This window comes from Ochotona curzoniae, unplaced genomic scaffold (assembly GCF_017591425.1).
Source record: "Ochotona curzoniae isolate NIBS_2020 unplaced genomic scaffold, NIBS_Ocur_1.0 contig_291, whole genome shotgun sequence".
Taxonomy (NCBI): domain Eukaryota; kingdom Metazoa; phylum Chordata; class Mammalia; order Lagomorpha; family Ochotonidae; genus Ochotona; species Ochotona curzoniae.
In genome coordinates this window covers 12,173,378-12,442,802 of record NW_024465649.1, presented here as the reverse complement: position 1 = coordinate 12,442,802, position 269,425 = coordinate 12,173,378, and the positions used below count along the sequence as shown (strand labels likewise).

At 53.0% G+C, this 269,425-nt stretch overlaps 4 protein-coding genes across 15 annotated transcripts; 1 reads left to right on the top strand and 3 right to left on the bottom strand.

The window, feature by feature from the left end:
• Positions 1-27,959: 27,959 nt before the first annotated feature.
• Positions 27,960-43,084, bottom strand: CDCP2 (CUB domain containing protein 2). The gene is made up of 6 exons (XM_040978658.1): positions 43,006-43,084; positions 37,654-38,001; positions 33,774-34,109; positions 32,915-33,268; positions 30,410-30,588; positions 27,960-28,286 (listed from the first exon to the last, which is right to left on the bottom strand). The coding sequence occupies exons 1-6, from the start codon at positions 43,082-43,084 to the stop codon at positions 27,960-27,962; spliced, it is 1,623 nt and encodes a 540-aa protein (XP_040834592.1).
• A 15,952-nt stretch (positions 43,085-59,036) lies between these two features.
• LOC121155259 (NADH-cytochrome b5 reductase-like) lies at positions 59,037-84,157 on the bottom strand. The gene is made up of 7 exons (XM_040978509.1): positions 84,123-84,157; positions 79,447-79,749; positions 77,799-77,947; positions 74,222-74,309; positions 69,771-69,875; positions 66,496-66,699; positions 59,037-61,491 (listed from the first exon to the last, which is right to left on the bottom strand). The coding sequence occupies exons 2-7, from the start codon at positions 79,645-79,647 to the stop codon at positions 61,288-61,290; spliced, it is 951 nt and encodes a 316-aa protein (XP_040834443.1). The 5' UTR covers positions 79,648-79,749; positions 84,123-84,157; the 3' UTR covers positions 59,037-61,287.
• Positions 84,158-84,348: 191 nt separating this feature from the next.
• Positions 84,349-96,494, top strand: MRPL37 (mitochondrial ribosomal protein L37). The gene is made up of 7 exons (XM_040978508.1): positions 84,349-84,733; positions 87,319-87,502; positions 87,596-87,711; positions 90,023-90,208; positions 91,736-91,893; positions 94,694-94,897; positions 96,266-96,494. Exons 1-7 carry the CDS (start codon positions 84,388-84,390, stop codon positions 96,341-96,343), a joined length of 1,272 nt encoding a protein of 423 aa, XP_040834442.1. The 5' UTR covers positions 84,349-84,387; the 3' UTR covers positions 96,344-96,494.
• A 7,074-nt stretch (positions 96,495-103,568) lies between these two features.
• On the bottom strand, positions 103,569-246,902 carry SSBP3 (single stranded DNA binding protein 3). 12 transcript variants are annotated; one of them, XM_040978496.1, is made up of 18 exons: positions 246,418-246,902; positions 245,284-245,356; positions 245,002-245,063; positions 242,620-242,704; positions 142,822-142,911; positions 124,752-124,832; positions 123,730-123,789; positions 119,773-119,839; positions 119,598-119,674; positions 113,852-113,916; positions 113,216-113,264; positions 112,735-112,770; positions 112,237-112,291; positions 110,986-111,056; positions 105,975-106,053; positions 105,841-105,869; positions 105,629-105,730; positions 103,569-105,239 (listed from the first exon to the last, which is right to left on the bottom strand). In XM_040978496.1, exons 1-18 carry the CDS (start codon positions 246,471-246,473, stop codon positions 105,210-105,212), a joined length of 1,167 nt encoding a protein of 388 aa, XP_040834430.1. In that variant the 5' UTR covers positions 246,474-246,902; the 3' UTR covers positions 103,569-105,209. The 12 variants fall into 12 exon arrangements, with proteins under 12 accessions (XP_040834430.1, XP_040834429.1, XP_040834433.1 ...); XM_040978495.1 differs by having other exon boundaries at positions 113,852-113,940; positions 246,418-246,564; XM_040978499.1 differs by lacking the exon at positions 124,752-124,832.
• Positions 246,903-269,425: the final 22,523 nt, after the last annotated feature.

Here is a 269,425-nt window from a genome sequence, read left to right as displayed (position 1 = left end):
ACAAGCAAATGGAAGATCTCTGTCTCTCTGTCTCTGCTTCTCTCTGTAACAGCCTTTCAAGTAAAAATAAATAAATATATCTTAAAATGGGAGATCCTGGGTCCTTTGAGAAGGGACTGAGTCTGTTCAGGCACTCAGCAAACAGATGGTACCTGTCTTGTGTGTGCTAAGAACTGGCAGTGGGAAACAGCAATAAATGAGGTTTAATTTCCACCCTCGAGGACCTGTTAGTCTGGTGGGGAGACACACGTACCGGTAAATAATTACAGCCAAGTGCATTAAGTGTTTAGTGTAGACATGTATTTAAAATATTGAGAAAACGGGGAAAGGAGTGATTAACTGTCTTGAGAGGAGTGTTCACACAGGAGTACATGTTCAAAACAAGGTGTGAGGCCAGTTTGCCGTCTTCCATATGCAAAGGCGGAGGGTGAAGTGCACAGGTGATTTTGATAAAGGTAAAGAAAATGAGACCGTTGAAGACTCGGCTCTTAGAAATGGAGCAGGGCCCGGCGCGGTGGTACAGTGGTTAAGGTCCTCGCCTTGCACGCCCGGGGTCCCATATGGACACCGATTCTAATCCCGGCAGCCCCACTTCCCTTCTAGCTCTCTGCTTGTGGCCCGGAAAGGCAGTCGAGGACGGCCCAAAGCTTTGGGAGCCTGCACCCGCGTGGGAGACCCGGAAGAGGCTCCTGGCTTCAGATTGGCATAGCATTGGCCATTGCGCTCACTTGGGGAGTGAATCATCAGACGGAAGATCTTCTTCTCTATCTTTCCTCTCTGTATATCTGCCTTTCCAATAAAAAAAAATAATAAAAATAAATCTTTAAAAAAAAAGAAATGGAGCAGAGCAGTGACCAGGGCCTGGAGGGCCTCAATAAGGAGGTTGGCCTTTGGCCACCAGTGAACAGCAGCTGGAGCAGCTGGAGCAGGTGTCTGAGGAGGTGAAGGGCCTCATACAGTGTGTGTGTGTGTTCAGGAAGATGAGAATTTCTTACATCGATACCTAAGACCATTTTAAACAAAAAAGGCAGAAAAGAAGAACAATTTAAAGAAGCACTTGAGATTCAGTAAATTAAAGTGTTTATCTTTTTGACAAATGAAGTTTAGAGTTGCCCAAACAGGTATCATTAAAGAGTTCCAGGTTTGAAAAATGGCAGGCGGCCCAGATAATGCATTTACTGTGTTTATTGGTGAAGGAACAGGCAGCTGGCCTTTTTTCATTTATAGAATATCAGGTTCTTAAACTTGTGCCTGTCAACCCTGGTTTTCTCTTGCTGCTGCCTCGGGCCCTGAGGCCTCACTGTGAGATCCGTAATGTGTTTTGGATGCATTTATCACAGCTCGATGGGGCGAGGGCCCAGTTTGTTACTGCCCAGTCTTGCCATCAGAGGGAATCTGACCAGACAACAAGGTTCTGGGAACCTCGATTGGATTAGGAACACTGCCATGATTGCAAAGGAGAGACTGTTTGATTGAATGACATGTTTTCTCTGAAGTCAACCAATGTGACATGATTGCTGTCAATGACAGACTTACCCATGAGCTGAGGGGCTGGTTTCAAGAATTCTGAAGGTTGTTATATTCAGTCAAGTGCAGTTTTTTCATTTTGTTCAAGTCACTCAGTGTGTATGTGCCAAGGGTCACAGGGATAAATGAGACAGTCTGTGACCACAGGAAGCTCCCAGTCTAGTGTAGAAACCAGACCAAGCACATGATGGTGAGTTACAGGAATTTAAAGAAAACAAAACCAGAAAGCTCAGCCTCACTGGGAATCAGGAAATGGCTGAGGATTCATGCCATCCTTCAAGACTTAAGGATGGTCCCAGTAAGTCTCCCTTTTGCTTTTGCATGCACTTTAGTGTCTGATCCCTACAGAAACCAGAAGGCTCTTGAAAGGTGATCACGCCAAAACCACCAAGTGGCGTTTCTATCTGCAGCTGCTCTGCCAGATGTAGTGTCTTTCCAGAGCACATCACCATGGTCCAGGTGCATGTGTGTGGCTGGGGCTGTGAATGTTCCTTTTGCTTCTCCATCAGAAAGGTCAGAAGGAGTTCACATTTGCTTGGAACAGGCCCTCGTGTGGGCTGACTCCCATGTCCTGTCGATATGGTGTGAGAAGACCTGTACTGCCAGACAACCTGCAGAGCATCTTGCTGCTGCATCATGGTGAAGAACTCGGCTCCTTGGGCCAAATGAGCAAGACATGTGCATTCCAGAAATCATGAGAAAACCTGTGAAGAATCAGGCACCTGGTAGACCAGCAAATTTTTGAGGAACCAAGTGGTCTCAGATGTGCCAAGGACATTCTTTTTTCTTTTTTTTAAAATTTCATTTTGAACTTTTGAATTTTTTGGTACAATTTTGTAGTCTGGGATTCCCCTCCCCTCCACAAATCCCACCCCCAACTAATTTTCCCCATGTTGTTACAATAGTGTAGTCCTTTATAAGGAGTCATGATTCCATCAGTCTGCTATTTAAGTGTGCCCTGACATTTCTGGTACAATGTCAGACATTCCAGCATCCCATTGTCTACTCATGTCCAACAGTTTCACTGGGTAGTCCATCTTTGATTTGGAAGCAGGGATGCATGTTGCATTGTATCCCCACATCTCTATTACTCCATCACTGTACATTCGCCAAGGACTTTGTTTCCAAGGAAAAGGACAAATGAGAACCAGTAGATAGATCTCTCTGTCAATGAGATAAATTTGGGGCCTGTGGTATGGTGCTATGGGTTACGCTGCTGCCTGTGCTGCCGACATCCTGTATGGGCCCTGCTTGCACTCTCCATTGCTCTGCTTCCTATACAGCTCCCTGCTAATGTGCCTGGAAAAGCAGCAGAAATGGTCTGTGTCTTGGGTCCCTGCCACAAACAAGGGAAGATCAGGATGAAATTTCGCATGTTTGACTTCAGCCTAGGAAGTGAAGCAGCAGATGGAGGATGCTTGTGTCCCTATCTAACCCTGCCTTCCAAATATTTATTTTAAAGGGGAGGTCTAGCGCAGTAGCATAGCAGCTAAAGTCCTTGCCTTGCAAGCACCAGGATCCCATATGAACACTGGTTCTATCCCGGCAGTCCCACTTTGCATCCAGCTCTCTGCTTGTGGCCTAGGAAAGCAATCAAGACAGCCCAAAGCCTTGGAACCCTGTACCCATGTGGGAGACCTGGAAGAAGCTCCTGGCTCCTGGCTGTGGATTGGCTCAGCTCCAACCATTGCAACTGGGAAGTGAACCAGTGGACAGAAGATCTTCCTCTGTCTCTCCTCCTCTCTGTATATCTGACTTTCCAATTTAAAAAAGGGAGGAAGAAAAAGGCAAATGCTTCCATCTGCCACTCCTGCTATTAAGGAGAAAGCACAGTGCCTGCTCTCTTATGTCCTGGAGGCAGCATATTTCAGCCCTGGGAACATTGTTCCTCCTCCATATTTGGGTTGACTCAGGAAGCTGCCAGGGGACCAAAACCCAGAGCAAACAAGTGCTCAGCAGTGAGTGCAGGCCACAGTAGCAGGGCCCCTGCTGCATTGGCCATAGCAGCTTGCAAAATCTGTGGTGTCTAAGGTATCAGTAGAGGTGAAAGGTGCTATGGAATGCAGGACAAAGCCCAATGGGAGAGTCTCCATGTAAACCCTTGAGTTCTGGAGCAGGGTCATGCCATCTGAGGCCAAGAATTGAACACTTCAGAAATGTGCTCCTGAATTGTTAACAGTGTCCTGATAGAGACAGTCCATCTAACTGTGGATCATCAAGTGGACCACAAGGCCAAAGCTGCTCACTGTGAGCTAGATCCTACCAGGTCTACCAAATCCTAAAGCCAGGCAAGGGCAGCAACAACTCATAAGTTGGAAGAGGTGTTCCTTGGATTTGGGCATCACAGACCCAGAGCACAGAAAACAACTGCAGTAAGGCAGTGACCTCGAGGTCCATGTCATCCACCACTTCGATACCAATACTGCTTTCTCAGCTCACAAGAATGGCTGCCTGGAAAGTTCCTTTCATTCAGATGATGGAAGGAAACAGAAACCATGCTTTGTTCATGGATAGCTTGGCTCAGTATATGCAAGCAAGATAAGCCAGACCATGTCTACTAGGCAAGAGCATGCTGATTTCCTTGAAAGACAACAGAGGACAAAATTAAAAATCCAATGGGCAGAACTCTGGGAGGATATCTGGAAAGAGAAGGACCAGCGGTTAGATCATGCATGGATCTCAAGGGCAGTGGGACATCCTAGAGCTGGACCACAGAATCAGAGTAACCATGATGACTCAGGGAGGGGGTATGCGCAGGCCCAGCATGGTTCCCACTTATGAAGCCAGTTTAGCTCTTGCTGCTGCTGAGTGTTCAACCTGCTCATAGCAGAGACCAATTCAGAGTCTCAGCTTTATCTTCTATGCTTGAGGAGAACCTCAAACCCCTTGGTAAGTGGATTGTGTTAAACCCCTTCCATCCTGAAAGAGCCACGATTCGTTCTTACTGAAAAGGACCTGCCTTCCAGACACATGCTTGCCTGAGCTGTTCACAGGGCTTCTTCATTCATCACAACACTCAAAGGATTTGACAGATGTCTGTTCTACTGGGGTAGCTTATGGAACTAGAGATGGTGGGATAGTCGTGGGCTCCCATGTGACGACAGCACAGGAAGTGCAACAGTGGACATGTGGCCATGGGCTCTACTTGTCCTTTCACATAGTACACTGTCCTGAAGCTGCTAGCTAGGGGCTCCATGGGACAGCTGTGACACTGGCTGAGCAGGTAGACAGAGCTGAGCGTTGTCCTGGGTAGCCCAGATCCCCTCCATCATGCCTGTTGGGCATCTGGTCCCAGTTACTAAGAGCAAACCACTGCCAGTTCTCCTGGGCATCCTCAGCCTGGGTAGTTAGCCCCTTGGTCTGCTCAGGGCGATAAAGGTCCAGCCACTTTACCCCACTCTAAGGGCCCTCGCACTCTCAGTGCTCCCCATATGGTTGGCGTTGCAACCCGATTTACTACTTGACCTTCCTACTTTCCACCACTAATCTCTAATAAACTTCCAGCCCTCTCATGCCTGTCTCAGTCTGCTTTTTAGGGAACTGGGTCTCCAACAGAGTTTCTCCAGTTGTTACCAACTCCGGATGAGGGATCAGCAAATTGTTTAGAAAGAGACATGGTATGTGGGCTTTGCGGGTCATATGGTCTCTGTCACAACTACTCAACTACTGTTGGAGTACAAAAGCTACTATGGATGACATTTAAAGGACTGACTGTGGTTGTGGCCCAGTGAACCTTATTCACAAAAAGGAACAGTGGTCTTCATGTACACAAAGGAGTTTAATTGCAATATGGTTTATACCAGCAAAATTTTAGAAATAATCTAAATGTACATCAGGAAAAAAGTATGACCAAATAAATTGTTTATCCAAATTTTGGAATACTGTGTAACAGACAAAAAGAATATTTTTAGGCTATATAATAGCACTGTCCATTAGAAATTAAACCTACATCATTCAATGTAGTTTTAAACTTAATAGTACCTTAAAAATAAAGAGAAATATAGTTACTGGGAATTTTTAAAATATATTTTATGGATTAAAAAATTCTTTTATTGAAAAACCAGATTTACAGAGAGAAGGAGAGATGGAGAAAAAGATATTCCATCTGCTGATTCACTCCCCATGGGCACAACACAACAAAGCTAAGATGATCAGAAGCCAGGAGCCAGGAACTTCTTCCAGGTCTCCCATGTGGGTGCTGGCTGCCAAGATCTTGGGTTGTCCTATGCTGCTTTCCCAGACCTCAAGCAGGGAGCTGGAAGGGAAGCAGAGCAGCTGGGATACGAAGTGGCACCCATATGGGATCCCAGCACATGCAAGGCAAGGACTTTAGCCACTGGGCGATTATGCCGGGCCTGGGATTTTATATTTTCAAAAGACTATTTTGTTTGACAGGCAGATTTTACAGAAAGAAAAGAGATGAGAACGGCATCTTCCATCCACTGGTTTACTGTCCAAGTGTCTGCAACCCCCAGAAGTAGGCCAGTCAGAGGTCAGGAGCCAGGTCTTCCATGTGAGGGCCCAGGAATTTGAACCATCTCCTACTGCATTCTAGGGCCATAAGCATGGAGCTGGATCAGAAGTGGAACATCCAGAACTGGAATTGGCACCCATACAGGATGTGAACACTACATAGGTGTAGTGTACTATACCACAACACCAGTCACAAGATCTTACATTGTCTAATGTTTATTTATTTAAAAATGTATTTGAAAAGTAGAGCAGCAGTGAGATGAACATCTTCCATCTGCTGGTTTAGTTGTTTTCTCAGCAGCCAGGCTGGATCAAACCAAAGCCAGGAGCCAAGATCTCCATCCACGTCTCCCATGTGGGTGGTCAGGATCAAAGTACTGGAGCCACCACCTGTCTACCAGGGGCATCAGATTGGAAGCAAAGGCACAACTTGATCACAGGCACTCTACTATGGAATACGTACATCTCAAGCAGTTTATGTAAGGAAAAATGCTATTTCTCTAGGGAGGGAAAGGAGGAAAGCTATGTACAGATATACACCCCAATTTAAAAGAAAGTTTTAGGAAAATGGCAAGGAAAACAGAGTTGCCATAGGTCTCACATCTGGTGTTCATTGACACTGACCTCAGACCTTTCTGTGGCCCTTGGTCCGAGCAAAAACCCCCTGTGAACCAGACATCACACTTGGCCCTGGTTTTAGCAGCAGCCTCTTCTGTTGCGGGATTCAGCTGTCCTTTGCCATTGGGGCTTTCCATGCCCTGCACTGTGACATCCTCCCTCTCTCCTGATTCCCCATGGCCAGAGGCACCTGGTAGACTGGCCCTGGGCTGGAGTTTGAGAATTTCCTAGTCACTAACTTGAGAATGGGTTTGGGGGAGGAAAATATTGAAGGGAAGGGACCCTTCTCATTCTCTACCAGGTATGTGGGCATATGGAGACCACTGGACCTCCTCACTGGCAATGCTAGCCTCTACTGTGTGGTTAGGGTGGTGCACCAGGCACTTTGCCATGGTGAAGTTGCTGCCTTTCCCTTTCCGCACTTGCGCTCAACCATAAGCCCAGGCTGCACGGGGACATGGCCAGGAGGGCTGGGCCTGGAGTGGAGTGAGTGCAGGGCCGAGTAAGTGCCCACTTCAGGGATTTGGAGCTCTTCTCTAAGCAGGATTTGCCCCATCTCCTGCCCTCATTTTGCTCATTTATTTATATCAATATGAACTCATTGCTATATTTGTACTTCAGGTTATAATGTGATCTCCCAGTGAAGATCATTTCATGTGCTGTGTACTTTTTGAGGGGGAAGGGAGATAGTGAATTTTTTGTATTTATTTTTAATTTTAATTTTTAATTAGTATGTAACAGATTCAACATGATTTATAGATACAGTTCTCACAACACAGTGATAGTCCCCCATCCCTCCCTTCCCCTCCCACGCAGCCTTCCTCTTTCATTTTTTTGTTTTTTGAAACTTTAAAATACAGATTGTAGACTTTCATTACAGTAAAAGGGTTAATACTCCACCAGTGTACTTTTTTTAAATGTGGAAAATATGCCAATAACCATAGTGGGTGAGAAGCAGGCCCTGTGCTTGCTCTTGGTGGCTGTCTTGAGTAGGCTCATGGTCAGCTTACTGCTCTGAGACCAGCAACCCTAGGGATGCTACTTCAGCTCTTTCCATCTGAGTGAGTTCCCTCTCTAAGTAGGGGAATGTTTCTGCAAATAGTCTGGGAAGTGAAAACGGGGCTGATGTGTGTATGTTGCTAAGTGTGCAGGTGTTTTGTTGCCTATTAATAGACCCTCAGTTCTTAATGGTGATCTTCTTTTATTTATGTTGGAAAATGAACTCAGAGCTAATAGCCCCTGAGAACATCTTATAAACATGATCAATATTTATATCTCCTATCACAACCTCAAAGAGTTCTCCTTTCCTACCCTCTCTCTCCTGAAGTGGGGTTTAGTTTTCCTCTTTCCTAGCTTGTTCTCCATAGCTAAAATCTAGCCCAAGGCCTGGCATTCCAGACCTGCCTTGCCAAGCTCCCGCTTTACTCATCTGGCTTCAGCCTGGCATCTCTCATCCCCAGATGCCACAGCCACACTACTGGCCCTCAGCCACCTGTTGTGAGCAGAACTGGGTCCTCCCCAAGGTCAGATGTGGAAGTCCTAACCCCCAGCACCTGCTGGTGTGACTGTGTGTACAGACAAAACTTCTGTGAAGGTAACTGGGGTAACTTGTGGTTGTATAGATGTACCCGAACCTTGTATGATTTGGCGTCTTGGTCAAAAAGAGATGAGGATAGAAATACAGCACAAACATACCCATCTGGGCCTGGCATGTTGGTTCGTAGCCAATCCTCTCCTTGCAAATGTCAGGATCCCATATGTGCGCTGGTTCCAATCCTGGCTGCTCCACTTCATCCAGCTCCCTGCTCGTGGTCTGGAGAAGCAGTAGAGGATGACCCAAAGTGTTGGGACCCTGCACCTGCATGGGAGGCTCAGTGAACTCTCCTGTTTCCCAGCTTCAGATCAGCTCAGCTCTGATCATTGTGGCCACTTGGGAAGTGAACCAGCAGACAGAAGATCTTTCTGTCTTTCCTTCTTTCTGTAAATCGGCCTTTCCAATAAATATAAATAAATGTAAAAGAAAAAATGCAATCTGGAGAGGGGTCTGGGAAGAAGCCAAACCTGCTGACATCTTGATTTCAGACTTCTGTCTCCAAAACTGTGCTACTTGTCCTGGCAGCATTCCTAGAAGCCAGTGTGCACTCCCAGAAATGGCTGTGCTCACAAACTCCTCTATACCAGCCCTGTGGTGGGTCCCTGCCATTGAGTTGAACCACAGAGGGCCGCAGAGTCCAGGATAGAAGGTAGCAGGAGCACCATGGAGGAGACTGGTCCAGAGGGAGTTGGGAAAACTTGGCAGAGATGCTGATATTTGAACTGAGCTTTGATGGATACCATGTAGCAGGTGGAATAGGTGGCATTCCAGGCACAAGGACAGCTATGTGCAAATGTGCAAACTAGAGAAATATCAAAGGGCTGGGAGCAATCAGCAGGATGATATGGCAGTTGTCAAACTGCAGGAAGAGAAGCGATAGTGGAAGACAGAGGAGAGCGAAGTAGGGGCCTGTCTGGGTGCTCTGAATGGTGGGCGAGTTTGAGAATTCTAGATAGTAAGAGATGAGGAAACTCCCAAGTGAAATCTTGACTCCACATGTCAGTGTCCCTTTGTGCTTATGAGCCAACAATCAGGAGCACATACGACACAGCAGGCACTTTTATCTGTTTTCCCTTCCATCTGAACAGCAACTCCAGGGCAGGGGATGGGTTGGAGGCACCAGCCACCGGTCAACAAGCAACCAGCACTAGGCAAGAAGGTTCTAGGGACTTGCACATACTTTATCTCAGTCTCACAGTCAAGTCCCAGTGTAACCCTACTCATTCATTTTCTCCTAGTCCCTGGGCCAGAGCCTCAGTCCTGGTCTCCTGGGGGAACTCTTCATGCAGCTGCCAGAGCCACTGAGGTTCCCTGCTGCCCTGCTCATAGCGCTCAGAGGCTCCTCCCCCTGCCACCACTTCTCCGTGCTTGGCCATACAACCCAAGTGCTTGCGTGCCCTTCTGACCACCTGTGTTCTGAGCTCTGGCACTGGGTCCACCTTGTCTCCAGCCATGTTGGCCTTTGTCCCTCCACTATGCTACCCATGCCCCCTCCTTGGAGTGTTCGCATCCACTCTTCCCTTTGCCACACAGACTCCGATGGTCTCATGGTATTGCCTTGTCCTCTGGTAGCTACTCTCTCGAATGAGAGTCCAGTGGCTCTCTCACACATCAGTACTTTTTCCTTCCTAGGATTTCATGCTGTGGGAACTCACCATAGTCACTCATCTGTTCCAACACACACAGACCGTGACTGCGGAAGCAGGGAGTTGGTGGGTGTCTCTCCTTCCTGGAGCTCCAGTACCTAGCACTAGGCATTGCTTTGAGCAGGATTCCACGCGAGTACACGGATGTTAAGGGCAGGTGGCTCCTACACAGGCTGGTCCCTGGAAAGCCATGCAGCCATGCAGCCAGGCAGCCCAGTCTGTACTGTGCAGGCAAAGCTAATGCCAGGTGTGCGTGCCAACAGATGGTGTGCCCACAAGGAGGTAGAGCTTTTAGCAGAGTTGCTTTGGCTTGAAGCAGGATCAGCAGAAGAGACTAGCTCTGGTGCGTGAATACGGTAGTGCTCTGGTAATTCCCTTCAGATTTTGTTTCTCTGTCCCAATCCAGAGCCATTCTTTTGTCAGATTTTCCTAGCTGATGTTTAGGGGTGCAGCTGGGAGAAGGCCCTGGGTGGGAGTAGAGAACCATGTGAAGAAACCTGCCCAGGCCCTGCTCACTAATCCCCCTGGACCTCCAGGATGGCCTCGGACCACTGTGCCCAATCTTACCCTCCCCTTCCCCAGGCTGAGAGTTCATTTTCCTGGGCCACCAGCCACTGGGGCTTCGACGGGTTCCGAGACTTGGTCCCCAGGCCACAGAAACAGGCACTAGCCCCTGGGCTGTGGGATTGAGGGACAATCCGTGCTACCCACCGGCGCAGGCTGCCTCCCTCAGCAGGGAAGCTGCCCTGCTCCTCTCCCAGCCTTCCACCTGGGACTGCACAGCAGGAAGGAACCCAGGACCCAGTGGGATGGCCCAGCAGCTAAGTCCTCATCTTGTATGTGCTGGGATCCCATATGGGTGCCAGTTCATATCCCAGCTGTTCCACATCCTAACCAGCTCTCCGCTTGTGGCCTGGGAAAGCAATGGAGGATGGCCCAAAGCCTTGGGACCCTGCGCCTGTGTGGGAGACCTGGAAGAAACTTCTGCCTCCTGGCTTAAAATGGGCTTCTTTATGGCCACTTGGGGAATGAACCAGTGGATGGAAGCTCTTTCTCCCTGTATCTACTTCTCTCTGCAAATCTGCCATTCCAAGAAAAAATTTTTAAAAAGAAGAGAAAAACATTAAAAAGAAAAAAGTCCAGTGGCTGGAGGTGTGCACTCGGCAATCCTCTTTGTGGCTGAAAAGGACCCATTGTCCTCAGCTCCTTACTCTCCTCAGCTCTATCCAGGAGCATTTAGCTTTGGGAAGGAGTCCTTTTCTGTAGAGTTTTTTTCCGTCTTTCTTTTCTTTTTTTCTTTTTTTTTTCTTAGGATTTATTTTTATTGCAAAGCCAGATATACAGAGAGGAGGAGGAGAGAGAGGAAGATCTTCCATCTGTTGATTAACTCTCCAAGTGGCTGCAATAGTTGAAACTGAACCGATCCAAAGCCAGGAGACTGCTTGGGGTCTCGCACGTGGGTGCAGGGTCCCAAGGCTTTGGGCCGTCTTCAGCTGCCTTCCCAGGCCACAAGTAGGGAGCTTGATGGGAAGTGGAGTGGCCAGGACACAAACCAGCGCCAATATGGGATCCCAGTGCATGCAAAGTGAGATTCTAGCCACTGAGCCATCACACCAGGCCCTCCCATAGGGTTCTTAAAATATTACTCTATATTCATGTGAATAACAATACCTCCTCATTTTTATGGAGTATTAACTGAGTGCCAAGACTGTCCTACATGATTTGTGTGCAATGTTTAATTTTTTTGAAATGCTGTAATTTGAACAATGAAGAAACAAGTACACATTGCTTTGAAAACCACAGATAGGGCCCGGCGCAATGGCGCAGTGGTTAAGGTCCTCACATTGCACGCCCGGGATCCCATATGGACACCGGTTCTAATCCGGGCAGCCCCGCTTCCCATCCAGCTCCCTGCCTGTGGCCTGGGAAAGCAGTCAAGGACGGCCCAAAGCTTTGGGACCCTGCACCCGCGTGGGAGACCCAAAAGAGGCTCCTGGCTTCGGACCGGCATAGCATCGGCCCGTTGCACTCACTTGGGGAGTGAATCAACAGACGGAAGCTCTTCCTCTCTGTCTCTCCTCTCTGTATATCTGCCTTTCCAATAAAAAAAATAAAGTAAATCTTTAATAATAATAAGAAGAAGAAAACCACAGATAACCAAAAGCAATCGGTCATCCTCCCTCTGCACACCTGGGCCTTTCCTCCTTCCCAGAGACCTCAGAGAGAGACGAGGTCCTTGACTATTGTTGTGAGAGGGCACGAGTGAGCTCAGCTGACAGCCCTTCATGTAGGGTAACAACTACAATGCATTCTGATTTGGTTTTTTTTTTTTTTTTGCACCAAAATAAACAACTCATTTCTCATGACTTCTTGGATTTGCCCTTTGTGACCCCAGCGCTGTCTGTCAGCACACAGAAGTTCAGAGCCAGGAAGCCACTTACCCACCATTGCGCAGCTGCAAGTAGTGGAGTTGGGATTTGGTCCCAGTAGGGGTAGCGCTAAGGCCCATGCTGGGGCCCACACTGTCCCTACAGAGAGAACAGGAAGCTTGCATTGAAATATGTATGCTGGGCAGTTGGCTGGACACCTACCTTGGAGTTGGAGAATTCAAACTTGGGCTCTGTATTGTGACAGATTACCACCTGCTACAGATCTTTGAGGTCACTGGCGCCTATAGATATTACTCTCCCACTGGCTCTTAGTGGGCAGCCTGCTCTTCCTGCCCCTTTGCCCCTGTATATACCTCCATGGTTTGCCATTTGGAGGTCTTGGTTCAGCGTGGCTGCTCCATCTCAACAGGGTTCTGGAAGCCCACAAGGCAAGGCACAGCTCTACTCCAGTGCCAGGTCTGGGGGCCCTGTCTGGGCCTCAGGGTGTTCAATCGTGGAATGGGAAGAATTTCTTCTAATTTTAAAGGCTTAGGGAGTCAGGGTTGGCGGGGAGTCCTTAGTTAAGGTAGTGGAGACCCAAAAGGCAAGTAGCAAAGGTCATTAATTTTTAATAACAGTAAAGTTGGGGTAGAATCAGCTTTATGTAGAATCAGCTACTTCATCTGTCCAATCCATTCTCTTCTTCCACCCCTCATGCCAAGTTTCACCTGTAAAATCTGTGGTCCACCAAGCCCTTCTTGTCCATTGTCTCATTAGTCCTTTCCCAACCCTGCAACAATGAAGCAAAGATCATTGTGTTGGCCAATACATCTGAAACTGAGGTGCCTAGAGGTGAGGGGAGGTGGCTTGCCCAAGGCCACAGTGCCACTGGAAGGTGGTGAAGGTCGGTGCCTAGCCAAGTTGCTGCCCTAATGGAAACCTCTAGTGGCTGCTCTCGCCCACTAGCTACAGCCCACATCTCTTCCTTTGGCACCTTAACTGGCAGCTCTTGAGGTTCAGGACCAAGATTCATCTCCCAGCACAGCCCTTGCTTTACATTTGCATCTTTCTAAGCATGCCTTGGCAATGACTTTCTTGCCCTGGTCCCCCAGCATCCTCCTGCCATGCTTTATGAATTCCTCCATGGTCCCCGTGACAAGTGGTCTGGCATAGTAGGCTTTCCTGGTTGTCATCCTCACTCCCAATCATTTCCCAGCAGGCTCTGGATTAGAACTCCAGGCCTTGGATTTGAAGCCTGCCTCAACTGCTCACTAGTTGAGGGAGCCTGGCCAAGTTCCTGGCCACGCCGGGCCATGGAGGTGTTTTCCCAGCTGTGTCAGGTACCTCCTGGGACTTTGTCTGAGTAAATCATACAGGTATAATAATAAGCACAGGCCTGGCCTGGAGAAGCACTTGCCGTACACTAGCTGTCGCTCCCAGCATCTGTCCATTGTCTTCAGGGATGCTCACTCTCCATGGGCACCTGTGCTGCTGCACCATGCTCTGGCCTCAGAACCAGAGGAGGGGAGAGGACCATGGGTCTCTTCCATTGACAATGCATCCCTTCTGCCCAAGCACCCATGTTGTGTGAGCCACCCATGTCCATGTTGGCGGGCTCCAAGGAGCAAACGCTACCTCGTGACAACGGCGGGTCCTCCAGGCCCTAAGTGCCCCCTCCCAACCTCCATGGAAAATAACCTTGCTGTCAGTCCTGCATCCTCTCCATGTCACCTCCAGGGACAGGCTGTTCCTGGAGTGCGTGGAAGAGCAGCTGCACACACTCTGTCTCCCTGGGCTACTGCCCAGTCACCTTTCATGGGCTCTGCCTGTCACAGTGAGCCAGCAGCTTCATTCAGGGCCTTACTTCCAGCCTGGGCACGGGGCATGAACCTTTGGGCAAATGTGGTGCTCAGGGAGAACCATGGGCCCTGCCCAACATGGGACCTCAGTCTGGAGCTCAGGCAGCTGCCTGGCTTGTCACACATGAGGGATACTGAGAGCAAAATCAGGGAGACACCCTCAAAGCTCCCCGCAGTGTGAAGTCTGATGGATTGGGGGTGGGGTGCTGAGCAGCGTCAGGATGCCGCTTTGCCACATGACCCAAAGAACTTTGTTCTGTAACAAAGATGTTCACAGTGGAGACATGCTTTCAAACTTAAACCCAAAGCAAAATATTGCATTTCCATACACAGAGACCATCTTCTGTCCCCACAAACACAGTGGAGATGTATCAGCTACATCCTCCCATTTGCTGGATTCAGCAGCTTGGGATACAGAATTTGGGTCCAAAAGACAGGGACCCTGGGACCATTGCTATGATACAGTGGTCAAGGTCATCACTGACAGCTTCAGCATCCCAAATAGTCGCTGATTCAACTCCTGACTGTTCCATTTCTGATCCAGCTCCTGCTAATGACCCAGGAAAACAGAATGATCCAAGTGCTTGAGCCGCTGCTACCCACATGGGAGACCCCAAAGAAGCTCATGGCTCTAGCTTCAGACTGGCCCATCTCTGCCTGTTATGACTATTTGGGAAAGGCATCAGCAGGTGAAGTCTCTCTCTCACTCCCCCTTCCTCCATCCCTCCCTCTCTCTCTCCCTTGTTCTGCTTTTCAATTAAACAAAATTTTAAAACCACATGCAGAGAGTGGAGTCTGGCCTCCCTGTTCACCTCATCATCCTCTCCCTTTGGGTTGCCGATCCCTGCTCTCACTGCCTCAGCTCTCTGACCCTGAGCAGCCTCAACAGGCCACAGAGGTGATAACACCCAGGGCAAGGGTTGTCATGGAGGTCATGCGAGGTCATATGTGTACAGTGCCCAGCACATGGTAGGTGTTCAACGAATGGTAGGTGCTGTTACTATTAATGAATGGCAAATACCATTATAATTATTATTATAATGAGGCCGGGTTTCCCCTAGGAATAGAAATAAGATTTCAGAAAAGAGATTTTAGGAGAAGCACCTGTACAGGTATTTGAAGGTGATTCATGGAGGCAAAGAGTTGATACCAAGCAGGCTACAGTCATCATGACCCAGGGTTTGCTAAAGGACTTCTGGATAGAGTGTAGAAATGAGGGCACTGGGGTGTGTATCCCCCACCTGCAGGCCAGGGTCAATTGCAGGGCAATGGCCAGCAGCTCGTTGGCACTTTCCCTGTACACAGGTCAACCAGGCCCATGGGGCACAGCCAGAATCACAAGGGCTAGCCAGCCGGAGCTGTCATCTCGGCATGCACAGAAATGGGGAACTGACAGGGAACTCAGTAGTGCTGCTTCTTCCCCTAGATGAGACACTGAGAACACAGCCTGCAGCCTGGGTTGTCTCTGGTCCCCAGTTTCTCTTCCTTTCCCATGTGTTTTTATGTGTGTGTGTGTGTGAGAGAGAGAGAGAGAGAGAAATCAGTCCTCAGGAATTCAATAACTTACCTAGTCTTCTAATCGAAGCCTGCCAGCAACCCTTAGAGGGAGGCAGGCAGGACAGAGCCCGGGGTGATTGCACCAGCCCAAAGGCTCCTGCCATTGCCACCTGGGAGCCAAGTAGGTCTGTGAGTTTTACCCTGGGTCCACCAGATCAGCTGCTGGGCTGGGAAGGAACCACCTTGCCTACCCACACCCTACAGGGGCGTCTGAGGGTGCACAGGCCTGTGCTTGAGGCCAAGGTCAGACCATGACAGGCAAAGATGGAGAATCTGTGTGCCTTTTCACAGGCTGTCTTAGGCCATGCGTGCAGGGTCATCCTGCGTTTCCAGTGTTCCTAGAGCCTCACAATTGTCTTCCCCAGCCCAGCAGCTCGTGTACACAGGGCTTACTATAAATCTTAGCTGCAAGGTGGGGAAGAAAAGAACTCTACCTCAGAGTCCTGGAAACTGTGAGAGCAGCTGGAAATCTGACCCTCTCCATCATCCACTTCCCTCTGCAGAGCCAAGGGCTGGGGCCACAGCACCAAGGCCAGCCAGGGCTCAGGGAGGGAGAGCTAGTCACTGCTCACTCATTCTCCACAAGCAGCCACCGGTCACCTTCGGGAAACGGAAGGGATTAGCCAGGAGCTCTCGGCCAGATGGGGCCTCCGGACTGGGGCCACGCTGCACGGAGGAGGCATCCCAGCTCACTGTCTCCAAGCCCCATGCCTCCTCTGAGGGTCTTAGGCTGCCCTGACTTCACCTCAGACTGCCGAGCTGATGCTCACTGGCTTCTTGGTACATGCTGGACACTGGGGTGCAGAAATGGGAACTGGCCTCAGCTGCCCTGACAGCACTCACTGAAATCTGCCTGGGAAGCAGGCTGATTCCAGCCAGCAGCCATTCCTAGCATCCAGCCCTCCCCAGAGCCCACCTGCACTCAGCACCGCCATTCCCGGCTTCCCCTTCATGACAGCTGCAGGTCTCTCCCTGGTCTCAGCCCTGCAACTCACCATCCCCTCCCCTCCAAATGCCAAAATAATGGCCTTACCCTCCCCCTCCACCCCTCCCCAGGCTGAGAAAGAATAGCGCCATATCATCTGGCAGGTGCTTCTCAACCCGCTCCCCTGGGGAAGGTGCATCCTCTACAGGGCTCCCCAAACAGAGGCCTGGTCAGGGCAGCACCCCCCAGGGCCCTGGGATGGGCTCATTGTATCTTTGCCTTTCCTGGCAATATGGAAATGCGCGCAAACCCTCATAGTCTAAACAACAAAACTCAAACCCAATTAATGGAAACCCTACCTGCCTGCCAGCAACAAACCAAACCAAATTCCCTCCCTCCCCTGGCAGCCCAGCTACCCCCTCCCTGCCTCACCCTTGCTCCTCCCAGCCTCTTTTCTGCTTGTCAAGCTTCTGTAGGGACCTGTGTCTCCAGCTCCTCACCTCCACACTCGTCTTGGCCCACACTTCACCTGCCTGGGAAATCAAGGCTGCTGTCCTGCCCAGACTGATGGCGGCAGCCTCGCCACCGTCAACCACTTCATCTTTAAAATCCACTCCTTCTAACATCACACCCTGCTAGTCTCTGGCTTTCATGGCTCCTTTTCCTCCATTCAGTCGGAATAGGGAAGGGGTGGTTACTATGTGTTAGCTGTTGGGCTTGGGTCTGACAACTAGGGGATGAGCAAGCAGGAGGCAGAGGATCTGCCTTCCAAAGCTCAGAGTAGGGTGGGATCCTGAGGGTCCTGCCCCATGCCCCTCCTGATCTCCCAAGTATACACTTCCCTGATGATCTCCACTATGTAATAATGATTGATCACCAAGCCCCTAGCTTCTTCCTGCACCTTCATCCCCGGCTCCACGCCCACCTCTCTAACTGTCTAAGGTCAATTCCAGCTGGAAGCTATACAGGCAACTCAGATGCATGAGGCCCCTTTGTAAACCTGCCAGCCAGGAAGCTGGGAGGCATTATTCACTCCTCCCTCTTTCCACCTTCCCCTCCAACCGTATGCCTTCTTAACAGATGCACCAGCTGTGTCCTTCTCTTGTCCCATGCCCTGTGTCCACATCACAGCCCCATCCCAAGCCCATCCTCTTGGTCCAGGCCTTCCTCCTCTAAATCGTTGCATGGAAACAATTACAAGGAACAGGTGAACCTGAGCAGCCATCATCCACCAGGGCATGAATGGAGGAACAACTGGGGACAATTCCAAACAACGGAGTGTCATTTATTCACAAAAAGAAATGACATGCATATGGCATTGCCATCACGCTGCTGAACCTCAGACATATTGCACTGATGTAGCCACACATGAAGGGGACACGTGACTGTATGGATGTGAAATGTCCAGTGCAGACAGAGTGCAGGTGGGTGGTTGTAGGGGGAGGTGGGGAAGGCAAAGAAAGCAACTACTGAATGAATGAAGGGGCTTCATTGTAGGCAGATGAAAATATTGTGGATCCAGATAGAAATACTGATTGACCAACATGGATGCAGTGAATGCCACCAAATTGTTCACTTTGTAAATATTTACATATATATTTATTTTTATTTGAAAAGCAGAGTTACAGAGAAGGAAGGGAAGACCAAGACAGAAATGCTTTAACCTACTGGTTCACTGTCCAAATGGCCACAACAGCCAAAGTTGGGCCAGTCTGAAGCCAGAAGCCAGAAGCTTCCTCTGGGTCTCCTGTATGCATTCAGGAGTCCAAGCACTTCAATCATCCTCTGCTGATTTCCCAGGTGCATTAGCAGGGAGCTGGGTCAGAGGTGGAGTAGCCAGTGCCCAATGGGATGCTGGTGCCACAGGGAGAGGCTTAGCCTTCTATATCACCACAGGCCCCAATGGGTCATTGTAAAGTGTTCAAAGTTACATGAATTTCAATTCCAGATGCTAATTAATATTTTTAGGTCAGTCTGACCTTGTCAGCACCTACAACTCAGGATGAAGCTGCAGCTCTGGTGTGTCATCCTGAGCAGGCCCCTGGGGTGTGGCCCCGCCTCACTGGGACACCAGCTGCCTGGCACAGGCTCAGCTGTTTACAATTCACCATGCCAGCCAGCTGTCTCTCCCATGCCTCCAGGCCTGTGCTGATTTCACTACCTAGGCCTTTCCTACCTCCCCGCCAGCCCCATGCTTTAAAACCACAGTGCAGGATTCATCTGTGTGTGTGCCACCCCAGGGCCCAGTGGGAGGTTAGCAGAAGTTCCCATGGGTGATACATGAACACGAAGGAGGTGGAACCAGGCAGCGGGGTGCTGGTGAGTGCCACCCCTTCCCAGGGAATAAGGAGGTTCTTGGGGGGCAGGGACAGAAGAAAATCCCCTGGCACCCAGGAGGGGCCGAGAGCAGCTGTGTCTGCCCATAGCTCTCACCCCTAAACTTTCCAAAGTCTCAGAAACCTCTGGACAGAGGAAACTGTATGTGGAGTCCTGCTCTCCAGAGTGAGTGAGTCAAGTGAAGGCCTGGGGCCTGGGGCCCTAGCAGGCCATACCAGGCCACTGCAACCACACATTCACACTTACACACTGCTGCAAACACACTGATACACCTCTGGAACCACACACACACATACAAACTACTGCAACCACATACCTCACACACCAATGTAACCACATACACTCATACTCCACTGCAATTACACACACACACACATACACCACTGCAAACACACATACACATACATCATGCAAACACAGACATATCACTGCAACCACACAGACACACACCACTGAAACCACACATACACACCACTGCAAAGACACACACACACACCACTGGAATCACAAATACACCACTTCAACCACACACACTAGAACCACACAGAAACATGTACTCCACTGCAAAACTCCACACACCTTTGCAACCACACACACACACACACACACACCAACAGAACCACTGAAACCATATACACAACTATCCCACACATCATTACCACCACTATAAACAGACTACATCTCCAATCACACACAGCAGCCATCTAACCACATATATACACACCATCACAACCACCACCCCCACACAACCCTCATATCATCACAGCCACCACAAACACCATTCCAACCATGCACACACCACCAAGCCACCAAGCACTGTCACGAATGCAACCAGACACACCATTCACTTGCCCATACAATCACAACACACACAGAGAACTCCAAACACACACCATGCACACATGTACATATGTTACACACACGTTATCATCATTCTCCGTGGAGTACAAAGGAACTTCAGCACAGCAGAGATGAACAAAGTGACAGCCGAAGTGGTCACAGCAAGGGCTGAGAGACCAGCCATGCAGGGGTGGTGGGCATGCCTATAAGCTCTGACTTCAGACTGGAAGTCAGGGGCAGGGACACCATGGTTCTGTGATAGGAAGCCCCTCTATGAAGATGGAATAGAGTGACCTGTGCCTGCTTGGCCAGACAGAACCAGTTGAGGAGGTAGTGGGAGCCCAGTCCCAGCCATGTAGGGTGGGGAGACATTGTGTCTTCAGGTAGCTGGAACAAGGATTCCCGGGACTTGGGACCTGGCTGAAGGTCCCTGCCAACGTTCTCCTCCATCCTGCAGCCCAGACTTGACTCTGCCATCAGATCCCAGGGCAACAGCTAATGGCAGTGAGGCTGGGAATGGGCAGGAAGGCAGTGGGCGGTGGCAGCAACTCGAGAGTGGGGGGTGGGCGTGGACTGACAGCACTGGGCTTCCAGGTCCCGTCCCCCAGCCCACGCTCCTCCTGGCTCTTTCTGCTGCAGGTTGCCATCCGCTTCACGGGGAGGCCACAAAGAGCTCCTCACAGTCCCACAAGGTGGCACTGTCTCCAATGCCAGCTCATATCCCTGCCAGGAGGGCCCAGAAGACCTCTGAGCAGCTCTGGGATCTTGGCTTTCCCTAGCTGTCAGGGAGGGCTGGGGTGCTCACCGCACACACAAGCACCATCCCTGTCCCCAGAAGCACTCTCCTGCCCTCCAGACAGCAAATGCGCTGTAGGAGGAGGTGGGCACAGATGGAGGGACCTAGGGGAGCATCAACTCCACGGGCATATGCACACACAGGCACATGCCTCCTCCTGCAGGCAGGCACCCAGGGCTGTGTCTGGCCTATCCTTGAGACCTACTGGGCTTCTACCTTCCCCTTGCAGCCTTCCTTTCCAGGACCTCACCATGCCCCCTGCCAGCCCCCCCATGATCTGTGACCCTGGAGAAGACAGGGCTTCTTAGCCTGAAGTAAGGTGGGCCCTGTGAGGGTGCAGCAAGGATAGTGCCACCTCACATACATCAGCAAACACTGCCCCCATGCACCTGAACATGCATAGACCCATGCACCTGCACCCTGGCACCACGCAAACAACAGGTACTACCACACATGTGACCAGCACAGGGCACACAGCATACTGGCTCATCCAGCTGCTCAGCTGTGGAGTGGACGCCTGACACCCAGCGGGTCTTCTAGTGTCCCTCCCTGCTGTACAACTGAGCTGGGAAAGAGCCCTAGGTTCAGGGAGGCTTGCCCTAAACCTCCAGACTTGGCATAGTGAATTAAGTGCCATCTGCAGCACCGGCATCCCATATGGGGACCAATTTGAGACCCAGCTGCTCCACTTCTGTTCTAGCTCCCTGTTGATAAGCCTGGGAAGGCAGCAGAGGGCCTATGCACCCATGTGGAAGACCCATATGAACCCTATCACCCTCACCCTGGATCCTGGTTTTGACCTGGCCCAGCTCCAGCCATTATGACCATTTGAGGGAGTGAATATGTGGCTAGATCTCTCTCTCTCTCTCTCTCTCTCTCTCTTTCTCCCCTTGCCCCCATCTTCCCTATAACTGCCTTTCATCTTAAATGAAATAAAATAAGCCTTAGACTGGCTCTGGCCAGTGTCAAGTTCAGCCCTGGTTTCAGCTCTAGGAACATGATCTTGCACCCCACCAGCACCCCAGCACTGCGGTAAGGCCTGCCCTTGCTTCTTTCCCACTTCCGGAGGCTGGGTGCCTCTGCCAGACCTGCAAGGGGGCTGGGTGGATCTTGGTGAGACTCTTGAGGGCCATGCTGAACTAGGGGGTCCAGCACACCTGTATCTCAACTCCCCTCCCCAGTGCGACTGTGGGGCAACCCAGGGCACCCGATGAGGCACCCAATGAAGCCCTCCTGGCCTTCACTCCGACACAGGCCATTATGTTTTCATGGCAGGGATTGTAGGAATGGGGAGCCTTATCAAAGAGGGGGTCTCACCAACCTGACACATCTGGCAGTGAGTGCCAATTGCCGAGGAGCTACAGGGCCAGGAAAGAAAGGGCAGGGCTGATCTCAGAAGCTCCCTGGCTGCCTCCCACCCCAGCCTCCGTCCACCTCCCCGCCGGGCCTGGCACCTGTAGGCTCCCTCACTTTGCCAGGGCAGGGACAAGGTCAGAGAGGAGCGTGGCCTGGCAGTGTGTGCTCTGTATGACTCCCACAGGTGCTGGGGCACAGGCCTCAGAGGGAAAAAATGTGCACAAAACCTCTCCAGTGAGCTGGGGAAGATGCTGGTGGATTCGCAACATGGGAGGCCGCTGTCACTTGGCCAACATGTCACTTGGCCACTCGGTGCCCCCATTGCAAAATGCAGAGGAAGAAGAGAATAGCCTAGTAGCCAAAGTCTCACAGCTGGGACGTTGGCCAAGATAGCCAGCTGGCACATGGCTGGGCTCCAAAACACTGCCAGGAGTGGGCGTTGTGGGAATGCCCACAGCTTGCACTGGACTGTCTCGGAGTCCCCAGAGGGTTTCCTGCTCACACACGTCCTGGGAGGCAGCAAGTCATCACCCAAGGGCTTGGCTCTCTGCTCTCCATGCAGGAGCCCTGGGTGGAGTTTTGGGCCCCTGGCATTGTGGCCTAGCCCCAACTACTGAAAAATATTTGAGGAAGTGAACCAGCAGATGGAAGAGATCTCTCCCTCTCTAGCTTGCTCTATCTTTCAAATAAATAAAATAGCAACAAACAAAACCTTGCCAGATCCTATTTTATGTATACAGCTGGCACTACACACTTACGCCAAGCACAGGCTTTCTGGAGAAAAGCACCTTGCAAACCTTAGGTAGGTGTTTGGGCCCCAGTTCAGCTTCCCTCCCTCTCCTGGATGGGAGCCAAAAGGTGTGTCTGCCCCAGGAGTTCAGGTTTACCTGGAGCTCTGGTGCAGAGGTGGGGGGTGAGGGGAGCAGTTGCTCTCTGTGGGGGTTGTTTGTGTTTAATTTCAAAGACAAGAGTTGCCAGGGGAGTTCCAAGAGCTGGGAGGTCCTAATCACCCCTTCCTGTGAACAGGCAGAAACTCAGCCCTCTTCGCTTCTCCAGGAGGGAGTCAGGTGCCCTGGGCATGACTCTGGCTGCTAGGGGCCACCTCAGAGCAGATCTGTCTCCCTGGGCTCCAGCCAACGAGGCGGTGCAGAGGGCTCATGTTCCAGAGAACCCCTTCTCTCAGGAGTGGAGCGGACATCAAGTGGGGACCAGATACTGGACTGGTCGCTATGCACGCTCTCCCAGTCCTTGGCTCTGTCCTGTGGGGAATCTCTCCCCAGTGTGGCCTGGCCCAGAGTTATCTTCCTTTCTGGCCTCCCCACTCTGCACTGAGGCTGCCTTGTCAACTTGGTTCTGCTTTGAACTGCCCTCTGCAGCCACCCAGCCTCCCCCACCCCACTTTGAAATGTCCTTCCTCTGCTTTCCTCCCCTGCCCTGCCGTGACATGTTCTCTTGCAGGGAGGCACCCCGGGGCCCCAGGCAGCATTCTGGCTCCCTCACTTGCTTTGTGTCACTGTTGAATTTTGGAAAGGTCTCCCCCAGCTCCTCTGTGTGCCGCTGTCTAATCGACTGCCACCCATTTCAGGGCCTGGCATGAACAACTACCCCTGAAGTACCTTCCAGTTGGTGGTGGGCCCTGGGACTGGCCCGTGCAATTGCATGGAAAGAGGCTCCAGAAAGAAGTTCCAGGACCCAAGTTCTCATCCGTCACCTGCTCCTTCTCCAGACCAGTTGGGTGGTCTTCAGTGAGTCCCTGAGCCTCAACCTTCCCACTTGCTAAGTGGGTAGAGTGGGTTTGAGGATTACAGCAGGTGCATTGTCGCTGTAGTGCCATCTCTGCCAATTGTGGAAAGGGACGGGATATCCAGAGAGCCACCAGACAATGCATTATCGAGCTGTGGCTAGGGTGGCTGTGGGTGATGAGAAGTGGGGTTAGGGTGCTGAGAGAGCTGGGGTGGTCTTTCCAAAGGGGCCCTCCTCTCCCTGAGCCAGCAGAGCACTGTGAGCCCTGATGGTTTTTCATCAGGGCCTCAGTGATGGGTGGGGAAGTTTGGGTGCTACGCTGTGCGTGCTCGGCTCAATTGGGCTTGACATTGTGTGTGCCTGTCCTTGCATGAGCACCTCAGGCAGACAAGAGGAGCCACAGATTCCCAGAAGCCATGACTGGAAGCAGCTCTGAGCTCTAACAAGACACCTGCAGTGGGCAGCAGCAGCTTGGAGCTCCTCTGAGCCCAAATGGGAGCCACAATGGCTTTACAGCCTCCACGTGGGTGTGGGTGTCACAGGTCAGCCATTGGGAAATGCACACTGTACTGGACCCTGGGCCGAGGACAAGCAGTGGAGCTGGGGGTTGGGAAACAGGCCAGTAGCGTGGCTGTGGATAATTCACAGGTACCTCTGTGCCTCAGTTTCCCGATTGTGAGATTTTCACAATGTGGGTGCCTCTATGGATGCCTGGTTTCCCAGGATCAGCTTTCACTCCATGGATGCTATTAGCTGTGACTCCCAGTTAGTTTCTTTTCAGCCCAAGGCCTCAGTTTCTTCACCCATGAAATGGGACTCCTAACAGTAACCTCCTCGCATTATCATAGAGATTAGATGAACTAATTACTGCAAAGTGCTTAGATCCTCAGAATAGCAGCAGGCTCCTAGGTGTGTGTCATGGCTGTAAATGCAAATGAGGGTGACTGGCTGTTTTCTTGGTGACCCCTTGGATGTGCTCAGTTGAAGTCTGGGGTCTGTTCACCTACCTGTTGCCAGGGTTGGACTTCCTCTCCACCTCTCTTAGAAGGAAAAACAGCATCCTTCTGTCCATTCACACAACTGTCCACCCACTCATGCACGCATCCATCCATCCACACACACACAACTACCACTCATCCCCCCACACACATATCCATCCATCCATCCATCCATCCATCCATCCATCCACCCACCCACTCATCTATCCACACACACACCTATCCATTCGCCCACCCATCCATCTATCCTTCCACATCCATTAATCCCATCCATTCATCCATCCACCTGTCCATCCATCTTTTAACCCACTCAGATTCATCCATACCTCCATCCATCCACTGACTCACCCATCTACTCACTCACATATCCTTCCATACTTCCATCCGCTCACTCAGTCATCCATCTACTCACCCAGCCTTCTATACCACCACCCATACATGCATCTATCCACTCGTCCCCCCACCCACCCACCCATCCATTCATGCATCCACCTACCCACCCATCCATTCATCTTCCACCCATCCATCCATACCTCCATCCACACACTCGTCCATCCCCCTACTCACCCACCCACCCATCTGTCAAGCTAGCCAGGCTCCCACCCAACCACAGTCTTGTGCGTGCTAGCTGTGGCAGGCATGGACAAGATGAAGAATGACTTCTTGGAGCTGGCCTTGCAGAGCAGAGACTCACACATCAATAAGCACAGCAGCAAACACTCACCTGAGTCATCTCAGATGTGATACCTGCTGGGAAGGAAATCAAGCCAGGCCCAGGGGCTATGGGGCAGGCAGGGCTGGGGGCAGGGGTGGCTAATATAAGTGATGTGATGGGGGCCTCCTGCACAGAGAAGCATGTGAAGGGACCAGGCCTAGGTCACAGAGGACTGGGTGAGTCATCCTTGGTCCAGGGAAGCTGGAGGCTGGGGCCCGTAGAATGAAGGACTACCCTGTCAGGGATGGGTGGGGACTTGCTTTCTGTGCCCAGGCCAGGATGCTCTGCCAAGAGCCTCCTGAATCCTTCCGGCATATGCTCCTGTGGGCAATCTGCCCTAATCCTTGTTAATAATCTGAGGGGAGAGTGTTTCTAGCCAGTATGTAGAAACTGAGGCTCAGAGAGGTAAAGCCACTTCTCGGGGTCACATAAAGTTAAAGAAAGGGGCAGCAGTGATGCTGGCTCTGCCTGACCTGCAGCCTCAGGGGGGCTTCTTGAGCTCAGTGCTGGCCACCTGGGCCTCTCTTAGGGACCTCAGCACCATAACAGGTGACATGACAATGACAGTGACAGGCTGATTTCAAAGCTGCACCTCTTTCCCCATCCCTCCATCAGAGTGCAAGCACATCCCATGGCACACGGCCTTCCCGTGGTCCCCAGGCTCTGGGAAGGGAAGCCAGCAGGTGAGCAGGTAAGCGGGCGGCTACCCCAGCTGCCAGGCCTCCCCCTCAGGTGCAGGGGCCAAGAGCTATCATTTCAGCTCTCTCATTGCTAACAGACACTGTGGTGTCTTAAAGACTGTCATTTCTCACTGCTCACCAGCCAGCCAACAATGTGCTGGCGGCCTGGAGGGCTGGCACCAGCAGCTGGGTGTTCTGCGAAGAAAATGCCGCCCCCTTCCCCATCCTCTGCCTACCCCAGCCTCACATGTGAGGGCACTGGCCTAGGATCCCAAATGGCCCTGGCATGCTGCACAGAGGCTTGTGGCCTCTGCTCAGGCAAAAATGGTCTCCTTGGAGCCTTGCTGTGTGACCTCAGTCGCAGCACTTGCCATCCCAGAAACCTCCGTTGGTTTGTCTGTAAATTGGGGGCATTGATGCCCATCTCGAAAGGTGACATTAGAAGTGAGCTGACTCACCACATGGTCAGAGTGGAGGAAGGAGCTCGAACAGGGGGTGGTGGTGCTGCAGGTGACCATGACATTGGTCACATTTTACAGATCAGGAAACTGCAACTGCACAAAGGAATGTGTTTCCTGAAGGTTGTGCAGCCAATCAGTGGTAAAGCTGACCTTGGAGATTGTGTTCCAAGGTCAGCATGTTTACATGAACTCAGGCCTGTGGAATTTTCTGGAATCCTTTTGTGTTCTGGCTGTAGTCATACACATCAGCTCATTTTTTTTTTTTAAGGTTTATTTTTCTGGGGCCCAGCATGATAGACTAGTGGCTAAATTCATGGCCTTGCATGTGACAGGATCTCACACGGGCACTGGTTCATGTCCCAGTTGCTCTGCTTTCCATCCAGCTCCCTGCTTGTGGCCTGTGAAAGCAATCGAGAATGGCCCAAAGCCTTGAAACCCTGCACCCATGTGGGAGACCAAGAAGAAGCTCCTGGCTTCTTGTTGTAGGTGAGAAGACGGAGCCTAGGGAGATGAGGTGACCTTCACCAAATGTCTGGTCTGAGCTCGCTGCTGCTGAGAGCCGAGGCTGGCTGGTTACAGAGCCAGAGCTCAGGGATCTCAGGAAGCGGCCCTCACAGGGGAGCTTAGGGAGCAGAAATTGAGGCCCAGCTTTTCCACATGTGTCCATATGCATGTGTACTGACTCTCATACAGCCACCCTTGTCAGGGAAGGAGCACAGGACATTTAACATGAAGAGAGACTGGCCCTCAGTCTCCAGCCTCTCTCCGAGCACTGGGTCGGGCTGCCCTCTGTGATAGCATAGAGATCTGATCCACAGGGTATTGCCACCTAGGTGGGCAGGTAGCCACCAGGATGCACAGGACTAGTCTTCAACAGCGCCATCGTGTGTCAGGAGCTGAAACAACAGCACTGGAGGAGTTTCCTCTCCTCACCCCACCCCTGTTTCTCTTCCTGAACTGCTTTAGACAAAATCCTCAGGGTTCTTGGGTCAGTTCAAAAGTATGAGGTCCCCCTGGAGGGATACTATTGACCTTGCTAATGAAGGCTGGGGGAGGGTGGGCAGTTACCTGGGAAAAGAAGTGGGGTGCCCTGAGTTGGTGGCGCACTGCAAGGAGTCCTGGAACAGGAAAGCAAATGGGGATCCTATGCAGGAGAGTTTTTTGCACAGCAGAACAACTCTGAGGTTAACAGTAATCACATCACCAATACTGCATGCACATGAACGGCACACCGTGGTACACAAAGCTTTTACTCATTCCCACTCCCGCTGGACTTCCTGCCACCCCTGTGGACACAACAGAGCTGGGTGGGGGGTGGGAGGAGTCGACAATTCTGCGAGGGACAGACCCCACCAATGGTCCCTACAAGTCAGCAAGACCCCATCTCACCCTTATGGGGGAGTACCCAGCCTGCCTCCACCCACCCACGCACAGATGCCAGATACCTGGACTCTAGCCTGCCTGCTCACAACAGCATCAGGACCACGATGGCAATGACCATGAGGACTCCGGCCAGGATGCAAAGGCCCAGAAAGACGATGTCACTGGTATCCTGGGTCACCACGGTCCCTGAGCCCTCGGGCACTTCCACTTCATCCCCAGGTAGCGCCTCCTGCAGGTGCTCTGCTGTGGCGGCATAGGGGCCGAGCCAGTGGGAGCCGGACAGCAGGTGGACGGCTGCCTCCTTGCGCCGCGGCTCACAGAGGACCTCGTACTCATGCACATCCTCATGCCCGGCGGCCGAGAAGTCGATGTAGAGCACGCTCACGATGACAGCCGTGTTGTTCCTCCGCTGCGGGGCCACAGGGCACTGGCTGGCACCAGAAGGGTCCGGGGCTGACCCCATGACCCTGGACACACCGCGGGACCCGGAGCCAATGGGACAAGGCCCCAAGGAGGAGTCTGGGTTCCCCTCCTCGCTCTGCCTCTGACTCCATTTCCCAATGTGGAGGCCCGCTGTCCCCATCTACGTAAGGGGCCTTCTTCTGCAAGTCAAAGGCAGACCTGGTGGACCAGCGTCTGTTCGGGTTTCAAGGAACCAGGGTCAGTGCAGTGGCACTGATGACAGCTCACAGGTAGCTGGTCTCAGCTCTCTGTGTTAAGTGCATCCCTATTTCTCACAACAGCTCGCTCTAATTAACACTCCCATTTTACAGATGAGGACACTGAGGCATAGAGGTTGACATAGCACACAGATCTGCCTACCTCTTTCTGAGCTGGTGGTTCTCATGCCTCACTCAAACCTAGCAACAAAGACCCCAAGGGGACTGTCTGGGGCCTACTGAGGTCCAGAAGGGCAGGACGTTGTCCTGAGCCAGGTCGAGAAGGCCAATCTCTTGCCCCTCAGTTAGCAGCTTGTCCCTGACATTGTGTGCTACTGCCTTCTGCAGTCTTCTCGCCCACTGAGGTGCCCTGCTGCTGAGTCCAGCCAGGACTACCCAGGGCTGTATCAGCGAAGAGCCGCTGAGGAGGGAGACATGGAGGGCCTGGTGCAGGGCTGGCTGCGCTCCCTACCGTGTGGGCATGAGAGACTGGGGTCTGGCCACACACCCTCTCCAGCACACCCACCTTGTGCTTGTCCTGTGGGAGGGTCCTACTTGGGGGTGGCACTATTTGGGGGCGGGGGTTCCTAAAGCAGTGGGCATCTGGGAGCCTGGGAGCCTGGTGGGGGAGGGGGTCCCCAGTTAGGAGGCTTATGGAATCTTCCTGCTCTAGGCTTCCTCTGCCTCCCTGAGCCTCCCAGGCCTGTCTGCCTCCGTCTGTGGCCTCTGCGGATTTGAGGGGAGCGGTATGGGGTGAGGCAAAGCAAGGCAGCCCCAGGGACAGACCTAAAGTTAATGTGCACTACAATGAAGAGAAGGGAGGAGGGGGAAGGTACTGGAGGTTTTGATGAGAGAGGGACTGAAGGCCACCCAAATGTGGTGCTGCTGGTCAGAAAGTCACATTCCCAAGGGGTTAGAGTTGGGCTCAGGGGCTGGCACGCCTCTCCTACTGCCTTGTGCCCAAGGGCGTGGAACTTCAATCAGCTTGTCAGGGAAGGAGCACAGGACATTTAACATGAAGAGAGACTGGCCCTCAGTCTCCAGCCTCTCTCCGAGCACTGGGTCGAGCTGCCCTCTGATAGCATAGAGATCTGATCCACAGGGTATTGCCACCTAGGTGGGCAAGTAGCCACCAGGATGCACAGGACTAGTCTTCAACAGCGCCATCGTGTGTCAGGAGCTGAAACAACAGCACTGGAGGAGTTTCCTCCCCCTTTCTCTGTTCCTGGAGTTAAGAGGTGGTGCTGGGGTAGGCCGTGGGCAGTTTGCCAGAAAGCACAGGTTTTCTGCCAAGCTGGGTTGCACCCCATAATCCAAGAAAGGGGTGTCACTCAAAACAGACATGGCTGTTCTCTCTCCCATCCTCTACTAGACCTGTCCCTGTGAGTTTGCTCAGAGGGCCTGGGCCCCACACTTGGCTCACCATATCTACACAAGGCAGGTAGAAAACATTAGTTTGGAGGTGTCTTGCGTTGCCTCAGACTCCTGAAAAGCTCTTTTGTTTGTAGAGTCCCAGTGGATTTGGAGAGAGTCACAGCAGAGCTTAGGGCTCCCCCGTTCTGTATGGGAAGGGGTGAGGCTCTCCCAGAAAGGAGGGTGATGGTAAAGAACCTGGCAGGGGCTTGGCTCATGTGGCTGGCGCAGCCTCCAGGGGTGGGGAGGGCTGAGCCGATGGGCAGGACCCGTCTTGTCTATGCACCTTGGTTCTGTAGGGACCCTGAGCAAGTGTGTGATGGCAAAGCCAGGAGGGACTGAGTGCTACAGCCGGGCCAGTTGCATCATCTGAGCCAGGAGAAGCAGAATTCTCTGCCATGGCACTGCCCCTGGTCAGTGGGGGTCAGATCTGCCCCTCCCTCATGCCCTGGCCACCTACCTGGGACTCAGTACCGCAGGTGTCAAAGCGGGCCTGGATCCTGAAGCTGTTGCCTACCTCCTGGGCAGCACAGTTGCGGCTGCCCAGATAGACCTTGGTGCGTTCCAGTGGGGCCAGTGCCTGTGCTGAGATGAGGATCTGGAAGTCCGTGCGGGAGCAGCTCACATTCATGGGCACCACTGGAACAGAGGGAGAGCGGGAGGCCTTGCAGCAGGTGCTTCATTCCATCACGTAGCAGACATCCAGGGCTGGCCTACTAGGTGCAGGCTCTATTTATTCATTTTTTTAATTATTTATTTTTATTGCAAAGTCAGATATATAGAGAGGAGAAGAGACAGAGGAAGATCTTTTGTCCCCCAAGCAGCTGCAGTGGACAGAGCTGTGCCAATCCAAAGCCAGAAGCCACACTTCCAGGTTTCCCACATGGGTGCAGGGTCCCAAGGCTCTGGGCCATCCTTGACTGTTTCTCAGGCCACAGGCAGGGAGCTGTACAGGAAGCAGGGCTGCCAGGATTATAACTGGCGCCCATATGGGATTCTGGTACATGGAAGGCGAGGACTTCAGCTGCCAGGCTGCCGTGTTGGGTTTGCAGGATCTATTTAAAGGGCTACAGATACAGAAAGGGGTTGGGGGGAATACCCATACAACTGCCTTGGTGGAGGAGCTGCTCTGGCCTAGGTGGGAGACAGGACCCCAGTGAGTGTGGAAGGAATGAAGGCCAGCTGCAGTGCTCAGAAAGGTGATTAGGCTGGGGGTTTGGGACCTTAAGGATCTGAAGTGTGGTGTTTCCTTCCCCAACATCTGGCAGCCCCCTGTCCTCTCCCCTTCCCTCCCTCCATGTCCCTGGGCACCCTCCCAACCAGGTCAGTGTGCAGGACTCCAAGCGCCTGGAGCTGTATGTGTGTGTACATGTATGATGTATGTGGTGCATGGGGGCTCCAGGCGTGGAGGAAGGCAGTGGCTGGCAGAGGAAAGAGGAAGAGGGCTGGCAGGCAGGGGCCTGGAACTCCCTTCCCCTCTCCAGGAAATGGTCCAGACATATATTTCAGCCCCTGGTGTCTGGGCAGCTGGGGATTTATGGGCCCGCCGTCTCCTGCGATGATCTCGGTGGCGCTGAACTGTGTGTCACCCCTGATGGATGCTGCAGCTGCCCTCCCGCGGGCAGGGAGGAGACTGCCTACCACTTGGGCTGCAGCCAGCCTCCACGCCAAATCTGACCCAGGCTCCCACAGCACTGTGCAGAGGGTGGAGAGGTGGCAGCTCAGATCCTGCTCTGTGGCCCTGTCTCCTCCCGTTCCCGCCCCACCTCAAATATGCATTGGCAACCTCATTCACACATGGGAAGACAAGAGGAAACGGGGTAGACCAGTGAGTCAGGGAAGAGTCCAAGAGCAGCTTGTGCCAGCCAGGCCCCAACTCCCCTGCCCATGGCCCATCATTCAGAGGCCCGGGACTACTCAAGGTCAGGGGCACCCCAGCCAGTAGCTTGCTGCCTGGCAGACTGCCACCGAGTTCTTGCCTCTCTCTCATCTTCCCTCTTCTTTGCATGCTGAGGAACTGTGCCTGGCTGGGCAGAAGGCATTGAGGACCTCTGGCCCAGGGGAGGGCACAGGGAAGACAGGAGAGACGGTGCACACACCTGGCTGCCACATCAAATCAGAGTGCTCAGAGCTGGGAAAACAGCCATCCACCCACTGTACTAGCCTCTTATGACTCAAGGCCTTGGGGCCCCTGAGCCCACATGGGACACCCGGAAGAAGCTTCTGGCTCCCAGCTTTTAGATCAGCTCTGCTGTGAGTATTGTGGCCATTTGGGGAGTGAACCATGGATGGAAGATCTTTCTATCTCTCCTGCTCTCTCTGTAAAAATCTGCCATCTTTTTTTTTTTTTTTTTTAAAGAAAGCATCTCATGAAGGCTTCTAAGCATGCTTCTGTGGCTGGCACCTCTTCTGCCCCACTTCTTGCATTGAACACAGACACCAGGCAGCTATGGCAGCCATGTTGCAACCGTGAGGCTAAGAGAATCCATGAGATACCAACTGGGGAGCGCGTGTAGAGCCCCAGGCTGATACAGCACCTTCCAGCTCCAGACTTCCTGCTGTGTAAAGAAAGACCCAGCACCACTTGTTGAGCCAGTGTTTCCAAATGATACAAACAGGACTGGTAGCTATCGCGCCGGTGAGACCAACTGTTGGCTATGAACTGTATTAGCCCTGGGTATCAGAGATCAGTTGTGGGGCAAGAGAGGCCAGAGGCCCATAACACAAAGAGCAGTTGAGGAAGATGTGGAGTCCCAGGCTTGAGAACTGGAAGAGGAGGGAGCTGTGACAGTGGAAATCTGGTTGTGGCCTCCAAGGTCCCAGGCACTTGCATTGGCATGACCAACTGGAGAAGGGACCGGAAAAGGGACCGTGTGTAGATCACAACAGGCTGATGGGATGGAGGGAGCTCAGATTGGCTCCTTCTTTCCCCCACCCCCATCCTCCCTCCCAGGCCCCCGCTGACCTCCAATGTAGGCCACAGCAAAACCCCTGCGGGCGGTGCTTCGGTCCGTGTGCAGCAGGAGCAGGAGCTGGTTGTAGCTGGAGGTGACGGGCGGCGGCAGATGGTGGCCACACCAACTCCCCATCAGGGGAGCCTCCTCACTGGCCCCATCGAAGGCTGCCAGATGGTCAAAGTCACAGGTTCGGGTCAGACTGTTGGGTTCTTCCAAATCCAGGTCCAGGAAAAACACCTTGACTCGGTAGCCAGGAGGCAGGCGGATAGTCCAGTGGCACCGGATGTTGTTGGGGTAGGAGCTAGGGTACTGAGGGCTGGAGAAGTTGCCCCGCACAGCCACGAACACCTCCTGGCACTCTCCTGATGTTGGGGGGATGCAGGGATAGGAGAAGGCAGTGAGGATAAGGAGGATGCACTGGCCAACCAACTGCCACACTCTCTATCCTCCATATATGCACACGCAGTTCCTTCTGCTGGAACACCCTTCCTTTCTTCCCCCTCCGGCCCACTCCCTCGAAGCACCCCTCAATTCCCTACTCCTCCAGGAAATCACCCATGATTCTTCCTGTTAGCACAGATTACAACAGTCTGCCTCCTTACATACCTGCCCCACTAGCCCATACATCCCCCATGGGTTTGTTCATTTATTCCTTTACACCTGCATTAATTCAGAGGAGATGGCATCACCTGCCTCTGCTCTTGGCATTGGCTAGACAGGGGAGGCTGGGCTAGTGCATCACAGGCAGGCAGAGAGATGCAGAAAGCCCAAGGTCCTGGGGGTACAGGAAACTGTACCAGGCAGATGGGAGCTGATGTGCACACAGGCAGGGCCAGGCACCGAGCCCCACAGCCCCATCCCACCTACCTGAGAAGTAGTAAGCTTTGAAACCGCGGCCTCCAATGTTGAAGTCAGACTTGAAGACCACCTGTAGCTCATGGCCCAGCGACACCAGCGTGGGGGGCCTGGTGCTGCCACAGTAGTGGTGCCCATGGACAGGCCCAGGCCCCCCTAGGACAGCCACATAGTCATAGGTGCAGTCCTCACTACCCTCCACCTGGAAGTCCTCAAAGGCTAGCTTGACGGTGGCAGGACCGGCAGCCCTGATCACCCAGTGGCACTCCACGCTGTTGGGGTAGTTGTTGGGGTACTCAGGGCTGGTAAGGACCCCTGACAGGCCTGTCAGGACACCACCACACACATCTGTAAAGAGAGCCATGGGAGCTGACCTTGGTGTCCCAATCAATCTCTTCCCCTAGGAACCAAACTCTTTCCCCTTGGCCAGGAACAGCATGCATCTAGCCCACTCCTAGCACCTGGGCCACCCAGAGGGCCCTTGTGCTGTATTCTTCCCACCCCCTGCACCCCATTGCACAGCTTAATGATTAGCGGCACAGGGAAGGAACTCAGGGATTTGAGTGGGAGAATGGGGTCCCTGGCTGGGGAGCAAAGATGGCACATAGGCACAGAGAGGCGTGGTCAAGGCAGCCGCTGAACCCTTCGCAGGGACCCTGTGCTTGGCAGGAAACACCCCAGTGACAACCCCAGGTGTAGGGAAGTGGGGTGTTCACTCACCAACATCAAGAGTCCCAGGCAAGAGTGAGATGGGAGTGGGAGGGTGACCTGCTGGGATGTCAGGAAATGTCGTCAGAGACTGGTGGCCACAGGAGCATGGAGTAGCAAGGCCCAAGGGATAGGGCAGGGCCTGGAGTGTGGCTGCCTGACTGGAGACTGGGCAAGTGGACTTGAACCCAGACAGACTCCCCTGTGCACTTGGCCTTGAGATGCTTACCATACCCTGGCACCTAGCCAGTGGGGCATGGAATCAGAAGAGTGTGAGCAAACGGCCCCGGCAGACGAGGAAACCGCGTCTCTGAGAAAAGATTAGATGAAGTAGAGAGAGGCCTGAGGTCCAAGCATTAGCAGCCCCTCGGTTCTGCCTTTCAAAGCTGTGTGATCCTGGAACAGCAGCCCAGCCTCTCTGAGCCTCATTGGGGTATTAGAACCATAAGGAGACAGTATTGTGGAATAGTGTGTAAAGCTAATGCCTGAGATGCCAGCATTCTATATGGGAGCCAGTTTGAGTCCTGGCTGCTCCACTTCTGATCTAGTTCCTTGCTAATGTGCCTGGAAAAGGGGTATATGATGGGCCCAAATTCTTGAGGCCCTACACCCACATGCAAGACTGGGAAAGGCTCTGTGTTTCCTCCTGCTTCTCTCTGCTTAGTGTTGATCATGTAGTCATTTGGGGAGTGAGCCAGCAAATGAAGAATCTCCCTCTCTGTAATTCTGCCTTTCAACAGAAGAAAGAAGCCTGTCCATAGCCTGGCTCTCTGGTCCAAGACGCATGTGCTCTACCATGCTGGCTTGGGAACTGAGTGATGCACCACGTGGTGGGCACTGACAAGCACCAGCACTCGCTGGCGTTTCTGGAAACCCAACACCTTGCCCTGGAGCTACTGTCACCACCATGCCACAGGTGACCAGGGCACTGCCCTCAAGGTCTAAGGGCTCAGTTTCCTGGAGCTGTGCTCCCAGCTGTGTGACCTTGGGAAGGCACATACCTTCTCTGATCTTAGCTTGTTTTTGTTTTTTGTTTCTTTGTTGTTACAGATTTATCTATTTTTATTGCAAAGTCAGATATACAGAGAGGAAGATCTTCCGTGCACTGATTTGCTCTCCTAGGGGCCGCAACAGCTGAAGCTAGGCTGATCTGAAGCCAGGAGCCTGGAGTTTCTCCCGGGTCTCCTACTGGAGTGCAGGGTCCCAAGGCTTTGGGCTGTTCTCAACTGCTTTCACAAGCCACAAACAGGGAGCTGGATGGGAAGTGGGGCTACCAGGATTAGAACTGGTGCCCATATATGGGATCCTGGTGCGTGCAAGCGAGGACTTTAGCTGCTAGGCTACCGTGCCGGGCCCTGATCCCAGCTTTGTAGTCAGTGATATGAAAGGGTGCATCTAGACAGTGAGGCCCTTCCCGGGTTCCTGGGCCAGCTGTAGACACCAGGTGCACACTGAGGTTGGATTCATGTTGCGTTTAATGCAACTCAAAGACGGCTCCCACAGGAGAGGGCACTGTGGCTCACCAAGCTAAGACGCTATGTGGGATGTCCCATATCAGAGTGCCCATCTAAGTCCTGGCTCCTCCACTTCTAATCCAGGCCCTGTAATAAGTGCCTAGGAAGGCAGCGAATGATGGCCCAAGGACACGGGGCCCTGCCACTCACGTGGGAGATTCAGATGGATTTTTGGCTTTCTGGCTGCTTCCTGACCCAGCCCTAGCTATTTGAGGACTGAACCAGTAGGTGAAAAACCTGTCTTCTCTCTCTGTCACTGCATTTCAAATAAAAGATTATTCTTAAAAAAAAAAGGGGGGGGGAGAAACACCCACAGTTTAAACATCATAACATGTAAAAAGTCAACATTGACCTGTGTTTTCCATGACTGATGTATTATAAGTAAATGTTAAAAATATGAACTTACTAAATAAACCCTGTGCCACTGAAGGAGCCCCTTTACTTCTTTGTAGAAGAGGGATTAACATGCAGTTCCAACTGATGAGAGGCTGTTCTGATTTATGAAGATGTTGGAAAACACACAGCTAGTAGCCTGATGCCTAACCTGCAAATGGAAGGATCTGGAATTGCAAAGCACTGAGCAGACCAGCCTGTGAGCCTGAACACTGCAGGGGATGGGTGTCCCCCATTCTCCCCGAGGACTCTGCAGCAGCTGCCTGTGCAATAGACGGACCTGAAGAAGGCCATGACTTTGACCTTGGAAGGAGGAAGGAAGACAGGGTGGGAGCACAGAAGCCTGTAGACTAGGAGGCTGAGTTAGGGAGAGAGGTGGGCAGGGCCAGGCTGAGGGACAAGGGTCCAGCCTGGTGGAAGCAGACCCACCCTCCACGAGGGGTCTTCAGAGAGTTCACAGAAAATACATACTAAGAGAAAACTATGTCTTTGCCTTGCATGTGCCAGGATCCCATATGGACGCCAGTTCTAATCCCAGCTGCCACGCTTACCATCCAGCTTCCTGCTTGTGGCCTGGGAAAGCAGTTGAGGACAGCCCAAGACCTTGGGACCCTGCACCCGCACGGGAGATCCGGAAGAAGTTCCTGGTTCCTGGCTTCAAATTGGTGCAGCACTGGCCATTGCGGCCATTTGGAGAGCAAATCAGTGCATGGAAGATCTTCCTCTCTGTCTCTCCTCCTTTCTGTATATCTGACTTTGCAATAAAAATAGATAAATCTTAAAAAAAAATAAATGGATCGCTTACTTGCATCTTTCCATAACCTGAGGAAAGGGCTTTTAGTGGGGACAGAGTTGCCAGCTTCATGCACAGACACCCTCAGGCACCTGCTGCTCCCATGCCCTTGGAAGAGGGAGGCTGCAGGTGGCAGCAACATAACGGCCGTGGAGTCATGTGCTATCGCCTGATGCCTTGAGAAGGTGAGAAGGACAGGGATGAACAGCCTGATTAGTCCCATTCTGAGCACAGGGGGACACTCAGCAGCTGCAGGAGGGAGGGAGGTATGGGGCATCCCATGAAGGTGGAATCCAAGGTTACAAATGTGGCCACTTGTGACGAAGCAGTGGCTGTAAACCCACAAACAGTGCCCGCGAGCAGGGACACCTGGGCTCAGAGCAACCTACCTGCCCCTGCAGAACTCCTTTCTCCAGGTCTCACCTGAACCCCTACCCCCGCCTGCACCCAGAGGCGGCCTCTCCACCGCCAAGTCCTTTCTGACCTTTCTGGTAGTGTGCGGAGAACCCGCGACTGGCCACGTGCTTGTCCGAGTGGAAGACGATATACATGACGTGCCAGGAGGAGGTGAAGGGTGGCGGGGGCACCTGGCCGCAGAACCTCCCCAGAAGGTTGCCCTGGTCTCCCGAGGCCCCGTTGTAGATCTCCAGGAAGTCAAAGCCGCAGGTGTCGTGGTACTCCAGGTCAAAGGCGTGGAAAGTGAGCAGCACAGATGAGCCCTCGGCCACCACGATCAGCCAGCTGCACTCCGTGTTGTAGGGGTACAGCCTGGGGAAGTTGGGGCTGGTGAAGTTTCCAGAAGGTGCTGAGAGCACACCTCCACACTTGACACCTGCCATCAGAGAGAAAGCAGCTGTGGTCTCTAATTGTATGGCCTGGATGTGAGCTCGGTTGCAAGTCTGGGTATCCAGGGTTCGATGAGGGGGGTCCAGGCTAGGGCCCTAACGGCATTTACCTGTTCTCCAAATGTTCCTCAAGCATTTTTGCATTCATTCAATGAACACTGAGCACCATCACTATGCAAAAGAGGCAGAAACACCTGTGCTTGTATAGTAGACACTCTGCATGGACAAGACCGGGTAAGTGACTAAGATGTAGAGTACGTGACATAGAGGTGAGGGAAAAACAAGCAAGAAAGGAGGTGCTGGGGACAGGCTCCCAATGTACATAAATGCCAGTGTTCCAGCTCAGCATCTGCACGGGGGATGCAAAAGGAATCATAATAAACGCCACTCCCCACAAGTGCAGTCGATATGCCATATTAAAAGTACATTCTTAGAAGCTCATATTCACTTATATTTTTAAAAGGAAACAATGGGAGGAAACTTACAACAGTAATTTTCTGTCAAGAGAAGCAGTGCCAAAAAGGGAGGAGACAGCCCAAGTACTTAGCTCCATCCCTTCAAATGACATTTGTTTCCGGGCTGTGGCTCAGCATACTGGGCCTCTACCTGCAGTGCCAATATTCCAGACGGGCATCAGTTCTAGTCCCAGCGACTCCAGTTCTGATTCAGCTCCCTATGAATGTGCTGAAAAAACAGCAAGTCCTTGGGTCTCTGCTATCCATATGGAAGACCTGGAAGAAGCTTCTGGCTTCTGGCCTCAACCTTGCCCAGTTCTGGACGTTGCAGCCATCTGGGAGGTAAACCAGCAGATGGAAGACCTCTCTCATGCTCCCTTTCTCTCTTTCTTTCTGGTCTCTCCCTTCCTCTTTCTCTCTGTAACCTTGCTTTTCAGATAAATAAACTTTTGGGGGCTAGCACCGTGACTCAACAGACTAATCTTCCACCTATGCAGGAACTAAGCAGAGTCTATCTGAACATCTATCTGGTCAAGCTACCCAGCAAAGATGCTGTCATGGTCTGCCAGGAATGTGTCAGAAAGCATAGGCACTTGCTGCCTCAAGCTCCCACGGGTGAGCATTGAAAGAAGAGTGCCTAGGGCCCGGCGCAGTGGCCTAGCGGCTAAAGTCCTTGCTTTGAATGCACCGGGATCACATATAGGTGCCGGTTCTAATCCCGGCAGCTCCGCTTCCCATCCAGCTCCCTGCTTGTGCTTGGGGTAGCCCAAAGCTTTGGGACCCTGCACCCATGTGGGAGACCCGGAAGAGGCTCTTGGCTCCTAGCTTTAGATTGGCTCAGCTCCAGTCATTGTGGTCACTTGGGGAGTGAATCATCAGACAAAAGATCTATCTATCTCTTCTCCTCTCTATATATTTGACTTTCCAATAAAAAAATAATCTTTTATTATTATTATTATTTATTAGAAAGGCAGATATACAGAGAGGAGAGACAGAGAGGAATATCTTCTGTCCGATGATTCATTCCCCAAGTGAGCACAATGGCCGATGCTATGCCGATCCGAAGCCAGGAGCCTCTTCCGGGTCTCCCACGCGGGTGCAGGGTCCCAAAGCTTTGGGCTGTCCTCGACTGCTTTCCCAGGCCACAGGCAGGGAGCTGGAAGGGAAGCGGGGCTGCCAGGATTAGAACCGGCACCCATATGGGATCCTGGGCGTGCAAGGCGAGGACCTTAACCACTGCGCCACTGCGCCGGGCCCAAAATAATTTTTTTTAAAAAGATTTATTAAGTCAGATATATACAGAGAGGAGGAGAAACAGAGAGGAAGATCTTCCGTCCGATGATTCACTCCCCAAGTGAGCGCATCGGCCAGTGCTGTGCCAATCTGAAGTCAGGATCCAGGGACCTCTTCCAGGTCTCCCATGCAGGTGCAGGGTCCCAAAGCTTTGGGCCTTCCTGGACTGCTTTCCCAGGCCACAAGAAGGGAGCTGGATGGGAAGTGAGGCTGCTGGGATAGAACCAGTGTTCATATGGGATCCCGGAGCGTTCAAAGCAAGGACTTTAGCCGCTAGGCCACTGCGCCAGGCCCTAGGCACTCTTCTTTCAATGCTCACCCGTGGGAGCTTGAGGCAGCAAGTGCCTATGCTTTCTGACACAACGTAAGCTTGTTCAGTCTGTCCCACATCCCATTTAACTTTCGTGCATGTCAATGGGCATTGAAGTAGGCTTCAACCCAACTAGACCGACTCTCCAGCCCATGCACATACTGGCAGGTGCCTTTCTGTCTAGCCACCCCTGTCCTGGTTTTCATGCCCTCCAGTGGGAGTGGTAACCCAAGAGGGAGGAGCCCACTATCTCCCTTCTAGGCCACTCCCACTCCTGGATTATGCACTCTCCAGGTGGTTCTGCAGTGTAACTTGACATAGTTAGCCCCCAGTGCCAGCCTCTGCCAGCTGATGCTGCAGCTAAGCCCAACCAACCCTCATCTACTCTAATTTTTGCTTGCACCAGTAGGAACAGTCAGCCCAGCCTGTCTTTTCCCTGATCTAGCTCACATGAGGCCCACAGGTGTTGTAGCCCTGCCTGGTCCAGTCTGCCCCCATCCCAGCTCATGCTCTCCAGTGGGAGTGGTTGTCCAGCAGAGGAGCCCACATTCTCCTTGCCAGCTTTTCCTCTTTTTCCTTGGTTCTCACGTGTGCTGGTTGGGCGCTGCAGTCACATCTGGTACAGGCAACCTCACCTTGGCATTCTGTAATGTGCACTGGTTTGTGTCACAACTGAACCTGGCCCGACCCACACTCTGTTCTGGTGCTCGGATTCGCCAGTGGGTGATGTGAACTGGTTCAGCCTGATCTACTCCTGACCCATTCCAAATGTATGTCAGTAGGAAACTTCCCATGACCAGTTCTGGGCTGTTTCCTATCATGCTTCTTGTGCTTACCTGCAAGGACTGTGTCCTGCCAGAGAAGTGGTCCAGGCTCCTCCATCAGAACCTCTCCTAACACCAGATTTCACTCATACCAGTGGGTCCATGGGCCCACCCTATTTAGACACCCTCCTGTCCTGGTAGGAACAGTGGCCTTTCCTTGCTGGCCTTCAATCATCCAGTCATCTGTAGTCCTACCAAGGCTCATCCATACCCAGACATGACTCACACATGGCTCAGTAGGTGCAGTAGCCCAGCCTAGTCCGTCCTACATCTATCTAGGTTCTCCAGAGCACCAGATGGTGCTGGCCTGGTTAGGTGTGCCCAGCCCCAGTTTACACTTGTGCCAAGAGAGATTGCAGCCATATCCAGATCAGAATGCAGCCCCCACTCTGGGCCCCGCACTCTCCCGTGGGAACCTCAACCCAGCAAGGGTGTACTCTCACAGCTCCCCAACCGGGCCTATTCCCAGCCCTAGATTATGCATGTGCCAGTGTTTGCTCTGACCCAGTTGGCTTAGCCCCTCACCAGTCTCAGCCTTTGCCTTTGATGCTGTGGCCTAGTATCCCTGGCTTATGCAGACCAGTCAGTGTAAGAGCCTAGTTCGACATGACCTGTGCTTCATCTTGATTTCTGCTCTGTGCTGCCACTTGCAGTACCTCATCCCATATGGGCACCAGTTTGAGTCCTGGTTGCTCCACTTCCAATGCAGTTCCCTGCTAATGGCCTGGGAAAGCAGCAGATGGTGGCCTGAGTCCTTGGGTCCCTGCACCTATATGGGAGACCCAGAAGAAGCTCCTGTCTCCTGACTTTGGCCTGGCCCAGCTGCCTCTGTTGTGGCCACTCGGGGGTGAAAGTAGCTGGTGGAAGATATCTCTGTCTCTCTCGCCCTCCCTTTCTGACACTGCCTTCCAAATAAACTAAACAAACAAACACAAATTCATGGAGGCAGTCTTATTTAAGTGGAGAATGAGGAGGGTTAGGCAGTTAGAGATGATCAGGGGAAGAAACAGCAGATGAAGGCCCGGAGGTGCCATCATTGTCCGAACCCCACCCCCAGCCTCAGTCATACACCTGTGAAATGGGTTGGTGAGCCATCCTCACTGGATGACTGTGAGCCCTGATGTGGTAAAGGCTGGGCAAGGTGGTCTTAGCAGCTCCCTGCCTGGCCCCGGGGGCAGCCCAGGGAAGGAACAATGTCCGACCTTGGTGGCAAGAGGGTACAGGGACAGTGTCTAATGCCTGTCCCTGTATTGCCATCAGGCATGCCCACAGGCAGGGAAAGGTACAACTGCTGTAGACCAGGCACTGGCACATGTACCTGGAGGCCTTGTCTACCAGGGCCCATTCAGGACTTCTGTCCCTAGTCCCTGGTATCACCCACGGCCTGCAAAATAAGAACAGCCAGACAGCTCCTCCTACTACCCAGGAATGGGCTGCATGCTGGCATGCCCAACAGTGGCCAAGCAATGACCAGGCACATTGCCTGCCATGTCCCTGCTGCAGGCTGAGCGGAATGAGACACTCAGGACTATTGGCGGAGCACCCCCAGGCACGCACACCCCTTGCAAGGAAGATCAGACCAGCCAAAAGCCCCCCAAGGCACATGTGGGGCAGGCCAAGGGTCCAGAGAGCCCCTGGAGGGGCTCCTGGAGGGAGCATCAGATGCTGATGGAAGGATGTGGAAGGATGCATGGAGAAAGTGGCGTTTGCTCTGAGCTCGAAGGATGAGCCTGATGTGCTCTGTGGAAAGGGGAGGAGACTTCCCAGGTGGGATGGGGGTAGGCAGAGAGGCCTTCCCTTCATCCTTGGTAAGCCCCCAACTTTGGTCACAGGTTGTCTCACATCAGGAGTCCTCAGCTTTCTCATCTGTAAAATGGAAGTCTAATAGCTATTTGATGGCTGGTTGTAAAGATGAAATGCAATCATGCAGATAAAGCATCCTGCACATAGCAGGTGCTCCACCGTTTTCTGCCATCCCAGATGCAAACACATCCTCTACTCAGGGGATTGCCCCTCTAAGAGCCTCCTGAAACCTCCTGAGACCCAGCTGCCACCTGCTCATGTTTCACCCCCACACCCCTGATCCCTAGCCATGCCTGGGGTGCCTACCTTTCATGCCATGGACCCTGGGGCCTGGACTCATCAGGGTGACTGCCAACAGCAGGCAAAATTCCAGTCCTGCCAGCATCTCTTTGCCAAGGAGCTCCCCACACAATGGGGACCACAGAGCTTGGGTGGGCTGAGATCCGAGGGTCCGGAGCAAGGGAAAGAGAGGTGAGGCTGAGAGGGCCCCAGAGTTAATGGCACAGTGAATAATTCATCGGTCCCTCGAATTAGTAAGCCGATGCCCAGGTGCTTCCTCCGCTGCACACTAAGGTGACGGATCTAATGTCAGCAGGTTGACACGTTCTGAGATCTGTACTGGCCATCCTGCCTGCAGAAGGGGACAAGCAAGGCCATGGAAAGGCATCAGGTGGTGGAGAAAAGGCACATGTTTTGGAGTCAGGCAAATGTCTGGGGTCAGTCCCAGGCCAGGCTGTGCCTTGCCAGAGGACCTTGCACATGTCATTCCCCTGGGCTCAGTCTTCTTATCTGTTCAATGGAGCCATTCAATCCTGCCAGCAGGGCTGAGCCATGCTGGAGCACCCAGGAGGAGCTTACCACTGGTCCCTCCATCTCCCAGTCCTGAGCAGTGCGAGAACAGCCTGAAATGAGTGGGACCCAAAAGGTATAGAGGGTTTAGACCAAAAGGAGCGAGAAGGAGACTGCTGCCGACAGCTGATGAGGGCCAAGTCTATGAACAAGCAGAATTGCAGTGTGCAGTTCTGAGGTGGAGATGGCCCTGGGCCACAGTGAAGGTCTGTACTGAGATCTGTCCTGGCCATTGTGAGACCTTAAGCATTCACAATTTAATGGATGGTTGAGGCTTGTGTGCTGGGGCTCTCAGCCAGGAGCTGGGGGCCGCTAAAAAACCCTTGGAGGCTCCATTTCTTGCAGAAAGTTGCATCTTTCTTTACCTTTGGGTGTCTTCCAGTTTGACTCAATTCCACTCAGAGAATTGCACAGAGCTCCTGCTCTGCGCTGAGACTGTGCCAGGCATCCGGGCATCGAGAGGAAGTGTGACCTGGTGCTGCCCTCCCAGCAAGGAGCTGAACTATGGGCTCTGATGGACGAATGGCTGAATCCTGGCTAGACGAATACTTTGACTGGAGGAGCTTTGGAAAGGGACCTACTCTCTGATGCTCCCTGGGTTGTGAGAGAGGGCTAGTGGCTGGAACCCTAGTATGCAGGGAGGTTAGCCAAGATATTGGCGTGGGAAGTCTCAGCAGGCATCTATGGGAACCTGGGCAGTTTACGTTTACCCTGAAGGAGACCCACTTCCACCTGCCAGGCTGCACCTGTTGCCTATGGGAGGGGAGTCTCAGGGAACCCCTCAGCTGCCTTCAGGGGGAAGGCCATCTGATTGGCTGGCCTGTGGGCTTGATTGACAGGAAAGAAAGGTTGGGGTGTTCCCAGGGGTTGGAAGCATTTAGTAAACACCTACTGTGTGCACAAGAAGGGGTAGGGAGAAGCAGCCAAGCCCTGGGTGCTTGGCAGATGATGCAGATAAAGAGGGTGGAGCCTCACTGTGTTCAGCCCGCTGCGAGGGGCTTTGCCACTGCCCTGGGCTGATTTTTGTGCAGGAACTCCCAACCATGATGAGTTTATCCCAGAGTGGGCTCCCAAGTAGCCCAGGGGGGTAAGATAGGACAGGATGGGAAGAAAGACAGGTCAGGCTGTCTGGGGCACAGGTCACATGTGGGCCATGGAACTCAACCCCATGGGTCACTTCTGGGAGTCAGCATAGACTAGGCTCTCAAGTTGCCCACCTGTGGAGGGCTCCTCTAGCAGCTCTTGCTGCCACTGCTGAGGGCTGCTCTCAGGGCATGGTCCAGAACCAAGGCTGCAGACAGGAGCCCTGTGCACAACTGGGAAGGTGTGTGTGGCCTGGGCCCTCCCTGAGCAAGGGCAATCACAGCTGCTGTGGCTGCCCATGGGCTAGGCGGTACCGTGTGTGTTAGTTGTCCTATTCCTGGAAAAACTGCCTCTCTTCTCACTCAGCTTTTTCCAACACATCCATCCCTTCTAATCACCATAGCAACCCATGGGGCCCTTGCAACCAACAGCGCCCAAGCAAGACCCCCTCACGGCCGCTAGTGCAGCCTCAGGCTGGCTCCTCCTGTGGTGGTCGCACAGGCGCTCTGCTTGGCCAGGAATGTAGGAGCCTGGCTCTGCTTTTGTCATCCCAGCCTGCCCCCATCTTCACTCCTGAGCTCAGCGCCCAGGTTTGCCTCTGAAATGCCTCTGGCTAATGCCAAACTTCTTTTTTTCATTGTCTTTGAAAGACACACACACACACAGACAGATCTATTCACAGGTTCACCCTGCAAATGTCTTCAACAGCTGGGGTTGTGCCAGGTCCGCACTGGGAGCCAGAAACTCCATCCGGGTTTCCCATTGGGGGCGGGGGCAGGCACTCAGCCTCACCTGCTGCCTCCCAGCATGTCCGCCAGCTGGAAGCTGAAGTCCAGCCCAGGCATTCAGGGATTGCGGCCTTCCAAGCGGCATCTTAACCTCTGACCACCCGCCTGCCTCTGAAGTGAGCTCCAGAGCTGCCCCACCCACGCTGCCCCTCTTCTGCATTGTGTGCTGCAGCCTCCCCTGTGGGCCTGCTGCTCAAGTGCTCAAGAACACACAGAGACGCTGTGCTCCCGTCAGCTTGAACCTGTGTCCATCCACATTGTGTTTACCTGGCTACCTGGGTCTATTCAAGCTGTTTGAACAAAAATGACAGGGAGGGATCAGCACTGTGGCATAGTAGGCTAAGCTTCTGCCTGTGGTGCTAGAATCCCATATAGGCACAGTTCAAGTCTTGACTGTCCCATTTCTTTTTTAATTGGAAAGACAGATTTACAGAGAAGGAAAGACAGAAAGATCTTCCATTCATTGACTCATTCCCCAAATGGCCTCAATGGCCGGAGCTGAGGAGCCAATCCAAAGCCAGGAATCTCTTTAGGTCTCCCATGTGGGTGCAGGATCCCAAGGCTTTGGGCCATCCCAACTGCTTCCTTAGGCCACAAGTAGGGAGCTGGATGGGAAGCGGAGTCATTGGGACACGAACCGGTGCCCATATTGGATCCTGGCACATTCAAGGTGAGGACTTTAGCCACTAGGCTATCGCACTGGGCTTGAAAATAAATAAATATTAAAAAAAGAAAAGAAACTCCAACTGGGTCTCACACATAGGTGGCAAAGGCCCAAGTACATCAGTCTCTTCTGCCCTCCTCTCAGACACATTAGCAAGGAGCTAGATCCGAAGTAGAGCAACTGGGACCGAAACCACTGCTCTGATAGGGGATGCTGGCATCGCAGGTAATTGTGCCACAGGCCCAGTCCACACCCCTGTGATCTATCACCTCCTGAGTCCTCACCTGCTAATACTAGTGTTGGGGGGTTAGGGATTCAGCATAAACTGAATGGAGTTAGGGGGATGTAAACAGCCCATGGCCTGCCTCTCTTTCTCATTCAGCTTTTCCCAACACATCCATCCCTGCTAATCACCATGGCAACCCATGGGGCCCTTGCAACCAACAGCGCCCAAGCGAGACCCCCTCACGGCCGCTAGTGCAGTATCAGCATGCTCTGACATGTGGCTATGCACAGAGTTTCCAAAACCGCAACAACGGGAGCCCCGGTCACAGCTCAGAGCCGAGCAGCCCCCCGCTGGGTGTCGTGAGAACAGAGTGGGCAGTGGCACAGGTGGTGCACGTAGCAGGGGGAGGGAGAGTGTGACATTTTCTGATTGTGTGTTCTCCCAGGCTATGCAGCCTTAGGGATCTCCTTACTGTTCTCTTCGGTATTTTTTTCCTTTATTTTTGGAATTCTTTACATAGTTAATTAGGGCAAAAAGGTTCAAGGGCTACAGGAAAGTGGGTAAGACTATTATTTCCACATTGCTTCCTTCATGTATTTGGGGTAAAAGGGGAGATAAAGAGAGAAGCCCCACCCAGTCTCCCACCCATCCCAGGACCCCTGATGTGGGGCATGCTTGGAGGGTCTTGCTCAAGTGATTTCGATAGTTCAACAGTTATGAATTACTGCCAACCTCGCCATTCCAAGCATGATGAGGTCGCTGAAGAATCCACTGATTGACATAGTCAATCTTAGAGTCTCCATTTGCCCAGTTTTTCACTGCCAGCATATGGCTGAGGTAGTTGACTGATTTGTTCTGTCCTCTGTGTTTTCATGGTTAGGGTTCTGTGTCTGGCAGTTCGATTGGGGAGATACCAAAGAAACTTTGTCTGAGGTGTTCCCAGACCAGATTCTTGTGTGTACTTGCCAGTACAGGGCCTGGTACAGTCCATCACCCCAATCAGCTGGTGGATGCAATTGCTGGGTCGGTTCTGTTTCCAGCCCTGTCTTCCTCTGGAATCAATGGGTGCCGCAGTCCAGCATGGTTCTGCCCACTTCATACTCAGACCTCATGCAAACCAGTGGGAGCTGCAGCCTAGTCAGAGCAATGCACAATAGCCCCCACAGGCCCGCCCCCTACCCTGGTTTGTCAATATGTGCAACAGACTAGTACAGTCTGTCCCACATCCCATTTAACTTTCGTACATGTCAATGGGCATTGAAGTAGGCTTCAACCCAACTAGACTGACTCTCCAGCCCATGCACATACTGGCAGGTGCCTTTCTGTCTAGCCACCCCTGTCCCTGTCCTGGTTTTCATGCCCTCCAGTGGGAGTGGTAACTCAAGAGGGAGGAGCCCACTATCTCCCTTCTAGGCCACTCCCACTCCCGGATCATGCACTCTCCAGGTGGTTCTGCAGTGTAACTTGACACATTTAGCTCCCAGTGCCAGCCTCTGCCAGCTGATGCTGCAGCTAAGCCCAACCAACCCTCATCTACTCTAATTTTTGCTTGCACCAGTAGGAACAGTCAGCCCAGCCTGTCTTTTCCCTGATCTAGCTCACATGTTGTTGTAGCCCTGCCTGGTCCAGTCTGCCCCCATCCCAGCTCATGCTCTCCAGTGGGAGTGGTTGTCCAGCAGGGGAGCCCACATTCTCCTTGCTGGCTTTTCCTCTTTTTCCTTGGTTCTCACGTGTGCTGGTACAGGCAACCTCACCTTGGCATTCTGTAATGTGCACTGGTTTGTGTCACAACTGAACCTGGCCCAACCCACACTCTGTTCTGGTGCTCGGATTCGCCAGTGGGTGATGTGAACTGGTTCAGCCTGATCTACTCCCGACCCATTCCAAATGTATGCCAGTAGGAAACTTCCCATGGCCAGTTCTGGGCTTTTTTCTATCATGCTTCTTGTGCTTACCTGCAGGTTGTGTCCTGCCAGAGAAGTGGTCCAGGCTCCTCCATCAGAACCTCTCCTAACACCAGATTTCACTCATACCAGTGGGTCCATGGGCCCACCCTACTCAGTTCACCTCCTGTCCTAGCAGGAACAGTGGCTTTTCCTGACTGTCCTTCAACCCAATCTGGTTCTTACTGTTGGATGTTTCAGCCCAGCCATGACTTGTCCATACCCAAATACACTTCACACATGGCTCAGTAGGGGCTGAGACCTAGCCTATTCTGTCCCACATCTACTCTGGTCCTCCAGAGCACCAGATGGTGTTGGAGTCTAGCCCAGCTCGCTGCGTCCAGTCCCATCCCACACTTGTGCCAAGGGAGACTACAGCCAAATCCAGATCAGAACACAGCCCCTTTTCCAGCCCCTGAGCTCCTCAGTGGGAATCTCAACCCAGTTAGGGTGTCCTCTTAGCTCCCCAACTGGGACTGTCCCAGCCATAGATCGCACGCATGCCAGTGTTTGCTCTGACCCAGTTGGCTTAGCCTCTCACCTGTCTCAGCCCCTGCCCTAGATGCTGTGACTTAGCATCCCTGGGTCACGCAGACCAGTAGGTGCAAGAGGCTAGCCTGGCATAACCTGTGCTCCATCCTGATTTCTAATTTTGCTTGTGAGCTAAGGTTTGCTCAGTCCTGCCCAGTTTACCCCGTTCTATTACCAACCCACACATTAGCCAAGCATTAGAGCTACTTTGCCCAGCTTGTCTGACCCCTAAGTCTGGACCACATGTTCACCAGTGGGAGCTATGACCTGCCAAGGGAGTTTCCCAAGTTCCTCCACTTGACCCACTCCCTGACCTAGTTCTCATACATGCCAGTGGATTTTAGGCCAATGTCAGGCGTAGTCTGGCCTTCCATTTGGCCTTGTATGAGCTTGTAAACGCTGCAGCCCGGCCCACCCCACACCCTATTCAGGATACACATTCGGGTGCTGCTGCCTTGACCAGTCCAAACTGTTATTGGTTCCTTTACTCATGAGTGATGGCAGGCTCCATGGTCACACCTAGCTTAGTCCATCACCACCCCAACTTTTGAGCTAACCACTGGGGTTTGACCCACACATACTGCACAGAATCTACTCCCCGGATATGGTTCTTTCATGTGCTAGTTAATGTCATGGCCCTGCCTAATGTGACCTGTCTCCTGATCCATCATCATGTCAGGTAATAGGATATTTTCCTGCTAGACAAGCCCTGAGCCTTAGTTTTTTCATGGATTGGTGTTTGGTGTTCAGGTTTGTTCAGTGATTAGAAGTTCTACACAGGATTCATAGGAGGTTGGTATATCAGACTTTTCCAGAAAGATCATGTGGTGCATTCTCCTCCGACCTACCAGGTCTCATTACCCTCGCTTACCTTCAAAGGAAAAGTTACTCTGTCGTTGGGAGTCTTTCGGATTGATTGACATCCCAGAATTACCATGGGCTTAACATGGAGCTACCTAAGCAGCAATTCAAAGCCCCCAAATCCCAGAGCTGGCAGCTGGGCGGCCAGCAGGCGGAGCCTGGTGCTGACTGGCGCACTGGCTGCCCAGGGACAGGTCACCACGTGTACACGGTAGCGGGAATCTGGACTCTGAGCATGGAGACGATCCCGGCCTGGCACCCAGGCAGTCAACAGGCTGCTGGAAGTTTTAATCCCCAGGTCTCAAGTTCGCCCCATCCCCGATCCCATCTACCACGCAATGATCTACTTTTGTCTTCTTAGCCCACCTTTCCATGAAGTCACCTCTGTGTGGGGCCTTCTGCTGTCCAGCTGCCCCTCCAGCTGCCCCAGTGGGTGGTAGGGCAGGAATAGAGGCTGCCATCTGCCGTGTCAGGAGGGAGTGCCCTGTTGCCCTCAGGACCACTGCCCACAGCCGACTGCCCCAGCTGAGCCAAAGGACCTATTCCAGACACTTGGTGTAAGAGGATGCTTCTCCTTGCACTGGCTCTACTGCACCCTGAAGTTGGTGGGCACAACACAGGGCTGCTGCTGAAGGGATGCAGTCCCCATGAAGTTGCGAGCAGGCACTCAGGATGAAGGGAGGAAGTAGTGTGCCTGCTGTCACTGGTGTATGTGCGCACCTGTCTGAGTGTTTGCGTGTTATCATCTGGCCATGCATCAGAACCCCTGTTAGCACCCAGGCATCCAGCATGGAGGGGACACATCTGTGTGTGTGCCTGTCCTGTGCCCTCCAGCAACTATGCTCATCACAATGCATTCATGTGATTCTTTGCACACCCACTGTCCACCCTGTGCACACATACGGGTCACACATTATTGTATGTGTAAATGTGTTTTCCTATATGCCCATGGACTAGATGCCAATGTACACATTCATTCTATAGGCTGCAATCAATGCTCTCTGCGCATACATGCATGTTCAAGTGCAAGGTCACAGCTGGATGTGAGCATGGTTATCTTGGAGACCAGGTACCCTCCCTCTGCCTTCGTCCATATAACAGGGGGTGGGGAACATCCAGGCCATGGGCTGTATCAGCCCATGGCATTATGAAACTGTTCCATTTGGCCCTGCCATTGCAACTGCAGGTGGGACTTGATATTCAATAAATCATTAGCAGACTAATTTTTAAGTGGATGGTTTTTATGACCCATGAATGATGTTATCAATATCCAAATAGCCTTGGCAGACAAAAGGCTCCCCACCCCTGCCCTATGGGGAGCAGGATGGAGAATCCAGGTAGGGATGCAGAAAGAGGGCCATGGAAGGAGTTGAAGAGGGAGGCTGCAAGCCCAGAGAAAGGAAGGAGAGAGGCGTGGGGATGGCAGCTGGAAAAGTGGAAGGAGGCAGTGGGGAACCCCAGTTCTTCACACCCCAGTTCCTTCTTCTCCCTGCCCTCTCTGATTGTCTGCTTCCCTCTCATAGTCTCTCTGTCCTGGGCTTGCTCCCAAGGGCAGGGGTGTGAAGGGCACATGCCAGGAATGACACCCCAGGAGTCCAAATCGGCCAAGGACAAGGTGTCCTGAGGGACCCTGGGCAGGGTCGTGAAATACACAGCATCTCACAAGAGAGGAGGGGACCAAATCACTGCCATTCAGTGCTGTCCACTGTCCAGCTCTGGGCTTTCCCATATCACTGGGTGTCCCCCTTCCTGCCACTCCCCCAGGGAAGAGATATTACCCCCCATCTCACAGAAATAGAAACCCAGCGTCACAAAGGATCAGCCCCAAGCTGGGCAGGAAATGGGTACCCACAATTCCTAGAGATGGGAGAAAGCTGGGAGTAAGGCAAACGAGGGGGTTCCCTTGTCCCTACCCGACTCCAGCAGTGGGGTAGGCCCAGCAGCAAGAGCTATGGTTTGAGTGCACTGCAAGCAAGCATGCAACACAACCTTGGCCCCCAATCTCCTCTGGGCCTCAGGGCCTCAAGTGTCAGGCCAGGCTGCTACTGGCCATGAGACCAGAGGAGGTCAGCTCTTAAAAGCTTTTTTTTTTTTTTTAAAGATTCATTTTATTTTTTATTGGAAAGGCAGATATACAGAGAGGAGAGACAGAGAGGAAGATCTTCCGTCCCATTATTCACTCCCCAAGCGAGCGCAACGGCTGGAGCTGAGCCAATCTGAAGCTAAGAGCCTTTTCTGGGTCTCCCATGCGGGTGCAGGGTCCCAAAGTTTTGGGCCGTCCTCGACTGCCTTCCTGGGCCACAGGCAAGGAGTTGGATGGGAAGCGGGGCCGCCGGGATTAGAACCGGTGCCCATATGGGATCCTGGGCGTGCAAGGCGAGGACCTTAACCACTGCGCCATCACGCCAGGCCCCAGCTCTTACAAGCTTTAAACTATGATTCACCTGCAGGCAGCCTCTCTCATTCTCTCTCTCTCTCTTTCTCTGCAGGTGACTGTGAGTGCAAACAACTGCAGAGCCAGAGGACTGACTCAGCACTTCACACAGGCTGCTTCATTTCTCCCTCATCTCCACCCTCCCAAAGACACTGAGGGCAGAGGACCCCATGTCCTCTAAGTCACAGAAGCTGGACTCAAACCCAGGACTGCCCAGGGCAAATGCTGATGCTCTAAACCAGCAGGAGGGGTAGCTGGGGTGGTCTGACATGAGGAGGTCCTGAAACAAGATGTGCAGAACTGGGGGCAGGGGCTGGGAGCTGAAGGTTGAGGGCTGGAGGTTGGAGGGTGGAGGCTGGGCTTGGGGGCTTGGGCCTGGGAGCTGAAGGATGGGGTGCTGGGAAGCTGGAGGCTAGGGGGCTTGGAGCTGGAGGCTGGATGCCACAAAGGAAGCCTCACATTAGTCCAGTAGCTCTCCTTCTCCTCCTGTGGCCAAGCCAAGAGTCTTTAACAAGCCCAGGAAGTTCATGGTCACATAAAGGGAATGGCCGCCAGAGAACCTGCCACAATGGCTGTTCCAGCACTGTTACCTCCAGGGAGTTGCTGGGCATGTTCTCTGTCTCCTTGGACCCCTCTGAACCCTCCTGTCTTCCCCTCTCCTCGTACTTTCCACTACCTTGAACTCCTCACAAACTCCCCTGGGCCCCTCACAACCACACCCCAGAAGCTGGGGGTCATCTCAGCCAGGAGCTGTCCTGCAACTGACACCAAGTCCCAAAGGCCCCTGCACACTTGGAAAGCGACCACTGAACTGTCACTGTTTGTTTGGCACATTTATATCAGCCATAAACAAACTTAGGAACTTGAACAGGTGTTCAACCTCAATTGAGTGCCTCGGTTTCTTTGCCTGTCAAATGGGAACAGTGAGTTAATATTTGCAAAGCGTTTGGAGGGAGTCATACAGTAGGCTCTACTGAGACACAGATGAATTTACATTCAATGTAACATCCTCAGAACATTTTCGGAAGGTGCAATGGCCAGCTTTCACTGGTAGAATTTCACTGCTTGGTGATGGGAATTCAGAGTGAATTTCTCTGTCTCTTTTTCCCAAAGACGGATTTATTCATTTGAAAGGCAGTGACTGATGAGGTCGCGGTGGGGAGACGGAGATCTTCATCTGCTGAGTCACTGCTTAAATGGCCTCAACAGTCAGGGAAGGGCCAGGGCAAAGTCAGGAGCCTGGAGCCCTGTCCAGGTTTCCCACGTAGGTGGCAGTAGCCCAAGCCCTTGAGCCATTTTGTGTTGCCTTTGCAGGCACAATAGCAGGAAGCTGATTGGAACAGAGCAGCCATACTCCAATCTGTGCTCCATGTGGGATGCCCTGGTCCCCAGGCCTGGCTGGTGCCCCCACCAGCAGGCGAGCACCAGATCAGCAGGAATCTCGTGGCACTCACCACTGCAGCTGAGCACTTAGTGCAGCTCAAGTTCTCAAAGAAACGAGCAGGAAGGAAAATACATCCAGTTTACAGCAGGGAAACTGACATTCAGAGAGTCAGAGATTCCACAGGCCCACACAGTTGCCTGGTGGTGGAACTGGGATTTGAACCAACTTCTGACGAGTCTTAAAGCCTACTTTTTGCCTCAGTATAAATTCTACCCCATAGAGCCCGCATTTTGTAGGCTCAGGCTCAGGGGCTGGGGCTACTGGGGTGACAGCTAGCTGGGGGCCAGGACTGGAGACTCAATCATGAGAGGCCTGGGTTCCTCCTGTCTGCTGCTGGCCACCTCCATCTCCCTTCAGGTCACCGGCCACTAGGGGCAGAGCAGGAGCACTCTGCTACCAGGTCCTCCATCAAGAAGGGAGTCCACAGTGCTGTAGCCTAACAGGCTGTCTCAACCTGCAGTGCCAGCATCTCATTAGGGGTGCTGGTTCAACTCCTGTCTGCTCCACTTCCCACCCAGCTCCCAGCTGATGTCTAGGGAAGGTAGCTGAGGACAGACCAAGTGCTTGGGCCCCTGTACCCACATGGGAGACCAGGAGGAGGCTCCTGATTTCCTCCTGGCCCATCCACAACCATTGCAGCCTTTGGGAATGAGTGGAAGATATCTCTGAAAACCCGGATGTGGAAGCTACCATGCTGAGCCTCTGAGGGCTTCCAAGTGTGCAGGAATTCCAGGGGAATGGGGTAGATGCTGAGTGGAGGGGGTAGCACAGCCTGAGAAGGATCAGCCAGGGCCCTTGGAGTATCAGAGCTGAAGGGGCAGTCTGAATCCATTTTCAGGTTGCAAAGACTGAGGTACATGAGGTGCCAGGAAAATACAGCCACACCCAGAGAGTGGCCCCTGTGAACCACGCCAAGTGGCAGGCATTTGTGTAGACTCCAGCATGCACCTGTACCCCAGAAGAAGAGGGACAACAGCCCACAGGGAAGCTGCACCCAGCAGCTCTGCTACCTCTTTCCCCAACAGCCAAGCAGCTGTGACCACTGTGCCGCCTCTACCACCTCCTCACCCCCAGGGTCTGTAGCATGTTCTCATGCATGGGGCCTTCCTATCTGTCCACTGAGGCCATCCAGGCTGCCAGGCCTGAGCCAGCAGTGCCAGAAGGGACACCTTCAGCTGGCCAGGGCTGGGATGCCTGGGGACAAACAACATTGCAGGAGAACTCTGTAGCACAAGCTATGCCAACTCCTGGGTGGGCCCGGACAGGACAAGCTGCAGAGCCCACCCCAAATCACTCACTCACTTCCTTGATTTGCCACCCCCATCCCACCCAACGCACCCCGAGATCCTTGCTTAGAGTCAGAGTGTGGGCAAACTCACCTGGCACGTTCAAGTCCGGCACCTGTTCCCCTGGTGCTTATTTGCATTTGCACACAGACATCTTTGAGAACACAGCCACAGTCTCCTTCAGTCCACCAGGGCTGGCCAGTCAACCTCATCCAGGAGTAGGCAAGGGGCCAGTGGCCTGCAGACACAACAAGCAGGAAGGAGCCAAGACTACGACTAGGGCAGTGCTGTCTGCTGTGCAGCCTCCAGTGGCTGCATATACATCTCTAGTGGTATGCAAAACTTTTGCCTGTGTTGCAGGCGACACACCGTCTTCTACTGCTCTATACCTGGTGCTCTCACGCAGGGCTCTGTACTCAACGTGCTAAGGATTTTTACGCACAAAAATCCCTCCCCTTATCTTTTCTGTCATGGTCAGCTGGGCTGGGGTGAAGGCTCTGCTCCCAGTGTGGCCACCTGGCCATAGCTCTGAGAACAGACAAAGGCTGTCCCTCTCCTCAGCTGCAAGCTGGGGTAATCCATCAGCCTTGGAGCAAGGCACAGGACGATGGGTATTCTCCAGCAAGAGCCTGTGGAGGACAGCTCCTTCCCTCCCACTACGTGAACCCCATGCTCTCCCACATGGCACTAGTGTGTGCCATTTGCAGTGACTCCCTTGGGATGAGAGTTCTGGGATCCTCGTGGGGCTCCCACTAAGAGCCTGGCACCAAACACTCATGTCCAGCCCACCATCGGTTAATAATCAATTGTGACAGCTCTGCCCACCTGGGCAAGGGTGGCAAATTCCATGACTCAGGTTCAATGAAAAGGGTGTACAAGATGCATCTCCCTTCCCCCTTCCCAGGTTGACGGGACCACACACAGGGCCGCATTCCTCTGCCTCTGGCTGGAATTATGTCAGCCACGTGCAGCTCCCTGCTGGGCTTACAGATCAGAAGCTCCGAGGGGCAGTGATCTAGGTCTTTGATTAATAAAAAATAGGAGATAAATTAATAATGACTTAATACATGCAATTTGGGATCAAAATCTTCCAAAGCATGGGAAAAAATTATAAAAAGGAGGACCCTTGAGAGTGAAAAGTTTGGGTACAAATGCTGTCCTCAGAGGTCAACCACCAGCATAGCTGGGAAGAGCCACCAGTCATGGGGGAGACAGAGGAGGGGACAGGATCTTATAGCCACTCTGTGCCAAGGTGCTGTGCTTAAGGGATGCCCCTTACTCCCATTCAGCCCTACAAGACAGTGCTAGCATGCTCTTTTTTATAGATGAGCAAAATGAGGACAGCTTACTTGCTGAATCAACAAGAGACCTGATCCGGGCCCAGCGTGAGAAGATCTTCCTTTCTGTCTCTCCTCCTCTCCGTATATCTGCCTTTCCAATAAAAATAAAATAAATCTTTAAAAAAAAGAGAGAGACTTGAACCAAGGTCAGATTTATTTAAAAAGAAAACATTGGGTGGGTGCCTGCAATGCCAGCATCACATCTGGGCCCTTGTTCAGGTCCTGGCTGATCCACTTTCAATTGAGCTGCCTACCAATGCACCTGAGAAAGCAGTGTAAGATGGTCCAAGTATTTGGGCCTCTGCACCCATGTGGGAGGCCTGGATGGAGCTCCTGGCTTTGGGCTGACTCAGCCCTGGCTGTTTGCTACCATGTGAGGACTGAACCAGTAGATGGAAGATTCTTTTTTTCTTCCTCCCTCTCTCTCTGTAACTTGAGCGACACATACAAGCAATGGTATATCAACCATGAGCTGGCAGTGAGCTGCGTTATTCACTGCTGCATCTTCTACACCTGGTACAGAACCTGCACCCGGCAGGTGCTCACACACTCTTCATTGAATAACCGAAGAGCCCACAGGCCGAAGGGGGCCCTGCTCTCTGTGGGACACAGGGAGTAAATGCCTTCAAGTTCTCAGTTTCTAACAGCATGGACCAGTCACATCGGATCTTTTTTTAAAAACCCTTCTGATGGTAGGAGTTTGGTGAAGCCTGGGACGCTGGCATTCTGTATCAGAGGGCCTGGGTTAAGTCCTGCTTCACTTCCTGATTCTATCCTTCTGCTAAGGGCATCCTGGGAGGTAGCATGTGATGGCTCAGAGGTCCGGGCCATCCACGGGGAGACTTGGAGTTCTGGGTTTCTGACTTCAGCCTGGCCCTGCCCCAGCTGTTACAAGAGTCTGAGGAACGAACCAGAGGTTGGAGGATTTCCATCTGTCTTTGTTTCTCTAAATAAATAAAAATATATAAACAAAGGTTTAAAAACTTTTTCAGTAGCACAATGATTTCAAACATTAAAAAACAAAACAAAACAAAAAACCACGTAGAAGACACATTAGGGAACCCATCACCCAGATTTTCCAGATGTTCAAATTGCTGCCATGTTCATTTCAGATATATATATATATATATATATATTTTGTTAAAGATTTACTTATTTCTATTGGAAAGGCGGATATACAGAGAGGAGGAGAGACAAAGAGGAAGATCTTCCGTCTGATGGTTCACTCCCCAAGCGGCCGCAATGGCTGGAGCTGAGCCAATCCAAAGCTAGGAGCCAGGAGCTCTTCCAGGTTTCCCACGCGGGTGCAGGGTCCCAAGGATTTGGGCCATCCTCAACTGCTTTCCCAGGTCACAAGCAGGGAGCTGGACAAGAAGCAGGGCCACTGGGACTAGAACCAGCGACCACATGGGATCCCGGTACATTCAAGGCGAGGACTTGAACCACAACGCTATTGTGCTGGGCCCATCATTTTAGATATATTTTTAATAATAGCTTTTCTTCTTATTTTTATTTGCAAGGCAGAGTCACAAAGGGAGACAGAAAGATCTCCCATCAGCTGCTTCACTCCCCAAATGGCTGTAATAGCAAGAACTGAGGCAATCCAAAGCCAGGAGCCAGGTTCCCCTTTGTGAGTGCAGAGTACCAAGGACTTGAGTCATCTGCTGCTTTCCCAAGCTATAAGCAGGGAGCTGGGTCAGAAGTAGCAGCTGGGACTGGAACTGGTGCCCTTATGGGATACTGACACCACAGGTGGAAGTTTAACATACTATGCCATGGCAATGGTCCCCATTCCAAATATTTTTATAATAAAATATAGATATATCCCCAAACCTTCTCTAATAACCCCATTTCTTCCCCTCTATTACCAGTGGTAACCCTTCTCCTTTTTTTTTTTTTTCTTTTTGGATGTACTTAAAATACAAGAATGAGGTTTGGGGTGGGGAGGGGTGCAGATAGGTGAGGCAGAGACAAATCTTCCCTCTACTCGTCCATTCTCCAGATGACTGCAAAAACCAGGGATGGGCCAGGCTAAAGCCAGGAACTAGGAACTCCATCTGGGTCACCCAAATGAGTGACAGGGACCTAAACATTCAGGCTGTCACCGGGTGCCTTCCCTGGTGCATCAGCAGGAAGTTAGATCAAAAGCGCAGGATCCAGGACTCACACCTGCACCCTGGTATGGGCTGCAGGGGTCACAAGCAGTGGCTTATTTTGTACCCGTGACACCTGCCCCAAGCCTGCATTGTTACAGTTGGTGTCTCCTGCTGAGCACCCAGCGTCATGTTTGGCTTCTGAGTTTTCTAAGTAGAGGGAGCTCCCTGCATCTGTCCTTTGATGACGCACTTTTCCCTGGATGACAGTGCTTTTCGCATCAGGACACTCAGTCTGCGTGGTGTGGAGGAGGGAATTGCGAAACCAGCATGTGGGTGAAATGCAGTGAGGAATGTAGCCATCACTTCTGCACAGGCACCGGCCCCCTCAGTCCCTTCAGCAGCTGCCATGCTTGGGACTCATATATACAGAGCACATGGGCTTGATCTGCGCATGGAACTGAGCACACTCGGATGACTTCCTGATGTCTGCATCAAGAGCCTCCCTTTCCCCACTGCAGCATCATACAGTGGTCATGACATGCAGCAGGGACTACTGTCAGGAGAGAAGGGGGAGGAGAACTTCACCCTCAATTTCAAGAGGCCCCCCCTTCCCATACCTCAGCCACTGCTCTTAGCAGCATGCAAGGCCCAGCCTTGTGTCCAGCCTTTTGGCACCATAATATCAAGAGCACGGATAAGCCCTCACCCGTGTCCCATGACAAAAGATCCACCAGCAGCCAGTGTGTGCAGACCCAACATGAAGCAAATGAAGGGGCTATTGAGACCACTGGGTGCCTCGTCTGATATTGAAAGGTCAAACATCTGTATTGGGATAGAGGGAGACACAAAAGAACCAGCCCAGACCCTCCAGCCTCTGGCCCAGAGGCATAGATGTGACCCCGGCTCTGTGATAGGCCAGGCCATAGCCCACGCCTTTCAGTCTCAGCACCCCAACCCTCCTTTCGGTAGCCTTTTAGAATTACAGTCACACATCACTTGATGGCAGGAATATTCCAGGAATGGCATGATCAGCAGTGTCGACACTGTACAAACAACACCGAGGTCACCTGGTGATGTGAACATATGGGACTATTGTCATGTGTGGTTCATGGCTGACAAAGATGCTGTCATGTGGCAAATGAGACTGTTCATGTTTAGTTCCTGCCTTACTTTGCTGGGCTAGGAGTTTCTGAAAGGGAAGCCCTGCGCCTGCTTTGTTTGCTATTGTTTTCTGGGGTCTGGGAAGGAGTCAGGTTGATCACGAGCTCTCCTTGGAGGATTTCTGAGAACAGAGGAGAGGGAGAAGTAGACCTGCAGACTGCAGGACTCTGAGAGGGGCAGAGGCTCACAGGCCAGGCAGGCTGGTCACAGTGACCACTATAGACTTCTGGCTCTGTGGGAGGGGCCTTCGTGCTCTCAACACTGTGCTAGCCTGGGCTACTGCAGCATCCTGGAGCACAGGTTGCAGAATTTATCAACTGCACTTGGCACTGCTGGAGAAAGGGTGGGTTTCCCGGGGTGGGTGTGGCCCGGGCAGGCCCTGAAAGCCTGAAGAAAGTATTCGATAGTTAGCAGTGAGCTTGGGATACTCTGGGTTGGACAGCAAAGTGTCTTCAGTGTTGATCTTTGTGGAACCTTCAGGGGCTCATAGGCACAAGATTTCCACAGGAGTTTCAAATGGTAGCCGAGTGTTTGCTTGCATCCATGTGTACAAGCATGGAATCCTGCCTAGGAAACACAGTCTGAAGCCCCTGGCATGTCCTCTGTTTGCGAATCATGATTGCTTATCCAAGATGGCACAGCAGAGAGATCTGTTGCAACTTTTTAGGTGGACTGGAAAAACCCTTTTACACAAATGAAATCACTCCAAAGTCCCAAGATACCAAGAGAGTAAAAATAGAACTGCTCAGGTAGAAATGGGAGCGGCACAGCCCCAGCCCTGTGCCTCCACTGCAGACTAGGCAAGGAACCCCAGGGCTCCGTGGAGCCCAGTATGAAAAACACTGCCACAGAACCACAAGTCTGGGGTGGAAAATTGGGAGACACCTAGCACCTGCTGTTCATCGTTTGCCTGCAGGGTAGTCATTTAGCCACACCCATGCTTGTTTGCCTGGCTGCTCTGTGGAGTCTGGAACTTTCAGCTTTGATATGATGACTGTGATGTTATGACTGTAAAACTGCAACTCTAAGCTGGCATGAGCTGCCCCTGCATGCTGTGACCTAGACTACAAAAAGCAGCATCCAGGCACTGCAGTGTGCCACCCAGGGGTGCTAGGTTCTTGGGGCAGCCATGCTCTGAGCAGGCTGGAGGGGGCAGAGTGGGTGGCCTGGAATCTGCAGGCAACCATGGTGGGCAGAGCCAGGAGAGGGACCCAGGGCTCCTGACTCCTGCTCTATCTTTAGATCTCCATAGCAACTGTCGCCAGGGTACCGTGTGCGCAGAAGGCCCAGGCAGAACCAGCTGCCTCTGGAGGAAGGAGGGGTTCTGCCTTGCATGCCTCTTCTTCAGCTGGGGAATGGGCACAGTGCTGGGCTCCTGAGCCAGGGAAGGGAAACAGAGTGCTTGGGGCAACAATGCCAGGGTCATCTGGGGCCCCACCATGCCCTGTGACCACAGCCCTCTCACAGCTCCAGAACCTTCTGCATGTCTGGGCTCATGGCACTGGAGGTGTACAAGGCAGGGTCCTCCTCCCAGGGCTCGCAGCACCCCAAACACACAAGGGGCACCTCATGAGCAAGGGCTGAGGCCAGTAGCAATCTGGTAGGTTGGGCCCAGAGAAGCTCCTCCCACTTTCCCTCTCCAATCTCAAGCTAGGCCTGACACCTAGGTGGGCTGCAGGCCTCTTCTGGCTCCTACTGCCTCCTGTAGGCATCTATATAAGGCATCTCTAAACAACCTCAGGGGCTGATCAAAGTGCAGGTTCCCAGAGGTAAGGGCACCTGCTGAAGGCCACCTGGCCTGGACTCTATGTCTTCTGACTCTGGCCTATGACCCACCCAGTATGTGCATAGCCTGGGTTATGCAAGTGGCAGGGCACCAGGGTTAGAAGAGGAAGTAAGAGTCCTCGGCCAGGCCCACGTCCTGCAGACATTTGGCCATGTCAGTGGTGAAGTCAGCCGAGCCACAGACCAGCGCAAAGGGCTTTTTCCGGCAGCTGCGGAACAGCTCCTCAATCAGCTCCCGGCCTAGGCGGCCCAAGCGGGTCTTGTCCCGGTAGCTCCAAGGCAATCGCTCCATGGAGTTCTCCTAGGAAGATAAGAAAGGGAGGACATGGAACCTGACACCATGGCTCAGTTGGCTAATTTCCCTTTGTAAGAATTAGGATTTGATCAGGATAATACTCTGCTGGCTCTACCTTCAGACCAGAGAAGGTCTCCCCAACAAGCCATTAAACTTATCTGGACAATAAGATGCTGGACTCTATGCTTGGTATATGCTTGCAATGAAGGAATCTCAACTGAACTTGAACTGTGGTTATGCAACAAGGTGGAGGAATCCACCATGGGGGGAAGGGTTTGGGGAAGGGTGGGGGGAATCCCAGTACTTATAAAACTGTGTCACATAATGCAATGTAATTAATAAAAAAAAAATCAGGATTCTATACAAGTGCCGGTTTGTGTCCTGGCTGTTCCACTTTCCATGCAGCTCCCTGCTTGTGGACTGGAAATCAGCAGAGGATGGCTCAAGCTTTGGGACCCTGTACTCAAGTGGGAGATCCAGAGGAAGCTCCAGGCCCCTGACTTCAGATCAGCTTATCTCTAGTGGTTGTGGCCATTTGGGGAGTGAACCAGGGGATGGAAGATCTCTCGGTTTCTCCCCTCAGTAGATCCGCCTTTCCAATAAAACTAAATAAACATTTAAAGAGAGAGAGAGACAAAGGACATGATCATTAGGGGCCCTCAGGGGTCATATTGTTGGTTTTTCTCAGCCAAAGAGGAAACCTGAGGCAGAGGGGGCAGGAAGGCAACCTGGACCAAGCCCTACCAGGTACTTCTCAGTGCCCTGTCTGTTGGCACAGGGCAGGACCGGGTGAAGCCCCCTCCTCTAAGCACACAACAAAGTCAGGGATAGCACCAGGATCAGAACCAGGGGCCCCCCACTTCCTGTTCCTCCCCAGTAGCCACTGTAACCTGCTGCCATGTGAGCCATGTTTTCTTCCCATGACTGGGTGTCTCAGCACCTTCCCGAGGTGCCTTCAGATATTGGGGCACTCACTCGTTCATTAGCAGACATTTCCTGGGCTCTGTGCCAGGTGTAGTACAGGGCCCTGGGGACCTAGTGGCCACACAACAGACAAGGTTCTGGGCATTGTTCCCCCTGTGTACCTGTGGCTCCAGGCAGCAACGCCTTCACCGAGATAGGGGTTCCTTCCTCCTACAGACTGAGGCCGAGCTGGTCCTGCAAGGGGACATGGTGCTCCAAGGGACCCAGCTCCTCCTTCTGCCATATTAGCCCCTGGTTTGTGGTCCTCTTCCTCAGGTCAGAGAGGAAAAGCTCCACTTCCAGCAGGCTTGGAGGAATTTTGTCTGTCCTTTAAACACTTCGACCTGTCTATTCACCCACTTGATTTATCTGAAAGGCAAAGTGATGGAGAGCCAGAAAGAGGGGGTCTTCCATCCTCTGGTTCACTCCCCAAATGTCTGCAACAGCTGTGGCTGAGCCAAGCCGAAGCCAGCAGTCAGGCACTTCCCCTAGGGTCTCCCACCTGAGTGTCAGGGTAACTGAGTAAACACTTGGTGCCTCCCTGGGTACACATCAGCAGGAGGCTGGGTTGGAAACTGAGGCAGGGGCAGCACTTGGCCCTAGGCACTCTGATACAGCATGTGGCTGTTCAGAATGGCAGTTTAATCTGATGTACAACAATGTCCACCCCTTGGGGAAACAATATAGCATATGCATAGGGGTGTGCTTAAGGCACAGGGGTTGAGTTACCAACTGTGACAATTGTATCCTATATTAGAGTCCCTGGGTTTCAATGCCAGCTCTGCTTTCTATTCATGAGCACCCTGGAAGACAATGAGCAGCAATATTTGGCTCAAGTCCTTGGGTCCCTACCACTCACACAGGAGGCCCAGGATGAGTTCCTGGTTCCCAGCTTCAGTTAAGCCCAGTCCGGTTCTTAGAGGAATCTGAAGGTGAACAGTAACTGGAAGATCTCTCTCTGCCTTTCAAATGAATTAATTTTAAAATGAACATATGCGTAGCAAAGTGAGCAAATTATTAAGTATTTATAGAGAATTTAAATGAAAAGAAGGACTCACATAAACAGCACACAAACAAAGATGCACAAAACACCTGAGCAGGGCACTGCCCTTGCAGATCCTGGGGGTGTGCTGCTGGTTCCTGGGGTGGGGGGCTAGGATGCAGTGGGCTGCAGCTGGACTCCTCACCACTCCCCCTTCCTGCTTGGACCCACCCTGTGCTTTCCACCAAGTGACAGCCACAGCTCTGAGCCACAGGAATAGGGGCACCAGCTACGAAGGTCCATGTCTGGGGAACAACCACAGCGTAACTGGTTAAAGGCTCTGCAAGGAGATACCTCCGTTCCCCGAGCCTGTGCTCACACAGCCTTGGACCTGCATGTTCCACACTTGGTCCCAGCCACAGGCCTCTGGTACCAGACTGGCAATGGGTGGGGAGAGGGAATAATCCTCTCCCCTCCCGCCAAGGAACTAGATCTGTTTATTTCTATTTATTTATTTTAGTTGAAAGGCAGAGTAAGAAAGAGAGGGAGGGAGCAAGAGACAAAAAGAGAAACAGACCTTCCATTTGCTGCTTTACTCTCTAAATGATCACAATAGCTGGGGCTGGGCTAGGCTGAAGCCAGGAGCCTGGAGCTGCACCCAGGTCTCCTGTGTGGGTGGCAGGGACTCAAGCACTCGGACCATCACCCCCCTGCCTTCCCAGATGCATGAGCAGGGAGTGAAGCAGCAACAGAGCAGCTGGGGCATGAATCTCAGGCAGTGCTCCTAGCCGTGCCTCCCCCTCCTCCTGCCCATTTCCCCCAGGCTTCCCTGGGTTCAGCTGAGCACCCCCTGTCCTGAGACATGCTAGATGGGCTGCCTAGGTGGGGACCCTGTCCACAACGGTGATGCAGCAGGTGGGGGGGGGGGGCAGACTGGGGCTCCCAGCCAGCTTATGTAATGGATCTGCACCTCAGCAGAGATTTCAGAGATAAGGTAATACTGGGCAAGGAAAATGGGATGAATAGCACGAGCAAGGGTCTAGCAGCCAGAAGCACAGCATGCCAGTACCAACAGTCCATCAGTGACATCAGACACAGCACGCAGGAGGGTAGGCCAGGAGAGGAGGCTGCAGAGGGTGGCAGGGCCACTGGGCTTGGGTTCCCAGTGAGCAGAAGCAGGAGTCTGGGGAAGGCTGGGCACATGGTAGCAATGTGGGCAGACCTACCAGCAGGAGCTACCACAGCCTCCCTGCTGTCAGGGTCCTAACTCCAGCACTATCAGGGTCCCAGCTCCACGCTGAAGAGCTGCTGCTGCTGGTGAACTGAACTCAGCTTTGAGCCCAGGTGCCAATGCCACTGCCACGAAGCCCTCCTGGCTGTGTTCCTGTTGGCGGGCAGCCAGGGCTTAACCTCTGAGCAGGCCAGAGAGGTTCACCACCCAGCTTTCCATGCCTGTTTCCACACTGGTAAAGGGTGTGTGTGTGTGTGTGTGTGTGTGTGTGTGTGTGTGTGTGTGTGTGTTTGGGCCTCCTGGGCCTATGGTGGAGCTTCAATGTTAGGTGCAAATAGCAGAGCTGGCCCAGAACATGGGATGGGTAAAGGGGAACTGTGATCAGTACCCCTTATACAGGCAAGCATCCTGTGAGAAAGGAGTGGGGAGGGCGGTCGTTCTTGGTGAGGTCTTTCTGGAATTCTGTGGGTGGTTTGGGAACAGAAGTGAAGGAAGGCTGGCCCATAGCAGGCTGCCTCTGTCCCCTGCCAATCAGACAGGGCTGACCACTGCTGGCAACAGTGGCTTTTCCTGGCCCTCTCCAAGGCTGTGTGCTAGCCACTGGCCTGGTTGCCTTGCCTTGGACACTTCATATGCACGCACATTCACCTGCAATGGCCCCCATGTTATCTCTCCACAGACCCTGCCTCTGGGGTGCCCAGGTACTTGGACACTGGGGGAGACACCTGCCCCGCCCACAAAGCACTAATACCCACCACAGGCTGCCTCTGAGAGTATATAGTATATGTTATATATATGGAAAATAATATAATATGTAATATATATTCCACATATATGTGGAATAAGTAGTCTATGGTTCACCCCCAGGTAGATGACATGGAGTGCAGGGGAGGCCCTGCCAGACACCCTGACCAGCATCCAGAGACTACAGACCAGAGCAGGCAGGAGAATTACAGCAGCTGAGGACAGGGCATGAAATAAGGAGTTGACTGGGTCCCAGAAAGGGTCCCTCTGAAGGCAGAGAGAAGAGGTCAGGAGGCCATTCTGCTTCCAGATACCACATCTGCAGCAGCTGTCCCCAAGGAGGGACAACGTGAGGTGGTGGCCGGTTTGGGCGTGGTGTGTTTCCCAGAGGTTCATGCAGGAGGTTTATTCTCCAGGGTGGAGGTGCCATGCTGGTGCCATGGGAGCTTTAAGAGGCGGGCCACCTGAAGACGACTGGGTTGTTGGGGGGCACTGCTCTTAGTAGGGACTAATGCAGCTCTCCCCAGACCCTTGAGTTAGTTCCTACAATACACACACACACTGGGCTCCAGCCTTTGGGGTGCTAGGCAGTCCTTGCTGTAGCATAGTAAATGCTGGTGCCATACCTCGGAGCCTTCAGAATCGTGAGCCAGCAATAGGATGTCACTGCTGCAATGGGAAAGTGACAAAAGCAGGAGGCCAGACACAATGGATGCCAGCCGCGGCCAAGGCAGCTCCTACTCTGCACCTGGCAGTGTGCTAAATGCAGAGCATGAACACTGTATGTGTCTGGCCTTGGGGCCCTGCCCTCCTCTACCTGCCTGTCCTCCTTGCCCATGGCCTTGTGTGACTGATCTGATGACACCAGGGGAAAACAGGAGGCAGCTAAGCACAATGGGTCTGAGCTGGGGCTCCAGACTTGGTCAAACCCCAGGTGAGATCAAACCTTGGCCACACCAGGCTGGCACCTGTAACCTCACTGAACCACTGTGTCCTCATCTGCAACATGCACTGGGGTTACCTGCCTCAGGGGACCAGGACAGGTGTCAGCTGACTGCATGGTCTCAGTCAGGGAAGAAAGTGACCTCACCTGGCTGAGCACGAAGAAGGTGCGCACGTTCCAGAAGCGGGCCTGTTCCTGGAGGAAGGTTTTCAGGTAGATGCCCTCGAAGGTCTGGAAGCAGCAGACCAGAGTGACAAAGGTCTCGTCCTCCGCATTGTCTGTGATGCTCTGCAGGATGGGCACCATGGGGGCCAGGCCCGTGCCCGCAGCCAGCATGAGGAGCTCACCATGCTGGGGGCAAGAAGTGGGCATGGGACAGGTGTATGTGTGCACAGGGGGTCTCATGTCGCCACCCACCACACGGTCTTCTCCTAGGCTTGCTGAAATCGGATAGCATTGTCCTTCTTGGACACTCCCCCAACTCATGTCCCCTTCTCGACTCCTGCCTGTGACAGGCACATGAGTGCTGAGAAGCACGGGCTGTGGGATCTTGAGGCTGGAAGGAACCTAACAGGGGAGGCTGCCCTAGAGTGGGCTTGGTGCTTCACAAAGCACCTGTATTAGGACTCTCCACTTCAACACTTTCACAACAGGGAGCTTACCATTTCCCACGGTGGGGCAACTTCCCTAGCCAGGGAGCCTTCCTACCGCATCTGAGTTGACACTTGCTCCCACCAAAACTGTGCCCCCCAGGTCCTGGTCTCTAAGCTGCTTTCTTTGCCCCAGGACAGCCTGGCAGAGATCTCAGAACCCAAGCATGGACCCAAGCCTGCTCTTCTCTACATTATATGGCCTCACACTTGGCAGTACCCAGCACCTTAATGGCACCCAAGAGCTGTGCGTTGGGCCTCAGGTCCTGGGACTGGTACTGTGGCCTAATGAGCTGCCACCTGCAATGCCAGCATCCCACATAGGCACTGGCTTAAGTCGTGGTTGCTCCACTTTCAATCCAGCTCCCTGCACATGTGTCTGGAAAGGCAATAGAAGGTAAGCTAGGTGCTTGTAGGCTCCTGCGCCCATGTGGGAGATGTGCAAGAAGCTCCTGGCTTTTGCCTGGCTCAGCCCAGGGATGTTGTGGTCATCCGCGGAGTGAACCAATAGATGGGAACATTTCTCTCTCCCCCTTTCTAGTTTTCAAAAAAAGAAAACAAAAACAAATAAACAAAAATACCCTTAGGTCCTACCTAAGAGGCTCTTGGCCTCTGCAAAGGGACAATCCTCTTCAAGGTCAGGGCCTTACAGATGAGCATGTGACTCCTGCCCAGATACTCATCCCCATGTACACAGGCCTCTGTGTACCCATCTCCAGCAGGGTGGTCTAGGCAAGGTCCCCAACACACCTGTGTCTCGGCTTCTCCAGCAGTGAAAAGCAACAGCCATTCCTCACAGTACCAGCTATCCCAGCACTATTGTGGGGCATCAGTGAGCCAGCACAGTTGTGCCTGGTACCCAGCCTGGGCTGCCTACAGTCAGGTTCCTTCTGCTCCTTGGCCCCTCAGACACCCTTCTGTGGGCCATGGCTGGTGTCCAGTGTCCCAACCTGCATTCATAATCTTTCTCTGCCTCCTCCTCTCCCTTGCCTCAGCTTGGCTGTCCTCTAAGAAGCCTTCCCCCGGGCTGGGGAACAGGAGGAAGGTGCTTCCTTTGTGTCCCCACTGCTCCCCATGTATCCTGTGGCGTCACACTGGTCACATGGTGCCACTGTCACCTTGAGGATGATGGGGACAGTACTTGTCTGGCTCAATCTGGGTCCCTAGAGTCAGGCATGGGCACAGCAAGATGATGTGAGATCCACCCACAGTGACGCCGACCACAGAGCAGCAGCAACACAGGGCTGGGCAGAGGGCAGCAGTGCCCAGCAGCCTCATGGAGCAAGCCCAAACTTGCTGCTGTTCTAGTGGCCAGGTGTTAGCACATGAGACACCCTCTCCCCGATCCTGTCCCCTGGCCTTCCCCAAAAAGCACGTGGATTTCCTAGCCACCTGCACATGCCAGTGAGCAGCCATGAGGCATTAGGGCTCCTGCTGAGAATCAACACCTACCTGGTATCTGTGTGCCAGGCCAGGGGCAAGCAGGGCCAGGTCCCGTGCCCTGCTCACACAGAGGCTCTCTTGGCTAAAACGCCAGGCTGGGCTCGGTCAAGGTGAGGAGATCACCATGGGAGGAGATTAGCACGTGCACATCACATGCTCCCACATGCACACGGAGGTAGCAGAGCAAGTGAGGGTGAAACTGAGGGACCTACATAGTGCATGCCAAAGGCAGAGCCTGACACGCAGAGGGTGCCACGTATGGACTCCATATCACTACAGCCACACCCAAACACATGCGTGTACACACATGCACAGAAGAGGGCAGACACCAAGGTCTCAGGCTGGTGTCTCTAACACAGGCATGACTGTCAGTGTTTTTGATTTTCTTCTTCATGTTTCTATCTACTGATTTTTGGGGGAGTGATGAACATGCACTGCATTTGTAATAAGAAAAAAATAATACATGCTATTTTTAAATGAAACGGAAAGCACAGTGAGGTGAGCAGGATTCACCTGCTCTCATGTCTTCATGTGGCTTTGCTTTCCTCATTATTCAGGTGATAGGTATGCTGTGTACATCATTTGGAAAGTATGATGAAGAAAATAAAATCACCTGTAACTCCAGAGCAGCCAGAGCTGCGCATGTGTCACGGCACTGTCCTTTCCTAATTCTTCCATGCTTATTGAGTTTTCCAACCTGCTGCGTATTCCCCTGGGCTTAGTGTGTGTCCCTGGTTCTCACAGTATTTTAAGTTGCAGCATCATGTATAAATGTCCCTTAAAGACCCAGGACCATATTGCACCCAGCACCTGTAGCCCTGTGTTCTTCACTTTTACTCCACTGCTGGAAATACAGCTGCTTCCAGACTTTGGTTGTCATAAAGATACCACGAAAGTGTACAACAAAGAGACGGCATTCTCGGTTCTTCCCCACAGGCCGGACTCACAGAAGGGGCAGCCCTGAGCTGGAGAATGCAGGATCCAGAGCCCCCTGACATTCAGTGCTAACCCGCTTGCCAGACAGGCATCGGTCTCTGAGAGGCAGGGGAGGGCATGGGTAGGCCATGGAGATGGATGCTGCCTTCAAGCTGGGGAACAGTGGGTTCCCAGTGACCAGGTGACTGAAACATTAGGGACATGAGTCTGATTTCCTAAACCAAGGGCACATATGTGTAGCCCAGGCATCTGGGCAGGCAGTTTGCCCACCAGCGCTTACTCCTCCTCCTCTGTCTGTCCATAAGGATGTGCTCAGGAGAATGGCATAGTGACATTCCACAGCCTGAAGTCTAACCTGCATGGGCCAAGCTCCACGAGAGAGAAGGCACTGACCTGGTTTGGTTTATAGCAGAAGGCTCCAAAGGGTCCTCGCCAGAAAGCCATGTCTCCGGGTCTCCAGGACTCCACATGCTGGGACATAAGCCCGGTCTGATAGCACTAGAAACAAACACAAGAAGTCCTCAGTGGGACAGCACACTGCCCACTTGCTGTCCTTGTAGATCACACTGCTCACATGCTCCCCTTCTGGATGACACTGCCCACACACTGCCCCCATGGACCAAACTGCCCACACGCTGCCTCCATGGACCACACTGCCCACACGCTCCCCTCATGGACCACACTGCTCACAATGCTGCCCACAGCTGCCCCATGGACCACACTGCTCACTGCTTGCTCATGGCTCTATCTGGGTTATCACATTCCTCTGTTTACTTTTAATATTCATTTATTTAGAAGTCAGAGCTACAGAGACTAACAGAGAAATCTTCCACTTACTGGTTAATTCTCCCAAATGTCAAATTTCCAGGGCTGGGCTAAGTCAAAGTTGGGAGTTTTGAACTCAGTCTGAGTCTCCCACATGGGTGGCAGGCGTCCAAACACACAATCCATCATTTGCTGCTTCCCAGAAAGCTGGCCTGGGAGCCCAGTAGCTTGGATTGAACCAGGCACTGGAATACAGGAGGCAAGCATCCCCATCAGTGGCTTCACCTGTTGCAGCGCAGTCCCCACCCTGCCCTGCCTCCCACACACCATTATCTCATTTCAGTGAGCTGGGACCACCACTTTTTGTAGATACAGCCTGGACACCTGCACACATAGAGACGCTTCTGCACACACTGAGGCTGGGAGGAGCACCCACAGGGTCTGAGCATTCATAAGTGTGCTCACCCCAACCACCTGCAGGAACCACATACCTAACAACAGGGAGGGGCGAGCCAGGTGACAAGTCACAATAATCAAGGCTCCACCTCAGTGTCTGCGAGACAACAGGGAGTGGTGGGGACATTACAGAGCTAGTGAGTGGAGGCTCCTTCTGAGGGCCAAGACATTTTACAGGTGCCAGTCTAGTCTGAGGGGCTACTCACACCCCATCTCTTACCTTCCGAAAACGGACAAGAAATCTCTAATTTATTTAAAATCTTGCAAAAGTCACCAATTCATTTAACATTTTGAAACATGTTAGAAGGTGAGTGGTGAGGCACAGAGGATTAAGCTGCCATTCAAAATGCCTACAGCCCATGTCAGAGTGCTTGGTTCAAGCCCTGGCTGCTATGCTTCTGCCTCAGTGCCCTAGGAAGCAGTGGAGAAAAATGGGCTCAAGTTACCTGGGCTCCTGGTCGCTCGTGGGAGACCAGGTAGGAGTTCCTGGTTTCTGACTTTGACCTTGCCCAGCCCTGGCTATTGTAGCCATTTGGGAAGTGAACCAGTCGATGGAAGATCCATTTCCCTCTCTGCCACTTTGCCTTTAAAACAAATAAATCCTTAAAAAAAATGTGTGAGAAAAAATGTGTGGGCTGGGTTTGCACGCCACCCATTTTTAATCTCTGGATCACCCTGCACCCTCTCCTGGCAGAATGAGAATTGGAGGTTTTAGGAGGGGTTCCGGGGCTCCTCTACGTGGTGGGGCATGCCTGCTCAGTGTTGGGTGCAAAGCTGGTGTTGTGGGACAGAAAATTACCTTGAAGCTCCATGAAGACAGCTAGTGTCTGAACCACAGATAGACTTTGTGTTTGAAGGAATCAACCAAGCAATCTCGATTGAGCCTGTCCCTAGAGGAGCTCATAATCTTGGAAGGCAAAGACCATCTACCACACCCATGAGAGAGAAAGTTCTAGCAAGAATCCTGAGGCAAATATTGGCACTTTCACAGAGTGACATCAAGGGTGACTTCCTGGAGGCAGAGGAAGCATTTGGGCTAGACCTTGAAGGACCAGGCAGGAAAGAATTCCCTGGGATGGGAGCAGCATGGTAGGGAGGACATTAATTAGGAGTGGGGCAGGTCGGTTCATGTTTTGGGAATAGCCAAGTGGATGTGGTAGGAGAGGTGAGGAGATGCCCAGGGGGCAGGACACCATGTGCAAAGAGAACATAGCCAGGCTTGAGGGAGACACTGGGTGCTGCCCCCTCACAGCTGATTTCCAGCACCACAGCCCCTTCCACGACCATCCTGACCTCCTTGGACAGCACCTGCAGGAGGAAGGTAGTCCTGGCCTAACCTAGAAGGTCTGGTGCGAGGCCGCGCTTGTGTGTCTTGGGACATGTGTGTTTTCTGGCTGTAGTCCTGGTGGGAGGTGAGGTGGATGGAGGGGAGTGCCACAGCCACAGCTGTGGCCTCCAAGGCCTGCAGCACAAGGAGCCTCCCAAAGACCAAGAGAGGGTTTCCCCAGCAGCGCAGGAATGTCCAATGCACACTGGTCCAGCAGAACTGAGGCTGAATTTGCATCCTTCTGCTCAAGATCGTACGACCTTGGGACATGGGCATCCTATGGATTCCAAATTCCTCATCTGGAAAATGGTGTTAGTGGCATCTGCTCTGCAGGGTGGTAATGAGGTGAAGACACTGAGAATAAGGGCTGGAAGCGGGCGTTCAGTGCTTGTAGATGAGGACAACCTGCAAAACCCCGGCCACTTCCTGAGTGAGTGTCTGGCTTCCACTAGCCAGCAGCTTAGGGGTAATTAGGCATCTCTCTAAGTGAGGCTTTCTGGTAAACGAAGGAGAAAATCAGCCGTGCAGCTGGGAGCCATCCAGCCGCCCTGCAGCCCTGCACAGCAGAGGCGCCCAGGCAGCAGCCGGGGGCGGCAGGCCATTTGGAGAGGATTTGTGGGATCTCCCAGGCAAACAGCTGCGTGGAGAAAGGAAAACATCCAAACTGACAGACAAGGGGAGAAGCACGCAGCCTCCGAAGGCAGCCAGGGAAGACAGGAGCCGGAGCCAGAGCATAGCCAGGGGCTCACAGCCAGGGCCAGGAGCCTGGAGGTGGGGGTGGTGGGGTGGGGTGGGGCGCTCACAGCCAGGGGCAGGGGCCAGAGCTGGGGGCTCATAGCCAGGGGCAGGGGCCAGGGCTGAGGGCTCACAGCCAGGGGCAGGGGCCAGGGCTGGGGCTTTCAGCTGGGGCAGGGGCCAGGGGCCAGGGCTGGGGGCTCTCAGCCAGGGGTAGGGACAGGGTCCAGGGCTGGGGGCTCACAGCCAGGGGTAGGGACAGGGTCCAGGGCTGGGGGCTCTCAGCCAGAGGCAGGGTCGCGGCAAGGGCTGGGGGCTCACAGCCAGGGGCAGGAGCCAGGGTGGGGAGGGGCTCTCAGCCAGGGTCAGCGGCCAGGGCTGGGGGCTCACAGCCAGGGGCAGGGGCAGGAGCCAGGGCTGGGGGCTCACAGCCAGGGGCAGGGGCAGGGGCCAGGGCTGGGGGCTCACAGCCAGGGGCAGGGGCAGGAGCCAGGGCTGGCCTCAACCACCTTGTCACTGCTTACTAGCCCTGCAGCCTCGGTCCTCCTGGGGACTTGGGGTGAAAGATGACCCGGATGTGAACACTGCTCCTCAACATGAGCATGCCCATTAAGGAAAACATGGTCCAGGTTTATCCAGTAGGCTGACCAACTGCCATGTCTGTTAAGTTAGCAATTTTATTAATTCAACCTAATGATTCTTTCCATATCATTGAGCAGAAGCCTCACATACAGTTGTTGCCTATTCCTGGGAATTCTAGAACATTCTGTATCCAACCCACTTAGTCAACCTTACTTCTGCCAACTCCTCCACTTGCTGCTCCTAAGCACCTTCTCCTTCTGTTCCCAGGTGATCCATGCCCCTTCTCCCTGCCACTGCCCATTTTTGGTCCTCTTTGCAGACTCCAGGCAGGCATCCCTCCCCGACCCAACTCCCCAAGGGGTGATGTCAGCTTTGTTCCGCTCATGGGGCCCTCGGCAACCCACTGAGGCTGGACAATCTCAATATAAACCCCTTCTGTTCCAAGTGAAAGCACTGACTTCCCCAGCTCAGACCTCCCCTGTGGCTGTGCCCCGCCCTCAGGTTTCCCCCACACTCCCCTTGCTTCCTGTCCTTGCATACAGCCTGGATGCCCACCTGCCTTCCCTGCACCCCGGCTGCCCTGAGTTGCACTGGGCTTTGTCGGTCACCACTTTGTTCAGGTCTGCTTCCTGGTCCTGGGGAAGGTGCTGGGCCCAACTCACCTGCAGATCTCAGTGCCCACACAGGGCAGAGATGGGGGCCTTGGTCACTGTGGCCCTGTTGGTGTGGGTACAACACTGACAGAGTTCCTTTTCGTTTCTCCAAAAATCTTCCAGTGCCCTCAGTGGGTGGTCTGGTAGCCCTCCCCGCCCCCTCCATCTGAAAGGAGAAAGCAGAAGGCTTCCTTCATTCAAACCTGCTCTTCCCCCTGCTTGAGCGCTGCCTTCTCTTCCACCATGGAAGTGGCCTCATCCCAACCGAGCTGACTCAGGGGGTCCTGGGCCGTGGCACCTTCAGGCACCCTCAGGAGTCAACTCACCTTAATCAAAACATCAAAGTACCCTTCGGCATGGGCGGGGCTGATGGGTGTGTAGGCTCTTTGGACTTCCAAGCCATTTACTCTTCCTCTGGGAAAAGACAAGCACCCAGTTAGGCAGTCACTCAGCAAATAGAAGGGAAGAGGGGTTCACTTATACTCAGAAGTCTTTACTGAGTGGCAGGCAAAGTACAGAGAAAGAAGGGCATTGGCCTGTGTGGGGACAATGCTATGTGCTACTTGCTCTGTGCTATCCCACATGGGCACTGGTTCCAGTCCTGGCTGCTCCACTTTCAATTCAGCTCCCTGCTACTGCACCTAGGAAGGCAACGGAAGATAGCCCAAGTTGTTGGGGCCCTGTACTCATCTAGGTGACCTAGATGAAACTCTTGGGCTTCAGCCTGGTCTAGCTCTGGCTATTGTGGCCATCTGGGGAGAGAACCAGTAGATAAAGATCTTTGTCTCTTTCTAACTCTTTAAAAGAAACAAACAAATTAATAAATAGCTCATGCTATGACATATCAGGGCAAGCCTCTACTTGCAGCACCAAATAAATAAGAAAATAAGTAAGTAAATAAGTAAGTAAGTAAGTAAGTAAATAGGGCCTGGCATGGTAGCCTAATGGCTAAAATCCTTGTCTTGCATGTGCTGGGATCTCATATGAGTGCTGGTTCATATCCTGGCTGCTCCATTTTCCTTCCAACTCCCTGCTTGTGGCATAGGAAAGCAGTAGAAGGCAGCCCAAAGCCTTGGGACCCTGTACCCGTGTGGGAGACCTGGAGGAGGTTCCTGGCTCCTGGCTTCAGATGGGCTTAGCTCTGGTTGTTGCAGCCACTTGGAGAGTGAACCAGTGGATGGAAGATCTTTCTCTCTGTAAATCTGACTTTTCAGTAAAAATAAATAAACAAATACAATAAAGGGCCTGTGCTGTGGCATAACAAAGTAACCCTCTGCTTGCAGTACCAGCATCCCATGTGGGTGCCAGTTCAAGTCCCAACTGCTATACTTGAAATACACCCCCCTGCTAATACACCTGAGAAAGTATTGGAAAATAGTCCAGGAGCTTGGTGTCTGCCACCCATGTAGGAGACCCAGAAGAAGCTCCTGGCTTCTGGCTTCAACTGTCCAGCTCCAGCCATTGTGGCCATTAGTGGAGTGAACCACCAGATGGAAGATCTCTCTCTGCATGTGCATATGTGTTTGTGTCCTTCTCTCTATATAACTCTGTCTTTCAAATAATATAAATAAATAAAATCTTTAAAACACCTTTTAATAAAAGAGTGCTGGTCTTAGCCATGGCTGCGCGTGAGATTCTAGCTCATCTATCCCTCCTGGCCCTTCTCTTTTCAAAACAAACCAAAAAAGTATTTATATATATTTATTTATTTGAAAGAGAGAGAGAGCGAGCTATCTCTTTCATCCATTGGTTCACCACCCAAATGCCCATACAGCCAGGGTTGGGCCAGGATGAAAAGAGTAGCTTGGAACTTCATGCTGGTCTCCTGTGTGGGTGGCAGTGGCCCAAACACTTGGCCCATTATCTGCTGCTTTCTCGGTGTCAGCAGGGAGCTGCACTGGAAGCAAAATAGATGGAACTCAAACCAACATTACGATGTGGGATGCCTGCATTGCAAGCAGTAGCTTAATCTGCAACACCATGCCAGTCCCTTCTCCCCGCCCCTTCTGCACAAAGGGGATGACTACCTGTGTCCTAGACACACGGCCGCTCTGGGATGACAGGTGGTGAGAGTTTCACAGGTGTACTGAGGATGGGGGCCCTCTGAGGGACATTACTGTGGCCTCTCCTGACCTCCTGCTGGTCATACAACTAGGAAAAGAAATCCTGATGACAAGTATTGAACAGGCAGAGCCACATGCCGTGAGCCCAGGAACTGGAAGAGGCTTCAAAGGGCCCCTGGGCCAGAGTCCTGTCACCTGCAGGAATCTTCTCTATAATGTCATTAGCCATCAGGGTAAGGCAACATGAGTGACAGTGATTGCCATGTTGCAGTAAAGACCCATGGGGCAACCAAACTCATGAGACAGATGCTCTCATTGCCTTAACATTAAGCCAAAGATGAATCTAGTGCTTGGAGAAGGGCAGTCACTGACCCTGCTGGAAAGCATCCATGGTTCTGACCTACAGCTGAGGTCCCTCTTCCTCCTCCTCCAGGATTTCCGGAAACACCAAACACTCCTCTCCCAGGGCTGCAGTCTGCACAACTCCTGTAGCATGCAAAGACTGAAAGGGTCCTGTCCCAATGCATCAAAAGCAGGAGGATGAGACAGAAATGTTGAATCAAGTCTAGGACACAGGCAAGGGAGTAAGGAATGGAAAATATGCCACAAATGCAAAGCTCTCGGACATCTGCTCATCATGCAAAGGTTTCAGAGTACCCACTCTCATCCAAGGAACCTGGGATGTTTCCTGGAATCAGGTACTGAGAAAAGACAGGGCACAGCAGGGACAGGAAGGGGAGTAACGGCAGGCAGAGGGAAGGGCCAGGCAACTGCTCAGGACAGGACATGGTGAGCAAGTCAGGAAATGGTGGGCAGCTGAGGAGGCTGAGCCCAGGGGCAAGGCAGAAAGAGGAGAATTAGGCAAGAAAGAGCCTTGGATCAGGAGGAGACTGCAAGGTGTCTGGATATGGGCAAGGGTTACATGGTCAGGTACCACTATAGTGGCAGACAGGATGGAAGAGGTTCCATCTGGAGATGGGAGTTCTGGACACCATTGAGGGCTGAGTGGGATTGTGCCCTACCCTGAGATCCCTCCTGCCCACTGACCAGTGTACTTCAGGCCACAGGCTGAACTGTGCTGAACCCCTATGCCAGTGCACTCAGACCACCAAAAGCACTCTCTCGGTTCTTTCCTTGTCCTCTGGCTGTGCCCCTGCCTCTTCTACTCGCCCACACCGAAAGTGCCAGTGCTCCTGGGCTTGTCCTGTGCCCTCTCCTCTTCCCCTGCCTACACAGTCTCTGGTGGCAGCTGAGCCGGTGCCAGTGACACCCATGTCTGGCGCTCGCATCTCTCCGCTGAGCCCCAGAGCTAGAGGCTCAGTGTTCCAGGAGAGATGTCACAAGGCAGGTAGGGGTGGGAGAAGAGCCAGAGTAGGCTGAGGGGAGGGGTTAGACATCTGCCCAGAGGAGGGTGGGGCTGGGGTGAGTTGGAAGACTAGGGCAGTGATGAAGAGTAACTTGGGAGCCAGGCCATCTGGGCTTGAACCTGGCTCACTGAATAGCAGCAATGGGACACTGGGCAAGCTCCTTCTTCCCGGTGATGCTACCCTTTCCACCACGTGGTGCTAATCTAATTACATCCATACTGCAGACTGCCCGCCCTCACAGCTTGGCATCAATGTTTTCCAACCATGCGATCATGGGCAAACTCCTGCACCTCCCTGACTTCTCTCTGGGGACATGACAAGGACTTGGTGAGGGTGATGCCAAGTCACACCTCGCATTAAACTCTTCCCTCCTGGGATCCTCTGCGTCTACAACGGGCTACGGGGTCTATGGTGAGGCTGAGAAGTGGAGGTCCCCTGGGTCCCAGCTTAGCAAGCCGGGAGCCTGCACCTACCTCAGGATGAGGTGCTGCCCAGGCCGCAGGCCCAGCTGGCTGCTTGCTGGGAGTGCAAACCGCACGTGGTAGGTGTCCTTGGTGACTTTCTCTGTGGCACTGATGCGGAAGCCCACGAAGGTCTCCGGGTTCAGCTGGGAAGGGCAACTCTGCAATTGGAAAAAATCCAACAGCCTGCGCCAGGGCTCGAGCCTGCCCAGGATCCCTTTTGGGCAGTGTCACCCGGCCCTGCCCCATCTACTGCCCTCTCATGCTCTGATCCCATGACTCCTTGAGCCCCAGGATAAAGAACACACGCCACAGGTAACTGTTAAGGTGCCCCAAGGGCACCATGGGTAACCCTGATGCCCTGTATGACTTCCCAAGCTTTATCTTGTCAAGCACAGGCCACCACCTCGTCCTCTGTGTCCTGCCTACCTGAGCTATGTGCACCCCCCAGAACACTCATCTGCGAGGTATGGCTGACCCACTCATCCCGCAAACCTGCCATGCTGAGAATTACTCAATTGAGACATGAATCAAATTTCAACAATGACCTAATCCAACCTCCTTTTACCATAAACAGGAGACTGGCCTACATGTCCAAGGTCACACTGTGAGCAGATATACAAAATTCATGTCTTCAAAGTCTCAGCCCACTGCCTTCAATATTCCTTCCCCTCCTAATACTTCCACCTCCAGGAAGCCGTCTTCGAATACCCTGACTCACAAACCTCTCTCTTAGAAAATACCCACAGCCAACTCATTCCTGGGATACTGCTTACTGCCCCCTGCCTGGCTCTGGAACCCTGTTACCCTGTGGCAGTGCTGACTGTGTCACCATGCTAATGGTAAGCTTCAAGTGTGGTGTCCAAGGCGCCACCTCTAACCTCACAGCATATCCCCATCCAGGCGAGCATGACCTTGCCACCAGCGCTCCGGGGGACCTGGGCACCCTTATAGAGCTGCCTTGTCTTCGGAGAAGAACACTGGGCTTGGTGGCAGGAGAACCAGGACTAGTCCCAGCTCAGTTGCTGGCCCACCTGTAGGGCCCAAGGCAAATCACTGGGTCTCAGTCTCCTCATCTGTAAGAATGAGCTGCTTGGGACTGGCACTGTGGTACAGCATGCTAAGCCTCCACCTGTGATGGTGGCATCCCAGCTGGGCACTGATTCAAAGGCTGGCCATTCCATTTATAATCCAGCTCTGTATTCACATGACCCAGAAAGCAGCAAGAAACGGGCTAGATCATTGAGCCTCTGGCTTTGACCTGGCCCAGCCTTGGCTACTGCAGCCTTTTGGGGGCAATGAACCAGTAGATCAAAGATCTTTCTTTCCCTTAACTCTGCTTTTCAAATTAATCCATTAATCAATTAAAAAAAAAAACCATCCCAAATGTTTCACTTCATTCTACAGAGAGGGAAACAAGGCCTGAGGAGATGCAGGGACTTTGCCTAAAGCCACATGACTGGCAATCAGCTCATGCCCAGGCTGGCTTTGACCCTGACACTCTGCTTCCAGGATGTATACAGGATTCTCTGAGCTCCAGAGTTGGGGAAGGCTTCCCAGTGCAGATGTGCAGGGCCAGGAAAGCAGCCAGGAAGTCCCTGCTCCCTGCCCCCCCATCCTGAACTTACCCCAGCCCTCTGGTCCCAGCAGCTTCTCTCACCTGCGACTTCTGGCCACTCAGCAGGCTCCTGTCCTTGTTGGCTCGAGCTGCCTCCCACCTAGCCAGGTCTCGGTGGTAGAGGTCAAACACGCAGGGGGAGCAGCCGCTGCCACAGCACTGGGAAATCAAGGGTTCCACGGGCCGTAGCTGCAGCCAGGCTTCCTCGCTGTTGTCCTCCTCCTGCTCCTCCTGCTCGTCCATCACCAGCAGGACTGCAGCAGGCTGGGAGAGGAAATCTGGACACGGCCCAGTGAAGGCCAGGCTCTGGGAGACCCCAGCCCCAGGGCCTCTTCCCTTGCTGGCCTAGGAGAGAGAGAACATGAAAGTCCCACGCTAGTTTCCCTTATTCCTTATCCTTTCCCCAAGGCTTGCAGGTGCCAGGTTCCCTGCCACGACTGGGGGTACAGATGGCTCAAGGATGCAGTTGGCTGTTAGAGGGGAGCACTTGTGCTGTGAATGTCAGAAGTGAAGCCCCGGCATGTGGTATACATCTTTAAGGGACTTCATTTCTAGCAAACTGGTTCCACTGCTCCCAAACTGCTTTGGTGTCAGGAGCTAGGAGTCCCTGGGAGACAAGGCTGAGGTCTTAGCCTTTCTCTGACCTATTACAAAGCACAGCCTCGTGTACAGAACATTCCCAGGGCACGGTGAGTGCTTACTTGGTCTGGGAACCAGGCACTTGTGAGGTGTGAGATGCTCCACGGTCCCTACTCTGAAGGTGTCTAGCAAGGTGGTTCATCAGCTTGTGTACTGTGTGCAGATGGGTGTGCAGCCTGAGTGAAGGAGGGAAGTCAGTTCTGGCTCCCTTTTTAGTTTATTTTTTCAAGATGTATTTATTTTACTAGAGAGAGAGACAGAAACAGAGAGAGAAAGAGAGAGAGAAAGAGAGAGAGACACACAGAGAGAATTATCTTCCATTCACTTGTTCACTCCCTAAATAGCTACAATGGCCAGAATTGGGCTGGGTAGAAGCTTCTTCTGGATCTTCCACATGGGTGCAGTGTCCCAAGGATTTGGGCCAGCCTCTGCTGTTTTCCTAAGCACATTAGCAGGGAGCTGGGTGAGAAGTAGAGTAGCTGAGACTAGAACCAGAGTCTATATGGTATACCAGCACCACAGGTGGAAGGTTAGCTACCACACTGGCCCCGGTCTCCTCTTTACATCAATTTCTTACTCCTTAGACAGACTGTTAATGCCAAACAGCTACATGGTGAGAACTGGCTTCATCTTTTCTGCCTCACAACAATAGACCCACCTTCTTTGGTATCTTTGAATTGGTAGAGAAGTTGCCACATTCGTTATGAGTTTTAAGATTTATGGATTTTGGGCCTGGCACGGTGGTGCAGTGGTTAAGGTCCTCGCCTTGCATGCCCGGGATCCCATATGGGCGCCGGTTCTATCCTGGCAGCCCCGATTCCCTTCCAGCTCCCTGCCTGTGGCCTGGGAAAGCAGTTGAGGACGGCCCAAAGCTTTGGGACCCTGCACCCGCGTGGGAGACCCGGAAGAGGCTCCTGGCTTCGGGTCGGCATAGCATCAGCCGTTGCGCTCACTTGGGGAGTGAATCATCGGATGGAAGATCTTCCTCTCTGTCTCTCCTCTCTGTATATCTGCCTTTCCAATAAAAAAATAATAATAATTAGAATAAATAAATCTTTAAAAAAAGATTTATGGATTTTTATTGGACAGTCAGATATACAGAGAGAAGAACAGACAGAGCAGAGGATATTCTGTCTGTTGATTCACTCCCCAAGCGGCTGTAACAGCTAGAACTGAGCCAATACGAAGCGACGAGCCCGGAGAATCTTCCAGGTCTCCCACATGGGTGCAGGGTCCTAAGGCTTTGGGCTGTCCTCAACTGCTTTCCCAGGCCACAAGCAGAGAGCTGAATGGGAAGAGGGGCCACTGGGATTAGAACCATATGGGATCCCGGGAGTTCAAGGCAAGGACTTTAGCCAATAGGCTACCACGCCAGGCCCATCTGTTATGAGTTTAACGAATCCATTGGTTTAAGCTTTATTCAGGCTTTTTTTTCTTTTTCAGCTTTATTTATGATGTAAGTGGCATAGTGAAATACATTGGCACCTGCAATGCCACATCCTATGTGGATACCAGTTCAAGTCCCAGTTGCTCTACTTCCAATCCAACTCCCTGCTAATATGCCTGGAAAAGAAGTGGAAGATGACCCAAGTGCTTGGATCCCTGCCATCCATGTGGGAGATCCAGGCAAAGCTCTTGGCTTCTAGCTTTGGTTCTGGCCATTGCACCCACTGGGAGAGTGAACTAGTGGATAGAGGATCTCTTTTTCTCGCCTCCTCTGTTGTCATTCTGCCTTTCAAATACATTATTTGGTTTACTCCTCCAATAGCTGAAATGGCCAGGGCTGGGTCATGGCTGGGCCAGGCATGAGCTAGGAACTCCTTCTGGGTCTCCTATTGTGACAGCCTGAAAATTCAAAATGGCATCAGTTTTATCAGGCCCTCTAAGTCTACATGAGTCTCAGAGTAAGTAGAAAAACAACTGTTCAGTTGGGGATCCATATGCAGAACCAGAATATTAGAAAGACATCTACTGTCTACCTAAAAACCTGCCTAACTGCAAAACTTACTTCCTTGCTATCAAGCAGGATGTAGCTCTTAGTCCCTATAAATACTTGCCCATTGAGTAGCTTAAAGTACACAACTAATTGGCCTCCAAGAAACGTTAGGAGATCCATCAGAGACAACACCAGACACGGAGATGTTAAAGCCTGACCTTTGTTTGCTGGTTAGGATGGCTGGGACAGCAGTGTCCGGAAAAACTTGGAGTATCTGCTGCGTTGATCCATAGCATCCACTTTTTTTTCCCTTTTTTTAAATCTCAAACTCACAGGCCTCCCAGATAATGAGAGAGATTACAGAGACACAGTACCATAATTAACAATCGTAACTGTTTCAATTGGGTTGCAGGTAGTCAACCTTTCCCTTAACCTCACATTAGTACTCAGCTACAAAGTTTCCCTTAGCCCAGGCTGAAATACAGAAACACAGGACTCAAGTTCCCCCTCCTTAACTTTGCCCAAAGTTAGCCTAGTTGATTGGATAATCTTTGGTCTCACACCAGGGCTAACTTCTTAGTTAATACATAGTTTTTCATGCCAGTGTTGAGTTTAAAAATCCCTGACAATGGCCACTTGGGGCTACTCCTCTCTTCTTTATTGTTAGGAATAAAGATTCCTAAGCTTCTAAGAGCCTGCCTGCCCCTGATTTATTTTTGGGATAGAATTTGTCAACTTACAACATCATGTGGGTGGCAGGGGCACAGATATTTGGGCCAACATCTGCTGTCTTCCCAAGCACATTAACAGGGAGCTGAACTGGAAGCAAAACTGCTGGAACTTGTATTGTCACTCTGACACAGGATGCCCCAGCACTGCACGTGGGGACTTAACCTGACATGCCACAATGCTAGTCCCTACGCCTCTATCTTCTCTAAGGGGCACTATCTTTTTTTTTTTTTTTGTAAGATTTATTTCTATTTATTTGAAAGGCACGATTACAGAGAGGTGGAGCCTAAAAGAGCTTTTCCATGTTGTGGTTCACTCTCCAAATGGCCACAATGGCCAGGGTTGGGCCAGGCCAAGCTGGGAGCCCAGAATCCTATTTCATTCTCCCAGGTGGGTACAGGGGCCCAAACATTTAGGTTGCTCTCTGCTGCCCTCCTAGGCACATCAGCAGAGAGCAGCAGGGAGAACCGGTGCTGTGGGATGCTGGCATCACAGATGGCAGCTGTACTAGCTGTGTGGGAGGCACCATCTTCAAGCCAGGCATGCACACATGCTGAATCTGTGATATGTCTCTAACCACCCATTAAGTTTAAAGGTCAGAGGATCAAGGTAGTCCCTGCCCCTACTCACCTTACACTTCTCATTCCTCTTAAAGAGAAACATGCTCCCCTCTATTTGCTCACTTCTATGGCAAGTGGGGAGCCCGACCCTGAGCACGGCAGGAGCCCAAGGTCTGGGGCCATCACTGTGCCCCTAGCAGGAGACATTAGCAGGAGCCTGGCATCAGGAGTGCGGGCGGGCACTGGGATATGCAGGAAGCTAACACCAGGTCAGCCACCTACCCTGACCTGCACCTTGGTTTCTACGAAGCACTCTATTTGCATCCAGTTTGCATTTATCCATTAAACAGTGACAGTTCTGCAGGTCGTGCTTTAGGTGTAGGGTATACAGCAGGGCAGAAACAAACGCTGCGTTCATGGAACTTACATCCTTGTGGGAGGTACGGTCCTCAAACAGAATCAACACGGAAAACATGCTGGACCGCGGTGTGAGACGTGTTAGAGAAAAATAACTCGGGGAAAGGGACAAGAAGTGTACAGCAGGTGATATGAATCGCTTTGTGCGCTCAACTGTCAGCTCTCAAGTTTCGCGTTCGGCACAGCGCCCAATACACAGCGGGCATGGCCACGGCCTGGATTTCACAAGGTCAAAGAGAAATCCCAAGGAAAAAGCAGGAAAGCAACTCATTCGGCATTTCCGCCCTCCCTTCTGCAGCGAGGGAGACTGAGCAGACAGGAAAGCGCCTCGCGCAAATTCCACCTGCTCACAGGCAGCAGGGATGTTTCCAGCTTCAGCATTCAAGTCCTGGCGCTCTCCTTCACGAACCACCCCAGTCCCTCCAGCGACCACTCACCCACTCTCCTGTGCTGTCCCTCACGTGAGGATCCTCTAGGTCCCGCCCACCGGGAGGCGGGGAGTGCTTGCCGATACGCGCCAATAGGAAAAGTATCACGGCCTGCGAGGCGGCAACAGGAAGGGGAAATCCTGACTGTGATTCGCTGAAGTGTCCGCCGTTCATAAAATTATCCCTGTCGCGCCCAGCCCCTTTTGTTCCCATCAGCCCCTGCGTGGGGAAGATGGCGGCGTCCAGGTGACGGGCTTGAGGAGACCGTACCGGTATGGCGTTGACGTCGTGGCCCGCCTGGCGGGCTCTGGCCAGCTCCAGCCAGCTTGGCCTCGGAGGATGCGGAGCCCCGAGACGCCAGGCTTACGAGTGGGGCGTGCGCTCCACGCGGAAGCCCGAGCCCCGTCCCCTCGATAGGGTGTACGAGATCCCCGGACTGGAGCCCATTACTTTCGCGGGGAAGATGCACTTCGTGCCGGATCTGGCGCAGCCGGTCTTCCCGCCCTGGGACCCCGGCTGGAGAAATCCCAAGTTCTACCGCTCGCCCCCCATTCACGAGCAGCCGCTGTACAAGGACCAGGCCTGCTACATCTTCCACCAGCGTTGCCGGCTCCTTGAGGGTGAGGCTCTTAGGGACTGACCAGAGTGGAACTTACGGCTTGGTCCAGCCCTGATCCCCGCCCCTCGGGCTTCGGAAACTCCTCGCCTGTTGGATTCTTTCTCTCCACTGTGGAACCCTTGCCACCTCCAGGGAGTTGTCAGGATTACAAGGGGTGGAAATTGCTGTGCTGGTGTGAGAGAGTAACAGAGATGAAGGTCAGAGTAGATCGGGTTTCCAGGCCGAGGACCCCTACCCAGGTTCTGTTGATTTGGGGTCAGTGGGCACTGACTATTTCTTGTGAAGTTGGTACTTCCGATTAGATAGCCCATAGTGATCCTTAGGTTCTGATATCCTAGAGATTACCTGTACTTTCAGAAATTGATGGAAGGTGGTTACAGCAAGACTGAGATAGCCGAAATAGTTTAATCTCCAGGCCTGATCATTCGTTGCAGCAGAGGAGGAAGTGATTTGCCCACAGATGCACTGCGGGTTAATAGTGACTCTGGTGTTGTGGATCAGGGCCTTTGTCAGAAGTCAGAGTGGAGTCTCAAGGCAAAGCCCCAGGTCTGCGAGTGTTCTGGCCTGTTTCCATTCTTGAGAACAGACCACCAACTCTGGTTACAGCAATATCACAAGTTATTTTCCTGGGTCCCCAGGGGTGGGGGACTTGGTCCTTCTCTCCATTCTTCTAGTTTCTGTCTCCACCAAAATCAGGATACAGATACGGAGATCCTGACCACAAGATGGCCAAATGCGTGGTAGCAATATTTTTCAAAAGGCTAGTTAGGAAAGAGCAGAGACGCGGCAGGATTTGGGAACCAAGCTCGAGAACCAATTGTAGGTTTGAAACACTTAAGTCAGTTGGCCAACCTCTTAAGCATTCTGGTCTTGTTCTTGAAATCTGACTTTCTAGCCTTTTAAACATGTCCTGTGTTCTTCTAGGGCACAGCACCCTGTGTGACCTGGTAATGGAACATCAAGTGACTAAAGGCATTATTTTAGAAGTTAAGATGACATTCATTTGATGAGGCCTTTGACCACTCACAGACAAGTTTTGTAAAATCTGTAATAAACTAGAGGATACGGGTCTGGCACAATGGCCCAGTGGCTAAATCCTTGCCTTGCATGTGCCGGGATTCAGTGTGGGTACAGGTTTGTATCCCAGCTGCTCCACTTCCCATCCAACTCCCTGCTTGTGGCCTGGAAGAGCAGTGGAGGATGACCCAAAGCCTCGAGAACCTGTATCCATGTGGGAGAGCTGGAAGAAGTTCCTGGCTCCTGGCTTTGCATCGGCTCAGCTCCAGCCATTGTGGCCAATTGTTGAGTGAACTGGTGAATGGAATATCTTTCTCTATGCTTCTCTCTTTCAATCTGCCTTTCCAAGGAAGATGGATAAATCCTTAAACAAACACATAAGCAAACAAAAGCTAGAAGATATTGGGCTAGGGAAGATGAAGATTCTCCTGGGGGACTTGTGGATTTGAGGGTATACAGACTTGGGATTCTTCCCAGCCCCTGTGTTTACAAAGAATGTGCTTTTTTTTAGCAAATTTCCTTCCATTCCATAGCACACTATCTAGCTTGTAAGTAAAGCTGTTGGCACAGGATCGATGGTGACATTGATCAGAATCTCTGATTAGTGTTTATCTTCTATATGCAAGTTAGTGAGCCATAAAAATGTTATATTTTTAAAGATTTTTTTTTTGTTTTGTTTATTACTGGAAAGGCAGATATACAGAGAGAAGGAAATACAAAGAGAAAGAAGAACCATCTGCTGGTTCACTCTCCAAATGGCTGTAGCTGCTGGAAACCAAGCCAATTTGAAGCCAGGAGCCAGAAGCTTCTTCTGGGTCTCCCACCTGAGTGCAGGGTTTCAGGACTTTGGGCCATCTTCTATTGCTTTCCCAAATCACAAGCAGGACACGGGAAAAGAAGTAGAGCAGATGGGATTAGAACTGGGAATCCCAGCGGATACAAGGTGAGGATTTAGCCACTAAGCTGTTGCCCCAAGCCTCATAAAATCATAATGTTTCGTTCATGTTCAAGCTTAAGGGTCACGGGCAGTGAAGACTGAAACTCAGTTTATCTGACTCCCAGGTTGTTTATCTCCTGGCCCATGTAACCTGTAAGTGACATTTGTGAACATTGGTTCCCATTGTGGTGTGTTAAAGTGAGGTGTCTTTTCCTTCATTGCTGTTCATTATTATAAGAGATTGCATCCCGGACAGAGCTTTTCAAGTGAAGATTACGCCCCTTAGTTGGCATAGTCATCTTCCAGAGGGGGTAGGTAGGCTTCCCAGCCAAGCAGTCACCAGCCTGCCTTGTGTCAACTGTGGGCCTGGACATTGAAGAAAAAAAAATCTATTAACCTTCAGCAGAGGGGCGGGGACTGCTGTGTCAACTTGATCCACAGCTTGGGTATCAAGGTTTGTCCCTCTTCCTCTATGGGATGTTGGTGTTGCAAATGGTTGTTTTAACCACTGGTCCACGGTGCTGGCCCTTCTGGGGTCTCTGTTGAGGCAGCCTTTTCCCTAACACGTTTCTAGCAGACCTAAGCATTGCTTCCTGAATTGCTTTTGGTTTTTGTGGCTGATCACCCTCAAGGTGTAAAGCAGGCACTCTGGCTTACCAAGAGCAAGCTCATAGAAGGCCTCCCCGAGAGAGTGATGAGCCTTGTGAGTGACCCGGCGAACCACATCGAGAACCAAGATGAGCGTGTGCTGAATGTAATCTCTCACGCCCGCCTTTGGCACTCCACCGAGGACATCCCCAAGAGAGAGACCTACTGGTGAGTTTCCCCTAGTCCTTCAGATGTCCAGCTGAGGGGCCCTGGAGTCAGCCTGTTGCTTTAAGTCCTCCAGTGTCTCTCCTTTTCTCTCAGTCCCGTTATTGTGGACAGCTTGCTGCAGCTGTGTAAATCCCAGATTGTCAAGCATCCTTCTCTGGCCACCCGGATGTGTTCCGAGAGCTACAGGTTGTCTGCTACCTGGAATCGAGGTTGGTCATCTTCCAAACCGCATCCCAAACCCCACCCACCAGCTAGCATCTTCTCTGTTTTTCTCTCCTGCTTCCCAATCCTTCGCTTTCCATATACCTGTTCTTCGGGTTCTGGTTTTGTAGGCTCAGTCATATCCCCAGCTCACTCTTTTTGTTCTGCATTGTTTCTTTCTAAGACCATTAATCCAAAATTAACAGCCAGCCTTATCTTTTTTAAAAAAGGTTTATTTGTTCTTATTGGAAAGGTAGATTTACAGAGAGGAGGAGAGACGGAAAATTCTTCCATTTGCTTATATTTCCAGATAGCCTCAACAGCCGGAGCTGAGCCGATCAGAATCCAGGAGCCAGAAGCTTCTTCTGGGTCTCTCACACAGGTGCATGATGCCAAGGCTTTGAGCCATCCTGTACTGCTTTTCTAAGCCACCAGCAGGGAGCTGAATGGGAAGTGGAGTAGCTGGGATCTGAACCAGTGGCCATATGGGATGCAGAGGCTTACAGTATAACCACTGCACCTGCCCCAGCCCCATCTTTTTTTTTTTTAATTAATTGTTTATTCATTTATTTTTTATTGGAAAGGCAGATATACAGAGAGAAGCTCATACCTTCTGCTCTGCAGGGCTCAGCTCTAGCCTCCTTCCATTGTGAGTCCAGGCTGGGTCACTGTGGGTCCTCTGCCTGTTGTGCCCTTCATACCATCGTAGCACATGCCACACTGTAATGCAGTATCTTTTCTGTCTGCCCCTGAACTGCCTGTTCCATTCATTTTGTCCACAGTAACCAACAGTGCATGGTTTGTAACAGGGGCTGACTATAGGGACAGGTGGATGAATGTCACCTGTTGGGTGTTTCAGATGGAGATGGTCTCAGGAGACAGGGGGTTCTGTTTGGTGGCATCCTGCAGCAGGGAGGCTAGCCATGAGTGATTGGGATGTCGGGACATCTGCTTGGTTTCCCCTGCTTGTCCCTTTGGCCTGTGGATCTCCTGGCAGGGCACTGGCCTTGCAGAGGTCACGGTCTCACTGAGGAAATGGGTGAGCCTGGTTCGTGGAGAGGGGGACTTGCTGGCATGTGATCGAATGCTACCTGTCATTAAACTACCTTATTTGGAGCTGTTGCTGGAGGAGTAAAGTGGAGGGAAGAGGGGCCTGTTGGGGTGAGAGCCCCCAGGGTTCAGGGTTTGCCACAGTATGTGAAGAAGCAAGAAGGAAACACTTGATAACCATTGCAGTGCACCTGGGATGTATTTTAACAAACAGATCAGAGTTTATCCATCCTCGGATGTCATATCCGTTTTTTAATGTGCAGTGAGGGAGACCCCATGCTAGTTAAATGGCAGTGTGTTGGCTAACCCACTTTTTGTGTGTAGGAGAAAACCACCTTCATCCATCACCATCACACCATGCTCTGACTGTTTGTACAAGGCCACGGCCTCACAGGGGAATGGGGGCAGGACCAGAGGGCTTGCTACTGGACTCCACTGGGGGCAGGGCAGCTGACAAACCCCCTGCCTGCACAGGACAGGCCTCTCCTGTTCCCACACAAAGAATTGCTTGCTTCAGGACATGTCTAGTGCCACAGTTGAAAACACTGCTCTTGTCAATCCTTTAGGGTGTAGTTTTAAGGCAGTGTTCTTTGGGGTTAGTTTTCCTATACCTGTACTGTTTCTGAATGCAGGCATACCACCTGGTAAGCAGAATTATTCTTGTTTCACTCTCGGTCCTCAGCTTGGGGCAGGTGCCCATCTGAACCCTAGAGGCCACTATTGTTGGGACTGACACTAGCAAGAAGACTACATGGGTTCTTCCAGTCTTAATCCAAGTTTATTGCACTTAAGCAAAGCATTGGGTTCTGTGGTTAGGGTAGTCGTGTAGAAGAGCTCTAGAATGGGCCTGGTACAATAGCCTAGTGGCTGGGGTCATTGCCTTGCATGCACCAGGATTCCATACAGGCACTGGTTTGTATCCCGGCTGCTCCACTTCCCTTCCAGCTTCCTGCTTGTGGTCTGGGAAAGCAGTTGAGGACGGCCCAAAGCCTTAGGATCCTGCACCCACGTGGGAGACCTGGAAGAAGCTCTTGGTTCCTGGCTTCAGATTGGCTCAGCTCCGGCTGTTGTAGCCAGTTGGGGAGTGAATCAACAGACGGATCTTTCTCTTTCTCTGTAAATCTGACTTTCCAAGAAAAATAAATAAATAAATCCTTAAAAAAATAAAAAGAAAGAAAAGCTGTAGAATGCTTGAGGAGTGTGTGGCTTGCCAGCTTTGAAAGGCTTTAGACCCAGGAGGACTAATGTCTCTGCTTCTCCCCCTTTTAGAGTCTATTCTCCTGCAGGTGCGTGGTTCCGAGTGGGCCCGACTGAGTGCCAAGGATCCTCTGCCCGCCGTCGCCTCCAGAGAGGAGGTGGAAGCGACCAAGGATCACACTCTAGAGACCTTCTATCCCATATCTCCCACCATTGACCTGCAAGAGTGTCATGTTTATGACATGAGAAACAACACAGGTGAGGGGCGCCTGGCCTTCAGGCTTCAGTGGCATGGAAATGGAGGCCAGGAGCTGCTGAGGACTCCTGGGCACTGGGCACCCCTGGGATCCAGGTGCTTTGTCCTACTGCCCAGGCAAGGAAGCCGCCGCTCCAGGGCTCCCTTTGCTTTTTTTCCCTCTGAGCAGGAACTGGCACTTCACAGTGGTCAGGGGTGGCCTGAGGAGCTTAGGACCAAGATTTTTTCCTTTTGTTCATTGGTCCCTTGAAAGATAATCCTCTTTCTCCTTGCCCTGCAATCTCTGGGCAGTCTCCTTTGAGGATTGAGGAAGCCCCTGGATATTGAGGAGACTGTTAATCAGACGGCAGCATCCAGTCCACCAGCTGGACTGAAGCCAGGCAAGGTGGGCCCATTCTCATCAATGCTCCAGACCACTCCATCTTTACAACTTCAGCCTACCTTACTCTTCACTGCTCTCCTGCAGTGCCCCGACACATCTGTATCTTCTCTTATTTGAGAGGCACACAGAGAGATTCCATCTGCTCTTTCACTCCCTAAATGCCAGCAAAAGCCAGGGCAAGGCAGAGCTGGAGCCAGGAGTTGGAAACTCAGTTCTGGTCTCCCTTGTGGCTGGTGGGAATCCGTTTAGCTTAAACCATCAGCCTTGCCTCCTAGTGTCTGTGAGTGCCTCAAAGACATAGGCAAGCTGTATTTGACCTGTGTTCCTGGACCTGTCTTAGAGTTTGGCCTGCAGTGAGCATGGAGTGTTTACAGATACAGACTGGCCGAGCACGCAGCGTGGCTAGGGTTCATGGGAGAGTGTGTGCTGTCTTCTGGAATGATCACGGCCAACATTTTCCCTGCCTCTTTCTTCCTCCTTTTGAACCACATTCTCTTATCCAGGAGATTCATTCTAGAAGTCCCATGCTGACCTTGGGCTCACTGTTAGTCCTGCAGCTGTGAAGAGTGTCACGGTGACAGGGTCCTGGCTGGGACTGAGCAGTGCTGAACGTGGGTGCGCAGCACTGATATTGGGTCCCCACCCTTGCTAGAAATGAGGCAGATTGTTACTAATATGTAGGAACTGAATTTTGCAAATGATTTTTATTTCCTTTTAATAATGACCACAACTCCTAACTTTCCCCTCTCCTGATCCCTCTGTCACCTGTGTCTCTGCTTGGGACAAAGGGATGGGGTTTGAGCTGACCTGGAAGAAGCACCTGTCACGGGTTGGCACACATTCTCTGAGAAGATGCCAGCAGTAGATGTTTTTGGGTTTGTAGGCACGTGTAGACTCTGCTGCAGCTACCCACAGCTATCTGTGTGTGAGTGAGAGTGGCTGTACTCCAGCCAAAATACTACTTAGAATCCCAGGCAGAGGCTGAGGCGGCTGGCAGGCTGGAGTGCACCAGCTATGAATTGTAGTGATACCGTGTACTTCACTAGGTCTCCGTGTACTTTGCCCCTCGGCTCAGGTGAGGCGGCTGTGCTGCGACTAGGTATCACTGCTCTGTCTTCACTCTTCCACACTGTCACATATCTTGCAGGGTTCCAACAGGGTTGTCCTTATCCCCATCCCCACACCCTGTATTTCCTGGAGAAGGCCAATTTACGACCCCACCGCTTTCGGCCAGAGCAGCTGAGGGCCAAGATGATCCTGTTTGCTTTTGGCAACGCCCTGGCTCAGGCCCGGCTCCTCTACGGGGTAAGTCTGCAGAAGTCCATTGAGTTGCCCTCCCTGGTACTGGTCTCCTACCTTAAGGTCACTGTTCAGAAAAAGTCAATGGGCATGCCTGGCTGTGTTGGCTGGGAGATGTGGTGTCCATTCACCTTGCAGGTGTCCCCTGCACAGGGATGCTGGTGTCTTCCAGGGCCAGCTATATGTCTGAATTACTTCCACCCAGTAGTTCACAGGTCCTGGGTTCTGCCACAGCCTCATGGCGAAGCTACACAGCATGCCCAGTGCTATCTAGCAGGAAGTGATGGAGAAAGGCCTGGGGCAAGATGTGGCCAGAATTAAATCTCTAGCTATGTCCCCTGTAGCACCCTGCCCTGCACTACAGTGACTGCACTGCAGACAAGCAAAAGATGGGAAGCAGTGGAAGGGCCCAGACCTTGGGTGCTAGCCTGCCACAATGGGCCCTGAGGTCCTAAGGGGCCACCTGGTGGTCTCACCTTGGTCCTGAAAGGAGGGCCCCGGGATACCGTTGGGGAGGCTGGAGGCTGAGCAATTATCACAGAAAACTGTTCTGTGATTGGAGGAGCAACTGGCTTGGGAACCAATGGATGTTGAACTTGGGTTCTTCCTATCAGTGGGTTCTCAGAATGCATTCCTGGGTTAGTAATGAAGCCTCACCTAGGACTAAGAAACAGAACCTACCAGCCCCAGGGTGGAGGGCCAGATGTCTGTTTGCACCAGTTCCCTGGATGATGCTGTTACAAGCTCAAGTCTGAAAACCACTATGCTCAAATTTGAGAACCGCTGCCATGGTTAATACTTAGAGCAACCCTGGCTGGCTGAGCATGTTCGCATCCTTGTACCAATGAGAGACAGAGACTTGGGAGGCTGTCATTGCCCATGGTCATGTGGTTGGGAAGCTGTGACCTACACGTGTCCGTCCAGGCCTGGGAACATTCATGTCAGCTCCCTGATTATTGCTGGAAGACTGAAAGGTTGGGTATCCTGCCCACAGGAACAAGGATGGGCCTGAATTCCTGGAGCTTGGAAAGGTGCACCCCTGCCCAACTTCCTGGGGAAGGAGCAGGGTCGATAACACTGTGTCCCAGGCCCAGGGTGCATCATGGCTCTGTGCCATGCCAGTTTTTGCCAACAGAACCTGTGTAGTTACACTGCCACTAATTGCCACCCAGTTGGGTAGGAGAGGAGGCCTCTGCAGTCCCCTCCAGGTACAAATTATTCCTGAGGATGTGAAGTTGAGCAATTATGGGAAGAGCCTGTGTGTAAAAGGTAAAATTGCTGAGAAATTTATGTACTACCTGCAGTTTTATTGATCTGTAGAGGGAGATAAGAGTCAATACAAAATTCTCGGCTAACACTTAGAGGCACTTGCCCTTGTATTTATTTCTCACACAGTTAAGAACAGGTATTTCTAAGGCCAACAGTTCCCAGTGTGGCCCCCACTGAGGTCTGACTTAGCTGTTCCTAGGGTCAGGTCAGCCCTGCGGGGGTAAGAAACTGGTTTGGCGTGGGGGCTTCCCTGCCTCCTGAGGGACCTGCGTGCTGGGTTTTTGTCCAGTGAGCAGCAGAATCCAGATGGGACTATTGCACAAACTCTTGGTGGTCTAGCTGAGGCTGTGTCATCCACACAAGGTCATGGGGGGGAATGAGGGGACGTGCCACTTAGATGTTTGGGGACACCAAGTGTCAGCCCACATGATTGAGTTTTAAGTGGCTTAGTACTTGGGGTCTGATCTTGTCTCCCACGTCATGGGTGACTTTGAGCAAGTGATACCATCCTGTGGACTCAATTTGCCTACCTGCTAAGTGGGAGAATGCTTCTGGGTCGCTGACAGCAGAGATGACTCTGAGGTGGGCAGGATGCCCAGCCCTAGAGGTGCTCCAGCAGAGGTGCTCTGGCAGTGGTTCTAACGTTCTTACTGTCACCAAGGGGCGCCAGCTCCACTTATCTAGATGCATCTGGTGAACTGGTGCTGATGTGGCCGCTGGCAGCCACTACGAATGCTGAGCTGCAGTGAGTGTGGGAGGCTTGGGCCCCAAGGCAGAGCGAAGCGAGAGTGGGAAATGCACAGGCAGCTTCGTGACTTCAGACAAGTCCCTGCGCCTCTCTGGACTCCATCCCCTCACCCATCAGATGGCAGGAGAACTGGGTGAGATTGTGTCTGCTCATCGACCCTCTAGTGTGACATTTGATGGTCTGCGCCACTTGTCCCCATCAGCTAAGTGCTAGGCGTGTGAGGCGTTTCCGGCACCAGCTCCCAGCTTACTGACCTGAGCTTTGCATCTTTCCCAGTACTCAGGTCTCATTGGTGGGTGTTGTTACTTTGATGTGGAGAGCAGCCAACAGGCCAGGCCCAAGGCCCTGAACTGACTGTTCTGTGTTTGGTTGTCCCAAGGTGAAGTCATTATATGGGAGCGGATGTTTTAGTCTTTATTAAAACCTTTACTTATTTGAGTGAAAGAGTGCATTCCCAGCACGGGTTTACTCCCTAGTTGCTCACAAGACCTGGAACCACTCCTGGCTGATGCTGGAGAGTCTAGAGTCCTGATCTGTCACCTGCAATAGGAACCCAGTTGCTCGGGTTCCATTGCCACTGCCCTCTGGGTCTGCAGGAAGCTGGTGCTAGGGTTGGAACTGGGTTTGGAACCCATGCACTGCAGTGTGAAATGCAGGTCCTTTCAGCACCAGGCTAAACACCTGCCTCCGGGGAAGTGTTTTAAAGGGTGGAGCTCGAAGCTGCCTGTCTGCTGTGCCTTGTGGTGCCCACTTTCTGATAGATTGCTGCTTGTCCCCTTTTCCCGTCAGGATGACAGCAAGGTGCTGGAGCAGCCCATAGTGGTGCAGAGTGTGGGCACAGATGGACGGGTCTTCCAGTTCCTCGTGCTGCAACTCAACACAACGGATCTGGCCTCGAACGAGGGTGTCAAGAATCTGGTGTGGATGGACTCAGACCAGCTTCTCTATCAGCACTTTTGGTGTCTGCCGGTGATCAAAAAGAAGGTGGTTGTGGTAAGTCCAGCAGTGGCTGTCTGCTGCTGGCACAGGGCGTAGCCCATCCTGCCTGGCACCTGTGGCCTTCTTCCAGCAGGTGGTCCTGCCCTGCTTTCAGCCCCTGCTTCCCTCTGCGCCCCACCCTGCAGCCATGCCTCCATGACTGCTTCCTGAGTTGGCAACACAATGGTGGTGGGGAGGCTTTTTCCCCTCCCCCGTTTCTCTTTGACAGTCTTATATCTGACTTTCCCTGGTGGCACCGAGCCAGTTGTGTCTGCCACGGGGCCTGAATGCCCATTGGTTTTGCGCATGACCAGTGCCCAGCATCTGTCAGTGTCGTTTCCACACTGACATGGCTGCCAGACACAGGCCCCCTGTATGGGCCCAGTCATCTGCAGTCACCCCTGCCACTGCAGGCCTCTCTGTTCTTTATTCCTATTACCACTTCAGATTTCTGCTCATTTCTAAGAGAGCAGGCCACATGTGCTGGTTCACTCCCCTACACCCACAGCCCTTCCCCGCCACACTCCCTGTCTCGAACCCAGGAGCCCAATCTAGGCCCCCATGTGGGAAGTCATCATCATTGTCCTTCAAGGCTGCCCCAGCAGGATGCCAAAGCAGGCACTGAAAGCCGGCACTCCAGTGGAAGCCACGGCAGCCCTGTCACTGGCTCAGCTGCTAGGCCCAACTCCTGCCCGCAGCTTCTCAGCCCTCAGCCATGCAGGCCCTCTTTCCTCCAGCATACTACCAGGTGCCAGGCCCATTTCAGTGCTGTCAAGTTGTTCCTGCTTGACTCCCCAGCTTCACCTCCTGCTGCTCCACCCCAACAACATGCACCCCTGCCCTGCCCCTGCCCCTCCACTTATATCTGCACAGGACTGTTGCCTCCCAACTTCACTATGTTTGTTCCTTCCTGGTCCATTCTCCTAGTCTCTCTGTGGGGCTCTCTGTTAGTGAGCTCTCACTCTTGAGGCATCTCCTGAGGCATTCTCCTTCTACAGGCAGTCTGTCACCCTTTGTTCTCACTGTTGAGCATCTCATTGTCTACCCGAGCTCTGCTCGGTCTTGGGCACTGGGCACAGGCTGGGCCTGAGAATGGCTGCTTCATCAGTGGGTGTGAGATGAGGGAGAAATGGGAGCATTGTCTCCTCACCTCTGAGGGCACAGGGCCCTTTGTCCTGGCAGTTGAAGCAGGAGGGTTGGGGAGCAGTAGGGCCTGGGTGATGGGTGCTGGCACCCCTACCCCCTTTCCCCACTGTGGCTACTGCTGGCAACCTGCCCCATGTGGGGCTTGGAGAAAGGTATCTGAGAAGCCTACCTACAGCTAGCCTCTGCTTTATTTGCTTTGTATCAGTGATAGGATCCTAATGGCTCTGTTCTTTCCAGGAACCTGTTGGGCCAGTGGCTTTCCAGCCAGAGACGTTCCAGAAGTTTTTAGCTCTATATTTGCATGGTGCTGTGTGAATGAGGACTGCTGTGGGGCCTGAATGGTCTCTTCTCTACTCCACCTGAAGAATTGAACCCCGGGAAGCTGGAGGCCTGGCTTGGCACCTGGGGCTCTTGCAGCCTGGAGGGGTCTCGCTAGCAATAAAGAGAGAGCTTGCATTGCTGTGGAGCCTGTGTCTGGGTGAGTGTGCCGTGGAATGGGCATCTGTGGCACATGCCCGTGGGTCCCTGTCCTGGTTCCCTGGGTGACTTCAGATGAACATCTTCATCTCGGAGGTTTGTTTCTTTATCTGGAACTTAGGGCAATATGACTGGCCTTGTCCTGGAGGATGCTAATGGAGCAGGTGTGCTCTCTGCTTTGGCAAAGCTTTACTTGGCGCTTGGTCCTCCCGGGGTTAAACTGGGCATAAACCACGCAGGTGCTACAGAAAGTCAGAGGGGACTCCGCCCTATAGGTCTCTCCCAAGTGCTCTGGGCCCATCCCCACTGAGCTGCCACTTCTGGCGCTGATGACACAGAGTCCTTCTTTGCCAGCACCTCATGCCCAGTGTATTGACTCCCCACACATGCCTTAGCAGGTAAACGTCACTTCTATATTGAAGCCTCATGTGGAGTGCCTACGATGTGCTAGGCTCTGCTGTGGGCTCCAGAGATGATTTAAAGGATTTGCCCAAGATTGCACAGCTTTTCCAGAGACACCTGCGACCCATGGGAGGAAAGATGGAGCCTGGAGGTCATGCCTTTTCCCAGGTGCCATTGGCCTGTCACAGATTCTGCGATGTGCTGCTCCTGCCTGTGGGGAGGCCTGGACTGAGTTGGCGCTGTTGGGCAGGGACTGCTGAGAGCAGGTAGAGCAGAAGCTTCCCGCGGTGGCTCGCGAGCCCTTGAGAGCGCTGAGAGTTCATGCAGGTCCGCAGTTGGAAAATGGCCATGCTATTTGTGGCCTGTGTCTGCTGCCCAGGCTGGCTCTGTCCCCACTGCTTCAACACTGTCAGTGTCTTGGCAAGGCTAGGGTAGGATGGCAGTGAGAGACGGCAAGGAGGGGTGACCATGTGGAAGAGCAGAGCTGTGAGGGATCCATGCAAGGCATAGAGTGACTGGAACCTGGGGCAGGAAGAGGGGGTGTTGCACTGAAGTGGCCTGTCCCCAAGGGGCCTGGAGCCCCAACACCCCAGGCTGTCCTCTGCCTGGTGGGCACGGGGGTCCACCCATGGGTGAGCACTGGGGCAGCCCAAACAGGTTGTTTCTTACAGATGCTACTGCAGCTAGCATCCTCCTTCCTGTGTCTTGGCTCTTGGCAAAATTCTCAGCAAAAGTTGCTGAGTCAAAGAAATTTGACCTGCTGGTGGGAGCAGAGGACAAGCTGGTGGGTTGACGGGATGCTGCTGCACTTGTCCTCAGCAGTGATGTGATGATGTGGCCGCCCCAAGGAGTCCAGATCCCTTGGGAAGTGTGAAGGGTGAAATTAACTGCAGCCCTGAAGGAGAGGCATGGAGGCTCCAAGTGAGGGCAACGTGTGGATGACCCTACCCTGGGACAGGCCCGTCTCAGAGCATGCTTGCCCCGATGGGACACACCCAGCTGCAATGTGCAGCCAGTGCTGCACCATGCAGCAACCAGGGCTGGCAGTTTAACCTTTCCATAGAGGGAAGGAGTTGGAGTCCAAGACAGCATGGTGTGGTGACAATTGTTCCCTCACCTGGATGCTCACTTCCCCATAGCCTGTGGTCTGCTCTCTCGCTCCTTTCCTGCTCACATACAGAAAGGAAGCAGCACAGGTTGGCATGAAGGCCCCAGGTAGCGTGGAGGAGCCTGGACCAGGGAGCAGGTGTAGCAGGGGCGTGGATGTGGGAAGGCTGGCTGTGGTCTCCTGGGAGTGTCTGGGAGCATCCTGTGTTAGAGCTAAGTGTCTGTTTCATTTGCAGCAGACTCCAGTGGGGAATTACAGTTATGGTCTCAGGAAAGCTGTTACCCAGAGCCTCCTAAACTCCTGCTGCCTGATTACAGCCTCAGCTTCCCCATCTGCCAAATGGACATGCAGTCCCTTCTTTTCCAGTTTCACCACCTTTCAAAAGATTTATTTACTTTTGTTGGAAAGGAAGATCAGATTTACAGAAAGAAGGAGAGGCAGAGAGAAAGACCTTCCATCTGCCAGTTCACCCCTGCCAAGAGGCAGCAACTGCTAGAGCTGAGCAATCTGAAGCCAGGACCTTCCAGGTCTCCTAGGCAAGCACAGGGTCCCAAAGCTTTGGGCTATCCTCTGCTGCTTTCCTAGGCTAGAAGCAGAGAGCTGGATGGGAAGTGGAGTAGCTGGGACACAAACTGGTGCCCATGTGGGATGCTGGCATTTGCAAGCTGAGGATTTAGTCATTAGTACATCGCACTGGGCCCTGTTTCAACACCTTCAGGCTAAAGGTTGTGTTTGACCAAGAGGTGTCAATAGGTGGTTTGGAGTTTCCAGAAACTGTGGGACAGTGGCTCTCCACAGCCTCATTCAGGCTGCCCTCAGTTTACCACCAAGGTTGGTTCAGGCTGGGCCCTAGACAGGTGCTTGTCCTGGGACTTGACTGGCAGGGCTCTATCCCTCCTGGCTACTGGCACAAGGCTAAGGCTGAACGGCACAGGGTCATCTCAGGACTTTTTTTTTAAATAAAGATTTATTTATTGAAAAGGCAGAATGACAGAGAATGCTTCGTATGTTGGTTCATCCTACAAATACCCTACAGTAGCCAGGGCAGGGCAAGGCCAGGAACCAGAAGTTCCATCCTGCTCTCACGTGGGTGGCAAGGACCCAAGTCCTTGGAGACATCATGCAGACGCCTCCCAGGTGCATCAGTAGGAAATTGGGTGGAAAGCAGAGTAGCCTGGAGTTGGGGGATGGCCTGGTGGCTCAGTAGGCTAATCTTCTACCTTCAAGTGCCAGGATTGCATATGGCACTGGTTCATGTCTAGGCTGCTCCACTTCGCATCCAGCTCCCTGCTAGTAGCCTGGGAAAGCAGTGGAGGATGGCCCAAAGCCATGGGACCCTGTGCCCATATGGGAGACCCGGGAGAAGCTCCTGGCTTCTGGTTTTGGATCGGCTCCGGCTCTGGTAATTGTGGCCATGTGGGGAGGGAACCAGCGTTAGATCTTTCTGTCTTTCCTTTCTGTAAATCTACTCTTGCAAAAAAAAAATTTCTAAATAAATAAATAAAAATAGCATGGATTTGAACTGGCACTCTGATATGGGGACGCTGGTGTTGCAGGCAGCAGTTTAACCTGTAGAGTGTCTGACATGTAACAAGGGAGGACAGTACAGACTGGTGTGTACATCAGCGGCAGGTGTTTGGCACAGTGTTTAAGTGCTTGGGTTCAAGTCCTCGGTCCTCTGCATCTGATTCTAATTTTCTGCTATGGTATACCCTGAGAGGCAGTAGGTAAGGCTCAAATGCTTGGGCCCTTTATCTAATTGAAACGCAGAGTTGGTGAATCTTCATTTGCCAGTTCATTTCCCAAATGGCCTCAACAGTTGGCGCTGGGCCAGGCTGAAGCCCAGAGCCTGGAGCTACTTTGAGACTTGGGGCTTTAAAAGAAAGCTGCTGGGCCCAGCGTGGTAGCCTAGTGGCTAAAGTCCTCACCTTGTATGTACCGGGATCCCATATGGGTGCCAGTTCGTGTCCTAGCAGCCCCACTTCCCACCCAGCTCCCTCCTTGTGGCCTGGGAAAGCAGTGGCAGATGGCCCAAAGCCTTAGGACCCTGTACCCATGTGGGAGACCCAGAAGAATCTCCTGGTTCCTGGCTTCAGATCGGCTCAGCTTTGGCCATTGCAGTCATTTGGGGAGTGTACCATTGGATAGATCATCTTCCTCTGTCTCCTTCTCTCTGTATGTCTGACTTTGCAATAAAAATAAATAAATGTAAAAAAAAAAAAAAGAAAGAACTGCTGTTGGAGCGACAGGAGGGCAAGTGAGGCTGGGTATGTTCCAGGTGGGACCAGGAGCACTCCCCAGGAACATCTGTAAGGAAGCGAGGAGGGTGCTGTGGGGATGGAGGGCAACTGCAGCCTGGCAGACCCTTCAGAGAAAGTGTACAACTGAGCGCTGTTCCGAATGCAGCCCCTGCCTGGGAGGGGGCAGGGCAGCTCCCTGGGGTCCCAGGGAAGGTGCCAGGAAGGACTGCAGCTGTGAGCAATCAGCAGCTGGGTGGGGGTGCTGCTGGAGGTCACTCAGGTGGGTAGGTAGCCTTTGAATAAGAACCTGACTGTGGGGGTGGAGCAAGGGAAGATCCTGGGGGACAGTGGATAGCACAGTCCCTACCCAACCCTGGTCTCTGGGGACCTCTCATGGCTGCCGTGGAGTGGGCTGACTGCCCTAGGTTCCAGCCTGGCAAAAGCAATGTGACCCCTTTCTGTCACTTGGCTGTGCCCTCAAGCCTAACACATCCAAGCCCACATACAACATACAGTGGGTCTCCTTGTTGCCAACTGGACCAATTAGGGAACCCCCAAAGAGGTCAGGATTGGGGAGGAGACCTCCATAAAGAACAGCCCCAACAGTTCACTGTTAGCTTCCCAAATGCTTAACTCTGCCTTGGTCTGCTTGGAGCTGTTGATCCAGCAGGAAGTCATGGTCCCTGCTCCCTAGGAGTCCCCTGTCTGCAGGCCACACCTGACTGCAAGGCCAGTCTCCTTTGGACCTATGGCAGCAGGACCCTAGGAGGTCCCCTGTCCCCACCCTCAAGCACCCACTTGGGTGACAGTAACAGGTGTGAGCACCTGTGCTTACAGTGTCAGTCACTCCACGACCATTTCCCACAGCACCAACTTGGGTACAGTCCATGGCAGATGAGCACCCAGCCTGTCAGGGAAGGCAGGTCTCCCAGCAACAGCAGCAGGGCCCCTCCCTCACCACCCCCTGGATGACTTCCACCAACCTGTCCCTTCCCCCCAGAGCTGTACAAGCATCCAAATGCCAAGGGCTCTCCCTCCACCCGAGACTGCTCCACGACCTTGGTACCAGCGCTCACAGCAGCTTGCCACACTGAGCTTGGGTTTGTAGCCTTGAATGCTTGGGTCCCTGTACCCACATCAGAGCCCAAGATGAAGCTTCTGCTCCTGGTTTCAGTCTGGTCCACCCTGGCTGTTGTGGCCACCTGGGGAATGAAGCAGCAGGTAGATCTGTGTCTGTCTCTTCCTCTCCCTCCCTAACTCTGCTTTTCCAATCTATCAATCCAGGAAAGGGTGGGCTTCTGGAGGCCTGGGAGTGAGATCTCCATAGCCTTGTTAGGTCTGAGATGGAGGCAGGAAACTAAGGAGTGGCTCAGTGTCTGCCCAACTGCCAAGACCAGGACACCACAGCTGCCTGTGGCAGAAGCCCCAGCTGTCCGGGGACAGAGGGGACCTCTCCCAGCATCAGGCCTTCTGGCTCGTCCCCACTGTTTGCACCCATGGAGCCTGGGACTGGACAGAGCCCCCCTGCCTCCAGCTTGCCCCTACTCTCTGCCTGGCAGCTGCAGCTGAGCCCAGAATGTCCAGTAGCCATGCAGGTCTCTGGGGTCAGCGCCTGCCTGGAGTCCCAGGATGCACTCTGGGCTGGGTCTGGATTCTTGAAGCCAATCCCCACCTATCATGGAAAAGCAGAGGCTGGGGGTGAGGCAGCTTTCCTGGGGCCACCTAGGGGTCCATGCTGGAGTCTTGCTCTGGCTCTGTTCCTTGGCAGCTGCAGACTCCCTTGGGGCCCCTGCTGGGGTCTGCAGATTTGTTCCACTGGGTCTTGGGGATAGCGCTCATGGACTGGGCCAGGCCGGTTGGCCCCAAGCACCTATGGACAGTGTTGTCCCCTACAGGAAAGCAGCGACTGCGGCCTTAGGCCTGCTCCTTCTGCTCCTGGGTTCCAGCCACGGCCTCCAACTTCAGCTCTGTGTTGACAGGCAGGCTACTCCTCCCTGCTCCTGCCCTTACTGCCAACTGGCTCCCTTATGCTCACGGGTCCACTGCAGGGAGGCCAGGCCTGGCAGGGTGGTGAGAGAACAGCAACAGCTCTTTCCTCTCAGTCTGTCCCCCTGGGCAAGGCCAAGGCTGAACCAACAACCCTCACCAAGGCCAGGGTGGGGTGCAGACAACCCAAGGGCCCCGGGAAGAGTGCTCAGTATGGCACAGGCAGGTGTTGGGGTGCATGGCAGGGCTCGTAAGGCCAGACCAGTTTCTGTCTTTCATCAGGGCACCCCCTTCCCAGGTTGGTGGGAGCAGGGGTCAGTCCTGGTTACAGTCTCCGCACCTGTGCAGTAAGGACACAGTCCCCTCAAAGGTATCAGCTGGGGCGGCCTTGTCCAAGGCGATGAGGCAGACAGAATATTTTAGGTCCCTCCAGCTCCTCCCCATCACACCAATTTGGACGTGTCACCAAATCTTTGTCACCACAGTAGCCTTGATGGCTCACACACATACAAGGCAGTGCAGTGTACCAAGCTTCTGTCCCCACCCCGTCCATTGGAGACAAACCATCAGGTGAATGACAAGGATATAGGCAGTGCCAACTTGCCCATGGCCATACAGTGAGTCATGGCAAAGGACACAGGAGCCAAGGAGTCTTGCTTGCCATGTGGCCAGAGACCCTTGCACAAGGTCACCCTCTGCTGAGGGGGTGGGGTACACTCCCCATTCCTCTCCTCTTGAGAACTGAGAATGAGGGCTTGGGACTAGAGGTTAAGTCGAGAAGTTCCCACTCTGCGTTGTGCAGTACAGCTCGCCCTATCCCGCCTGGTATTTCCTGCCTTGTGCCTGCCAGAAATGGCCAACTCTACATCTAGCCTGGCCCCACTGGTCCACCTGCCATAGCCTGGAGAAGAAGCCTTCTAGAGTTCCAGCCAGGCTGTGCTATGCACCAAGCATCCCCAGCCTGGGACACTACCTCAGGATTCAAGCTCCAGCCCTGCCCAGCCTGCAAACGAGCCCGAGATGTGTCCTGCCATCAGTGCTTCAGGGCTGGGGGCCAGGCTGCGGCCTCTCAAGCGGCCCGAGTTCCCATGGGAAGCTAAGTGCTCTGGGGTGCTGGCCCTTATTGTAAGGAATACAAAACATCCCAGCAAGCTCACACATGGATGCAGACATGTGTGGCCGCAGGCTCTCCCACACAGTCTACTTTCTTCCCACCCAGTGACAGCAGCAGGTGTCCTGAAGCATCCTGATCAGGAAGTCACCTTGCCTTTCCTGATCTGCGTGTTCAATTCACAACCCCAGGGCCCCCAAACATGTCAGGAAGGGCTTGCGGAAAAAGATGTCCCTTTAATAAAACGTTTTTGACATATATCGTACACAAACTACAATGTATCATAATTACTTTTTTTTTCCTCTCTTAATTCAGAACCAGACTACAAGGTAAGAAAAAACACAGAAACAGCTACAATGTTCCCAATAATCCGCACAAGGTCTTTTTTCAGGCAGATGAGATCGCACAGAATATGATATACATGGATCAGAAAGGGGGTGGGGACAAAACAAAGACCAGCTACAGGGTGGGCGGGAGGAGCAAGGAGTGTAAATGTACAAAGAATCAGGGTGTCTCCAGGGCAAGACCCAAGGGTCTTGGCGAGAGGGCCGGAGCAGGTGAGGCGAGGCAGGCCCTGCGACGCCCCTGCTGGGAGGACCCAGGCCCCCCACCCCAAAGTGGGCCTGTCAGCGCTGGAGAATAAAAACCAGACTGGAAACAGCATGGCCATGTGGCTGTCACTGTTCCTCCCGCCCCCCACAGCTATGCCAAGTATTCCCCTCCAGTTCCAAGCATATACACAGCAATTCTGGTCAACAGCCCATTTTTCGAAAGAAGGAGAAAGAGGAGAGACCCCCCCAAAAATTCAGGATGCAGCCCACCCTGCCCAGTGCATGGGATGATGTCAAGCGAAGCTCCTGGGACCAGAAGGCGGAGGCCACAGTTTTCCACGTCCCGGGTCATAGCCATCCCAACGGTGGTGGCCTCTCCTGTGCTGACCACCACCCAGCTGGCAGGATTCTCGCTGGGAAGACAGGCCGAGTGAGGGGCGGCCGGAGGGGCAGGAGACTGGAGCAGGAGAGCAGGGGTACGGCAGCAGTCCCAGGGCCCAGGGGGCAGCTGTGGAGGTCTTGGCCATGGCATGGTCCTCTGCAGGTTCCCGCCCCTTGGTGAGCGTCGCAAACACCAAAATCCCCAAGTGGGCAAAGGTGACTTCCTTTTTTTTTTTTCCTGTTCCTAAAAAGGTTGTTTGAAAGAAACCACCAAGTGTAAACTGTCCAGTTTATTATTCTTAGTATTCTTGGATGGCTACAAACCCAGTGTGAAAGTTCATAACTAGACTAGCGTTCCTGCTGGGAGGGCGGGCTTCGGGACAGAGGCAGGGCTGCTGGGCTTGGTTTGGATTTTTTTTTTTCATTTTTAACTTTTTTTTAAAAAGAAAGCAAAAAGGTTGATTGGGGTGGGATGGGGTGGGATGGGGGGCTTGCTAGAAGCTTCCATTTAAAACATCACCCCCCAAAAAAAACCCAGAAAAAACAAAAACAAAACAAAAAACAAACAAAAAAGAAAAACAGTAACGGTAAAACCCCAAATAAACCAACAAAAAAAAAGTGTCATGTACAGAAAAGGGTCCGTCCGGAAAAGGTGAGGGGTGGGGTTTTTCTGGTCATTGACTTGAAGTATCTTCTTATTTTGAGTTCTGTCCTTCACGTTTTATGAAATAAAAAGTTCGGCCTTTTTATTGCATGAAACTAAGCTGGGGACAGGTGGACAGGTGGGGGCGTGGGGAGGGGGTTGAGGGGGATGGGGAGAGGTCTCCCCCAGCTCCTGGTCACCAACACCTCACTTCTTCTTGCATAATTTCCTGGCGTCTTCCCGCTGCCCGCAAGGCCGGCTCGGCGTCTCGGAGAGGGGCGGTCACACGCTCATCGTCATGCTTGGAGAATACTGCAAGGGGGAGGGGCAGAAAAGAGGAGCAGCTGTGAACACCCTGGGGTACAGTGGCCCCATGCAGGTCAGAGCGCACCACTCCTCTGGCTGGCGGCCTTGCCGGGGGTCCCGTGGGAATCAGCCCTCCTGGGAGAGCCAAACTGTAGGGAATGGAGGGCCTAGGGGCGGGAACATCCCTGGGGAACACGGGGCACCATGGATATAGACCCCTGAGCTATGTTCCATGACTATCCCAGCTGTCTGTGTGTGGGACAGACACGGATCAGATGGCTGGCAGGTCAGAAGCAACCCAAGTCAGGATGGGGCTGGGCGGGGGTGGGGGGGGTGGGGGGGTGGGGGGTGGTGTGTTCCTGCCAGCAGCAGGTGGGGGCGAGGGCAGGGCTTACATTGTCGTTCTGGAAGGAGTGGAGGAAGTTTCCGCCCAGCTCGCCATCGTCCCGAGGGGTGCCTGGAGGATTGCTAATGCCACTTATGTTGTTAGGAGAATTCTGCAGAAAGAGAGGACGCAGTGAGCCCACGGGTCCTGCTCTTGCCCCTGCAGCTGGGTGCTGGTGGGGCTGAGGAGGGTAAGGTGTGTGGGGGCATGCGGGGCACTCACTTTTGGAAGTCCATCTATGTCCCCTGACCCTGGAAGGAAAAGACAAACTCTTTCAGGCTTCTGCTCATGCCTGGAGGGCCTCCATCACGCCCCCTACCCCGCTCCCTGCCTCCCGCGCCCAGCAAACTCCTCACCTAACGATCCATTCATGTGGTGGGGCTCCATGCCACCCATGCCGCCCATCGGACCGTCAGAGCCGGGACCCATTGGGAACTGAAGGAGAAGCAGAGGGCGCGGTTCAGCGAGCTCAGACACCAGCAAGGCAGTTGGCCAAGCCAAGCAAGGCACCTGCTAGGGGTTGGGCAACGGCCAGTTGCTGCATCAGGATCTGCCCTTAAGAGACGGGATGGGAGGGCACGCCTCAAAGCCACAGGCATAGGTGTCAGGAAACTGGACCACTTAGCTCTGCTTAGACAGCCTGGCAAGGACCCTGGCCAGACTGTCCCTTCCTGGGGCACAGTGCACCTCACCAGCCAGTGCCTTGGGGAGTGGGGAGGAGCTGGGACGCACCAGGATACCAGTCCTGCCCCCATCTCACCAGTCTCCTTCCTGCTCTTCTCGGACACTAGGCGTTCTATGAAGGTGGATGGTGAGCAGGGGGAGAGCCTAGGGCATGGGCCAGAAGCATCACACCTTGGGCCATGGGGCTGGCAGGTCAAGGGCTCAAAAGTGGTGTCTGTTCTACCACCACTCTCAAATGAAGGTCAGAGAGCCCTCCCACAGCCATTGCCATGACTATGGCCACAGCCAGTCTGGACAGCTATGACCCAGGAAGGTATATGCTGCAAGGCGATGGAAGGGACAGTACTGGGACTGGCAGGCTCCGGGGCGGGATGCTGAGGACACACAGCTGAGTCCCATTTGGGCCTCAGCCTGGAGCTCACTGATACTGAACAACCCCACCCAAGGGCCGCAGGCAGCACAGGCTGGTATGGTGGCATAGTGTGGTAAGCTACCACTTGCAAGGCTGCCATCCTCACAGTGGAGTGCTTGCTCAAAGTCCTGTCTCCTCTGTTTCTAATCCAGCTTCCTCACGGATGTGCACAGGCAGGCAGTGGCCCGGCCCTAGCTGCTGTAGGCATTTGTGGGGAGGACCCAGCAGATGGAAGACTTTGCACTCTGCCTTTCACAAAAACCAATGCATTTCTTCAAGAAATGTGGCTGTGGCTTCATAGGGAGGCAGAAAAGTTGGAACAGGCTCCATGGAGGAGGAGGTATAGCACCAAGAACATGGAACAGAAATGTGGGCAAGCAGAGTCAGACCCAGTGAACCTGCAGCGTGAGGCTGGGACTGCAGGGGCCTCCCACTCCTGGACCACCTACTGCATGGGGTGGGTAGAACCCTGTGTTCCCCAGTCCCTAAAGGCAACTCGGGCCACCTGGTAACAAACTGCACATTGATGCCCCCAAGTGACGTGAGGATAGTACCTGCGCAGGACGCTGCTACCTACACCAGACTTGAACTGCCCCAGACCTCACAGTATGAAAACACTAATGCCAACGTCAGCACTTCAACTCTGCTGCCAGCATCCCACATGGGCACCAGTTAAAAATCCAGCAGCTCCACTTCTGATTGAACTCCTTGCTAATGTGCCTGGGAAAACCGTGGAGGAAGCCTCAAGTGGTTGGGGCCCTTGTACGATGTGCTAGTCCCAGAAGTTCCTGGCTTCCTATGGGCCCAGTACACAGAAGACCTCTCTCTTCTATCAAATCTGTCTTTCAGGGGACCAGCACAATGGCTCTGTAGGCTAATCCTTCACCTGCAAGCACTGGCATCCCATATGGGCACACCCATTTGTGTTCCAACTGCTCTACTTCAGATACAGGTCCCTGCTAATGGCCTGGTCAATCACTGGAGAATGGCATACAGGTTCTTGGACCCCTGCACCTGTGCAGGAGACCCTGAAGAAGCTCCCAGCTCCTGGCTTTGGATTCGCTCAGCTCTGACCGATGCAGTCATTGGGGAGTGAACCAGCAGATAGAAGATCTTTCTATCTCTTCTTCTCTTTATAAATATGCCTTTCCAACAAAAGTAAGTCTGTATGATTTAGCAGGAACAAGGTCGTGGCCATCACTACCAGCAGCTTGGTGACCTTTCCAGTCAGCAGCCCACCCCCTCCCAGAGACCTGTTCACCTACTTGCTGTTTCCAGATACTCCATACACATGGAATCCCAGAACCTTCCATGGCCTACTATTTTCTTAGCATATTTGCAAGGTTCCCGAGGCTGCCTGTACAGTACCTTCCTCATCCTGAGAAAAAGCCCAGCTGTATGGACAGCACACACATGACTGCGCCATGCACTGGCTGATGGGACATCACGCTGTTTCTGCACTTTGGCTGCTGTGACCAATGCCACTTGGGACATTCGTGAACCCATCGCTGTGCTGGGCATTAGGTCACGTCTCTTTGGCAGACACCTGGCAGTGTACTGGCTGGCCAGGGTGTCATTCTACATTTACTTTCTCAGGAAACTCTGTTCTTGTCTGAAGTGGCTGCACCATTTCACGTTCCCATGGGCAGAGCACCAGAGCTGGACTGGAGGTGGAACAGCCAGGACTTGAACTAGTGCTCCTGTGGGATGCCAGCAGCATCACGTGCAGCATGACCCGTTTGCATCATGAGGCTGATCCAGTGCTTTCTGTGCTAACATTACATCTCTGACTACTGACTTTCCTCTCAGTGCCACACTCAGGGTCTGACATAAACTCCATCCCATGCACGCTATGCTCTTATTCAGTATGCATAGTACTGCTTCCTGGTATTCCCCCAACATGTGAGCACCCCACTAAGTGCGCCCTTGGCCCGAGAACACCCACACGTGGAGGACTGTAGATCCTTCTCCTTAGCACGAGCTTTTAGGTTTCTGGGGGTTACTCCAGCTGCTAAGATGCCCACCCCTCTCCATATCTAGAGCTGAGCCCTGGCTGATGTGTGGCCTCTCAGCCAAGGCCTGCATGGCTGTTCACCTCTCAGAAAAGCCAGCCAGCCCTAACTGTCACGTCCATTGTTTGCAAACGCCCCTGGGCATCCTGGAGGCCCCTGTAAGCTCCTCTTCCAAGACAGTGCTAGAGCACAGGGCTAATGCGCATGCGTAAGGTCCATGCTGGATGCCAGGTGAAAACAGACGAACAAGGTCTTTGCACTTGGGTCCCTCCTGGCAACCTCTTCGGAGACCTCTTGTGATGGGTTTCATTGTCAATCCCTGAGCTGTCATTTTTGCTGCGCATGAGGCAACTTCTCCATTCCCATGAAGTCACAAATCTCACCCTCCCTCTTCTTCTGCACAATTTGGGGGAAATTACAAAATGACCCAAAACGTTCATTCAGAAAAAAAAAAAAAACCCTGAAAACAATGGCAGGATCAGCCAACCCTCTGTGGTTGGGTACAAGGTGCGCAGGGCAATTCACGGGTGAGCTGTTTCCGTTCACAGAGATAAGACACTTCTGGACTGAATGAAATCTGCCGTGCACTATCTGCCAGGCACGCTGATGGACAAGGGAGGTCACAGTGTGCTTGAACAAAACAAGCTTCCAACTTTTCTGCAGTTTCTTTACAAGCTGCCCTCCAGTGTTTCAGCCACTGTCTCCTCAAGCTGCTGGGACTCTTGTCACCATCTGAGCATGACCTGTTGCTCTGAGAACGTGTGGCTGCCGGAAACTCAGGCAGAGACAGTTCCCCAGAAGGGGCCCCCGTGGGTCACTGCCACACCCCATTCTTCTGTGGCTTTCACGTGTGGCCTCTGATGGCATGGAACCTCCCTCTTTTATGATACAGTCCAGGGAAGGAGGGGCTGACAGTGCTGGTGCCAGGGGCGCCCAAGGTCATTTGGTAAGGGCCAGTTTTGAGCAAGCCTGGGGGTCTCCTAGGAGCATGAGGAGGTGACTCTGCCTCCTATCCTGACTCAGGAGCCTTCATCTCCAGCACACATGCCCAGCCACTCTCTGCATTGGGCATTGTGGCACAGCCCATTGTTCTGGCTCTCCACCTGCCTGATCTGGCTGGCTGCACCCTTCCACCATCCCTGTAATGACATGGCTGCACGGTCCTCTCTCACAGTAATGTGTGCGTCACACTGGTGCCAGCTGTTCCCACTATAATCCCAAAGAACATGGCTACAACACCCACCATGTGCCACCACAAAGCCCACTGGCAGGCCAGTTGCAGAGGTGGGTCTGACCGCCATCTGAGACCAGGTGATATGGGCAAGCCTCCATGGAAGACGCTGAGTCACTGCTGCCAGCAAGGGAGGCAGGTTGGCAGTGCCACTTCCCGCTGATGCAAGCATAGCTCTTGCGTCCAAGCCCGGGGATCAGGATGAGTGTTCTGTTTTCCCACCCAACCATCTGCAGCCATGGCCAAAGACCAGGCATGTGCCTTGAGATCTCTCAGGATCCAGGGATGCTGAGAGGGGTGGCAGTGAGGCTGGGGCTGGGATAGGCATGGTGTATACTTTGCACACTATCCAATTACATGACCCAGCTACAGCTACAGCGGCAAAGGCAGGTGCAGGCCCTGGCATGAGACAGCCCACAGGCAGTGGCTCAGATGCTACCCCAGGGACAAAACCAGAGTGCCTCCAAAGGCCGCCTGCCCACTCCCTGGCTCTGCACACCCTGGGTTCCCCAAGAGCTCAGCTGTATGTGGCGGAGACTCCAACCAGTCTCTCCCTGGGGAACTTTGTGGTTAGGGGAGAGATGCAGGCTGCCATTGCAGCAGTGGGTCCTGCCCACTGGGCCAAGGCAGCACAGGAGGAAGAGTGGGAGCAGATGGATGGGAGCCGGTGCAGGTGCAGTGGGAGCTGGCAGAGAGGGAAGGACCAGCGGATGCACAGCCATCAACAGGTCCTGGAGTCACACAGCTCACAGGCCTGAGAGGGCGAGGGACTGCCCAGGGTGGCACTATGGTCAGGGAAGTATCCAGGCTCTCTTGCCGACCACAGGGGCGGTGTTTACCCCGCCTCCCCCAGCAGCAACCCAAGCGCCCAGCCACCCCCTCTGTTAGTCATTCTCCTGCCAGTTTGTTTTTATTCATCTCTGGTAACAAATGGCTGAAATCAATTAAACTGGCTTTCCCCTCAGCTGATGAAGTTAATTATGATTTGTTATGGTATCTGATATGCAAATGACGAGAAGCGCACTTACGTTGGCGCGGCTGCCTCCGGGCGGCACGGGATTAATCATTGTATAGATGTTGTCACTGGAATTCGTGGAGTCTGTAGGACAGCAGAAAGCCCCCCGCCCGTGGAGGTGATTAATTTCTTTCTTAATTAAAACAAACTCGTAGCACTTGAACCCATTCTTTTGTATTTTATCACCTAAAATTTTCACTAAGTACCACCATTTTCTGCCTAATTTGTATTTAATGAAGATTCACCAAGTTTTTAATCAAAGCAAATTCAACTGTGAAAATCACCCAACCCCGAAAACCAAGGCGCTTGGGAGGTCTCGAGTGGGGCATCATCCTACCTCAAGCCAAGCTGGTCCCTGGAGGCCACCTGACACAGTGCAAGGGGACGGTGGGACCCCTGCTCATGGCCTGCCTGTGTTACCCTCTGTGGCTCAGCCAGGGTCAGTGACCCGATCAGGCATTAGGGTTCCTGTGCCAGCCGGCCGGGCAGGAAGAGAGGCCGCAGACACATTCCCATGCGCAGCGGCTTAATGTGACCCAGTCTGAATGTAGGTCACGCAGCTTATCAAAATGCAGCAGCAACAAGAGGAGCCGGCGCGGGAGCCGAGGACCATGCAGCCACTGGCTCCACCCCTCGGCTTTGCAAGCTGGCCCGATACGTGGGGCTGAAGCGGGGGCTGTGGGAGCGTATCTCTGGCTCCCCAGTTAACCAGTCAAGTCTCCTTCGGACACTGCTAGTGGGTTTGTGTCAGGAGCAAGCCCCACATTTTTAAGACCGAAGTCTGACTACCTCTTGTTTTTTGCTCTATGGGGTGGGCAGGGACTGCATGCTAAATTTCTTCTAGCTGGCTGCTCTGCTATTCTTAGCTGGGGAAAAAAAATAGCTGATACTGTGTGTGTGCACACATGTACGTGTGTGCATGCATGCAAACCTACATGGGAATACCTGTGGCCTCTTCTGACTACAGAAAAAGACCAACTCAGGATGTCCGACACAGAAGTCCCAGGAAGCCTGAGCGCCCTGGGAGCCTCCCTCGTTCTACATCCAAATGTCAGGAATCCTGGAGCTCCAGTTGGTCCTAAGCCCATTCCCGGACCTGCCCGGCCCTGTCCCACACAAAGCGCACCCGAGAACCAGGCACAGGGGGACCTGGCTAGGGCCACCCAGCGGGCGGCAAGGCCTGTCTTGGTGCCAGCCCCCAGAGTACCTGGCAATCACTATTACACCCCAACCCCTCACTTCCAGGGCCTTCAAACCCTCTTACCTGCAGGACTAGGCATGATGGGCGTTCCTGGGGGGCCGCCACCACCGGGGGGTCCCTGTAGATGAGACAGACATGGGAGTCAGATCCCCTGATGATAAAATGTGGGAAAAGCCTATCACACTACTCAATCAGCATTGAGTGCTCTGGGGGGGTCACCCACCTAATCCCCTCCAGTGCTCACTCAACCACAAAGTTCAGGCTTAGGGAGTGGAGGGGAACTGCCCTGGGCTGCCCTTTCTTTCTTCAGACTGAGAGGCAGCTGTGGTGTGCACGTGCGCGTGTGGTGTGTATACATGCTCCTGTGTGCGCATGTGTAGGGCCAGCTGGGAAACCCCAGAAGAGGGCAGCCCGCTAGGTTGGCCTTGGAGGTTCCCAGGCCACCTAGATCTTTTGGGTCAGAATGTATTTCACAAAGAACTAAGCAGGGTCTCATTGGTTCTCCTGCACCTTTGGGTCACACCAAGCCAGATGCACAACATTCTCAACCTCCACACTTACCACATAGGTACCGGGCGATGAGGAGGAGTACGGAATCTGGAAATAAGGAAGGAGTAGGGTCAGTGCTGCTGCCTCTGACAGGTAGCACCTCCAGTCTTCTCAAGAGAGGCTCAGGCACCTGGCGGGTCAGCTACTGGCTTCGCCCACAGGGCTAGGGACCCTAGTCCAGCCTAGTCCTCTCTGCTATGCACCCCACCCCCATGCCAGAAAGCCCTTCTCCTTTCCTTGAACATTGGATGCCAGCCCTGCTGGTGGGGAGGATAGCACTGGTGCTCCCCGTGAACATTGCTCCCTGAGCCTAGACTGCCAGCTGGGAGCTGAGGGTTTCTGCATGGTGCCAGGGTGCTCAGGGACCAGGCCCCAGTGCTCCAGCATGTCCCTCTGGGGTGGGTGCCCACACACAGCCCCTCCCTGTAGACCTCCTCTTTCTCCCAGGACAACTACCCTGGCAGCCACCACCCTGCCAGGGCTGGGTACTCACTGAGTTAGCACTGTTGGGATTGGGCCAGGGTCTGCCGGCTCCGGGGCCCCTGGGAAGACAGAGAGAGAGAGAGAGAGAGAGTGAAGATGCAGCTCTGGCCCCATAGGTGCAGGCAGAATGGGGGCTGGTGCCACTACCAGGAACCTAGAGGGCAGTGGCTTGTGGTTGCAAACCTGCGGACTCCTTTAAACCCCAGGTAGGGTTTGCACAATTCAAAGCCCCTGTAAGTCTCAGCGCATCAGAAACAATGTGTCTAAAATGATGTCCCACATTCCCGGAGGAGTCCACAAGCTCCCACAAAAAGACCAAAAAAGGGCCCAAGCACCAAGGGCTAGAGGTGGATGACACCAAGCTTCAAACTTTAGCCTGCCACTCAAAGCTGTGTGAGTGTGGGCAAGGGCCTGCACCTCTCTGTGCTCCGAGGCCTTGACACGTGTGGAGCAGAATGGCTGAGCGCCTCACAGGGTCATCATGAGGATGACACAGGCTGAGCCCACACAGCAGGCTCAGGGTGGCCAGGCCAGGACACACAGCACCTCTTGTCACCGGGACCAGAACATCCCCATTCCTGGAGGAGGCAGCTGAGCCCAGCTGGGCATCGGCAATGACACCCGCAGAGGGCGGGGTTGGCCTTACATGTTAATCCCGGGCATGGCGGGGCCGAGGGAGTTGGGTGGTGGTCTCATGCCGCTGCCATAATTCTGCAACGATAACCAAGGGTCAGTCTGTGAGAAGGAGGAGGGAGCCGGATGGGGGAGGGGGGAGACAGAACAGAACAGAAGTGACACGGTTAGTCTGTGAAGAGGATCCAGGGGGAACACAGCACACGGGCCAAAGTGGGGGAGGAGCATGAGGACAAGCCAGCACAGAGGGACAGGCGCCACGTGCAATGTATGCTCAGGAACTCCAAGATCCTGTCCTCAAGACCTGTGGCCTACTAGCCGGCTGCTGCCATCCTGGGCACTTCCACACTCTGTGGCACCGTCCCCACACGGTAGCAGGCCAAGGAGTGGGTAGGCCTGTGCCACAGGTATGTGCCATGGCAGCAGCAGGTTCATATAAGGCCTGATCCAGCAGGTGCAGATGGCACTCTCCCCCTCCCTCCAGGGCCCAGGCTGGAATGTCCTGGCCTCTGGCTTCTGATTTGAGCCATGATAGGCTCCCCTCATTTCTTCCACTGGACTCTGGATACCCCCCTTGAAAGTTGGGCATTGTGGATTTTTTTAAGATTTATTCAGTTTTTTGGAAAGATATATAAGATTTACAGAGGGAAGGAAAGACAGAGAAAAAGATCTTCCACCTGCTGGTTCACTCCCCAAATGACTGCAATGGCCAAAGCTGAGCTGACCCAAAGCCAGGAGCTAGGAGCTTCTTCTGGGTCTTCTACATGGGTGCAGGGTCCCAGGGCTTTGGGCTATCATCTACTGCTTTCTCAGGCCACAAGTAGAGAGCTGGATGGGAAGTTGAGCAGCTGGGACATGAACGGCGCCCACACAGGATTCTGGCACGTGCAAGGTGAGGATTTAGCCACTGAGCCATCATGCCAGGTCCAGCGACTGTGTCTTAAGGACCACACCCCCTTGGTGCAACACCAGCACAGCCTGGTCCGCAGTACAGTGTCATGGTAGCAGGGGAGAAGAGGCCATAGAGGAAGGCACGTGAGCCTGGTTGTGCTTCTGCTCAGACCTGGTGGGATTCTGTGGCCAGGGCATGGTCAAGCATCTGCTGCTTACGCTGAGCAGGCAGCATGTGTCACCCACCCATGGTCTGCTTCCATCCTTGGCATGATGCTTCTCATTTCACAGAGACTAAGAGGGGAAAGGTTTGCCTCAGGTCACAGTGAATGGTGCAGCTGAGTTCACACGGGACCTGCCAGTCCCCGGTCTGCTTCCAGAGGGGCTGACACAGTTGCTGACACAGACACAGACGACGACAAGAGCAATGCCAGGCTGTATAAGAGCAGAGTCAGAGTGGGGCAGATGGTAGTGGAATCCTCTGGAAGCCAGCACGCAGCACACACAAAAGTGGAAATCACTGAGGCATGGGCAGTGGTCAGACAGAGGTCCGGGTGGCAATCAAAGCCTGGAATTGGCAGGCAGTATGCATGCATGAGTGTGTGCGTGTGTGGGGAGGGACCCTCAGCATGGTCACACTTCCTAATGACAATGCTCACCGTGTGTGCTGGGAGGGACCCTCAGCTTGGCCACACTTCCTAACGACAATGCTCACCGTGTGTGCTGGGAGGGACCCTCAGCTTGGCCACACTTCCTAAATGATGACAATGCTCACCCAGTGCCAGGCAGTGCCGCATGCTAGGCTATGTGCCACTTCCTTGTGGTTGTCATGGCAACCCTTTACCGTCCTCACTTTAGAGATTAAAAACCTGAAGTTCAGAAGTGGAGTGACAGCTCCGATGCACAGGGATGATGGTTCTACCTTTATAGCCACAGCACATGCCCACCACCCCAAAATTGTACTGTCTAGAAAATGGGGCCAGAGCCCTGTGTGCCCAGCTGTGGCTGCCAGTCACACACAAGGAGTGGCAAGGTCCCTGCACTGCTGGACGCAGCCTGTAGACCCTCAGTGTTTCTAACGCCCTTGCTGAGGCCCACATGTAGGCCACTATACCCCTCCTCTATAAATCTCAGCCTACTCTCCTCCATACCTGCAGTGCACAATGCCAGCCCCTCTGCAGGAGCCTCATCTCCACTGTATACCTGGCTGGGTAGAAAGGTCTTCCAGATAGAGTGGGGTCTCCAACAGGACTGCAGCTACAGCCTCCCCACCCTCACACACCAACCCCCTGCCCAGAGACCCCAGTTCACTGAGTGGCACTCAGACTTATAGTTGATCGTTGCTAGCTGGAAGGCTTATGGTGGCCTACTCTGTGTCCCTAAATGACACCCAGCTTTCAGGAGCCTCTCTTTCCTCCCTTCCGACTTCACAAGGGACACTTCAATGGCCCAGAGATGTCAGAGATGGGACTCAAGCTGCCACAGAGTGAGTCAGCAGTGCAAAGTAGGCTGACATCAGGCTTAGGGGAAAGTTTCTGAACCAACCTTTCACCTGCAGCCCGGCAGAGGCAGCCTCTCTCCTCCCAGTCCCTGCCTGCCTGCAGCCCTGGGCTTCAGAAAGCAACATCAGTGATGCTGTGCAAGAGGTGGTCACAATGATTGGGGCCCAGATGGTCCCCCATCATCTGCCACCTGCACTGCTAGCTGAGCAGCATGGTGCTGGGGTGGTGATGGCCACAGTTGATGACTCCTCCATTCTTGGTTCTCAACCTTACTGATCCAGTCAGGAACAACATGGGACTCTCACACCTCGTGGTCTTAGCTCTGCGCTTTGCCAGGCCCATAGTGACACAGGAAGGACCTAAGCAATGGGTAGTGGCTGGGGCCCTGAGGTTAGGGCTGTTGTTACCTCCTGCAGCTTCCTCCTAGGACCCCTCCCCAGCCTCCTCATCTGTCTTCTTCTGCGGCTGGGGCTCTGAGGCACTGAGCTCCAACAGGCCCTGCACTGCCTTGGGAGTCACAGGCTCCTCTGCAACTGCAGGCAAGTCAAGACGGTGATCTGACTTCTCCAACCAAGACACCAGGGACAGGAGGGGGTGGCGCTGGTGGCACCATGGCTGCCATGAGCCATAGCAGCGCTGTGTTCTCACTACTGGCATCTAGCCAGGAGCCCCTGCAGGGCCAGCGTCATCCTAGCAGAACTCAACCTATATAGGATAGCCTCTATCACAACCGCAAGAGTCTTCCCTGCCCTCTCTCTCCTGAAGTGGGCTTTAGTTTTCTTCTTTCCTAGCTCACTCTCCATAACTAAAATCTAGTCCAAGGCCATGTTCCAGACCTGCCCTGGAAGTGCCTGCTTGCTTGTCTGGCTTCAGCCTGGCACCTCTCATCCCCAGATGCCACAGCCACACTGCTGGCTCTCAGCCACCTGTTGTGAGCTGAACTGGGTCCTCCCCTAGTTCAGATGTGGAAGTCCTAACCCCCAGCACCTGCAGGTGTGAGAGTGTGCACAGACAGGACTTCTACAAAGGTAACTGGGGTAACTTGTGGTTGTGTGGATGGACCCGAATCCTATATTAACTTGTTGTCCTGGTCAAAAAGAGATGAGGATACAAATACAGCACGAACATGGCCATCTGGGCCTGCACAATGGGTCATTGGCTAATTCTCTCCTTGCAAATGTCAGGATACGTGTGCTGGTTCTAATTCTGGCTGCTCCACTTCCCATCCAGCTCCTGTTTGTGGCCTGGGAAAGCAGCAGAGGATGGTCCAAAGCCTTGGGACCATGTACCCAATGTGTAAGATCTGGAAAAAGCTCTTGGCTTCAGCTCAGCTCAGCTCTGGCCACTGCAGTTATTTGGGGAGTGAACCAGTGGATGGAAACTTCCTCTCTCTTCTCTCTGTAAATATGCCTTTCCAACGAAAATGAATAAAGCATCTTAAAAAACAAAACAACCCTCAGTACAGGGTGGTCTCTGGACTACTGCACAGACCTCAGAGAAAAGCGGTGTGATATAAAGTGAAACAAAGACCAGAAGAGAAACATGTGGGGAGGGGTGAACTGCCTTACTCCAGGTAGCATCTCTCTGCCTTCTGGGATTCCAGAAGAGCCTTTCTGGGTTCAGGTGGCCCTGCAAGGCAAGATCTCACCACCAGGGCTCTCATCTCTTTAGAGTGTGCCAAGCGGGCATGCTGGACTGGCAGCCAGGAGCACAGACATGCTGAGACAGTCGCTGAGCCAGGAGGAAGGCCCTAACTTCCAGAACACTCGGCTCTCAACACAAGCTCTGCTAACAGCCACTTCCAGTTTCTGAAGTATGAGCTTACCAAACTGCTATGGACTTATCCAGAAGAAATAAACAATAACAAAGAAATCTTAAAAGCCACCACCTAGCCCAAGGAGCTGGTGTTATATCCTTAGCACGGGGAATGGTGTGCCCTGTGCTAGGTGCCACGCCAAGAACCTGATCCTCTTCCCCATTCTGTTCTCACTTCCATTTTACAGGCATGGCTGCTGAGGTGCATGTTCCTTGCTTTAGACTCTTCGCTCCCTGAATGACCTGATGCTCCAGGACCTGAACCCCTAAGGTCACGGCTGGCCCCTACACCAAAGTACATGATTATCATTTGGGGGCCCTCTGCTCTCAGCCCCCAGCCTGGCCCACTTGAGAGCAGGAGGGTGAATCCTCCACTGTGGAGCTCTGGGGAAGAAAGAACCAAGAGCCTGGCGTCTTCTAGAATTCCTTCTACGATTATGAGGCCAGCAGAAGCCAAGGCCTTCCAACACCCCAGTGCCGGACCCATGGAACAAGAATGCAGGGATGTGAGGGTGGCAGGGGGCAGACAGGTCAGAGTAGACCTCAAGCTCCTCCCGACTGCCCCCAGGGGAATCACAAGCATGGGGTGGGGCCCAAAGAATCCCCAGAGGAACGCCCAGCCAGGGCAGTGTGCAGACAGGGAAGAGCCGCCAATGGCCTTTTGCTCCGCATTCTGGTCCAGGGTCCCAGGTCCCTGGCCTTCTTTAAGGTGGACAAGTCCTGCAGACCTCCCATGGAGGGTGAGACTCGGCAAATCCCTGCCAATTTCAGGAGGGCGGGAGCAGCTGTGAGAAGGTTCTAGGGCAGGCCCAGCCTCTGTGCCCTGTAGGTCTTTCCCGCTCAGGGGTTAGGAGCTGGCAACGCAGGGAGGCTAAAGTTACAAAGAAGTATCCGGGACACTGGGAATGGTTTCTTTCAGAGGTTTCTGTAATTTCCTTTCTGGCCATGGAGTCCTGTGGCCATAAGCAGTCACAGACATGAGTTGGGGACACGGACCTAGCTCATATGTATCTCCTCCGCCCGGGGAACCGCACACACAGGCAGACTTACTCCAAGTCTGAGGCCTGCTGGAACCCACAGGGATTCAAGAGATCCATCCAAGTTTAGACAGTGAGCAGCAAGACAGGGCTAGGATCTATGTGTCTGCTCATCGCACCAATGGGTCACAACAAGTTGGCTTATGAGTCACTTCAATGTACCCCAGCCAAGGTGGAAGGTGGCTCTGGGGGCCTATATCTCATGGCTCAGGACCCTCTGCCCTTCAATGACCTGAGACCACATGCTAGGACAGCCCTTCCGTAACCTAAGAGTCTGCCCACAGGAAGCTTCTCCAGGTACCTCACGGGTCCTCTACTGGATCTGTAGCCTATAGCAGGCTGCCCTTGGTTATGTGTGGCAGCAGGTGGAAAGGGAGCCAGCCCTGCCCATGAGAGCTAACAGGTGAAAGACACTGACAGAGCAGAGGCAAGGCAGGGGAGGATAGAAGGCAGGTGCACAGGTGGCTGGGGACACGGGGGGGGGGGGGGGGGTAAGGGGCACAGGGCTGCTTACCTGTGGGCCAGGCCCCATGGGCCCCATGCCTCGGGGAGGGTTCATTCTCTGCATCGATCCTCCCATGTTGGGGTGGCCTGAGAGAGGGAGAGGGAGAGGGAGAGAGATGAGTCATGGGTTACCAAGGAGGAGGGGAGGAGCCCTCTGGATGATCAGTGTACCCCCTCCTCTCTACCTTGTTGCCGCGTGGGATCCATGGAATTGGGCAGCAATGGCTGTGTCCCAGGAACTCCTCCTGGAGGCTGAAAGAGACAAAGACCCAGGATGCTCTGTCAGCATCATACCCTGGCTTCCCCAAATGCCCCTTGGGCCCCTGCAGGGATTTCCCCAGGTCGTTCCTGCTGCTTGTCCCAGGGATAAAAGCCAACCCAAGCTGGCATCCTCAAACTGCAGTGTAGGTGGGGTCAGAGCTCTGGCTATGGGAGAGGAGCCCTGTTCTGCTGTCTGCGCACCCTGAAATGAGGCAAGCTCAAGCAACTCATCCAAGCTGTCTGGAACACCTCAATGCCCATCTGTACTTTCGCTTCAAGCAGCTGTTAATTTGGTTTATTTCCCTTGGGGAATCACTGGGACTGCGAGGGCCAGAACCTTAGCCTAGGAGCCTCTTCTAAAGTGAATGGGACAGGATGTTGGGATGGTTGTGGGTTGAGCCATTGTCTGTGAGCCCATATGGGCACTGGGTTCATGTCCTGGCTGTTCTATTTCCAATCCAGCTCTCTGCTAATGCAACTGGGAAAAGCAGCAAAGACAGCCCAAATGTATGAGCCCCTGCTCTCCATATGGAAGACACAGATGAGGCTCCTGTTTCCTGCCTGCTCCAGCACTGGCTGGATGTTGTAGATGTCAGGGAAGTGAATCAGTGGATAGATCTCTCTTTGTAACTGCTTCCAAGAAAAACAAAACAAAAAAAAAAATTACCAAGGAAACAGGTCTATCCTAAGAGCACAAGCAGGGATGAACACCCAGGTGCCTGACTTCCTGTTCATTTCTACCCATGTAATATCACCTTCTGGCCTCTGTGGGAAATAGGGACCAAAAAGGGAGATGAGAGGCAAGAGGTGCAAGAAATAGCATGGGTCAATAGGTGCTGACGCAACTACTGTTGTGTTTTTGTTTTTTAAATTTATTTTTATTGGAAAGGCAGATTTACAGAGAGAGGGAAAGAGATCTGGCTCAACGGCTGAAGCTGAACTGATCCAAAACCAGGAGCCAGGAACATCTGAGTCTCCCATGCGGGTGCAGGGTCTCAACGCTTTTGGGTCATCCTCTACTGTCCTTCCAGGCCACAAGCAGGGAGCTGGATGGAAAGTAGAGCAGCTAGGACATGAAGTGCATACATATGGGATTCCGGCATTTGCAAGGGGAGGACTTAGCCATAGTGCTGGGCCCTGCTGCAACTACTGTTAAGCAGGTGGGGGCTGGTGCCACAGTGGGCGAGGCCATGAAAACCCATCACAAATACCTTACTGAGACTGCCGCTACTGTGCTTCTGAAGAAGCTGGGAGCAGCCTCCTGCCAGGACCTTCTCCCCTCCCCTAGGGCTGGAAGGGATCTCTTACTCCAAGATCAGAGGCCTCTGTGGGCAGTGCATTTGAGAGGTCTCCATCTCTGACTGGGCACTCCCTGACTCAGGCGCCATGGGTTTTGGAAGGAGGTGGTAGAAGCAAAAGCACCATCCCTGGGCTTCAGCACAGGGTGAGCATGGGTGGCTGAGCAGTCAAGAGTTGCCCAAGTGTTGCCCTGCCTGACAGTGATGGAGCAGTGTTTGTAGTGCTCACAGCTGACCACCAAGCCCATGCAGGAAACACCTCCTCCTTGGTTTCCCCTACACCTGCTGCACATCAGGATCCTAGCAGCAAAGCTGGCGACTCGCTCCCCTCCCTGGGGAGGCCTTGAGCTGGGACAGTGCAGTGTGCCACCGAGGTGTGTGACAAACAAGGAGAGGTTCAAATACAAGGAAGCAGAGAAACCGTGGCTTGGTCTGTGGGTGTAAGAACAGGTGCAGTGTTCATTCCAGGGTGACAGTCGCTCTAGGGCTGACAGGGCCCCTGAAAGTGAGTCAGCTCTTCCCCCATTGCACCACGGGACAAGGCAGAAGAAACATCTGTCTGGGAATGGACCAATGTCAGCTGCTTCTACAGGCTCATTTTAACCTGCCTGGCCAGTCCAGCTGGCAGGCTGCAGCTCTGCTGGAGTGTGCAGTGCCATGGGAGGCCATCTGACTGCATAGCCAGGCTCGCCTGCAACCACTGCATGCAGCCCCCAACTCTATGTCAGGGTGACTGGCCTGGCACGGCCTGGAAGCAGAGCCATCAGCTTCCAGCTTCAACTCTGTCTTCAATCACGGGGTCCATTTACAAGGGGCATAGCCTCCTGCTCGACTTCCTCTGGGTTAACTCAGGGAATCCAAAGAAAGCCCAGGGCTACCACCTGCAGGAGGGGGCATGTCCCTCTCTGCTGACCCTAACAAGCTGGGAAATCAGAGCCAATTTCTAATAGTAGAGGTGGGAGATCGGAAGGGAACTAGTCTGTGGTGCATGGAAGAGATGACAGTCTTGATCCTCCATTCACCACCTGGTCTCTGCTCATGCTGAAGGCCTGAATAGAAACACATACGCTCATACAAGGCCTTCTCTACATCCCTTTGTAGCTGGCAGGAGGGCCATGGAGAGGGTCTGCTCTTTCCAGCTGCAATGTTGCACCTCTGAGAGCTAAGGGTGTGGGTGTTGGAGACCACACTGGGCCTGGATCCCCGTAGGAAGTCATCTCCCAGGACTGGCACGTTGGCTCAACTGGCTAATCCTTCACCCCCCCATCCAGCTCCCTGCTTATGGCCTAAGAAAACAACAGAGGATGGCCCAAAGCCTCGGGACCCTGCACCTGTGTGGGAGACGTGAAGTAGTTCCTGGCTCCTGTCTTTGGATCAATTTAGCTCTGGCCATTGTGGCCATTTTTGGAGTGAACCAGCAGATGGAAGAACCTCTCTCTCTGTCTGTCCTCTGTAAACTTGCCTTCCCAATGAATAAATCTTAAAAAAAAAAAGTCAAGTCCCACTCTGGTCTCTGCTTCCTCATTTGGATTGTGTCCAGGGGCTCATTCCTATTCCAACAGCTGGGTTTCTAATACTTCTTGTCCCAAACTGTCTTCCTCATGTGACATGGCAGCAAAGGAGATGGACACTTGACCCTGAAACTGGAGGCCCCGAGTACCAGCGTCTGTCTGCAGGCCTGCCACGTCCCACTCAAGCTGAGAATGGAAAGACTCCCACCAGGTAATGTGGGTCTGGCTGGTGCTAAGCTCCAGGTTCAAAGGCAGCAAGGGCTGCATGCCTGGAGGGTCATGTCATCATTTGGAAGACTAAGAAAAAAGAATTCTTCAGTATGGGAAGTTTTTCCTGATGTTGTTTTAAAGTCACCTTTAAGTCTGTCAAATTTCCAAACAGGTGTCTTGCCTCTTCATTGCTGCCCACACTGCCCTGGCTTGGGGGCATCTCCATGTCACCTCCAACTGCCAACCACGAATTTAGCAGAAGGCATGGGGTCCCAGGCCACATAGCCCTCATGGTCTACACCAATGACAGCAACAAATCCTGCCTTGTTTCGAGTGGGGCCCTGGAAATCCAGGCAGACATCATGCATACCCTCCTGCCCCTCACTGCTGCCCAGCCATAGCATCCCGGCTCCTGATCAAGACATTCCTGAGGAGCCACTTCTCTTCCCAAGAGCAGGACTGTATTTATCTACTGCATGAGCAATTTCCAAAAGCTTCCGGGGACTGGGGAAGAGGTAAGGCATGTTTTCATGAACTTCATTAAAGAAAAGGACCCTCCTTCAGCCCTGTAGGCGAGCCAAGCCCTACTGTCCCATCCTGGCTGCTTTTGCTGCTGCCTCCTGTACCCCAGAATGGACTACCCCAAGCCTGTAAGGAGAGGCAGATGAACAGCTGCATGGTAGGCACAGAGTCCTTTCTGGGGACCTGCTAGGAAGTGACCCTGCACCTGTCCCTCCAGCCCTTGACCCCCTTCCATCCTCCCAGCCCTACACATACACCTCCCGGATTCTGCTGAGTCCATGCCCACCTGGGATAAGGAATGGCTGAGCAAGGGGAGAGAGAACATGAAAAGGTACAGTACCTGGTTTCCCATTCTGATCGGGGGCCTGGGGCCGCCTGCATATCGCGGTGACATAAAAGGCTGCAATTACAGGGAATTAGTTCAATGACAGCCTGCGTCAGTGCACAGCGACCAACACAAACGCTCTCCACTCTACAATGTCCAGTCTTGTGACAACTATTGAGCTTTTAAGCTCTCTTTCTCCTAGTGGCCTTGTCCTTTCAGGTAAAACTTGCTTTGGGGCAGAGGGAAAGACAGATTCACACCGCACACGTGGTCCCCCGACTCCATGTGTGTTCACGGAGAGCTACTTGGAGGGTGAGGATGTGTGTGTGGGGGCAGCGGCTGAGACTTTTGCACAGGACATGGAAGGAAAGTGAACCCCGCACAGGCCCAGGAGGCAAGTCTGCTCTAGGTAAGGGCGGTGAGAGGACAGGAGAAGGGCTGCAGGCCTCTCCTTCTCAGGGGGCTACAAGACAGAACTGGGCGAACACACACATACACACACACACACAAACACACACATACACACGGGTCAACCCCCACCCCCAACCAGGACAGGGCGGCAAGTGGGGAGGGACACATGATGGAAGACAGGCAAGGGACAGCAGGTGCCCTGACCTAAAGCAGAACAGGCAATAAAGCTTTCTCAGCAGCAAGGGTGCACAAAGAAAAGGCTCGGGCTGCAGCTTTGGTTACAAACGAATGGTGAACCAAACTCAAAACCAAACCAAAACATGAGCGAGGAAAAAACAAACACGCAAAGGCCGCTGACAAGGTCACAGAAATGGGCTTGTTTGTTTCTTTTGGTCTGAATATTCCAGTTGGGTGTGACATCCAAGAATGAAGACCAGCTTTGGGGGGGGGGATTTTTTTTTTTTCCTTTTTAAAATTGTATTTATCGTTTAAATTGAACTTGTCCATAAAGACTCCAAAGCCATGGCTAGAGCACGTGTTTGGGTTTTGTTTTTCCTCTGCCGGCTCTCTCGGTCCTCCGCGCCCGCGCCCCCCGGCCGGCGGCGGGCGAGCCACAGTGCGTTTACCTGACTGTGGGCTCCCATCATGCTGCTAGCATTGTGAGGTGGAGGCTGTGCGTGCGGCGAGGGCTGTGACCCCGGAGGACCCTGTGAGGCCAGACAGTAGAGGCAGGTTACAGATCACAGCACATGGAGAAGCGCAGAAGCAGCTTAAAAGAACAAAAATTCAACCAAAACAAAGGGTGGCGGGCGGGCGGTGGGCGGGCGTGCAGGGAGGGGGCTCTGGCTGGCAGGGAGGTGGTGGAGCTGCTGCTGGGGCTGAGGAGAAGCTGGTCAGGATGCTCACATGGGATTTGGGAGGACAAGATACAAGGAAGCATCTTGGCGGAAGCATACGGGTCACAGGCCCATCCCCAGACACAATCCAACTGCAGGAACCCAGTGAGCCACAGCAAGTGCCCTGGTGGCGGACAGGTTTGGAGAGGACATGTCAACACAAGCCATGGGGCCCTTGATGCTGCCTGGACACAAACACCAAACATCCTGAGTGGTGCTTGCAGGGGGTTGGGGCATAGAACCAGGTGAGGAGGCTGCATGGGCCCCAGACAAGGTCATAGGTCACTAGGGAGAGGCCTGGGTGGTCCGGGAGCTGGAGAGAGGCAGACAGTGAGGCATGTATGGGAATCCAGGGGGCAGGAGCAGGTACAGTCCCAGATGGAATGAACGGGGCAAAGAGAGGAACCATCGGTCAACAGGTGCCACCTGGAGCAGGTGGTATTGCAGGGACTCTAGGCGAGGTGGGAGTTCTCCTTCCTGCCCGTCCAGGGAGGCAGGTGTTTGCTCAAGGACTTGGCTAGTTGAGGGCAAAACCGGAGAACCTGGGCAGGCCTGGGGGCCCACCTTGGCCCCCTCCCCGAACTTCCCAGCCCTGCAGGCCAGGGCCCAGCAGAGGCTTGGCAGATGGGCCTAAGGAGCTCTGACTGCTGAGTGGGTGGGTGGGGTGAGCCTGTGGAGACTGGGCTCACTGTCGGCAATGAGCCACCTGTAGTTCCAAGCCCCAGCCCAGGTTGACTTGGGAAGGTGTGGACAGATGAAGTTTCTTAAACCAAGGATCAGGCCAAGTTGTGGGTTGAAACCCATTGTAGGGTACTGAAATTAATTCTGTGGGCTGCAACCATGACTTAAAAAAACAAAACAAAACAAAACAAAACAAAAAAATCAGACTTCTTAAAAAGAGAATAATCAGTGGTTTGTGTATCTAAAGCACATTAGTATCCATGTCTAAATAATGCACACACACAGGTCTGCAAAAAGCTTGTGCAAAATACCCATTTGGGGGACATGATGTTTGGGTGTTTTTTTCCCTCCAAACCAAAATAAGCTTATCTTTTAATTCCATTTTCCCACAAATTGTCTGAAATGCCTGCATCTGTGTGAGTATAGACTGGATCCCAGTGCCAGAGGTATTTCCTAAGGGCTGGAGCTAGAAAGCATGAAAATCTTCTGGGCTGGTGGGGCAGGACACTGACCCTGGGGATGGGAGACGGGACAGAACCACCCCGCCCCACCCTTTCCCACCTATGGCTGCATTGTTATCCTTGGAAGCTTTTTTTAAAAAATTCAAAATACACATGGGGGAAAAGCATGGTTACAGTCAAAAGATAACAGAGTGGGCCAGGCATTCAGATACCCGTTTGTGCACCTGCAGCCTGCACGGCAGGACCTGGCTCTGGCCCCAGACTCCAGCTTCCTGCCAAGGAAGACCTGGGAGGTAATAGCAATGGTTCCAAGAACAGGGGTCTTGTCACCCACGTGGGGGATCTGGACTGAATCCCTGGTTCCCAGGTTCAGTCCTGAGACCAGGACCATTGAGGGCAACCTTGATGGGGAGTAAACCTCAGCACCCCTCAAAAGAAAAAGGGAGGAAGACAACAAAAGGAGTTGATTTTCCTGCTCCATCTCCCTTTCAAAGCCAGGCCACCAGCCTCCTGCTCACTGAGGCGACACAGCCCAGAGCTGGGGAGGGGGGTGAAGAGTGGGCACGAGCCAGCACACGTGGAGACAGAGAAGAGGGGTGCAGGACAGGACACTGAGGGTAGGGAGTGGAAGGCAGCTGCACAGGCACCAGAGGGTGCTACTGGGGACAGGCCGGGGCGTTTCTTGGCTAAGCAAGGGACTGCTCACTTCCGGAAAGCTCTGAGGAGCAGATGTTCCCCTACCTGCCACGCTACTCATTTCAACAAGTGTGTGTCTTCCTAGCGGCTGCCAGCAACGGCATGGTTTGTTACCATGAGCAATTTTCTTAATTAACAGACATTAATTAGCCATTTAGCAATTTTGCAAGCATTTGTTTAGCGGCTTTCCTAAACATGAATACCACTGTGATAATGGCACTGATTAGAGGGTCCCCTAATTAACAGCACAGGGAAGGGAAACTGAAATCACATAAATTAAAAAGGGAGGGGAAGTTAATGAAGGCGGGACATATTTGCACCTGCAAGGCTTTTGTACCATGAAACTTGGGTGCAATGTAAACAAAACAAGATAATTCAAAGCCAACCCCCAAAAAGAGAAAACAGAAAAGAGGAGGAAAAAGAGGGTTCATGGGTGAGGTCCACTTGCCAAGAGGGGGCAAAAGGCCCTCTGTGAGCTCCTGAGCTGCTGGCATGAAGACAGCAGCCCCTCCTATGTAATCCTCGCTCAACCCTCCTCCCCAGACACATAGGTCTGCCTCCCTGGGGCAGGCAGACCCTTGGCATCTGTGTGCCCTACTGGTCAGGGAAGGGTCATGGTGGCTGGCTGGCTCATTTTTACTGTAAACACAGAGACAGTGTCCTGAAGTGACTGGTGAAAGCCATCTTTATGCAACCACAAACTGGGGGACCCAGTGTCAGGATCCTGAAGGAAGGGCTGGCATGTGTGCCAACTTGTGGGCCTCCCAAAGAAGTTCCCCATCTGATGGCATCAACCAGACCCACAATGGGTGGAGAGACACATACTGGCTCTCGATGAAGCTGCTTCAGGGCCAAGGTAGAGGAGCAGAGCAGCCAAAGCCCAGCTCAGTCCTGGCAACTGCTGCAACTGCTCAGCCGGTCCCGCAGTGCAGGGAGCAGCAGGGAGTGGCTGTGCAGCCAAGGGGAGGGAGAGGGCAGCAGTGGCCAGCAGCCTACTTTCTGAGTAGATGCTGTGTTTTAAAACATGCAGAAGAGACGAAGCCCTCTCACCGCCCCGCAACACAAGGCACCTCAGCTCCCAGGGGTGTGAAGCTCACCCCTTGCCCAATAGGAAATCCCACCCAGGTTCTGGCACTGCCTCTCCCCTAGGGATTCAACCCTACCGCCACCAATGAGTTACCCCCATCCACACAGGGCTCCATCTTGATATCCCCACTACTGTGCAATGCGTGGGCAATCACTATACTCCGGGTCAAGTTTGTGTCTCTGACACTGAACCCTGGGTAGCCTGGCCCAGCTGAGGGGCAGAGAATGGAGGCTATGGTTGCCCACAGGGAATATGACAGGTGTGCTGCATCATTGCCTGCAGCTATGGCTCCTCTTGCCTGTCCTGGGTTTTCCCGGGCCACAAAAAAAGTAGCCATCTTTCTACCCTGCTTGCATCTTCTATAAGAGACCTATGCATGGGTTTAGAGCAAACAGATGACATGCATTCAATTTGTTATGCACTTGGGCCAAAGGAGGTAGACCAGAAAGGAATCTGACCTTGTGGGGAACAAGGAGTCTGGCAGACAGGTGGAAGCCAATAATATTGATCAGGCCTCTCACATAGGACAACTGGCCTGAGGGGCCTTTCTGGCTCCTGCATATGCAAGGTGGGAGCAGCTACAAGTCGCCTTGACCAGGGCAAGTCCCCAAGCCCAGCTCCACTCAGAGTCTCCCACGTACCCTCTGGCTCTACCCTATCCCAACACTGGCTTTGGAAGCTTTCTGTGGCAGCTGCTGCGCATGAACCCTCTGGGCCAGCATGGATTTAGGCCATCAGCACACAGGAGGTCACAGGGAAGCAGGTGAGGCAGGGACATTGGGCATCCTCAACTAGAAGCTCAAGGAGAGCCACACCTCTGCCCAGCAGGTTTGCGGAGTGGCCAGACCTCTCTTCATGACCCCATGTGCCTACCCATGGCTGAGATGCAGAAATGGGGTTTGGAAAGCTGGCTCAGCACCCAGCTTCACTCTGTTCTCTTGTTGGTGACATGAGGGTGGGGCGTGGTTAGGGCAACAATGATAACTGTGGCCTTCACCTGTGACGGTGCACGGAATTCCAGACTGTTCCAAGCAAGGCCCATGGAGAGCCAGCTCCTTGAAGACACCCTCCTACGCCAAAACTATATAAGCACTAGGAGGTAGGTAAACTGAGGCCTGGAGTAGCCATAAAGCACAGGCCCATCCCTCCAGAAGCCAGGAAGATGTTAAAGTAAGAAAGATGAGTCCTAGGGTCCCCCAATCCATCCCTTGCTGGGTCTCAACCTGTCCACAGCACCGCACTGTCTCTGCAGGCCAACCACAGGGGATCTGATCTCTGGGGAAGCCTCTGAGCCCCTTTTTCCAGACCCTGGGAAAGTGAGGCAGGAAAACCAGCCATTTCCTGTTCAGCTCACACTGCCTGGTCTGTTAAGGGCTTTGCCATTCTGTCTCAGCAGGTCCTGGGTTTGCTGACCAGAGACCCCTAACTCCTGTACTTCCTTCTGATTTTCTCCCCCTCTGAGTTCAGCACTGGGTGGTATCCCATTCAGCAGCTTCTCAGAGCCATTCTGGCAGGGCCTGGGACTCTGTTGCGGCTACAAATGAGGCAAAGGGTAGGCCATGTCACAACCTGGACACCGAGAGCTGAGTGGGAAAGCCTTCCTGACATCATGGCCTGACGACTCAGGGCTTGGTGGAGACATCTCAGAGCATGAGCTGTGCCTTCTTTCCTTCCTTCTGTCACATTTCCCTCCAGTTTCTATGCCCAGTTCATCTGAAGCCACCCTGAACTCAAGAGCTGGGCTGAGGAATGAAGGGAAGACTCCTTTGCTACAACAGCTCCGAGTCCAATCCCAGCTCCTCTAGGCCTTGCCTCCCCCGGAGGGCTGTGGCTTTAGTGTCCTTCTACAAACATACCAGGCTGTGGTCCCCATCCCATGCTCCCTCCTATGAAAGGGCAAATGCAAGCTTCACTTGCAGACTTGTGGCTCAAGCACCAGCTCCTGGGCACAGCGCTCCTGCTATCCTGCCCCATCTGTGGATGCTCTCTGTATCTGAGGGGAATAACCCAGGGCAGGGACTGAACACAACAACAGAGAGGTTGGCCCAGCAGACCACACGGCCACAGTCAAGGGGTACATCCCACATCTGTGGGCTCGAGGACCCAGGAAGAAAAGCCAGTATCACCAGGCTAGGCGGCTACATGGAAGACTTAGGTGTTTGCTCCTGAAATCAAAAATTACCTTTAAAAATCATCATAAACTGAACACTGATCTTAAAGGCAGAAGTAATCCCAACCAGTGCCATGTTAATCATATCCCAAATCACGTTACTGGCCCCAAACGCTGGCCCACAATTCCTCAAAGCTGCCACCTCCCACCTCCAGATTAGAGAACCACAGAGAAGCAGAGCTGGGCTACCCCAGCCTTGTGGGTTCCCAGAGGAGCTGGGGAGGGAGCATGACAGGAACCCAGGTCCCCCAGGCCCAAGACACCGGAGAACAGCATGACCTTGTGGGGGCCAGCAGATCCTGGCTGTGCTGTTCTCACAGGGGTACCAGGCAACTGGCCTGAACAGAAGGCAGCATCTGAAGGACAAAACTGCTTTCTGTCTTCGCAGAACGGCACAGAGAAAGGGGGCCTGAGGTTTCAGGTCACTGAGACAGAAAATCTGCAAATGGGTGTCAATTCCCAGGGACACTGCCACTGGCGTGGCGAGGTCGTTACTGGTGGAATGTGAGACACAGAGGAGCTGTGGTGCCATCAGAACCCACCTAGTGGGCGTGTGACTTTAACCACATCAATGTGAAATTACAACCATCCCACACAGGGCAAGAGGTACCTGAAGGACAACTCAAATCACTCCCAGGGTACTGTGGGTCACTGACACCAGAATCCATCAACAAGGCCAGGGTTACCCATGGCATCCCTGGAGGAGGTGGCTCACCCCTGGGTGGGGAGCACAGAGGGAGAGTCAGGGAATCCACAGAGGCAGACCTGGAGCACGGTTTGCAGAGCTGTCTTACTACTCCGTCACAGTCTGTCCCGGGCTGAAGGAGAGGTGCGAGCTGGAGCTGGGTCTGTTTGTGCAGCAGGTGGGCCTGGCCCATGTGCAGAGGAGGAAGGGCACTGAGCCAGGTGCCATCCAATGGGAAGTGTGGGGAGGGGGCCAACACCCAGGTTTAGGCATGGTCCCTGGAGAGCTTGCAGCAGGGAGCCTCAGTCAATGAGCCCCTGGCAATCATAATCCTTCCCATGGGCTCAGGATGTGGCATGGGGGGGTTAAGAGGACTGGTAGATAGCACAGACCTTCTTTCTGGGAGAATGGGAAAGCCACTACCTGGAAGGACAGGAAAGGGTCCATACCTTCCTTCAGGGTCACCTCCACATAAGTATCAGAGAAGCCCAGGCTATGCAAAGATCGACCAGAGGCTCATTGCTTTCTGTCCAAGACAGGACCCCAGTTGGCCTCCCTGCCTGTGTCTCTGAGGACCCAGGACATGCTGTGCAGAAGTGAGGGCACAAGGTCTATGCCACTGTGAAAGCTGGTGTCTTCAGATGAATCCTGCTTAATTGCAAAGTCCGGGCTCTCAGCAAACGATCTGTGTTTGCATGCTTGCACCATGGGGATGCCAAAGCGGCAGGTGTTTTCAAAACAAAGGTGTATGGAGTGGGGGCAGAAGGGACTCATCCAACAAATCAAAGCACAGTAGCCCCTGGGACCTGAGGCCATGCCCTCCCTGGTCTAGGTCCAGCCTGCATCCAAGGACCAGGCTCAGGCCCCTGCATCCCACCAGGTGTCAAATCCTACTGGGAATGCATTTTAAGGCAACACAAGGAACCCTAAATACAGCTACCATGCTGAGCTGGACCAAACCCAGCCTGTTTAAGTCAGGTTTCACTGGGATATGATACAGATAAGGTTTTACTGGAACACCACCACTTACTCTCATTGGTGTCCTCCAACATCGGAGGCCAGCAGCTACCACACAGTGCAGATGGCCCCACCAAGCCAAGTCCCTCCTCGGCAGACTGTCTCAGAGAAAGCATGTGTACTCCTAGCGTGCAGAATGATGGTTCTCAGGAGACAGGGCGGGAGATAGGGGGACTGGGGTCCTCCGGAATTGTCAAAACCCCAACATGGTATATTAACAGGCTGAGCTTCCCCAATCTGAACTGCTTCAGGTTCCTGAATTTTGGGGCAATTGCAGAGACTGCACTAACCCAAGAATCCAAAATGCTCCCCAACCCACTGAAACACTGACATGACCTCCCAGAGTTATATATTCTGGCCTGGGGCTGCTGCACTCATGTCTTGCTTTCTGACTTTCATCTTGCATTTTCTTATAGGACAAATGAAGTGACAGCAAAGCTGACTTTACAAAGGAGAACATGCATGCTTGGTCCCACTGAGACACACAGTAAATACTGCTCCCGGGCTGGAAACCTGAAGGCAACTTCTCCCAGTAACACGAACCCTGGCTTTGGTGCACAGTGGCCCAGGCTGGGTGGACCAAGATGCTGCTCCACTGTAACAGAGGCAGCTACTCGGTGCCTGATGGTAAAGGCTGTGGCCCCTGAAACTTCTGTAGGCAGTGGCAACTAGATCTGTACCTTGGGAATCACCAGTCCATTCTCTTCCATAGATGTTTCAACATCTGTAAGTCAGAAACGAAGACATGCGCCCACCAGCACCCAGGGCTGTCACCACTCTCTAGGGTGCTAATTCTCATTTCCTTCTGACCACACATTGAAGGAGGAAACCCTTCCCAGCCTGTTCACAAGCAGCTCTTCCATCCTACCTGTTGCGTTGCTAAGCCACACACCCCAATGTTAGCCCTTTCTCAGGCTGATGAGGGAGCTAGGAATCCACTGAGCTGCAAGGGCCACCTGTTCATGAGGTTGCTGGCAGGATTTAGGTAGGACACTTCTCCTGTACCTCTACTCCCAGCAGAAGAGACAGGCTTTGGGGGGTAGGTGGGAGACAGACGGGGAGTCTGGAACACTAAGGCCCCCAGGCCTGCCTTGGAAGGGAGGCAGACCCTCCACTTCTGCCTGCCAGGCTGCACAATGCTGCTGCTTGGAGGTGAGGTGCCTGCCTCTCCTACCCAGACAATTGCTGCTCTACTTAGCTGCGCTCCACACACAAATGCACATGCGGCCTTCGTGCCGGGCCCTCACACACCCTGACAGACTTCTCTGGGCAGCAATATTGATTATGACCTCCAACGAGAAAGGGGCTGCCTGCCAGGCTTTGGGGGTCACTTGCCCACAATGGCTGGAATCCAACCCCACTATCCACTGAGTAGAAAGAGCGAGGAATGAGAGGGCAGGATGGCTGGATGTTTTCTCATGCTTCCTTTTTCCTTCCTGGGTCTTGGGTGGTGGCTGGCAAAGCCTGAGGACCCATGGAAGCCGATCCCATAGTCACATGGGAAACACGTGAGCCACCAAGACAGCCCCAACACAAACCTGAGGACTGTTTCTGCAACAGTTGGAAAGGTTATTGATTCGTGGGGCCAGGAGCCCCAGGTTCCCATGGAAACTCACCTTATCAACTTACTGTCCCTGGAAAATGGGGATGCTCCTACCAGCCTCATGAGAGGGACACAGACTGGTAAACTCAGAGAGTCCAGTACTTTGCTCAGTGCCAGGAGCTGGCCCTTGCCAAAGGCAGCTGTTCCTAAAGCAAACTCTGGCTCAAGGCTCTTCCCTCCAACTCCCCTGATGGAACCCAGCAAGAATACTCTTTTTCTCTCTGGCCCAGAAAGCACAATCAGGACAACAGGAACTGTGGGAGAAGAGTGTGTGCTTCTATGAACGTCTCTGGGAATGCACCTGCTGCCACAGAGGCAGATGGCCTGGGAAGTGGTCTCTGCTGCTTTGGCCTTTGCTGCCCGCCTCCCCGACAGTGCTGGGCTTCAGCATCCCACACACTCCCCATGTCTCTGCTGAGTCTAATCACCCAACCCTCTACATCTGCAGGTGAACTTTCCTGGAAGTGGCTATGGGAATGAACCTTTATTGCATCCATGTGGAGAGGCACTGCTTAGGAATAGGGGGCAAGCTTGACTAGAGTCTTCTTGGGAGGCAAAAAAACAAAAACAAGCAGGGAAGGACCTTGCCACTTGTAGGGGACTCCCATCGATGAAAGACAGAAAGGTAGCGTGTGAGAATGCCAGCCCTGGTCCCCCACCTCCAGGGGATCAGTGGGTGCCATGACAACAGGGAGAGAGGCTGAGACCAGCCCGGGAAGAGCTCCAAGTTCCTTCCCAGATCCTGGACCTGACTCTCCATCCATGAAGAGATGCCATGTATAGGCAGAGAGAGTGCTGGGTAGAGAACAAGCCATGCATGAATCTGTCATCAGCTCAGCGTCAGGGACCACCCAAGGGATGTGGCAGAGGGCCCCTGTCATGTACGGGAATGCAGGGCTGAGCATCGGCTCCTGGGAAGGAGACAGGGGTGGGGTGATGGCCAATCTGCCTTCTATGCTGACCACACACTCCAACACAGGACAGGTGAAGCTGACAGAGGGGCAGAACTCACATTGGAACACTGTTGGGGTCAAATTCAGTGACAGAACTTGGCCACATGGTGAGGCGCCAGTACCCTGGGTCTCTACCAGCTTCACACTAGTGAGAACCACAGACAACCTGGCAGAACAGGCAACCGGCTCCCCTGCCCCCCACCGGCCACTGCTGGGACACCAGGGACAAGGGTCAAGGTGGGGAGGCGCAAGGAGATGAGCAGGATCCAGGGAGGTGCCCTGTGAAGGGCCAAGGGGGGCTAGGAAGGTCAAACCAGGAAATACCCAGAATGTGCCTCACACATCAAGGCCAGTGAGGCTGTCAGATCTTGGGGAAAGAGGAAAACTTCTAGCAGCACTTGTTCTTGGGTATGCTGAAAGACCCAGCCTGGGGTGAGCAGAAAAATGCAGCCCAGGACATGCAGCAGTGACCCTGCTGGCCAACAGGTAGTGGGTGGGTGCTCAACTGGCAGCGTCACGGCTGCCCTGGGTGGCCTCAGTGAACACTACCCCCAGTTCTCAAAAGGAGTGAGGCAGGGCCAGGGAGCTGAGCTGAGCTTCTCAGGGTCACACGCATGCTTGCCACAGCTGAAGAACCTGAGAGCCAACAGGCAGGGTGGACCATTGCCTCCATGGAGTGTGGGGAGAGAGAGAGGACCCAGTGCTTCACCGCTCATGACAGAAGTGGCAGTAGGTGGGCTGGGGTGGGCAGCTGGCTGACAAGGAACCTGCGGCGGTCACCCTGCAAGAGCAATAATCAAAGCAAGATTGGACATGACTACATTTTTGTAGGCAGGGACAGTCCTCCTATAGGGCCACAAGGAAGACACGTGATGGCACTGCCCAGTAGACGGTGTCCCTGAGAGGTGGTGCCTGGGTCGGGACACTCAGCCCCCAGCACGTGGGCACTTGGTGAAGGCTTTGTCTACCACCTACCTCCAGTCTCCTTCCTCACTGTTCTGTTCTCAGTCACACACGAGTGGGAGCAGGTGGGCAGTGTTGGTAGTGATATGGTGGTATGATGGTGCAGTTTCTCTAGGAAAACAGCTCACAGACTACCGTGGGTGGGCCTGGTCTGAGGGCTTCATTGATTTACTCCCACAAGGGGGTGGGGCGAGCTCAGGGTGGGGGTGCAGGGTCTCCCCAAGTAGGGAGATGATCCACACAGAGACAGGACAGGAACCCGGAACCCACACTGTGGGTGGCTGTCAGTCCCCAGCACACAGGACAGTCTCTCCCATGGAGTTGTACGCATGCATAGTCGCTAACCCAGCCCAGGTGCTCCCTTGGTGCAATGGAGTGATGCTGCTGTTTGGGGGGGTGGGTGGTCTATCCTGCTGCATGCGACACAGAGGCGTGCTATTACAGGATTCTTCTGGAACTCTCCTCTGCTGCAAGGGCTGAGAAACGTGACTTTTTTTTTTCTTTAAAGAAGAAAAACCTCAGCAAAATTTTCAGGGATGGAAGGGGAGCAGGGTGGGAGCCCCTACATGTGTTGGGGAGGGGGATCCGTCTAGGGGAGTGGAGCCACCTCACCCCAGAGAGCAGCATCCAGATATATGAGGAATCTCAGTCTTCTAAGAAACCCCAAGGGAACAGGCAGGTCCAAAGGGGAGGGGACTGGCTCAGCTCTTCATGAACATCGAGAGGTGAGGGCAGCTGTGAACACCAGCATATGCAGGGAACTCAGAGGAAGGGCCCAGAGAGGGGCAAGCTCAGCCTAGGGCTCCGCTCTCTCCCCAGCCTCTCCCCGCTGGGCAGGCACGGAGGACCTGGCGTGCTGTCTGTGGTGTGGGGCCTGCTTCACGTTAGGGGGCGGTCGAGGCCTGTGGAGCTGCTGGGTGCTTTGTTACCGAGCCAATCTCCTAGGCACTGCCTGCTGATGCATAGCTAACCAGGCGGCAGACATTGATTTATGTTCAACTTTCCATTTCATCAGTGAGAGTTACGACGCTCGGAGTTCACGTTTCTCAGAGGGGGAGGGCAAGGCGGCTGGAGTGCACAGACCCAAAGGTGTCCACATGCATGTACACAGGCACACACCCCCTTCCCCCACTCTGCTGCAAGGGGCTGAGCTAGCAGCCAGGCAGCCTGGCACGTCAGGAGTAACCTTTTGTCCACTGTTGCTAGGAGCCCCAGTGGTGGTCATCTGCCACTGGGCAGACGCTAGGCACCAGGCTGGCTGCCGGGTGCAGAGCAGAGCCTGACCTTTGTGGAGGTGGCAAGAAAAAAACAGGCTTGCTTCCTCTCTCCCACCCCAGGCCCCTTCACACAGGCTGGGCCACTGGATGACAGCAACTTGGAAACCCAGCACCCACTGCCGGCCAGAGCCGCAGGCAGACTCCCAAGGGCCCACGCTGGTGCTGGCTAGCAGGGCACAGAGCTGCAGGCCCAGCTTGCAGCTGGCTTCCATACAGGACACAGTACACAGGAGGGGCTGCGCTCCAGCAGGCAGGCTCGTAACAGGTGGGGGCAGGGGGCAGGGAACTGTAGTGGTTACCCCACCTCCAACACAGGCCCTGAGCCCAGCAGTTGGGGTGCCCCGCCTCCTCTCTAATCCTTCCCAGCAGGGGTGACCCTGCCTTCTGTCAGGCTGCAGGCTGACAGCAGGGTGAGGGGCGGGGGCCTGTCTCTGGGAGGAGTGGGCACAAATACCCCTTCTCTCTGCTACAGGCGGCTCCCTTCCCCACACACAGGGAGGCCCAAGGGGTGGTGATGCAGACCCATCCCACCAGAATGCACCTTCCCTGATCTGGACAATGCGCTCAGCAGCAGCTGCTGCTACAGGGGACACTTCAGAAGTGGGGAGCTGTGGTCAGGGAGGTAGCCCCAGAACCTTTCCACCTACCCCAACCCACTGGGTCTTTGTTCCTCTCCCCATGGTGGGAGGCACCTTAGACTGGCTTCTCACCATGACATCTGTCTCCTCCCCAGTATGGCTTCCTGTAGGCCTGTGGTGTGGGCTTCCTGCCCAGTACTGACAGAGTGAGGAGAGGCAGAGAGGCCCTGGCCTCACCCAGTCCCCACTGGGGTGTGGGCCAATAGCCACTTCCAGAGGGGACCACAGCTTTGAGGCAATGGAATGCCACTATGGCCAGCCTTTCAAGACCCTGCATCATCTATCAACTCTTGGCTCACCTGCTGAATCTGTCCCTACACCCCAGCTTAGCCAGCAGCCAGGCCTTTTGCCATCCCAAACCTGCCCTTTCACATGCAGTCCTGACACTCCCCCACCCTCCAGCCTTCCCCATTCTCTCAGCTCAAATGTCAGCCCCTTGGGGAAGCTTGCCCAGACTAAGCTGGCTCCTCCCTTTGCCTGCTCGACCCTGACACTGCTTGTGTGTGTGTGTGTGTGTGTGTGTGTGTGTGTGTGTGTGTGTGTGTAATTTACACAGCATCTCCAAGCCTCACATGGTCTCATCATCTGTCTGTCAGGGTCCCTGGTCCCCCACATCCCAAGCCCTCACCACCTCCAGAGTTGAGGCCATAGCAGCCAGGTGGCCCCCAGTGGCTGCTCCTGGCATCTGGGATGATCCCTCTGCTGCTGCCTGCTTCCGCAGTAGGAGGTAGGAGGAGTAGAGTGGTGGTGAGCCCAGCCCAAAGGAGGTGCCCAAGAGGCTGCCACAGCAAGGCATCACTTCCTGAGCTCCGGTGCTCTCTGGACACACGTGGCTTCAGCAAAGGCTGGCAGTCCCAGAGCTCTTTTCTAGGCTGCTAATCACTGTGTATGTATTGCAGCTGTCAGGAGCTCACAACATCTCTGTTCAACTGCTGGGGCTGCCAGAAACATCTTCCCCACAAACTCCAGGGCGCCCAGCCTCCTTCTCCCTGCAGGGGCAGGTGTGAGAGCCTTGGCCTGGAACAGCCTCAGAGACTCTCACACTAGGCTGCTTTCCACCCCCTCACCCTCCTCTCACCCCCTCAGAGAAACCCCCGTGGCTGCTGTAATCTCCACCAGACAGGCTGCTGGCACTGTAAGGCCCTCAACCCTGACTTTCTGGGTCATCTGTCTGTTCCTGGACTATATGCGCCAATGAGTCCTTCACCTTCTCTCTACACAATGAATGCAGAGGCTTCTCAGGCTCTGTCTGAAGCCAAGCGGACCTGGCTGGCAGAATGAGGACCCTCTGGGACTGGGGTCGGTGGAGGGGAGGGGAGGGGAACGTCATTCACTCCTTCCCAACACTGCAGGATGGAAAGTGCCAAGGGGATGTCCAGAGCAGTGCCGAGGGCTCTGGAGGTGGCTGTGGCACAGGGAGTCAAGTCCTGGAGCACCAGCAGCAGCTCCCAGTAACAGATCCAGCTCTGGCTCTGGCCTTACCCAGCCCAAGCCCAGTGCCCTCCTGGATGAAGCCCACATGCTCCAACAAGGCGCATCAACAAGGGCCTGTGACACTTCAGCTTCCTACCCATCACCTGTCACCCACTCCAGCCAACACTTCATCTTAGCTGGAAGCCGTTCTTAGCAGGCAGGTCTCTCCTCTGCCCACCCTAAAGCGTGGACAATTTGTTGATCCCCATGACAGACTGGCTGCTGCCATGGGCTGACCATGGCTGAGTCACTTTTATCCCAGAGCCAAACCCATCGCTGTGTTCTTTCTCCCTCTGGAACTCTTATTTCTACAACTTAAAGCAAGAAGTCTGAGTGAGGCTGGGAATGGGCAAGTGAGCCAGGCGGGCACCACCACTCACATGCCCAGGTTTATGGCTGACACCAGCCATTGGTTTCTGTGGGGCACTGGCAGAGCTCCAGAATCATTCTCAACATGATGCCTGGAGCAGTCGCCACCACGGCTGGCATTTGAATGGAAGTTCATTTGCTTCTGTTCAGATGAGATGGCTCTGTGTTCCCTGCACCCTCTCCTTCCCTGGTCCCTTTCTCTTGACAAATGGGCGTGTGTCTGCCTGTGTGACCTCTGCTTTGACAGAGCTCTTGATGAGGCAGCAGAAGCCTGGGCCCAAACGCTCACTGGAGCTCTTGGATGACCACCGTGGGCACATCATTTTACCTTTCCAAGTCCCACTTGCCCCATCTGCCATACCTCCTCTTGCAGAAATGCTGATCAAAATCAAAATCGGTTGCATGTTTAAAAATGCTGCAGCAGTGAAAACAATGATTGGAATTTAAAAACAAAACAAGAATGGAAACAGTGTGTACCCAGTGTGCTATTCCTGGTGACCTCTGCTGGCCGGTTATTCCCCAGGTTGTAGAGCTTGCAGGGTGCCCCTTTAGCACACACTGCAGGGCTAAGGAACCAGATTGGGGGGGTGGTGCCCACCCAGAGCAGCGAGCCTGGCCAAGGCCAAGCTGGGTTTGCCAGATGCGCAGCATAACTGAGTTAAGCTTCATGAAAAGCAGTGGCCATTGCTTGATTATGTAAAATCCATCTGGATCCAAAGCAGAAAATCAATGCTGGAAGGGCCCTTGAGACCATCTGGTCCAGCCTGCTGTGTCTACTGGACAGAAAAGTGAAGTTGGGTGCTGGGGAGAAACCTGCCCAAGGTCACCCAGCAGCCAGGTCCTCTGTGTCCTCCTCCCGCCACAGCACCAGAATGGTCCTCCTGCTCCCCACAAGACCCTTCCTGGGTGAGAGCACTGGGACCAGCATTGTGGGGGCTGGCTGGGCTCCTCGCCTGTAATCTGACAACACAAAGTAACTTCAGATGCTGATCATGCCCAGTGCCAGGGTTGGGGTGGCAAGATGCCAAGATGCAGGTGTTTTTTTTTTTTTGAAGAGCATAAAGAATTAGAATGCCCCCTGAAAAATTCTAGCAAGACTTCAAACATATGAGTTCCAAACCACCAGGTACGGTCAAGGTTGATTTCCAAACTGCCTCCATTAGCCCTCAACTTTTTGTATCATGCCCACCCATAGGCACTGGTCATTGGAGCCTGGGCACCAAAGAAGAAAATGCAAGTGACAGAGCCCAGGAGCACAGCTCAGGTCTGGCCATTGGACCCCCAAGGTAGGAAGGCCTCCAAGCTGCTTTCTGAGGGACTAGGACAGGAGGTATACATCTAGCTGGCTCTCTCCCAACCATCCTGGAGGTGCTCTTCGAGATGTGGACTAACCGGGGTGCAACCTGACCTGAAAATTGCCAGCCACTGTCAGACAGGGTCTGGGCAGAGCTGGGGTGGCCACCCAAGGCTGGCTTGTAGCATCATGCCCTCCTATCCAGGAGCTGCCTGCACGGGCCAGGGCCAAGCAGGGGAAGAAACACAATTGTTGGCAGCAGATAAAACCCTCAATACCATCTTGATTTCCCTTCTCTCAGAGTGGTCGCTTGCAGGACAAACCCAGCGACCAACAGCTAATAATTCCACAGTGAACCAGCCACCATTGCCTCTTCCAGAGAGGTCTCTTTTCTCCTGGGAGGTGACCTCAGCCCCCTTCATCTGAGTAATGGGGAAACGGCACTCGGGAACAGGAGACAAAAGCTACCCAGAGTTACCCAGGAAACAGACCAAGGCATGCAGTTTTTACTGCCAGCTCCTGCTTGGTCAGCCTGAGTGGGGCACAGAGCAGACCTCTAGTTACAAGGGTCCCAAAGTTACCCCTGCTTGATGGTGGCTGGTAGTGGCTAAATAAAGCCAGGAAAGAGCCTGTCCTTTCTGACCACACACCCCGAAACGTGACAGGGGAGGGCCCCTGAAGAATGTCTGGAATTAGGCCTTAACCGTGGGCGATCAGACCAAAGTAGGAAGGGGCAGGAAGGGGGAAGTGGAGGGGGAGGAGGACAACTGCCTGGACCTGTGCCTTGTCCTATACTCAGGCCAAATCAGCAGCTAATGGACAGTTTAAAAAGATCCAACTGGCTACTGTCTGCCTTCTTCCACCTGGCCTGCAGTGGATAGCCATAGGCGATAGGCTGCACCTGGGCAGGCTTCGCCCACCACATAAGGAGGACACACCTGCATGTTATAGTGTCCCGGATTAGGATTCATAAGCTTGGCAAAGAATCCGCAACTGGACAGAACCAAATGGGAAGGCAAGATCTTTGGAGGGAATAAGAAAGGGGACCACATTGTAGGTCAGCAGTCCTGGGGATGCATCTCTGGGAAAAGAGCAGTAGCAACCGGCTCCTGTCTCTCTTGAGTCCCTGCATCTCCCAGGCCTGCACAGTCTCCTCCCTAAGCCCCTTGCTCTACATCAACAGAGCCTCACCCATTGCATCTGCATCTGAGGCTGGATGTGGCCCTGCTCTTCGGGCAGGTGTGATTGGGGACATACAATGCAGGCTCACTTGTGATCCTCTGTTGCCCCAGGCAACTTCCACCACCTTGGAGGATAACCTGCTGCCTCTGCTTTAGGACAACAACCAACCTTTGAGAACCCCTGAACATTTCTCAGAGCTGTTTGACCTACCCTGCCATTGCTGGGATGTCCCCACTCCCCCAGAGCGCCTATCTTGGTGCCAGATGTCCATGACTGCTAAATTCCAATTCAGACCAAGCACAAGTCTCATAGGACTTGGCCTCACGGGGTCAAGTTCTCAGTTCTTGGGCTTGGGAGACAGAGAAGTCTCTGCTTTCTCACCTACACAGCATCAGTTCTCCCCACAGACTCAGCAGGTGCCAACTTCTAAAGGATGTAGGTTGTCAGGTGCCTTCCGTCCCAAGTCCCATGCAGGCCTGCCCTGCACGCTGATGCCTAAGAGCACATCTCCCAGCCAATAGCAGGTGGAGATGAAGGAATAGGAGGTAGCAGACCATGGTGACAGGCAGGCACATCCAATCCTGACAAAATGGAAAGGTGGATCTCACGCATACCCCAGAAAATGCCCAACACATGGTGCCCTCTGGAGGAGGCCTGGCTTTTGCCCCACACAGGATTTGCTCCTGCCTTTGGCAGGCCAAGCAGAGGCACAGAGGATTGTGTCAAATGTCACCTGGGAGCACCTTCAGGGGAAACTGAGTGGTTAGTAGTGGAGGGGAGTAGTGAGGAGTGGACACTGATGCCCACCAGAAAGGTGGGGTTTTGCATTTGCAGATAATGTGGTAAAGTTTGCAGTGTGGACAACGCGAAATAAACAATGACAGGGACAGCAGCAACGAAACAGAAACGAGGAACACGCGACTGATTCAACTCCCCAGAACATGCCTTGGGTGTAAAGGAGCGCTCCATACCGGTCCGGCAGCAGCCCCACCACCTCATGGAGCACAGCACACCCCCGCAAAGCTGCAAGGCAGCCACAGGACCCGCTGGAGAGCAGAGCCGCCGAAGAGGCGGTGGGGTTCCCAGCCCTGTCCTCTTGCCGAGGGAAGCAGGGGAAAGGGGTGGGAAGGATGGGGTTGGAGCCAGCACACAGCAGCGATGGAACCAGGGCAGACTGAGCTCCTGTGCTCCTCCTCCTCCCTCCCACCTGGCCCACAAGGAAAGGCACTAAACCCAGAGCCCAGCACATACCTGGAAAAAACCCGGCGGGATGGGGCCTCCTGGCATCCCGTCGTTGGGGGGAATGTTGCCAAGCACGGGGCTCGGGGCAGCCGCTGCACTCTGCAGGGAGAGGAGGCAGAAGGTTAGTGGCTGACCCCACGACCAGACTCAGACCCAGAATCTGCCTGCACTCCTCCTAACCTCCCACCCACCCCAGGTTGCTGGGAAAAGCCCTCTCACTTGGCAGCTAGGACAGCTTAGGGCCAACACAGCACAAGTGCAAGTCTGACAATTGCACCTATATCAATTACTGGGGGAATGGAGAGGGTGGTGTGTCACTCTCCAGACAGGCAAGCAACAAACTTTCTGGCCTCTGAAGTGGGGACACATGTTCACCACTTGGAAAGTTGTGGGAATGGTGTGAGCCTGGTACCAGTGGCACCTGTCACAGTGTTAACAGCAGGATGCTCACACCTGACCCTCCAGGCTACATCAAGCCCTTTTAGATTTCTATTCAGTAAATTTGAGAGGGAGACACACACACACACACACACACACACACATATCCCGTCCATCCACTGGTGTGCTCCTCAAATGCCCACAACAACCCAGGATGGACAGGCTGAAGCTCAGAGCTCAATTCAATCTCAGAGCTCAGTCTCCCTACGTCAGTGGCAGGAACACTTAGCCATCACCTGCTACATCCCAGGTGCCCACTGGCAGGAAGAAGGCAATGGGGAACACAGCAGGGAGTTGGACCTGGGCATTAAGGGAGAGAATACAAGTTTCCCAGGCAGGGTCTGAACTGCTGAGCCAAATGACAACTATTTCTAAAAGCTCCCTGAGGCCAGGTGACGGGGTACTCAACGCTGATGTTCTCTCCAAGGGGCTGGCATGTTGTATAGAACAGATCAATCACTGCCCAGGACTCAACAACTAAAGGGACCAAATCACTGAGAATGTCCTTGGAGTTGGGTGCCAAGAGGGTTGGGTACATTCTTGTCGCCCATTCCCAGGTGACACATAAGAAGAGGGCACAGAATGTGAGGATGGTCACTCCTTTTCTCTTAACTCTGTTGCTGTGGCATTTACCTGGTGCACATGCCACACCATATGCCTACTGTGTGTTGGAGGTGAAGAGGAGGGCAAATGTTGCTCTCTGCAGCCTGGCCCCCTTCCAAAGGGTCTGTGCCCCACCTTCTCATGGGTTAGTGTGTCAGTGCCTGTTCTGTGGGAGGCCATGAGGAAGACTCCGGCCTGAGAGTACACTTGCCAGGTCTGCTTCCTGCCTCCCAGCAGGACAGAAATTGTGGCAGGGAACTAACTACCGGTCACTTTTCAGGGCTCTGAGGGGCTTCTGGGACAGACACATGAGTACCCGATGGTCTTAGAATCATGGTTTCCTGTTACCACCTTCAAAATGCCACATCTTCCCTTTCCTTGGCCATTAACACAGAAGTCAGCATCTCCAACTTAAAATTTGGACGGGAGGAAATGAGAACAAATGTGACTCCTGTGAAACAATGACCCAACATACTGGCTTCATGCACTGTCACCCATACCAGCAAGTGCACCGACCTTTTCATTGCGGTTATGGGGGACTCAGTGATGGGATGGCTGGGAGCTCTGTCACTCTGGGCATATGTGGGAGATCCCTGGTACAGAAACTGGGCTACCCACAGACTGCTTTCCAAATGATTCAACGTATGGAAAAACCAACTTCTCTGTAAGTTCAAAGCTGCCAACAACTGCAAGGGCTGTTAGAAGTTTATAAATTATCTCCTCACATCAGTTTCCCCACACCCAGATCAGACACCACAGGCCCTCTTAGAAGACATTGCCTCACCCTGTCCCTGCCCTAGTGTTATCATGGGTGGGGTCACCTGGGGAAACCTGCCAGGTAATCCATTAGCTGCATCCCCGCTGGCTGCATTGCACTGCGTATCCCCAGCGGACAGTGGTTCTGTGAAAATGCAGCTTCAGTGATGAACAGCCAAGGCCTGCTCCTCAGCAGCAGGTGCAGAAGTTTCCAACAACAGAGCACAGCCAACAGTCACCCCTACTTTCTCCAAATTCTTTAACTCCTCACTCCCCTTATAGATACTTTCGTGAACCACTGAAGAATGTGGTTTGGGGTAGTTAGCATTCCTTTGGTAGCCTGCCTTAGCCTTTGAATTATGACTTTTTTAAAAAAAGATTTATTTTTATTGGAAAGGCAGATTAGATGTACGGAGAGGAGAGAAAAAGACCTTCCATCTGATGGTTCACTCCCTAACTTGTTGCAATGGCCAGGAGCCAGGAGCTTCATTCAGGTCTCTTATGTGGGTCCAGGGTCCCAAGCTTTGCGTCATCCTTGACCACTTTCCCAGGCCACAAGCAGGGAGCTGGATGGGAAGTGGGGCCGCCGGGATTAGAATTGGTGTCCATATGGGATCCTGGCACATGCAGGGTAAGGACTTTAGCTACTAGGTTACCATGCCAGGTCCGGATAGATCTACTTCTATGATACAATGTTTGCATGCTCTGCTGTTTGGGTATTGAGCTTTTATAGATCAAGGACACGAGCAGCCTCCTGCCTGAGCTCCTGGGCTTGTCTTCCTCAGGGGAGGAGGTCAGGTAAGTCAATGGCTGTGAGCTGCAGGAAGGAGGGCGCTCACTGCTCTGCGCTGTCTGAACAGAACAGGCAGGGCAATGGTAGTCCCAGTGAGCAGATGGCATAATTCCCTGAACTCTAGGTGGAGCATGGGGTTCTGCTATTCTCCAATTTAGCACTATGATGGTGGTCCATTATTACTGCTCCCATTTGATGACAAAGTAGATGCAGGCTCATGGCAGAAAACTCTTATAAGGGGGAAATGAAGCAACTGGTGTTTCCTGGTGGCCAATGGGCTAAGAACCTGGCTGGGGGCTGGCATGATGGCATAGAAAATGAAGCCTCAACTTGAGGCACCATGGCACTGGTTCAAGTCCCAGCTATTCCACTTCCAATTCAGCTCTCTGCCAATGTGCATGGGGAAGCAGCAGAGTTTGACTCAAGGCCTTGGGCATGTGTTCTGATGTGGGAAAGCAGAAGAAACTCTTGGCTCCCAGCTTCAGAGAGGCCTAGCTCCAGCCACTGCGGACATTTGGGGAGTGAATAAGCAGACAGAAGACCTCTCTCTCCTTTCTGTAATTCAGCTTTTCAAATAAAAACAAAAATTAAAACACATTTCTACATATATATGTATATATACATATAAGACTATCTTTGGGAAAAAAAAGAGAGAGAATACAATCTGAATGTCACACACACACACACACACACACACATCATGGCAATACCGGATCCTGGCCCTCACCCTCCCACACCTGCACAGCACTGACTGATCTACCCAACCCCAGGACCTGGCACAAGGTGAGGCATACCACAGGCTGTGTCTACCATCCCAAGAACTGCCCAAAGCTGGGCAGGCAGAGCCAGCCATGCCTTTCTGCACTGCCAGGACTCTGCCTCACCCTGAGGTCTCCAGAGTAGAGTCCCAGGACACTTCTCAGCAAGTATCTTGTGGGTCTTCTTTGAGAACACAAGATCCAAAAGGAATCTCCTCACATTGATGAAGGCCTAACGCATGTCAGGCCCACAGCAGGTGCCTGGGGGATGGAACTCCATCCCAGCCTCCAGCGGAAACGAAGAAAGAGCCCAGGATTCAGACACCAGAGGCCTCATGCAAGGACTTGGGGACAGGACCCCCCTCCTCTCACGGGGATTCACTTTTCTGGGTCCAATGAAGGTACTCAAGGAGATGATCACCTTGGCCCTTCTTCCAAGCTGGCTATCCCAGTCCCTACACTCAAAAGGCCTGAAGGCAGGAAGCAGGAGCCACTCCTCATCCCAGAGGACCTGGAATCTAACTCTTCTTTCTATTAAAGGACATTTCGAGATTCAAGATTACAAGGCACCCCGAGACCTGTGTGATAGCTGAGTTGGCAGACAGCAGCCGCTGACACTTGCAGGCTCCAGCCACCCAGGCCTCCCTGCCCTGTTTATTTACACCCATATCCATGCATGGGCTGAAAAAGGCAGAACCCAACTGGGGCCAGTAGTTGGGTAACTTGAACTTAAAAAATAAAAGCCACGAATTAATTTTCTAAACAGAAGCAACCCTCACCAATGGTGCTGTAACGCACTCTAGCCAGCTATCTTCTGTGAGCTCTGGAGCTGCAGGCAACTCACGCCCTGGCTGAGAGTGCAGCCACCAGTCTCAGGGGGCCCTCCTATTGCCTCCACCCTACTGGTGGACCACAAGGAGATCGCATGTGCCACAGCAGTCACAAGCATTATGGGCAAAGCCAATCAAGGAAATTTCTGACAACGCGGCCAGCAACTCTGCACCAGCAAGAGAAGACCATCCCTTCATCCTCCCTGGGGAGGAAGCGGGATTTGAACTTGCAGCCTCACAGTCTGAGCAACTGGAAAGAACTTTGGAAGCAGGTGAGGGAGCTCAACCTCCTGCCCTGGACAAGGGGAAGGACTGCTAGGAAAAATGACACACTAACCCCATCTCATCCCAAACACATGAATGCAGTGCTAATGGCACCTAGAGGGCCAGGCTCCACCAGCAAATGCCCAGGACAATAATCACCTACCCATAGGCCCCTGCTTGGTCTGGGAAACAAGGGTCCAGGAACAGTCCCCACAAGATACTATCTTCTGGCCTTACCCCAAGAGCCCCAGTTATCCTCACTTGCAAGGTAGCATGGGTTTCCCCATTCATTTAGACTCTATTTTTGTGACAGTTTATGTGGGGCTGGTGCTGACTGCGGCATAGCAGTTGAGCTATTGCCCGCAATGCCAGCATCACAATGGTTGGTGAAAACCCTGGCCACTCAACCTCCTGTCCAGCTCCCTCCTAATGCACCTGGGAAGGCTGGCTTTGGCCTGAACCAGCATTGGCCATTGCAGCCATTTGGGGAACGAACCGGCAGATAAAGGATTTGCCCAGTCTCTGTAATTCCACCTTGCAAATCAATAATGAGATCTTTTGGGGGAAAAAAAGACAAGGAAGTAAGTTTGTGTACATGAACCTTCTGGAAAACTGAGGATATAAAGAATGCTGAGTGAATGCTCAGAGTGGGGCTCGGGCATGGCAAGCCCCTCCCTATGCATTTACAAGGATGTAGAAAGTTAGTTTGTTCTGCCAATCCCCTCCTCATCCCATTTCTAAGGTCTCAGCATGCAGCAGCACTGGCCAAGGCCAGTCTTTTTAGACAAATCCAACAGAGGCCATGGGGCCAAAAGCCTTGTGCATGTGGCTGGGAGATGGAGGTCACCAAGATGGAAGGGCACTAAGGGGCTCCTGTGGTGACCCCATGAAGAAGGCAAGAGAGGAATGGAAGGTGTGAACCTGACAGCAGTGCACTCCCAGGTCCCTGGGGCAGAGTAACACTTGCCTTGCTGCGGGTGAGCCAGGGGCATCTGTGCAGATTACTACAACGACCTGGGCTCCCGTGAGGACCACAGCTTTCAGAGGGAACTTCAGCAGCGCCAGTCACCTGAGGGTGTGAATGCCCAGGGAGAGGGAAGGTCCACAGAAGGGCCAGGATGGAATGGTCTGACGCACAGACTATGGAATGGTGCTGGCTCTGGAAAGCAAGGGCCTCTGACTGCAGCTCCAGGAAAGCACAGAGCTCTGGTCGCGTGGAGAGACAGAGCCAGCTGGTGTTAAAAATAGGTTCCAATGACACACAGGCATGACACAGGATCCCTGCCTTCAAATAGCTGGGGGTGGGGGGAAGGACACCACAGGGGAGCAGGTGTGGACGTGCCTTCCCGGGCCCCAGGCCTGGCTCTGGGCCTGTCCCTGGGTTCAACAGCAGAGCCCTGGGTACCACAAACTCCTCTGAAGTTGGGGGAGGGGTGAACATCTGGGTCCCTTGGTGTCGTGACTCATCAGTTACCACGTTAAGAAGGGAGACATCTCCTGAAGATTGGTAGGGGGCATGGGGTAAAGGACCCCAGGCTGCAGGGCCCAAGCTCAAATCTACCTCTGGTTGTAAATCACCTGCTGTGGCAATCTGGGTCATTTTCAGCCCCAGATGAGGCAGTTCAGGTACTACTTTTCCTACCACACACAAGGAACTGCCAAGAGCTCTCCAAGGGTGTTGTACACAGACACAAGAAGCTGTGTGTGGCCACAACCAGGCCCTTGGCCCAGGGCAGCAGGGCTTGACAGCCTAAGTGCACTCCTAATCCGTGCCTTGGGTGACACAAAGTCCCAGGAAGGCAGAGAAGGCTGGGGAAGCAGCCTCCTGCTCTGATGCCAGTGTGTCACCCCTGGGAAACCATCATTTCTATTTCACCAGGAAGGAGACCGGGGGCGGATGGGTATATGACCTAAAGTCACCCAGCTTATCTGTGGCTTTAACTTTAGCCCCTGAGTCTCTCTGTCTCTGATCTTGGGCTCATGAAACCTAACCAGGGACTGGCATTGTGGTATGGCAAGCGAAGCTGCTACTAGCAGTGTCAGCATCCCATATGAGATGAGTCTTGGCTGCTATGCTTCTGCGCCAGCTTTCTGCTAACACATCTGGGAAAGCAGGTGAAGATGGTCCAAGTATTTGGAGTCCCTGCCACTTATGTGGATGACTGGAATTCCTGGCTGCAGTCTTGGCCATTGTGGGCATCTAGGGAGTAACCAGTATATGGAAGATCTGTCTCTCTTCCTATTAGTGTAACTTAAATCAATCCTGAAAAAGAAAATAAAAAAGGAAGGAAGCAACGAAGGAAAGAAAAAAGGGAGAAAGAGAAGGAGAGAGATTTGAGTGACAGTCCCTTCCTACCAATGCCTGCAGTTCCCAAGCAAAGTTGTATGTTTTACTTGGAACTAACAGGGGGGAAAAAAGGAACTGCAGGTAGGGCTTTCCAATCTATTGCCTGAGATCATCTGTATGCCATGCTCATCCCTGTGCAGACTGACCTTCTAACTCCACTCCTAACAAACGTCTCTGATAGCCTGCCTGTGTGTGCGTGCACACAGATATATGTGCCCAGGATTCTGAGATGCCACGGCACAGAGCGGTACCACCATTGATATAGCACCCCGGGAAAAGGAGACAGCAGGTAGGGTGGGGAGATGGAGGCAGATCCCAAGTGCTCGGGGCACACTGGACACCTTTAGCCAGCACTTGCTCCTGGCCCTGCTGTGGGGCCACACTGTGCCCACTGGGTGGGTGGGCGGGGAGAGAGAGAGCCACAGTGGTGTGAAGGCTGAAATGAGCAGTGGTGACAGGAAAGTGCAAGACGGGTGAAGGTGCTGGGGCGGGTGTTGCGAGACAGGGATTAGAAGGATCAGGAGGGCTTTGTGGGAGAGGTGGCACTCCAGCCAAGGCCTTAAAGGATGGCAGGACTTGAAGATGCGGGCAGTGATAACGGGGGTGGGGGGAGCGGCAGAGATTACGGCTGTCGTCTTAACCCTCCCCAGCACAAGGCCTCCAACTGGCAGGCACTGTGAATCCCCGCAGGATTCCGCCTCCACCCTGGGCATAGGACTCTGCTGTCCCTCCAGCACGGCTGGCCCAGCTGCTGCAGTCTCTCACTGGGAGTTGGGGCCCTGGGACAAATGTGTCACTTTCCCATTCTCAGCTTTCTGTAGGAAGGGTGAGGAATTCAAACTTGACCCTCAGCTAAGACACCAGAGGCAGCCTGGGGTGGTCAAGGCAGGCTCTCAGCACCATGGCTGAGCACAACAGACACCGTCCACTCTATGATGCCACAAACACAGCAGGCTGGGGTTGGCAATGCGTCTACACTCTGGTCTCTCTCCCCAGTGCCACCTGGGAGCTTTTTCTTTTTTTCAAGAAAATGCACCTCCATCAGAACATTTTCAAAGCAGAGAGGATCTGACTCCCCTGGACTAAGGAGGTTGAGGCCACCATGCCATGGTAGCCCTGCTCACCCACCCTGGGAACACCAGCTTCTTCTGGGAACCAGATCAGAGGGCATAGTTTGGTAAGAGGTGGAGTCCCAGGTAGCTGAGACCTGGTTATACTGAGGCTCACAGCCACGATACCCTCCTTCATGTGCAAACACCTCCCTGGCCCAGGACATGCAAGGTAAACAGTCAGGGTAAGGATAAAAGGTCCCCCTCGCCTCCACACTGAAAGCACGGGGCAGCACGCCATTCAGATGGCACTGGTGTTCTTAAAGTGAGACGAGCTTTTGGGCCAGGTTTATACTCTTAGCAACACACACACACACCCCACATACCCCTGTCTTAAAGCAGTCTCCTTCAGACCACAACCATGTCAGAGGACACACACACACACACACACACACACACACACACACACACACACACGAGTATGTCTCCCTGCTGTCTTAAAGGAGGTTCCTTCAGACCACAACCATGTCAGAGGAGGCCAGTGACAGCTCCTTAGCAAGATTACAGGCAGTTGCTTCTGCAAAGTGGAAAATTCCCTGGCGTGGACCTGCACACACACTCAGTTCCAATGACAACTTAATCCTGCCAGGATCGAGGTGTGCAGAGAACAGAAAATCACCCACTGCTAAAGACTTTGTGGTACTTCTAAGTTTAAATGAGATCACGGGAGGCAGAACTCTGGGAACATCTCTGAAGGTCCTCAGCCGCCATCCAGTCTCCTGGATGTGGAGTCATGCTTCCCCCACCTGTCCCTGTGCCTGGGCGAGTGAGAGGAGCTCACCGGTATCTCCCTCCCCAGGCTCCACCCCAAGATGTCAAAGCTGCACAGCTTCCGCTTGGTGGAGCAGGGGACGTCTCTGGGCCCTGGCACTGCCTGTTCAGCCTTGCTGGCCGGGTGGGAACCTGCGGAGGGGAGCGGGTGCACAGCTGTCCCCAGTGCACAGGCGACACACGGGCCCAGAGCTGAGCAGATGCCACTAAGCCTTTAAAGCACGCGCTAATTGCGCTAATTTAGCTAACAGTCTCTGTTCCGTCCCCCCACTCTGAGTCAACCAGCGTCCTTTGGTACTGCTGGAGAGAGGCAAGCTGTTGGCTTTAGTGTTATTTTGTCAGCCATTAAACGATTCATCGGAGTCATTAATTGATTTATTACTGCTGCCTGCTCGGAGGGTTTAGCAAATAAAGAATGATGTAGGTCACAACGCAAAGGAAATTGGACCAAACGACGCCACAAGAAGCTGGGCACTCGCAGCATCCACTGCCATCCACTTGGGCAATCCAGCAAGCCCCGCTGTCAGGTAGGGGATGGTGTGGCTGGTTCCCCGTCCCCACCACCCGCCGCCTGAAATCCCGGTGCTAGCCTGCCTCCTGCATAGGCACTGGTTCAGCCTAAGATACAGAAGAAAAGAGCCTCGTCTGGGGGCTCAGGAAACTGCTTCCTGGCACCTGCCAGAATCAGCTACCAATGAATGAGTGTGAGCAGAAATGTTCCCACACTGGCTCCCACCCCAGGAGGACAATGAATAGCAATGGTTGGCCAGGTTAGGGCTCTGCTCCCTCTTTGTGTCCTATGTATGTGAGTGCTTGCCAGCAGCTTCCTGATACCAGGCCCCATGTGTACTTCTCTTCCTCAGGAACATTAAACTTAAGAGAGTTTGGTTAGCAAAGGACAGTCCTGGGGGTCACACCTGGTCCTGCCTGGTGTCATGTCTACACATCCTTCACCCTCTGCCAAATTATTCAGGCAGCCACAAAAAGGGTCTTACGCCTACAGCTTGATCCCAACAACAACAAAAAGCAGAGAGTAGCTAGCCTGGAGTCAGAGAGCTGGGCCAACCCTTTCCTTCTGGGATCCCTAGGGGCTTGGTTCAAAAAAGACAGAGGTAAGCTGCAGAGGCGTGAGGCTCCAAGGCCTAGGCCCTTCCCCCTCACCAGCTGTTGTCCCTCCCATGCTGCCACCCACACTGCCAGTGACTAAGTGAATCCACCCCCGACCCCTCCCAACCCTCCATCAGCTTTCCACAGGGTCCCCTATATGGTCCTATGTGCCCTTCCAGGGTAGTCAGGCAGCAGGGCCAGCCAACCTGACCTGCCCCTCTCACCACCCTGCAAGGGCGATGTTCACACCTCCAGAGAGGGGTCTCAGGTTGTGGACTCCACATGCTGTGTCCACCGAGTATGTCTTATTTTTCTCTCTTCAAGGCAGGGAAGGTAAGGGCTCTGACACCTGGTCTCCCCAGGAATCCCACATTCCGCCATGCCTGCCATCAGCCCCTATCTGTCCCTCCCAGAAGCATCTACAATACAACCCACCCTGAGAAGCTGTTGGAGGTTCACAGAGGCTAGTGCAAATAATGAAGAGCAGGTGGGCAGGGCTGAGATCTGGTCTGTTTTTGTCCTTGGTAGGGCCCTGGCCAGAGCCCAGAGTTAGAGGCAGGGCAGCACTACTGCTTCAAGCTCCCCACACCAGAGTCCACAAGTATATGGGGCAAATGCCAGGTGCGCAAGGCAGAGAGCTTTCTTGTGGTATTCCTCAAGCAGTGTCAAGGGCACCCAAGAACACCTTTCCTTGAGGATCCATGGGAGAATCCTGGGATGCTCTGAGCCCAGCTCATTCACCAAGCAGGGGGACCCAAACTTGGCTTCTAAAACACATACAGGGTTCCTCCCCTCTTGAGAAAGGGTACCTTCATGCCCTCCATGAGTGAGGTCAGTAGTGATGTGCCAGGGAGGGTTTGCTGGAGACTTCTGCCAGCATTCCATGAGCTTCACTCCAGAAAGCATGGGTTGCTAGTACTTACATGTACTTGGCGCTCATGCCTCACTCTCATACACAGTCCCTTGATGGGTGCACCACCCACCCTTTACACAAAACAGACCATCACTCTGCAACACCTATTGCCATTCCTGTTGGTCACTGCATGAGCCATGCCTGGTGTTTACCTCTTTATTACATCAGCAGTCAGCTCCCCAGGGTTGGGGGCAAGATAGTGAGTTATCTATCTTTTGGGGGTGCCCATTTCTTGTAGAAACTCTGTTCTTGGAGAGCAGTCACCTGGTTGGCAAGGCTGACTTCAAAGACCAGCTAACCCAGTTGCCTTCTAGCTCACCAACCTGGCTACATCGAAATAATTTGTGCCTCCAAACACAACACTTACACAGATACACACACACATGCCTAGGGACATGCTGTTTGTTCCCTTTGCCTATAAAATCCCAGCTTTAACTACCAGATCACTGGAAACTGACACTAAGCCACATTGCTAGCAGATGACCTGGACAGGTTACTTCTCCTGAAGCCACTAGATGAGTTAATGGGATGGGATTATTTTCATTGTAGGACCCTCCTGGGATGTCAGAGAAAACAACTTCAGCAGCTATCTGGAAAAAGCATCTGAGGCTCTGGGGAGAGACAGGCAACAAGTGAGAGCAGGGTGGCCATAAGAACTGACCTCTTGGTGCCATTCCCACTTGCAAAGACGTCAAAACTGAGAAGCAGGGTCTCTGCAGCCTGCTGAGATCTAGCCACTTCTAACCCTCTCCATCCGGCTTCCTTCCCACCTCCAGAACAAATGAAGGTTCGATGCCCTGGCTCTTGGTCTCTAAAGGCAGTAATCTGTACCTTTGGCCCTAGGAACCAGTTATTGCATTCACGGGCCTCTGAAAGGGTCCACGAGAAGCTGCCTAGGGTGGCCAGGCAGGAGTCCCACACTGAGACACCTGCCTTTCTCAGCATCCCCCAAAAGGGCACCCCACAGGCAGAGGGGACTGCCGCTCATGGTCGGACCCTCCAAGACACCAGATTTAAAGCAGATGTGGTTTTTGGAATACGAGCCAATGTGCACAGCAAGCCCTAGGCTCACAGGGGAGGAATGCACTGTCTGTGACTGGTTCTCCTCCCCTCCATCATCACTAAGCATGAGCTGAACCTTGAGGGGGTGTGCAGCTGGGAGAAGCCAGGCTTTGTGCAGCCCACAGGGGCCTCTTGCTGCTCTGTCACCCTCTTCTCAAGTCCCAAGAACAGCTCCAGGACCTCACCATCAGGCCTGGGGCTCCGGCTCAGCAAGCTTCCCTCAGCACCCTTTATGTGAGGTACCGCTAGAACTCCAGTCAACAGTCAATGTCCAGCTCAAACACCCCTGCTTCCAGGCTACATCAGGCCCTAAGGTCCCTGGGAGGCTCATGAGCGGGTTTGCACCTGTGTCCTTTCACAAGGCTTCCAAGCATATACTCAAGGCATCAATGGGCTCCCGAACAGAAGGAGCACACTGGGGAGGCACACAGAACCCTGGACTTCAGCCAGGAGCCTCAGGGAGGTAGACAATTCTATACCACAGGTCACCCCCCTGAGGCTTCCAGAACACAAGGAGGTAACAGAGGCCTGTGATATTTCCCCCTCTTCCCTGCCCTCCTCCCACCCTACCCTCCAGCCTTCTTTGTGACTTGTGCTTTACCTGAGGAACACCTGCTGGTCTTCCACACCTGAATGTTCCCTCTCTGCAGGTCTCTGCCACTCTGATACATTCCTCAGGTCACCCTGGGCAGCAAGGCGGGGTGGTTCATCCATTCTCTGATGCATAAAGCAACTCTTCTAGCATTTTCCAGCTGGTCTCATCACCTGGACCAAGGTTATGTCCCAAATAGTTCATCCCAAAAAGGTGCTCTCTAATGTACACTCATTTCACAATCGATAATACACAGCAAACAACTGGGGACTCAAAGAGCTTTCTGGATATGGCTTCGCCTGGCTCTTCTGGGAAATACCTCCCTCCCTCCCTTCCCTGTGGTCTTCCTTTATAGAAAGACAGAACTTTAAAGAACAAGACAGCCTTTCAGGAACCCAATGTCAAAAGGGGCAACATGCAACCTTAACTCCCAAAGGTTCCATGTTCCCTCCTGGCACAGAAAGTGGGAAGACACAGACCCAGAGGCCCCAGGAGTAGTGTGCAGATGATGACCTGAGTTTGAATAATCCTGGTTCTGTTCCCCACTTGGAGCCCAGGAATCATAGGAAGACAGCGCTTTCAACAGACACCAAGCCAGCCCAGTCTGCTGCCAATCTGCCCAAATTTTCATTCCATTCAGTGAAAAGTAAGATTAGGGTCTTCCCCACCCAAGAAAGATTATTTTGATGGAAGCTGGACAACACATAGGCCTTCAAAACCTCTTGATGCAGAACCTTAGAACTGGAAGAAGGTCAACAGCCTTTCTGTACAGGCCTGGCCTGCAGCCAACATTCCAGCTTGTCGCACAGACACCTGTGCCTCAATGATTTCATCCGGAAATCAGGTTCAAAAACCCTGTTTGCCTCAAGGAATTTGCACAGCCAAAATCCCCTTCTCCTGATACTGGCTCTCTGAAGATACCAGGGGAAGTTGATCTTTCTAAGGCAGAGTTACAGAAAAAACAAAGGGAAAGACAGAGAGAGAGAGAAAGAGAGAGATCTTAAATCTGCTGCTTCACTCCTCAAATGAGTGCAACTGCCAGGGTTGGACCAAGCCGAATCCAGGAGCTCCTTCCTAGGGATGTGGGCTATGCACTATTGCTTTCCCAGGCACATCAATCAGCAAGGAGCTGGACTGGAAGCAGAGCATCCAGAATGTAAACTGGTGCCCATTAAGCGATGCTGGAGTTTCAGTTGGTTTTTACCCACTATGCCACAGCATTGACCCTGAGGCTGATCTTACTTGGTTTGGTCCTCCCAAGAACTGGACCAGGTGGGCAATCTAAATCTTTATTTTACGCTGACCTCTCCCACTGGTGACCAACCAAATGGCCAAGTGTCTTGTCTTTTTTTCCTGGCTGGCGCCAAACACTCATACTCTGCCCACCCCACCTTTGCTGGGAATCAGAAGGAGACTCCACCCCAAGAAAGGAAATAGCTCACCCCAACAGTCAGTATCTGGGGTACTGCCACCAACCTGGCAGGTGTCTTCCTCTGCACCTTCCCATCTTGAAAAAAGGGCGTCACTACTCTCCTACCCCATCAAACTCAAGCAGCAGCATGAAACACCAATAAGAAACAAACAAGAACACTGTAAACAGAAACCATCACCCCAGTAGTCAGCAGAGCTGGGACTGCTGTGGAGACCAGGCCTGGCTAAGAACCCCTATCAAGCTCTGCCCCTGGCCTTGGAAGCAACAGGCACAGACCATTCCCAGTGTCTGTGCTGGGCTGCACGTGGAAGCCACTGAGGGAGCTCCTGCATGCACCATTGGATTCCTCCTGGGCTCCACTGTGGGAGACGCACCAGTGCCCGGCATAGTTGGGCCAGAAGGGCAGTCCTTATCTGTTCCCTTACCCATCCTGGCCAGGCCCCCCGGATGCCTCTGGGTACAGGTCAGGGCTTAGACAGCTGCCCAAACAGGTATGGGCCCAGATTTAATTGGCCTCTCTGTTAAGCTTTCTAATCTTGTTAAAGCTGCCTCCATCATGTAGACGGAGGCTCTGAATTTAATAAAAGCAGAGCGCTGCCCTGCCCCATTGTAAGCTGATTAGGTCTGGGGAGGCCTGAAGTGGGCCCCTCTCTGTCCTAGCACACCATACAGCTGCCCAGATGGTAAAAACCTTGTGTCAGTGAGCGGGAGGTACGCTGAGGAGGGGGCACGTAGGACAGTAGCATTTCCAGGAAAGCTGTGTAATCAATCCCCAAGACTTTCCCCAAACCCGGCTCACTCACTGCATATTGTCTCTGGGACAATACCAGAGGATGCCCAACCCAGCCACCAGCTGCCCTGCCAGGTGGGACTACTGGCTGCCCACTATCAGAGCAGCTTGAGACCCTGTCTTCACTCAATAGGGGGGACAGCACAGGGAAACAACCGCAGCCTCTTCTCCAGCCAGTTATATCAACAGGGCCGAAGAAGGATCCAGATCCCGGATGCCATCTCTGACAACACCACGGTCAACGTGTGCAAACATCCCTGTGCAAACACATGTCGCCCACTTCTCGATCATCTCGCTTTATCTAAATATATCCCAAGGAAATAACTTGGCAGCCGTGAGAAATTTGCAGCAGCTCCAAAGTAACAGAAACAAAATACACACACACACACACACACCATGCCACGCCAAGCCAAGGATGGCCATGGAGTCACAAATACCCACAGGAGAAAGCCATCTGACAAGGTGTATGCCCACTTCTTACTACTGAACAGGGAGAAGTGGGGGTATTTCAGAAGAGACTCGGTGCAGGGTTAGCACACACGCCCCATCCAAGTACTAAGTTATGGGGCACACCCAGCCTAGTACACACACCACACCACACCACACACACACACACTCTCTCTCTCTCTCTCTCTCTCTCTCTACGACTCGCTCGCTGCTGCAATACACTGGCATTTTCCACTCCGCTTGCCAAGAATGGAGCCACCCTGCCCTGTGTGCTCAATCCTCAACCCTTGGAAACAAAGGCAGCAGTCACGGGGGCCTGTGGCACTCCTGGGCACATGTATGCCATCTCTCTGTCCCCAGTTGTTTGCACCAAAGGGAACCCAAGCCCCATAGCAGCAGGCAGATATGCTAAGACCTCAGCCAGGATGCCATGCTGTTTCCTCCTTTCTACCTCCTCCCAACCCCCACACCCCAACTCTCAGAGGATAACGTGGAAAGAAGGGCTTTGTGGTTCTGACTGTGCTCTGGCAAATGCAGGCTGTTACAACCACTCAGACCACTGTGTCAGGCATAAGGATCTCACGCTTCCATTGGGTTGATCCAGCTTCTGCCCAGGTCTCCTACAACCCGCCCAGGGGTCTGTCCTTTTGGTCTGTCACTCAGCCCTGCAGCTCAAGCCTGAGCAACTACATTGGCCTCCTCCTTTGGTTCACCTGCCTCGGCCTTGCCCTTGGCCCTATCCTTTTCTCCACATAGACATATCCCACTCAGGTCACACAGGCCAAGCTCACGGCCTTGCAGGACTCTCCACTGCCCGCTACACCAGGGTTTGGCTGGGCCCTTCCCGACCTGGCGTGAGCCAGGCTCTCAGCTGCCCCGCGCCCAGCCTCCCTCCCTGAACACAGCATGTCTTTTCATGCTTCCCGGCCGGAATACAGACTTGTTCCTCACCCTGGGCCATCTCACCTTTCTGTCCCCTCAATCACTGTTTCTGTTTTCTGCCCTCCGTGAGGAGCCCATCAAGGCCTTCCTACAGCGTCCCACTATGGGACCAGACCCCTGGTCTACCTTGAGCATGTGCTCATGGTGTGTCTCCCAGAAGGAGGCCCCAGCAGGCAGCCAGCCGCACCCTATCAAAGGGCATGGGGCTTGGCACACCTAAGGCAGTGCCAGGTCCAAGATAATCCAAAATGTATGTCAAGTCTCAGGACCCATACCAAGGACAACCTTTAAGCTAATCCCAGAATTCTAAGGTCAAGAAAATACGGACAGTCCAGAGAGGATAAGGGGGTCTTGACCAACATGCTAGTGGGCAGCACTGGCCAGGCAGCTGATCAACTCATCTTACTAGGCCTATAGAAAGACCAAACCAAGAAGGGGACCACTGAGGATCATCAGTCAAGAGGCGCAACACAGGAAGGGCTGGCTACAGGCTCACTAGCCTGGAATCCCTCAGGAAGAGACGCCCATCAGTTGCGCTAAGGCCTAGGGCATGCATGCAAGGAGGAACAAAAAGAGAGCCAAGGGTAGTACCCAGTATTCAGGGAACTCCAATTAACATCTGATGTTTCACAAATGAATGACGCCAATGACAGATTACAGACCAGTACACAGCTGAGTGCTATAAGGCCTGGACTCAGCTCCAGGATACACATATACAGAAACACACACACACACACACACACACACACACACACGAGGAGTCACAAGTCCAGGGCGCATGCGCGCACACACACACACACACACACACACACACACACACACACACACGAGGGGTCACTGCTGCCAGAGGGCGGGGTGTTGGAGTGGTGACATCTGATCAGACACCATCTGCTCCTTCTCTCTAACTGTCCCACTTGTGTGAAATCTTGATTCTCAAGCTGGAATGTAGACTCAGAGCTAGCTGGCTCTGTTGGCCTTCCATAGGCAACTTCTCCAAAATGCCCCTTCCATGGCTAGGCTCCTGGAGATGCTGAGGGTGCCCCCCAAAAGGGTGACAGACAGCTTGTAGTAAAGGTGCTGTCCCACCAGCCTGTCTGACCCCCTAGAGGCTCTCAGAACTCTATCGGGACACTCACCAGGCATCGTGAAGAGTTAAGAGATGGGCATGCTTGGAACCCACAGAATGCCTCCAGTGTCTCCCCCTTGATGTCCTTACATGACATACTGAGGCTCTGAGGGCTTTCTTGATTCACACTCCAGTACCAAGCCCTCCAGCCAGCAGGTTTTCCCTGCAGCTGCAGCCTCACCAGGACACCGTTTGCCAAGAAGGTTTCAGCACCCACTTAGAAGTCCTACCTGCAACACAGCATTCAGAGCGCTCCTCCTACACTAGCACAGCAACCAGTTAGGGGCACACTGTTCCAGGCAGAACCCACACTATTCCTGCAACCCATCTCCCCACCCTTGTGAAGCCGCAGCAATACCCAGGAGCCACATGCTGGCTTACAGAGGCCCAGAAGAACCCAGATGATAATAGCCACTGAACAATGCTCCTTCGTATGCTGGGTCCCACCCCTGCACTGGGACCCTCACTGATGTCCAGGCCCATGACCCTGAGCAGGTATCTGGCCCAGGAGAGAGCCCCACCCCCACCCCACGGCTCCAGCCCAGGCAGGGCCGATCCACTCAGAGCCAGCCAGGCAGGGCTCAACAGATGGGAAGCCAGGCACCCTGGGGCTGTCACCACAGGGGAATAATTATAAGGGGTGCCCCAGCCACAGGCTCCCAGGCACTGCCTTCATCTGGTTAGTGTTAAGAATCCTCCTCAGGCTTCCCCAAAATTACAAGTGCAAAGCCAGCAGCACAACTCCTGTTCCCCACACTCCTAAGCCTCCTAGCCATGCTACTGTTGGGGAGGGGGAGGAAGAGAAGGCCAACTCTGGACCTGTCTACTGGCAGATGGGCCCTGCTCCCTTGCCTCAGAGCACCTCGCACATTTCCATCCATCAGTCAATCTTCCCCTTGAACCTGGCCACATGGGTCTGCACTCTATTAAGCTCAGCATGGGCAAGGCAGTGCAACCACACTCCAACTCCTGCTGCTTGGCGGCATGCATGGCTCTTAGGCCCACACCAACATGGATGTGTCATTTTTCACTTCCTTCCCCAACCCTGCAGTGCCCAACGGGCACAAGCCGTTGGCATCTCGTTCTTCATCATCACAAGGCATGCACTTGGCTCCTTGGAGATCACCTGCCAGGGATGTCCAATGACACGAGAGTGTATTGGAGCCCACTGGGGGTTCACAAGGAGCGAGACTTGTCTGCAGTCACAAGGCCAAGTCCACAGAGCCTAAGTGAAACTCGAACCTGTACCCCGATGCTGGGTTTCTGATGCTAGGCCATGCACTCAAGGGGGCTGGATCCCCGGGGGAGACAGAAAAGGCCCAGGAGACAGTGCCTGCTGCTCAGAAGGAGCCAGCGATCTGGAGGGGCAGCCGAGACAGACACATGAAACAATTAGTGAGCAAGATAACCGCCAAGCTAACGGTATTATGCCCTGATACAATAAAGTACATGCTGTAGGACACAATGAGAGACAAGAGTGAGGCGCACCACACTAATTATGTGGGACAAAGAAAGAGCCCACGGAGCCACGGGCACTGGGAATGGCACAGAAGGTTCAGCAGGCCGAGAGACTCGGAGTGAACCTGGGGTAGGGGTCAGGGCTCGCCTCCACCTTAAAGCCTTTCCTAACTACCACCCCCTCCTTGGTACTACTGTCACTTCCTGCCTCGGATGACTCCTCTGACACTCAGTTGCCCTCATTCCACTGGTCAGCTCCAGGGCAGGGCTTGGGGAAGAGGGGCGGAGGACAGCAGAGGGCAAGGGTGACAGGCTCTGGTTCAGTACTACTCAGGGCTGTTCCCCTCCATCCCCCCGCCCCCCCGCAACCGATGCTCACTCATCCAACCCAACAAACTCCAGGTGAGGGACACCAAAGCTCACAGAAGGCAGGCCACTTGCCCCAGGGCCAACAGACAGGGTAAGCAGGTCTGTCACTCCATGAATTTCGTGCTCTCAAGTTTTTGCCCACAAGGTGCTTCCAAGAGGCCTTAGCCACAAGTGGCTCCCAATAACTTGAAACGTGGGCAATTCAAAGAGAGATGCTCTCTATGTGTAAGAAACACACCAGACTATGAAGATCTGGTATAAAACATACAAATGACATATTTATGATCTATTTATTAATTTTTTTTAAAAAAAAGTTTTATTTGGGAGGTGCGGGTGGGAGGAGACCTCACCAACAGTCCCTGGCTAGTGCCAAAGCCAGGAGCTGTGAATTCAGTTCACATTCAGGGGTTCAACCACTACTTCCAGCACCTGCCGCCTCCCGGGGCTGCTAAATGAGAAGCAGGACCAGGACTTCAACTCGGGTGCTTGGAGACAGGGTGAGGGGTCCCAGCTGACGGCCTGACCACTAGGCCCAGCAGCCACCTTCACTTGTCTTTCTCTACTTTGGCATGTGGCTGCTAGATGATTGGACACAGCCCAGACGCTCATGCCACAGGGCAGTGTCCCTGTGCGGTTGCCAGAGGAGCAGGACATAGGCACAAAGACAGAGCAGATGGCTGGTGCTGAGGCCAGGGCAGCTCTGAACCTGAGCAGGACAGAAAGGTGTGGCAAGGACTGTATCTGGGGAGCACCAGGTCAAGTGCCACAGACACAAGTAACAGACGCTGAGGAAAGAAGGGCAGAGTGCCCCAGGCTGGGGTGTGGGGTAAAGAAAACAGACAGCTGGGCTGCTCACGAAGTGGTGAAGGGTGACACAAAGAGCCTAGGACCTGTTGATTCCCAAATTCAAGAAGAACTCGGGGGGTGGGGGGGCCGAGTAGGGATGGGGGGATGTTCCTCGCAGGGCTAGCAGACACCACCACTCTACAGGGTCAGGCCCAAGAGGTGAGGGAACAGGGACGGATGCTGGAAACAAATATAACACTCCAGAACCAGTGGCTGCTCCAGGCAGAAGGGCCATTGTGTGCCAAGGGTGCAGGCACGGAGAAAGCAGGAAAGCCAGACCTCAGGCAAATGTGATGCTTTTGGAGCAAGGCTAGGCATTGAGTTTGGACACAGGGAAGGGGCAGGTTCCCTCACCCATGGCACAGCCCCCAGGTTTGGTACAAAAACCCTCAGCTGGCCTCTGCTGGAACAATCCCAGATAGATTTATCAGCAACAACCATAAAAAACGTCATTGCCACTGCTGCCACCACTGTGAAGGGGTGAGGAACCAGTGTACTCTACCCACACGGTTCAGGCCATTCACCACTGACCAGAGGCATTATGCGCCAGGGCTGACAAAGCCCAGCTCCGACATGGTTAGCAGAGCAGCTCCAGGCTCCTTCTTCAGTGTACAAGGGGAACACCTGCCCCCTGCCCTAACTTCAGAGCCTACATGAGGACTAAGGAGACTCAACAATCCCGAGTTCCCCAGCACATTCCCAGCCCCTTCCCTGCCCAAGGTCACTGGTCGTCTGAAAGGGGGACACAGCACATGGAAAGAGCTCAAGATCTGGCACATTTCCTATTATCAGATGTCACAGCTGGGGAAACGGCAGCTTAGAACCGTCTCTAGCTGCAGGCGCAATGGAGGAGGGCAGCAAAGTGACTTTACTGACCAGTCTCGGAGCCAAGCAGCATTCTTCGGACGGAGGCAGGTGTTTGGGTGACTGGGTCACATCTGTGATCCATGGCCAGCTCTGCTCCTGACTGCAGCTCCCTGCTAATGCAGACCACTGGGAGGCAGCAGCAATGGCTCCGCAACTGGGGTCCTGCCACCCACCCACATAGGAGACATGGATGGGGTTCTTAGCTCTTAACTTCAGTCCCCCAGGCATTGTAAGCACTAGAGAAGGACACCAGCAGATAGGTCTTTGGTCTTTCTCCCTCTGCCATTCAGAAATATTAAATTGCCTTTTAAAAAGAAGAAAGCCTAAAGTAGGAAGCAAATGGCTTTCTTGGCCATGTTGAGTACCCAGAATCATGGAGAAGTAGCACAAGACTTTCGGAAGGATGCTATAACTAAAAATGCATGAGGTGCAAAGGAACCAGAGCTGGGTTTGAGGCCCTCAGGCTGGCCTCTGCCACCTGGATCCCTCTCCCTTACTTCTGTCTCCCCTCAGGCCCAACCACCACTCCTTCCTGCGACAGTTTCCCACGACACTGTCTTCTCTGAGACTCATCCACTATGCTCACCAGTGCCAGAACTCCTAGCCTTCGGGATCCCTAAAAATGCTGCATTCCTCCAAAGCTCTCCCCACACTACCCCAAGCTGAAGGTGGCTGTCTACTCCTGGCCAGAACGGCAGCCCATAGACTCAGCTAGGATTCCTCCTCCCACACCATCAGCCCCTCCAGGGGGCACCCTCGTTTGCAGGGCACCAGCGGGCTCCCTCCCAAGCCGTGGGAAGAATGAGAAGAATACGGTAACACACACCTGGGAGCGATAAGCCCCAGGCTGGTGTCAGCCGTGTGTCAGGGAGCCCAGCCACTGGAAGACAGGGAAGCGACAAGTCCAAACAGGCATAGAGTTTCAGGCTGGGACACCAGGCTCATTACTGGCAAACGCCAGGTTATTTGAAACCAAAGGGTGGAAGAGAAGTAAAAGAGCCACTGCCACTGTTCAGCCTCACCTGAAAGCAACTTCACCTCTCACCTGCGTTACCGCAGTGGTGTTGGATAAAGCGTTTGGCTGCATAGGGCAAGGCGATTTATACTAAACGGTTCCTTGGTGTTTTCATGTGTATGCCTCCCCTAGTCACACCTCCTGGCCAACCTCCACAGTGACCCCAGTCACTTTCTAAGCACCACTGCACAGAGGCTTTGACTGCTAGAGGCTGTAGAGGTGGCAGCATCTGCCACAGGGTTCTTCGAATTCCGGTTTCTCTACTGGGACCCCCAACCTTGACACTTAACCTGGTCACACTGAAGGTAGCCCCTTCTCCAAGCTTGACACTCAGCTCTAGGGAAGTGCTGGCCCAGGGCCTGCAAAGGCAACCTCAGCATGGGGTATTTTGTGCTTTGTCTGGTTCTGTGTCCCCCAAAGTTCAATGGATACATCAACTCAGGCTACCGAGCACATCTTCTGACCTTAAACTGGCTCTGACTGCTCAGCAGGATGTTTAAGAATCAAAACACGGGCTGGTGTCGTGCTGTAGCACGGTAAGCCTCCATCTGTGATGCTGGCGTCCCATATGGGTGTCGGTTTGAATCCCAGCTGCTGTGTTTCAATCCAGCTCCCTGCTACTACACCTGGGTAAACAACAGAGGATGGCCTGAGTGCTTTGGTTCCTGCACCCACATGGGAAACCTGGAAGAAATTCCTGGCTTTTGGCTGGCCTAGCTTTGGCTATTGTAGCCAATGGCGGCGGGCAGGGAGGCAGTGAATTAGTCTGTAACTTTGCCTTTTCAATAAAAATGCATTTTTCTCTCCCCCCCCCAAAAAAAAATTAAAACAACACAGAAACAGGACAGGTTACCCATCATCAAGAAAGTAGAGGTTTGCACCAGGGATCAACTGTGAAAACTTGAAACTCATTAGGCAGTTTCTGCCAATGTCTCACACTGGCATGGAATAAACAGGGAGCCGGTCGAACTCACCTGTGCAGCAAAATTAAAATGCTCTTGTGCTGCCCTGTGCAGGGCCCATTGAGAACACAGTGTTGCTAACTACAGGGCCCGCAGCCACTGGTGGAGGTGGGCAGGCAGGCAAAACAAAGGTTTTAAGAACATCTAGCAGGCTATGTAACCATCTCCACCATTCATGTGCCTGGCAGACACCTGTTTTGTGGTCTTGGCCCAGAGGAGTGAGGTAGGAGGCTTGGCTGGAGGCAGGTATTCCAGTTTTCTCAGACCCCAGGCCAGGGAGCTTTCCCAGTTGTCATATGAAAGAGCTGGTGATGCTGAGATCAGCCAGTTTGCACCAACCCCAGCCAGTGCAGGCACTGCAGCCCAGACACAGTTGTGGAAAACCCAAGGCAACATCAGCCCGACACCAACACTCCTGTGGTGTGGTGTAAAGGGCCAGGACCCACATATGGGTCCCTCAGCAGCCAGTCTTGCCCTCTGCTGATCTGTGGGGCGGTGGCCGGACAGCTGGAGCTATCTGTCCTTCACACACACAGGATATGGCAAACTGAGCTTCTCTACCACTCCTCCTGACCCTGCCTAGAAATTTAAAGACTGCGGAGTGTCTTGAAAATCCTTAATTCCCTGATAGCTCCAGACTCAGAAATAACTGATGGCAGGGCTCACCACTGCTCCCCCATCCAACCAAAAAAAAAAAAAAAAGGCGGGGGCCGGGGGAGAGGAGGAAACCCTAGGAACACACCAAATCCATGTCCGACGCTTTTGCCCCGTGGAACAAAACCCATTGCAGGCACACACAAAGGGGGTAGACAAGACAAAGGAGAGGCCAGGTCACACAGGACGAATGCTTTCTTGTCACTTCCAAAACAGAACTGTCCTGATGAAAGCACTCTTGTGGCTCGGGTGTTGGTGCGGGTGAGAGGGAGGCACACATCCCCAAACAAAAGGCACCCCCCCAGCACCTCCTCCCTTTGCACACTCGCAAGCCTTTGAATGCCCGCTGCTCTTGGTCTGGGGCTGGCAGCTGTCTGTTATTATCCCAACAGCTCCAGGGAGCATGTCCTGAGCAGGTGAACGCCATCTGCCTGGCTCTGACAAGATGCCCGATTCCGAGCCTGCAGCCGCCAGTAAACCATACAAACCATGGGGGCTTCAGGATGACACTGCCAGCCTTCTCTCCCTCTCTGGGATGGCTCTGCAGCAGCCCTCAGTGGCCAGGTGTTCTGCTGTCTGACCACGGGTTCAGTCACTACCTGGCACTTATCAGGGAGGGCTCTTATACAGAAGTCCTGGGTCATCTTGCACAGCAATTTCTAAACGCACAGGGAGTGCGGGTGTTGAACTGTGGGGTTGGGGGAGACTTGTGGAGTCTCCCACGAGGGAACACACTGAAGTCCACGCACACACCTGCTGAGGGGCTTAATTTAAAAAAGGGATTTTGATTGATCTATAAAGAAAAAAGCAAAGTTTTCGACCTGCCTTTTAAAAAGCACCTCTTTGCATTAGCTGCAACATTCCCAATACACCCAAGCACATTTCCTCCTTCCCCTTTCCTCCTGGTTTTAATTGGGGTAAGTGGCTCCCTGATACAATCTGCAAAGTACTTGGTCCAGACCTCAGGGAGAACAAGCGCTAGGCGGAAAGGCGGGGTCAGGTGGGTAGAGCCACAGGATGAGACTTGGGAGACCAGGATCTCCGGCTCTGCCCTTTTCTCTCATACTTCTCAGCACACGAAAGCATTTTTACTTGTGTAGCGGTGAGGGGAACCGCCCCTGCTTGATGAGGCAAAGCCACCAGTCCTGACTCCCTGGTGCAGGAGTCTGCTTGTTGCTGTGGGGGTCCCAGGTGAGGAAGCTTCTAAGCCGTGTTTCACTGCCACCACCCACATAGGACAACTGCCCCTGTAAGACAATGCATGCGAAGAGAAGCGGGCACCCCAAAAGGGGGCAGCAGAGCTCTGGTGCAGCCACGGGCAGCTTCTCCAGGGTCCTCCTTAATGTGGGGAGGACCTGTAAAGTCAAAGGCTGGTCCAGCCCTCAAGCACTCCCAGCAAGGGAGCCCTCAAGGACTTCTGGGCAAGATGACTACCTGACTTGTGGGACTGGTTGTATGGGGCTCACCAGGACAGTGAGAAAGGACAAGGGCTTGGAAAACTATTAAAGGATTAACCAGTCCCACCCACCTCAGCAGGAACTAAGTGAATAGGCCTTGCAGCCTGGCTGCTGTGTCGCCTCTACTAGTGACCAAGCAGCCTCTCCTGTCCCACCTCCTGACCGTGTGCAGAACTGAGCATCCAAACTGCCAGGCCTTTGGCTGGCCCATGAGCAGAACAAAGGCAACAGAAGCAGCCATCTTATCACTCCACCCCAAGTAAGTACAGTATAGAGTGCTGCAAGGAGTGAACCTCTCAGAACTCCTGGATAGGGAGAAATCATAGCTCTAGGGACTTACTGACACCCACTGCAGTCAGGCCCCTACTTGGTGTACCACAAAACTGCTGGCTGCCCATCCTTTCCCCAGATCCCAGAGGTCAGGCAGTCTGGGTACCTGCTGGCTGGCAGGCCATGAAGCAAGGGCTCTAGCACAGAGCACTAGCTCCGGGTCTTAAGAGACTGCAGGATGACGGGGCGGGGTGGGGGGGGGTAGCATATCGGCCTGTCTATGCCATCACAGCCCCTAGCCTGGGGCCAAGGGGCAGACAGGTCCTGAACTCAGATCAGACCCCCTGAGGCAAGTCCCCAACAAGACCTCTCTACCTTCTGCTGAAGTCCTCAGGAGGTAGGTGGCTCCCCTGCCTTGGGCTCCCCATCTCAACCCTGTTCTCTGGCAGAGGGAGGCAATAGATCCAGTTTCCTGGAAGCATCTCCTCCACTCTGCATCCACTTCAGCCAAGGAGGCCAAGAGGGGTTGGGACAGGAGGGAACATCCTGTCTGCATCAGAGCAGGGGAGGTGGCTCACGGCTGCCCACGTGGACATCATGCCTTTCTTTTCTTTTTTCATTGAGCAGGAAATGTTCACTGGACTGACAAACAAGCATCTTGGGGTCACAGTAGGGTTAGGGCAGTGGAGCCAACCTCTGATTTGTGGAAGTGAATGGTCCAAGACAATGGGTGCACAAGGGCAGAGAAATCTGCTCCAGATACAGGCCAGAGCCAGCTGTCCAGGGACCAGTCTGGAGTAATCAATCCCCAATCCTGCTGATAGGTTTAGCCTCAAAAGGAGGGCGGGGGGAGGGGCAGCAGCCCTGCCTCACCAGACAATGGGAGGCAGCTGGGAGCAAGGTCTGGGATCCTTTGGGAATTGGCCAGGACCTGGGGATCCTGCTTGCTTGCTCTTCTAGCCTCAGGGATTCCTTGCTCACAGCCAGGAAGGAAGGCACATGGAAGCCAGCTGTGCGCTGGTGCCTTGTGACACTGATGGTCAAGTACCCTGGATCGATGCCCAAGAACTTGCACAAGAGTGTGGGGCTCCTGGAGTGGCTCTCCCCACCCCCCAGCACTGCAGGCAACCCACCCAGTTGTGTGCCATTCCTCAGGGTCAGGGCGGCCACAGCATGAGCACTGGACTTGGAGGGCATTCTTGTTGATCTGCTCAACCCTCTTTGAAGAACAGAAGGTGGGGGGCGGCGGGGAGCTGAAAATCTTACGAACAAAAGAGCGGCAGAGCTCGCCACTCTGGCCCTGATCATCCACAGCACCCCATCCAGCCATCTGTCATATCACATAGAAATTCCCTGTGTGTGACTCTGTCTGCCTGGAGAGACTGCTGGCTCGTCGCCAGCTCCGCATCTCCGTGGAACCTGGTGCCCAGGGAGCCTCCACGAACACTGCCCAACAAAATGATGCATGTAGGAGTAACCGCCAAAGCCCTGGGGTATGCAGCAAGTACTGGCTGGACCCATTCCTTGGGGCCAAGGCTGCATGGGCCACACAGCTTCCCAAGCTCCTACAGCACCCCGTGCATGAACCGCACCTGTCCACTTTACCTTTCCCTCAGTCCACCTGGGAACAGAAGGAACTGGCCACAGAACCACCTGACCACACGAGGGACACACAGGCCTTGAACTTGGTGGTTGGGACAAAATGCAGAAAAGTCAGAGCTGTAATTTTTTTCATCTCAGGCAAAGGGAGGGGGCTCAAATTCATGTTGAAGGACCCTCCAAGTGAGCCAATACATATATTCCAAGGGTCAGTACATACTAAGTGAACTCCTTTGAAAATAACTCGGTGAAATGGTTCAGGGGTCTCGAGAGGAGGCACTTGTCCTTTCTGACCTAGTAATTTCATTTCTGGCAATGTATTCCAGGGAAGCCGTCCAAAAACAAAATGCAAAGATGCTGACTGTAATGGTGTGTACGATGGTGGGGGGAGGCAGAGGGACAGGGAGGGTCTGCCAGTACCACAGAAAGGCTACATAGACCTATGCCACCAGGAGAGCTGAGTTAGGAATGATCAGAACCTTGCTCACTGGCAAGGCAGCAGTCCCCAGACACCTGCATGGCGGGGTTCTGTCCTGGACCAGAGACACGGTAAGCATGTTCCTCTGACTTCCCCAACTTCCGCTCAAGCTGTTTATGAAGAAACAAGGAAGCCAAATGACATAGAAACTGGGAAGGGGAGACAATCATGCCTGCGCCTCCTCTGGCTTCCAGACCAGGAGGGGTGGAGCAGGACTCTGAACCAAGACTAATGAGTGTGGTTGTGAGCGGTGTTAACGTGACACCTCCCAGGATGACATTTCACCAACAGGCACCTTCTGGGACTACTTAAATACCCTCCAACAATCGCAGGCAGCCAGGCAGGCTCATGCATGGAACGTGCACGGGTGTGCCGAGAGCCACACTTCCCAACGCCGAGAGACGGATCTGTCGCGAACAGCAGCAACACTGGCCAACTTTCTACCCCAACCAGCCATCTGGGGCTCAAAGGGAAGGTGTCAGATTGATCACCAGGGTAGGATTAAAAAATTTTTTTTTTCCTTCTTAAATCCCCTTAACTGAGAAATCAGCCTGAGCCAATTCTGCTTTTTTCGCAGACACCAAACACCAAGCTATAGTTACTCCAGTTCATCTTCACACCCTCCAGGGCTGGGGGCTGGGTGGGGGGGATGGCATGCTGCTTTCCAAGCAGCCCTCGGCAGAATCCCACCTCCCAGCGCAGGAGCTGGGGGCTCAGGCTTAGAGTAACAGGACCACCAGCAGGAACATGCCCCTCTGTCCAGTAGCCTAGGACACATGTCCCATACCGGAAAGCTCCTCACCCTTACCTCCTCCCCTCTCCACAAATACTTCCATGCTTTTTTTTTTTTTTTAGGATGAGCTGAGCAGGCATCAGTCTCACCCATGCCAGTTAAAGAACAGCATCCTTAAAACTTACTGAGAGTGGTGGGAGAGAAACTGGCCTGCCCTGGGATGGAGTTGGCTCCTTCCTGCCATCAGGATTTCGTCCTCTGTAGCCAAGTGTGTGGGAACGCCTGTTCCACTGAAGGGCAAACTGGCTGGCAACACTGTAGTTCCATGACTGAATCCTTGACACTGACCACTGCACATGACTCCCAACAGAGGACAGCCAGTACCCAACCAATCACTACTGAGCCATGAGTAGGTGGCCAGGTGTTTCTACACTTTCCTAGTCCACACAACCACCTAGAAGAGGGGCTGCTTTCTCAAGCTCAAACAACAGAGGAGAGGACTGAGGTTCCAAGATGAGCTGATTTCCTTCTCACAGAACTGCCAAGGGATGCACCCAGCTTGTGTCCAGCTCCTGTTCTCCCCTGAACCCCAGAACAGCATTCTAAGCCTCCTCTGCAGCTCCCAGCCAGCTTACACCTGGCACTGTGGGTACTCAGGATGTTTGCTTTGGTTGAAAGGAAGGTAGCCCACACCAGGGTCAGGGCAATCCCATGAAAATGTCTTTCCAGAGCATGGGTGGTGGTTGTATTGGACCACTTGCAAACACACAGGAAGCAGAAAGGTGCTGCCTGGAGGTTCAGCTCCTGGCTTTGCAGCCTGTTCAGCCTTTCCCTCCCCTTCCATGCCAGCTCCCCCCTTTTCAGGAGTCTGACTAGGGATGGTCCCTGAATTTGTTAATGATTAACTCTCCAGGGCAGGTGCCAGCCTTCCAAGGTAACAATGACCACTTCCAGGGAAAAAAAATGGCCAGAAGCAGGCTGGGCATCAAAGGACTGGGTTATAAAAAGGAGGGTCCTGAAGAAACAAAGGAAAGACAGCAGCTGAGACTGGGGTGTTTTATTGTTTCTTTGTTGGCCTATTCTCTCTGAAGGGGGCAGGTGGCCTGGGAGGACTTGAAGCAGCAACAGCAATCAGTGACCGTCATCTAGAACACTGCTCAGGCTCCACCTTCTTTAGGGTTCCCCTCATACCCACTCACTAACTTGCACCCTCAGTCACAGGTGGCTGGAGGCAGGATTTCAGAGGTGAGCAAGAGGTATCCCTGCTCTCCAGGGGTGTCCGATCTAGTGGGAGACATTCAACACCAATGTCTGTGACCTTCAGGGATGACAAAGCACCCAATTAAAGTTACATGCAAGAAACCCCCCTCCCCTGACTGCTGATGCCCAGAACCAAGGGCAAGAAGGGGAGTGGCCTGGCTTCAAGGGGAGGCTGTGGCACATAGGTCAAGGTGAGAGCCAGGTAGCTGGTCAGGATCCTGTAGCACAGACAGGGAAAGGCTCCAGCATCCAGCAAACTAGACTAGGGGCAGGAGAACCAAAAGTGAACTACTATCTGCAGAGGCAAGCCCCAGAGCTGGCCCCAGTCACTCCTGCAAAGCCGACCAATGGAGTGGGTGGACAAGAATGCAAAAAAGTGAGCAGTTCATTCCACCTGGGGAGGCAGAAAAGGTTCACCCAGCAGCCCACAAGCATATGACATCGTTAGGGAACTCCAAAGGACCCCTCTGTTCATGCCAGAGAGACAGAGGACACTGTGGCCAAAGGCGCTGACCCCCACAGGGTCTTGGGTGGTCCACCGTAGGAGTGTGGGTTTCATCCCTCACCTCTAGCTCAGGAATGCAGCAGGTCAGATTTGCGCTGCAGAGATCTCTAATGGCATGCTCACCTCGGTGTCCCCAGTTTCCAGATAATGAAACTGAGGGCTTGCATGAGGGCCAACTACTTGGCAGAGGTCTAAGGGCTGTGAAGTATCCATCCCTGGTTTCCTGAGCCCAGGGCTATTTACTTAGGCACATACACTATTACTGTCCTGAAACGCTCCTGGTGTTCCTGAACACTCCACAAATGCTTTCATACTTCTCCTGGGTGTACACACACTGGCAAACAGCACAACCTTCATGCCAGAGACTCCTTAGAGCAGTAGCTGCCTTGGGTGGAAAGGGAGAATGGATGGTAACCAAGGGGAGCATGCTGTGTAAATCCTATGAAAGAACCTCTGAACTGCAAGCAGCAAACTTTCTGGGGATGCCAGGCCAGTGTCACCCACTCACTCATTCACTCACATGGGCTTCTACTAGATAATTGTTCTGGTTAATACAGGCAGCAAGGGGGGCTGAAGTTAGGCCAGGCCAAGGTAGACAGAATCTCCACCATTCATCCTCCGTGTTAGCGGTAGGTAGGTGTCTGAGCCACAGGTCCATCAGGCTGTGCATTGCTGAGCCAAGGAAGGTAAAGCCTTCCCCAGTAAGGGGAGCCAAAGCAAGAACAAAAAGGAACCGTGACGTTCTTCAGGAATTCACCTGCCTCTCCTTCCAGCCCCCAGCCCACTAAGCCAGGTTCAGGCAAAATCGTAACCAACTTACGCCTCAGTGGGCATTATCAGGAGACTTTCGGAAATCTCAATACCACACCCGACACAGAGCAGGCACCCCATGCAATTGCTGGTTCCCAGACTAGTAGGGGACTGGTGCATTGTGGGTACCACTGATAAGCAATGACGAACACTGTACAAGTCTGGCCATAGGATCCCTCATTGTGACTTAAAGCAACTCAGGAGGGTTCCAAGCTTCCAGGAGGGAAGAAAGAGGCATTTTGAATTATTTAGCTTTTCTTGGGGTGGGCAATTATTTATAGAAGTATGGACTCAAACAGTGGGTTAAGCCACTGCTTGGTATGCCATCATCCCATTTGGGAGTGCTGGCTCAGTTTCTGGCAGCTCTACTTCCCATTCAGTTGCCTGCCTGTGAACCTAGAAAAGCAGAAGATAGCCCCCAAAATGTTTGGGGTCCCTGCCACCCATGTGGGAAGGCTCCTAACTCTAGCCTGGCTCAGTCCTGTAGATTGCAGCCACTTGGGGAGTAAACCAGGGAATGGTAGACTGATCTCTCTCTCTCTCTCTACCTGTTAAACAAAATCAGCTTTCAAATAAATAAAAAATAACCAACAATTGGCCTTGAGCAAGTCAAAATCCCAGCGCGCCTACAAGTATTCTCAGTTGGAAAAGAAAAAAAAGCCGTAGCCCCAAAAATCTACCTGCAGGGCTTAATTAGCTTTGTAAAAAGCCAGGAGATGCACAGATAACAGGCACTTTTGCCCAAAGGTGGGGGGAAATAAACTATTCCAGGAAATGGAGACAAGAGCCATGCCCCCAGCCTGCGGGCCTTGGGAATCTTGGGCCCCCTGCTGCAGGTGGGGCTGGGAGTCAGGCCCTGGAAACCTGTTCCTCCAGCAAGGCAGGATGCCAGGGCTTCCTGCTGGAAGCTCCAAGCCTCTTGTCCTGGCCTGCTTGCCAGACCCTGTTCCAACAGGCAGGATATTGGCCGCACCTCTCCTGCTATCTGCCCTCAGGCAAGCTAAGTGCAAGAAAAAGCCCACAGAGGCCCTTGGTGCTTGGGGACCCAGGGGCGGGGAAGAGCTCACCTGAGGTTGTACAAATCTGGATTCGAACCGCACCTGAATTCCCACCTATTTCTGAGGTGAAAGAGACCAACCCTGGGATTTCAGATCGTGGACCAGCTTCAGATCAGGGAAACCACTGGGAACACACCCCCGTGACAGCTTCCAGGACTGTGGACAAGGGGCCCTGACAGGGAAGCCCCTCCGGCAATTGGAAAAACTGGGTGAGAGGGCTGGTCCCTTGAGCAGTTTATTATAAGGCCCACCATAGTTTTCATGGTCCCTTCCCCTGCCCTTGGAGGAAAGAGGCTGGGGCAGAATAAAGAACGGCCACCTACCCACCCAACACAGATGACCATCCCTGGGCTGCTCCCTCAAAATTCTCCAAGGCCATGGCTCTTGGCGTGCACGTGCACTAACACTAGTGCCATAGCAGCCAGGCCGCTAGGGAGAGAAAGGAGGAGGAGAACGCTGTTCTGATTTACAGAATTTACCAAACAGGTCCATTTTTCACCACGTTCCAGTCCCTTTGGGAAAACTCCAGGTTTTTAGGAGTGTGGATGAATGGCAGGGCGTTAATGGGGCAGTGATAGATCCTGCCTGGGAAAAAAAATTTTTTTTTTTTTTTTTGAAAAGTTGTGTGTCTGGGTCCAGCAGCCAGGCTGTGATTTACTATGCCCACCCCCTGAGAGCAGGCAGGTTCAGGATGTCAGTAAATCTGCTCAAGGAGGTGGCTTCCAGACAGGCAGCCTGTCATGTAGCCTCACCTCCCAGCTATCTGGGCCCCTGGGGCGTGAGAACATGAGCAGGTATCTAGCAAGTGTGCTGGCTCTGTGGGTCCCTATCCAAAAGCACCCAGGAGAGCCAGATTTAGATGTTCTGGGAGGAGAGACCTAAGAATGGGGAAACTTAGGAGGAGCCCAAAGGATCCTCAGCAGCACCATGACGCTCCTTTTTCAATATTCGACATGGGATGGTCACGGGTCTGGGACCAGGCCACCAGCAGGTGAGTCACTCCAGCTCAGAGCACCCAGAGCCCTGGATATTTTCACCCATGCCTGCTCTTCCAGACCCTGATAAGCCTCGTAGTCCAAGGTGACCATGTGCTCTCACTACTCAACCACACCCTCTGAGGCCTCTGAGGGCCCAGGAAGAAGGCCAGAAGGGAATATCACCTCGAGAGAGACCCAGGTCTCTGGGGGGTACACAACAGCTCATCAGGGTCCAGGAATCATGGGTGGTGCTCCAACCCACCATAGGTTAAAGATGAGCCCTGAATGCCAAAAGCTTGCCAGGGCCGTGCAGGTACCATGTGGCAGATCCAGCAGCAATCTCTCCCCTGTGCTGCTCCCACTGAGGCAAGAATCTGTATTGGATCAATTAGGATGCCATCACTCCCCAGTATGGGGGGCACTCAGTTATTGGATTAATCTATAATTTGCCTTCCTGGTTGTTCTTTACCGATTGTTCCTTTTAAGCTAAAACGACATGCTTGCAGAACTCAAAACAGCCCCAAAAGGCACATGGATCCATGCTGATGTTGGTTCATCAGAAACATGGGTTGTGTTTCTCTGGTCCCCTCTGCCCCACTCATTTTGAAAAGCTCTAGAACCAAACCTCTCATCTGTGGATTTAGTGTAGTGGCAGAGTTAATGAAAGGGAAAAGCCTCTTGGGTCGATTCCACAGACAGACCCCCGGCACCCCCTAGCAGCCTGTGACACCTTTACTTGACGGCTTAGTGAGTAAGCTCTACTGGAGCCACACACTGGGCCACGAGTGGGCAGCAGGGATGGTAGTGCTGGTGGCTGCGACAGCGACAGCGGTGGCAGCAGCTCCAACTCTCAAATCTCCCTCCTGGAGCTCAGGGTAATCTGATGATCACAGTGGATAATTAGAGTCTCTTATCAAAACAATTAGCGGATGAATGAACAGCCAGTCCCATCTCTGACACAACTGCACGCTCTGGTTAGCTATGGGAGGGAGAGGCAGAGGTCCTGGTGTTGCCGCCCGTTCCACAGACAACACGGCTGCGAACTCACCTGCTGCACTTCCAGCACCCCCACAGCCCGGCACCTGCCCACAGTGGGTGGCTCCCTGTCCTTTCCTAGCCTGTTCTGCAGATGCCAGCCCAGTCCTCCCTGCAATGAAGTCCTTGGGCACCCAATCACAGCCCTTCTAATAGAAGCAGAGAACAAAGCTCACAGTTTTTACTGCAGGTAGCCCCTCACAACAGGACATGTATGTGGAGCCCACGCTGGCCTGAGTCTGCCTTTCCCACTCACACCCAACACCAGTACCTTCAACCTCCAGCAACACTGACCCCATGAGTGTCTTCATCTGCAATTTCATTAGCTCATGTTGAAAATTCTAAGCCCTTCCATCTTTCTGTGTCTTCCCCATCTGTAAGCAAGCCTGTGGACCTGATCACACTTGCTTCCACCGCAGCAAAACAAACAGGGACCACCTAAAAAGCTCCCTGGAAACATAATCCTCAACAGCAGGCCCAGCCCGAAGGCCTAGTGGCTAGATCCTCACCTTGCAAATGCTGGGACACCATACAGGCGGCAGTCCATGTCCTGGCCACTTCACTTCCTATTCAATTACCTGCTTGTGATCTGGGAGAGCAGCTGAGGACGGCCCAAAGCCTTGGGACTCAGTACTGATGTGGGAGACCCAGAAGAAGCTCTGGGCTCCTGGCTTCAGATCAGTTCACTGCCACTTGGGCAGTGAACTAGCAGATGGAAGATCTTTCTGTATCTCATTCTCTCTGTAAATCTGACTTTCCAATAAAAATAAATCTTTAAAGAATAATAATAATAATTCTAAGTAGCCACAACCAGGAGAAAGGCTTGCCTGGTGAGAAAGGCCTCAAAGTCAGAACTCCCTGTTTGGTTTGCAGACCCAGGAAATGGGACCTGAGACGCACCTGGGGCTTTCAGACACAGGAACATCAGGTAAAGCCTGGCCTCTAAGCCACAACTCAGGTATCAGGCAGGGACAGTTCTCTCCAACTTAGCCTCTCTAGGTTCTAACCTCTGTGTCACACTCAAAAGTGATCCATTTTGGGGTGTCTCCCCCTTCCCCTTGGCCTCCTAATGCTCAACAGAAAAGGAAAGGACCAGGAAAGAAAGAAAAAAAGGAAAAAGGCAGGGGCCAAGCAGAGTTTTCCATCTGCTTTTGTTTTCCATCGTGTTCCTTTCAAGGCTGGGGCCTGCTAAGCCCCTGAAAGCCGCAGCATCATCTGTCCACTTCCCCCCTGCAATCTGCCGCCTGGCTGCTCCTGACAGCCATCAATCATTCCATAATGTGCTGACCTCAAGGCTGGGGGATGGGGGAGTGGTGGTGGTGCAGAATTTTCAAGTCAAATGTAGCCGTTAACATAAATAAAGCATTGCCCTGGATTTCTTTCTTTCTCTCCTCCCCCCACCCACCCCCTTCTGGCTCTCCCTCTCCTTCTCTCTCTCTCTCTCTCTCTCTCCCTCTCTTTTAATGATTCTGCAGCTGCTGCTGGGGACTCGGCAGTAGGCAACAAAAGTGAGGGCAGACAGGCAGAGTGGAATGGCAATTCTACTGTTCTGAGTCATAACAATTATGACGTTGCGATAAGAAGCATTTTCTATGAATTTTTAAGTGCCAGTTCTCCTGTTTTGCAATTGTCCCTGGGGAAAAGGACAGAGTGGAGACTGGAGGCACCAACTCAACTGGCTGGGGCCCAGCCGACCCAGGGAGCCCTTTCTAACCCCTCCCCCCACACACACACCACTCCCAAGCTGGGGCTCACTCTGCATCCTAAATAAAGCCAGTTGTCCTTTAAGCACATTTACATGCAAACGACTTCTATACACCAAATATAGTTCTGTAAGCCAGCGTTTATTTTTAACCATGAGGAAGAGTCTCCCATAAAAAAGCTCATGATAAATGTTATGATCCTCAAAACAGTTTTTAGGGGAAGAGGAAGGGCAAGTGGAAGGAGCAGGAGGCAAAACTGGGGGCGGCTGGCGGTGGAGTGGGGGATTGCTTTAACCCCTACCCCAGGCAGCCCACTTCCAAGGAGGTGTCTGTCACCTGTCACTTTTCATTGTACCTTGTAGGTGAGGGGGCCCACCAGGGGAACTAAGAGCCCAAGCAAAGACCAAGTTTGTCCAACATGTTTACCAAGGGACAGAACGCCACTCCCCTTTCCGACCATCCCAACAGCAGAGGTGTCCAGCAGAGCCCCTACCGGTGCCCGCCTGAGGTAGTAGACTGAGGTCAACATGAGCTTCTGACCTAGGTGGGGTTGGGGGAGAATCCTGTCTTTACTGCTGGTCTTGGGGCAACCTCTCCAGGCATCCATGTCCTTTCCGCTGCTGGGTCTCAGGCTGGCCAGGGCCTAACCCAGGTGTTTTCTAGTACCTGCGCTTTCAAGGCAGGAGCCTGCCTTGTCCACCAGGCTCTCCTGTTGGTGTGCCTGTGTTTTGACATCTTTATTTGCAAATCCTGAAGTCCCTCCAACTTCCTCTGGGAGAAAAGTCAACACTCAGGTTGCCAGGCATCTTGACAAGGGCCACCTGTGTTGACGAGGAACTATGAACTCCACAGGCTGATCCCCCTCCACTGGCCCAGTGAATAAGGGGCCACTTTCCGCCAATCTCGGAATCCTCCAAGCAAGAGGGCAGCACAGAGTAGCACAGCCCCTTCCCCATCCAGCCCCATCAGTCCAGCTTTCTCCCTGTTCTGTTAGGTAAGAGTGTACACAGAAACCTTGCTGCAAGCTTCCAGCTGGTGGGCTTCAAGGAAAGTGAGATGGGCACTGTATAGAGGCAGCTCTAGACTGTCACAGGCCCCGCAGCAAGTTCTGGCAAAGCTCTAAACTTCTTGACCAGCCTCCACACTGTGGACTTCTGGAAGGCCCCTCTGTCCTCCCAAAAAACTGCCAGCAGAGTAAAGCAGACAGACCAAAGGCAGGGGGTAGATGGGAGGGGGCCAGGCAGCCCACGACCCTGAAGATGAATGACAAACTTTTTTAAAGGCCTGTTCAAGGCAGACGCATTAAGGCGGCTGCATATTTATCTTTCTGACATTTTAAAATATGCTGCAAAAGGCTGAATCTTAAATCAAGGTGCATTTTTAAAGGCATGTTAGATCAGGGACAAAACCACTTCTCCTCTTCATTTAAGCAGCACATCTGCCTTGGTGCAAGGCTTACTATGGGTGAGAGTGGCAGCCTCCTGCCCAAGTCAGGTGTTGGGAAGTGGCTAACAGGGACACAAGACAGTGGCCAGGGTGCTAGTCTCTAGGCATACTGAACAGGTCTCAAAGAGATCACAGACCCTGCAAGTTGCTGCCAGAAAAGGACATTTTCCCAGCTGAATTCAGGAACCCAGCTCCTTGACAAACATTCCAGGGGATGCAATCTGAGGCAGGCAGCTACAGCAACAGATACTCCACACAAAATGCTACCCTAGTGTATGTGCTCCCCACAGAGATCTGGACGAAGGGTTAGAAACAGGCTTGTTTTGCTAGCCCCACAAGTCACATGAGGGCAGTCTTTTGGAAAGATTTCAACTTGAGGTACATCGCTGAAGAGAGGGCCTTCACTATACACTTCAGGGCATCACACACCCTAGCCACCCCAGACACCTGCTGCTCCAGCAAGTGAGACCAAGATAGTACACGCTGCTCTGGTCCTCACCCCACAGCCTCAAGCCCAGGGAGCAAACAGTTCCACCCCAACTCCACTTACTAACTGCTCAGCAGTCCCCAGAGCAGGGAGGGCAGGTCTGAAAACATGAACTGCTCCCTCCACAAGGGAGTCCACCTCAGCCGTAGGGAAGCCTGTGCCAAACACCACTGTCAACAGCAAAGAGCAAAAATCAATAAATGTAACTGCCACCCTGTACAGAGTCTCCCCAGGGAGCAGCCAGGCCACAGTGAGGACCAGTGGTGACAAGAGGGGAAGGGGACCATGAGCCTCACACAGCACAGGTGCAAACCACTAGGCTGCATGGTTGTCCTGCCTGAGCCACGCCTGCAGAGGCCTACCATCCATTCCCATTTCGCCCACCCTTGTGGCCACCACATCCTTCCTGACATTGAGTCTAAAATGCCGCCCTCGGAAACCAGTGGAGCAGGAGTCCCTGGGGTCCTGGGTGACCACTCTGCTCACAGCGATGCCTCTCCACAACATCGGTCATCGCTTTCACGGTCATTCATTTGCTAGTGTCCCTGAGCACTCCCTGTCTGTTACCCCCAAAGTGAGGGCGCAGGCTCCACCTGCTGACACAATCCACACGTCCACATGCTCAGCAGCTCCCAACCAGGCACCTTTCAGAGCAGAGACAAGCTCTCAAGGTCAGCAGAGCCTGTGCAGAAATCCCCGGAGACCAGAACCAGACAGCAAGGAGACGACACACAGGGGTAGCCCAAGACCGAACTGCCCCAGCTGAACTCTCGAGCCTGGGGGTGGGAGGGCACCACGCCTAGTGTGCGGAGTCTGGGAACAATGAGGAAACGCTAATTACAGTTGCTGAAGACACCGTTAACTGGTTTATTAAGCTTCATAAAGAAAAATGCATCAACATCTATCACCACAAATGCTTTTATATACACAAACCCCTGAAAACGTCCCCCTCCTGCGTAGAAATTGACATGCATGTACATACATGCTGCAGAAGCGGACATCCCACGTAACACCCTCTGTGTATCAAGTCACCTAAGCACAGACACACAGGTATGTGCTGGGCTGGGCAGACAAAGGCACATTATCTGGATGCAGGCATGGTGTGCGTATTATAGGAGTGTGTGCGCACACACACAGCCCTCAAACCAGATGCCCAATCACTTCCAGATGCAAAAGTCCAGGACAGCTTTTGTTAAGGCAGAGGTGGGGGTGGGAAGGGCTTGCCTTCATGTCCAGATACTTGGGTTTCAGTTACATGAAACAGGATTAGTTGAGAGAGAGTACAACTTCACAGCCAAGGCCAAAACAAACAAACAAAAACCCGCATCAGTACCCAGCACAACAGCCAGACTGAAGACAACAGACAAAAGGCCAGGGCTTCCGGTTTAGCTTGGACACCCCCTTGGCTCAACCTTCCTCCTATGATCTGATCAGCAAGGGGAGATCACAGGGCTGGGATCCCTCTCCATCAGCAAAATCCGAGATGACACAGGACTTGGCAGCTGCTCCTGCGCCCAGCTGTTGGCCATGCCCTGGGCCATGCCCATCAGCTGGCTGAGCACATCGTCACACACCCCCCAGCGACCTCACAGCTCTGAGCAATCACTACCAAGAGGACCAGCGTCTGTGCCCACAGCACCCAAGCATAGCGAAAAATGCCAGCAGTGGATCAAAGATGCCAAGGCTCCTTGGCCTAATTGCCACTGGCACCTGAAGCCAAGGCCGCTGCTGTTATCTGGCCAAGCCAGGCCTTACCGGCACATCCAGACCTCTCAATACGGTTCTTCCCCACCAGTCCTCCCTGGAATTGCCTCCTGACCGCACTCATTCTCATGAAAATCCATCTTCACACACTTACACGACTGGGGAATCCACAGAAGTTATCTAGTTTGAATCCCCACCTGTTTTCTCAGTAAGGCTGAAGGACTGGCCCCAGATGCAATGGTCAGGACTGGATCCTAAGGCTGCATGCCTGGCTAAGTTCATGTTCCATCTATTCAGCTCTGGCTGCTGCTACCAGCCTCTGGGAGACCGAGGAAGTGACAACTGGGATAATCAGATATTGGCAAGCACAGGAGGTGGCCAGCAGAGTGGGTGAATGGACACCTGCATGGCAGTCATAGGCGCTCACATCGGCCCTACGGGAGAAGCAGCAACGGCAGAGATGAGACACAAAGGAATGGAGTGCAGAGGGAGCCTCAATGGGAGGGCCAAGGAAGGGAGGACATGCCACCTAAAGCCAAGAGGCCTTGGGTCTAGGTCTGACTCCATTGCTGATGACATGAGATGCCCCAGCAAAGTAAGGCCAAGCAGCCAATTGAAACCTTGTGTCCTGGTGTGTAAAATCAAAGGCCTAGGACTCAAAAGTGCCCCTGCCCCTATTCCAAGTCACCAACCCATAGCTGCTAGTTACATGGCTTCCAACAGGCCACTTGACCTCTCTGTGCTTCCACTCCTTGACCTGAGACAAGGATGTACATAACAGTCCCTGGGAGCCAGGAGGTATGTGTGTAGGGGGGAGGGACTTATCCCTCTAAATGCCTGGCATCAGGATAAAAGCCCAACCTGGCTGACTTGCTCCCAACGTTCTGCAGACAAAGCTGCAACTTGCAGATGGGTGTCCAATGCCTGGAGGGCCAGAAGAACGAATGCAGTGTGTCGCTGCTGGCACTTGGGTCAGGAGGCAAGAAAACACACATACACATGTCCTCCCACGCAGCATTGTTCGCCAGCGCCATCGTCAGCAATTCTGCTGGGCCTGACAGTCAGAGCTTCCTAATAGGGCCAGGCTGGACCCAGCGGACACACAGTCACTTCCCTTGCAAGGTTCCACAGGGACCATCACTGCTAAGCACGCCACAGCCTGGGGATGGGGACTATCCAGAAACACCAGGCTCATCCTGTGCCAGCACCAGGAGCCAGCCTGCCCTGTGGGGCAACTCCCTCACGCCCCTACAAGGTACACATAGAAGCTTTTTACCATCCCTAAATCTCTCAGTGGGCAGCCCTACCTTCAGGGGAAGTTCACTGTTTTGCCCCCAAGGAATCTCGGGAGTCCAGAGGACCACAGCTCAGGCCATCCACCCACGTGCCTAGGCTCAGGGTGTGCTTCACCTGGAATTCCAACAAGACAGCCGTGATCCTACCAGAAAACATCCTCCCTGGCTCTCGCCACTCCAGCAAGCCCCTTCTCCTTCAGGATGCATAGCCTGATCGTGCAGAACTCCAAGCCATGCCATCAGGATGAGGAACCCAGTTCAGCCACATGCAAGTGCTCCCTCCCAGGAAACTGACTGAGGTGCTTAGTGCCTCAATGTCTCTATCTGTAACACAGGGATAGGGACAGCCTGAGGGGACATCACCTGCTCAGACTGGGGCCCTGTACGCGGGGAGAGCCACAGAGAGGCCTGCAATGCTGCAATGGGGTAAGCTGAGCGCTGGCATTTCCTCAGTCAGAATCCCCAACACCCACGGCCCTCCGCTTCCTTTCCTGTGGCTCAGGCTCTGCTCTGCAAGGAGGCCGGCAACTTAACACAGGGTAAGCAACTTAAGTTTTCAGAGCCTGGATCTCTTCTTCCCAAATAGGGGGTCATGTGCCCTGCCTCCCAGGATGGGGTTAAGGATGTAAAGCGCCCACCTCGTTATTAGCAGTGACATCATCCCTCTCCTGCACCCGCACACAGAGGCAGCTGCCGGGAAGCACCAGGGCCGCTTTCTCACTCCCTGGGATGAGGCATCTGGCCTCATCCTGTGCCTGTGAAGTGGATTTCCTGAACCCATACTCGGACTCTGCGTTTATGCCTATTAAATTTCTTCCTGTTGTTCTCCCCCTGGAAATGGGACCAAGAGGATTCGCCAATCACCTGTGACTCAACCGATTCAGAGGTGCTGTCCTAAAAAGGCGGCTGTTCTGAGAAGTGACAAGGGCCAAGACACCTGGCTCTCACAAACGGGAAGCTAGCAAGTACAACTCCAAGGGTCCTGGTCGGCTTTGCTCTTGATCTGCCCAATGCCCAGGCCCAAGAACCAGCTCTTGCTGTTGGAGTCTTCTCAAGAGGGGAAGAGAGAGCCCAGTGCGGTAGCCTACCAGCTAAAATTCTTGCCTTGCACATGCCAGGATCCCACAAGCCAGGATCCCCTAAGCCAGGATCCCATATGGGCACTGGTTCTCATCCTGGCAGCCCCACTTCCCATCCAGCTTTCTGCTTGTGGCCTGGGAAAGCAGTTGAGGATGGCCCAAATCCTTGGGACCCTGCACCCACATGAGAGACCCAGAAGAAGCTCTGGGCTCCTGGCTTCGGATAGGCGCAGCTCCAGACATTGTAGCCACTTGGGGAGTAAATCATCAGATGGTAGATCTTCTCTGTCTCTCCTTCTCTCTGTATATCTGCCTTTCCAATAAAAATAAATAAATCTTAAAAAAAAAAAAAAAAAGAATGGGAGAGAACACCTTGCTTTCAAAGATAAAACCACGCATACAAACTGCTATGACTGTCACCAGGCAGGAGGAGGCAGCGACCACCGAGGGATTCCAGGGGAATCCAGGCAGGAAAAGGAAATGGGGGAGAGGGCAGGGCAGGAGAAGTGAGTCTCTTAAGGAGGGTGGACCAAGAGCACGAGCCAGTGTGATGTCATGGGACAAGTATGGGCACTGAAGCCAGAGAGACAGGCTCAAATCCCAGCTCCCCTGCTGGCTCTAGACAGATGACTCAACCTCTCTGCTTCAGCTGCTCTATGCGTAGAAAGAGAAGAATAAAACAGGACCACCCCCAAAGTTCTCCTCGGTCTGACGACACAAGCTCTTACATTTTTAACTTACCTATTGAGTCTCTAATGGGCAAGGTAAGCCTGAGATCACATCCAACACACACTGGCTGGCATCGCCTCCACCCTGGGAGAACTATCCAAACCCCCCTGAGGCCCCCACACATCCTGGGGCAGGGAGTAAGGACCAGCTCAGTCCCAAAGCCATGGAGCCACCAGCCGGCGCCAGGCAGATGGTCCTGTCTCTCTGCAGATGGGTCTGGTTCGGCAGCTCTTCAAAGTCAACAACGTCAGGTTTGTAAATCCTAAAAGGCTTCTCGAGCCCCTTCTAATCTGCTGCCATTTTGTTTCGTCTGCTCAGTTCCAGTCAAGGGGAACTTGACATTTGGAATACTAACTGGAAATAATCCCAGTCCAAGGACAGGGCCTGGCATGCAGCAGCATGAACACCGGGTTTGAGACGATGGAGGGGACACCGCGGCTGCACGCTGACACACGAGGCAGAGGCACGCCCCCTCAGCTGCCCCTTCTGCAGTGACCGCCCTGAATGCTCAGCGACCTCGGAGGGCCAGGCTGGACTCAACTCACAGCTTCCTCAACACCCAGGGCATAGTCAAGGAGAGGCTGGAGCAGGACCCACTCCGGGTGAATAAGCCCACACAAGGGGCAGGAGCTAGTATTGTGACAACTGTGGCTGACCTGATGATATGCCTTGCATGGCCCCCCCCCTCTGCCTTGGGTAGGGTGGGGCTGCACTGCCTGGTCCCTGAGTCCACCATTGGTCTTTCTGCTCCCCACCCCATTTATCTAAAAGGCAAGTGATCTTCCATCTGCTAATTCACTCCCCAAATACCCAGGAGAGCTGGGGCTGGGTCAGGCTAAAGGCCAGAGCCAGGAACTCAGGCCAGGTCTCTCTCAGGGGTAGCAGAGGCCTATAGACTCAAGTCATCTATCATGTGCTGTCTTCCTGGGGATGTATTACCAATGAAGATGCTGGAGTTAGAAATCAGAAGCTGGAATCAGAATCCAAGCACTCTGATAAGGGACCTGGGCGTGCTGACCAGTGTCCTACCCGCTAGACAAAAAAACCCATCCCCCTCCATTCCTCTTAAACATGGGACATGCTAGTCCTTTCCCCCAGACCTACATCACACACCTTCATCAGCACAATGCTATGAGCATGCCAGGACCAAGGAGATGCTGCTTTCTACAACCCCTGCTCTGTAGTAGCCCCACACAGGGCTGCTCTCTCAAAGGGAAGAGGTATGGAGATTTCAAGGGCAGGCTGGGTGCGGTCACACTCTCTGACCGCTGAAGCAATGCAAGCTTGGCTGGCACCAAGCAGTTCTCAAACTCTGCAAAGACAGAGAGCTGTTTATGTATAAAAATAAAATCCCAGGACCTCAACTGAATAATTAACTATTATTTAACCTACCTATAACATCATGTATATAATATAACAATGTTCAGGAGTAAATAAGCCAAAAGGATATAGCTCAACCCCCTAACTCTCCAATTCATTCAGCCAGCTCTTGCCACCCAGCTGCCTCCTCCAGGAAGCCACTTCTGACCACCCTGTAGAATCTAGTCACCTCTTCTGCATTGCCTCGGTCCCTGTACTGCACAGTCATTACTCACGACAGAGCCTAATGATGCTAAACTGAACGCCTGCTTTCCACTCAGCAGCCACACATCAACTCTTTTGAGTGACAATACCTCATTTGGCTTCACTATACAAATGCCTGGCAAAAGATATAGCCTGGCTCACAACCCCCAAATCAACTGCTGAATAGATAAGGGAATGGAGGAGCAAGCCTCTAGCTTCAACGTCTTTCACAGACAGACACCCAAACACACGCTTTCTGCCCTCTTCCAGAAACATCCCCAAGATCCCTGGCATACAGACACCCTAACAGCAGAACTGAACTATGCATAGTGAAGGCACAGTCCCGGGGAGCGGAGGGTTCCCTCTGCCTTCATGGCAGCAGATTCCCCCACAGGGATGAGCTGAGTTTTCATGCAGACTTGGACAGCAAAGGGAGTTCCCATTCTTTCCAGCAGAGGCCAAACAAGTACCCAACCATAAGCACCCCGCACTGTGAACATGACGCGAACAAGGTAAAAATAGCATGCCTGTATCCTATTGCCTGGACCCTCCTCCGGCAATGCAAAGGGCAGGACAAGGCACCACCCTTAACAAGCCTTAGCTTGTTGTGGCACAGACAACCCTAGCCGCCTACATCTGGACCAGCTGCCAGGAGCCAACAGGGGATTCCAAATTACCTTTTAATTACCATAATTTTTCACAGGTACCTGAAACCAGATCGTGGTGATCGTTGTGAGAAATTCCCAACAAGGGTGCCTGAGCCACAGGTTGTGAGCTCAGCTTTCCAACACATACCTCTGCTCGCAGCCTCTCAGCTCAGGCAACACTCCATACAATTGGCATGAGGTTGTCGGGGGGCCACAGACTCCGGACAACACAAACCAGCACCAAACTCCCAAACATCCCAGTCCCTCCAGAGACCTTGGGAAGGCCACACTCCCCCAACACATTGCAAAATAAAAGAATGGCAAAAGGGAGAAGAACGAACCTCTCATCCCCAGGGTTACCAGGAATATTAACAAAGACTAACAGCAAGCACAGTGCAGATTTTTAAAGAGAAAGCACCATTTCAGGATCATTTATGCTGGGCACATGGCACATTCTCACATTCTTGGTGCCAATGTTCCTATAAAGTCAGGTGCATGAGTTCGGGGATTAATTTGCTCAGATTTGGAACCAGACTGTAACACTGTAACTGTGGGAGCTTGGGCAAATTAATTAACCTTTCTGGGCCTTAGTTTGGTCAACTGGAAAAATAGGAATGATAGCAGTTACTGCATGGGCTCACGTGGTATTCACGAGATAAATGCAAGTAAAAGACTTGCCCAGGCCTAGCACATGGTAAGCACTCAACGAGGAGAAGAAAAAAAATTACCAGAGGATAAAGGAGATTCAAGAGGGTAAAAGAAGAAAAGGAAAATCTACAACTCCCAAGCTAACCCTGCGAGAAAGGGTAGAGGGGCAAGCAGATTCTGAGGTTAGCAAACCCCAAGGCTCAGCGGCCCTTATCCATCTTCTTTCCATCCACCCTAGAGGATCAGCACCTTCCAGGAGGGAACTGGGCCATACTGGTTTTTTGTTTCGTTTTGTTTTTTAATAAACTCTCAGGTCCCTGACATGTGACTTGGCATCCACCTTCTACTTGGTCAATATTTACAAAATTAATTGAACAAATTAATTTGATCTCTCATGCCTCTGTGCATTTCAGATAGTAAAAAGAAAACAGGCCAGTTTCCCAAGGCCAGTCCTCCGAAGGGGGCTGCTCCCTTCTGTGGTGGCAGCAGAGTCATTTTGGCCAAGAGAGTCTGCATCCCCATGAGTGCCCAGGCCCGAGCCATCTGTGCAGCTGTCTGCCATCATGGAGCCAAAGGGGCACCCTCCACAGGATGGAGGAGAGGGTCAGCATCCATGTCCCCCTGAAACAACCAACAGGAAGAGATGTCCCCCTGAAACAACCAACAGGAAGAGGAGATGCACAACAAAAGACAGAGTGGCCCCTGTGGAATCCCAAAGAAAACCCAGACGGCGGGGGAGGCGCCAGAACCCATTTATTTTTAGCTACCATGAGGCAAAGTGACTCTGCCAATGGTATATGCTTTGCTTTATTCCCTGGCTCCCCACCCACCCCCATACCCTTCCAGGAGTCCCAGGGTCTCCCGAGGACAAAGGGCAGGGAGGAGAGAAAGGCAGAAGGCATTTCTGAGGCTCTTCCAGAGATGCAGTGGGAAGAGGCAATGGAGAAGAAACCAGCTGGGACCAGAAGGTGGTCTCCAAGGACCTCAGTCTTGATGGCAGAGGGGACAGAAGGGACGGTTGTCGCTTCACTTCACCCCATTGGGAGGGAGGGATGGAAGGAGGGGGAACAAAGACAGACTGCAAGGCAGAAAGATCCGAGTTCCAGTTCTACCTCCACTATATCCTAAAGCCAAGTGACCTGGATTCCCCGAGCTCCACTTCCTCTTTGTAAGTTGTGGCGCAGAGTCGAGACACTCCTTAGGATCCAGGGCCTGCAGAATCTTCTCCTCCTGGTTAAACTAAATGCAGGGCTTCTAAGACCCTATTATTCAGACATGGCTATGTCTTTCCTATGCTCAGTCTCCATGTCCTTTGGCTCACCAAGGGGACAGCCTTTGGGTGACAGCTTTCAGTCTCCGGATTGAAGTCTTCCCCTTGCCATGGGGTGATGGCCCAACTTAGAAACCTCACACAAGTCCATGCCTTAAGAAACACCAGGAAATCACTGGAGGTTTGCTGCTGGCATTCATTCTCTCAACCTGCACCCAAAGCACACAGACCCTGCTCTGCCAGCACTTCAGCCCACACAGGTGCAGAGGGCAGTGAGCAGAGCAAGTATGGGCCCCACAATTGCAGGTGAGGCACCTGGGCTGACATGCCCTCTGACATGTGACCTCATCACTTGGTTGGCGTCTGGTCTTGGTCTTATTCACTTTTAACTGGTGGCCAGGTAATCCAGTTTTTTAGAACACCAGCAATGACCATGCCGCAGTTCTCCCCACCTGGGAGAAACAGGCTGAGCCACAGTTCCCCACGCCTTTCCCTCCTCTCTATCAGCAACCGGCCACTGGGACAGGTGGAGTGCAAGGCTCGTTTAATCCCTCTGGTCCCCATGCCCAGCTCCTTCACTGCAGCCAGGACACAGGTGGGTAACTGCCCAGGGAGGAACGCTGCACACTCTAAAGGCTTGAACTCAGGCTCCTAGCAGCCTGGAAACCTTGCATGGGAAAGCAGCTTACTCCCAAGAAACCAGTTTCTCTCTGTTACCAAGCAGGGGGTCTGAAAACGCAATGAAGTAATGGGAAGAGACCAAGCCCGGCCTGGGTAGGACCCCTCCCAGTGTCTCCCACGCTCAAGTGCCCCAGGTCTACCGCCCCTCCCAGGGAGCTGGCATGCCACAAGCCCGCCACCACCGCCGACAGATGGGGAGTCCTAAAATACAGTGCATGGATCATGTTTCGTGACTAGCAAAACACAGTAGCCAGGATGCCCGGAGAACCCAGTCTGCTTTGAGGAAGAGGAATTTACACATTCCCAGCAGCGGGGAACCAGGCCGGCCAGGACTGCCTGTGGGTTCCTCCAGAGCCTGACCTTGCTCCTGCACCTGCCCCACAGCGTTACCTAGGACAGGAGCGGACCTGAGGTGAAGGGGCATGCCCAGATGCTCTGTTGCCACCTCGGTTCTCAGTTGAGTGTTGAGTGCCTGACACACACTCTGAAGCCACGCTGCTTGGCCTCGGACCCTGGCTCTTGCTCTGTGATCTAGGGTTCCTTCACCTCTCTATGCTTCGGCTTGCCTGTCTGTGCAGTGAGGTGGCAGGCTCTGCCTCTCACCCTGGGTCACAGCGAGCATAGGCTGGACAACAGCAGAACTGAGGAGGTTGTGAGCTGCTCTCATGGTCTTGCTGGATCAACTTCATGACAACACAGCCTGGGGGTCAGTCCCGCAGCAGCAGAGAAGGCAAAAATATACATGGGGACCACGCAGACACATCAAGGCTGCCCAGGGAGCAAGACTTCATCTGCATGAACTCAGGGTGGGCCTGAGAGGGTCTGCAGACCTACACCCTTACACAGCGCCTCTTATGGATGAATGCCCAGCATGTGGAGACAGCACAAGGAACTGCATCACTCCCACCATAGCTCGAAGAGACCTTGTCTGCACCGCACGCCCAGGGGACACGGCTCCACAGACCTGCACTGCAGCAAGTACAGAAAGGGTGATGTTCCAAACCTCATCCCCAAGATGGGAAATGGGTTCTGGGCACCTCAGTCACAAAGAGCTTCCTTCCAGCCTGGGAGAGCCCACAGCAGCAGCTCCAGGGCAGGCCTCCAGGGAGAGAAATGGTGCCTTAACACAGGTTTCAAATTCAAGACAAAGACACACACTCAGGAAGCGGGGTGGCGGAGCATTCCTGAGGTCTGTACTTCCAGGGACTCCAACAAGACCAAGACAGGGAAAGGAGGGACAGACCATGGCAGAGTGGCAGGGAGTCAGGGAGCTAGGCACGTGGCCACTGAGGAAGCCCATGGTAGGGGAGGGCCTCAGAGGCCAAGAAATACCTCTGACCAGGCACTGGCTGAAGTGGAACAACCTCACTGGACTTGACCCACCCACGCCAACAAGATAGAAAGCAGGACATGGACAGTGTTCATCTTTGAGTAGCAGTTAGCAGAGTTATGTTTGCATGTGTAGCCTAACTTCAAATGAACATACATGCACATCCTAGAAGACATGAGACTCACCTACCAGGAGCACACAGTGTTAATGTAACAAAGCAGGCTGCTGAAGGCTCTTTCTGGAAATGGGTGCCCCCAGCCACTCGCAGGAAAGTGTCATTTGGAGCAAAGGGAGTGATGAGGTATAAGGTATGTTTAAGGGGTAGGCATTAGTCACGACAGTGAAGATGCCACTTGGGACGCCAGTGTCTTTTATCAAATCACCTGGGTTTGAGTCCTAGCTCTGTTTCGTGCCAGGTGCCCCAAATGTTCACCCTGGAGAACAGCAGGTGATGCCTCCAGTGATCGGATCCCTGCTATTTATGTGGGAGACCTGGACTGAGTTCTGAGCCCCCAGCTCTGGCCTGGCCAAGGCTCAACTGTTGCAGCCATTCTGGGAATGAATCAGAAGATGTCAGTTTCTCTACTTTTCAAACAAATAAAATGAAAATTAAGTATGTTTGAGGTATGGATCAGTGTTGTGGTACAGTTAGTCAAGTTGCTGCCTGTAACACAGGACTTCATATTGGTGCACTAGTTCAAACCCCAGCTCCTGCTAAAGTGCCTGGGAGGGCAGCAGGGCATGGCCCAAAGGCTTGAACCCCTTGTACCCATTTTGGAACCGAAATGAAGTTTCTTGTCTTCTGGCTTCAGCCTGGCCCAGCCCCAACCATTATGGTAATTTGGGAAGTGGACCAATGTTTCGAAGATTTCTTCCTGTCTGTCTCTTTCAACCTGCCTTTCCAATGAATAAAATAATAATAATAAATGATAGCTCCTTATGTTCTTGAAGTTGTTCCACTTGCAGGCATAAAAACATGCTCTGCCTTCTTATGTAAAGACTGTTAGAAAGAGCTACTAAACAAGTTGTCCCTTTCATTTTTAAGGTTTTGCTTTAATGTTAACTTGTGTAGTTAAAGGGCAAAATTACTAGGAGACAGAGAGAGAGAGAGAGAGACAGAGAGATTTTTCATCCACTAGTTAACTCTCCAAATGCCCAAAACAGCCAACCTTCCAGGACCAGGCCAAAGCCACAAACTCTACTCAGCTCTCCCAGGGTAGACCTAGGCAGGAAGCTGGATCAGAAGTGGAGATCACACTCTAATCTGCCCAACACCCACTAACCAGAAAGTTTGTAACAGCCACAGTTGGGTCAGGTTCAAGCTGGGACCCCAAACTGAATGTAGGTCTCCCCATGGGTAAGCAAGGATCCAACTACCACAGCCAGCACCTGACACCTCACAGGATGCATATGGGACAGAATACTGGGATCGGGAGCAGAGCTAGGACTCAAATCCAGGCACTTCGAGACGCCAAGGGGCACCCAAGCCATGTTACAACCACTCTGCCAAACGTCTGTCCCACCAATTGATTCTTGCACTGGGTACCTGCAGCTGCCTTGCAGAGGGGGAAAGGCAGAAGAGGACGCCCAATTTTGCTGCTGCTGCTGGAAGGACAAGGTGAGAAGAGGAGCTAAGGAACAGCGACCATGAACAAGCCTCCCTCTGCCATGCCCGTGGCTCTTCAGACTGTGCACACAGCAGTGACTTCTGCCTGGTTGGTGTGGTTTTCAGCAGCAGTGCTTAGAGGAGAGAAGTGTAATCCAGACTTCCTATTTACATTACACTGGTTTTCACCAACAACAATAGCCACGGATGCCCTCTGCTCCACACGCTCCTGGCATCCATGCAAAACCCCACTCAGAGGCAGGGCAGCTATGAAGCCACAAGGTGCACTCTCCTGCATGGCCAGGATGCTCACTTTCAGCTCAAAGGGGAGCTTCTGCAAAGAACAAGAGGGCCATCCCCAGCAGCTAGATGCTAACCCACAGCTGGCTTCCCCACGGTTACCCACAGCACAAACACACACGCCCTCTAAAAGAAACAGCCCTGCTGACGCTACATGGTAAGAGCCCTTCCAATAAACCAGAGCCTGGCTGCCCAGGACAGGCACACAGCATACACAGCCCAGCCCATATGGTCAAGGAGGGACACCCCACCCCCCATCAACATGCTGGGCGTTCCAGGCCACCTCCCCACCACTGTCCTTCACAGAGATAGGACCGCACACCCTAGCTAGAGCCAGCTGGCCTCAAAACTATTAAAACAGGAAGGAAAAGGCTGTCCCTACTCCTAAGGCCACCCCTGAGGTGCCCACGTGAACACCTCCCCTAAGCTTTCTTCCCCCAGACTCTCTGGCTGGGAATTTAAATGGACCCTTTGGATTTGGGGCAGGCACTGACACCCCATATGTGGGTTAAATTGTGTCCCCTCAAAAGCCATGCTCCAGTTCTAACCTAAGGGGATTGTGACTGTGGCCAGGCTGGGGCACAGGGCCTTCACTGACAGGATTAAGCTAAAATCAGGTCTTACGGGATGAGGATGGCTCTAATAGGAGCCAGGAACATTAGTTTTGCAGGCCACATAAGGCCTCAGTAACGCTTTGGACTGACTCTGTCAAGGCAACCACAGGCAGGACCCAAAATTCAATAAATCTATATAGCTGGCTATTTTTTTTCAAAGATATATCTTACTTCTTTGAAAAGCAGAATGATACAGAAAGAGAGACAGACTGCCCCCCACCCACCCACCCACGGAGAGAGAGAGACACTTTCAATCCACTGGTTCACTCCCAGATGGATGCAATGGCTAGGGCTGGGCCTAACAGAAGACAGGAACCTAGAATACTCCATCTAGGTCTCCTACACGAGTGGCAGAGTCCCCAGTACTTGAGCCAACCTCGCTGCATTCCCAGGTACACAGCAGGGAGCTGGATCGGAAGTGCAGCAGTTGGGACTTGAATCTAGTGCTCTTATAGAGTGCCAGCATCATAGCCAACCCTCTGCCCCAGGAATGCTGGCCCTGGGCTAACTTTCAAACTGATGTATGAAGTTATGAATACCCCCAATGGTTCTTAGCAGAAAAAAAGTCCCCCACCCGTGTACCTAAGTCAGCTGGTGTCCTGGAATCATGATAGATCTGGGCAGACACATACAGGCAGGATGCCACGTGACCTGAGGTGGAGACAAGGCAGGAAGGGGGGTGCCAACAAACACTGGTGACACGTGAAGCTAAGGGAAAGGCATGTAGCAGACTGCCCTCTATACAAGGCAAAGCGTGGCCCCACTGGCACCTGGATCTTAGTTTGCAGGCTCCAGGGCCCCAGTAGAAGAGAGTTCTCGATGGGAAAAGCCATCCAGGGGCATTGGGTTTTGAAGCTGCAGTCCAAGAAACTCATAAACCCTTGGATTCCACCAACCTCAACATTGCCAGCCCCAACTCTCCTCTGCACTGCTCCTGCTGCAAGGCTGACATGAGTGCAGCAACCCTGTTCTTCCACCAAGACCATCCGGGACAGGTCAGAGTCCCCACTCCTGTCTGGGTCCCAGTGACACCGTCCTCTCTACTAAGCATTAGACTCTGCTCCTTGCCTGCCAACTGACCACAGCCAAGCAGAGTCTGGAGTGGGTGTGGCGAAGATGTGAGACAGTCAGCAATTGGGAGAGGGCTGGCAAAAAGGAAACTGAAGGTCAGGGGGCAGATGAGAGGGTCCCGTCCCACCCCCACCCCCACAGCTGGTCCCATGTCTCCAGTCCCTCGGTCACACACTTGTAGCCTGCCTGAGCCCTTGCTCCAATAGTGCTGCCAAACAGGTGAATACCCTGTAAGCCCTCTACCCACACAGCTGCTGCACTTTGAGCTTCTACTAGGAGAGGGCCAACTTACTTCCGCTGAGGTGCTGGGCTTTATTTGTTTTGGATTTTCAATACCTGGAACTTGGTAGGGCCAAGTCAACATTAGAAAGCCAAGGAGCTGGCTGGGCAGATGGTGCACAAGTTTCCACTCACGGCGGCCTCACATGCACCAGTGTAATTGCATCTGGAGTCCCTTTCTCCCTCTCCCACTGTACTCATGGCTCAGATGGCAGCACCTATGCGCCTTGAGTGGGAGCCCAAGGGGACCTGCAGAGACTGTGCTGGAGGAGAAATCCACCTGCAAATTGCTGCCATTCCATGAGGACTTACTGAGCACCTACTAAGGACAGCACAACTGGAGTGGCAACACCTGCCCTGACAAGAACACACAGCAAATATAGAATGCCCAGTCCAACAGTAGCCATCACAAAGGAGAGATTGAAGTGATGCTGGTCACATCTCCCAACTCAGAGCCTACTTTTGGCTCGAGTCTCAGTGTGTCGAGCCCTCGGAGGACAGGCCTAGCACATGGCAAGAGCTCTAAGATTTATTATGCAAACAACATAACTGCTAGATTAGGGGCAGCAACGTCACAACTTCAAAACCCACTGGTCATCTTGCAAGCAAGAAAGGATCTGGACTCACACACCAGGAGTCTTGCCCCTACCATGCCAGGGAACCAAAGGGCAGAGGACCCACATGTCACCCCCACCACACCCCACAAATTAAGCTACATTTAGAGACCAGCACAGGGTCATCTGAGACTTAAGTCTCAAAAAAGCAAGATGACTTTTCCAGGAGCCAATCAGTCATTTGGTAACTGCTTCAGCAAGCTGCTTACTCTCTGCCCCAGAAATGAAGACTACAGGCCACCCTGAGATGGCACTCCAGTGAACTAATGGGTTTCGGGGAGCCAGGAAATCATGTCAAAATCATGGGCATGCGGATGCCTTCACTTAAAAAAAAAAAAAAAAAAAAAAACCTAATTCTTTTTTTCTCTTCTTAATGTTTTGAGACCTCCCGCCCAATGGTTCACTCAACAAATGCCTGAAACAATTAAGCCCAGATTCCAGGCTGAAGCTAGGAACTCGGAATTCAATATAGGTCTCCCATACAGTTGGCAGGGGCCCAAGCATCTCCCGCTGCCCTCAGCAGGAAGTTGGCCCAAAAGCAGAGCCAGGACGTGGCACTCCAACACGGAATGCCAGAGTCTCAAATGGTGCCTTAACCGCTGTGCTCAACAGCCATCTAGACTTGTTTTTCGGTTGGGAGTTACAGTAACCTTGTCCTAAACCTCCCTCTCTTTTTGCCACCAGTTTAGGCTCATATACACCTGTTAAGTGTCTTGCAATACATAACACAAACTGCTGGCTAACCAAAGTTGCCAGTATATCACCCATCCAGAGCCAGGGTTCCCTAGCCTCAGCTGTCCCTGAAGGCTGTTTCTCCATCACTTCCAACCAGGTAAATTACACCAAACCCCAACCCCAGGTATTTAACCAGAAATGCCTTTACCATTTCCTCCAAGTCCCCACAGCAGGCTGTGACTGTTAAAAACTTACTGAGGCACCAAGGGAAAGCAGAGCGTGAAGGTGTGGGAATCACAAGGCTCCACCACTGCCTGCTTTATGGGGTCACTTTAGGACAGGCTGCTGACCCTTTCGGAGTCATCCATGAAAATGGACATGTTGAGTTCCCCAATTCAAAATGCTTGGGACTGGACTTGGCGATATCTGCATAGACTTTACTGGCCAAGTACCCCAAATCTGAAAATCTAAAATGTTGTAAAATCTGACACTTCCAAGGCATCAACAAAATGTTCAGAGTTTCAGATTTGGGGTTGGCACTCGAGCATAATGGGTTAAGCCACTACTTGCAAATCCAGCATTTCAAATTATTGCTTCAAATTTCGGTTTTTTTTTTTTTTTCCTGATGATTTAAAAATTTTATTTGAATGGAAAGTTACACAGAGAGAGAAAGAGAGAGACAAAAATCCTTTCATCTGCTATTTCATTCCGCAAATGTCCAGGAGGACCAAGGCTGGGCCAGGCTGAAGCCAGCTGGGAATCAGGAGCTAATTCCAGATCTTCTATGTGGGTGTAGGGACCCAAGCACTTAGGCTATCTTTTACTGTTTCCCCAGGCACACTGGTAAGAACCGACAGAAGTAGAATAAGCAATATTTGAATAAACGCCCATATGAGATGCCAGAATCACAGGTGGTGACTTAACTTGTTATGTAACAACATCAGCCACACTGCTCCACTTCTGACCCAGCTCCCTGCTAATGCACTTGGGAAATAAGCAGAAGACGGCCCTATTGTTCGGGAGACCCAGATGAAATTTCTGCCTTAGTTCTGTTTTGGTCATTTGGGGAGTGAACCAGGAGAATGAACATCTCTCTGATTCTCCACCTCTCTCTTTATCTTTCAAACAAATAAATGCATCTTTACCAAAAAAAAAAAAAAAGTATTGAGTTTGGGGGAATTTTGGAGTTTGGGATGTGGGACGCAGTACTTCCCAACACAGCTTTTGTAGGGACCTGAAGGAAGGAACACTTCCTAACTGATTCCTTTTGTTAGGTCTGATACAAATGCTGTTACCAGGAACTCCAGTCTCCTTTCTCACCAATCCAAGAATGCATCGAGGTACCAGCTGGAAGCCCGTGCCAAGCACAAGGCTGCCCTGCAAAGCAGAAGTCATTCTGTTCTTCTCAAGTGATTAACAGGTCCAAGAAAGGCTGTGGTGCGATTTACAAGGGCCACAGCCAAGAGAGATTTACACACGTATGGGTCTGTGATGGTTTTCTAAGACACGGCCCTGGTTTGGCTAAGGATCTCGGCAGCGAGTCATTTTCTAATTGATTCATTAGCACTCCAATCAACTACTACTTTAGACACAAAGGGCCCTTGCTCGGGTCTGAGAGCCTGAGCCAGGATGCTGTGGCTGGAACAGCAGCACACAGTCCACAGGCAGTCCGCACAGTCCACAGGCAGTCCGGGGCCAGTGAACAGCACCCCCATACAGAGCCCCTTCAAAATATCTATCAACACAGAAGCATCTGATCCAAGAAACAGTGCTTCCGCTGCTTCCTACAATATGGGTCTGTGTAACAAGAATGGCCAGTACAAAACGATGCAACGAAAATCAGGTGGAAACTAAAGACAATCTGCGAAAGAAATACTCAGTTTGTACACAGTGTTGGTGATGGGCAACTCTCCTTTTTTAATTCTTCCTACCTGCCAGAACAGGTTCTGTACATGGGCCCCACAGCTTCCTAGGAGTTCTCAGGTGGAGAATGAATGTAATCACACCCAATGTCGAGGCTCACTACTGCCAGGGAGGGAATTAGATGGTCTAAGACATGGCCCAGGCCTGAGTATGGTGGGAACTACCTCGAGTGCAAGTGAGCTTGCCTTTCTGCTCTTCACACCAAGTCTCAAAGCAACATGCAGGAAGGTTACAAATTCCTACAGTCACACCTGTTAATTGCTGAGGCCACAAATACTAATTTGCACAGGTCTCCAGAATCAAACCACGATCATCTTCACCACCTTCACTCATTCATTGTCCCTATTCCTTTGGCATCTGGAACAGTCACTCAAGGCAGGGAGGGTTCTTGGGCAGACCCACACTAACAGGAAGAAGTCCCCAGGGCAAAGATCGGAAACTTGGCTGGGGCCTGACAGGAGTCCTCTTGTGCCTGCATCAGCAGTTCCTGCTACCCGCTACCCAGGCACCTCTGAGTTCAACCTCCGAAAGGGACTCCCAGCAACATGAGGTGCAGTCTGGGCTCCCAGCAAGGCCACAGGCTTCTTCCCTATCCCAAAAGGCAAAAGCCAGCATGTACCCTCAGCCTGAGGGGCGTGGACTGCACTGGGTTCAAAGTGCATAGCAGCCACGGGAAAGCCCCAGCTTTTAGAGGTGGCACAAGCTGTCTTGGGAAAAATCAAGAGAGGGCATCCCCTGTTTACTCCACTGGTGACCCTCTCTAAAAAAGCTAGACAGCTCCAAACTGCTGGGCTGCCAGGAAAAGCAGCTTCTAGAACGACATTGGAAGGAAGTAAGGCATCTACAAACGACACCTGGAAACTTCTGCCAGTCATTGTCCCCACTGGGTCCTCAGTTTTTAAGTGGCTGTATTTCATCTCCTCTTGCCCTCACTGCCACAATCCAGGGTGATAGAAAGGACCCCTTTTCCTGTCTTCACTATAGCAACTGTACCCCAATAAGGCAAGCAGAAGCTTAGCAGGTTCTCACATTACCACAGAGAGAGGCTGTGCATCACCCCCCATTCTGACCCAGCGAGCCTCTGAACTCAGGGCTATGGTCTCTGCACACTGTTCCAAGGGGTACCACGCATGGCCAAGTCAGAACCACAGGAGAAATGGGAGGCAGCAGCCATGTGGAGAAAGAGGCTGGCTGTGGTCTTGCACAGTCATTTCATACCCTAGGTTTTCCCATCTCAAAGGTGGACGCCAGCAACAGGTATACTAGGACTGCTCTCCACACCTACCCTCCCAGCATGGGATGGTGACTCCCAGAGCACCTGGGCCAGCTTCAGGGCTGGAGACACAAGTCTTCTTTCTCATGCATCCAACGAGCCCTCTGCTCTGCAATGAGAGCTTGTCACAGCAATCGGGCCCAATGTGAGGACAAGAAGCCTGAGCTAGAACCCAATCTACAGGAGGAAAAGAAAGGTCACTTCTTCCTCCTACAGCCCTGGAGGGACTCAAGAAGCCCTCAGCTCAGCTTGATCCATCTTCCCAACTGCAGACGCCTCCTCTTCCAAGGTTTTTTTCCTTGCACACCTAAGACAGAGGGCACACTCCATCTTCCACGCTCACCCCAGCTCCAGGTCAAGCTTTCACCTTCAAGGGGGATTTTGGGTTGTGAGTAGCAAACTGGACTCCATGTGGGTCCAGAACCCACTTTTGATCACCCAGACCCTCTCCTCTCGTGGGTGCCATGGCAGTCAGAAGGGTGTGGCTAAAGGTCCTGTGGTAGGTCACAGACAGTGTTCTGATCCCTGCCCACCCAACCGCAGCCCAGGACGAGATAGGTGGCATCAAACTCCTGAAGTCTCGCTGAAAGGGGTGATATCACACACAGGCAAGATAAAGCCAGATGTCAAGTGGCAGGTCAGAGGTCTGACAGTACAAAAGTGGCCAAAATGTATCTTGCCAATTCCAGATGTAGACTGGGATGACTGGGTCAATTTTGCAGACTAGCCCCTCCAAATCACCCAGGGACCAGGAGCCCAGCCGGACCCAGACCTGACTGAATAAAGGTGACTGAGACCACACTCCCTCCCCAAAGGTCAAATTTGCAGTTTTGTATTCAGGCTACTCAACACAGGATGAGAGCCTCACTCCACTGCCCCAAGCCTATCATTTGATTCTAGAGAGCCTGGAGCCAGGGCTTTGTAGCTGACAGGCTCCCCAGTGTTAGGACCTTGGACCCTTTTCTTTCTTTACCTCCAAGTGTACCTTTCACTACCATCCCCAACTCCCACTCATCAAGACCTTCACTTCAGCCTCACCCTTCTCCAAAACCTGCCACATGCATTGGCACCAGCCGACCCAGTGACAACAGGGACAGAGCAGGGGCAATCCTAGTCCAGGGTGCCAGAGCCCCGGGAGGAGACATGAGGTCAACCTTGCTGTGTCTCCATGTTTATCTGTGGAACGGGAGCAAGGAATTCCCACCACCATTCACCAGGCCTCCAACATACAATGTCCCCTCAAAAGCTCCCAATGGAACTGCGGAGATGAACAAGCTGTTTCAAATCACGTGAAAAATAAGTGTCTCTTCCCTCCAATCCCAGGAACTGCAGCTGACCTGGACGACAACTAGTGCCTAGAAGGCCAGCTTCCAAACATCGCACCCCAACTGGCCTTTATGCAACCCCCGAGTATCCCGGCAATTACACACCAAAGGGGAGAAGATGGAGCAACTTCATTCATTACCCTTGAGAACAAGGCCCTCAGGAGGGAAGGGAGAGCCTAATAGGGTCCCTCACCTATCTCAGGACCTGGTTTCCTCAGCCCTGGCATGGGACAAGGCTCTCAGATGTGACACTGCAGGTGAAGCCATGAAGCCAGGCGGTGTCCTGCTCCCGTCTGGGCTGTGTCCATGGAAGACGCTCCAGGATGGGCAGCACCCAGTTGCAGAGCAGCACCCACAGGCACTGCACTGGGGAGTCTGCCCTACTTAAAGTAGATGCCCACCCACTTCAAAGCTGAGGGGCTTCTTGGCTCACTGGAGTTCTCTGAAAAGACCAGCCCCTCTCAACACTTTTCTCAAAAACACACAGGATTTCACTTGCACAAGTTGGTGTTTCAAGGCGGCAGCTATCCCCTAAACCAGAGTGAACCTGTAAGACACATGCCTCTACCCACATCCCTGCTTTGTGCCAAGGCACCTGTCCCCTCCTCCCTATGCCACCCCCAATCCCGTCCCCCCCACCTCGAGTCTCCTGGAACACAGTTTCTTCTCCTGTACTTTTCCTCCCCACAAAGCCTGGCCAGCCCCCCATTAACACGGCACTCGTGCCATCCACACTGTTGTTTTGGAATGTGCCAGTAATTCTAGTGGCAGGAACAGCAAGCTTTAAGCTCAGCAGAGAAACCAGCTGGAGAGGCAGCCTCATGAAATAATGAAATGCCAAACCAACCCCTACATCTTCCCCAGTCTCTCAGGTCACCTACCAGATTAGAAGGCCTGTTGCTACGGCAACCATATCTTGCGAGTGCCGGCTGAACTTCCCCATAATTTTTAACCCTTTAACTAGCTGGGGGAGGGTGGCAAGCAGATGAACCAAACCTTCAAGAGTTGGCCTGCTCCGGCTGCACTTCAACAAATGAAATCAAGAAAGAAGCGACACACAGCCAGGGGAGCTACGGCCACAGTTGGGCCAACAGACAGGGATGGGCAGTGGGCAGCACACTCATCCATCTGCCCTCCCATCAGCAGCCCCAAAACCACTGCTGCTGCTGCCATCACTGGCCACTGTACAACAAACTTTCCATGTCCATGGCAACTCCAGGGTGCAGGAGCAAAAGGCCAGGGCCTCAACAAAGGCAAACCAGCACTCTGCCTGCTCCCCTGGCCAGGCACTGCACAATGCACGGGGCCCTTCTGCGGGAAGCAGAAGGCGGGCAGCCTGGGAGCTAGGAGGGAGTTAGGCGGAGGGGACAGATGGCCATGCGAGCACTGGCACTTTCCAGTTGTCTGATAGGCGCCTGCTGCCAAACAGGCCCCCCCACCCCGTCACCTCCTTACAGCCAGCTCCCGCCCCAAATGCAGCCCTTGGGCACAGCGCCAGCTCAAAGGGGTGCAGGAGCTTGTGGGTGCTGCTTCTTCCTTTCCAACCACTTCGGCAAGTCCTGGGAGACAGGTGCAGGTCACGTCCATCAACCTGGAAGTCACCTCCAGCCCTACCGGCTTGATGCTCAGAACACCACAATCCACAAGATCTCCCAGGAAGACTTCTTCAAATCTCAGGTCTAACAGGAGCCTTCGTAAGACCCAGCAGAGGTACAAAGGGCCCAGCCCTGGCCTCACCCCCAACTGGCTGCAGGGAATGGGACTCGCTGCAGGGGGAGCCAGTGCTCCTGGGCAACCAGGACTGTGTGGCTTCCCTAGAGGATCAAGAAAAGGTCTGGATGGAGAAGACCTGAGTCAGCCATCCCCACCTCAGGCAGGGAGGCAGTGTAGCCAGGCCATTCAGGACCCTAGTCACAACCTGGAGAGCTACCCAGCTCTGTCCACCTGCTGCACAGAGACCCACAGGCCCAGTCCCACTGGAAGCTTGGGGCTCGTCTCAAAGCCAGGCAAGAGGGGTGGGCAGGGCTTCAGTCTTCTCAGAGGGTGTGGGAGGAAGACATCAGGCAGTGGCACAACTGGTGCAGAAAAAAGAGACAACTGTACTCAGCTCATCCCTGCCACTCCCTCCTTCAGCCACGGCCACTTCTACCCCCTCCCCCGGCATGCAGAAGGCCAACACAGAGTCCAGTGGAGACAGGATCTACCGTCCAGTAGTGCTAAGTAGGAATGGCTTTTATGGGCTAGTGTACCCATCACCCAGCCCTTCCAAGGGCAGAAGGGTCAGATGGGTTAAAAGAAGAGGGGCTCCAAAGATGTAGGGGAGGGAAGAGGGAATGGAGGCGAGCAGGCCCTGTCCCTGAGTCTAGACTGGCCAGCGTGTCACCCACAAGACACCAGACACCGACTGAAGCAGTGGAAATGACCCCTTGAGGGAGGACCCTCCCAACATAAGGCAGGTGGGAAAGCAGCACCTGCTCCCAGGGATCCACCCCAGGGATCCACCATGCCACCCACGTAGCCATCCTCACAGCAGGTCTCCTTCCTAAGCTGCCCAAGGGCAGGGCTGTGCCTGCACCTTCAACCTCTGCAGTGCCCAGAGCAGGGCAGGAGCTCCAAGGACATTGAAAAGGGAATAAGCTGCTTCATTCTAATCCACCAAAGGGACAGGCTGCTACCAAGCATACCCACTGTTTGCTCTCAATTTTTTTTTTTTCTTCTAATTGGAAAGGCAGATTTTTACAGAGAAAGAAACAGAGAGGCCTTCCTTTGTTGGTTCACTTTCCAAGTGGGAAGAGCTGAGCTAATCCAAAATCAAGAGCAGGAGTCTCGGGTCTGGCATGATGGCGCAGTGGTTAAGGTCCTCACCTTGCACGCCTGGGATCCCATATGGGCGTCGGTTCTAATCCCGGCAGCCCTGCTTCCCATCCAGCTCCCTGCTAGCTTTGGGACCCTGCACCCACGTGGGAGACCCAGAAGAGTCTCCTGGCTTCAGATTGGCATAGCATCGGCCGTTGTGCTCACTTGGGGAGTGAATCATTAGATGGAAGATCTTCCTCTCTGTCTCTCCTCTCTGTCTATCCGCCTTTCTAATACAAATAAAATAAATCTTTAAAAAAATTTTTTAAAAAAGTAGAAGTCTCTTCCCAGCCTCCGATGTGAGTGCAGCGGCCCCAGGCCATCCTCTGCTGCTTTCCCAGCTCACAAGCAGAAAGCCAGATCAGAAGGCTACTGCGTACATCACCCAACCCAGCAAAAGCTTCACGAGTGCTTCCCTGAGCATCAGTTGGCCTCACTCCAGGGCTTGGAGAGCAACCAGTGCAGAAGCACGGAGCTTCAAGCCATGAGGCTGTGTTTGGGGGCGGGGCAGAAGCTGGCGTCCACCACCCTGGGGTTCAGCTGTCACTGCTGACCTCTTAGGATGACAGACTGGACATCATTAGGCAGCCAGCACCCGGTTGGAGGAGGCTCAGGGAGGACTGGTAGGCAGGGCAGGCATGCCAATGCGTCCCACCAACACATTCAGCACTCGGGGAGTTCTGCCCACAGTGCTGAGTAATAATAGAAGTCACATTGAGGTAAGGCTGGGGATTAAACTAAACCTCACTTAAGAGGCAGGGATGTTGGCATCTGGGAGCAGGAACCAGCCAGGGAACTCAGTTAATACCTACACGGTGCAAAGCAAAGCGGATCACCAGGGCTCCTGAGCGTCTTCTGCTCCTGCCACGCTCCCAGCTCTGGCAGATACTTGGGAGGGAGCTCGGCTAAGAAGTAGGGTCTACAGGGCCTGGGGGGGACAAGGGGTGTTCCCTGCAGAAACCTCAGTTTCAGTAGAAAACAGACAAAATCAGAAGAAGCCTGAAGTGCTTTCCAAAACAGAACAAAGATCCTAACAGCAGAAACCGCTGATGGAGCAGGAGTGTGGCAGGAAGGACAGAGTTGCTGGGTCCCACCAGGTCTGTGCTGCTACAGCTGTCTTCCAGGGTAGTGGGGGGACACCTAGGACACAGCTGTCTGACCCTCCCGTCCAAAGCTGAACTGGGCTGCTGCCAGGTAGTGAGCTCCCCATAACTAGAGGGAGGGCACAGCTGCAACAGATGGAGCCGGGGAGACCTGCATGGTCAGAAGGGATTTTAAAGGCTGCCAATAAGTAAGATACAAACAGGAGGGAAAAAATACAAAGGGGAGCATTCAGGGCCTGGGTGTTTTAAAATAACCTCTGCTAAAAAAAAAAAAAAAAAGTCCGGGAGGCCCAAGGAGGCGGGCTTGGCTTGGGGGTGGGGCAGTCGCCTACCCCTCACTCTGACAGTGGGTTTTTTCATCAACAGCAGGCCGACTCCACCCAGCTGCAGAGGTCACTGTGTTCTTGTGGCAAGGGCTGCAGGTGGTGACTGAAATGTCCCGTAAGTAAGAAAAGCTGCATTATGTGAAAACGCAAATGTTTAGGGTGTGTCTATGGCATGGGTGACCAGAGGGTCAGTTCCAGAGAGCTGACCCTGAACCAGTGGTTGTCTGTATAGGCAGACATACCGCCTCCCCGCCCCCTGCTTCCCCTGCTCCCGGGTACCTGTGCCAGCATCACAAGGACAGAGGGTCAAGCACCACCACTTAGATGAGAGCAGTGGTAGATGGATGACAGGCACACGATCACCATGGAAGAGATCAGCCTTGACTTCTTGCTGCTCCTGGGGATCAGGGTGACCCCAAGTACATCCTGGTGCCAATTCCTTCAAAGTCCCATACACTTGCTGAATTCATGAGAGCTGGACAGTGCTTGGCTCAAGAAGTAATTACAGGGTCCTGAGGTGTGGCACAGTGTATGAAAGTCACCTCCTGTGATGGTGACATCCCATATGGACACCAGGTCATGTCCTGGATGCTCTACTTCTGACCCAGCTCCCTGCTAATGCCCGGGAAGCAGCAGAGGATGACCCAAGTCCTTGGGCTCCTGCACTAACATGGGAGACCCAGAAGCAACTCCTGGGTTCTGGCATCAGATCAGCTCAGCTCTGGCTGTTGTGACCACTTGGGGAGTGAACCAGCAAATGGAAGATCTTTCTGTAAATGTCTTTCCAATAAAAATAAATAAATCTTTTAAAAAAAAATCAGCAAACCAGGCTCCTTTTTACTCAGTTTTGGAATCAATGACATAACCTCTTCTTAGTTCATTCTCCCAACTCCTTGTGTTCTGCTCAGCATACCACACTAACACTATTCTGCCTTCCCCCATCCCATGGCAGAATCAGAGAACTGACTCAGAGCAGAGAAAGAAGAGCTACAGCCTGGGACACAGACACCTCCGGCTGAGGCCCCCAAAGGCAGGGGCTCTGCGTTCTAGTCACTGTTTTATAGGGGAATAGCCCAGGCACACTCACCACGGATCTCAAGAGAGCCAGCACACAAAAGCCCTGGGCCGTCTCACTGAGCTGTCTCTGCTCGACTACACCAGGACAGCGCTGGAGGGCCCAGGAGCTTCCCAGCCAGCTCTAATGTCCGAATAGAAGCCCAAGGAGAAGTGAGCTCACCTGGGAAGGAGCAGATAGCTCTAATGACTTAAACCCCACCCCCAGCTTGTTGCACCAGGGAGGAAGCTGGGAGTCAGTGTGGAGCCACAGAAAAAGCACAGATGGTTCAGCCAGGGACACATGACCTTGGAGAAGTTCCTGAACCTCCTGAGCCTCAACTTTCCCATCTGCAAAACGGGGGACCATGCCTAGCTCCCTCCCCAGGTTCCACTCTGATTGTGCAATGAGGTATGCCAAAACACCTCATGGGAGCGGGTGGCACAGACTGGGACTCCCAAACCTTCAACAGAGGCACCTGCTTCACTCCAGTCATGACCTTCCAATCACTGCCTCCTTCAATAAGACGATGTCAATTCAGGACAAGGGATTACAAAGACTAGTTCCCAAAACAACTTGACACAACTTGCACACTCTGTTAAGTGGCCCTCTCCTAACCAGAAAGACATCAATGCTTTTCTATGGCAGAATTCAACTCCAGCTTTCTGCTCCCTTCTCAGGAAACTGAGCAGAAAGGGGGCCTAGAGCATAGAAGGAAAAATATCTGACAGCTTCAGGAATGCTAAGAGGAAAGCAGGAGCCCTTCCAAAGTTTGACTGCACACCCCACAGAGATCGTGTGAGCCCCTCCCAGGCTGAAGAGATGAGTTAGGACCACTTGGAAACCTGCGCTCCTAGCCAGCAGAAACAGTGCCAGACCCTCATCCTGCGCAAGGAGAGCTCCACCAGCAAGGCCACAGCCAGTGATGTCCCTCACTGAGAGCCACAACAGACGCTCCACCCCTCAACGCCACAGCTCTATCACCAGGCAATGGGCACAATCCTACAAAGTAAAAGCTTCAGGAGATGCTGTCATCCTCCCTCCCTGGCTTAGAGAGCCCAGGCAGCAAGGGAGTGCTCTTCCAAGAGACCAGGAGCACAATTCCCAGAGCTTAGGATACGGCAGGCTTTGGGTCCTGGCCAGGTTGTTTTTCACACACACTCAGGCTCTGTCTGTCTGTCTGTCTGTCTCTCTCTCTCTCTCCCTCTCTCTCTCTCTCTCCACTCTCATGACTGACCCAGGGCTCCCTCAGCCAGGAGCCTGCCAAGAGGCCAGGGACCCCTGTGCTGGCTCATCCTGGCACCAAGCAGGTGCTCACCAATGAGGGAACCTTCAAGCACTTCTTGAGCCAACAAAGTTCCAGTCCACATTCAAGACACTGCAATCTCCTCGCCATCACTCTACTCTCCCTGGCCTCCCTGTCCAACAGTCCTCTCCTCCCCCTCAAAGCAGCCTGGCAAAGAGTGGCACCCACCTGCAGTTGTGCTGGGGAAGGACAACGAGTTCAGCATCTGGGCTCTAGCCCTCCACGAGGGTCCCTTTGTTAATGAGGACCCCACCAGCAGGAAGCCTCCCCTGTTCCCCCAAGTTGTCTTTCCACAGGGGCAGGCTCCTGTAAGCCAGGGAAGAGTCATTCACCCAAGGAGGCAGCACCTATGGGAGTATCCCCCACCCTATATGCTCCCAGTCTAGAAAGCTGAAGGCAATCAAAGGTCCCCAAATCTACTTCTTTCACAAACCAAGTAGTTGGTCTTATTTAAGTGCCAGTTTATCTTCTAAGCTGTCCAAACATTTGAGTGCGTGTCTCCACCATATGCCAGCCACCCTGGGGGGTTAGCTCTGCTTCGAGGCCTGGGTTTTTCTGCCCTCTGCTCTCTCCCAGATTACAGGGATGCAGTGGAAGAGGGGTGGGCTGGGCAGTGGTGGTCTCAGCAGCCTTGCACTGCACATGTTCCCAGGGAGTCTTGTTCAGCAGGTTGTCCGAAGGCATTTCCAGCACAAAGGCCCCAGGGCTCAGGAGCCTACCCAGCCTAGCTCCCCCTGACCAGTTCGCATGCTGTCTGAGTCATACCTCGGTTTCCATGTATTGCCACCACATGAGATTTTTCAACTCACAACTGCAAAATTTTTTTAACTGCCCAGGGCCTTGTTTGCTGATCCGGGAAATGGGGACAAACACTCCCCCTCTTTACTAGCCAGTTAAAAGGGTAGAACTCACAAAGGTGTTAGAAATACTAAGAAACATGAACTTTTCTTCACCAGGAAGAAAAGCAGTTAGCACAATTTCAAAGAAATCAAATACCACTTTGCTCCCAAACCTGCACTCTGATGCTACAATGGACAGTTAACAACCAGAGGGGTGACCACGCCAACCCTTCATTCATTCTATTTCATTCCCCCCACATAGACCACTAACCACAGTCCTCTCCAGCTCTGCGAGAAATGGCCTCTTAAAACCAAAAAGCTGTGCCACAGGAGGCAAAGCCACTATTTTGAAGCCTACAGCCCTGGACTGGGAAACCTGGAAGAAGCTGGCTCCTGGCTTCCATCTGGATAGCCCAGTTTGTTGCATTTGAGAAGATCTCTCTGTCTCTCTGCCTTTCAAGAAATGAAAAATAAAGGAAATATTTTTTTTAAAAAAACCACAGTAAGTTATTTATAATGAAAATTGCCATCCTTGAAAACATCCTTTGTACTACCAAGTCTTTTTCTTTGTTTAAGTAAAAGTAAAGTTGGGGGCAGGGAAAGCTGAACCCTATCTCATCTGGAGGGTGGATAGGGTTCAAGTCCCAAATCCACTCCCAATTCTGCCACCCATACGACAGACCTGGCTTGAATTCCCAGCTCCCAACTCTGACCTGGCTGCCGTGGACATTAGGGTAGTAGACTGTTTCTCAAATAATTCATCAAAAACAAATGACAAACATTTAGACTGACAAAAGCCACGTAAGTTTAATTCTTTTTTTCTCCCAACCAAAGGTATGTTACAGGGAAAATATGCATGAAACATTACACTGTTTTATGGTAAACTTTCCTTAACCACATTTAAAACACAATTTACCTAAAACCACACAACTCTTCAGGAACTGAAAGATTCATATCGAGCCTGGGACAACTGTTTGCTAGAGAACCTGGGTAGGCCACCTTCCCGGATGGCAGAGGAGAAAGGCAGACCACAGTCAGGACTGTGGAGGACTAGGAGGCTAGTCTGATTCAGAGAAGAACTTGCTCTTTGTGGACAAGCCCAATGCAGGAGAAGGCACTGGGGCAGCCGGAGAGAGCACTCTAGAGCTTGGCAAATGAAAGACCACGGGCCAAGCCCAGTCTATCACCTGTGTTTATAAATAAGGGCTGATCCAGATCCAGCCCTACTCATTCACTTCTGTGTTATCAGTGCCTGATTCTACTTGGCAGAGTCAAGTAGCTTAGAGAGAGAGAGACCACATGGCCCATAAAAAGCTTGAAATATTTACTATCTGGCCCTTCACAGAGAAGGCTCACTGAACCTTACTCCAGTCAAGCACGATGCATTACAAAGGCCACCGTGACAGACAGGTCTGCAAGAATGACGACCGTCAGTTCAGTAATGTTACCCTCAAGATGAAGAGACCAAGGCTCCTCCAAACAAAATCCCAGTGACTGGCCTGGAGGAACACGCTACTACCTGCAATGCCAGAGCCAGTTCCCACAGAGGCACAAGTTCAAATCCCTGACTGCTCCACCTCCAAAGCTGCTTCCCACTAAAGGCACCTGAAGATGCCCAAGGTTCCGGAAGTCGGCCCAAGTCCAAGGACCCCTGAGGCTGCATATGAGGGTGGAATATGGGTGGAATCCCAAGCTCCTGGCTTTGGCCTGGCACAACCCCAACTGCTGTGGCCATCTGGTGTGGTGAACCACCAGATGGAAGATCGATCCCGCCTCTCTCTCCACCTCCCTGCCTCCCTAATTTCTTTTAGCAACACTGCTTTTCATATAAATGAATGAATTTTTATAAAACAAAACAAAATACTAGCAAGGGGGAGAAACACTAACAGAAAATCAAGTGCTGCAGATAAACATCAATGCTTGGTCCAAGTTTCATGTCAGAAATGTGAAAAATGGGGAAGGACATGGGAAGGTCTAAGCAAACTAAAGTTGGAAGAGGCAGACTATTCTAGGCCCTTCCCCACGCCCCAGGGCACATGTGCTAATTACAAATCCCACCCCTTCCCCCCACCCTCCAGCAGATGGTCCTTCTCCCCTTCTCCCAGCAGCCATGGCTAACTTGGCAGTACCAAACCCCGGCAGCCTTTCTTTCCCTGTTGTCTGCAATGTCAGCTTTTCTGGTTCTCTCACAGCTCTGTTCCAGAGGAGTTCCCAGTCAGAGAGGTTTGTGCAACGGTTTCACACTCCAGACCTCCCCCTCAAACAGATGTGGAGGAATATGCAGAGAAGAACCCCAGCCTGCCTGGAGGCAGGAGAAGGGGCTCCATGCGTTTCCTCCACATCCAGCACAAGACAAAGGCACCAAAGAGCCTCCCTCGCTGGGGCACCAGGAGAACAGGGGAGGCGGCAGCCTCGCCAAGTGCACGTTAATTAGCTGGCGAGTTGACAGAGGCCCCATTGTGCCGCCGTGAGGCCATCACACAGCCAGGGCATCACTGCCAATGTCGAAAGGGTCTTGGCAGCCCCAGGTCCAGGGGAAGGGCGGGGATAGGGGGATGAGGACGTGCTTGGTCGTGTCACCACACGGGTCCCTGAAGCAAAGGAATGCAGGCCTCTGTGTCGGATGCCGGCTGCTGGTGAGACACATCCAAGGGCTCAGGGTCCTCCAATCAGCTTCAGGGCGGTGCCCAGCCCAAGGTTAAGGGGTCACTTGGGACACCGACATCTGAAGCTCCACTTCCTGCCTCCTGCTCATACTTACCTGGGACAACTTAGATGACCGGGTCCCTGTCACTACTGTGGGAGACTCCAACCGAGTGCTAGGATTCTGGCTTCAGCCTGGCCCAGTCCTAGCTGTTTGCAGGTGTATGTGGAATGAACCAGCACATGGGAGTTCTATCTGCCTTTCAAATCAAATAAATAAAAAATTTTAAATTAAATTGACCTCTAATTTAAAAATAGAAAAACCAAGATACCAATCACAACAACTACAATTTGAGAACCTCAGGGAGGGCAACTGGTGAGCAACACAAACCTGCCTGGAGGTCACTGAATGGCCCATGCAAGGGAGCAGCAGGTGGATGTGCAGCTGGGCAGGTGTGCTCCCACCTAACTGACAGGACCCCGGTGGGAGGCAACCTAGCATAGACAGCCATGATTCAGGGTACTCCCCCTTATCTGCCACAAGCAAGCCACCACCCGCCACTATGTCAGGAAGCACTGCCCCTGCTCACCTGGCCGCCTTGCCTCTCCTGGGCCAGCCAGCACCTGCTGGCCCCAGCGCCCCTCCCTCTGCTGGCTTCCACAGTCCTCCTGCCCAGTCCTTGCTTGAAGACTGCAGGTCTGCATGACTGGCTCCACCACCAGGCTGCTCCCGGGGCCAACCCTGGCTCAGACACTAGCCACGTGCCAGCTCTCTGTCTCAGTTTCCCTACCTGAGAAACACATCACGGTTCTGATCTCAGGGAGTCACTAGTGTGTTATCTCTGAGTTAATTCACAGAGTGCCAAGCACAAAGTCAGAGTTACATGTGTGCGGGTCAGTCAGGACGAAAGGTCTCCTTAGAGGACACTTCCTCCAGAAAGTCTTCCCTCCTTCTGAGAGCTAACTGCTCCCAGCTCCCGGAGCTCCAAGTGCTGCTAACACCTCTGCTGGCAGTTATAGCTTGCTTTGTCCTCGAGGCTATTTATATCATCACTGCCTACAGGACTGTGAAGGCAAAGTATTAACTACATCCCCTCCCAGATCGAGCATGGGGACGGGTGTGGAGCCACAGGTAATGCCCCCCAGGTCATCATCTGCTGCCGGGATTGAGCCATTGAGCCATGGCATCACCACCTGGGCCTCCTCACAGTGAGACCACCCTCAGTCGATCACCCTAAACACACAAGGACTCTGATACATTGGTTGTCATCTCTCCAAGCAGGGCCAACTTGCTCCACAGCTCATCTGCTGCTATTGAATTCTAATTCACTGCAATTAAGGAGAGTCAGCGAAGGGGCTTGCAGGGTTGAATCCAGACAGAGCAGGTGGGGAATGTGTTCTGTCTGGCACTGCAGACACCTGCAGCCCACTTTAGAGTGACTATTCGATTCCTGACTTTCACCTTCTACTCCAGCTTTCAGCCAATGCAGACCCTGGGAGATGGTGGTGGCAGCTCAAGTGGGTCCTTGCAACCTTCCCTATGTGGAAGACCTGGGTTGAGTTCTCAGTTCCAAGTGTTGGCTCTGGCCACTGTGGGCATCTGGAGGAGTGAATTGGGCAATAGATGCTGTGTCTGATTCTCAAAAAAATCCAAATGTACATAAAAGCACAGGAAGGCATCTAGAAGGATGTACAACCACTCACTCTTATTAGTACATCTGGCAGCAACAGAAGCAGTGACTAAAGAACTGGTTCTCTAGCTTTCGCTTTCTATACCTCTCAATGCTGGCACCGTGTAACACCAAAACCATCTGGATATCACCTGCATAATTAAAGATCAACAGCTTGGTGAAAAGACTCATGCTAAGTTCGCCTTCTGCATTGACTAGAAACTGCTCAGACTCAATTCCAATAGAACCTGGGAGATTTTCAATCTTCCTGGACCAAAGGCTGAGTCACAGCTGGTTTTGGTTTCAGACAAGCCTGGCTCCCAGTCTCACCAGTATCTCCCCTTTGTAGGCAACTATCCGGTCCCGCCATGAACCTCCAGGTCCCTGCGCTGGGAAGGCAAACTCAGCCTGATTTTACCTTGCAAGGAGTTCCCGAGCATCATCTGATGCAGCATGCTCTCACACAGTGACCTGCACACACGATGGGCCAAAACTGGGCTGTCCGGCTCTAGAGCCTGAGCCTGTGCTTATGGGTCAATCTTTGTTTAGGTGCATGAACAAGTCTTTCTCCAAAATGATCTACTTGAGCAAAAGAGGATGAGAGGAAGAAAATGATGCCAGGCAGCAGTGACTATGCCCCCCCCCAAAACCCCCTGCCCCACAACCCCCTTGCAATAAAAGGAAACTGAAACCTTCCTGCAAATAAGGTTGTTAACACTTTTATCTCTGCAGTTCCATCTGTAGCTCTCATATAGGGTACTGACGACAGAAAAAGCATTCAGTTACATAGGTTCCCAATGCTCTTGCCAGGGATAGGGGTGGGGACACATTTAAATCTAAGCCAATTCATCTGTACCAAGCTCCCACTAGCAGAGCATTGGAGGAATGGAGTGGGACAAGGGGACAGGGCCAGACCTCCTGATAAGGCAGCACAGCAATGTACAGGAGGCCCTTCTCTGACTCCCAGGTGTAGGTCATCTGGGTCAAGGCTGCCCTGATCATAAGGTCCTGCTTCTTAGTACCCAGGCAAGAACAACACAAGTAAGCAAAACTCAGATCACTGTTAGGCAATGTGCTGGTGGCTCTGATGCGTTCCACACAACCCACACCTCCACGTACACAAACACGAGGCCAGGATGATGTGCCTTAGGATGCTGCCTACAGGAGGAAAAAACTGGAAGAATGATCGTGGTGGAAAGCTATCTCAACTGGAAAACTGAAAATGGCAGCACCAGTGAGGTCTGAGAAGCACCTGCGGGAGCCTTCACCCCAACAGCGTCTGAATGACGGACAAGGGACTTTGTTGTTTCTGGACTGCGAACTGCACCCCCAGTCTGCCCACTTTTAGAAAAAGTGCCCACTCCTAACCCACTCGCCTCTCTGCCTGCTCTCCTAAAACAGCTTGGGATTCCTCAAGCCAAAGAGGTTATTCTGGAGTCACCCAAGCCCTCTCCAACTTCTGAGATTCACAACACATCCCAGGGCCCTAGCTCTGGGCAACCCCTGCATTGCCCATGAAGATCTAGCGATGGCCCCTTTGCTGAAAACACCTCAGAAAGTCATACTGTCAGGCTGAGACTGCTAACAGATGAGAACAGGATGGGAGACCCCCAGGATTCACCTCTCAGGGCATCTTGGGCCAAGTGACCGCCTTACCCTGGGAACAATTTTGCTTCTCCTGGGAGGAGATGAATCCAGGTCATTGACTTATGGTTCCCATGCTCTGATTACTGGGGTTTCCACACAAGACTTCACATAAAGGGAAAGTCTTCTTGCTATAAAGAGAAAAAGGCCAGAAATGCCTGTATGGGTCCCTCCTCACCATTACAGCTGACTGCCCTTCAATTTCTATTTTATGTGGAGGACCAAGCTAGGCTTCCAGGGAAAAGTGAGGGTTTGAGCTGAAAAGGACCAGGGTTGAGACTGAACCGGGGAGGCAGTGAGCCGGGGTGACCATCGCTGGGGAGATGAGAAGAGATGGTACAGCTAGGTGGATGGATGAAAAGGCATCTTAAAAACCAAGGTCAAGGAGAACCAGGCGGAGGCTGACAGCAAGGAATCGGCCGATGTTTGAAGAGTTCCGTGATCAAACAAGAGAGCCATGAGTTCGGGGATGATGGCACAGGACTGCTTTGTCTTCGTGTGGAGGGAAGACTGGAGGGGAAGTAGTTCCCGCAGTCATGTATTTTTACTGTCTGCCTGCACGAGGGCAGGTGCAGAATTCAAGGTTCAACTTGAATGAGAACTTCAAACTCAACCTCCAGCTTGTGCCGGGTGTACAAGGGTGTCCCAGAGAGGATCAGGTGCGCAGACTTGCCGAGCAGTCTGAAAATTCCCACCCCTTCCTTCAGGCTGCAATGGGGTGCCCAACGGCCTCCTGGGCACACTTCTCCTCGCTGCTCACCAAGCCACCTCTCAGAACTGCCACAATCCTTGTGGTCTCGGAGGCCATTTCTGGATCAGCCCAAGAGAAACAAGCACACCAAGTGCAAGTCAGGGAGAAGGGAAGCATTGCCCAGCAATTTGCATGCCTCTTGTAGATCGCCATCTGGCACCCAACTCCAGCAGCTCTCCCTCAGTCAGACCTCACGCAGGTCACTACAATCTCAAGCAGTCGGCTCTGGCAGACAGGTGTGCACTGCCAACTGGAACTCACTTACCGCACGCATCCAATTCTCACTTATCTGGAAAATCCAAACTGCCAGGAAGCTCACATAACTTTACCAGCCAGCTTTCTTATCCTGGTGTCTGGCACTGGTGGCCACCCCACATTCTGCACGCCTATGCTATTCGATTGGTAATGTCTGACAGGACTGAAAGCAACCCTGAACCCATGTTTACCCAGGAGAGAAGCTGCAGTAATCCACTTGCCAGGTCTGACACGAGCAAAGGAGGGAGGGACGTCGGAGCAGGTGCCAGGCACTCGCCATCTGTCTTGCACACCAACACATGCCTTTGGACGGAATTTTCACTCTTAGTCTCAAAGTATGCTGGACGTTTGACTCTGAAAAGTCACCCGAGCCACCTGCCTTTCCGCCCGTTAGTCATTCCCCCAGGCCTGGTGGAGCGTGCCAAGGAGTTAGCGTCCAAAAAGCCACTACACAAAGTGTCCAGTGCTGGGAACTGCTGCACCAGAGATATGACCCATTTCGTCCATGAGAGTGGCTCTGGGGATCTGTATGATCCAGAAGAGGCTTCCCAGTCAACAAAGGATGGTGATGAGTGTGGTGGCTCTAAGCAGTGATGGCCTTCAGCACAGTGGGGCTCCATTCCAAACCTGGGGGCAGGCTTGCAGCCTTTCTCTCTGTCCCCCATCAGGTGTAATAAAAGCATCTCTGTGTCTTCAGTGGTTCCTTCCATTGGTACCTGGCAGAATGCCACGGGCACAACAGCCACAGGGCATAGTAGGCAGAATGCCTGGACCAGTGCCCTCTCTCCTGTGATGCTGGGGTAAGAACAAGGACACTGCCACCAGGAGGCCACCCAAAGCAGTGGCCTTAACACCCACAGGAAGGATCTCCAGACAGCCCCAGAGCCACAGCCACTTCTTGGCACCACCCTGTGGGCAAATGCTGCTGCAAGTCCCCAGACAGAAGCTGACTGCTCCTACTAATATCGAGCTGTTCAACGGTGGAGATCAGGTGGAGGGTGGGTGATTGCATGGGCATCGAAGGCACCTGCACTGCTGGGGCGATGGAGGGCCCAGACACCACCTGGTGCTCCCACAGCCAGCTGGATAAGACTCAAGTGGCTGCTACACACCACAAGAGTATGCTTCACCTTATACCACAGCAGCATGCTTTGCAAGGCCAGCTCAAGTGAGTCTTTGAGAGATGCTAAGCCATGTCTGAAGACTCACAGGGAGAGCCTGATGCAGCTTCCCAGGGTGTGACACAGGCATGTGGGAGCTAGAGCAGGATGCACCCGCCTTGGGACTCTGGTGCAGCTCGGCTCTCCGCTCCCCACGCCACCTCCACTTTGATAAAACAAGGCTTTAGTCACCTGCAGGACTGATGAGAGGAACGTCCGTAATAATTGCTAATATCAAGAGATAAGACGCAATAATGAAAATGACTACTGTTTACAAGAACTGTGCGTGCGCCAATGCCATGCTGGGCATTCTGCCCACATTTTATCTAATCCTACTAGAGTCCCACAGCTTCCCCGCCTCTGAACGACAACAGGAAGGCAGGGGCGGCCGCATGTGGGGAGGTGGCTGGCTGCTTTGAGCACAAACACCTTTCCACCTGTGGCCAACACCTGGTGAAGGGAGACGGGGTGTAGTAGCTCCCTCCTCTACAAGGCACATCCAAGAGCAGCACCATCCACACATTTCCCCTCGGGTCACGGATGTAGGTCATGCTCACTTTACTGCGAGTGAGGCAGCGGGGAAGGTGCTAGTATGCCCAGTTCAATGGCTAACTATCCTTTCTGAGAAAGGGTTAGGGAAGGCAGTGACCAAGCGGCCCGCACAGTCATGCGTGGTCTCTGGAGCCTGACTCTTAAGAGGGGACGCCAGACTCTGAGACAGATGCCTCTACTTCTTTTTTTTTTTTTTAAGATTTATTTTATTTTTATTGGAAAGGCAGATATACAGAGAGGAGAGACAGAGAGGAAGAGCTTCCGTCCCATGATTTACTCCTCAGGCGGCCGCAACGGCTGGAGCTGAGCCGATCCAAAGCCAGGAGACACTTCCGGGTCTCCCACGTGGGTGCAGGGTCCCAAAGCTTTGGGCCGTCCTCGACTGCTTTCCCAGGCCACAGGCAGGGAGCTGGATGGGAAGCGGGGCTGCCGGGATTAGAACTGGCGCCCATATGGGATCCAGGGCGTGCAAGGGGAGGACCTTAACCACTGCGCCATCGCGCCAGGCCCAGCTGCCTCCATTTCTTTATGGCTTGGCTTTCTCACTTCCTAGGGTGGGTTATAATGCTTAGAATAGGGTCTGGTACACACCTAGAGCCCTGTCCCCTCATCCCACATTCACCAGCCACAGTCTGTAGGACAGAGATATGCACCTGCCTGGATAGCCTTTCCCCTCTACCTTCCCTTCTTCATCCTAGGTGGCACAGGTACAGCACCCCTCTGGGGGTCTTACAGCAAGCAGTGGCCACCCTCTCTGGAGTGGCTGGGCTCCGTCCTCACAGCACTGACCACAATCCACCTTATCAAATTGAGCATCTGTCCTTTGAGTCAACAGTTACCACCACCCCTGCTTCACTTTGCAGGCCCCCAGGACCACACGTCTCCCTCCAACAGCATCTCAGTCAGACTTGAGAAAGTGGTAACCAACAGACTGGAAACTCACCAGCTACCAGGGACTCCCAACTCTTCCTCTGGCAACAATCCTTTGCGGAAGAGCTCAGCAGTGCTGGGCACAGTGCCAAGCATCACACACCTGTATCCTGCCTTCAAATGCATGGGTAAACTGAGGCCCAGGGTGGGGCCAGGTTATCACCCAAAGACCACAGCTGGTGACCAGCTGAGTCAGGGAAAAGGGCAAGGGGTTACTCTAAGAAATCTTTTGACCACAGTCTCTTCTTCATCCCTTTCCATCCCTGGGGAGGAGGCATGGTTTTGCACAACATGTAACACTTCTGCATGTCACCTTCCCTGCCTGCCACTAGAAAGAATTAATAGCAAGCACGTGCATGGACTTGATGCAATTGGGTCCTCACTCCTACCAAGATGGGCAACTGCCACCTGCCTGACGGCCTCACTTTTACCTTCGTTCCTCTTCCCCTTGAGGGCCCCTAGAACCTACAGGGGAAGTTGATTGCTAATGGCAACGGCCTTGGGAGCAAGGTGAGACTTACTAGCTGAGGGCTGAAGGGAAATTTTCTACAGCCTCCAGGACCCCCTTCCATCAAACCAAGGTGGCATCTTCCTTGCGGGGCATTCAGTTTCCTCTTCTATAAAAAGCAGGCACTACCCTTGGTGATTCTGGCCACCAAGTTATGAACCGTTAAGGGAGGTGCCCTGGATGGATTCTGGCAGCTAGCAAAGGCACTGCCTTAGAAAACCAGGAATACAAGGTAGTTCCTGTGTGCAACAGGCTAAGCTGCTTCTTGAATGCCAGTTCAAGACCCAGCAGTTCTGCTTCCAACCCAGCTTCCTACTAATGAATACCCTGCTAATCCACTCAGACGTGTGGATCCCTTGCCCACCTATATGGGAGACCAGATGGCAGTTGTGGTCTCCTAGCTCCAGGTGGCCCAACCCTGGCTGTTCCAGGCATTTGAGGAGTTAATCAGTAGGTGGCACACGGAGCATGGGTGTTCATGCTGCTCCAAGCTGCCCTCACCCTTCTGTGATGCCCGTCTTACAGGTGAAGGAGGAGGGGGGGCTCCCTCAGACCCCACCCCAGCCCACCTAGAAGGGGCAGGCTGGCAAAGCTAAAGCCACAATGACCCCACAGGATCTTCCAGAAATAGTAAGCCCCCAGGAACCAGAAAACACTGTAGACTGAGTCAAACATGCCACTTCCCCACTCCAACTAGGAGTGTCTGGCATGGAGGGCACTGAGTTACTTAACACAGCATAGGCTACACGATGTGAAAAGACAGCAACCTCAAAAAAGAAAACTCAGGGCAGAAGACAGCCAGCAGCCAGAAACAAGACAAGGGTTCCCTGGGAAGACAGCAACGTCATAACCATTACTGCTATGCTACCACTACCACCCACCCCTACCCCGGCCCACACCCCAGGATTTCATCTCACAGATAACGCTGTGCTGCAGGACAAACCAACAGGACAGCAGAGGCAGCTCCATGCAGGGACTCTGCACTCCGCACATGCCACTCTTCTCCACCAACCAGCAGCTGAGTCCAGCACTGGCTTCTGCCCCTTTCCCCTGATGTCAGGCAGAACCCTCCAGTCAGTCTTGGGGTTCCACATCGTGCCCCGCACAGCACACAGGCACTGAATCCAAGGTATGTTGCATCCATCACTGATGGGAAAATAGAGGGTCAAGTGGAGTGGCAGACCAAGAACACTTAGCATCCATTCCGCTTGGGGAACCTGTGACCTGGCGATAGTGCTGTGGACAGTATGCATTCTCACAGCCCCGGCATCCCTGCCTCACTGGCCTAGGACACCCACAGCTGCGCCACTTTACATCCTCAGTAGCTGCTCCAGACTGTAAAACCTTGGGAGCCACTCCCTTGAAAGGCCACCCCTCTTCCCCCGAAAAGGAGAGAGGACCACCAGGAAAAAGCACCTTGGGACTCCTGCTGAAACTCTTTTACAAAGCACCAGTTCAGAGAAAGAGAGAGAGGCAGGCAAGCAGGCAGACAAAGCGCAGGTCACACAGCCAAAGCTTTCCTCCGCCTTTATCATGACTATCCAGACAGGCTTGTGGTGGCCCTGTTTGCCACCAGGACCCAGGCGTCTGCAAGGGGAAGCAAGACAGAACCAGTCCAGGGTCATCAGCTGGCCAGGGAGGCCACAGGGCAGCGCTGACCCAGTGGGGCGGGGGGCGGGGGGGGGGTGGGGGGGGTGAAGGGTTTGGCAGGAGCGAAGGAGTGGGGGAGGGCATGCACAGAAGGCGGAGCAGGGAGGAGGGGAGGTGAGGACAAGGTCTTTGTGCCGGCCTCACCCACCCCTCCCCCAGCTACAATCAGTTATGCAAATAGAAACCCCGCCCCCAGGCTTAGCTATTCTGGGCCCCTCCCTCTAGCTGGCTCTCCTCTCTCCCCGCCCAGCTTCTCATCACTTTGCCTAGTCCACACAATCCCACCTGAAAATGCATTTTATCCAAACCTTATGTTTGCCAGCTCAACCCGTCTCCCACCCCACTGCACATCCCCCAAGAGGTGGGGTTCTCCCAGGTGGGATGTGCCTGCTCTGAGCTATCAAAACACAGTACCCACTTCAACCCTGTGCTGTCGCTAACCCTCACAGAAAGCAGGCGCTGCTATCCCCAACTCTCCTTTGGTCACCGGATCCTTTCAGTTTCAAGTTATGTCGGGCTTCTAAATTGGAAATCCCATCTCCTCTACCCGGGGCCTTTGAATAGGTGGCTATTCAAAGCAGCACCATGCAAATCTGGACACCCGGGCTGCACACCTCTGCGGTTGTCCATCCCACATGGGGGATCCCAGTGTCATCTATCACCCTGGAGTCCACAGAGGAGGACAGCAGAGACAGCCACACTTGACAGAACCCAACCCTACAAGGCTTTGCTGGTTCTGAGAAGTCCGGGAGAAGACAAAGTCAGGGTGCTTTGGAGATTCTGTCTACTCTTTCACCTCTGGGATACACGGTCCCCAACCAAGGGTGCAGAAAACATTCCACTCTGGGAATGGTAAAAAGAGGACCACATACACCACACATAGACAGCGATGAAGTGACAGAGAAGGCCACGGGCCTCACCTTGCATCATTACAGAGGAACCCTTGGCTGAAGTTGTACCTGTTTCCCAAGTCAAGACCCCAAACCCACTGTGGTCCTGGCTCTCCCCACAGTAGGTCCTGTGGCCTAAGCAGCCTTCATAGTGACCTTGGAAACCAGAAAGGTGGGGGTGCTGCAACCAGCCCCACCCCAATAAGTGAACACTCATACTAACTGCCTGCTGTATGCAGGGCGCTGGTCTGAAGCTTTCAGGAACTTAATCCTGAGAAGTGAGCCTTAGGTGTTTGCTGGCAACGGCTCTTCTACAGACAGGGACACTGAGGCTTGGACTAACACCTGGGGCCCCCCAAGTGGCCAGCATCCAGAACCCCTGGCCTCGTCTCCAATGTCAGGAACCAGAGTTCCCAGGGAGCTGGCCAGGGACAGATGCCGGGAAGCCACATCCTTACACAGCCAAACTATCTCAGCCATCAAATGGGTCCCTGTGGCAAGGAACTAAATTCCCAGTGACAGCACCATCCAAAGCACTGAAAAGCAACATATCACAATGGCTTAGACGGGGTGTCCGGGATGTGGTAGGACAGCGTATCAGAAAACAAAAACACTGACGCCAGGAATACAGGTTGCAAGGCAGAAAAACTTATCTTCTCGAAGTGGAGGGCAGAATGTCCTATTTCCAATTTCACAAGCTATCTTCCATTATATATGATTCAAAGCAGCCACAGTTAATAACAGGAAAGTTTTAAGTAAGGGCAGATACTTCTAGCAACAATGAAGTCCACCAAATGCCCAGGGTTCCACCAAGACTTGACCCCCTAACCCAAGCATTTGTGGAAAACAAGGACCAAAGCTCATGTTGGTGCAAAACCATTCAACCTTTTGAAGACTCTGTCTTATGCTTTGGTGTCAAAGTTCTTTTGCAGCAAATTAAATCACGGTTCAATTCCACCTGCCATGGACTCTTAGGAGTCATATAAGCTATGCCTGGCTACATAACCCCTTAACTTTTTATTAAGTTTTTCTTTTTTTTTATTATTGCAAAGTCAGATATGCAGAGAGGAGGACAGACCGAGAGGAAGATTTTTCCGTCTGATGATTCATGCCCCCCCAAGGGACCACAATGGCCAGTACTGCGCCGATCCAAAGCCAGGAACCAGGAACTTCCTCCAAATCTCCCATGTAGGTCCAGGGTCCCAAGGATTTGGGCTGTCCTTGACTGCTTTCCCAGACCACAAGCAGGGAGCTGGATAGGAAGTGGAGCCAGGGGATTAGAGCCAGTGCCCATTTAGGATCCCGGCGCATTCAAGGTGAAGATTTTAGCCGCTAGGCCACACCGCCGGGCCCAACCCTTCAATTCTTAAGCCAAGTGTCCCTACCAGTTCTACCAGCAGGTCACAAACCACAGTTCCCATCTTCAAAAGGAAAACTGAACCACGCCCAACTTCATCCACAACTTAACTTTAAGGCAGGAGTACCACCTGTGACGCTGGCATCCCGTATCACAGTGCCAGTTCTAGTCCAGCTGCTCTGCTCCCAATCTAGCTCCCTGCTAAGGTGCCTGGGAAAGCAGCAGGGGATGGTCCAATTACTTGGACCAGTCACCCATGTGAGACCTGAATGACATCCCAGACCTGTGCTCCCCAACCCCTGTCTTTTCATGTGTCATCAGTCTGCTACTCTTTCAAATTAAAAAAAGAAATCTTTGAAAGAAAGTTCATGGCACATTTGCCCCCACTACCAGTTTTCTGGCTCAACTCCCTAGGGATACAATGGTCAGGCCATCCAGAACAGGACTAAGACAATTCTGTAACAACAAATGTGAGCACTTCACGCCCCAGTACAGACTGGGCTTGTCCTTATTCCACAATTTGACTAAAAATTCTTCAAACAGAACCCTGATAGAGGACCCAGGGCCCTGAACCCAGCCTCTGCTGCAGCCCCCTTGCACCCCACTTGAGGACTAACAGCCACCTTAGGGGACAGGGGTGGGCTGTGTGGTGGTACCTTGTAGCTGGTGAGGCTGGGCAAGGCCCAGACAGACTCGGTTTGCTGGGGGAGGTGGGGAGGGAACAGGGCCAGTTAAGTTTTGCTGGTGAGTGGCCCGCAGCACAAAGGAAGGAACTGCTGGGGGAGGGGAGGCCGCAAGAGCTGGAGGGCTGGGACAAAGGGGACAAGAGACAAAGGGACAGGAAAAGGGAGCCCGCTTTCTCCTTGGAGGAGGAGGAAGGAACTCCCCATCTAGTCTAACATTTCACTCGCACATCCCTGGCAAGAAACACACTTGAAAAAGGTGGCTGGGGTGTCACCTCTGCCCATCTCAGCTGGACCTGGCTTTCCCGGTGCCCCAACCCCCAGCACCCCTGTTCAAACTCAGCTGGGATGTCTTTGATCAGCTGCCTCCCTGCTATCGCAAACCTGTCACCCTTAAGAGAGACAAAGAATTACACACTTGGAGAAAAGAAAAAGCCTCCTAAAGTGACAACCAGGGTACAGGTTGCACAGGAGGAGGGGCAGCACTTCTGGCCTGCGGGAGGTGAGCACCCCCAAGTGCTCTCTCTCAAATCTGCATCCCCCTCCCCATGGGCCCAGCTTCAGCTCTTTTTTGTGGTCATCTTTCCCTAAGACTGAAGATTCCCTCATCCAGAGGGTGGGCCCATTCATCCACATTTGAGGGTGACAGCGCCCAAAGTGGACGAGGCCAGCTACAGCTCCTGTTCCAGGGGCAACAGACAGAAACCTCAAAACTGTCCTCATTTTCATCTGGTTTTAGCAAAGACCAACTGTAAGCCCAGCATGTTTTTGCCAGCAACACAGCAGATCTGGCCCGTGCTCCCAGCACCAAGCAGGTCTCCCAGCCTCCTGGCAGGCAAAGGGTCTGCCAGCCTCCTGGGCTTCAGCAGCCAGTCTGCAGGGGTATCAGAGGCAGTCTGAGATGAGGTCAGGAAGCTGGCAGTCACCACCACAGGGCCAGCCAGGAGCTACCGTTCCCTGGGGCAGCAGACCACGACCCTTCCTGCAGTCACCCATCCCCCTACCCAGGGCCACAGGCCTGCTTCCTCTGCAGACCACTTTATTGCCCAAACATCTGCGTTCAAAGAGCCAGGCACAGGCCTGGGCAGTCTCCTCAAGTTCACCCACAATTCAACACCAGGTTTGTGCCAGGTGCTGAGAAAGGGACACTCCCAGGGACAATGGAAGCTTGGGAGAGCGTCTTCCACTGTACAAAGCCTGTAAGCCGGGAGGAAGAGGGCTCTCTGGTCAGAGGGAGGAAAATGGACTGGGGCCAACTAAACCGGAGAAGCTGCTCAAGGCTTCACCTCCCCCTTGGAGGGGGCTGGGCTCAGTGGTCATGGTGGCCTGAGCTCCCTCTGCAGGTCTCAGGCAGCACCCCCACCCCCACCCAGAACAGCAGACACTGCTATCCAAGAGGAGTGACACAGTGACACACTCTGGATGGTACAGGAGGTCACATGGGCCCAGCCCCTTCCCTCTTCTACAGCTCCTCTCCACCCCAAGGCCCAAATGCTTGAGTCCAGATTACAACCTGGACAAGCAGGACCTGCCACGGTCAGCTCTGGATTGGATCCAGTCTCCCCACCGCGCTCAGTGATAGCTTCTGTTCGTGCAAAAGGGACACCATGGTGACACAGGTCTTGCATTCTAAAAACACCTACAGAAAGAAAATGGGTGCAGGGGGAACGACCACCTGCAGCTCCAGCCTATAAGACACAGCAGTCGGGCCAACACACTTCCAGAGAAGCTGCAGCCCATGACCCTGGCACTCACCCGGGCGAGGGGGGGAGGGGTGGAGGGAGAGGGACATTCCAGGACAAACCGGCTGACTCACAGGAAAGGGTCACCCCCCCTCCCATGGTCCACACCAAGTGCCTTGGAGGTAAATGCAGTGGCCTGACTGCAACTGGGTTAGGTCTCCAAAAAAAGGGGGGGGGGCCTCTGAAAGCTTCCTTAGAAACCATTCCCTTCATCGAGGCCCCCTGTGGATGTGTTTCCAATAACCAAGTTTGCTCACCTAAGAGCCTGTCCAGGCCACTTCTGTTGGACCCTAAAGCTAACGGGTTGATCATGACTTCATCCAAACCTCCGCCCCTCCCGGAATGGCTGAATCAGGTAAACCCAGCACCAGGCCCTCCCATGGCTTAGTTCTGCCAAGCCCACACCCCAGGCTGGGACCTCAAAGGTATCATTTACCACCACTCCGCAAAGGAGGAAGCGAAGAGGCAGTGGATCTAAACAGCTGGTCCAACAATCACAGATGCAACCAGCACAGAGGAACCCTGCGTGCCAGGGCAGGTAGAGGTGAGGGCCGCTGCTGTGTCGCTGGCCCCTCCTGCGCAGGGAAGGGAGGCCAGGCAGCATGTCTGGGCCTTCCAGAGGGCCCACACCAAGCTGAGCCGGAGGGAAGAGTCAGCAAGGTAACACACACAGAACCCCAGGGACAGGGAGAGGGTGGTCTCCCAGCTCCTGGCAAGCAAAGGGTCTGCCAGCCTCCTGGGCTTTGGTAGCCAGTCTGTAGGGGCATCAGACGTTTGATAAATGAGCCCCTGGACGAACGAGGGGAGTAGACACACCTGCCAGGACCAACAGGTGTACTTTTGCAGGAATCATCCTCACCGGAAGGCACAGGATTAGGGCAGACCTGACAAACAGTGGGATAGCAAGACCTTGCAGGGCCTCAGAAAGGGTGTTGAATAGCCAACCTAGCCATCCAGAAGCTCCGGCAGTGGGTGTGGCTGCACCCTCCGGGAGCACAAGATAAGAAGCCTTCCCAAACCAACTGGCTACACACAAAGGCCCTCAGGGGTGAGCCCTGAGCCACCCCAACTGCAACCTTGCTTATCCTTGGCTCAGCCAACAGGGGCCTACTCAGATAATGTGAAGGTCAACCGTAGACTTACAGGGCCTGATACAATCACCATTCCTGCACAGCAGGGGGTCAAAGGCAGGGACAACCTACTGGACAACCAGGGGACAGGACAGCCAGATGACTTAACACCGGCTGCATTCCATCATCCCAGGTTAAGACTCCACTACGGGACGGGCTGGACAGCAGTGTCTGGATTCCAGACGGATTCTCTGCCCAGCCATCCAGGCGCCCAGCCGCCTCCAGTCTCTTGCATAGCACGGTCACGGAGCTTCCAGGCCCCAAGAGGCCTCGAGGATGGCAGGGTGCTGCGTGCACTGCACACTGTGACGCACGTTCCTACATGTCTCTGAGGATACTCACAGCAGGCGCTCTGTCAATAAGTCAAAGACCCACTTCAGGGAAGAAAGGCAAAGGCCGAGGAGCTGAAGCCAGGCCAGGGCTGAGCCAAGCTGCCCAGCTTGGCAGTGTGTTGCGAGCAGGGAAGACTGCAGGAAGCTATGCAAACACAGCGCCCTCACACAAACAGAACCTGGGGAGGAGGGCAGTGTTGGCCACTGGCTCCTGCCCCCTTCACTAAGTCAACACCTTTGAGTGAAGTATCAAATCTGAGTTCATGAGACCCACCAGGAGCCCTGCCCGTAGGACTTCACAAACAAGGGGAAGTTTCTTATGATTCAATGATGCCAAAGCCAAGACCCTAACAAAAAACAGGAAAAAGAGCTCCTTGGGTAGAGAACAACTTGTGCAAAGGCCCTGGGGCACAAAGCTTGCCTTCCTGGTAGTGTGGGTTATCCAAGTCTCACGGTTCCCACTGCACCCCAGTAATAAAAATAAGCAGTCTAAACACAGAATCTTTTCAAAAGTCCCTCAAACATTTTTTTTACAACATGCAAGATCCACAGCCTTCATGCCTCTTTCTGTGCCTTCCTTTTTTTAAAAAAATATTTTTATTCTAAGATTTATTTATCCCCATCCCTGGATACTGATGTAGTTGGGTGTGGCATCTCCCCTGTCTCCCTTCTTGCCCAAGATACAAGATGAAAAAAAAAAGAAAATTTGGAAACAATGGTTCCACCCATTTTCCCCTAATCCTTGCCCCTTCCCACCCTGATCAACTATGTAAACATCATCAAAAATAAGCAAATTTTAAAAATTTACTTATTTTTATTTGAGAGGCACATTTACAGAGAGAGACAGACAGTGACGCTGCAACAGCCAGAGCTGAGCTGATCCAAAGCTGGGAGCCAGAAATCGCTTTTGGGTCTCCCATAGGGATGCAGGGTTCCAAGGACTAGGGGCCGCCCTCTGCTGCTTTCCCAGGCCACTAGCAGGGAATCAAAAGTGGAGCAGCAGGAACACAAACCAGTGCTCCTAACATGTGCTGGCATCACAGAGGATTGGCTTGTGAACACCACTGCACCAACCACTCACATGGACACTTAAGATACTCTGTAGCTCCAGGCTGGCCAAGGACACCCCCACACCTGGTCAGATCTCCAGAGCAGCCCTGGGCTAAACTGCAGAGGATGCATTTCCTGTCAGGAAAGAGTGAAGTGCATGCCAGGCAAGAAGTGGGAAGTCATCTCAAGTGCTTCTCCCCAGCAGAGGCCAGAACCCAGGCCCCGCAGCAAGTGACAGACAATGCTTCCTGGGACTGGACCCAGCAGTAGATGCACCCGGAGGGACAGATGTGTGGGGGAGGGGCCCAGATAGAGGACATGGTGAGTGCTGGGAACAAACACTGCTAACCTGGAAGCACCCCCGCTTTTCACCAAACCTGATTTCGGGAAGTTAACAAACCAAGTTCTACAAGTTTCCCTTTTGACCCAGGGCTACAGAGCCGGAGGGGGGGGGGGACCCTTCAAAATGAACAGATCACTTCCTTTAAAATCTGCCTCCACCCCTAAGTGCCCAAACATGCACACCCCCTATACCACCTCTTATGGGATCAACCTCAGCTTGGGCTTTGGGGTATGAAAAGATTCCCAACCCAGACTACACACCAATCCATCACTCCTCAACAGCCCTTCTCCTCTCCGTTCTTCCCATACCTCAATATCCCCTGGAGTAGTTCCTGGAGCAGGAACAACTGGTCCCCTTTCAGGCTCCCCTCCTTCCATTGTAAGATTCTCCACATCCTTATCTCAAAATGGTACCATGGTATAAATGCAGACACTAAGGCCACACAGGGAAACAACAAATGGGCACAGGCCATCCAGGGAGGCAAGGCCCTGCTGGCACCCAAGCTGCTCACTGCCCATGTACTTGAGTTTGCAATTCATTTCCCCAGCACCTGGGATCTATCTGACAAAAGGCAAAACCTGCTACCTTTTCCAGGGGAACAGGACTCATTCTGGAGCATGGGAAAACCTCAAGGCCACTCCAAGTGGTACTTGAGAAAGAGATCATGTAAGACCCAGCCTTGAGAGCCATCTGGGGAGCAGAACATGGGGGTGGGGGGGCCTTCTCCCTCGCTATCTGGGGCAAGGGCTTAGTCTTAACACAGGTCCTGAAGTACTGAGCCTCTTCCAGGGACTGAGGTCCCGCAAATGGCCAATGAGCATCCAAAGCTGGCCCCATCAACGCCCAGGAGCTGTGGAGGGTCAAGGAGGCAGGGCAGCCAGCCCGTTGCCCCACCACTGGATCCATCCAGCTTGCATTGAGGTTACACAATGGACACAGCCCGGCAATTCCAGCACTGCAGGGGACATGATGATGCAGCAACCCCCAGAAGAGCAGGATGGCATTCCATCCCACTCCTCACTATACTGGCTGACTGCTGACACCTCTAAACCCAGCACAACTGCCCTTTCTGATCTTATCAACCTCCTGGGCACAGGTTCCCCCTGCAGCCCATGACCCTCAGCTGTCTTCACTCGGAAAGCAAGCCTTGCATTCCACAGGGCCAGAACTCTCCATAAAAGAAGGTGGCTCACCCTGCTTGTCCCTCTCTCCCCAGGAGGCCCAGCCAGACACAGCCACATTGACTGCACTGGCATCCCAGGATCCCCACCTCCCCCGCCCCCCACTCCTGCACTCCAGCCAGAGTCACCCCTTCTCTGGACTCTGCGGGGATGGCATACCATTTCCAGGGTACAGGTCAGGAAAGAAAAATAAAAAACAAAACAAAGCAAAGGGACTTGAGAAGACCTTGAAAAAGCATTCAGCGTCACTGGGTGCTGGAAGTTCAACTCCAACGTCTGGTGAACAGCAAAGAGGATGCTGCCCTGGCCAGGCTCCGGGTCCCCTGCAGGAGCCAGAGGTCTCAACAAATCGTGCAAGGAAATCCCTCCTACCATGCAGAAAGGCCCTCTCCTTTATATTTTCTCCCGAAAAAAACGTAATTTACACGTTGAGAGTCTTCGCTTCCCAAACCATTCAGGATTAGGAAAAGGGGGGAACCACGTCTGTTTCCATTTGAAACTGTCAAAATTAGCATTCAGTAATTAAAAATCACACCCTTTCTCTTAATAACCTAACCAGCATGATACAATCAGGTTGTGCCAACTCTTTAATCTAATTGACTAATTACAGATTTTAATTTAGTCAGTTACTGAACAACTGTTGACAATTTGTTTTCATTAGGGACAGAACAGAATAAATATTTAGGCTTCCAGTCACAAAGACTCCTGCGGGCGGCTCTCCACCGTGACCCCAACTTCGGAGCACACTCTGGCTCCAGCAACCATCCTCAGATGCAGGTACCCCATGCAGTCAGCAAGCCACAGCCCAGGCCAGCATCCCGGCCACAGCCAGCCTCTCCCAAGTCCCTCGTAAGGCACAGACTGCAAGCACGAGCGCCAGCCCCCCATTCCCATGGTACAGGCAATTCCCAAACTCACACGTCACTCAAGAGATGGCAAAAGCTTACACGTTGCAAAGAAGAATAAATTCAACACTATGTGTCACTGGCTTTTAAGCAACAAAATAAGTTAACAGTCAAAATAGGTTTATCTACAGTCATCTTGCTAGGAAGTAAACTGTCACTGACATTTTTTTTCTCTTTAAAGATGACATTAACCCAGTTCTACTGATCTCCAATTATTTCAAAGTGCATTTCCCACCAAGCATCCCCAGCTCCCAAAGTTTCCCAGAATAGAAGTGTGGGTCGAAGGCAAAAACTAGAGCCCTGGGGTCAAATCCCAGCTCCATGATATCCTAATTTCAGAACCACGGGCTCTTACCTTCATTCTTGTGAGCCTAGCTTTGCTCATCCAAGAAACGGGCTAACAGCCCCTGTCTTGTAGCATGTCACAGGGATCATTGGATGGCAGCCTTACACTGACTGCTGCTCCAGAAATCACTCTGGTATTCATCACTGTGCCCACACACAAACTAGGAACCTGAGGCTCAGAAAGAAGACAGTGATTCACAGAAGGGGACACAGACAAGAAGGGGAGTTTGAGAAAGTTATCTGTGAACTTGCTGCCCAGGGCTGCACCCATCTCCTCCGCCAGCTGACTCCAAACAGCAGGGAAAACACCTGCAAAGGCCTCTGTCCATGGATTTCCCGCTAAGAGTCCCACACATCATTCTGTCAGACAAACCTTGCTTACCCAGCCTGGGGAGGGCGGGAGGCAGTGCTGACACTCCTAACTCCCCATTGGAGGCATACACAGAGTCACTTCAGGGCAGGTGTCTTGGCTCAGCTGACTAATCCTCTATCTCCAAGCACCGGCATCCCATGTGGGTGCCAGTTTGTGTCCCAAGCAAGCCAGCTTCCCATTCAGCTCCCTGCTTATGGCCTGAAGCCTTGGAACTCTGCACCCCTGTGAGGAAGAAGCTCCTATCTCCCAGCTTCAGATCAGCTCAGCTCTGGCTGCTATAGTTATTTGGGGGAATTACCCAGCAGATGGAAGATCTTTTTGTCTCTCCTTCTCTCCATAAATCTGCTTTTCCAATGAAAGTAAATAAATCTTTAAAAAAAAAAAAGTGGTTGGGGAAGAAGTCACTTCACCAGGACCAATGCTGGCACTCCCCCTTCCCACTGCCAGGACAAAGTCGGAGGCTGCTCCCACCTGGGAACTGGGGGAGGACAGCCCAGGGAGCCTAAGCAGGTCCAGGAAAAACTTCACAAGGGATGCTGGAGGCACTGCTGCTGACTAGAATGAGGTTTATTTCTAGTGCAATGGAACCCAATATCCCACGTTTTCAGGTCACCAGAATTCACCTAGCCTGGTAGGCTCACAGGGGCTCCCTGAAGCCGTAAGAGGCTCAGATTAGGGCTGGGCATTGAGCGGAATGGTCACAACGCCACCCACATCCCCCATCAGAGTGCTTGGGTTCGAGCCCCAGCCCCAAAGCCGGTCTCAGCTTCCAGCTACTATGCATCCCGGAAGCAGTGGTGGGAGCCCAGGAATTCCAGCTGTTGTTGGCCCTGGGGGGAATGAACCAGCAGATGAGAGATCTCTTGTCTCTCCCAATTAAGTACACAAATGGAAATCCTCATCATCCACTATCGTTCTCACTTTTCCTTTTCCTGCATTAAAATGAAAAAACACATGCTCTTTGTAAATAAAAGGGACCAACTGAGTGGCAACACAGAGAGCTGCTTCTTCAAGGTGCACAGGCCCCAAGCAAGGTGTTTACTTCCCAGATGAGGTCATTAGAAATCAGCCCAAAGAAGTGCACACAGCACCAGCCAGGAGCCCTAGGACCTACCAGTAGAAGGCTATGCCAGCCCTTCCCCCAGGTGCCCATGCCAAAGCTGGAGTTGATTCTGAAGGAGGAGGTGTGGCATTGCAGCGAAAATGGTTTCAGAAAACAGCAGCCACAGCCAGCCCTTAGTGCAAAGTCTCCTTGTGCATGAGTTCTCTCCACTGCCTGCTCCACACAACAGGAATAAACATACAACTCGGCGCACAGGCTATGTGCAGACAGCAGACAGGTCCCTGGACACAGGGGCCTGGCACACAGCTGGCACTCAACAGTTGCTCACCAACGTTACTTCCGCCTCCATGAAATGGAATAATTCCAATGGAGAGGAGAAACATCACATCTGTAAGAGCTCAGGGCACAGAGGGACATGCTCAGGGAACAGCAGGTGCCTTGGCTAAAAAGGGGTTCACCATCATTCAGCCGTAATGCTACCTGCCACTATCATCTCCACACTGGGAGGTCACGACCCCAACTCCTCACAGCTCAGTCTCCCTCCAAGCAAGGGGCCAGAGGCCAGCACATCCTCCCCTCCCCTTCAGGTTAGGTTCCTCCGATGATGACAGTGGTGGTGGCGGCAGCAGCGCTGCTAGCAAAATGATGCCAAGGAAAGTACGTGGCGACAGTCAACTAGATTTCAGTTCATTTTCTGTAGCTTGGGGTCAAAATCGACTGCAGCACTCCAGTGATCAAGTTTTCTGCAATCCCCCATCCTGCGCATTAGCTCGCTGACAGAAATTCACCGCGGTATTTAAAGTGGCAGCCATCAACACTAACTCGAATTGTATTGGCTTCCCCGATGCAGAAACGCTCTGCTGAAACCATCAATTGGCCAATTCGCAGATAACACGGGGGCTGAGACGTCCCTGGCTAGCTGTAAAAGCCCCTTTGAAGTGGCTGCCCAGCTGGGCACTCGGACCAGGACGGCCTCTGTGTAGCATTAGAGGGCTCGTGCCAAGCGCTGCTGGAAAGCTGGGGCCTCCAGGGAGCAGGGAGTGTCCTCTGAGAGAGGCCACCACTGCTGCCCCCTGCGCCCTTGGCACAGTCTCCTACCCAAAGCCACAGGAAGCTCTCAGCTTCTCCTGAGCCAAGCTGCCACATTCCTAAAGGATGGCATACACTCTACCTAGGGCCAGCGCCTAGGTTTAGGTTTGCTCAAGCCAATGGTGGCTGTCACAGGGACTGGTGAGCCATGTCACGAACTCACTCCAGGCCTCGGTTTCCCGGTCTGCAAGGCTGGGTCTCCATGCCAGCACTTGAGGGTCTGCTCCCGGAAGCAGCCAGCTATCTCAGGGGGTCCAAGTCAGCCAAGTTCAACCCCAGCCCTGCTTTCACATCACCATGTTATCACACGGCAAACCCATCTCCCTAAGGCCACAGGAGAGAATCCAAACCTGTCCCTCGACCATGCATTTCTACACCCTGTGTACTGCCCATGACACTCACAGAGTGTCAGTCCCAACACCCCATTCAATCTGCAAAGCCCCACGCCATATACCCTGAAGGGTTCACAAAGCTGCATTGGGGTGACTGCCACTCCCATAGCCTCCTCTCCCCAACAGCTTCCATCAGAGGAAAACCTCAGATGTGGTCCAGGGGAAGTCAGGCATTTCACCCTCAACACACACACACACACACACACACGCAGAGCTAGGGACACCATGCCTGCCCCTGGGGACAGGGATCTGGGCAGCTGGGCCAAGCTCACTCAGACAGGATGTCCCTGTCCCAGGTTTCTCACAGATCCCACAATACCCTCTGCACCTGCCAGCAGAGCCAAGCTGCCACCTTCCTGGGCCTGGCCTGGAAAGATGAATGCATGGCCGACAATGCCACTGAGCAGCCAGAACGTCTTGGCCCTCCTGCTTGTCACGCCCAATCTGGAGTGAACCAGTGGCAGCCCCAGGCAGCCCAGAGGGAGCTCCTGCTGATTCAGCAAGTCAGCAAGCAACTGCTGGGCACCTCCAGTGTGCTGGATGCACAAAGACCGACAGTGAGCCACAAGGATGTGCTGCAAGGGACACACATTTCCTTCTCAAAGGATCTTGAAACCAAGGTTTGCCCTTGTGTTACTCCCAACTACAGGGGCTCAGACTCAGCTGTGGTGCTCTGTGCCTGCAGCTTTCCAACTGTATGCAGAGTCCACAATGAGGCAAACAGCCCATGGCCAACCCAGGCATACATGGCAACCCAGGGCATGCAATCAACCACTGCCAACAGGCATTTCTGGAAACAACACTTGTGTTTATTCTGTGTAATTCGGCTCATTTCTTCTCTAATTGTCAGATATGACCCAATAAGTTGATGTCTACTCTCACAGGTCACAACTCACAATGTGCCAAACAATGCCTTACCACATGCCACTTGCCCAACTCTATTAACACACACTCGAGGCCTGGGCACAGAGCAGATCTGCCTCTCACAGCAGAGTCCTGTTCAATGACTTCAGGATGTTTTTAAAAACATTTATGTGTGTATGTCTGCATTTGTAAGGCAGAGTGACAGAGAGATCTTCCACCCACTGGTCTACTACTCCAGATGGCTACAACAGCCAGGTCTGGACCAAGCTGAAGCCAGAAGCCAGAAGCCAGAAGCCAGAAGCCAGCAACTCCACCCCGGTCTCTCATACGTGGATGGTGCAAAGGTCCAAACACTTGGGCCATCTTTTGTCTTCCCAAGCACATCAGCAGGGAGCTGGACTGAAAGAGGAGCAGCCGGGCCCTGAATTGGTATTCCTTTATTGGAGGTCGGCACAAACAGCTGCTTAAGCCGGTGATCTCAGGATTTATTCAAGAGTCAGGAATGGGGCCGGCAGAAGGGCAGGTGGGAATAACTTTGTGCCCTCTAGGAACAATCAGTCAAGGAGGAGGAAGGAAAGAGAGGTAACTCCCCTTCTGGTGGCAAGGAAGAAAGGAGTGAGCACCATACATGTCCTGGAGGAAAAGGGAGGCTATCTTCCCACAGGGCAGGCCTGGCATCTGATGGGCACAAGGAGCGCCTGGCAGGGGAACAAAGAGCCACATGCCAGGTGCTGAAGGTCAGAGGCATCGGAAAACAAGCCTGCTCCAAACTCCTACAACAGAATAGCTGCAGAAGGAAAAATGGATACTGACCAGGTGCCAGACATGGGCAGCCAGGCACTATCTGCCTTCATCCTCACATGCACAGGCCGCCCCCCCCCCTCATCCATGCTCATAGCTCAGATGTGCTGGAGAGCCCAGGATCCAAAGAAAATTAACAGGAGAGCAAACTGAAGAGAAAAGCTCGTGCTCTGCAGGAACATGGTCAAGAACACCAGCACTGGAACTGGGGTTGGGGTGCAGTGGGAGTTGCTACATGCAATCCCTCAAGCTCATCTGGGAGTGCTGCTCTGAGTCCCAGCTGCACTGTTTCCAGCTCCCTCCCTATTGGTGTGCCTGGGAAAGCAAGGGATGATGGCCCAAGTACTTGGGTCCTTGTCATCCATGGGAAAGTGCTGGATGGAGTTCAAAGCTCCTGGGTTCTGCTGGTCCAGCCTCAGCCACTGTGGTGACTTGGAGAACCAGCAGATGAAAGATCTCTGACTCATTGTCATTCTGCCTTTCAGAAAGATTAAAAGAAAAAAAATCTTTTAATTAGAAAGAAAAGAACTCAGATTTATGCAGTGGACATCTGGCACACTGGATTGCCTGGGTTTAAGTCCGAGCTCCACTTCCTATTCCAGTGTCCTGCTAGGGCACACTCCAAGAGGCAACAGGTGATGGCTCAAGTACTTGAATCCCTGCCACTAACACAGACGACTGGGATGGAGTTCCAGGTTCCTAGCTTCAGTCTGGCCCAGCTCTGGCTGTTGTAGGCATTAGGAGAGGGGAAAAGAGCAGATGGAATTCTTTCTTTCTGCCTTTCAAATAAAGCTTCTATAAAAACTAAGCCAAGGACCCGACTTTAGTGGCTAAAGTCCTTGCTTTGAATGCACCAGGATCCCATATGGGTGCCAGTTCTAATCCCGGCAGCCCCGCTTCCCATCCAGCTCCCTGTTGGGGCCTGGTAAAGCAGCTGAGGATGGCCCAAAGCCTTGGGACCCTGGACCCACGTGGGAGACCCGGAAGAGGCTCCTGGCTTTGCATCAGCTCAGCTCCAACCACTGCAGCCACTTGGGGAGTAAGTCAACAGATGGAGGGTTGTCCTCACTGTCTCTCTTTCTCTTTGTATATTTGACTTTTCAATAAAAATAAAATAAACCTTTTAAAAAAAAGAGTAAACCAAGATTCACATTGGACCAAAGGTAAGATAATTAGACATCTATACAGCACTGAACTGTGCCAGGCAAGCCTGTATTAGATATGTATTGTATGTGAGAGAGCTCATTTAATCCCCATGACCTCACAAGGCAGGTGTGCTATATTTTAGGTTTTTGCTTTTTAGGGGTTTTTGTAGGGTTTTTTTTTAAAGATTTATTTATTTTTATTGGAAAGGCAGATATACATGGAAGACGGACAAAGATCTTTTATCCACTGGCTCATTCCCCAAGTGGCTGCAAGAGCCAGAGCTGAGCTGATCCAAAGTCAGGAGCTTCTTCCGGGTCTCCTATGTGAGTGCAGGGTCCCAAGGCTTTGGCCCATCCTCCTCTGCTTTCCTAGGCCATAAGCAAGAAGCTGGGTGGGAAGTGAGCAGCTGGGACACACAACCTGCCATATTGGAGCACAGCACTTGCTAGGAGGGTATTAGTCAACTGAGCCATTGCGCTGGGCCTGGCAGGTGTACTTTATTAATGTCATTTTACATGTTACCAAGGCACAGAGGTTAACAAAGTGCCTGGCATTCATGTAACCTGTGAATGTGGCAAGATAGCATGGGACAAAAGACAAGGTCCTGGATCCTTGTTGTACCTATAGATTTGCATTCTGCCATCACCTCAGGGAGGGCTAATTTCCTCTCTCAGCCTCAGTTTATCTATCTGTCAGATGGCTAGACAGCCTCCAGTTCCACTACTGCTACTCACATCTGTATTAAATCCAGACTCTCCATCTGTGCACCCCAACTACCCTGCACCCTGATTCTGCAACACAGACTCTCAGATGTCTCTTCAACAAGAGAGAGCAAGCAAAGCAGGTAACTTCACATCCCAGCCGACTGGGGACGGACTAGGGGCTGACTGGGGAAGCCCAATCAAAAGACACTGCCATGAACTTGCTGCAGGCCCAATGCATTTGTAAGGCAGAATGACAGAGATCCCAAACTCACCCAGTAAGTGAAACCCCAATCTCCCCCTGAAGGATCTTCTCTGGGATGCTAATGCACCAATCAGGTCAGTCCAGCTCAGGATACAAACCAGGGAGAAAAACACAGACCTCGAATTTGGCAACACATGGTTCCCTATCAACACCCACAAAGAACTTTCCTGCATGTCTAACTCTCCCTGGATCGCTTCCCAGGTCCTTCCCTTGGCCACCCTGACAGTGGGCTGCACAAGGACCACTCTCGTGCCCACTGCACAGGGAAGAGATGGTCCCAGAGAAGTGGGGGCCCCTCTCCCACAATTAACAGAGTATAGGAGGCTGCCATTCCAATCTAGACTCTGCTGGTAGCAAGTCACAAATCCTCCAGGCCTTGCCATGAAGCTGGGCTGTGGTCACACTCGAGGTTGGGCCACGGCCCCCTGCCCAACTGGGATAAGAGGTGCTGATATCTTAAGGGAGCTTTATCAGTGCCAACCTGCAGCAGGGCTGTCAGCTCTGCCCCTTGTGAGGGTGTGGGGATGAAATAAGACAGCTAGGATATGGGGACAGAGTACCATGGCACACTGGGGGGAGGGGGAGACATGGGCACAAGCAGCCAGTGTCCGGTCCCTAGCAGCCATCTGCTCTCCTTGCAAAACCGGCTGCTACCCCTCCTACCCAGGAGGGCAGGTGCCAGGGCCCTTCAGGAATTAGAAACCGCAAGGAAACAAAACTAGGAGCACCAGCCAGGTTCATACGGAAAATTAACCTCTAACATACATTGCACACAAAGTCTGCAAAGAATTCAAAGGAAACCCCAGTGCCCAGGCAAATCAAAAACAAGCAATCTTGACTGTTTGCTCTAAGCTTCCAGAAATATGTACAAGTTTATGTGAATTGCCTCTTGCGCTTCGGTCATGGTCAGAATTATTACCAAGCTCAAAAAGATTAATTTTCTTAAATACTCTGAACCTTCAGACACTATTGGAAAGGCTGCAGCTAGTCTAACGCTGCTGTTATCTCAGCTGACAGGCCTCAAGCACGTGCCCCAGCCTCTTCTCCCTGATGGCTGAAGCGCCTGGAATCACTTCAGGGTAGCGGGCCTGGCACCCTTGGCCCGAGATCCCCACTGCAAGAATCTGCCTCCCGACTGACCAACGGGCGGGAACACAGAGGGGAGAGGTGGGCATCTCTGAGTGCTGGCCTGTACAGAGCTTGCTAGTGGTCCAAGTTTGCAAATGCTTAGCTAACAAAGATGGCATTATGCAGCAGCCTGGATGCGTGCTGCTGGCCTGGGAGTTCCAATGAAGTGACCACTGCCAAAAACTTTGTTTGGGTCCCCACACTCCCTCCTTCTTATTTCCCCGCCCCATCTCCTGCCTTGAAATAAAAAGGCTAGGATTTGTAATTTGGGGTCTTGCTGCCACTTGAAACCCATTAAGGTAGCCACACTGCCCGGGTCCTGGCAGAACGCAATTCTAGGTCCTCATTTCATGTTTAATTAGCGGCCACTGGAGGAGTCCAGCAGCCTCTGGGGTTAAGAGGAGGAGTTACAGAAAACAGAGTGGGAGCCCAAAGAAAGAATTCAACACCAAGTACAAGGCGAGTAAGGCAGGGTGGGGGTCTGTGTTTTGCTGTTTTTTTAATCTGTCGCATGAAGATGTCAGGAGTCAGAGCCAAAGGCAATGCCCTGAACTTGCCAGGACCTCTAGGATGGCTTATCATGGGCAGAGTGCTCCCCCAGCCTCAGCTGCAGGCAACTGCTACTGTTGCCACCTCCCGTCTTCCTCAGCCTGCTCCCATTGCACCCTCTTGCCCCCTCCCACCAAGGCTTCTGGCACGCAGGACACTGGCTGCCTGGCAGCAACCTCGGCTCAGCACATCCAAGGAGAGCCCTCTCAAATATCACTCTGCTATTTCAAACCCACCAAGGACGCTGGACCCCTGCCACATGGCCACAAATACCTCACTCCTGCCCACACGACTCTGGGGTGCTTTCCTGCTCCAGGTCTGGTCTTCTCCCAGCCACGGCTGCAAGCAGGATCAGCAGTCTGGCAGGTAAGGAGCACAGGGCTAGGTAAGCCAGCCCCACTGAGCTGTGAGGGACCGCAGAGCTTCAGAACTGGGAACAAGCGAGGGCAGCCTGCCAAGGTCATGGGACTCCATGTCCACTACACCCCCGCGCGCTTCCCTGGACCTCACCAAGGAGCTTGAGGTTGGGAGCCGCAGTCCACAGACTTCAGAACTCACACACCAAGTCCCTTTGGGGACACATGCATTTTCTGGAAAATCCAGAGCTTTTATCACATCTGCCCTGCCTGAAGTTGAGAGCTACCATAACAAACTCCTTGCCCAGAATTCAGGTCTCACATCTGTTGGTGACTGCAAATTCATCTCCCAGGAGCCTTGGTAAATTCATGTCCTCGTTGAACACATGAGAGGCACCAAGCAGGGGCTGGATACACGTCAGGTCATAAGTAAGCAATTCCCCTCAGCCATGCAGGACTCTATAGAATACGTGTGTTGTGAAAAGCTGGGAGGAGGGGGCTTCCACCCCAGCTCTGCCACCCACTGGTGACATGGCCTTAGAGAAGCCCCTGAATAGAAGTTTCAGCTTCTGCAGGAACCCAACCAACCAGCAAGCCAGGCCGAGGCCAAGCGCATAGGGGCAAGTGTGTCATATAAAGCACAGCGACACAAGCAAGGACCCAGCACCACACTCAAGTTCTCCAACTCAAAGCCCTTTCGGAACCTCACCCACTCCACTCATTTCCTGCCACCAAAAAGAAAACGGACTCAGTGACCACAAGGAGGAAAAGACTGGTGGTTTAAGAAGGCACCAGGATCTAGCATTGTGGCCCAGCAGGTTAGGCCACAGTTTGCAATAGCAGATGCATATGGGCATTGGTTCAAGTCCCAGCTATTCCACTTCCCATGCAGCTCCCTGCTGATGCACCTGGGAAAGCAGCAGAGAATAGCCCAAAGGACTTGGGCATTTGCACCCACGTAGGAGACCTGTATGAAGCTCTGGGCTCTTGTTTCATCCTGGCTCAGTCCCAGTCATTGCAGCCACTTGGGGAAGGAACCAGCAGATGGAAGATCTCTTTCATATAAGTAAGTAAATAATCTTAAAAGTATCAAAGATAACCTCAGCAACCCACTCTAGATGAATTGTAGGAGGAGATAGTGGTCAGGACACCACCGGGTCCACAGTAAGACATTCATGCAGCTGGGAGATCACTCTACACAGGGTGGGAGCACTCAAACCACAGAGCCTAAGAAAATCCAAAGAGAATTAACCCCCTCCCTCCCAAAAAGGGACCTCTTCCCTCTCCACTCTGAGATGCCCAATTCTGGCTGAGGGCCAGTAAGGAAAGCTGGACAGGGCTGCCCCCACACCCACCCAGCCTAAGGGCCTCTTCCCACAGAAGGCAAACGCCTTCCTTGGACATGTCCACCCTACCCCAACGCCAGGGTTCTTGGATGGACTAATGAAGAACAGCATGTGATGAAAACTAAGCAGCCAGGTGCAAATGGGAAAATAGACTGTGACTCAAACCAAAAACTCACCAACTCGAAGAAGCCTGAGACAGACATACCCAGCCCACCCCCACAACCCCCACAACCCCCTGGAATCACCTGCCTCATGCCAGGCCCTCCAGCCTGGCCTTGACCTGGGAGGGGTCCCCAAGATCACCTGACCCACAATCTACCTGCCAGGCTGGGTGAAGGGCCACAGTGTCCCCTCCCCTAGAGAGCTGATCCAGGCTCTACCATGAGCGCCTTGCTAGTCCTGCAGGGGCAGGAACTACCTCCTCAACCCTGTCCCAGGAAACACTTGTGCCCACCCAAGGCTGGTGGCTCAGGGGCCTAAGCCATGACTGCTCACTCCATGACAGCCCTGGAACCCATTTGCCAGAAAACAGAATGCCTGTTAAAAATGATTTACACTCCACCCGGTTTCTAAAAGGAACTTGAGACCACCAGCTAACCAATGTTAAAACCACCTGTTAAACATCACCCACTGAAATCTAACCCCCAAAAGAGCATCTTGCCGTATTCCATTGGCGGAGGCTCCAGTCCGGTCCCGACTCCAGCTCACCTAGTGTCCCCACCCCACTTGGTACCTTCATTCAATTCCACTTTACCAACAGCCCCAACTCAAGGTCTCCACCACTTAACAAGTTGCAGCCGGGAAGACTCCCCTGCTTGAGACGCAAACCAGCAGTAACAAGGCACAGCTGCCACGGGCCTGATGGTGTGGCGGACTCTGGGGTCAGCAGTGACCGGCCCCAATGACCAGCCGACTGTGGTTGTATCTGTACCTCAGCTTCTCCACTGCAAGATGGGCTTCCCAGGAAGCACCCTCCCACAGGTTCACAGGTGGGTGAGTGGAGAGACTGAACCCACAGCAATGAGTGCTGTGGCCCGGCTCTCAGACAGCGAGAGGAAGCCACGGCAGCCGCAGGGCAGAGTGGCCTCCCTCCCTCCCCCATGTCATGACCCAACAGCCAGGCCAGGCCAGGCCACCCCAGCTCAAGTGCAGCCCAGAAGAAAGGGCACTGAACCCCAAGCCTGTGAATCACAGACCTCAATCCACGTCACCTCAGGCCCTGGTCGCATCTTCCAAATGTCAATGCCAGCCCAACTGTGCTACCACTAACCAACTGCAGGAAGCACTCAGCCTCACCCCCTCACCCCCAGCCCCAGTGTGCAAGCTCCCCTTGCTGCCACACAGGGCAATTCACCTGAGCACCAAACCTGGCTAACCACCAGCACCCTCTCTCACATCTACAAGAGACAACACACATATCCTCCACTAAGAGCCAAGCTTGAAACACACACACCTGCCCAGTCCCCACGCTACAATGAAACCACTGCAAAGACTAGGGACACTGGGTCAGCTGCGAAAAGGTTGGCGGTTTTTTTTTTTTTTTTTTTTTGCAAGGGGGGGAAGATATCTGCCAGATAAAGGGCAAATCCACTCTTCATCTCCCCCAGCCTGATGATCATCACCCCAGGATTTTCCCAAGAGAACCACATCACAAGGGAATGAGCCCCACCACCCCTACTTTAACTTCTCATAGTTGACCAAGCCCCAAGTTCCCGTCACCAGTTGCTGTGCTAGCCCTAGGAACCAGTCAGCATGCTCTCCAGGGGCACCCACTCTTGCCTCACCCGACGGCTCCCAAAGCCTCAAAGCCTGCAGCTGAGTAACCAACTCCTCAGAATTCACCCACCGCCAAGAGGGCCATGCTGCTGCCGCGGGCCACCTAGGACATGATGGGTCCCAGTCCCTGAGGCCAGTTTCAGGGGATACAGGTGACCTGGCCAACAGGTTCAAGGAACCAAGTCTACAGCTAGCGTATGAAGACCATCCTCACCTACTTCTTCTAAGACTACAAAACCAAACTGTCCACCTACTATGCGCACACACACTCAGCCCTGTATGCAGGCGACAGGAAGCACTGGTGCTGGAGGGAGGCCATAAAGACCTGCAGACATTTCCTTCTCCCAAACAGACCCAACACCTGCCCCCTCAGACCACAAACTCCCACTCGGGTTTTCAGCCTCTTTGTTTCTGAAGGAGACTTGACAGACAGACATGTGGCAGACACAGGTCATAAGCACGATTCCCAGGAAATCCATCCACCCAGAAAGCAAATGGCAGGTTAGAAAGCAGTACCTTCACACAACATGAAACAACCCTCACACTGATGCGCTGACTAATGAGGGTCTCAGAGCACACAATGTCCCAGCAAGTGCAACAACAGCCCCCCCAGCAACCCTCACGCTCACCCCCAAATACTTGAGCAAGAGCCTATCTCCCCAAATCCCCAGCCAACTATCTTTATACTCCCAGACACAAGTTTCATATTTGCTTCCCCTACCTTCATGGTTAGAAACCAAAACCAGTGAGGCCCAGCTAACTGTCCCCTCTTCATATAAACCTCACAGCACTAGCAGCCATGCGCAGCACCACTCAGTTCTCCAGATACGCATCTCCATTCCTTTGCATAATGACAACATTATGAAATACCAAGTCAGAACGAGTTAAAACGCTGCTGGGGGAGGGTCCATTGGCGGAGGTGGGCAGGAGAACAGAGGGAAAGGCGGGGAGAAAAGAAAGACCACTGCCAATTGGCTGAGTATTTACTTCTGGTACGAAAAGAAGTTAGAGCTATCCAACCCTGTAATTATTGCAAGGATTAAAAATTTGTTACTCACGTAATCATGAAAGGCTTTTGCTTCACTTGAATGTTCACAAGTATCTCTCCTTTCAGGAGCTGCACAGTAGAGGTCCCAAAATACACTGCAAGTCAAAAAATAAAATAAGATCGTGTTACTAATTATTACTTATGTACACAACAGCAAGTGCGCAATACACTGTGCTAGCAGAACCTGGTCTCCCCAAGACTCCATCCCACCTGCCCAACCTTCTGCGGGCAAACCCAGCCTGGAAAACAACATGTGTCCAAGCGCTCCTGGCCAGCCTGTCACTTCCCAAGGGAGGCTGGTTCTCAAGAATCAAGTGCCTCCTAAGTGCCAGACACCCCCATCCCTAGACACCATGAATACCCCGTCCCATAAGATGAGAGATTATCTCCCCTGTCCCTAGACACTCAGGGCACCTGCGGCTTGGAGAGGGCAGCACAACACTGCCAGAGGTGCCCAGGTGGGACAGGTAAGAACCGGATGAGAAGTCACACCCGTCTCCTCTTCGCAGCACACACCAAGATGGCTGCACACCATCTAAAGCAATGCAACCATGATTCATTCACAGGCACAGGACCGGGCGACTCTGGGAGGAACACAAGCCTTGTACATTCTTAGCCTCAGAACCCACACCCTCATCCCCTCTGCCATCCAGGTCCTCCACCACAGAAGGTCTTAGGCAAGAGGCACTTCCCCCTTCTTCCCAAGAACACCAGACAATTAGCCAAAAGCATGCTATCCTGCCCCGATCGGACAGTCCTCTTCAGAGGCACCTGCCCAGCTGTTTGAGGAAGGAGACAGCAGGCCTGACTAAAACCCCAACCCCATCCCATAACCGTGCACTCATCCCAATGTTTTCTATTCAACAGGCACAGACACAACCAGTGGAGCAACTGGCAAACCCAGCATAGTCACAGCATTCCAAGGAGCCTTCAAAACTGCAGGCCAAGCCCAGTGCCCGGAACCAGCACCTGCTGGCAGGGTGTTGTGAACAGGGATGCAGAGATCTGAGCTCTGCAGCCGGCGTTCCTGTCCTCATCCCGATACACAGGCACCTGGCTCAAAGGATGGGAGTTACACAGTCCCTGCCACCCCATCCATACGACCCTCTGCTCCCTTCCTCACCCCCAGAGAGCTGTGGTCATTCGCTCAGGGTGTGATCACACCAGGCCACTGCTGGCAGACATATAAGCTACTCCAAGCCCAGACTTAGGGCTGAGACAAGGCCAGAGGCAGTTCAGCGCTCACGGCTGCATCAGGACAATCAGGGGCTTCCACCAGCACATAGGGAGCCAGCTGTACCCACTGTTGAATGAGCTCCTGCATCCAGCCACGGCTTTTCCCATTACAAACCCTGCAGCTACTTTGAAGTAACTTTCACTCCCAAGAGGCCAGCCTCTCTGCAAGCTTCAGGGCCATCCACATACTCCTCTCCGCCGGTCACCGCAGGAAAACCCTGCTACCCACTCCTACAGGTGGAATCCTGAAGCTACAGCAAAGGCCCCAGACACGGGCACTCCAGAGGTTAGAAGTCATCAACAACTCATTTTCTCCACACAAGTTTGAACAGACGCTTCATCCTCCCGCCATTCAAAGAGATTTCAAACAGTAACCTGAACTGGCAGCCAGGCAAACCTGGAAGATGCCAACAACACCAAACACTCCGTCTTCCTGCACTCCACCAAAACACCAGAGTGACATCAAAGGCTCCATCATCCAAGGGACACACACCTGCCTAGTCTGCCCACAAGCCAGGCACCGGAACCAGACCCACACTGACCAACACCTGGGGCTGAGAGGCCTCAAGGAAGCTTGGAAAACCCCCTCCCAACAACTGCAAACCACAGGCACTCTGCGAGGTGGGCTCTGGCGGGCTAAGCGTGTCAGCTCTGTGGTGTCAGGGCTGCTTGGCGGGGAGGAGAGAAAATGTGCAAGGAGTTTGGATCAGTATCTATCAACACTGCTGGCTTGGTCCCGTCAGGATCTTGGTCAGGGTGCCCGAAATATGCTCCAGGAAGCGATCTAAGGATCTAAGGTTTGGAGCTCACAGGAGAAACAGCCCCCCTCCTCCTCTGGGCCCCGCCCCCACCCCTCTAATTAAAGCAGCATGCAGAATTGAGGAAAGTCCAGCAGGCCCCTGCCGAGAGCCCCAGAGTGCCTGGAAAAGTGAGGACTCCCTGGCTCCCCACAGGGGCTTTCAACAGGAGGGAAAAGATGCAGAAAGAACTGCCACGCTTCTCCTTGGCTACCCTGGTCTGAGGGTGCCCAGCCCAGGGCCAAGTTAGGGGGTAGAGGAGCGAGGGAGTCCTGCCTTTGTTTCCCCTGGACCCAAGGGGCTCAGAACAAAACCCACAGAGGGGGGAAAAACAACAAACAACTCCGGCACATACTTACCACCACCACGAGTGCAAAAACCCCGGAGGTTCTCCCAGCGTGATGTTTTTTTCCCATCGAATCTGCAAAGCAGAGAGCACAGGCAGCTCATAGAAGCCGGGCACAGAGGGCTGCCCCCCAGCCAAAAGGCACTGAAGACCAACTAACAATAAATGCCAAAAGGTGATAAAAATTCAAAATGGTGGCCACGGTGGCTGCTCCCGAAAACAAAGGCTCTCGGAGGGGAGGGGGGGGGAGACCGGGTGTCAAACTGGATGCTGGGGGGCGGGGAGTCCCACTCACCTCCGACAAGAAGGTCTGTGCCGATTTCTGCGCTCCGACGTGCAGCAAATACTCGTACACGTATAAAGCTAACCTGCAGAGCGGGCAGGGGCAAAGAGGGAGGCAAGGCTCAGAGCACGCCGGGACCTGGTCGGCCAGCCTGGGGCCCCCGCTTGCCCCATCACATTGTGGCTCCCCCCCAACTCCCGCCTGGCCAAGGCTAGCAGCGAGCTCACCCCGGCCAGGTGCCCACAAGTTAAGGGTGGCTACCAGGGGGAGGGAAAGCAGCAACTCCAGCCGTGGGGGTGCCAAGCAGTACCCAAACTTGAACTTCTAAGTGGTGCGCAGCCAGATCCACCAGGGTCTTCCCAACTCGCGGGCCACCGGACCCCAGCATGAGCCACGGTCCTCGACCCTCCTCGACATCAGCTCCCAAGCTCCCAGGGGTCCAAGGAAGGCTTGTCCCAGCTCCGGGAGCTCGGCTCGCTCTGGAGAGAGCAGCAAAGCGCCACCCTCTCCACCGCCCCCAAACAACTACCCCCCCACCCCCAAGCCGAGGGCCAAGCCGGCGCCGCTGTCCCTGCCCAGCCCGGCGCCCCAGAGGGCGCGGAGCCGGCGGCGAGGCCAAGGGCAGGGAAGGGAGAGCGCTCCCGGCCGAACAAAGCCCCCGGCACGCACTCCTCACGCCGCGGGCGGACAAAAGGAGCCTCTGGGGCTGCAGAAGCCACGCGCCCCCTGCCCGCGCCCGGTGGGCAAAGTGCGGCCGCCGCGCCGAGCGCCCCGCTAAGGGCAAAGCGCCCGGGCTCGCGGGAGGAACCTCGCCCACCACCCCTCGGCGCGGGATCTCCGCACCGGGTCCGGTTCAGTCCCGCCCGGCCCGCGGCCACCAGTGCCCCTCTCCCCGGCGGCTCCACGCCGCCCCAAGCTCCGCCGGCTCCCAACAATGGGCTTTCCCACTCGGCCCGCCGCGGCCTCCTCGGGGAAGGGGCCAAGCTGGCAGCGAGGGAGACCCCCTCACACACACCCGGAGCCCGAGCCCCCGAACGGGGAGCAGCCGTCTGGCCCCTGCCCACCCACCTGCCTCGCACCTCCCGCCCTCCCGTCCGCCCGCAGCCCGGCAGCGGCGCGCGGCCGTCACTTGCAAAATAGGCTTACTTTTCCCGAGCCTGCCCGTCCGAGGGCACCGCCGAGCCTTTGCCTTTGGCAAACATGGTTTGCAGAGAAGAGAACGCCGAGCCCCGCCGCCGCCGCTGCCTCCGCCGCCGCTGCCGCTACCGCTCCGGCGCTCCCGAGCGGCCCCTCGCTCCCGGCCCCCTCCCCGGCGCTCGCTCGCTCGCTCGCGCTCTCCTCGCCGCGCTCCCCTCCCTCCCCCCCAGGCGCTGGCTCCGCGCTCTTTCCAGCTGTCAAAGCGTCAGCCCCGGCCGCGGCCCCATCGCCCTGGAACTCCTCCCGCGCCGGCTCGGCCTCGGGTGCCGCCGCCGCCGCCGCCGCCCCGCACGGCACTGCTCGCTCGCGCGCTCGCCTGCCCGCCCGCCCGGCCGGCCGGCTCCGCCTGCGCCGCCCTCTGCGCCTCCGGCACCGCTGCTGCCGCCGCCGCCGCCGCCGCCGCTGGTCTACTTGGAGCTCAACCGAACGTGGCTACCCGGGCGAGCGAGCGAGCGAGCAAGCGAGCGAGGCGGGCGTCACCGTCCGCGATGGATGGCCGCCCCGGCCAATGGGCGCTCGCGGGGCGGGCCCGGCGGGCCCGGGGAGGGACGCCCCTGTCAGCGCCCGGCCGCGGCAGTCCCCGCTGCGGCCGCCTCCGCGGAGCCGCTGCCCCTGGCTCCTGCGGGTGGACTGGGGGGTGGCCGCGGGCGCGAGCCCCTCTTCACTGCAGAGAGGGCGGGGGGGCCCGAATCAGGATGGGAGGGCGGGCTCCGGTGCTGGGGTGTGCGTGTGTGTGCGCGCGCGCGTGTGTGTGTGTGTGCAGGGGGGACCCGACCGGCACTCCCGCGGCGTGGACCTCGGGGGACAGTGGGGTGTGGGAGCGGGGAGGGGAAGGTGGGCAAGGGAGGTGCTGCGTCCGAGGCGAGGGGGCCCCGCTCGTGCCCGCCCGCCACGTCCCCTCTCCCTTATCTGCACCTCTCCTCCCCCGCCGCGGCCCGCGCCAGCCCAGCCCTTATCTTGCTCTCCCCCCGCGGCTCCCCGCCCCCCTGGGCTCCGACCCCGACCCCCTCCCCAGACTCCGGCCACCGCCGCCCCGCCCCCCGGGCTTCCCTCGCGCGCCCAGTCTGGCTGCGGAGCGCCAGGCTCCGGGCTCCACGCTGAGAGCTGAGCTGCTGGAGCCGGCGCCGAGGCGCGCGGCTGCTCCTTTTTACTAGATCATTAAAATACTTTGGAAAACCCCAAAGTGGAGCCGCGCGAGAATGGCCCAGGGCGAGCTGGAGGAAGGGGATGGGGGGACTTGGGCTCGGAGGAGGGAGAGCGGTTTCTCCCCGATTTGCAAGGGTGGCCAAACCCTGGCAAGTTAGCCCGCCTCGGGTCCTCCACGGGAAAAGGGGGCCGGGTGGGGTGGGGGGCGTCACCTGGGCGCCCCGCAACGCGGACTGCGCGCCACCGGTACCTGCAAACTTCCGATAAAGGAGCAGAATGGGGGGAGAGAGTCAGGCGTGGGGGGAAGGGAGGCCTCCATTGTCAGTGACCCAGGTGTACAATGGGAAATTGGAAGGGGGTGTTGGCAGAGTGACCCAGCTATTTGGTACCGACTCTTTTTGCTACCTACGCTGAGAACACCTCGTGTGCTCCTCGCTGGAGACTGCAGCCCTGAAACTAGCGAAATAAGCGAGGGTTCCCCCATTTTCAGATTGTGTTTGGAGCGCGGTTCTCTTTAAATGCGATAAAACACTGTCGGCTCTGTCTCTTTAAAAGAGTCAAGCAGAAAAAGCTGTGTAAGCGCTGATTGGCTGCCTGTTTGGATACATCTTTAGGGGAGCCTTGAAACTGTTAGCCTAGGTTGATTTTTTTTTTTTTTAACTGCGCTGTTCCAATAAACAAGTAACGCCCCTCCCCCTAACATGCCTCGCACCAAACAATTAAAGGATAGGTCAGTGTCCTGGGGAAAACACGTTTCAAGTAGGAAAACTCAGAACTCGATTTCAACAAAATAAACAATAATTCCCTACCATTAAAGTTTGCTTATTTTGCTATGTAGTAGAGAGAAAAGGAGCTTTTACAAGAAATGCCCAGTAGAAAATGCATCTGCATAGATTCAGGAAGCAGACCGGGTGCGTGTTTGGAAGAAAGCTCTACTCCCTGCGTTAGAGTACAGCCAGGGCCTGCCGAGCCTCGGGAGCCTGGGCTCACGGAGCGGACAGGGGCAGAGCAGGGAACCCCTGAGCGCCAGTGGACAGGTGTCTGTGCCAGCCCCTACTTACCAGGTTGTCTGGTGAATGAGGGGAGCGCAGCCGAGGTTAGGAGGGAATTGAAATACAATGATAGGGGAGAGAAGGAAATAATTACAGTTATTTTTCCCCTAGGCAGTTTGATTTAATGGGGCTAACTTAAGGTACCTTAGAGCCCACACTAATTAAATTGGTTTGCTCTTACCCTTCCTCCGGACTCCCTTCTATTTTTGACGGACTAGGAATGGCCAGGGATGGCTTGTCAACAGACTGACTCACGGGAAGCCTGACTCATCTTGTGTCTGCAAGGGCCACAAGTGATGAGTATCAGTTGGGTCCCAGCTAAAGGGAAACACCGCCCTACTGCATGGGCAGTCTCCCCCTGGCTGGCCAGGCCCCTACAGCAACAGCAGCAGCAGCAGGCTCGTCAGTTTCTTCCTCTGCCCAGGGGCTGAGGTCTTGGAAAGAAGTCTATTTCTCCTTGACAGACAGAACCTGCCCGCCTGTTATGTGTGCTGTTGAGATTTCCCTCTGTGGTCGGCTCGCCTCCACTCAGGGAGCAATCACCCTTGAAAAAGGAGCGGCACCTCCTTGCACAACAGACAGGAGAAGACAAGGAAAGGGGTGGCATCGAGGGCACACCGTGTCCGCGTTCAGCTGGGTGGGGCGTGACACAGTAAGACACTCCACAGTGGGAGAGCTCAGCAGAGTCAGCGGGGAGGCTCCTCCCTACTTCTACCCCACCAACTTGCTGGTGAGAAGGATGCCCTGGAAACAACCCAAACAAAGTGTGCAGCCCCTGGCACCATGACCCCAAGTGTCGTTGGGTCGACAGGGGTTGCTGACATTCCAGCCTTGCTTTGTTCCCCCTAGTTCCGTCTCCCACCTCCTACATCTTGGGGTCCCCTGACCAGCGCCCTTCCTGGACCCCCTCCCTGACTCTGTCTTGGAACCACACCCACTCCTCCATCCCCTGTACCACCCCTGCCAGCCTGCACTCCCTCCGCGGGACGTCCCCCTCCCCAGCTTCCCTAGCTTCTCCGCCCCATTGTGACTCCAGCCTGGGAGGGCGGAACCTGCCATGAGTGGTGCGCCTGTCCACTGCACACAAGCACAGGTCGGATACCTGCGCTGGTATTACTAACATTCTCTTTCATCCGGAGCCCTAAGGAGCCGTAAGAGGAAGACACGCCCCAGCCCCAAACCACCTACGTGCTGTCGGGGGAAACCAGAAATAGACACCATTCCCGGGGTCCAGCTCCACCCACCAGAGCTACACCTGGAGCCCAGAATGACCCAGGTCAGTCTTTCACAGTGCCTCTGGCCTTCCCTTCCTCCCTTCCGGTCTTGCTAGCTCTCAGCTCCCAGCTTTGGAACACCTGCTGGGTAGCCCGCACTATTTCCAGCAAGGAATAAAACAGAGGAAGCCAACTCTTCCTGTACCCCAATAGACTCCACCCCAGGGAAGGGTGGGAGCTTCTCCCCAGAATCCTTCTCTGGGGGGTAGGGGCTGCTCTCCAGGTGTACCCCACTTCCTAGGCAGAGACCCTTGGCCAGACTAGGGGGGAGGGGCGGGAATGTATCCTCCTACCTCATTCCGGTGGGAAGGAGGTTCCTGGGGCCAGCAGCCTAGTAAAAGCAATACAGATGTGAAGGGTCAGGTTGGGAGGTGGGGCATGGGAAGTAAGGACAGGTAGATTCCCAGCTGAGGCGGAAGGGGCCACCCGACCTCCTCTCTGGACTGCCTGCCCTGGCAGCAGTGGGAACAAGTGGCTGAGGAGCCGGGACCCTAAGAAGACAGCTTTTGAGGGCAGGGAACTGCAGACCCACAGACTCCACTCAGGAGGCCCCAAGACCTTGTTCCCTGTGTCTGGGCACAGTGTGAGGAGGCTGGGTGGAAGCTGGACATCCAGCCCTGGCACATCCGATCCTTGCATTGCTTAGAAACACCTGCGATCAGACAGACCTCAAGGTGCTCCAGCCAGGAAGGCTGTTGCACAGGCCAGTGAGCTCAGAGCGCAGGCCACCTGGCTGTCAGCACAGTCTCCCCTGGGGGCTAGCAGACGCAGAAGCCAGCCCCCAAGGAGACCTGGCCTCAGAGTCACTTTGTTGGCAGATTCAGGACAAGGGTCATTCCTCCTCCTGACACCCTGTGTCCTGTCCTAGAAACAAGGCTGTTATTGCCAGGGCCCACCCCCCCAGGTGAGGCTAGGAGGTGAAGGTAAGAACTGATGGGCCCTCAGCCCCAGTTGGCAGTGTTAGCTGTTGGCAGGTTCTACAGAACCCCTTCCCGTGGCTACTGGGGCACTCTGTGGGGGCAGTGGCTAAGGACACACTTTATAGGGTGAAAAGTTGGTCCCTGACAGAGGTGCACCCAGCATTAAGCAATGGATTGAAGTTCAAAGTCAGGTGTTTGAGATGTCTTCCAGGAGACACAGGCTTGTCCTGTGCCAGCTGTCAGCACAGCAGGTTCCATGCCATGTGTAGGATGGCATAGCTTCCATCTAGTGAGCACCTGCTTTTGTGTGCTCAGCCAGGAAGATGGTGCTGGCAAGTCCCTGTGAGTACAAGGCCAGCTGGGCCCTGTCCCTGACCGCTACTGCCACTCCCTGCCCTCCTCCCCTGGGTCCTTGCCTCAGAGTGAAGCCTTCTCAGAGGGCATAGTCTCTACCTGCCCCCTTGTACCAGAGCCACAGCAGGGCCCTGGCTTCATTCACCTGGTGCACCTTGGTTGCAGCCAAGGTGAGGGCTTTCCCTCTCGCCCCTCCCACCCCTGCCTCTGTGTCCCATCCCCCCTCCCTCCCCAAGGTGCTCTCACCTGCCCCATCCTGTGCAGTTTTTCTCCATAGCAACCCCGCCACCTGATGTTGTATGTATTTATGTTTTCCTTGCCTTCTCTCTCAGAGAAGTATCTAAGTACCCAGATGATCACAGCTGCTATGTGGAGCTTCACAGCCCTGTAAGCCAGGCAGTGTTACCAGCTCAGGCACACGGACACATGTGTCATTGCCAGTCATGCCAGGTGCTAGAAACAATCTGTGGAGGATGACCTAAGAGCAGGCAGCCCAAAGGACCTACCCAGGGAGGGATGGCAGTCAGAGAGGGCTTCCTGAAGGAGGTGCCATCGGAGCTGTCGTGGGAGTGGTCGCCCTGGCAAAGGGGGGACAAGGGAGAGAAGTCTCTGCAGCATGGAGGAACTGCCAGGTGGTGTGGCCACAGCAGCACCGTATGCTGCTGCAGGTGGCCCTTGCCATGGTAACCCTGGAGCAGGGGAGGTGCTGTTAAGGAACAGTACAGGGAGCAGGTGGCTGACCCAAGTCACCTGTGAGCTGTTAAAAGCAGAACAAACTGAAAAACAGAAACTAATAAGTGTTGGCAAAGATAGGGAGAAATTGGAACATGTGTGCACTGTTGACAGGGATGTAACGTGGTATGGCAGCCTGGTGGTTCCTCAGATGGTACGCTGCAAGCCAGCAACCACACTTGCAGGGATGTACCCAAAGGGTTGAAAGGGGTAGGTGTTGTGACATAGTGGGTTAAGCTTGGGACTCCTGCATCCCCTATCAGAGCACCAATTCAAGCCGCGGTGTTTCTGCTTCCCCTCCAGCTCTCTGCTAATGCATCCTAGGGAGTAAAAGAAGATGACTCAAGTCCTTGGGCCCTGGTCACTCATGTGGAAGAGTCAGATGGACTTCTGGGCTCCTGGTTTTGGACTGGCCCACTCCTGACACTTCTTTTTTTAAAGATGTGTTTTATTTTCATTACAAAGTCAGCTTTACAGAGAGGAGGAGAGGCAGAGAGGAAGATCTTCAATCCAATGATTCACTTCCAAAGCGGCTGCAATGGCCGGTGCTGTACCAATCCGAAGCCAGGAACCAGGAACTTCCTTTAGGTCTCCCACACGGTGCAGGGTCCCAAAGCTTTGGGTCATCCTCGACTGCTTTCACAGGCCACAAACAGTGGAGCTGTCAGGATTTGAACCGGTGCCCATATGGGATCCTGGCACATTCAAGGCAAGGACTTTAGCCGCTAGGCCACCGTGCCAGGCCCTCTTGACACTTTTTGTTTTTAAAGTTTATTTTATTTATTTGAAAAGCAGAAAGACAGAGACCAACACCATGGCATGGTAGCTTAGGCTTCCACCTGCGGTATTGACATCCAATTCTAGTCTCACCTGTTCGACTTTCGATACAGCTCTCTGCTAATGTTCCTGGGAACGCAGCAGAAAATGTCCAAGTTCCTACACTCCTATCAGAGTTACTTACCCAAGCATTCACTGGCCAACAGGTGGACTACTCTTCAGCCTTGACAAAGGAGTGCAAGTCTGACACCTGCAGCACCGTGAGTGATTCTTGGAGATGCCATGTGAGATGGAATAAGCCAGACACAAAAGGTGAATAGTGCATGGTCCTGTCCATGAGTCAGCTTCAGAGAGACAGAGAGCATGGTGCTACCCGGGGTGGCAGAAGAGGATTAGGTGTCCAAGTTCAGTGGGCATTGAGCTTGCAGTTGGGAAAGTGAAGTTGTAGTGAAGGATGAATGGATTCACGCCATCACAGTGAAAGCAGTATGTGCCAGTGAACATCACACTTAAAAATGGTTATAATGGCAGGATGGCTTAACTGGCTAATCGTCTACCTGCAAGTGCCAGCATCCCATATGGGTACCTGTTCATGGCTGTTCCGCTTATGGCCTAGGAAAAGAGTGGAGGATGGCCCAAAGCCTTGGCACCCCACATCCACCTAGGATACCAGGAAGAAGCTCCTGGCTGCCACATATGCAAATAAAAGGAGAATCCACATTACGCATGACAAACTTTGGCAAAATCACCATCCGCCTCCTGCCCTTGCCCTGCATTATGGCGTAGTAGACTAGGCTACTGCCTACGGTGCCAGCATCCTACCTGGGTACCCCTGTTTGTCCTGTCTGCTCCATTTCCAATCCAGCTCCCTGCTAATGAGCCTGGGAAAGCAGCAGAGGATGGTCCAAGTGGGAAACCCAGATAGGAATTCCAGACTTTTACTGTCTGCCTGGCATAGCCCAGCTGTTGCAGCAATTTGGGTAGTGAATCAGCAGATGGAAGGAAGAGTCTGTCTGTCTGTCTGTCTGTCTGTCTCTCTCTCTCTCTCTCTCTCTCTCTCTCTCTGTAACTGCCTTTCAAAGAAATAAAAAAAGTGGGTCCTGGCCAACTCACCCTAACCTGAATGGGGGTGTGGCCCTGTGCAGGCTCAAGCTGGCAGTGGCAGCTGTGGGCAGGGCTGGGAGGGCTGGGAGCGCCTGGAGTCGCTGGGTCACCAGGTCACGGGGACAGAGCCAAGTGCCAAGGAGCAACCCTTGCACCCACAGCCAAACTATCTGGGCACCCAGAGCAGAGCTCCCAATACATTCTCTGATTCGATTCCGTTTCCATGGAAACAGACTTGGGTGCACATCATAGTCCCAGCTTTCAAACCCAGGTCTCTTCCAAAATTTACTGTCACGTGAATCATGCACAAGCCATGGAAAATGTCCACGGCTCCCACATCGGTGCTCTGCCCTGTTGAGCCCACTCTATTAGTCTGGGCTTCAGTTTGCCTGAAGACCACAAATGCTTATTTAACACTTTGGGAATCTTAGCAGTTCAGGAAAAGGCAGCCCAGAGCCACGGTTCCTTGGAGTGGCCAGAGGTGCATTGGAAACTTGTTCCTAGCACAGCCCAGTTTCCAAGGCCTTCCTCTACAAAGGTGATGCCTCTGGTCACTGTGGGCCATGGCTCATCCCAGAGGACTTTGGGAGGAGGGAGAGTGAGGACACAGGTTGCCCAGGAGTGCTCTGGTTGTAGCCCAGAGCAGGTGCACAGCCAAGAGCTTCTCCTGGCCATGACCACAGGGTCCTGCCAGCTCTCTCGGATTCTGGTCCGTCTGCCCACACCCCTGGGCTCTGGGCCTGGCTGTTACCTCTCAGGCTGCATCCCTGTCTGGCTCTGCAGTTTGGCTCATCCCTGCCTCTAGTCAGCTCCACACAGAGCCTGGTTAGTCTCTCTCTAAGTCTCTGAACTTGGGCTAGGCACACCTGAGAGGGCAGAGACTGGGTCTGCTTTACCCATTATTGCCACACAACACCAGCCCCAATGCCAGGATGGCACCTGGCACTCACCGAGTACTCACAGGCCTTGGTTGAGTGAATTCTTTATCTCTTTCTCTCTTGCTTGCTTGCATTCTCTTTCTTGCTTCACCTCTGTCCCTCTCTCCCCCACTCTCAGGGCTCTGCCTTTCTCAAACACACGTACACACACACACACACACACACATGACCATCTGTGGCATTCTTCTCCATGAATGCTCCATAGGTTGATGTGGGTTTAAGGAAACCTCCCTTGAAGCCCTCAGCTCCCACCCTCCATCATAAACAGGACCAGGCAGCGGGCAGCCCACAGCCAAGTTGCTGAGTCAGCAACTTGTTTCTGATACTTCCAGCTGGCTCCAGAGTCAATGTTTTTCTCTGCCCTGTGCTGTGCCCCCTCCACCAGCCCCCATCACCAATAGCTGGACCCCAGGGCCTCTTCCAATGACTCACCGTAGAGAAGGAGCTGGGCCCCTCCCCCTGCTGCCTGGGTGGTGACCCTGGTCACAGGAGGACTTCTTTGGGAACCTGCTTGCAGGGGATATAGAGTCTGGCAGGAAACCTGATTCTACCTCAGCACTGCCTTTAGCTGGAAAAAAATATTTTGTTGTTGTTGATCCATTTGAAAGGCGGAGTTACAGACAAAGAGAGAGAACGAGATTACCCAAGCAGCTGGTTTACTCCCCAAGTGGCTGCAACAGGCAGGCCTGGGCCAGGCTGAAGCCAGGAGCTCTTTCCTGGGTCCTTTGCCCATGCACAGGAGTCACCAGGGAGAAGTGTGAAACACTGGCAGTGTGCCGGAGCCTGCACCAAGACAGCCAAACACATTGCCTAGGTTACTTTAAGGTCAGGGAAGCCCAAGAGTGAGGCTTGGGCCCACCACTCATTGCCATGCCCTTGACCTGCTATCCACTTGGGTCTCTTCGTCTATAAAATGGGAGTCCTCACACCGCCTCTTCAGGCTTTTTGGCAGATTAAATGAGATGGTAGCTATACAGTGCTTGGCCAGGGGCCTGGCCTAGCGTGTTGTCAGGAACTAGTGAGTCATACTAGTTTTCCAGATTTCACCTTATTGACCACCAGGACCATTTGAAAAGCAGGTGCTGGAACAGAGAGGGTTTTGCCACCATTCTGGCTGCCACATCCCATATCAGAATGCTGGTTTGAGTACTGACTGAACAGTGCACACTTCCGATCCAGCTGCCTGCTAATGCGCCTGGCAAAACAACGGGGTATAGCCACAAATACCTGTGTCTCTGCCACCATGTAGGAGACTCATATGTAGTTCCTGACTTCAGCCTGGCTTGACTCCTGTTGTTGTAACCTTTTGGAGAGGTGAAAAATGGAAAATCTTGAACTCAGTGCAATGGTTTAATGGCTAAATCCTCGTTATGTATGCTCTGGCCATTGTGGCCACTTGGGTAGTTAACTTAAGGATGGAAGATCTTTCTGTCGTTCCTCTCTAAATCTGTCTTTCCAATAAAAATAATAATAAACATCAGTACTTGTACTAACGAACATCTGTTAGTTCCCTCCCCAAATGGCCACAATAGTTGGAACTGAACTGATCTGAAGCCAGGAGCCAGAAGCTTCTTTCTGGGTCTACCACACAGGTCCAGGGTCCCAAGGACTTGGGCCATTCTCCTCTGCATTCCCAGGCTACAAGCAGGAAGCTGGATGGGAGTTGTGGCATCTGGGACGTGAACTGGCGTCAATATGGGATCCTGGCACTTGGCAGTGGAGAATTGCCTAATTGAGCCATCACTCCACCTATCCACCTCCCCCTCCCAATTGAATCTTAGAAAAAGAAAAGCAGGAATCATTTCACCCGCTTGGAGGAGGAAGCTGAGGCATGTGAGGAAAGGGATGATGGGTTTATCCCGTCAGCAGGCAGTAGACCGGGGTTGGAATCTGGTCTCCTGGCTCCAGCCTCTCACTCAACGAACTCACTATTCCAACGGTGTCCCTTCTGGGGAGCCCGCCAGCCCTCCGTCTTCCCCTGTGTGCATGTACTCCCTCTGCCAGGCACTGTTGATTCCAAGAGGAAGCAGGTGCTGAACTCAGGATACCTGCCCTGGGAGGCTGAGCAGCTGGGCTCTTCTAGGACACCTTAAGTTCCCAGCCCTGCACTTGTCATGGGGCCTCAAGTAATGGGAAAGCGGTAGAGGGGGTCAAGAGCTGTGAACACTGGGGATGCCTTAAAACCCTCAAACCAATGTGTGCTCAGAAGCCGGTGCTGTGGTATATTGAGTAAAGCCACCCTCTGTTGTGCCTGTATTCCATACTGGTGCCAGTTCACATCCCCGCTGCTTTATTTCCAACCCAACTCCATGTAATACACCTAGGAAAGCAGCAAAGGATGGTCCAAATATTTGAGCTTCTGCACCGCTGTGGGAGACCCAGAAGAAGCCTCTGGCTCCTGGCTCTTCCAACCAGCCCACCTCCAGCTGACATGGCCATTTGGGGAATGAACCAGCAGATGGAAGATCTCTGTCTCTTTCTCCATCTCCTCCACCCCTCCCACTTTTGTCTCTCTCTCTCTGTAGTTCTGCCTTTCAAGTAAAATATATAAATAAATATGTAAAAAAAACCAAAAGACTGTGTGCTCAGGTGACTGCCAGGGAGTGTTGTGTGCAAGTGTGGCACATAGCCATCTCACACACCCACGTGGAAACTGCATAGTAGGTGTGGCATCCTGAGGTCTCCCAGGGAGGGAGTGGCCGGGAGGGAGTATCCTGGAGATGGCGTGGGGCGGGGGGGGGGGGGTCGGGGGGGAGGATCACCAGGCACAGAACCCTCAGGGACCACCTGGAGCCTGCCCACTCCATGAGCAAATGCCCCAGATGCCTTGAGGTTGGGATCAACCCATGGGCAGCCCAGAGTGGAGGACGTGGCTCAGCCGCAACATCTGGACTACACATGCTCTGTCCCCCTCACTGGCTTGACTCCATGGGCGGGTGGGGCTGCTGACTGTGCCAGTGGTGGGCAGCGGGGCTGGGAGGGAAGTGTCCTCTGCTGATGGCCAGAGGACGGGAGTTCCTCTACTTTTTTGGTCCCTGCCTTGTATTTTTCTGACTTGTCAGGTCTGTGAGTCAGCCTCTGGGTGGGGGAGAGTCCCACACCCAGGTGCCGCTGGGTGGCAGGTGCCAAGACAAATCCAAGACTCTGAAGTGAGGTGCTGGGCTAGGGCACGCGGGAGGCTGAGGCTTTCTCCAGCTGAGGTGCCATCCCTTCTTGCAAACTGAGCTGTCTCCTGTGAGCGAGTTCCTTTGCCGGGCATTGACTTATCCCAGCTTCTCAGCAAACAGAATTCTGGTTTAAAGACCCTGCAATGAAGAAATGGTGCTTGAGGGGTGAGAAAAAGAAACCAAGAGGTCCAGGAAATAAGGAGAGAATAGAAATGAGGATTATGTCTGCTATGAGGGTGTACTAGCTGAAGATATAAGCCCCTTGGGGTTGTTGCTGTTGTGTAGCAAGTGAAGCTGCCACCTGTAATGCCAGCATCCCATAATTATGCTGCTTCATGTCCTAGCTGCTCCACTTGTAATCCAGCTCCCTGCATCTGTACCTGGAAAAAGTGGCGGAGGATGGTCCAAGTGCTTGGATCTCTGCCATCCACATGGGAGACCTGAATGAAGGCTTTGGACTGACCCTGCCTCAGCCATTGTGCTCGTGTGAGGAATGAACAACAGATGAAGCATCTTTTTCTATGTTGCTCTCTCTTTCTGTAATTCTGGCTTTTGAAATAAATCTTATAAAAGAGATATAAGCTTTCTGATGGCCAAAGCAAAGAGGGAAATATGATCGCTTGTGCAACTCTGAACATAATGCTTGCTGAGGACAAGTTGAGGGTTTTGGGGAGTGAAGTTCACGTAAAAGGTGAAGCAGTCACAGACACACCTTCAGAGTGGGCAAGGAGAGGAAAAGGGAGAAAGAGATATTTTTTACTTTCATCCTGTGTCTCTGGTGGAGAGCATGCCTCTTCGCATTTGGCTTCTCCTGACCCTGCAAAAGGATGTGGTGATGTGGTCCCACTCCTAGGTGCTGGAGGGGAGTTCGTCGATCGACGGGTAGATTTGCGTTATGCAGAGTGGAGACCTGTGGCTTCTCATTTCAGGACTCTAAGATAGCAACTTGGCTGTCTCGTTTCATTCCATTCCTCAGAGATTTCCAACCCTTATTTTTAAGGGTCACTGAAGGATGTAAATTCCTCCCAGAGGCTGTGCCTCGGTCCCATCCTGACTTTCTCAGGCACATCTTTCCCTCGCTTTGCCCCAGAAATCCAGAGCCTTGGCTCTCACAGTCTGGGACAGGTACAGGAAATGAAGCAGACCTGGTGATGCTGAGACACCCCTTGCCCCTGTCACAGAGGTGATGGGACAGAGTTCACAGTTCAGTACTTATGAAAGAGTTGGAGATGGTGTTGTGGCACAGCATGTTAAACTGCTGACTGTGATTCCAGCGTGTGATTTGAGTGCCGGTTCAAGTCCTGACTGCTCTGCTTCTATTCCAGCTTCCTGTTGATACTTTTGGGAAAGCAGGTGAAGATGGTCCAAGTGCTTGGGCCTCTGCTAACCATGTGTGAGACTCAAATGGAGTTCCAGGTTCCTGGATTCAGTCTAGCCCAGCCCCGGTTGTTACAGCCATTTGGGAAGTGAAACAGCAGATGGTAGAGCTCTCTCTATAGCTCTGCCTCTCAAATAAATAAATAACTAAATCTTAAGACAATATTTATCGAAGAGTCAAAAGATTGAAATGTATGTACTTAGAAAATGAATTTATTTGAAAGGCAAAGAGAGAGATTTTGCATCTACTGATTTATTTCCCAAATGCCCACAATAACCAGGGCTGGGCTAGGCTGACTTCAGGAGGATCTTCCCCTGCGCCTTCCTGGGCTGTGCATTTACAGGAAGCTGAGTCAGAGTAGCCAGGACTTAAATCCACTTACTCCAACATGGGATGCAGGCATCCCAAGAGACATGTCAGCAGCTATATCCAATACCTACCATTACAATATATGTACTTTTCATCAGAGAAGTTGCCCACTCACTCTGCCCTGGATTGTATGGTGTAAATGACAGCTTTGGGGTGGCACTCAGAGATTCCCTGGACCTTAGATAGGGCATGGCACCCGATGGCCATTGTTTGTGCCACTGTGTCAGGACCTCAGCTAGAAATAGTACAAACCCTAAAGACTCCAAGAGTTTGGAGACAGAGCTTTCTGGAGACTTCTGCTGCTTGTTTGCTGTTGGTCTCAGCTAGGATTGTGGCCTCTTCATGTATTTTGGGCAATTTACTGGACGGACCAAAAGGAGGACATGGGGGAAAGAGTAAATTCACCCCCAGTTGTAAGCAACTGCCTGAGTTGCCTTGTACATATCATAGGCAAATGTTACACTGCTGGGAAAAAAGCAGCTAATAGCTGGCTGGCATTCTGGATCTGGATCCTGCCAACTCTATGTTAACTATACTAGTGTGCCAACATAGTTTTTTTTTTTTTAAATCTATTTGTCTTTGTTAAAAAGGCAGATTTGCAAAGAGAAGTAGAGACAGAGATAAGGATCTTCCATCCGCTGGTTCACTCCCCCAAATGGCTGCAATGGCCAGAGCTGAGCTGACCCAAAGCCAGGAGGCAGGAGCTTTTTTCAGGTCTCCCACACAGGCGCAGGGCCTCAAGACTTTGGGCTGCCCTGCACTGCTTTCCAGGCCATAAGTAGAGAGCTGGATGGGAAGTGGAGCAGCCAGGACATGAATCAGCACCAATATGGAATGCCAGGTAGAGGATTAGCCTATAGAGTCACTGTACCAGCCCCTTTATTCTCTAACATTAATTATGCAAGAGGGGAACAAGTAAACTGCTTCCACCACTCATCCTGGTCCTTTGGCTAGGCTGGGATCCACTGCAGGATGTTAACGTGGGCAGAGCTACAGCCATAGGCCGTTCCATGTTAGGCTGCTGCACTGCAAGGAATAGGGCCAGGGGCTTAAAGAACCAGCACACCAGGGCTCCTTGGATCAGGTTGTAATACCCACTGTGGGGGGAGTCTCACCGATGCTCTATGTTGACAAGCATTTTGTCCTTTCATCTCACCTTGGTCTCAGAGAGGTAAGCATCTCCCTACCTCAAGTACCAGGACCTGTGGGTATGTAGTCTGGCATGGGTGTGCACATTCAATGATTAGACCACTTGTGCAAAGAAGCCTACACTGTCTCACAGTAATGATGAAGATGTGGAGGACATGGCCATTGGCACTGAGTGCAAGTTCTCCAACTTATGAGAGGGATCCATTAGATGATACAGAGTTTCAGACCCAGCTCAGGCAAGCCCTATGTCCCTAATCAGCAGGAAGTGACTACAGAAGATGAGGTAAAGGTGCACCTTCGAGCAAGCCTTTGAGTAAGAGTTGGGAATCTCTGTGGAGGAAATGAAATGGATAAGTGTGGATAGCTAGCTAGCTTGCGGTCATGACCTAGATCCCACACTCTCCCTACTCTTTGTAATACCATCAATCAGTGACCCCCCTCCCCCAGGATGTACAGGGATCTGGGGTGGTACCATGAAACCACTCCCCTTCCCAAGATTATATGAAGACTGACAATGTGGAGGGGGCTCTCTCTTCCCATCTCCTGCACTATTCCCCTCCCAACTCACTCCACATGCCAACATACATCTGTGATCGGTTCATCTAAACTTAAAACAGTAAGACCAAGGTAGAGACATGGCCTTTCTGACCTGACCTCAGAAGTCCAGAGTTGCCACTTCTGCATAGCTTCACCCACTGTTAGGAGAAGGGATCTGGATAACACCTCCTTAAAAAGAAAAATTGATCAATTTCTTTGAAAGCAACAGATAGAGCTCTGGAAGATCTCTTCCTTTGTAAAACTGCCTTTCAAATAAATGTTGTTGTTGTTTTTCAATTGGAAAGTCAGGTTGTCAGATTTACAGAGAAGGAGAGACAGAGAGAAAGATCTTCGATCTGCTAGTTTATTTCCCAAGTGGCTGCAATGGCTGCAGCTAAGCCAATCTGAAGCCAGGAACCTCTTCTGGGTCTCTCATGTGGGAACAGGGCTCCAAGGTTTTGGACCATCCTTGACTGCTTTCCCAGGCCACAAGCAGGGAGCTGGATGGGAAGTAGAGCAGCGAGGACACGAATCAGCACCCATATGGGGTCCTGACACATGTAACAGGAGGATTTAACCATTAGGCTATTGAGCTGGGCACTCAAATTTTTGTCAAAAATAAAATTAAATAAAACACGACATTGGGGTGAATGTTGTGTCAAAGCAGATTAAGGAGCCGCTTAGGCTGCCCACAACACCATCAGAGTTCCTGGTCTGAGTTCAGGCTGCTGTGTGGTTTCTGTCTGGCTCCCTGTCAACGGACCAGGGGACAGTGGAGGAAGGATTACTGCTACCCACATGGGAGATACAGATGGAGTTCCTGACTCCTGGCCTTGGCTTAGGTCAGCTCTGGCCTTTGTGGGTATCTGGGGAGTCAACTCTATCTTTGATATAAAAGCAAAAATAAATCTTAGACAAAAATGATATGATGTTAAGACTTTTAATCTATTGTTAAATGGAAACGGCTGGTTGAAGGCGATGTATAATAAGATACATGTTGATTTACAATATTTTTTTCCTTAGGGAAGTATTCAAGAAGCTAATGGAGCATTTCTCATGGGCCAGCCCAGGGCTAGGCACTGGAGAGCATCAGTAAGAGGGAGCTGGCAGTGGAAGGAGGCTACAGCATGATGAGGCACACACACACACACACACACACACACACACACACGAGCTGGGAAGCCATTCTTTGGCGACTGTCTGCACACAGAAGATGACATTTGTGTGTAGAGAAAAACAGCCAGACAAATGAGGAGGGCGGGGGCACCGTCACAGAGGCTGACTCCTTCTGCCAATCACCCTTCACTTGTGTTGCTGGTGGCTCTGGGGGAAAAAAAAAGAATGTATTTATTTATTTGAAAGTCTGAGTGATGGGCAGGAGTGAGAATAGTGAGAGAGAGAGAAAAAAAAAAAATTCTTCCATGTACTGTTCATTCTCCAAAATGGCCGGAAATGTTGGAGCTCGATCAGACTGAAGGCAGGAGCCAGGAACTCCATCCCAGTCCCTCACGTGGGCAGCAGGGGTCCAATGACTTAGGGCAGCTGCTGCTTTCCCTATACCTGAACTGGACGTGGAACAGCTAAGACTCGAACCAGTGCTTGTATAGGATGTTGGTGTCACAAGCAGAAGCTTAGCTCACTGAACTATAACATCCGCCCCAGCTGGTGGCTGGTTTAGGAACAGGGATGTGAGCGGTACTAGCCAAGTTGAGGGGAAGAGAAGGCTAGGGAGCTCCTGGAGTGCCTGATAAAGAGATTGCATGTTTCCTCCCATGGATGCTGGCTGTGACATTCAAATTTGTGGCCAAGTCCTTCCAAGCCCCAGGAGATTCCACCTTAGAAGGACTCAGCTGGAGGGTGGCGGAGAAAGGAGACAGAGAGCTGGCTCCTCCACATTTTTGAGTTCCTGATTGCACAACACCTGGGGCCCTTGTGGTCTCTGTGCCAAACGAGACAGCACATCTCCTTTTGGTTCCCCCCAGAGTGAGTGCCAGATTCTGTTACTTGCCTCCAGGAATACACTGACTACAGCGGAACATTCCAGACTCCACGAGTAGATGAGGGGGAGGAATGCTGAGAGCTGGCAGGGGTGAGGCTAGTGCAGGGGCGGGTCATGACAGGACTATGCTGTCCAAGGCACCAGGACTTGTACTTGAGAGCAAAGGGAGCCAGCCAGGTCATGCCCATGGCTAGGAACAGTGAGAGCAAGAGCAGTGAGCACAGGAGAGGCCTTGGTGGTGAATGACAAGCAGGCAAGGGCAAGAAGCCCTGTGCCCCTGCCCAGTGCTCGCGGAACTGGGGTCTTCCTGGTTTTTGTTTGTCTGATTCTTTATTTAGTGGAGCCATTATTAAACCTTCTACTGTCATGCAAATTTTTAAATTCATTAAAAGGAATAAATAAAATGGGGCTGGTGTTGTGGTACAGCAAGCGAAGCCACCACCTGTGTTATAGGCATTTCCTGTGGATCCTGGTTTGAGTCCTGGCTGCTCCACATCAAATCCAGCTCCCTGCTAATGCACCTGGGAAGATGACCTGAGTGCTGGGGCCCCCACATCCACATGGGAGACCTGGATGGAGTTCCAGGCTCCTGGCTTCTGCTTGGCCCCATCCCAGCGGTTGTGATCATTTGAAGGGTGAATCAAGTGATGGAAGATCTGTCTCTCTCTCTCCTTCTGTAATGCTAACTTTCAAATAAACAAATAAATCTTTACATAAACCCTGTGGCACTGAGTAGCCATATGGGTGGGTCATGGAGGAGAAGAAATGGGGTGAGGTCTCCCCCAAGGCAACTGGCTTGGGCATGTAAAGGAATGGGAATCCAACAGCGAAGCTTTGTGTGGGAGGCCAGGAGCTGAGTTTAGGTTAGTGAGGGGAGGCCCCCAAAGGGTGGCCACTGCAAACAGGGTGACTGGCTCTGGGGGCTGTCCCTCCACCATCGGATAGCATCTTGGCAGGACAGCAATCAGTCTGGATGAAGGGTAGAGCATCATGGGAGCCTGACAATGCAGGCTGCTTTGCCGCCTGAGCCAGCAACTCATCCCCAAATGCAGCTTCATCTTCCTTCCCCAGGTGCCTCTGAACTGGGAGCCTGAGCAAGGGCTGAGGGCAAAGAGAGCACCAGGGAAGGGATTTAAGGCCCACTATGGTGGCTCAACCAGCTAATCCTCCACCTCTTTTTTTTTTTTTAAGATTTATTTATTGTTATCACAAAGTCAGACATTCAGAGAGGCAGAGGTGAGGAAAGACAGAGAGGAAGATCTTCCATCTGATGATTCCCTCCCTAAGTTGCTGCAATGGCCAGAGCTGAGTTGAGCCGATCCCAAGCCAGGAGCCAAGAACTTCCTCCAGGTCTCCCATGTGGATGCAGGGTCCCAAGGCTTTGAGTCATCCTTGACTACTTTCCAAGGCCACAAGCAGGAAGCTGGGTGGGAAGTGGAGCTGCCAGAATTAGAACCGGTGCCCATATGGGATCCTGACGTGTTCAAGGTGAGGACTTTAGCCACTAGGCCCCTGCGCTGGGCCCAATCCTCCACCTCTAAGTGCCAGGATCCCATGTGGATGCCAGTTCCTGTCCCAGCTACTCCATTTCCCATCCAGCTTCCTGCCTGTGGCCTGGGAATGCAGAGGAGGATGACCCAAGGCCTGGGGACTCTGCATCTATGTGGGAGACCAAGAAGAAGTTCCTAGTTCCTGGCTTCAGATGGACTCAATTCTGGCCATTGAGGCCATTTGGGGAGTGAACCGATAAATGAAAGGTCTTTCTGTCTCTCTTTCTCTCTGTAATATCTGCCTTTCCAATGAAAATAAATTAATTAAAGAAAAAAGAAAGAAAAAAATAGGGCAAAAGCTCTAACACAGGGATTATCAAATAGCATGCTCCAGCAGACCAGAGCCAGGGTGTTTAGGCTAAACTTCCACCTGTGGTACCAGCATCCCATATGGGCACTGATTTGTGTCCCAGCTGCTCTACTTTCCATTCAGTTTCCCTGTTTATGGCCTGGAAAACAGTGGAGGACAACCCAGAGCCTTCAGACCCTGCACCCACATGGGAGACCCAGAAGAAACTTCTGACTTCCTGCCTTCAGATCAGCTCAGCTCTGTCATTGTGGTCATCTGTAAAGTCAATCAGTGGATGGAGAATCTCGCCCTTCTGTTTCTCCTCTCTGTAACTCTTATAAAGAGAAAAAAAACCTTGGAACCTCCTAAAATAGAGGCGAATTTCAGAATATTCATGGTGGAAGTGGCAGTAAGAGGCAGAGACTCTTGCGTCCCTGGCTCTGTCTCCAGCAGGTCAGTACACGGCCTTTCCGGGTGGCCCAGACACCAATGCCCAGCAGGGACCCACAGGCCCTGCAGGGACAGCCTGGAGCAGGGGGCAGGAGGCTGAAGCCTCCTCATTTTCAGTGAAGTGCTGTCACTGACACCAGTGAACCCCACAGAAGAGGACGTGGACATGGAGGATAAGGTGTGATGAGACATGGGCCTCTGAAAGGCTGTGTGCCGGAGCCTGCCGCCTGCTCTCCAGAACCACTCCCTAGAGCCCTTGCCAAGGCCCAGTGCTACAGCTCTTGCCTCCAATCTGAAATCTAAGTCACCACAGTCTTCCAGAAGGTTCCTTTTGGGCTCACATTTGCTATAGTAGTCAGATTCGATTGCTTCAGACCAAAAAACCCTAATGGATACAGTGCCTGGGATCATAGAGAATGATCTCAAAAAATGTTGGGGACAAAAAAACAAGCCCTTTTTCCTGTTTGATTTTTTTTTTCTTTGAGAGGCAAAGACAGGCATGTAGAGCTTCCATCGCTGGTTCACTCCCAGATGCCCTACCTGGCTGGGATTGGGCCAGGTAGGAGCTGGGAATTAACTCAATGCAGACTTCCTATGGGGCGACAGGAACCCAACTGCTAAAACTGCCATCACCTGCTGCCTCCTAGGAGCTGAGTCATCAGGAAGCTGGAATCGGGGATGGAACCCTCGCAGTCTGATAGGAGCTGCAGATGCCTTGGCAGCTTCTTGGAGCACATGCCCCCATCTGTGGCATTTTTAGAAAGGTCCTTTGACAACACATGTCTTGTGAGGATTTGGACTTCTGATGTCTACCTAACTGTCATATGTCTGGCAATGACAGAAGTGGACCTGCAATCTTATCAAAAGTCCTGCAATTTTTTAAAAAATAAGGCCTGGGGCAGAGGGCCTGGCTTGGTGGCCTAGTGGCTAAAGTCCTTGCCTTGAATGTGCCGGGATCCTATATGGGCACCAGTTCTAATCCCAGTGGCCCCACTTCCCATCCAGTTCCCTGCTTGTAGACTGGGAAAGTAGTTGAGGACGGCCCAAAGCCTTGGGATCCTGCACCCACGTGGGAGACCTAGAGGAAGTTCTTGGCTCCTGGCTTGGGATCGGCTGAACTGGCCGTTGTTGTCACTTGGGGAGTGAATCATGGGACAGAAGATCTTCCTCTCTGCCTCTGACTTTGCAAAAAATAAATAAATCTTTTAAAAAGAGAGAGAGAAAAATAGAGAGTCTCTGGGTGGGTCTGTTCTTGGCCCTGATGATGGCACAGGGTGGAAGGACACAGTGAAAAACGAGACTGCCTGCATGGGTGTGGGTGCACGTGTGTGTATGGATGTTGACATGTGTGCAAACCGGGTCAGCTCTCCTCCACAGACACTTGCAAGTGTTGTTGCTAGAGAAATGTAACCAAAAGGTGTCTTAGCAAGTCCAGAAGGGTGACAGGGGCAAATACAAAGTTTAAAGGAGATTACATGAACTAAATTGGAGATTACACCAGGTGGTACAAAGGAGTGAGGGAGCATTTTATTATGGAAAGATGCTCAGGGAGGGGTGTGCCTGGGAGTGGCGGTGCTAGAAGACTGTGCAGGAGTCGAGAGGCAGATTGGGAACTCAACAACAGCAGACGGGAGTCCGCACAGTACCCCTAGGAAGGAACTTTAGAGGCCAGTGGGGAGGGAGTCGGGAGTTTGGGTTGGCTCCTCCCTGTGAACTTGGCTGTTTGCAGATCTTAGTTTCTTGTAGTATCTTCAAATATGTTCTGTGTGTCTCCAAATATATTTATGCATTGGTCCCTTTTCTTTCTTCCAATTATTTTTTGCTTATTTGTTTTCATTTTATTTGAAACTTGGAGGAGAGAATGGGTCTAGCACCAGGATACAGCAGGCTCAGTTGCTGGCTAGGCACTACCCCCACATATGATCACCATTCATAGTCCCAGCTGTTTCACTTCTGATCCAGCTCCCTCTTAATGTGCCTGGGAGGGTGACAGAGGATGATCCAAGTACTTGGGTTCCTGCCACCTACGTGAGAGAACCAGACAAGGGTTTAAGCTCTGATGCTTGACCTGACTCAGCTGTTGCAGCTGTTTGGGGAGTGAACTAGCAGATGAAAAACCTCTCCCCGTCTCTCTCTGTAACTCTAGCTTTCATATATATATATATATATATATATATATATATATAAAGATTTATTTATTTTTATTGGAAAGGCAAATATACAGAGGGGAGGAGAGACAGAGAGGAAGATCTTCCGTCTGATGGTTTACTCTGCAAGCGGCTGCAAATGGCCAGAGCTAAGCTGATCCAAAGCCAGGAGCCTGGAGCTTCCTCTGGGTCTCCCACAAGAGGGTGCAGGGTCCCAAAGCTTTGGACCATCCTCAACTGCTTTCCCAGGCCACGAGCAGGGAGCTGGATGGGAAGCGGGGCTGCTGGGATTAGAACCAGAGCCCATATGGGATTACGGCACATTCAAGGCGAGGATTTTAACTGCTACGGTATCGCACCGGGTACACATCTCATTCTTTTTAACAACATCCCATAATTTCAGTGAACAGTCTTCTAAAATATAGACTGAGGAAGTATGAAAGTTCCCAGAACTATTCAAGGTACATTGTAGCAACTTTATTATAATTTGGCATTTTTAAGTTTAGACTTATTTATTTAAATGTTGTTTATATAGGGGAAGGGATTAAAGACTCATGCAGGTCTCTGGATGGGTTGGGAAGGAATGAGTGGGGAAAGGTTGTTGAGGGAAAAGACCCCACCCTCCTCCTGTGGCTGTGGGCTTGCGGGGAGGAGAGGGAGATGTGCGCTGTTCCTTGCTGCCAGATCACATCCCTCCAGGGGACAGAGAAGATCCCTGATTTCATCCCAGAGTCACTGTGGAGGGAAGAATGTCCTGAGGGTGTTCCTTGAGTAATTGCGATTATTCTGAGATGGAGTTGGCTTGGTTGCACCAGGTGTGACATACCACTTCCGGTACTTGCCAGCTGTCCATGTCTGTTTCGGTATGTCCAAAGCTTTAGATGCTTGGTGGAGAACTTAGCCGGTAGCATTGTTCAACCTGCTCTTCTTTCCATTTTTTGGTGAGACACTCAAGCTCCTCTGTTGAATCACAGAGACTGGCTGTCACATCTTTCATGTACATTCTGGTATGTTGTCTTACATGGAGTCAGCAATGGGGTCAGTCCAAGTTCCATGACATGTGCCCTGAGGTCAGACCAGACTTCCATGTAGCATTCCCTGGGAATCGAGTGGAGAGGACCCATTGGGCTGATTCCTAAGAGCTACAGCTCTCAAGTGTGCCAGGGTGTGTTGGAGGCCACCCCCAGACTCAGCCTTGCTTTGGCCAATGAGTGATGCAGCCTGGTCGGTGTGACCCCAAAGAGTCCCAACCAGACCTGCACCCAATCTGGCCCCCACATGTACCAGTAGGTGCTGTGTCCTGGCAAGGGTCATCCCCAGACCCTGCTCCTGTCTGTGCCAGAGGGCACTGCTGCCTAGTTGGAGAGTCACACAGCTGCCAAGCTGTGTATTCTTTCCAGACCTGATCCTCACTTGCTCTGGCAGGTACTGCAGCATAGTCAGGAGACCCTGAATACCCCTTCCAGGCCCGGCCCCAGTCCCAGCCTTGCGTATGTACGTGGGTGCTGTGTCCTGGTTGGGGTAACCCCAAGAGCCATAAGCAGGCCTGCACCCTACCTGGCCCTAACATGTGCCAGTAGGCGCTATAACCTGTCCCAGCCCACCCCTAGACCTGGCTCCTACTT

Bases quoted from the DNA above. Each gene is read 5' to 3' on its own strand.
- CDCP2 (XM_040978658.1), bottom strand. From the start codon at position 43,084: ATGCTGGCAGGACTGGAATTTTGCCTGCTGTTGGCAGTCACCCTGATG. The intron at 30,589-32,914 runs GTCAGCGGGGGC...CCTCTGTTCCAG, and splicing joins TGCTGTGGCCTACATTGGAG to TGGTGCCCATGAATGTGAGC. The intron at 28,287-30,409 runs GTAGGTGGCCAG...GTGGCCCCGCAG, and splicing joins CCTGCGGTACTGAGTCCCAG to CGGAGGAACAACACGGCTGT.
- LOC121155259 (XM_040978509.1), bottom strand. From the start codon at position 79,647: ATGGACGAGCAGGAGGAGCAGGAGGAGGACAACAGCGAGGAAGCCTGG. The intron at 74,310-77,798 runs GTAGGTGCAGGC...GTCTTTTCCCAG, and splicing joins GGGCAGCACCTCATCCTGAG to AGGAAGAGTAAATGGCTTGG. The intron at 61,492-66,495 runs GTGAGGTCACTT...TTATCTTCCTAG, and splicing joins CCTTCTTCGTGCTCAGCCAG to GAGAACTCCATGGAGCGATT.
- MRPL37 (XM_040978508.1), top strand. From the start codon at position 84,388: ATGGCGTTGACGTCGTGGCCCGCCTGGCGGGCTCTGGCCAGCTCCAGC. The intron at 84,734-87,318 runs GTGAGGCTCTTA...ATCACCCTCAAG, and splicing joins GCGTTGCCGGCTCCTTGAGG to GTGTAAAGCAGGCACTCTGG. The intron at 87,503-87,595 runs GTGAGTTTCCCC...CTTTTCTCTCAG, and splicing joins CCCAAGAGAGAGACCTACTG to TCCCGTTATTGTGGACAGCT.
- SSBP3 (XM_040978495.1), bottom strand. From the start codon at position 246,473: ATGTTTGCCAAAGGCAAAGGCTCGGCGGTGCCCTCGGACGGGCAGGCT. The intron at 123,790-124,751 runs GTAAACGCACTG...CTGTAATTGCAG, and splicing joins TGATGGGAGCCCACAGTCAG to CCTTTTATGTCACCGCGATA. The intron at 105,870-105,974 runs GTGAGGAGTTTG...TTTTCCTTCCAG, and splicing joins CCACATGAATGGATCGTTAG to GGTCAGGGGACATAGATGGA.